Source organism: Lycorma delicatula, chromosome 1 (assembly GCF_047948215.1).
Source record: "Lycorma delicatula isolate Av1 chromosome 1, ASM4794821v1, whole genome shotgun sequence".
Classification (NCBI taxonomy): domain Eukaryota; kingdom Metazoa; phylum Arthropoda; class Insecta; order Hemiptera; family Fulgoridae; genus Lycorma; species Lycorma delicatula.
Genome location: NC_134455.1, coordinates 107,854,540 through 108,092,035, shown reverse-complemented (window position 1 = coordinate 108,092,035; position 237,496 = coordinate 107,854,540). Strand labels below are relative to the sequence as shown.

The 237,496-nt window shown below is 31.6% G+C and overlaps 1 protein-coding gene across 4 annotated transcripts; it reads right to left on the bottom strand.

Moving 5' to 3' along the window:
- Window positions 1-2,275: 2,275 nt before the first annotated feature.
- On the bottom strand, window positions 2,276-148,000 carry LOC142320868 (proton-coupled zinc antiporter SLC30A2-like). 4 transcript variants are annotated; one of them, XM_075358849.1, is made up of 10 exons: window positions 147,589-147,727; window positions 98,246-98,676; window positions 78,943-79,010; window positions 66,822-67,027; window positions 41,074-41,190; window positions 32,256-32,556; window positions 23,819-23,990; window positions 14,863-14,971; window positions 7,525-7,659; window positions 2,276-2,925 (listed from the first exon to the last, which is right to left on the bottom strand). In XM_075358849.1, exons 1-10 carry the CDS (start codon window positions 147,596-147,598, stop codon window positions 2,780-2,782), a joined length of 1,695 nt encoding a protein of 564 aa, XP_075214964.1. In that variant the 5' UTR covers window positions 147,599-147,727; the 3' UTR covers window positions 2,276-2,779. The 4 variants fall into 4 exon arrangements, with proteins under 4 accessions (XP_075214964.1, XP_075214980.1, XP_075214972.1 ...); XM_075358865.1 differs by lacking the exon at window positions 147,589-147,727 and adding an exon at window positions 129,040-129,182; XM_075358857.1 differs by lacking the exon at window positions 147,589-147,727 and adding an exon at window positions 125,182-125,618.
- Between the last annotated feature and the right edge of the window lie 89,496 nt (window positions 148,001-237,496).

Here is a 237,496-nt window from a genome sequence, read left to right as displayed (position 1 = left end):
TTATTTAAATTGTAATTTTTATACATAAAAGTAAGAATTATAAAACATATGTATAGTAATAGACATAGATGTCATACAACATAGACATAGAATAACAGACAGCTCTAGTACCACATCAAGAGAAGTATTAATTAATAATTATGTAGGAGTTAACATCTTTTGAAAGAAGCCCTTCTCATAAAATTTATAATTTATCCACTGAAACAAACCAAAATTGAAAGAATTTTTAATTCCTAAAGAATATTATTCAGGAAGATTTATTTTGTGAAGAGTTTTTTAAATTAAATATTAAAATACCTTTTTAATTGCATGGGTAATGGGATATTACTTTATGTATATTTTAATCTAGCTTTGTTATGTCTGTAAGTTACTTACTTATTTCAATGACTTTTCTAATTTTACTGTCACCAATTCAGCAAAATTTATTTTAATGTTATGTAACTTAAAGAAAAATAAATAACCCCACCATCATATCCTCACTCTATACGCTTCATTTTCCAATATTGAAAGCGCTTGGTAGTTCTCAGCAATGCAGATGCAATTTCTGTCTGCAACATCCCTCTGGAGTGAATTTTGGTTTAATGTTTATGAGAAACTGGGTTGTATTGTAATACCTTGTTTATAAATGTGGATTTATCTAAACATTTTTTTAAAAATAATATGAATCAAAAAGATGAAATGAAAACATGTGATTAAAAATACAAAAAACCAGATAAGTGTACCTAGAAAAGTGAAAATAGAACTAAAGAATTCTTGTCAGGTATGCGTACAAAAATTATGTTTGTCAAATGTTGAAATAGTCTAAACTTTACTACTGACTAGATCATTTGTTATATATATATATGGTACAGTATAGTTATTTTTTATAAGCCTGTTACGTGACAAATAATTGAAAAGGTCAAACAATTTTATCAAGAGCTGATCAGAGATTGTTCATTTTTGGATGTATAACTTCAGCATTTTTGCATACACAATTAATTATTTTGAGGAACAAATAAGCCAAGTGGGCTGCTGAATATATACAAGACATTTACTCTCTAAATACAATTACCTTTTGTTCAAATGTATAATGGCTTTTTGTTGTATTTACAAAACCTGAGGTAGCAGCAAGAAGTAAAGAATTATGTGCAAGATGTTTTAAATTGAATAACGTATAATGATGACTATTTTATTATGTGCAATGTTTTGAGATCATGTAATTAAACCTTTCTCCTCTATAATTATCATTTATGAAGCTCAATCAAATAAGTAGATGACTTTTGATTAATTCAATCAATTAATTAAAATTAATGAATTAATTTAATTAATGGAATTGATTTCTGGAACTATTTAATTTTTAGGAGTCACCCTTTGACATCAGGACTGTTAACAACATTTTATGACATGACATACCTTCCTCCATATGCTACTTCCTTGATCAAGCATTATCAAAAATTTAAATAACAAAGCCTTTTTGTACAGTTTTTTAACCTCTTAACTACAGTTTTAAGGACTTCCAAGCTCAACTCAATAAAAAAGACAGATTCTTTGCTACTACTTTTGCTGTGACAAAGTACAGAATATACAAAAAAAAAAGCAAATGAGTACCAGGACTGTAATGAAAATTTTGGTCAAACATTATCAAGGAAAACTGTGCAGAAGATGGCCTTCTTAAATTCTTTTAATTTAATCCTTAGTTGCTCTTTTGAATGAACCACTGATCACACTAGTAGAAAGTGAAGACTCAATTGAAATTAGTAAAGATGAGGCTGTCATGGAGGAATTAAGACTAATAAAACAGTTAAAATTAGTTTGTGAGAGACTGCTAATAATTTAAACAAGTCTGTGAAATCTTTCAAGTGAAAATAATCAGTAAAACATTGCAGAAGTAATGTAACTTATACTCCTGTGACATAAAATAAAAAATGATATATAAAACAAAAGTCTAGAAGCATCTACTTCAAAGGATTAACTGTCAGCTTTATGTTCTACTGCATTAACATTAACTGCCGATTAAAAATATACACTATATGTAATTTCTTTGGTTTATTGCTTATTTTACTTAAAGAAAAGATGGACAGAATGAAATGGGTAATTATTCAGTTCAGAATGAACTGAATGAGTTGTTTAATTAAACAATTTTTCTATGGAATAATTGTAGAATTAACCTTTAAATATAAAGATGTAAGATCTAAAAAAAGAGACACTTCTGTGAATGGAGATAAATTTTGAAAGTAAACGATCCATAGGTTAATAATAATCAATTAATAATTTTATGAGCAATAAAATATTTACTTTATTGACTGAATGGAAACCACAAATAAATACATCTTTTAAATATAAAAGCACACTATTTACATAAGTATAAAAACCTTTTGGTAAAGAGCATTATTTAGAAAATTTACATTTTAGTATAATAACATTTTTATTACAGAATTAATCCTATTTTATTAACAATGTTTTCCTATATAGCTACAATACAATAAGTAGAGGAAAAATAACTCTATACAACATATGGCAGTAAATACTTTTGTATTTGTTAACGTAGGAAATATAGTAACTATAAAAACTGAATTATGTTCAATTATATAATCTAACTTAATATCTTCTGCTTTGATGTAATAAATAATTATAACAAAATTCTCTTCTCTGAAAAAGCTGCCAGACATTTCACTGCATTGTGTTAGCTAACTTATATAATACGAATGTGATCTCATTATAAAATGAAATACATTTTATTTCAGTACATAAATATACAAACCAAACTGCTCCTAGACAGTCCATTAAACAAAACCAAACATTAATTTTCTGGATCCCGACACTGCTTACAATCTGCCATATTGGCTTGAAAGTATTCAATCTGAAGAGTCATCTCAAAGAAGTTATACTTAGCATGAATTTTCTTTGAAGCAATTTTCAATATTTCATCTGTGCTGACATTCGAACCTGTAAAAATCATGCCCAATTAAAAATACAATCACAGAACAACTTATGTATTATGAAAAAAAGGTTATAACAGATTTAACTAATAAATAAAATCAGACTGTGGATGATCACAATTATTTACATTAAAACCTCAACTAAAAAAATTTGTAAAAAAACACTGTTATCATTTTTCATGTTTCTGTGTTTATTATCTCTATTAGAAAATACAGGCATTGAATATAATGCAGTGTTTGATGACAGAAAGATTATCTTTCTTTCTAAGTCTTATTTATCTTAGTGTTTCTTACTGCAAAACACCAGGTACAAGAAGCACTTAATCAGATGTCACTTTTAGAGCTGAACATATTCTGCATTTTAAAAGGTTTGGCTGATAAGCAATAGTATGTTTGGTTCAGGGAAGGAAGTTGAGGGGAAAATCCTGTTAACATTTTTTTTTCTTGTTAAAAAACAATATAGAACAAGAGGAAGTTTATATGGAATCAAAGTAGCAATGGAAATGTCACTTGAGATAGATTCTCAATATCTTTAAGAATCCATAACACAATTTCAAACCCATAAACCAGCTATTCTTATATTAATTCGTAATTAACTATTCATTTAAATAAATTAAAAGATTACAATAAAAGATTTTTAAAAAAATTAAAAGTATAGTTGTTTTTATAACTTGTCCAATAAAATTTAAATAACTTTAAAAAAAAAATAGTAATAACTTAATAAGAAAAATTAATAAAAAAATAATAATAACTTAATACAAATAGTGAGACACTAAAAGCAGCTATTTTAAACCCTTTTTTTTGTTTAAAACTTATAATATGAGGATCATTCAAATATAAATTGGAATTTTGCCATTTGAACTGAGGAAGAACAGTGAATGTGGTGTGGTGCTGTGGGTAGTTAGTTGGATATGTGTGGAAAGGAGCAACTGGCTAGCCATGCCTTAAGATCATGTTCCCAAATCATAAGCAGAATGTCTGAACACAAGGTACCACTACCCGTTGTGCAATGAATTATATGATTTCTTGGCATTGAAGGAGTCAAATCCTCTGAAATTTTGACTTGACTCCGGGGACAGTTAAGAGATATTACCCTGTCAAAAACTCAAGTGTTTGATTGAGCCAAAAGATTAACTGGTTGTGATGGAGTGGAAAAAGAAAGTAACAAGTGTAGACTGCAAACCAGAGTTAATATTGACAACATTTAAGCTGTTCATGATCTTGTGGAAGATGACTGCTGCATAACCATAGCTGAAACTACATCAGAGATGGACATAAGAGTTGGGAGTATGAATACAATGTTGTCACTCACTCTTTCTTTCTTTTTCTGTCTAGCCTTCTGAACCATAGTAAAGTATTACTTCAGAGCATGATATGTATGAATGTAAATGAAATGTAGTTTTGTACAGTTCCAGGTTGACCATTCCTGAAATGTGTGTATAATTGAAACCCAGCCACCATAGAACACTGGTATTCATGATCAAGTATTCAGATCTGTATAAAAGTAACTGTGCCTTTACCAGGATTTGAACCTTAAAACTCTTGACTTTGAAATCAACTGATTTGAGATGATGAGTTCACCACTAGACTAACCTGGTGGGTTTATCAGATACGCTTGGATACAGCAAAGTGTCTGTGATGTAAGTTCTAAATCTTCTCACTGAGACACAGAGAAATATTTAGAAAGATATCAGTCAGTGGCTTTTATATTGCTTTGAAGGAGGAAAGGCATTTTTGGACCGTACTGTAATCTGCGACATAACTTATGTCTATCACTACACCCTGGAAAACAAAAAGAAGTACTGGGTGGTGGAAAAGTCGGGAGGGAGCACTGATAAAGACCAAGAAATGATTGTCAGCCGGGAAAATTTTGGGAACTGTATTTGCTGAGCTGCTGATTGAGTTCCTGCATGAACGAAGAAAGGTTAAGTGCAGCACACTACTGCCAATTGCTACATGATATCAGGGCTGCTTATCACAACAAACGACGCCAGCAACCAAATTGTAATGTCTTCGTTCTCCACGACAAAACATGGCCTCATACACAGCTCAGACTCATCACAAAACTTGCTAAAATTCATTAGACACCTCTGGAACACCCACTATACAATCCAGACTGTGATTTCCACATGTTTGGTTTGGTACAGAAGCTTTAGGAGAAGAAAGATTTGATGACGATGCCGCAGTCAAACATTATGGGCACAATTGGTTGTTGGGGGAGCCATCTTGTTTTCTTTTGATGACGGGATCAGGAAGCTACCTATCTGCTGAAGGAAACTATGCAGAAAAATAAGGTAATTTATTTGTAATTTATCTAATATCAATAAAGCTATTTAAACAAATCCCAGTTTATATCTGAATGGCCCTCATATTTATTTGCTAACCTTACAATAGAGTGATTAAAATGAGCATAAGTGTTCATTTTTACTTATTCTGTCAGGGATTAATTAGTTTGCAGCATGGTAGTGATAGTTTTGGGGGAGGGGAAAGGTATATTATAAAAAATTATCAAGAAAGAATTTTTTAAATTTAGTTATATCTGTGGCTGTACAATAACAATTGACTGAGATACAATGTTTAGAAATACCACTCTTCATTCTTCTTTATTATATTTAAAAAAATTTAGAGTAAAGATTTATAAAAAAAGCCACCTAAAAAACAACTTTTAAAATAAAGTTGATAGCATTTAGATTAAATTTATTGGTACTTGAATCCAAGAAAACAAAGAATAATATTGTACATAAATGTGTAAAATTATTTTACTTTTTTAATTCATAGAAACATATTTAAAGTGTATACAGAACATACATAGTTTTCACAAAAGGATGTTGTTTATTTATAAAAATACAGTCAAAAATATTTATATCTGAAAAAAATTCTATATTGTTATTGTATTATAATTTTGCATGAAAAAATTATATTCATGTAATTTTGATTGAAATCCTTCAAAGTGTCTTCAGTAATTAACCTAACTAAAATTAATTTAATATTATAGGCAAACATTATTACATGAATTAAATGTTTATATTGCCAAAGATAAATATTAATTACAAGTAATTAATAAACAGTAGAAAATGTAAAATAAAGGCTATTTAATTGTCTGTTTCTCTCTGGTGTAAGAGAGACAAAATAAGCAATGATAAGATTCCCATTTAGTAAGATAAAAGGCATATTTTAAAAAATAATTTCTTTTAAACAAACTTCAGCTAGAAAAAGCTAAGGTAGTATTAAAGTAAATACTATGAACCTATAATGACATCATTTGGTTTTACTTTTTTACATTTAAAAATTAACATTTTTTAGGCACAAAAAATCTGAAAGTTAATGGAAAATGTCAGACTGTAATTTCTATTCTATTATAATTCTAACACAATCATAGAGAAATCAGATAAAAAACAAATTAAAGAAAATTTTTATCAGTCTTTATAACTTATAAACTTAGACTTTTCGGTCAAAATTAATGTAGAACTCTTGAAATCATTATTAAGATCAACTGTGACTGCTCAAGGAAAAGGTTGCACAGATGCCAAATCTACTATATCTTCAGTTGAAATGCGCAGAATTGATGTTGATGGTCTTCTTAATCATGGATCATTATCAACTAATTCATATCCATTTTTTAAATTAAATAAACCACTGAGTAAGGTTTACACTTATCACCATATGGGTGCATTAAAGGTTTATGTTTACATAAACATTTTTCTAACTTTCAACGGAAAATTTAAAGTTAGTGTAAATTACTCACTGTAAAAATTACTTGCTTAAATGGTCACAGAATAAAAATTGTACAACCAACAAAGAAGCTTGCAATGGAATATGATATGTTAGGTTTCATTTGACCAGTCTACTTGATAGAGATGGTAGTAAACACATCAATTAAATTTCTTGGACACTAGGGATTTTTTTAATGAACCTTGTAAGTTTGGATCAGTTTTTAACATCGAACTGTGAGAATAGATATTAATTTTTCTATAATTGCATTGTCAGTGTGCATTGCATGAGTACAAAAAATTCTCTCTTAATAATCATTCCTAACATACTAGTAAATTTCAAGAAAACTGTATATCTAAATTCTATAAATTATAATATTTAAACAAAATAAACTCTACCCACCAATCAGTGGTGGTCAAAATTAATAATTACATGGCAATGATGTAGGCGTTCATTTGGCCAGTCAATGATGCATTCATCTAATAACTGGTTCAAAAGAGTTCAGTGTTGTAGAAATTCACCATCTGAAGTGAGGTGAAGTATTAAGGTAATTTGTGAAGTGCAAGGTAAAAATGAAGTGATGGTGAGGATAGCTCATCAGTTTCAAAGACAATAAAACATCAGTTAAAGTTCAGAAAAAGTTCCTCATCTACCAATCTCTCAAGATCATGGATCTATCAACATAGAATATAACAAATGTTTCTTGTTCAACAAGAAAATTGGCATATGCACACATACACACTGAGTCAATGAACTCTCACATTTTCTAAGTAGTCTGTACCTCCATATGATTCTACAGCAACAAGGATATTGGTGACAAATTTCTGAACACTTACATAAATAAATGAAAGTATATTTACAAGGAAAAGTATCAAAAAGCAGATATTTAACTTACTTATAACAATATGTGCAGCTAATGCTGTTTTATCTAAACTTAGTGCCCAAATTCTTAGATTATGTACTCTAACAACATGTTCAATGCTAAGTAAAGTATCTAACACTTCACCATATTCTACTCCTCTTGGCATACCTAATAAAAAATATAACAAAAATTAAAATATAAATGTTGTCTTAAACTATCACTCTTTCACACACACATACACACAAACAATTAACAATAACAATAAAAATAATAATAATAATGCTAAGAAATAGAAACTAATAAAAAAAGGTACAGCAATAATATAGTGTGATTTTTCTCATATATTCCTAAAGATAGTGAACAGTACGTAGGTCAAGAATGCATTTTCCGATTCAGAAGTTCAGAACAGTGTGAAGCTGATGTGATCTTGTTCAACCAATGCCCTGAATCATTCTCTTTTATCTAATCAGCCCCTTCAGTGGAGAATGTATCTTCGATCCTGTAGATCTAAACTATCCTGATGGTAGATTTTACTTTCTCACTATCTTGCCCTTTTGTTATCCTTGCACAGAACAATAATTACAAGGCAATGATACAAAACTCTTAAATGTGTTTGGCCAGTCAATGATGCATTCATCCAACAATAAGTTCTGTAGATGCAGATCTGACCCTGCTAAGTTCTCCATCCTGATGATGCCAGGACCTTAACAGCCAGAGAGCATTCTTGATATCTGGAATGGGGTCCCTGCAGACCATCTTAGTAATAAGCTGAGCGGCAGTAATGTCTATCAGGTAAAGCCCAATCCCCTTTGAGGGAATCATAGCCTCTCAAGACTGAGAAGCTTCCTTTAAGCCTCATATCTTGATTTCTTTGTATGCGTGAACATTAGAGGAGATTTTTACTTTTTGATCTAAGTGAAAATTATGAGTATGAAATGGGTGAAAATTAAGATAAAAATACTTAATTAAGTTTTCCAGATTGTGGTGCTAGGCTGTTCTTTTTTCACACCTTGGCTGATAAAACAAAATCAATGACCTCAGTAAACATTTTCTTGATGTGCCAAGTACATATTTTACAAATTAATATGTTTAAAAAATACTCTAAGATTCATTATAAATAAAGCATTAAAATTAACCCATTCCGGCTGCATACACTTCTGGAATTCTATACTGGAGAAACTGGACACATTTTCAAACACAAATTCACTGTAAAGTAGTAATATTTTGCCAATCTGTATTGATATACTAAAATCATTTACATATTAATAATTAAACAAAATGTGGCTTATATGGTAATTAATAATTTATTATGAACATTATGATGGTATTTACGTTTTTTATTATTTGAATTCTTAGAGGAAAGTCTTAATTGGTTAAAAATGTTTAAAATAGATAAGACTTTCACAAAAAAAAAACACTTATGATATCTAAAATGATAATAGTGTTACTATTAATTATGTTACTATAGCTAGTATAGATTTACTATAGACAAAATACTGGAACTCACTTCTTTTACCTTCAGGTAGGTAGTAGATTTCAGTTTCTTTCCTTATTTTGTTTACTCAGTCTTGTTTGAGACTAAAGTAAGATGTGTTTTGTTGTTTTTTAGGGATTGCAGTACATCAAAAGGAATATCACATGTGGCATTCACATCGGTGGCATCCTGACTTGTGACAAGAAGAAGGCTAAGAGATGCCTTTTGCCAAGGTTTTCAAGATGACCTCCGATAAAGCCCATAAGGGCTAGGTATGGAGGGGGTGTTGAGGCAATCGCAACTGTCACATGGTGGGTATCTTCCCATATGAGGTCAGGTGATCTAGGTAAAATTGCAATGTTTGAAAAATGAACACATTTATTTAATTCAACTCAGAGATACAAATGTTCTTTAGGTAAGCAGCATACTTGCATGTATTATAAGAATATACAATATAAAAATAGAGTTGATAGTAGTATAGTAGTACATACTCAAAACAATATAAAATAATATATAATAATTTTAACTTTAACAAATTTTAGTTTAACGGTTTTAAATATAATTAAATATATACTAAAACTTTATTTTTGAGAAGGGAGAATTGCTCATGCCAATATTCACTTACTCAATTGAAACTAACTCACTTAATATTCTATCAACATAGCATAAAAATAAGATATTAAATCCTTTTTATTTAATTTTGAATTTATTTAATTTAATAGAAACTATATCACATTTAATTAATATTCCGACAGATAAAACCCTTACTCTGGAGATATTTATTTTGATGACATCATTTCTCAATATGTTAGCAACAAATATTTTATCATGATACCACAAGTGACATTATCCCTCTAGCTCCAACAAGGGTAAAAGTTACCCATACCATCTCTATAAAGGCTTATACCTGGGCTTAACGGTTCATGCAGATCCTTCAAATGTTCAATACCATCTAGTATTTCAATGAACAGCTAGTAAAATTTGTTTATTGCTTGCATCAAGTAGTGAATTTTTATAATTTAAAAAAAATAGTAAGTATAATTTACTCTTATCAGGGTTGCTGTGAGTATAGTGAAGGTAAAAATTACCCTTTGTCAGGGTTGCCTAGAGTTTAATGAAGGTAAATTTTACCCTTGTTGTGGATAACATCACTTGTTTTTTTTTTTGGTATGTAATTTATTTTTATTCTACTATTATATTTAGAGTTATTACGTGAAATTCTCAGAAATGTGTAATTTTGTGTAAAACAGATCTGATATGTAGAATTAGACTGTAAATATTTACAAAAGTTTACTTATGATTCTGTTAACTTATGTGGATTGGTGTGTTTTCATTATCATTATTTGATGATAGAATATATTTATTTATTTTACAAAATTAATAAATTCATACTAATTATGAATTCAAATTGTAATTTCAAACAAAATTTCATACAAATTTTGTATGTTTGTGAAACGTATTTTGTCATTTTTGTAATTTATTTCAGATATTTAAGAATGGAAAAACCTAATGCATCAAAAGAAATCTTTCGATCAGACAATCCCAACTTCGAACATAAAATCTGCAAATGTTTTCAGAGATTTGAGGAAGAATCTACAGGAAGCATCAACAGTGAATCTAATTTTTAAAAAGATAATTTAATCATTCCAGAACATGATTGCAATTCTTCTTTAGATGATAGCAAAACTGCCAATATAGAAGATTCTACATTATTACTGAATGTTTTACCTGAAACTGTTCCACAACATGCCAAAATTTCAACAGAGCCAGCAGAAGAGGAGGCATCATTAACTTATTTGGGTAAAGATGGCTACAGCTGGAGCTCAACGGAGTCTAATCTTAGAAAAAGGACAGGCTCACTCAACATTATAACTCAATCACCAGGCCTAAAATCATATGCTAAAACAATTGGTCCAAAACCTGAAATGTTAGATGTGTGGGAACTATTATTTGACAAAGTAATGGTTGATGAGATTGTTCTGTAGACAAATATCAAATTTTATTTTGTACGTCTGAGACAAAAAAAAAAAAATTGGCCAGAATATTCCGACACTAATGAAATTGAAATTAAAGCATTGTTCGGGTTGCTTCTTTTTACTTCAATCTTTAAAAGTGACTGAGAACAGCTATATTTATTGTTTGCCATTAATACTGGGCACCTGTATTTAGAGCTACAATGTCGTTTGTTCGAATGGAGGCACTGATCATATTGTCTCCATTTTGATGACCCTGCTACAAGAGAGGAAAGAAGAAAATTAGATCCAGTAGCGGGAGTTTCTTTAGTTTTCCAATACTAATAGAGAACAGTCAAAATGCTTTTTGTTTGGGGAATTACACAACAGTAAATGAGATGCTAATTCCCTTTTGAGGTAGATACCAATTTAAAATGTATTTATCAAACAAACGCAGGAAATATGGGATAAAGCTTTTATGCCTGACAGATGCATGAAAAAACTATCTTTTAATATAATATATTATATATACACTGAGAAAGATAATGATGGACAAACGCTGAGTGATGTCGAAAAAAGAAAATTGTGTGAAACTGTCCCAAGCAGTAGTGAGACTAAATATAATATAAATATTTGGCGTGTAGTCGAAAATTATGTAAGATGTGTGACAGAACAATAATTTGTTTTTATATTATTATAAACTTATAAACATATATATTACATTAATGTGTACAGATGTAAATAAATTTAATAAACATAATTTTCAAAGTTAATTTCTTTTTTTAATAGCTTATTTCTTTAAAAGTATAAAATGATATTTGTTGTGTGTGATCACCCCCTCCCCATACCATCGCTAACAATAATAATTGTAAAAAATAACAAAAAAGTGAAATTTAAATAAACATAATATAATACAAAAAAAAAAAAATGAGTTTATATATGAAAGTATTGATGAGGGTAGGGTAGTTTTTACTCATGTCCAGGTAATGGTGAGTTTTCTCATGTTGGGACTAATGGGTTACCTCATATATTAAGTTTCACTCTCTTTAAAAAAGGATCATGCATGGGTTTGTTTGTTTGCTATTTGTACTCACATTTCTGATTTAGCTGCTATTGGTGCATAGCAGACCAATTGTGGTGCACTGGGCGGTTGGTTGCACAGTGACTCTCTCAGACTCATCTCTCAGTCAACTCTCTCCTGCTAGAAGCAGTTGGTTGTCAATTAATTTACAGATTATTTAACTTAATTTCTAAGTGTAGAATATTTTTATTTATATTTTATATTATTACTTTTTCTTACTTATTATTAATATTTATTAACTTTATTTATTTAATTTCATTAATAAAAAAAAGGGATTATTATTTAATTTTTAGCAGTAAAAAAAAAAAAAAAAGATTATTTAGTAGGAGAGAGTCATTGACACCCATTTGGCCGGCGCGTCAAATGGTCTGCTCTGCACCAATAGCAGCAATTGGATTGGCAATTAACACACCCTCACACGATCACACGCAAGACTAAAAAAAGAATTCAGCATCCCCAAGCCAATTCCCTGTTATCAATAAGACTAGCATTAAACATTATATTTCTATGAAAAAACTATTAAATTCTACATCTACTCACTCCTTACGCATATTTTGAATGTAAAAACACCAAAATGTTCAGAAAAATATTCTCTATGCACTAATATTTCTTTTCTTAAAATATGTTGTCCCCCCCTGGCCAGACGGTCAGGTTAGCAAAGTGAGCCCAGACCAGCTAGTATATATTAAACAATTACGTTTTTCTGAAGAGAGTTATAAACATACAATATATTTATTATTTTTAATTAACATTCAACATTTTAAAATTACGCACTGCTCTCCTGTCCTGTAATGATGGTAAGAATTGGAATATGCAATTGTAATCTCATTCTACAATTAAGCATTATGTAAGATAAATAATACTTATTCTAAATCATGAATAGTTATAGTAAAAAATGTTTAAACTCAAATAGAAATGCAGCAGAATTCAAAACTCAATTAACAAATAATAGATGTTAGATGACTAAAGTAACACCAGTCTGTTGTTTTTTAGATGCCAGGCAATAATGTAATGTTTTAAAAGTATGATTAAAAATGTAAACTTTAATGGCTATTTCAAAAACTGTTTAATGAGTGCAATGAAGACCTGAATTACTGTAAGAAAATGCAACATGTACAAATGAATCTAAGAGAAATAAATTCACATCCATACACTTCTCCTCTGGTTGCTATTGGAATAATTCCAAGAAGTCATTACTAGCAAAATAAGAAATGAGGTAAATATTGATAAGAAACAAAACAAAACTCAGAAACAAATTCAGAAAAAATGAATATCAATGAAAAAGAAGCGAACAACCATAAAGAAGATGGCCAAAATTTCCAAATCAATAGTAAATAAATGAATGAAACAGAAGATTTGTGATACTATAAAATCAATCAAAATTAATACAATTTTTTTTTTTGGTTGAAGGAGGGGAAACCTTTTGTAGGCACCATGTGGTCTCATACCCCACAGTAGTGTGGGACTCCATAGTGTGGTCTCTCCCGCTCTATAGCATAGGGTGCTGCGCCCACGTTAAGGTATTATCACAGCATCCTATGTGTCTTGTCTCCCTCTGTGCTTCCATTGCTGGCCCCACACCTCAAACTTGTTGGGAACCTGTTTATACCTTTATACTTCGACCTCTTGGGGCTCGGAATCTGCCCAAAGGGAGACTCAGAGAAGTTATTCACCCCTGGACATCTGCCAACTTAGTTCAGATGATCTTATCCAGCATCATGCACACTATGTGCCACAACTGTTCATTCTGAAGCATAATCCCAATGATGTTCTCTGGGGTAGGCACATCTAATTTTCTCCTGCATGCTGCGATGTCCTCCTTCCCACAGTAGTCTCAATCCATGGAGGGTCTCTTCGTCTGTGTGCACAAGTAAGCCTTGAAACATTCATGACTGGTAAGGAACTTAGTTAACTCATACCATACTTAATCTTACTCATACTTGTTAGGTTCTCTGTGTTTTCGGCACAACCATCTCTGGAAGTCTGGGATTAGTCTGTACGTCCATCTACCTTTCGTCGACTGAGCCCATCTCTCCTGCCACCTGTGGACAAGTGATGCCTCAGGATCCACTTTACCCACTCTCCTGTACATTATCTCCCTTTTCCAAATGAGGAGATCCAGGCGCACAAGTAGTTCTGCCACTAAGCTGGTGACATCGCCTGAGATGGTCTTGTACCCATGGAAGACAGGCCTGTGCACCCTGCTAATAACTACACAGGCTCTCCCCCTCTATAGCACCATAGACCATACTGGGGGTCCATACAGTACTTTCAAGAGCACCACTCAAGATAAGATGCTCCACTTCAATGTGGACCATTTTCTGACCAATCGTGGCAGCCGCTTTTACTGCTTTGACTAGCACTTCTTCTACATGCCTCTAGAACATGGTGTTCTTGTCTATCCACACCCCAAGGTATTTCACTGAAGGGGTAGTAGGGTGGACTACTGTGGTACCGACCTTAAATGATCAGCTTAAATCAGGGTCAGCTTACACTTACCAATACCATTATTTAATTATAGTTAAATACTATAATGTACTAAGTATTTAATTTTTAAATTAATATTTCATCTAAATATATTACTTTAACAAAAAATACTGTTATTTAATTGTAATAAAATACTATAGTATATTACTTTTAAAAATTAGAACATTTTTTTTACAATATTAATATTTAATTGCAGCACCATAATGTGAGTTATTTTGGTATACTTAATATTACAGATTGAATGGCACTTACAAAATGTTGATATCTATGAACTAAAATAGTATGATTAAAAGATGGTCAAATTACTATTTAAATCAGTATGTTGTTGGGTACTGAATTAACACATTTATTTTTTTTTTAAATAAAAATATTATTACCTTCCATTAAGACAAGCATTGTATCTTTGAGTATAGAGAATGTTGTAATCATTACTAACACAGAGAATAAGAAAGTGCAGATGGGATCCACAATATACCACGATGGGCCCTGAAAAAATTCCAATTATAAAAAAAAACTGTTAAGTGAATAAATTCACAAAGATTATTCATAAACAAAAAAGCTAAAACAGGTCTCTCTATAAACTTATACAGAATCATCGTACATACAATGTTTATAATTTTTCCAAAATGTTTTATCATTTTTTTAATTTTAAAAGAAGTCATTTTTAATATAACGTAATAACCCAGAATCTGCAAGAAATGAAATTCACATTGATAAACTAAGAAGTTGTTTCATGATAAACTCTTCTTAGTAATTGTAGACATTCCTTTTTTTATATTAAGTAAGAATATTTGTAAATTAACTTTTTCCAGCTTTTGTTGATAAATTTGAATAAATATTTTGGGCGTAACATTGTAGAATAGAGAATAAAATTACCGATTTCATTTTGAAAAGAGCATTTCCAAAGAACAAATAAATGTATAAAATGCAGAAAATAATCCTTTATTTGTCTACAATTAATATTAACCCTCTGATGATCACTTAATATATTATCAATTACAAATATTACTAAATTATGACTCAACAATATTCTATGAGGTGTATGATAAAAAAACTGTCAATGATATTTTAATGTAACTCAGGTTTTTAGTATAGTATTTTAAAACAAATCAATAGACCAGCCTAAATTAACTCATTGCAAACCAGTTGTTTATCAGCTGATTGTAAAAATCAGATGATTAACAGAATATTTGAATTTCAAAATCAAATAATCTGAGGTTCAAATCCTAGTAAACATTAGTTGCTTTTATATATATTTGAATATTAGACAGTGAATAATGGAGTAGTAGGCTGGGTGGTTGGGGTTCAATTTACCACACAAATCTGCATAAGACTCTACCTCATTTGCATGTCATATTTAACATGCTAATCTCATTGGGCTGGGGGGAGGTTGCTAATTGTTTACTGGTTGAACAGACTGCAACATACACTTTAGGAAAATAATAAATAATACTGTTAAGGAAGATGTATAAAAGATAGTCATCAGCTAATTAAATGAAGTAATTTGGCTCTCATTTTACTTCCTTGTACAAAGTAAAGAAAGTATGGTAATTGAAAAAAGTTTTGTTTTTAGATTTCAACAGAAATATCCATTTTGACTAGTTTGGCATGATGTCTGTATGTACATATGTATCTTGCATAACTCAAAAACAATTAGCCATAGAATGTTGAAATTTTATATTTAGGACTGTTGTAACATCTAGTTGTTACAACTAGATTGCAACCCCTTTTGATTGCAATTGACTGGGCCAAAATGTGTGTACAGTCAGAACTCTAAATAAAGCAGGGTTTCAATTTTGAAATATTTGAATTTTGGACTTTTTCTTAACTGCAGTAATAAGCCCTCGTTAAGAGCTTTTCAACGATATATCATAAATGGTACTTATTTTCATTGGTTCCAGAGTTACAACCAAATAAATTTTAATTAATGTAATATTTGGATCTTACAAAGGGGAAAGGCACATTGGTTCAAATCCAACATCATATGCATATTTTTTTTTTTAAATTTAAATTTACTGATTTATTAATAATTATTAACCTCTGATTGTAAAAAAATCTTTAACAATAAATAATTCAATAAAAACAATACAAAAAAAAATATGAAAAAAAATCAAAAGTTATTAGTGAAATAAAATTTTATGTACTTTTAATTTTAATTCAACAATTTTTACAATCAGAGGTTAATATTATTAATAAATCAATATATTTAAATTTAAAAAAAAAAATTAAATGTGTATATGAAGTTTGATTCAAACCAAAGTGTGCATGGTTACGGATCCAACATATTCTTACTTGCATCACATATCTACTCTAGCGACATGAAACGAAATTAATATATAAACTAATATAAAATGCTAAGGAAATTTTTAAGGCCATTTTATTTGAGTATATTGAATATTGTGTGTTAATATTTTGCGATGAAGACATGTAAACAATGTACTATTCACACACGCAATACGATTCAAATGTGTCCTGAAGCCTGTGTCTTTTCCTTTTAGATACAGTAATATGGATCTTAGGTGCCTTATACTGATTTAATAAAAATCATTTCTTGTTTACAAAAAATACTTTCAACAATGACAATGATTCAGTGTCTTTAAAACCATATCTATACCATATACTGATGGTGGAACAAACATTGATCATTACACTGTAATTTAGCTTTTTCAGTTTTGTTTTTATTTTCAATGAAAAAAAAATATATATATATATATATATATATATAATGATGATGAAATATGATATGCGTTAATAGGTAACACTTACTTGGATATCCATTTCTCCTGTATAAATACATAATATTTTTAATTTATGCATTTCTTTCAGTCTATGTGATAATAAATATCACTATAACATTTAATAACCTTTTCCTGTATCGTTTTTGTTTTCGTTTTGTTGATGGTTACATCATAATAATTTAAAAACAAAGTATTAGATAGACAGAGTAATAAAGGGAATTTTACTATTAATATTTCACATAAGATTATTGAGTTAATAATTGTATAAATATTTGATGTTAATAAAAACTAATGTTTTGGCAATTGCATACTGTCCACTTTACTAAAGAATTGGGAGATCGTATCTCACTTTCAAATTAAATAAGTTTAAATGAAGTGCAGCAAAAAATATGTATATGTAATTTATAGGCATACAAGGAAGTCATGTCCACATAAGACTTTTTTAATTCATCAGTGATGCATTATAATGTAATCTTCATTACAATGGACAAAGCAGTTGTTTTTTTTTTTTTAATTTGCTGTTACTTCTACTTTTTTGATAGTTTTAAAAATTAAACGTAATTTTTTTTTTCTGTTTATTTTATAAATTTTTTTTACATAAAATATTTTTACTACATTAGTAATGGAGATACTTCTTAATTTTTTAATAAGTTGGCCAGCAGGAGCTGCTGGCATGCCTTCCATGTACTCTTAGCATGCCTTCCATGCTATAGACTGGTGTACTATTTGTAGACCATTGTAGATACCTTGCTGAGGATATTTGATTGTCCTCATATATATAATTATTAATAGTGTAAATAATAAAAGCTTCTTGAACTACTTTTATCATTATTTTAAATTTATTTAACAAGTAGAATTTATCTCTGTCAAAAGTTTTCAAATTGGATTATTTACAAGAAAGAAATATATGTTAAAATTATTTTCTATTCCTTTTTTTTTTAAGATTGCATATTTATATTTAATTGTAGTTAATGTGAATGTATATTCATATTTTAAACTTTTCTTTCAAATACATGTTCCATTAGAATATTTAACTACATATATCTATTATTGGATTGTTATCTTTTTTCATGAATAAACATAACGAATAGATTCTTACAAATTAACACTGGAATAGTAACAGTACAACCTACAAGTTTATATAAAAATATTTCTTTAATTAATAAAAAAGAAAGAAAAAAACACTTAATCACACTGAAATTTTAATTTTAAATTAATTAATTAAATAATTAATTTTAATTTATCTAAGAAATTTGGTGATTTTTTTTTAGTAATCAACTGAAATTTTCCTACATCTAGTACAGGACAAATTTACTCTTTTAAATTAAGCCATTTATTCCCTTTCATAATACCACTGACTTTATATCTTTCTGCATCATTTTATCTGTTCCTCCTGTTTAAACAAAAGTATCGTTATTATTAACCTAGTCTGGAATGATATATTAATCTGAATTCCTCCTAAAATTTTTCTTATATAAGAAAATCTATTATGCTTTTCCTAATAATCAGATATTTCTATCCAAGTCTCAGAGTTCATTTAACTGAATTTATAATTTCTAAGGATTGGTAATTTATAGTAACTGAAAAAGTTTTCCAATAAAATTTTGTAAGCAATTTATAAAAAAGATATAAATAAACAACAGACAAATAATTCAGGTTTATCTAAATAAAAATACTTAAAAACCTGTCAATTTAGTAATATTGTTCTGTGAAAGGAAATACTTAATTTTTTAAAATAATTTGACGAGAAGATCTTTTAGATTGTTAAGTAATTCATAAAAAATACTGAAAAATAATAGGGGTTTTTCAAAGGCCATCATCTAAATTCTTTCAATTAATTTTTAAATTGGCAAGAAATGTTGCCAGTAAAATTCTGAAAGCAATCTTTATTAAAGATGGTGTGTTACTAGTTAACATGATTTGTTATCTGGAAGTTGTATATTGATATGGTGTAATAGCAGGGCTGAATTGTACAGTGTCCATAAAGTTTTTCCATGATTACAAAAAAAAAAACTATTACAGTTACAGCTGTCTGGTTTGTGACAAAAGAAAAAAAATTATCAAGTTTTTTTAAAAATTGGTTTGTTGCAGGTAGAGGGCACTGTGATCAATTTTTTAATAAAATGGCATAAATCCAGGGGAAAGCGCAATGTGTGTTGTGGTATCATTAGTCAAAATCAAAAATTACTGTGCAGTGAAATTTTAGAAGGGAATATGGACGACCAGCACCCGATAGCTAGAGTATTGTTGCATAGTATGCAATGTTTAAGCAGAGTTGAAGTGTAGATAACCTTCCGCGAACGGGTGGCCATCTGTAGTGAAGAGAAGGTTGAGGATGTGCAGCAAGCATTTCTATATAGGCCTTCAAAATCTACTCACCATGCATCTCGTGAACTAGAGATTCCCCGGTCAACAGTGCATGAAATTTTACACAAGAAACTATGGTTGCAATCATGTAAAGTTCATAATATTGCATCATCTTCAGCCAGATGACGCCCAGATTTTGCAATGGATTGATAATGACAATCACTACTTGCAGTGTGTGTGTTTTTCAGACGAGGCTACTTTCCACACCTCAGGGAAAATAAACAGGCTTAATGTGAAAATATGAAGCTCAGGAAAGTCATACTTTACCAGAGAAAAGATTAGAGATTCCTCTAAAGTGAATGTGTGATGCACAACAGAACCATTGGTCCCTTCTTTTTCATTGAGCAATCAATAACAGCTAACATTTACCTGGATATGCTGCAACACTTTGCTATACCTCAACTAAATGACTTGCAACCTAGGGTGATTTTCTAGCAGGATGGTGCACCACCACATTGGGGATTACTAGTTCAAGATTTTCTGAATGAATCATTTTATGGCAGATGGATTGGGTGCGATGGTCTCACTCCCTGGTCACCATGATTACACACATAACTCCCTTAGACATTTTTCTCCGGGGTTAAGTTAAGGAGGACAGGGTCTATGCAACACCTGAACCTGATCTCGACACAATGAGATTGAGAATAACTGAAGCTGTTGCTAGTATTACCAAAGAAATCTTGATTCATGCCAACACGTTGAAGTTTATTGACATGGTAAAAAAAACTTTATAATCTTTTCTTTCTTTAATCACAAACTGCACAGATGTAACTGTAATATAGTTTTTTTTGTAATCAGGGAAGACTTTATGGACACCTGTATAAAACATTTTGTGTTTAAGAGTTATTTCATTAATTCAGGTCTGGTTAACTACAAAATGTATTCCATTATATTTCATAGTAAAAAAAAATAGTGGATGTAAATTAAAAAAAGTAATTTCAAACTGCAATACTTTCAAAAAAAAAAAATTAGGATATTAAAAATAACCTAATAATAAAAGTTTTTATATTACAAATATTATAAACCGCAAGGACAAACTAGCAAAAGAAGAGTGGATTAAAGAAAAGTCTTCAGAAGTGGAAAGAGACATGATCATTGGTAAAATGGACAGAGCATACAGGGAAGTTAAGGAAAATTTTATGGTACATAAATAAAAATCTAATAATGTGTTAAATAAGGATGGTACACCGATTTATAATATGAAAGAAAAGGTTGATAGATGAGTGGAATATATTGAAGAGTTATACGGAGGAAATGAATTAGCAACTGGGGTTATAGAGGGAGAAGAGGAAGTCGAAGAGGATGAAAGGGGAGAAACAATACTGAGATCTGAATTTAAGAGAGCATTAAAAGATTTGAATGGCAGAAAGGCTCCTGGGATAGATGGGATACTTGCAGAATTACTAAACATTCCAGGTGGGGAAGCGATAGACAGATTGTACAAACGATGTGTAATATTTATGAAAAAGGGGAAGTTCTGTCAGATTTAAAAAAGAGTGTTATTGTCATGATACCAAAGAAAGCAGGAGCAGATAAATGAGAAGCATACAGAATAATTAGCTTAACTACTCACACATAAAAAATCATAACTAGAATTCTGTACAGAAGAATTGAGAGGAGAGTGGAAGAAGTGTTAAAAGACCAATTTGGTTTCAGGGAAAGTATAGGGACAAGGGAAGCAATTTTAGGCCTAAGATTAATAATAGAAGGAAGATTAAAGAAAAACAAACCAACATACTTGGCATTTATAAACCTAGAAAGGGCATTCGATAATGTAGACTGGAATAATATGTTCAGCATTTTAAAAAAATTAGGGTTCAAATACAGAAATAGAAAAACTATTGCTAACATTTACAGTAACCAAACTGTAACAGTAATAATTAAAGAACATAAGAAAGAAGCTGTAATAAAAAATGGAGTCCAACAAGGCTGTTCCCTATCCCTGTTACTTTTTAATCTTTACACAGAACTAGCAGTTAATGATGTTAAAGAACAATTGAGATCCAAAGTAACAGTAACGGTAAAAAAATAAAGATGCTGTGACTTGCTGATGATATAGTAATTCTAGCTGACTAAAAAAGATTTAGAAGAAACAATTAATGGCATGGATGAAGTCCTATGCAAGAACTACCGCATGGAAATAAACAAGAACAAAAGAAAATTAATGAAGTATAATAGAAATAATGTAAATGGACCACTGAATATAAAAATAGGAAAAAAAAGATTATGGAGGTAGAAGAATTCTGTTATTTGGAAAGACGAATTACCAAATAACACCAAAATGCCAAATAACACAGTTGAAATGAGCTTTCAGTCAGAAATACAATTTGGTTACATCAAAAATTAATTTAAACGTCAGGAAAACATTTTTGTTGAAAGTATATATGTTTGGAGCGTAGCTTTACATGGAAGTAAAACTAGGAAGATCGTAGTACCTGAGAAGAAAAATTTTTGGAATAAGGTGCTATAGGAGAATGTTAAAAATCAGATGGGTGGGTAAAGTGACAAATAAAGAGGTGTTGTGACAAATTGATAAAGAAAGAAGTATTTGGAAAAATATACTTAAAAAAAGAGACAGACTTGTTGGCCACATAGTAAGACATCCTGGAATAGTTGCTTTGATATTGTAGGGACAGGTAGAAGGGAAAAATTGTGCAGGCAGGCAATGTTTGGAATATGTAAAACAAATTGTTAGGGATGTAGAATGTAGGAGGGTATACAGAAATGAAACTACTGGCACTAGATAACGAATCTTGGAGAACTGCATCAAACTAGTCAAATGACCGAAAAAAAGGATAAAATTACAAAAAAAATAGTAAATGGAAGGAATACTTGGTAACTGCTATTTTCATAATTCTCAAACTAACTATTTGTTTATCTTGTTATTTCAAAATAACTCGGAAATGGGTTGATCAAATTCTATGACTCTTCACAAACTATAATTAACTTTCTCCACATCATATAAAAAAGTTACTCTAATGATCAAAAGGTTTTCTACATACTAATGTTTTTGTGTCACCCACAATAAATTTACAATTTTATTGCAAATAATCATTAGTAAAAAAACCCTGCCACACTTTCTTACAGTACATTTTCATCTATTGCTTATGAGAGAATTAAGATACACAATCATAAAATATTATATAAATCCATTGAACAGTCGAGAAATAAGAGAATAATTGTTATTTTCAATTAAAATAGGAATTTAGCTAATATCTAGATTATTTCATTAACTAGCAAAAATTTATGTGTACACTTCACTGAACAAAAAAGATGCAGAATCTTTTATTTTTAGAAAGTTTTATGGAGACTTTAAAATTTTAAGATGTTTATTAATCTGTAACAGAAACCACATTTTGCACAAGTAATAGGGCAGTTTTATTAGAGATATAATAGTATAAGAATATTTATAAAAAAGTGAGCAGATGTAAGTTAATTTAACAATTTTTTTTGATAATAAATTTTTACTTTATTTTATTATTAAAAATTATCCTATGTGGTGAAGACAGAGTGTATGTTTTATAATAGAAAATGTCACTGTTTTGTAATAGAAAGGGGTAAATTTTGGCTTGTTTTACACTGTCTATCCCATTCTTACTTATGGCTGTAACACATGTAAAATACATGAGATACAAGCTGCTCAGTCAAGCGTTATTTTCATAGAGAAAAAATATATTGAGTACGCAGCCAGTATTTATAATTTAAGCTGAGTTAAGCTATCATTTGTAGGGCTGAATATTACCAAGATTATATGGGTTTAACATATTGATGTTCAACAGTATATTCAACTTGGTGAAGAAGGCAACAAGAAAACCACTTACTCTTCTTTCCCTAGTAGATCTGGAATAGGATGCTAATGATTTTTTGAATGAAAATGGCATTACCAGAAGTGATTTTTGTCTCAAGTCAACCAGTCAAACAAGCTTTGTCTACTATATTTTAATGATTAGTCCTCTCATTATTTATATTATGTAAGTGAAATAAAATAACAAATATAATGCGTTTAATATAATAATTAATACTTGTTTTCTTTACTGATAAAGAAATCAACATTTCAAAAAAGGTGATAAATTTACAATGTTAATAAGTACTGATGACAATAAATAAATTTCATTCGTCTTAAAATAATCTTTAAGATGCTAACTAATAAGATGGACTGTTGCATACAAAAAAATCAGTTAAGCATTAGTGTTATGTAAACAAATTAAAATTGAAAGAGCTGTATTACCTTAAAGAATATAAGCAATGCAGCAATGAAGACACCAGTGCTCTGGATAAAATCCCCAACAACATGAATAAAAGCTGCTCTCACATTTATGTTTTCTCTTCCTACTGTTTCTACTCCTTCTTCACCATGAGCTTGATGGTGATGTCCATGCTGATGAAGTGTACATCCCATTCTGTAAAATATCAGTCACAAAGTTAAAAAAATATGTACGTCCAGTGAGTATTCCAATAAAATAAAATCAGATTATGGTGTTTCAAGGATACAAATATAAATGGAATTTCTGAGTAGAAAGTGAATATATATTATTATGAATAGCTAACTAAAAATCCAACCAATCACTCAGCTTTGCTCACCATATTGCAAGGTTGCATTTGAAAATTACATTTTAGTTTCAAATAATATACAAAAATTAATAAAAACAATTAGTAATTTTGTAATAAAAATTGTAGAAAAATTTCACAGATTTGTAGGTAAAAATATGGATTATAACTAAAATATTGCCACTTTAAAATTTTTAAGTAATGCAGACAAAACTAAAATATATTTTTGAAATTTTGTAAACAATTTTGATTTATACACACACTTGGGTTATTTGATAAAAGTTTTGGGCAGAAGAAAATTAAACATATTAGGTGGATATGAAACAGGGAAACAGCCAATGGATGTCACTTGTATAGGTTTTAAACTGTTTAGACGTGTTTAAAGGGTTAATTTTGTTTTTTACAATTTTCAAAGATGATTAATGAAAACTATTAGCTGTACAAACACTACACTTTAAGAAAAATCACAAAGTAGGTAAACATTTTGTTAAACAATAAATAAGTAAAAACTGATTCAAGCTCTTTAGTTAATCTAATTGTTTATTTTACATACTCTAAGAGAAGAAATAACTTTTTTCAATCTGTCCAGTGGCAAATTTTCTTTTTTTTTGATTGGTGAATAATCAGAGAGGTTGCATTTACTGAGCCCAAAATAAAGAATATGGTACCATAAACTCTAAAAAGCAATATGACAGCTATTACAAGAAAAAGAAGAAGACACATCCACAAAATGAAAATTGTTATTTTTACAATAAAATTAACATAATTTATTATATAATTGGAAATTTTTATTAGAAAATTTTTCTTTATCGAAACATAGTAACTTACCAGAGGTGAGTTGCTGTTGTAATTACAATGTGGTTCCAACTGTTATTACTAGTAAAAAAAGCAAAGACAAAAAATACACCGCCTTTAATCTTAAGAACAAAAAAGGAAAAAAATAAACCAACATTCTTTCACCAAACACAATGCCTTATACTCCAACCAAATTACACTTAGAGAAAAAAAATTGCTACCTGGACTTTTATAAGTGAAAATGGTAAAGGGACTTATAATAAATGTAAAAAAAATGTGTTAACAGAGGTGGTGGAGGGGTGTTTTGGGGGGTTGAAAAAAACCTTCCAAAACAAAAGTTGTACGTCATGCAAAAACCTACAACTTTTGTAGAGGTTATTTTTAACCTCAAAATTTCGAAGAAAAGTGCGAAAAATCTTTTTTTTATTTTCAATTTCCACAAAAATAATTTAATTTTGATGAAACTTGGTGAAAGTATACTTTTTGTATCTTAAATAACCACAAATCTTTTTGACATCGAAAATCACAATATTACCATCTTTGTGCTCTTTCTAGTGCTGAAAATGTCTGTGTTGTGGGTTTTTCTCTTGTGAGTGTTTTTGTTTTTGATTTTCTTGTTTAAATTTATCTTATCTGTGGTAAGTTCGATTTCCTTCAGATCTTCTCTCATTTCTCTGATCTATCTGCATCTAGTCTTGGTGTTTTTTTGAGTTGAGATTGTACTGTACTAGCTGTTTCACAAGTCTTGAATCTTGCATTCTCATATGTCCAAAGAATCCTACCTAGTCTCCTCTTATGCATGATATCAGTGGTTCTAACTCTTTGTACATGACTTTATTGGGCATAATCCACCACTGCCCGTCTTTCTGGTACTTTTTATTGATGGAGGTTCTTCAAATTTTTGATTTTCAGGAGTCTGTCTGTCTTTGATTGTTCGTTCACGTGGAAGAATGTTTCTACTGCATAAGTGGCTTCTGGTTTTAAAACTATGTTTTGCCTTATTTTTGCGTTGATAGGCAATTTTTATTGTAAGTGTACCAGGTTAATTTTTGGTCTTTAACTAGTTTATTTCTTCTTATTTGGATTGAGGTTTTTTTGTTTAGGTTGTTTGTTATTATTTCTCTGAGGTATTAAAATTGAATAACAATTTTGATTTTATGAGAGTAAGCCAATTATTATCTGCAATTTAGTTATATTTTTGTTTATGTTGGTAGTACTGTTGTGTTGTGTAGATGACGCATGCATGGTTTAATTGTTATGTCTGTGCAGGTTTGATGCTGCTAGGTTAGTTCCATTATCACTGCCCTGCCATTAACCATGGCTGCTCCGCTTTCTGTTTGCACCAAAGAAGAGATCAGTGTTCAGTGATCCGTTTTGGATCACCTTTTGTTTTTTGTGGTTGGAAGATGTATTAGGGGCTGAAATTCATCGAAGACTTTCGGTACAGTGTGTTACCAAAACGGAGTGCCTATGAATGGATTGAAAAGTTCAAAAATGGTCGCACAAGTGTTACACACAACGAAGGAGTCAGACGACCGTTTACCGCCACAAATCAAGAAAACTTGAGCGTGCACGTGACATGGTTTTCTTAGACAGACGAGTAACTATTTATGAGGTAGCACATCGTTTGCCTATGAAATCATCCACAACAGACTTGGGTTTCATAAAGTCTGTGCAAGATGGGTCCCAAAACAACTCACACAGTTGCATAAACAAATGCGCTTGGACATCTGCCAAAAACATTGCTATAGTAACGAATGGGATATTCTAAGACAGAATCATCATTGGTGATGAAACATGGATCCATCATTACGAGCCGGAGAGTAAACGGCAGAGTATGGAATGGAAACATCCAAATTCACCCTACAAAAAAAAGGTTCCAGACCCAACCATCCGCAGGAAAACTGATGCTTATGGTTTTTTGGAACTCACAAGGCCCAGTAGTGGAACATTATGAGGAAAGGGGTACGACAATAAACAGTGCGTGTTACAGTGAGATGCTTACTGCCAAGCTGAACCTGCAATTCAAAGCAAACGCTGAGGACTGCTGTCGAAAGGTGTTGTGTTGTTGCACAACAATGTTCATCCACATAATGCTGTTCACACTGCTGAAACGCTCCAGAAACTCAACTTTGAAGTACTGGCTCATCCTCCATACAGTCCTGATCTTGCCTCTTCTGACTACCACTTGTTTGGTCCACTCAAAGAGGCATTAAGGAGCCATCGATTTACCTCAGACGAAACAGTGAAAGAAGTAGTGCATTCCTGGCTTGCAGCTCAACTTAAAACCTTCTTTTATGAGGGCATCAGGAAGCTTGTGCAACGATGGACCAAGTGCGTTGAAATGCAAGGGGACTATGTTGAAAAATGATGTATATGTAGGTTTCCTATTTGTATTGCAATAAATTTTATAACTATATTCCGGATAATAATTGACTTACCCTCGTACTCTGTTAACTTCTTGAAATTGTGTTGGTTTTTGGGCATAATTTCTCTCTTTTCGAATGATATTTTGAGGCCAATCTTATGGATTCTTTATGGATACAGTCATAAGCTTTCTTGATAGCTAGAAATATTATCATGTCTGTGTGTCTTTTCCTGTTGTAATCCATTATTAGCTTGAGACTCATGATCTGGTATGGACAGCTTCTCCAGGGTCTGAAACCTCCCTAGTATTCTCCTAGTTCTTTCTCAAGTTGTGAGCCGATCCTGTTAAGGATGATTCTAGAAAGAATTTTGAATGTTGTGGCTAGAAGTGAGATTTCCTTGTAATTGTTAGGATCTGTTTTGTCCCCTTTTTTGTGTAGTGGATGGATGTGGGTTGTTGTCCCGTGTTCTGATAGTTCTTTGATCCAGATGTTCACAAACTGTTGATGAAGGGCAATTTTTGCTGGTCTTCCTGCATGTTTCCATCTCTATAAAAGTGTGATCTTCTCCTGCTGCTTTGTAATTCTTCATCTCACATAGGGTTTGGTAGACTTCTTTTATTTTGGGTGGGTTGATGTATTCTGGTAGTATTATTATTAGGGTGTTGGTCTTGAAGTTAAGGAGTTCTGTCAGTTCTTCGCAATTTAGGAGTTTGTTGAAATATTTTGCTTGGATTTCTACACTGTCTTTATTGTTATGGGCCAGTTTACTATTTGCATTATTTATTAGCCATTCATTATTAATTAGGGGGTTTGTATTTTTGGAGCTAACTTTTGCAGATTTGTAATACTCTCTCGACTATGTTTATTGAATTCTTCCTCTATTGATTTCAGTGTTTCTTTATGGTGTTGTCTTTTTTATTCTCTTTAGGATTTGGCTGGTTTCTTTTCTTTATTTTATTAGATTTTGGAAGGAAGTTTCTGATTTTTGGGATTGGTGAAATAGCCATGCTCAATGTCTGTTTTTCACTGTTTTGTCATATTTGCTGTTCCATCTTTTTTTTATGAGATCTTATTGGGCCTAATTCTACTGTGATTTGTTTAAGGTTGTTGACTAAATCTTTGAGATTATTCGTGAATGTTATTTTCTTATTTATTTTTTTATGGTTTAAATTAATATAATTTAAAAAAATATATATATATATTCTTTGACATACATTTACTTCATGATTACTAAATCCTGAATTGCTATTAGGGTTTGCAAAGGGTGAGGTAGTTAGTGCTGGATGTTTGTAATAGGATGTTGTGCTTGTGTGTGTTTGTACCTATCGATGCTCATACAACTGTATACACAATAATTTAGAAGCACATACACCAAATAACAGGCAGTACAGAACAAAATAATCAATCTTTGCAAATCATCTTGTAGAACCACAATACTTATACAAAGATATTAACCACAATGTGTGAATATTATGCACACTACATGAAAACTGAAAATTTATTGCATTTAAACAATATTATATTTACAAACACACTAAAATGGACATAGTGATGCATAATTGGGTTATCGCAAAATCTGTTTGAGGTGAGTGGCATGCAAACTCACAGAAAAGAACAAACAACAATGAAAGGAATGCAGTGAACAGCTTCTGAAACATTGGTCTGACAAGGGAGATGACTTCCCTTTCAATATTATGATGGCAGAGGAAGATTGGGTGCATCATTACTCAAAACTTCCCAGCACTCAAATTTGTCTTAAAACCTCTTCATTTCATATTTTATCAATCAAACTATTTAATTTTAATTTCTGATTTTTAACACCACATTCAAAACTGTTGTATTATGTTTTTTTTCTTTATTACCGATTATTGTTGAATAATTTGCCGCCTTGGTTTAATACCTTGGTAGGGTTTAAATTATTCTAAGTATTATTTTATTTGCTTAATTTACAATGATCTGGTTCATTGAAATAAATAAAAGATTTTGTTTTGATTATATCCCAAATTATTTTTATTATAATATTCAAACTTATACTTCATATATGTAATGTTGTTATAAATTAATTATACATGACTGTTAAAAACATGTTGAGTCTCTGATGGCTGATACTAGACTGACTATTCTAGTGGGAGCCAGTGTAAAGTAAAGCTTCGCTTTTAGCGTGAAGGGAGCTGAGTGCAGCTGCTTGAAACTGTGTGCAGCCGTCTAAGGACTTTTAAAATTAAAAAAAAAATTTAACAAAAAATTTACAAAAAAAATTCTTTTTTACAAAAAATGTAAAGTTCCTCATTAATAACATTTAAAATTCCTCCTTCTAATAAAATTTAAGGAACATGAAATCTTTAACTCTCTTCAGGTGGAAAGCTACTTTTTTTTACGTATTTTAATACTGATTTTAAGTTACAAAATCATGCCTTACTGAGAAGGGAAATTCTGCAATGATCCAAGACCAGAAAGATTACAATTCATCAATCGATTGATTTAGATCAATCTAGCAAAAGCCCAGCATATTGCTTTTCTATCAAACTGTACTAACAAACTGAATAACACAACTAACACATGTCGAGTTTACTTTTGAGCCACTAGTGTATTGAATGTAAGTAAAATTAGATTAACTCTAATAACTAAAGTCTGGAATCAGTCATTTAATCTCATTGATAATGGGCTAATGAAAATGCTAGTGGATTTTGTAGAAAACTTACTGAAATATTTATTGGATCATAAGTAACCTTTTTGTATTTTCTCCTCTTATTTTGATTTAATAATGTACATCCTGACCCCATTAGGGGAACACACTTGCCTTGTGATGATTCTGGTCACCACACCACCCCCTATGTTCCTAGCCCTTACGGGCTTTACCGGAGGGTGTCTTTAGACCCTCTAAATTTGATAACACAACACGGTCATGAGTGTAGTCTTTGTCAAGATGTCACTGATGCAAATGCTTTGGCAGACATTCTATCAGTGTATTTATGCAACTTACTATCGCCTTTGTATGGCCTCTTCCAACCATGACCATTTACTATAACTTACAACCCAATTTAAATTAAATTTAACAGATTTATGGAAGCGTAATTAAAAATTAAATTAACTGATTTATAGAAGCGTGATCCCTGCGCTTTCCTCTAACACTGAAGGTTTCATACAAAAACTCTTCCTACATCTTACTTCAATTAAACTATGCACTCAGATCATTACTTAATGAGTCTTTAAACACCAAAGATACTACCCTCATACCAAAAAAACATGTGTTGATTGCAACAACAACAACAACAACAATTTTATCCTATAATTCAATTTACTCAGTCCTTTTGATTTACTTAATCAAGAAACAAATTCACAAATTTAATAAGTCTCTAATGAAAACATACCCTTATCTCTCTCTGTTCAGGTCTGCTTTCAGGAGCGAGGTCAATGCCTATGCCTCTCACACTACAGCTCCATCACACATTCACCTCATCCTAACAATGAATATCACAGCTAACTGGGGCTCGATGTCAAAACACCTATCTTGGAGAAGTAAGCACCCAGGCGGGCCCCTAGCCACCTGGGTTGCTATTCTATATATACATCTATAACAGCATCAGACCCCTCAGCCTTCATTTGCAGGGCTAAGAATCTAAGAAAACCAGCAGTTATGTTCTATTGGTTTTCCAATTAACTTGCACATCAAAACCAGAATTGATCCTCGCAAGCTCTCTACCTACTTTGGTACATTCAGGATTGTACCTTGGGAAGATATATTACACATGGCGCACATCATCAATGACCTTACACTCTGGATGCAAGCATGAATTAATCAAACCAAATCTGGACAACCTATCTCGAAAAGCACCATGTCCAGAAAGAAACTGTGAAATATGCTGATTGGGGGAAATCCACCTAACTACCTGCATGCTTTTCACATCAGGAAAAATATCATGCGTGTAATGGCCATCAGATGATTCAATCCACCTGGCTGTAAATGGGAACCTTGGTTGTCTATTTCTTTTATGCAGCCCAGAGGGTTGGCCTACCTTCTTAGCCTCATAATACAATTGGCACTCAGTCACAAGGATATCAATGGGCTTAATACCAGAAATAACAAGGATTGCCTCTTGAGAGACAGTACTACAGGCACCAATCACAGATAACAACAGGAGATGCTGGGCTTTCAATAAAATATTCCTATAACATCTATACTTCATTTTCCTGAGCCCACACAGGTGCAGCATTCAGCATTACAGCTTTGCAAACACCCTTATATAAAACATGCATGGTTCTGAAATAAGCCCCCAATCGGTGCTCCCCAAATACCGAAGAAGCAGAACAAGCCTTTTTGGTAGCATACTGCAAGTGTTCTTTGAATTGAACATTCTCATCAAGGATAACAACTAGATACTTTTACAATGGGACAAACATAATTTGATGACCTGTCAGCAACATTATTGTTGTTTTCTCTGGGCTAAACACAATTTCATGTTGCAAACTTCACAGCTGGAGTATCTTTAAAGCCTAGGCTGCCCTGAATTCAATCTCATTCCTTGAATGACACCGTCTCGAGCAACAGCAATTAATAATGTATACTAAAAATATAACTGTAAAGTAAACATTATGCAGAAAAAATACATCTTCAATAATCTTAGTATATTAGTATATAGTATAACTAAGGCATATTTCTCATTTGGCTTCACAAAAGGATGGCAGTGATTCTACTTGAATTGTGACTTGATCACTTGAATAAATCTTTTTAGCTTAAAATGAAATGAATTACTTGCCTTATGGGCAGGCAAACTTTGGTTTTCACCTATACACACTGTTTTACCTGTTCTTCAGTTAAATTAAACTTTTTGATTACTTCTTTAACATGTCAATAAAAAATTTATACCACTAATTTGATATCAAGATGAATTATTATGGTATATTGAAATGAATTAGTATTTCCACTATTTGAAAAAAGTAAAACAGACTTACATGAGATTTACTAGAACACCAAATGCAGATGTTATCAGCATGACTTTAGCATCAATTTCATACTCTTTTTCAACGATTCTTTCTATTGCAATATATACTAAAACACCAGTTACAACCCAGATTGTAAGAACAGAAACTAAGGCACCTATAACTTCTGCTCTATGCCATCCAAATAAAAATACTCTTGTTGGCTTCCTTGCAGATACCCATATTGCAAACAATGAGATCATAAAACTAGCAAAATCAGTTAAAAGATGGGCTGCATCAGTTGCTATAGCAAGACTGTTTGAAATGAACCCTCCTGAAATAAAAAAAACAAACCAAATTCAGAAAATATTATAAAGTTTAAAAAAAAAATAAAATAAAATAATAAAAATAAAACAATTTTTAAAATCTGCTCACAATTATTTTACAAGAAAAACTTTGAGTACAATCTGATTATGGTGAGGTGACAATGTTGCCTAACAACCAACCTTAAAGTTGCTGACAATCTTTAAGAAATACAACATTAAGATACATTATGAAAATATGGCATTATATTAAATAAATACAAAAAAAAATACAAACACACAAATGTAAAAAAAAATCTCATCAAATTGAAAAAGATAAAATCTAAATCGACTCTCAATCATCCATGAAAATCAGTAATTATGGTTATTTGAAAAATACAAATAATTTCCTAATGCTTCTAAAAATATAATTGTTAATGCTTCTAAAATTCTTTTCAGGAACTTCCAACAGTTCCATAATAGCATTCCATATAAAAAGTATATACTTTAGTAAACGGTCTCGTTGATGACTGTCTCAGTCATCATAATATTTCAGTTTGTGGTAATTCACGACCGCGCTGGAAGATCGAGTGCAAGTGGCTTGTCAACGACGGAGGGCTGGATGGACATTCAAAATTTAAAGATTTCTGTGCCCAAGATGAAGTTTATGCCTCTCAAGGGTGCAGACAGATTATCGTAAAGTTGTAACCCCCATATTAAATATAAAGGCTGTGTAATCAGCCGAGTGAGAGTTCATAAGTACCTAGGTGTTTTGTTTGATGAGAAGTTGCTGTTTAGCAATCACATTAGGCAAGTAGCGGCGAATGCTGTCTCAGTGATGCACAAACTTAGGAGGATTGCTCGGAAGGACTATGGGTTGTCTGGCTATGGGTTCTCTCTTACGCCACGTAAGAGAGAAAAAAAAATGGGTGCCACACCCATTTGAGCGCATAGGTTGGATATGAATAGAGCACTTGTTCAAAATGTAAGGAGTGCCCAGCACAGAATTTTAATTGTATGCACTGGTGTTTTTGAAACAACCTCCTACGAGGCTACCACCATATTGGGAAAGGCTCTCCCAATTGATTTAGCGATGAAAGTTTGGGCAGCCATGTGGAGAATGCAAAGAGGCAGGGAGGACGAGGTATTTGGGATGCAGTTTCGGGCCAGGCCAGTACCAGAATGGAACAGTAATCACAATGCACTGGATCCAAATTTCATTCAGTTGCCCATCTCCCGCCTGCAAAAGAGGCTGCAGAGTCTCGCGATGGAAGCATGGCAGTTGGAATAGGACACCATGACTAAGGGAAGATTGTACAAGTTTATATTGGATCTGGGGGGATGGTATGCCACGAGTTTTTTTTTAAGGGCAACTGGTGTCCAGGTGCTCACAAACTATGTTAATTTGAACTAATATCTGTTTTGGTTCCGCCTGGCAGCTGATGAGCTGTGTGTCTCCAGGGAGGTCCAGTCAAATGAACACCTAATGTTTGACTGCCCAGCTCTTGTGGGGGGGGGGCAGAGACTGGGCCGCCCTGGAACTTAGAGGTCAAGGGGAAAATTGGCCACTCACAAGCGGCGAGTCAATGTGGTGAGAGCCGCATTGTCGGATTATGTGGGAGTTTCTTGATGCGGTTGCTATGTTCAACCAACATCAGTAGTTTACTTATGGGAAAGACTCCCAACGCACTGCTGTGGGAAGCTAACCTTGAGATATATGGCTGACCACCAGCCAATTAGGGCTCCAAGCGCTTTAATATGGTGGACAGATACTTGCTGGCATTCAGCGACCTAGGCATAGCAGCGAATTGCTGTCTAAACAAAATAAATTTTAATTTATGGATGTCATATATATTTTTAGTAGTTGACCAAGTGCATCTACCCATTTTAGTAAATATATGACAAGTGAGTGGTTAGGACACGTAAGCCGGTGGTGTATGGCACTGCCCTTAGTCCACTCATGCCGTTAGGTAAGTTCTAGGAGCTATTTAGGACAATGGTCACTAAGCTGTTTTGAGGCTCAGTAGCTGTTTATGGCACAGACATTCGGTCTTATGCTTTAGGGTGACTGAATGGGGTGGTGGTGGGACAAATGCCAAGCAAACCAAATCGTTTAGTAAATGCTAGGTTGAAGAATGTTAAGTGATATTGATGTTTTAGCATCAATATGAGAAAACAGAACAGAAGGAAATTACAATTGAATAGTAATAGACTGTCTTTGTTACATAATAGAAACATTTTATAAACAATTTCAGTACAGAATTTTTATCATAAAAATTTTGACATAGCACTTTAAATAATAATTTTAGATGTCTTTCACTATGATTAGATATAAAATCCTATTTTAACGGGTAGAATGTTACTGAGTAAAAGAGATGCTTGATTCAATAGGTCTAAGAGCATTCACACACAAATATAATAAATTTTTGTAATACTTTTTTTTATACTAAGTTTTGAAAATCTTCCAGTCCATCCAAGCAGCTTTTTTTTTTTCTTCAGCCATTTGACTGGTTTGATGCAGCTCTCTAAGATTCCCTATCTAGTGCTAGTCGATTCATTTCAGTATACCCTCTACATCCTACATCCCTAACAATTTGTTTTACATACTCCAAACGTGGCCTGCCTACACAATTTTTCCCTTGTAACTGTCCTAACAATATTAAAGCGACTATTCCAGGATGCCTTAGTATGTGGCCTATAAGTCTGTCTCTTCTCTTAACTATATTTTTCCAAATGCTTCTTTCTTCATCTATTTGCCGCAATACCTCTTCATTTGTCACTTTATCCACCCATCTGATTTTTAACATTCTCCTATAGCACCGCATTTCAAAAGCTTCTAATCTTTTCTTCTCAGATACTCCGATTGTCCAAGTTTCACTTCCATATAAAGCGACACTCCAAACATACACTTTCAAAAATCTTTTCCTGACATTTAAATTAATTTTTGATGTAAACAAATTATATTTCTTACTGAAGGCTCATTTAGCTTGTGCTATTCGGTATTTTATATCCCTCCTGCTTCGTCCATCTTTAATAATTCTACTTCCCAAATAACAAAATTCTTCTACCTCCATAATCTTTTCTCCTCCTATTTTCACATTCAGTGGTCCATCTCTTTATTTCTACTAAATTTCATTACTTTTGTTTTGTTCTTGTTTATTTTCATGCGATAGTTCTTGCGTAGGACTTCATCTATGCCGTTCATTGTTTCTTCTAAATCCTTTTTACTCTCGGCTAGAATTACTATATCATCAGCAAATCGTAGCATCTTTATCTTTTCACCTTGTACTGTTACTCCGAATCTAAATTGTTCTTTAATATCATTAACTGCTAGTTCCATGTAAAGATTAAAAAGTAACGGAGATAGGGAACATCCTTGTCGGACTCCCTTTCTTATTACGGCTTCTTTCTTATGTTCTTCAATTGTTACTGTTGCTGTTTGGTTCCTGTACATGTTAGCAATTGTTCTTCTATCTCTGTATTTAAACCCTAATTTTTTTTAAATGCTGAACATTTTATTCCAGTCTACGTTATCGAATGTCTTTTCTAGGTCTATAAACGCCAAGTATGTTGGTTTGTTTTTCTTTAATCTTCCTTCTACTATTAATCTGAGGCCTAAAATTGCTTCCCTTGTCCCTATACTTTTCCTGAAACCAAATTCGTCTTCTCCTAACACTTCCTCCACTCTCCTCTCAATTCTTCTGTATAGAATTCTAGTTAAGATTTTTGATGCATGACTAGTTAAACTAATTGTTCTGTATTCTTCACATTTATCTGCCCCTGCTTTCTTTGGTATCATTACTATAACACTTTTTTTGAAATCTGACAGAAATTCTTCTTTTTCATAAATATTACACACCAGTTTGTATAATCTATCAATCGCTTCACTGCGATCTATCAACTGCAATGCGCAGTAATTCTACAGGTATTCCGTCTATTCCAGGAGCCTTTCTGCCATTTAAATCTTTTAATGCTCTGTTAAATTCAGATCTCGGTATTGTTTCTCCCATTTCATCCTCCTCAACTTCCTCTTCTTCCTCTATAACACCATTTTCTAATTCATTTCCTCCGTATAACTCTTCAATATATTCCACCCATCTATCGACTTTACCTTTCGTATTATATTGGTGTACCATCTTTGTTTAACACATTATTAGATTTTAATTTATGTACCCCAAAATTTTCCTTAACTTTCCTGTATGCTCCGTCTATTTTACCAATGTTCATTTCCCTTTCCACTTCTGAACACTTTCCTTTAATCCACTCTTCTTTCGCCAGTTTGCACTTCCTGTTTATCCAAGCAGCATTTTGATGAAAATACTGAACAGATAAGAAATGTAACATCCATTCCTTGAAAGTATTATAGGTTTTTTCTTATTTTCCTTGTAAATTATTCAAATTATGTGTGCCTGTTGCATTAACGGTTCTTACAATTTTTACTCTGTTTGCAAATTTTATACTCAGGAACACTTTTCTTTGTTTTAGCTGCTATAACTTTAGCAGCAGGTTGCAATAAATAACTGAGACCTGACTCATTTGCACCATGTAATTTATCAATAATTTGTTTTTTCCAGTAATAAAATTTTTGTCTAAATTTAGTCACCTTTTAACTTTGAAACGAATTTAAAATTGGTCATTATGAACTGGTATTAAATTCAAATTTATGAGTAACTAGACAAAAAACATCTGTGTCAAAATAATGACTGATTCATACTTAGATCTTGTGATGATTGTAGATTACAGTGGAACTTTACTTTTTCAATGTTAGAACATGTTTTGGATGCATTGTTAATCCACACAGGGATAATCATGATTATCCCTGTTAATTTAATCAAATAAATATAACCATTTATATGGGAAACAAAAATTATATACACATCAGAGGTATCCTTACTTATGCATATCCAGAAGGTAAAAAAATGTATAACCACAATAAATTTAAAACAAGTAATAACCTTAGAAAATAATTATTTACTATCTGCAATAAAACTATCTTATTTTTCTAAATAGTAACAATTATTATTTGATAATAATGCCGTTTGATGATAGGCAGTGTCCATTATTTTGTATCGCATGATAGAGCCGGTGAAGATCTTCACAGTGAAATGTTACACTTAGAAACAAAATTACTTTCCTTTTCGAAAGAAATATTATACATTACTTATTTGCCTTACCATGCAATCTCTATTTCCAGGTCCTAGCATAAATAGGTTTGAACAAAAAAAAAACTTACATACTCATAAATAACATACTTTACAGATACATTGATGACATCATCTAGTAAGGCAATACTAAGTAATGTGAACATGCAAGATGAAATTTAAATTTAACTTAACAGCTGAATAGGAACACAATAAAAATAGATTTCCTTGGCCACAAAATCATTAAAAAAATAAATAAATAAATGAAAACAAACAATGACAAGTATGCTGAGACAATGATAAGAACGCATATAAACTATAAGCTTTTTTAAAAATATAATTCACAATTATTCAACACATCCATGCCACTAGCAGATCACATAGAGTAACAGTATAAAATACCTACCACAGAGAAATGGATATACAACACACTAATTAACTCACTCCTATATCAAATAAATAAAAGTAAAAATAAAGCTAGCTAATTGTAAAAACAGGACAAGTAGCTCACACAGTTAAAAAGATAGATTATGATTTAGCCTTTTGAAGAATAAAAAATCACACTAACTAGACTTATAGACGATATTAAATTTACATAAATCTTGAAAATAACAACAAAATTAAGCACATACTTTTATCACATAAATCTACATTTGCATCTATGACACGTCAAATCTCTACACCAATATATATATAAAAGGGATAATCAAGATATTAAATGAAACAATGAAAAACATATGGTACAACTGAAACCATAAACATAACACAAATTGTAACAAGCAAAATAATTTCAGATAAAAGAATAAGTAAATTGAAACTAGGCCTACTGATTGATGGGTTCACTCATTTCTAGCCGTGACAGAAATATTTTTACATGTTGAAAACACCTGTATACTACTGTAGTGAGAAACATTTTTAAAAAAATAATGACTACGGAAAAATAATGGTATGGAGATGAATGGAAATTATATATTTTTTTTCATACTATCTTTTGGTGACTCAGTATTGAGTTTAGGATAAGTCAAAAGTTAAACTTAGGTTTAATCGTCTAAATCTTCTAAAAATTATCTTACTTATGACTAGGATGGAAAAGGAATTTTTCAACAAAGTAAAAAATGTTCAATTAAACTGCTTTAGGATCATTATAAAAATATTTCTATCATCAGAGGTACCGATGTATAGACATTTTTTCATAAATATTAAATATTTTTCATAAATATTCCAATAATATTGTTTTATGGACTTCCAAATACCTATTTGTTAAATCTATTAAAATCTATAAAAAAGATAATTACTATCTATAAAAGAGTAATTTTCTATTAAAATCTGTTTGTCTGTCTGCAACTGATTATTACTTAATAAATAAATAATGAAGGAACCATCATTAATTGTCAATGTTTAAAAGTTCACATATATATTTCATATTCCCTTATTCCTACCATATAGAGTATATGTTGTATGTAAGTATAAATAAATGGTGTAGAATTTCTTTGGTAGCCTAAAAACTCTTCCTAAATCTTCTTTAGATGATGATCTTCTAAAGAAAATTGTAGTATTGTAATATCAGAGTACCAATTATGTGACTGATAATAACAATGCTCTCAACAGTTCATAGTCTAACCTTAGAGCAGAAAAATTTCAGTTTATTTTTTGCAATAAATTAAATCAGGAAGAGGGAAAAATAGCATAGTATTATATTAGTAGTTATATCATTCTCCAAACAGAAACTGGATAGGTTTGCTGAAAACATTTTACAATGTTTTGACAGCCTCATTTATAAATATAACAGAATAATACTTTCAGCAGATTTCAGTGTAAATGATGGCGCAATATATATATATCTTATATATAAAGCCAAGAGTTTGTTTGTTTTGTCTCCCGTCATGCAAAAACCAAACTGACAGACTGATTACTTTCAAATTTACAGGATAAATTTGTGTTATTCCAAGAAATGTTTTGTGCTATAGAACCAAGGCTCTAGCTCTCTTGGAGGTGAAGTTGTCAAGCAAAGATATTCATTAATTAAAGATATTCATATTTATACTATTCTGTCTTTTAAAATTTAGTATTTTTTCAGGTTTTTATATTGAATACTCTGTTATTTATCAGTACTATTCTCACAACCATGAGGGTAATGAAAATAACAAACACTGTTGTCAATTCCAAATCTTCCATCTGCTATTCGACCTATTCCACATTCAAATAGTTTTTCAGTTCCTACTCCACCCCAAAATTATGAGCTTGAAGTAGAAAATGAAAGTGAGAAAGAAGAAGAACCCAACAAGTTTTCCACATCCCATGACTGATTTTGACAAAAAAATGATAAACCGCCCAGACTGAGTCAAGTAAAATTGAGTGATCTCATTCGAGACCTTGATTTGTTGAAGGAGAAGGGAGAACTTCTAGGGTCAAGACTACAGCAATGGAATCTTCTCAGACATGATGTCAGGGTCTCACAATACAGACATCATCATAGGGATCTGCTTTCTTTTTTTGAGAAGAAAAATAATCTTGTTGTTTGTTGTGACAATAATGGATTAATGTAATGTTTGAATTTGAATCATGATCCAACTGATTGGATGCTATTCATAGACTCCTCCAAGCTTAGTTTGAAAGCTGTATTACTTCACAATGGCAACTGTCTGTCTTGTATTCCTGTTGGTCATATAAATTCATATAAAAATAACCAATTTTTACCTGAATTTAAACCTCAGAACCATCGACTTTGAAAATCAGCTGTTAAAGTGATTTGTGAAAAGTTTACCACTAGACCAGCCCTGTTGGCTATAATATATAAAATGAAAGGAAAATTAATATTTTGCATTATTTTACTTTTTATTTACAGATATCAACTCTGAAATATTAAAAAAAACTTACATTGTCTTCATAAAACATTGTATAGTGGGAGTAAAAATCTGAAACTTAAATCTCAACTGTATTTTTGCAAAAAAAAAAAAACCAATATATAACAACCTTTTTTTGTTTTCATCATTACAGCTAGAAAAGTATACTCTTAAAATAAAAATGGCAACAATACAAGGCTCAGGAATGTGAACAATTTAAGTAAAATAATATTCTATGCCAGTACTGGAGATAATCCTGAGAAACAATTAAAAACGTACAAGTGTAAACAGACATCATTCCAATTGAACCATAGGCACAAGGGTCACAAACCTAGTACACCTTACAAAGATTATCAATAGAGGACCAAACAGGCTACTACTGCAGTATGGAAAATCAAATAAAAAAACTGTCGCAGTCAACACACTAATGCCCAGAACTAAATTCCTTACATCAGGGTTGTTTCCTCCAAAGATCCATTAGTAAAACAAATAAAAAGTTTCAGAAAATTAAACACTTTTTACTGATTGAATTTTTTTTAATAAAATTTTAACTTTTGTTACTCACCTACCATTTCCAATAACATAAATAACACACACAGTACACTGGCAAATATTAACTTTCTTCTCGCTTTTGTATCAATACTGTGATTGTAATCCCCTCTATGACAATGATCATCAGTATCTGAAATGAATACATACATTTAGTAAATAATAGACAAAATCAATTAAGGTAACAGCATAACAATACAAAATTATAATAAAATGAAAATAAATTTAACTATTTAGTAAAATTCTTTACTAATTCAACTTTCATAATTATTTATGTCAAAAAAGATAGTATAGATGTCATTAAGGTTTCAACAATTTTGCACTGTAAAAGTTAGTGTGCTGGCAGATTTGAAAAATATGCACACCTTATTTTTGTTGCCCTTTTATTTAATTCTTTCTTTCATTCAATCTTATTTAGAAATTAAATGTTGCTTCCTGCATGTTTCACTAACTAAATCATTTCTGTTTAAAACTACTCTGTTTAAAAGTAGTTCAACACATTCCTGTAATAATGGAATGTCCAACACATTCATAGTAATAATAATTATGAAGTGAAATCATACCAATGTAGTGTACCGGAAACAAGTTGAACCTTTAAATATAAAAATAATTCCGTATATAACTTTAATTTGAATATTATTTGTTAACTATGCATTTATTTTGAATTCATTTAAAATTAATCTTACTAGATCTAATTAATCAAATACTGAATAGGGTTAATTTGTAACTTATAAACTTGAATATACTGTTTTTAATAAACTATCAAATCAGCTCAAAGTTCTTTTGAACAATGTATTCTAAAATAATATAAAAAAAATTAATTTTATAAAATCAGTATTGTTATGTTAATAATAATAATAATATTAAAAAACTAAAATGTTATCTACCTTCATTTACTGTGCGTTTAATAATGCACTTAATTTCTTTTTAATTTAATGTTTAATAGGTTGTTAATTGATTCTATACAGATTTTAATTATTTATTACTTTCACATAAGTGTTATCACTATTATTACTATTTTATTAATCTTTATTATTTTATTTTTTTAGTCTATCTTCTTATCTGAGCAAATATCTTACCGTCTTATGGCAAAATAAGTATACACAATCAATCTTACAAAGTTTTATAATGCATAATTTTGTATTGATCTCAATAAAATACTTTGTACAAGAATTTTCCCTAAACATGCCTATCTAAGTTTGATCAAATGAAATCTACAACAGTAAGTGTAGATTTTATTTATTCAAATTAAGTTAGAATGGTTTTTTAATAATATGTTACAATGTTTTCATTAATAATATGTGTAAATGACTTGTAATTTCTTTCCAAGAACAGACCTTGTGGTCTTCCCTATGAACAAAGGAGAAAATTAAGGGTAGGTAATTAAGCTAATTCTTGTATCAGGAAACTGTACAGCAGGTATAAATCGACATATATGTTATATTTCAGTAGTTTAGGCTGAATCATTTGGCTCCCACCTGCAAGTACAATTATTGTTTTACGTATATAATATCGTACTTTAAGTTGTACGGCACCATTGTATGCCGATTATAAGCAATTAAAGATCTTTTGAGTCTTTGTTATTGATGTTTAATAATGATAACATCGTTTGTAACGCTTTACACCATATTCAGTTCAGTGAAAGAAAGTATTCCAGTCTGTGTTATCGTGTTTATACGGTACTTGCCGTTTTATAGTTCATTTTTATAACAGTTTTATTCGGTGTTATTTTCATTAATTTTAATTTAATTTTCATTAATTTTTATAACAGTTTTATTCGGTGTTATTTTCATTAATTTTAATTTACCCTATGTATTTGTGTCAATCACGTTTTAATAATGAGTGATTCTGTCGTGAAACATAAAACGGGTAAACCCTTAAGTAGCTCCGAAAAAAAATAATCAGCAACATATATATAACCTTAAAACAAGATAACCCTGAAACAGCAATAAGAATCATTGCTCGGAAAGCAAGTAGCGTAACAGGCGTTAGCAAAAGAACAATTTTTAATACAATAAAGAAACATAAGATTGATGGTAAGCATGTCGGACCTAAAAAGACTCGAAAGCGTATGAAAACTTGGACGATTTTAGTGAAACCGGTATCAGAAAAAAGTTCATTCCTTTTATTTCAATAAAGAGCTTCCTAAATTGAAAAAAATATTTAATGCCATGAATACTGATTATAAATTGTCAAATTTTTCTTAAAGTACATTTATACATCGTGCTTTAAAATCAATGAATTTTCGTTTCATGTCCAGAAAAAATAATTCTTTATTAATTGAACGTGAACATATTATTTCTTGGTGTAGGGGATATTTAAGAGAAATTAAGCTGTTTTGTGAAGAGGATAAGACAATTTATTATCTACATGAAAATTAGGTTAATGAGGGAAATAGTATGGGTGAATAAAGAAATAAAGAGTACAAAGGATGCTTTATGAAACTATTGTCAAATGGGATGAAAACCCAGGCTGGAAAAGTTAAACGATTAATAGTTACGCACGTAGGAAGTGAAAATGGGTTTTTGAATCGTGGTTTATAAGCATTTGAAACTAGATCTTCCCAAGAGTATCACGATGAAATGAATGGTGACAGTTATATGCAGTGGTTTAAAAAATTGTCGAAATGGTTGCTAAATGATCCGTCTTAGTAATGATAATGCGCCGTACCATTAACTGAAAACTGAAAAGATTCCAAACACTTCCACCCGAAAATCGTAAATTACCGATTGTTTTAAATGGAAGATTAACAAACATAATGTGAAGAAATTGCGTATACCGAAGACAGGTTAAAAGTATAACTTATAAGTTTAGTAAATCATTTAAATAAATATTTATCAGTTATAAAATAGTAAAATTTAAAAATTGTGTCGTGTTGCATCTTCCTCCATATCACTGCAACTTTAACCAGAGAGAGAGTTGAGATGGGCACACGTAAAAGGCAACATTGGTAGTAATAACACAGCATTTGATGTAAAAAATCTACTGATAGAAGGTAAGTAGATGCAAAGAAATTCAATGAAAAATTGTATTCAATATGCCAACAAAAAAAAAAGGATGGGAAGCGCAATTTGTGTGCAAATATTACTAAAGATATTGTGATAAATTTGGGAAATGACCATAGTTCAACAGACAGTAGCTTATCGGGTACTGAAAAAATTCACTGCGGAAACATAGTTAGCCAAAATTTTTAATTTAAGATATATATCACTTTATCACAATTTTCTAATTTTTGTAACAAAGTAATTTTTTTACTTCATTTTCGTTAGTGTTTTTCTCGGATGGATTGCGCTAAATTAAACAATGAGATTTAATTTAATTACATATTTTACTAAAATAAATTTACGATAAAAAATAATGGTAGAATCATACTGTTATGTTATGGTTTGCTGCACGTATTCGTGAAACAAATTGTAGGACAGACAAATGCAAAATTACAGATAGTTTGCTTATAAAACAGAAGAAAGGCATACACATACAATTTTCAACTTTGAACTGATAATTTATGACTATTATTTTACAAGCTTTTACAATTTTACACAGAAACAGCCACTATTATAAACATAAAAGTTATCTGAAAATAGAATACATATAGACATGGTGAAATGTAGTGGGAAATATAGTGGGTGAATACGGGCTGGGCAAAAGGAATGAAAGAAGGGACCGACTTATAGAGTTTTGCACGAAGTATAATTTAGTAATTGCCAACACCCAATTTAAAAATTATAATAGAAGAATATACACTTGGAAAAAGCCAGGCGATACTGCAAGGTATCAGATAGATTATATCATGGTTAAGCAAAGATTTAGAAATCAACTCGTTGACTGCAAAACTTACCCTGGAGCAGACATTGATAGCGACCATAATTTGGTGATAATGAAATGTAGATTGGGGTTTAAAAACCTGAAGAAAAGGTGTCAGATGAATCGGTGGAATTTAGAGAAGCTTGAGGAAGAGGAGGTAAAGAAGATTTTTGAGGAGGACATCGCAAGAGGTCTGAGTAAAAACGATAAGGTAGAAAATGTAGAAGAAGAATGGGAGAATGTTAAAAAGGAAATTGTTAAATCAGCAGAAGCGAACTTAGGCGGAATAAAGAGAACTGGTAGAAAACCTTGGGTTTCAGGTGATATATTGCAGCTGATGGATGAACGTAGAAAATATAAGAATGCTAGTAATGAAGAAAGTAAAAGGAACTATCGGCAATTAAGAAATGCTATAAACAGGAAGTGCAAACTGGCGAAAGAAGAGTGGATTAAAGAAAAGTGTTCAGAAGTGGAAAGAGAAATGAACATTGGTAAAATAGACGGAGTATACAGGAAAGTTAAGGAAAATTTTGGGGTACATAAATTAAAATCTAATAATGTGTTAAACAAAGATGGTACACCAATATATAATTCAAAAGGAAAAGTCGATAGATGGGTGGAATATATTGAAGAGTTATATGGAGGAAATGAATTAGAAAATGGTGTTATAGAGGAAGAAGAGGAGGATGAAATGGGAGAAACAATACTGAGATCTGAATTTAAGAGAGCATTAAAAGATTTAAATGGCATAAGAAAGAAGCCGTAATAAGAAAGGGAGTCCGACAAGGATGTTCCCTATCTCCGTTACTTTTTAATCTTTACATGGAACTAGCAGTTAATGATGTTAAAGAACAATTTAGATTCGGAGTAACAGTACAAGGTAAAAAGATAAAGATGCTACGATTTGCTGATAATATAGTAATTCTAGCCGAGAGTAAAAAGGATTTAGAAGAAACAATGAACGGCATAGATGAAGTCCTACTCAAGAACTATCGGATGAAAATAAACAAGAACAAAACAAAAGTAATGAAATTTAGTAGAAATAACAAAGATGGACCACTGAATGTGAAAATAGGAGGAGAAAAGATTATTGGAGGTAGAAGAATTTTGTTATTTGGGAAGTAGAATTACTAAAGATGGACGAAGCAGGAGCGATATAAAATGCTGAATAGCACAAGCTAAATGAGCCTTCAGTAAGAAATATAATTTGTTTACATCAAAAATTAATTTAAATGTCAGGAAAAGATGTTTGAAAGTGTATGTTTGGAGTGTCGCTTTATATGGAAGTGAAACTTGGGCAATCGGAGTATCTGAGAAGAAAAGATTAGAAGCTTTTGAAATGCGGTGCTATAGGAGAATATTAAAAATCAGATGGGTGGATAAAGTGACAAATGAAGAGGTATTGCGGCAAATAGATGAAGAAAGAAGCATTTGGAAAAATATAGTTAAGAGAAGAGACAGACTTATAGGCCACATACTAAGGCATCCTGGAATATGTCCCTCCAATTTAATATTGGAGGGACAGGTAGAAGGAAAAAATTGTATAGGCAGGCAACGTTTGGAATATGTAAAACAAATTGTTAGGGATGTAGGATGTAGGGGGTATACAGAAATGAAACGACTAGCACTAGAAAGGGAATCTTGGAGAGCTGCATCAAACCAGTCAAATGACTGAAGAAAAAAAAAAAAAAAAATAGACATGGTGCAAAATAACTGACTCAGGTGAGATATGATGTAATGACTAAATTCTACCCGGAAATGCTAATGTTAATTTCACGATTCTTTATTTTTGTTACAGCTGGTATTTTTTTATGATCAATGTTTAATAATCTCTGTATGAAAAAATATTCAGAAACCACATAACCTGGATGAGAATTTCAAGCTTATTTGATATAACCTAAAGCAGCAAAAACGATACATGCTACTATTGTTCGTAAATTACTTTGGGAGTGTAAAAAATATTTATGTAATTCTGATTTTAAATCCGTCTAATAATTCTACGAACAAACTATTTAAATATTTTATTATCTAATGAATTCAATGTAATTCATCTCTTATTTATTTTTACATTCCCAGCTACAGCAGCAAAGCGATCAGCCAAAATTCTGGGTATCGATAATTTTGCAAATTTCAAGACTTTAGTCCAAAAAATACAAAAGTTATGGAAATTTCTGTTAAGATATGTTGGCCTGTACTTGATTAATATTCCTATATATCATAAATTCTATGAAAATGGCTGAAAACATTTCTTTATATGAGACATTGATGACATTCTGTTTTAGATAGAATTATAAAAAAGGGGAGGGGTAGGTTTTTGCCATTTAAAAATTTTAATAGAAAGTTGAGCTTTAGTACCATTATAATGCTTATTAAATTACTTAAAATTTAAGTCAATCAAATTTAGGGGTGGCGAGATACTCTATATTATTTAAAAACAATTTTTGCATCATACCCCAAAAACCTGGGGTTTTTAGGGTATATATATATATATATATATATATATATATATATATATTTAAATATATATATTAAATAAATATATATATATATTTATTTATTTATTTTATGTAATACCAGGTTACAGAGAAACAGTACAGTGACATGATGTCAACAGTACTCTGCAGAGATGCCAAGGCATCTGTTTGCAATATGGCATTAAGTGTAAATGCACTGGTAAATGTGTAGTCTTGAACAGACTCAGGCTGAACACTCCTGAGACTTGTGGTTAATTGAAACCCTACCACTAAAGAACACCAGTATCCACAATCTAGTATGCAAATCTGTATAAAAGCAACTGCCTTTACAAAAACTTCAACCTTACAAAATTTGACTTTGAAAATCAGCTGATTTTGTTACCTGGGTAGGTAGTTTTATGTATATATATATATATATATATATATATTTATCCCATCTTTGGGCTGATCTTCAATCACAACACAGGGGGGTGGCTTGGCACCCATTTTTTTCTTTTTTTTTAGATAGTAAACAACAATATACTTGTATTTATTTAGCCTCGTTGAAAAACACCACCAAAACTGGGACAACTTATTTAAATACATACATTTTTAAGCCATAAAAACCAAAGAGACTGAATTGGACCTGTACTTATAAAATACAGCTGTTTTAAACATTAATTTTCAAGATTGAATACCCCATTGTATTTTATTTAATACATTCAATATTCTATTAATATAGATGACATGGGAACTTTTATAAAAAAAGAGAATCCCATGGGCCTAACTAAAGTCAGAGCTTCTGACACTTTATGTGTTTTTCAAGTTGTGGCTGGTATTTAAAATGTTATATGAAGTAACTGTAGAGGATGGGGGTCAAAATAAGACCAAATTTTTTTACTAAAAGTTCTGAATTTTTTTTTTGAAGTTGTACTTTAAATATGGCATAATTAAGTCATTAATATTTAAACATCCTATGGCATATTTGAGATAAAAATCGGACAAAGGCAAAGTCAAGAAAGTTATATGCAAATCTTTGCTGGCTTTTTTGTACGTAAGAATTACTAATCCTTTACACAGTCCACTTGTAGGTTTATAGGAGTGTTTACATTAATGCTGAGAATTGTTATCAAAACATGTAATTAAGAGATTTAAACTGAAACTGTTAATGTAAAATAAAAGTTCCAAAAGAATTCACATCAGGGATGTTAGAATGCTCTGCCCTTGTTGTATATGTATTTGTAATCAGTTACTACGTTTAGTTTTTCCTTTATACTTTATAATAGTCTCATAGCAGAAAATATTTCTGATGATTATATATGGAATATTATGACAATCAATGAATCATATTTTGATGAAACAAACTATGATAAATATCAAATATGAATGTTAAGTAATGAAACTATTAGTAGTAATATTGAGGTTATGGCACTGGATCATATTTTCATTACTTCATTTGATCTGTGTCATCTAGATGAAGATAACGACTTTATTTTTATAGAAAATTTAAAGGGAAAAATTATAAACTGACCTACCATAAAAGAAAAAGCAAATACAATAAACTTGCAACCAAAACGTGGATAAAACAAACAAAAATTTCGGAATTTGATGTTTTGGTTTATTTAATATCAAATGAAAGAGAATTAGTTATAAATTATGGAGCTATACCAAATTTTCAAATCAATAGACAAGGCAGATGTTTACAAGATAGTGCTTTTAAAAGTGAGAAAAATTTTATGAAGTTAAAGAAATAAGCAGAATATGTCCAATTAAAAGGAATATTTCTCTATTAGTAATAATGATGGAGTTAAAAATAAATTATAAAAGGTCCTTCTAGATTTAAAAGAAGTTTTTAACAAATATTCAATGGTGCTAACCAGTTTAGAAACCAATTTTTCAAAATTTACATAATTAAAACCAAAGTGGTGTGTTCTTCGTAGTAGTTCAGGAATTTATATCACATGTATTTATATCACAATTATGGTAAGTGATTTAACCAATGATCTTCAAAAGGAAAAATAATTTTTTATTAATAATACTTGTAAAATAGAATATAATGTATCTGCTAATAGATGTAACTTTGTAAGTGTTTGATATTCATCACAAATCATTCACAAAATGAAATTAAAAAAAGAGAGCAAAGTTAAAAACCATCATTTTGTGTTTAAAGCATAATCAACAATTTTTAATAAGTTGAAACTGCAGCTCTTAAAGAATGAGACAGTAATAATGGGTGACTTTCCTAAAAACTATTCAATTATTCATGGTGAAGTGCTGTGATTTTACTGGAAAAATAAGCAACTAACTAACTCTTCATCCATGGTGTAGATAAAACATCAGACTGGAAAAATAGTTTCAAAGAACTTTCATGTTAAATTATTCAGTGTGAAATATAATATCAATAATTTTAACTTTTTCAAAAAAGAAATCATTTCATGTGTAAAAAAACAAAAGTTTTCACAACACTGCAAAATTATACTATTTTTCTAATAGATGGCCAGGCAATATATTGTGAAGAATAGAGTAGTAAGTAAAAATTCTAATAATAAGAACAGAAAAGATAATGGAACTGTCCTGGCTCCAACAAATAAAATTAAAATACCCTTTTGTGCATTTATAAGAACTCAACCAAGAAAACAACTGGGAATGAAGTCTTTAGCAATCTTTTTAAGGAAGTACAGAAATAAATTTTATATTAATATTTTAATATTGTTACTTTGTTATATATTTCTATTTATCCATAATCATGTAATTTGTTCTTCTATATAATCTTGTAAGTATTTATAAGTATTCATGCGTTTCTACTAACAAAATTCATTTTTCTTTTCTAATATATTTTTAAAGTTCTTCATAAAAATCATGCCCTTAAAAAATTATGGTTTACGTTAAATTGATTACTGGAATTACCAAAAAAAGTAAATAATTTAGGATCAAATAACAGTTGGAAGGACATATTTTATGTATCATTTATGTCAAAGATCACAAGCCATGGTTCATAGAGAGTTCCTTACTAAGAAAATCAATTACATAGAATTTTAAATAAGAAACACAAAAAAGTTAAAGCAAAGTATTTAATATTATTTATACAAAAAAGTAAATCCAAATGGAACTGAGAAAGAAATTTCTATTACTTTCTTTTACAGAAAAAATATTATTACACAATGAAACATTGAATGTTGAACACAATACTGTGGATGTACAACATAAAAATTTATTCAGTGACAATGAAAACCATAAATCATACCTGATGACATCTGGAAACCCACCTGCTTGCTTTTCAAGTATAAAACTTTAAATAACATAATTATTATTTTTAACAACCAATAATGCTGTTATTGCAACAAAAAACCTTTAACAAAACTGTAAATAGTTATATACTATAAATATAGTCAGTCTATTATAAATAATCCTAAATTTTACAGAAAACTGCTTTTGTTAGTTACACATTCTCCAATTCAATGAGAATATTATACTAAGCTGAAAAGACACATGTGTATGTTAGAACAGTTATTACCATTATTACAATATTCATAGTCACAGACTTGTAAAAAGATTAATCATTCTAGTAATAAATCTCAAAGTCTGTTTATTAACTGTTACTCAAAGTAAAAAAAGTTACTGTTTAACAAAAGTAAATCTAAGCCCAAAACCAAACTCAAAGCAAATTTGCACAAAACCAATAACAGACTTCAATATTTTGGGCTTTATAACAATTTTCTCAGAAACTACTGGTATACAATTTTCTGGGACCCATTATTATTTTTTTAATTTTCTGTTCAAAAATAAATGAAATCATGTAAATTGGTGCATAATTTGTGTCCCAAAAATTTCATTACTTTCTCTTTTTAATGCTTGAGTAAATATCAGGCCAAAATATTTCTGCTAGGTAACTCGAAAACAAAGTATACTTTTTTCTTTATCTTCACCAGCAGAACAAACATGTCCTGAAATTATTTCTGTGAAAATGTTTAAAGAATATTATTTTTATTTAAGATATTAAATAACATCCCCTCCAAATTGGGATGATTAAAATGAATGGTGCTGGCTCTTTGGGCTCCTAATGAAAACATGTTTTTAGGTTTGAATGTATGGCGGCTATCTATTCATTTTTATAAGGTAATTTTAATAAAAATGTTTTATAATATTGTTTACTTATACACGAGTACATGTATAATTATTCTTACATACACATTTCACTGAATTAACACAGTAAAAGGTATTTACAGCATTAAAAATAATATTATACAATAGAATTTCCCTTCCACACTAATATAATCAGTCATAATATATCAATTTCTCGTAATATATTAAAAAAGAAGCATCAGTTACGAGACTGTAGCTGATTCTATGGGACTTCTATGATTGCCTTTACTGCAAAAAATCTGTTCAAAATTAGATCCACTTTCTATATGAATGTTTTAAAGCATCTGGTTTCTTATCCAAAATTTTAGTTTATTTGTATGTAGCTCTGGCTATGAGAAGTCGGAGCAACTAATTTAGTATGATCCATTAGATATTGAATTAAAGGATAATTACTTTAATTCTTTCTTAACATATTAAGTTGAAAAATTAAATGCAATAATAATCAGATATCATTTGTTATTAATCAACTAAGAGCAGAGCACAAAACACTTCTTTAGCTACGACAATTTTTAAGTGGACAAGAGAGAATTTTATGGCTAGAAAAACTGAATAAAGAATTTTTTTAACAAACTATTCATGTAAAAATGTAACTCCTTCTTGAAAAGATTTTCCTTTTCAATAATAAGTGTTGAATAAATCAATTTTTTGAAGACACTGTTAAAAATATTTACTGACAAAGTTAGGAAGCTTTAATCCACCAATTTATGTGTTGGAAAGCAATATGATTATGCATACTGTTGCCACTTACATTCTGTGCTTCATATCAGTGAGCGTGCCGCTAGCTGTTCAGATGCCAGAGGGAGTTACAGTATGCCTACGCATTTGCATGAGCACCCCTCCCACCAAGCCTGCTGTGCAACATTGCCACTACAACAGTGCTGTGGTTCCACCACTTGCAGACACCTAAAAAAGGCAATCCAGCACAGCGGGAAAGCTCATTTAGTATTCAATTGGGACTGTTGTGCTGCTACTCGCTCTGGCGTTTTTGTGCTCTTCAGTGCCTTTAAAGAATCTTTGTACTCCTTTAATACAATTTAGTGATAAGTGAAATAGTGATAGAATTAAATACATCATGTCTGAGATGGAACGCCCTAATTTGAAACACTTATACTGAACATAATAAACAACAAGGCAATTTTGTTAGGTGGTACATGGTAGCTTAGCTGCAGAAATTGAAATTATGCAATGTAACAGCAAGTTCATTTTTATTTCAGGCGCTGAAAATAATTTTTGAAATTCAAAAAAATTGAAAAATGACAACGAATGCTGAAAAAGACAAACTGTGTGGTGGTATGCAGAGTTGGGGTCCATTATTGCAACATTTCTGTGCAGAGTATCACAGAGACCCTCCCAATGCAAAGAGAAGCAAGGCGTGGAAAGCAGCGTTTCTAGAGACAGGATCTGTTGCTAAGAGGCATGGTGGTGACCCATCACGAACATCAGAGGAGAATGTTCAGCGCATTTCAGATACATTTGCAAGAAGTCGTAAGAAATCCATTCGTATGGTGTCATGTGAACTTGGTCTCTCAAAATTAACTATTCATGATGTGCTATACAGGAGCCTAAAGCTTTATGCATACCAGTTGCAATTGTTACATGAGGTGAAGCCTCATGATAAACCCTAATGAGCAACATTTGCTGAAGACATTCTTCAGCGCATTGAGACAAACAACAAGTTTTTGGCCAAGGTTATGTTTTCAGTGAGTCAACATTTCACCTCAGTGGTAAGGTCAACAGCGAATATAAGGTACAACATGCGAATTTGGGGTAGTGAACGTCCTCTAGAGGCCATAAAGTATCAATGAGACAGCCTCAAGGTCAACGTTTGGTTTGGCTTAATGAAGGATGACATAATTAGACTTTTTTTTCTTTGTAGAGGCAACTATCACTGATCACACATATTTTGATATGTAAGCTAATTTTGTGTTCCCTTAGATAAGATATCGACATCCAAACCTGCTCTTCCAGCAAGATGGAGCACCTCCACACTGGCATTTTTTAGTCACGAACACAATGACTGATGAATTCCCGCAAACACGGATTGGGAGAGGTGGTACAATTCTCTGACCAGTAAGGTCGCCTGACATTACTCCCTAGATTTCTTCTTGTGAAGGGTATGTTAAGGAGAAGGTGTACTCTATCAAACTGGCAACTCTGGAACAGCTTCATGAGAGGATTAGAGCTGCTACTGAGACAGTTAGGCCACAGATGCTACAAACTACCTAGGGAGAAATCGAGTATCGATTAGACATCCTCTGTCCCACTCATGGGGCACACGTAGAAATGGTGTGATTGCACAAACAAGACTTCATAACTATGTGTATCCATTGTTGTTTCAATCTTCTTAATGCATCAAATTAAATACATGCAGTATTATAGACAGTTCTAATTGGGAGGGTTTTGCCTTGGACACACTATACATTAAGTTCAGTTGTTTTTTTTGTTTTTTTTAAGAAAAACTTAACGTTTAGAGAACTGCCAGTTATTGCATCCCTTATTCCTTGAACTTTTATCCTAACAAGTCTAGCTGTTAAAATTTAATTTAACATAGCTATTGAAGTTTTGTATAGTGCTAATTTTAAGTTTTTTTTATAAATAAAAATTTGTAATTAAGGTGCGAGTGTGTGTTAGTGGGCAAGAGGCTATCCCTCCTCTTCAATGTTTTTGGAAGAACACTGAGCCACATGCTAGCGTCCTGCCAAGTATAATGAACTTTTGCTGTAATGTGTTCTTTAATTAAATTTTTATTTAGTTTCAAAAACTATGGGGATCTGTTGCCCATCTCCCCCTTACCAAAGTCTTCCGGGAAACGAGAGGCGGTGGCAGTTTACTCGTTGGGCTTACGGAGCCAGCTACTTCCGAGGGCGGTCCTCTGCCGGTCCGGAAACGGCATCCACCACCAGGATGTTGGCATGGGAACTCCTCACAACCTATAGTCACGTCACGGGAGAAAATCCGGCCGATTATACTAGACTACCAGAGGGAGTGGCCCTTACTGACAAGGGCACTTTCCGCCGTTATTAGAGGCCGCCGCGAGCATGTACTCTTTGTTCTTTGGTTTGAAGGTTGCACACAAGCAGCGAGGGCGATTTGCACGAGGTACAGTTTTCTGTACTTTAAGGGAATTGCTTTCCACATATACCAAAATTTTGAGCTCCCTAAAGATAGGGAGTTCAAGGATGTAGTCACAGGAATTCCCTTTGGGATCACTTGTGACGAGGTGAGAGAGGAGCTCTCCTCACTCGGCCATGAAGTGACATCGGTCAGAAAACTGACCAAAAGGGACGGTAGGAGAAACCCCTACGTACCTTGTCACTCTTAAACGAACTCCAGCCACCAGGGGCATGTACAACCTGGACAAGCTTTTCTTCTGAAAAGTTAAGGTGACTCCATTTGCAACATGAGGGTGCCTCCCAATGCCACAGATGTCAGATGTTCAGCCACTGGTCGAACTACTGCCTTAGAGCGCAAAATGTGGAGGGGAGCATGACACGGCGTCATGTGTCAAAACCTGGGAGGTGCCTACCTTGTGCGCAAATTGCAAGGGACCTCGCCCGGCTAACTACAGGGGTACTCTTATTATAAGACGCAGCTGGCCCGACAAAAGGGCAACCTGAAGTTCGCTGTTACTGATGGGCGTGAGTTGTCAGTGGGCTGAAGGTCATACTTCGACCGCAAGAGTAATGACCGTGGTAATGACGACGTGGAAGTGAAACAGCACCCCCCATACCGCAAAATCCCTAGACAGCACCGGCAACCAAAAACGTCAATCTCCGAAGCCGAAGGCAAAACCTGTCTCACAGGAAAAGAAGGGAGTTGAGGCGGCAGGAAAATCCAGCAAGGTGAGAATCTCTGCCCGCTGGAAACCTCCGAGACTACACGTCCACCTACGGCAACGACAAGTCCCAATCCGGGCCCGCGGCAGAAAGCTAGATTTGTGCCTTCGCAGGATTAGACGTGATAAAAGACGCACCTAAAACCGGAAAAATCACTGACCCTGCGGAACTATATTTAAAATAGAACGGATAGGTAGTGCTTACAGGTAGGTAAGAAGCCTAGCCGGAGGAGAGGGCCGGAGCTTTTTCCTTCGACCTCCTCGAACACTAGTTCTGACAATGATAGTTCAGAAGTAGATATAGAGGTGACCACCCGGGAGGGTATGAACCCACTCATTGAAGACTTTTTGCAAACTGGGGCAGGCCTGATAGCTCTGCCCCGTTGGCCCATGATGTTTTGGCGGAACTAGATAATTTGTCTTCCTATCTAGCAAACCCCAAGGGTACTGGTGCAGCTACCAAGAGGAGATTATTGCCTCGTCACAAATTCTTCCGAGCGGCTTTCAAAGCTCTCGTCGAGGGTTTTGAATATCTTTCCTCAAAACCTAAGGAAGTAACTGCAGTTATTTCCGGCCCCGGCCCCAATGCAGCCGGTGAATTATTAACATTTTGGTGAATCCGGGTTCGGATGGCTCGTCTCCCTATTCGGTACGTTACGGCTCAAAAATACCTGGATGTTATCCTTGATGAGAATTTTCGGTTCATGGAACATCTACAGCATGTAGCAAAAAAGGCTGCTGATACTTTTTATGGAATCTGTACAGTCATTCACCCCGATTAGGGGTTGAATTACCGTACCATGCGTTTCCTTTACAAAGGTGTCAGCAAAGCTATTATGCTGTGTCTATTATTCTGCGTCTGTCTGGGCTCACCGCATGGCTTTTAGGGAATGCGTGGGCATTTTGTTGCGGGCCCAGAGATTTCTCTTGCTGGCTGTTACAGAACAGTCTCGCGGGAGGCAGTCTGTGTTATAGTCGGAGTCAAACCAATAGACATCTTGGCTAATGACCGTAAGGAACGCTACATTTCCAAGGTAAATAACCTATTGACGTCAGAATGAAAGCAGGAAATTGAAGACCGGGGCCTTGCGTCTTGACAGGTCAGGTGGAACGAATCCCCCACAGATCGCTACACGCAAGGTATATTTCCTATAGTGTCTGATTTAGGTGTGATTGGATGGATCTCCCCCAATCGGAATATCACACAGTTTCTTTCCGGGCATGGTGCCTTTCGGGCGAGTTTGGCTAGGTTTCGTTTGGTGGATTCGAGTCAATGCCCGGATTGTGGGACTGATGGTACAGTAAACCATGTATTCTACGTCTGTCCCCGATACGAGGTCGAACGATCACGAGATGTTAGGGAACCTGAAAGAATACATTCCTTTCTGGATCTCCGTATTAACTGGATGATCCGCTAGGAGTGGTCTATAGTGGCTGGTTTTCTTGTCACCTTGCGGTGTGTAGGTCTGCAGAGGGAGTTTAATCGAGGTACTCAATCATGGTAGAATCCCGGGTGGCTAGAGTTCCGGCTTAGGCATTAGATTGTTTGGAGGTAGGCGCATTGGCATCGTGCTACTGTTATATTGGTATTGTTTGTGATTCGATTTGTGGCTCCCGTGGAGTGGATGGCCGCGCCGCCAGGGTATGGTAACCCGTGCGACCGGGGGCGTGGATTCCTTCCGCGGTGGCGGTCCTGATCGTGACTTGATAATGACACGCAAGACACCATGATGGGACCGGTTGTGGGTGCGGGGTTTGTCCCCGGCTCCTGCGCGGACCGGAATGAGGTTACGTTCCCCTTGTTAGGTGACCTAAATTGGTCGACTTATTTGGGTGTAGGTCTGAATTTCTATGTTGCGTAAGACATAGTTTTGATCGGTATGAGTGTAATACTGATTTAACTTTAAACTCGTTTTCTGAGGCATTCACAGTCACGAACGGTGCTGTCAAATTTGGACTAGGCGCAGGGTACGCGGTTCCGCGGTTTCGGTCAGTTAGTTTGAGATTATCATGTTAGGCTGCATGTGAAGATGTCCGTTTGAGGCCTACATGAAGGCGAAATTTTATTTGTATTTTACTGATGCAAATGTCTGCCGAGGCATTTACAACGGTGGCATCCCGACCGAGGCCTGGCTGATGACTGAGATGTAATCAGATAGAGGGTCTAAAGACGACCTCCGGTAAAGCCCCTCAGGGCTTATAATGGAGGGGGTGTGGCGACCGGTAACGTCAGAAGGTCGAGGATGTCTTCCCTCTACGGGGTTGGATAGGTAGTGCCATGTGGACGTCAAGCCGGCGGTGGAACCATTATTCTAGTCCATAGATATATCATGAAACACACGAATCGATGTCCAAATCGACGTAATGGAAAGACCTTCGTACAAGTCCAGCATCTTGGCACGGTATACATACTGTTTCGGTGTATAATACGTCGAACTCAGCGGTATTCAGCGCTGATTTGGATGCTGTGTTGGAAAACTGGGATGGGCCCATGGTACTCATAGATGATCTCAATTCCAAGCACAAGTCCTGGCAAGCTGCTACATGAGGGGGCGAGTACACGTTGGCTAATTGTTGTAGGCCCCAAAATTGCCCAACTTCGTGCAAGCAAGTTGTCGGTTGAGACCAGACATACTCGACATCGCGATCCTGAGGACGGTGTCAGTGCCGCACGCGATGGAAACAAATAACTGAGAATCTCACCTCAGACCACGCTCTGGTTCTGCAAGAGTTACGCCTAGTAGGGGTCGGACGAGACCCTCCACCAATATCCCAAAGGTCAGTGAACTGAAGAAAATTCTATGAGGCTCTCCAGCGTGATTACAGGCCGGCGGATTCACACTCCTGACTAAACCGGAAATAATCGACGACACGGTAGGTCGCGTTACGTCGTCAATAAACAAGGCTTTGTCACACAGCACTACGGAAAATGCCACAACGCTTGCTTCGTAATAATCTCCCATCTTATATCTCCGATGCAATATTGGAGAAGCGCCGGCTGAGAAGATACCCATCAGCCTGGTTCCCGACGACACGTGGACATTTTGTAATCAAACTGCTAGGGTAAAATTGTTGCTACTGACAGAACATTGTGAAGAATCATGGAACGGTTACCTCCCTCGATATTGGATTTTGGGTGTTCAGCCTAAATAAAGGCTACGCGATGGAAGGAAGAAGCCCCACTACTCAGTGTAAAGACAGAGAAGCCTTTCATACTACCATGAATCGAACCGGGCGGAGGTTTTCGTGGGAGCACTGGAGGACCAGTTAACCCGAACCCCTCCAGGACCAGACGTCGATCATGCATGCCATTGGGGTTAAGGCTTACTTCGCGGATTATTTCGCTCAGGTGGAGTATGCCCCCGCAAAATAGATCGTGTCACTGAGAAAGAGTGACCGCGGCTATTCAGGCCACAAACCCTGACAAGACTCCGAGGATTGTTTTAGTGGCATTACTCCCGCCACCATCCCATTCGGTTGCCTAAAGCATAAGACCGAATGCTTGTGCCACGAAGGGCTACTGTACCTCGAACAGTTTATGCGACCATTCTCCTAACTAGCTCCTAGAGCTAATCTAATAGCGTGAACGGTATAAACATGGTACAATACACAACTTGCTTTGTGTCCAGCCGTTCACTAGTCATATAATAAATTAAATTGGGTATGCGCACCCCGTCTATACTATGTGATTGTCAAATATAAAACTTATTTCGTCAAAGACAGCAATTTGCTGCCACACCTAGGTCGCTAAATGCCAGCAAGTATCTGTCCACCATTTACAGTGTTTGGAGCTATTGGCCGATGGCCAGCCATTTCTCAAAGGCAGCCTCCTACAGCAGTGCGGCAAGATTTTTCCATTAAATTACTGATGACGGTTAAACAACGCAACTGCATCAAGAAACTCCCACAGGGTCCGAAAATGCGCCTCACACCACATTGACTCGCCGCTTGTGAGTGGCCAGTTTCCCCTTGCCTTCTAGGCAAAGTTCTAGGTGGCCCGAGTTCTGTCCCCCCCCCCTCAAGAGCGGGTCAGTCGAACTCGAATGTTCATTCCACTAGACCTCACTGCAGACACACAGCTCATCAGTTGCCAGGAGAAACTTATACAGATATTAAATTAACATGGTTGGTGAGCACTTGGGCCCCCGGTGGCGTTAGAAATGAGTTAGAGGTATATACCATCCCCCCAAGTCCTGTATAAATTTATACCAGGACCATCCCCTTAGTCGTGTGGTGTGCTGTTCTTGCTGCCATGCTTTCATCGCGAGGCTCTGAGGCTTCCTCCGCAGGCGGGAGAGGGCAACTGTTTGAAATTTAGATCCGGTGCTTCGTTGCACCGGATCATGGTACCACTTTCATGGAACCGAACTTTCACCACTAAATAGATTGGGGAGCCTTTACAAATACGGTAGTAGCCTTATAGGAGGTTGTTTTAAAAACACCAGTGCGCACTATCAAGGCTCTGCGCTGGACACTCCTTCAATTTAGAATAAGTCCTCTATCCTATCCCACTTATGCACCCAAATTGACGCCGCGTAACTGGTCATACTCTCCAAAAAACCTCGGCACCCATGTAAAATTGACGGCTCGACAGCCCATAGTCCTTTCGAGCAGTTCACCTATGCTTGTGCATCACAGAGAGACGGCGTCCGCCACTACTTGTGTAATATGGTTGCTAAACAGAGAGTTTTCATCAAACAAATCACCTAGAAACTTATGAATTCTAACTTCGCTGATTACACAGCCTTTATATTTGATGTGGGCGTTTCGACTGTACCATAATTTGCCATCGCCCTTCAGAAGCATGTACTTCGTCTTGAGCACAAAATTCTTTAAATTTTGATTGTCCATCCAGCCCTCTGCAGCTGACAAGGCTGTCTGCATTCTTTCTTCCAGTTGTGGTCGTGAATTGCTATGAACTAAAAGGAGTCAGTCATTGGAGAAAGACGTGGTCGTGAATTGCTATGAACTAAAAGGAGTCAGTCATTGGAGAAAGACTGGGCCGTGACCCCTTCTGGGAATGTCAATCCCAGAAATCCGTCAAAAACCAGGTTCCACAGCAGGGGACCGAGAATGGAACCCTGCGGGCCTCTACTGGTTACGGATTTTCAACAACTAGGCGTGCGTTTTTGAACAGAGCCGTTAGAAAATAGTTTCGCACTACGGCCTGCAGGGGTTCGGGAAAATTGCGGCGTTCACACTCATAGAGACAGAACTCCAACACAAGGAAGGAAATGCTGCCTCTATTCAGTAAAAATTGCCAAAACATATTTACAGTCGGAGCTTTCCACCTCGGTAAAAGCATTTAAGATGCAATCCTCGGTGTCAACCCCCTTCAACGAAGCCATATTGGCCTCGAATTAATAAATCGTTCATATCGATGCTTGCCAGAAGCCGTTCCACAACCAGCATTTCCAGCAACTTATCGAGAACCGGCAAGAGGCTGATGGGTCCATAACTGCCGACCTCACTCGGATCCTTTCCAGGTTTTAAGAGCATCCTCACCAAAGTTACCTTCTAACAAGTCGGAAAGCAGCCCCAGCTAAGGCACCCCGAGAACAGTCTGCTAAGCTGCTCCCTTAAGACAGAAAAAAGACGGTGAAAAATATCCGGGTCAAGTTGGTCAATTCCCGGTGCCTTTCTCAGGGCCATTCGAGAAACCACTCGGTCAATATCAACAGGATATACAGCCTGCACGTCAGGGAATGGTGTCACAACCGCCCTAACGCCAACTTCTGCTTCACCCTCCGGAGCATCTGGAAACAGAGTATCCAGGAACGTCTGCTAAGTCGCCACGGGTGTTGTTAAAGTGTGGTCTCGATCACCAAACTCGCATCGAACACTGGACAGAACGTGCCAATCGCTTTGCCCGTAACACGATTTCGCAAGGCTCCGCCAAAGATTTGTGCGCAAGACTCCGAGGATAAACGGGATTAAAGCCCGAGCATACCAGAATATACATCTGGCTGTCATAGCGAACATGGCCACCTTGTTCACGTCAATTTTGTACGCAGAGTACTTTCCAGCTTGCTGGAAAACGGCGGAGGTGGTATGCTTACCCAAACCGGGGAAAACCTTATTTTTACCTAGAATTACATACCGATTTTCCTACTACCTGTTATCAAAGCTGTTCAAAAAGAGTTTTTTTCGAACGACAACGATACTTGGGGGCGGAATCCAGCCTCAATAATTTAGTTTTAGAGAAGGACACTCGACGACCCTATAACTGGTACGGCTGGTGGACGGCCTTGCCAGAAGTTTAAATAGGAAAGCTGTGATCGAGGCAGTTTTCAAATATGTGGCCAAAGACTTAGATATGGCCAAAGTTTGGCATGACGGCCTACTATACTATACAAGCTAGCCAGCACAACGGTCCCCGGACGTCATGTTCAGTTGCTTTTGTCGTATCTATTGGGAATATAGTTCGCAGTACGTGTGGAGGATCCGTATCATCCACCAGGGCGATAGCCGGCGAAGATCCCCAGGGGGCGGTGCTGGATGTACGTGTGTATTGTACCGTGTGTATGTACGGCATACACGAACGATACGCCGTGTTCTGGCAACACGGCATTTTATTACTAATCCTGAATCGTGGATTACGCGATGGAGAGACGCCAGCGGCAGCTGGATTTAGTGGAGCCGTGGCTGTATTGTTCAATACAAGCGGCGTGCTCAGGTCAGAGAACTGGAAATCTAGGAGGAGAGAATTCCCTTTGGGATGAAAGTAAAGTATCTGGGAGTGGTTCTGGATAAACGCTAACTTAGGAAAACATGCGAAGCATGTAACACAAAGGGCAAAAGCCGCCAGGGTCTCCTTATACCCAGTACTTAACCGCACTAGCCCCATTACACTGGCGAATAAAACTCTTATATATCGGCTTTACGTCTTGCCAATACTGACCTACACCTACCCGGCATAGGGGGTATTACTGTGCTCCTCCTTCCAGAAAAAGCTACAGGTCGTCCAAAACATCGCGTTACTGACGATTTTTGGATTTGTAGTTCGTCAGAAACTCTACACTTCGCTACAATTCTGTCATAAAGACCGTGTCGGAAGCGAGTGCAGCACAAGCGCGCAGACTGTTTGGGAGGATGGCCGTGTTCGAGCACCGGCATTTCAGAGACATCTGCCGAGAGGATCCTACCCCGCAGGATGCAAGGAAAAGACCTGAGGCCGTGGTAGACGAACCACCGTGAATGGCGGGACGTGAAGTCGTAATGATAAACCAGGGAAACTTTTCTACAGACGCTCCGCAGCCGCCTTTTTATCACTCTACGATTTTACGGGATGATATATTTGTATCTCCCCTCTAGTATTAGGACACTGCAGACTGGTTATATCAATACAACCGAGAACACCTTTTTCGTCCCATTGGTCCCCCCAAAGCATTCCTAGGGACAAGTGATATGAAATAGAATTTTTTTTCGCCCATCTTTCTTATACACGTCTCGTCGTAATTTTGGAATAAGGCGATCGCCACCCTCCTCGCGACCGCGAATATTGATATATCAATTGTATGACCATAACATCCTCTATTCTAATGCAAGAAGATGAAGACCACCGACGGAAAGCGACGAATATTGAAGAAGAAGCCCAGCAGCAGTCGCCCGACGAAAGGATGAAGAGACCTGCACTTTCCCCTGAGCTATCCCTTTCAAGACAACGGAAAAATTTACGGTGTACAGTTTGTAAATTATTTACAGCCGGTTTTACGGAAAGGCGGGCTAAAGAAGAAAGACCCACTACTATGGATAGAGCGCGGTATGGCCTGAATCCGGCCGAGATGTTATTATGAAGACAGTCCGAGTGAAGAAAGCTTCCCAACTTTGTTTCAACAACCAACCACACTGGTCAACAAAATTTAATTTTTTGTTTGTTAAATCAGAGTGAATGGCTGATTCTTATAGTAGTTTTTATGCTGATTTCATATATGTTAATATATATTTTATATTAGGCTCTGGTTTTTTGTATACATACGGTACATAGATTTTTTGTTTAAAAAAATGTATGGTGAATGTAATATGACAATTCATTACATGCACTTTGTACAAACCTAAAATCTAATTCTTTTGGATTTTCTGCTTTAATATGCTACAGGTAGATCCCTCTTTAGGTTACAACAATAGTCAGCTAACATTTTTGGATTCCATTTTTCCTGGTATCGTGTATCTATTGTAGATCTCCTGGTGAAAGCATTCATGTTCATCACTGATAGTGCCGAGATTGTTATGAAAAAATGCAAATGTAAGAAATGGATTTTTAGTGACATTTTACACAAAAGTTCTGAGTAGTTTTGGAGGAGTTTACTCACGAGTTCTCTGTAATTACTAGCCTTATGGTTTCCAAGGAAGTTGTTTACTACATTTTGAAATGACTTTCATGCCATTCCAAGTCATTCAAACATCCTTCAAATGCCAGATCATTCATTAGTTTTCTTATTTGTGGTCCAAAAAATATATACCCTCCTTTATTTTAGCATAGCTTATATTACGGAATTTGTTTTTTAGAAACTGAAGCCTTGCACCATTGCTTTAATCAAAATTTTTGAACAAACCTAGCTTAATGTGTAGTGGCGGCAGATAAACTTTTTCTGGTTTTACTTATGCCTGACTAATAACACTCTTCTTTCCTACAGTCAGTACCTCTCTCTTTGGCCACTGTGCTCTTTTATGTAATGGTTTTTCCTATCCCTGCTGTCCCACTCGCACAAAAACCAACAGAACTTAGTGTATCCCAGTTGCAGTTCAAGTAAAAGCGCTAAGACATATTTTTATGTGAACAGCGTACATTAATGGTACTGATGGGTATTTATTTCCTATGTGACGTAGAACAGCTCTCTAAGTAAGCTTTGATGAGTCAATAAAAAGTCACCATTTGTCAGGATGTTGCATAAATCCCAAAGCTTCCAGTAAACAGTCCACATAATTACAGTATACTAAGTTTTCATATTGAGAGAAGAGATGTTCAAATTCTGACTGCCTGTCATGGAAAGCACTTATTTTAGTGTTTGTTTGTAAAAGATGCCATCCCTTCGGTCTTGATTCTTTGTTAAATTTAGATCATAAACCAGTTCATTTAATTATGTCTAATTATTTAAATGGGGTTTAGTGTATCCATTTTCTAAAAAGTGTGGATCTCTTTCTTCATCGCCTGATAAGTTAGCACAAGATTTGACATTTTCATCTTCATCTAAGTCCCATGTTTCTGGTGGTACTGGAATTGGAAGCTCTTGGCTATGCACTGGCACCATGGTCCAGGGAATATTAGGGTATTTAACACTACGTCTATTTTTAGCTGTTATCCTAAATGCCTTTATTACACAAAAATAACAGGCTGTGTTATGATCCTTCGGTTCTCTCCAAACTGGAATTGGAAATGGCATGTGACAAGATCCATTTGGCCAACCAGTCAACAATGTTAACACAAGAAGCACAGCAAATATGAGGAGCCCCAGATTTGTCCTGTTCACCTAATTTACATCCAAAATACAGTTCACATTACTTTCTTATCAATGGAGTTATATTTCTTTTCTAAGACTTCAACGTTACCTCACCACAGATGTAGCAGAAATTGTTTGGATGATTAATGCAACTGCGAGGTATTGTTAATACATTACAATAACTAATATTGTTTAAAAATAAACACTTTATAAACATATACTCACTTTACTGAAAAACATATACTTGCAAATATGAAAGCTACAAATGTGAATGTTGCACACACAAGAGTACGCACTTGAATGAGAATTAAAAATATTTCTCTAGTCTGCATGACAGTTTATAAGTAAATATAATAACGATAGAAATAACTAATGAGTGGAAGATATGTTTATAGTAAGATGAAAATAGGAAGAATGAGTCGCATTCTTGTTCATTTAATTAGTGTGCAAGTAATAAACATGATGACTAATGTCTAACAAATTAATGTGACAACAATTAAGGGACTGTAATAAATAAACAAAGGCTATTTAGTTGATAAATAATATAATTAAATACATTCACAAAATGCTATGCTTATGGAGGTCATGCATGATACTTCCTGAAAATAAGAATGGTCGTTACAAAAAAAACTAAGCGACAAGAATTCCGATTCCATATTTTAAATCAGCATGAAAAATACTATAAGAAAAAATCAGAATGCAATACACAATTCTGTTCGTAAATAAAACATATTAATATATTACCGCCAAATAAAAAGCCTGAACTGTCAAATTGATAAAAGAATGACACAGCAGCAAGGAGCTTCTGTCCAGGCTGTACAATTAGTAGGGAGATACACAAATCTCCTGCTACTCTTGTGTTTTGAAAGCTCATTCCATCACTGACCCCTAGCTGGAGGTGGTGGAGTAGGAGTTCCCTGGCCAGTTCAATGTGGGATATCCTGGTGGATGCCTCACACCTCACAACATATTCACCAAAGCAGCAGGCCTGGCCGGTTCATTGAGGGAGCTGACACTTTCTTCCTGCCTCAGCTTGCCGGGCTGAGCACCCTGGCCAGCAAACCCACCAGCAGGAGCCAGCCCAAGTGAGATTGCTCAGGGAGAACCGCCTCAGCCATGCTGGTAGAAGATGACCGACACTGTGGGGGCTCTGGGGACCATCACTCTCATGCTGTAGTGAGAACTAAATTGCCACCACTGAAGGGAAGCTCGATCTGATTCTAACTCCCTGACTACAGCTGAGCCGACATCACTGGAGACTGGCTTGTGGAACCAAAAACCCTTTTCAGGGCTACCATAAGATTCTAAGGTGCCACTTACCATCTGGCGACAGTACGTTAAAGCAAGTTAACTAGAGTAACTTTGAGTATTATTGTTAACTGAGGGTTAATGCTAAAAATAGTGTGAATAATCCTCAAAGTGCTGTGAGAGGAAAACTGAGTAACTGCAGTGGTTAGTTATAGCTGGTATAAAGGTAAAATGTTAAAAAAATGTATCTAACCTATAATGTAAATGAAGAGGTTAATTTTGGTGCTCGATTTTTATTTATATCTTTGTTTCGATATTAAATCTGCTTGAGATTTTGCTTCAGATGACTATTTACTAACATTTGGTGGTGCCAATGATGTCTAAGCCAAGAAAATCTTTTGTTAAAATATATATCAAGCTCTCCTACTTTTCTAAAATACCATTTTTTTCAGAAATTCTACCTTATCCCTTATGTAATATAGGTACATAAACAGCCACTTTTTAAAATGCACAAATTGTGCATCAGTTAATCTTTTTATTTTTGATATCTTTTTCCCTACTATTGGTTCAGTGGGTGCAGATCTCACCCTGCCAGGTTCTTCATGATGAGAATACCAGGACATCCTTGATATCTTCTTGCAGCAGTTGCCTCTGGACCAACACAAGATTGTAAGTTTTCTGTACAGTGGCTGAACAACAAACCTAATAGATGAAGTGCCTATCAGATGAAGCTGGATCTTCTATTCCAAAAAAAATATCAAAGGATAACTTTTTTACCCATTTTATTCATAATTACTGAATAATTACAAAATTTTGATACAAAAAAGTTAAATTTTAATACCTATAGTAATAGTCTGTGGTACATCCTCATTGCTGGCAGAAGAAAGTTGTTTAGCACAACAACCGCTTGGTTTGCCATGAACACAGAAGATTACTCGTTGCGAGTTTCGTGTAACATTGGATCCAATACTGCTCGCAGTTCCATCTTCTGGAGCCAATGAGTCCATCTGATCTGGCAGGGAGCCATACAAGGATGGATCACTGAAACTTAAATAAAATGGTAAACAATACTTTATTCAAAAACAATATATAACCAACAAATAAACAGAAGCTAATGCAATATTAAAATATAAATAATAATAAAAAATAAATTTTAATTATCCCTGAAAATGTTTTAATTAAATAAATAAAAACTAGTATGAATAGAAAGAAGCAGGTGTTAGTAGGTTATCGTTAATTACAAACTTGAAAATTAACCGTTGCAGTTGTGTTTCTTGCTTGATCTCTAGCGCTAATCGAAAAAGTCAGTGAAGGTTAACTTATAAATCAGGGTTTTCCAGTAAACACAAAACCTTTCTGTTAAGTGTTTAAACCTCTAATCTAATAAATCCTCTGATCTAATAAAGTGGTAAATTTACTCATTATAATTTCTTACAGTCTAATTGAGTGGTACATAATCTGTTAGGATATATAACTTAATAGTAATTTATTTACAATAATTTTAAGTACCATAACTACAATGCCATTAATAATTATAACAAACAGCACACAGTTTCTTTATTACTGCCTGCAATGTTGTTCAACTTGGGTATTCAAAGAACCTGTTCACTTAAAGTAACTTTGGCCAATGGCATTTTATTTTTCGTTACAATTTACATGATATTATCAAATACATTTTAGGTGTTATAATACATAAGAGATCAGGTTTCCTATCTTACCCAGGCCCATGATTTGTTTTACATTGATAATTCATATTATTTAACATTATTTTTTATTAATCAATGGGAGAACATCATAAAAATCAAGAATTGAACTTGTTTGTTTTTCAATAAATATTATTTAGATAAAAACAATATTGTTTTTCTAAATTTCACATTTCCAAGAATACCTTATATTTACTTAAGTGTTTATTTTTTTATTAGTTAATTCAGGAAAATTTTACAGAATAGCAAATAAAAAGGGAGTAACTGCAATAAACAGTAATAAAACAATAAATACTTGTAAACTGACTTGTTATTCACAAAAAAAAACTATAAGATATGGTTATTGTTGCCAATAAAATAAATAAAAAAGAATCCAGATAAAACAATACTAAACTAATTTTTCTTTACCAAAGAAAAGGAACGCAACATACAACAAATAATGGTGGCTGTTTCATACTTCTTTAATATGAAATGTTAAATAACTAAAGAGAAGATTATTAAAGAAATGGAAAACACCCCCTCTAGTCCTAAATTGCTTATCACCTGCCTGTTTCTACCCATGGCTATTAATAATGAAAACCGAAACTATAATTTTAAATAACATATTAAATTGAATTTATTATTAATTGGTTCAGTTTGTAATTGAAAAGCTGACAGCTTTGAATGTTTCTCTAATCATTAAATTATGATTATATTGTGTCAAGTCTGCTCACTTCCAATTACATATAGGCAGCATTTTATGCAGTTCTCATATATTCATTATATTGATAATAATATTATGAACTATATTAACGGAAATATACAAGTATTACAGAAGAGGTAATATTTTAACCAATATCTTTACAAATAGTAACATAGAGAATATTGTAATACTATTACACCCACAAAATAATATATCAGTATTGTTATGTTGATTATTATATCACTTTATCCCACAATATATATATATATATATAATATTCACATGATAAATATGTAACAAAACTACTTGTTTTTGTCATTACAAACAAAAATTATAAATTACATAAGAATAATATCACTGATTATGTTCATTTAATTTTATACTAAAAGGTAAATTAATTTTTCCAGTTACCTTATATCAATAAATCATGGTTGTACCAAAACAGATTGTCCTCTGTGTATTAAAAAAATTTTAATAAATTAAAATGACACCCGCTGAACATTTATCCTTATTGAAAAATTAAAGCCTGCATTTTATTCAATACAAAAGTGTGTGTTAAAATATTACAGCATATAGTAACTGCTACTTTAAAAGCACTTCTACATATGTGTGGTTTTGTTTGTGTAGCAGATATCTTACTCTTCACTAACTGTTCTGTATTAATGGAAGAGATGCATTATTGGTAAAGTCAAAACAGACATTACAAACAGTAATCTTCAGTTAAGGCAATACTGTCAGCTAGAGTTATGCTAAGTTTTGTACACTAAAATTAATTTAATTAACTTGTGTGTTTATATTTATGAATATGCAATCTTCACTTATAATAATAATATCATTTCTACCAAATCACTATATACCATAGAACTTTCTTGTAACTCAATATAATTCAAGAAAGGGTCTTACTATTACAGCTGCTACCAGTTCCATTTTCAATAAACTGTACCATTTACCAAACAATTTAAAAAATCTTTCCACCAATTTATTTAAAATAAAATTAAATGATATTTTACAGAAACAATATTACTCTGTTGATGAATTTTAAAAAAAAATTAATTAAAACAAAATCCCAAATTTTCTGCACCACCAATCAACATACACATGTTGAATGACTTTCTGTGCAATTTATTTTGTTATTTTATGTTTTTAGTATTTTCATGTTCACCTTACTATTATTTTATGTGTTTATATTTCAAACAATTAATATGTTGTTATAATTAATTGTGAATTTTGTGATGGTGTTCAATGTTTTATCGTGTTTCCCCTGATCCATGCAGGCAAAAGCTGGGGGCCATTCCTATTTTTATCCAAGGAAGAGCATGCCTACCTATTCCTGATATGATCTACATATATTATTATTAATGTACTGATCCGAAAAAAGAATTTTTATAAGAACTTTTTTTATTATTAGTGTCAAATCTTATCAACATCTACCGTCTTGCCAGGGTCTTTACCATGTAACTTAGACAGTAACATTAACTGAAACAACAGTGCATGAAGTCTGCGCTGAACAATTTTAAAATTGATTATAATATTGTTAAATTTAAGGTGAAACTTATTAAAAGTTTAGGCTGAGTCTGAGTTGGCTTTTTCTCTATATCAAGCTTCATCATAAATTACTACTGGGAGTGCTAAGTATTAATGTGCCACTGAACATGATAGTGGTTAAGAGTTAGGTTTTAAAAGATGTTTGTGATATGCTCAAAGACTGTCTTTAATTTAAATTGTATCTGTTCATTTATAATTTTTTTGTGTTTGTATATTTCTATTAGCTCAAGTGAAAAATAGACATATTTGAGCATATTAATAAATAGATAAATCCAAAAAACAACATTCTAAATAGACAGACAATTTAAATCACAGACACTCTTCAAAAACTTCATTAACAGGAATCCATTAAAACAAAATGCAAACTCAGCAACACATCCAACAACATGATAACACTCAGTACTTCTAGTGGTACTCCCTGAAGAAGCTTGATTTAGAACAAAAGCTAGACGCAGCATCAGGTAAAGGTTTCTCTTTCACCAAAACAAGGTGTATTATAAATGAATTAGAAACTGTTACATTTTAATATTTTTTTAAACTAGTTATGTTGGATACCAATGTTGAAGTATGTGGATCTTTTTACCTACATTAATGTTTAGTTTTTATAACTGGCCAAAAGAATTTGAAACAAAAACACTAAAAACTTTTGGAATCCATTCCATGCATTATTTACATTTTCCTTATTAAATAATTTTGTTTTAAAAATATTTATATAAACTTATTAGATTTCACAGGTATTTTTATAGTCAATAAATTTAACTTGTTTCATGAATATTGATTTTTGTACTTTAATTTGTGATTGTTTATATTGGTGGTGGTGTTCCCTTTTTGAACCCTTTGCACATTTCTTTGAGCCTTGGTAAACTTATTTTGGTAACTCAGGGTATAATAACAGACATGGTATTATTTACCTTACATTAAAACACGACAGTATTTCTTGTAAAGTTTTATTGTTGAATTATAAATTACACGCATTTATAAAATATATAAATTAGAGAAAAAAATTATAGCTTTCTTTTAATTCTATCACAGAATTTTTGATAAGATTCATCATGAATCAATATCTCTGACTTATTGATGTCTAGATAGTATATATTTAGTCAAACAATTTTTTTAACAATTATTTATATATATTTCTATTTATTTCTTTTATATTAGTTTAGTGGAAATATATTACTAACTTGTAATATAGTAATGTCTAATTATAATATTGCTGATAATATCAAGCCTTCAATAATAATATAAGGTACTACATTAATAATAATATAATAACTACATTTCCGTAGTTCCATAAAGTATACTAACTTTTGCATAAACTCTCTGCATCTTTCACTGGAATATCTTTAAATACAATCTAACTGTACAACATTATATTTGTACTAATTTAGTTTTCTTGATATTAATGAACCTACACCTTATGTAAAATAAAACTTCTGGAATGCTAACTTATTTTAATCATAGTAATTCATTAAATAATCTAAAATTTCACAATAAATATTGTATGTCTAAACTTGCAAAATGAGCAGATATTTTAGACAATAATATTCTGTTTTAAACAATACCTGTTTCACAAATTTTATGCTTATGGGTCTGAAATGTTAATGTAAATTTTATAACATCAGATTCCTTACACGAAACTATCAATCTTTAATGACAAATCAAACCAATGATTCAGTCAGTCATTCAACCGCATAAAAATATGTTTCATCCTATTGGAAAGTAATAAATTTATTTACATTAAAAATGAGAAAATGTTCAATTCTGTACTAGAGTTCTAAATATAAACAGATATTAAATTCAGGATTAACTACAGGTTTAAAATACTACATATTTGTATAAAAGTAAATGTTTATAGATAATATATTTCTCAGTGTTTTGGGCATTCAGCTATGACCAACATACAAACAAGATGAACAATTAATAATATGAAGTACAAATGTGTGCAATAATAAATATATTTATACACTTGTTGCATGTTCCGTCATATCAAAGTTGAAAGAAATTTAGGAAGCTATCTTGTTAACAAAAGAGTAACAGAACAATTCATGTTAATTTAATAAATGAAATGCAGTGATGCTGAGCTAGAAATTTAACATTTAAAACAGTAAAATATTCTACAGTCCTGCTGGTAATATGGGTCTGTTTTTTTTGCCATATAACAACATTGTACCAGATACAACACACAGATTTTGAGTTTATAAACAGGGATTGCTGCCCTATAATAGCATTTCTTATTTATTAGGATTAATCTGTTTGGTATTATTATTATTATTCTAATAAAATATTAATATTATTATTTTTATTAACATAAATTAGTATTAATAATATGGGATTAATATATAATTAATAGAAATTATTACTAGAATCATTGTAATAAGGAACTATCGGATGAAAATAAACAAGAACAAAACAAAAGTAATGAAATTTAGTAGAAATAACAAAGATGGACCACTGAATGTGAAAATAGGAGGAGAAAAGATTATTGGAGGTAGAAGAATTTTGTTATTTGGGAAGTAGAATTACTAAAGATGGACGAAGCAGGAGCGATATAAAATGCCGAATAGCACAAGCTAAATGAGCCTTCAGTAAGAAATATAATTTGTTTACATCAAAAATTAATTTAAATGTCAGGAAAAGATGTTTGAAAGTGTATGTTTGGAGTGTCGCTTTATATGGAAGTGAAACTTGGGCAATCGGAGTATCTGAGAAGAAAAGATTAGAAGCTTTTGAAATACGGTGCTATAGGAGAATGTTAAAAATCAGATGGGTGGATAAAGTGACAAATGAAGAGGTATTGCGGCAAATAGATGAAGAAAGAAGCATTTGGAAAAATATAGTTAAGAGAAGAGACAGACTTATAGGCCACATACTAAGGCATCCTGGAATATGTCCCTCCAATTTAATATTGGAGGGACAGGTAGAAGGAAAAAATTGTATAGGCAGGCAACGTTTGGAATATGTAAAACAAATTGTTAGGGATGTAGGATGTAGGGGGTATACAGAAATGAAACGACTAGCACTAGATACGGAATCTTGGAGAGCTGCATCAAACCAGTCAAATGATTGAAGACAAAAAAAATTTACAATTATGATTTTACATGTTTAAGATATTTTTTAAAATGAAGATGAATTAAGCTTAAAATTTACAGACACTTGTAGTATATTGAACCCCAAGAAAAACTAATGTACAAGCTAGCTTTTAACTGAACAGATCATTATTGGTTATCTAATACAATATACTAGCAGCTGAGTAATCCATTAACCAATTAGTTTTCATCAAATTTGGCTTAACTGAACTTATTTAATCTTTCTCCAATATCATTTTTAAAGTTTTCACTATTTTTAATCATGTCTAAATATGATTTAAATAGTAGCAGGCTATTAAACAACTCATATTTAAATTTTACTTCTGTTTGGATGCATCTTATTAAAATATTTTCCATATAAACACTAAATACACAAATTAAAAATTAAATTTTAGTGATAAAATTGCCATTATATAACCATTTTTAACAGCAGATGCTATTCAATATTTAATACAGTAAACCTATAAATTATGAAGAATATTTTATATGGGTGCCAAAATTCTAAATTTTGAAAACAAGTTACTTTTTATCACTATTAAATAAATAAAACACACAACTACTTTATCCCATACATTAAATAAATAAATAAATATATATATGTCGGAGAGGCGAGGAGATTTGTCAGGGATTCAACGTTTTGTGTTTCACTCACTTTTATTATTACAAGTGGAGAATATATAAGACTATAATAAAGCTCAACCAATAAAAATGAGTAGACAACTCGTACAATGAAACAATTACAAATGATAACTATCACCCATCAATAACTCAGCAGTACACGAATCATAATATAAGATTAATTTAATTTAGAACTCAAACAATACTAAAACAACCTGCGATAGACCGAGGCTCAGGGAAACAACGAATTCGCGACCACCAGGACGTCCGTTCGATCTGGGTTCCAAAGCAAGACTACCTTTTCTCAATATTCTCAAATAATATACCTACTGCATATTTCCTTTTCCTTATTAATTTTATGATACCCCTATCGTCCTGGGATCCCGACTACGTTGACAACCATGTGCCTACCTAGGCCTAAGCCTACCGCAATAAAACAATTTAAACCTTATTTTACAAAACATTACAAGTAATAGTACATTTCTTAAAACTACTAAAAATACAGATATTCTAAAGAATATTCTCATCGTTTTGTCGGAAGATACTCCACTGTACTTTATTCTCCGACATATATATATATATATATATATAGTGGTTAAACTCATCACCACAAAATCAGCTGATTTTCAAAGTCTGATTTTTTAAGGTTTGAGTCCTTGTATATGTATATCTTTTATATAGATTTGAATACTAGACAGTGGATACCGAGTTCTTTGATAGATGGGTTTCAATTAACCAGACATCTCAGGAGAGGTCGATCTGAATTTGTTCCAGGCTACTTGCTTATTGGTATAATTACATTTACATTACATCTACATCAGGCCTGGAAAGCCGGTAGGAGTAACTGCTTTGCTTATACACACAAACCCAGACACGGCAGGAGCTGGAATAACTGGTTGGAGGAAACATGTGTGTATATATATATGTATGTTTACATTCATATAAAACATTTACATCGTTTATGTTAAAATTAACATCTTGGAAAATTAAAATACATGAAGTATAACTTTCAAGAGTACCAGAAATTCCTGAGTAGCTTCAAGAGTATCTAGATTCGTTCCTGAGATTGATTACTTTACTCTATGGGCATAACAAATATCAACTATGCAATGAGACAAATAAGGATAAAACTATACCGCTGATTGGGAAAAATTGCACTAAAAGTAAAATATATTATTCCATTTCTATTTTAAATATCTACTTTTAAAAGTTAAAACAAGGCAATAAGGAATAAATAAATAAAAACTGAAAAAGAAATTGAAGTTAAGTATTTTATTTACATATTTCACTTTTATTTGTGCTTAAAATTTAGACGCTACCCTTATGAAAAAAGGTACTTCTGAAGTACAGATAAAAAAACCTGCGTTCTAACAAAAATAATTAAAGGAATGAAGAGCAATGACGCAAAAGACTACTACCGAACGCAAGCTAGGGGTCTGGAATGCGGGGATATGTTAATTTTCTTCTTTTTTTGGCTGCGTTTTGATAAAAATAAAAAAAGGAATACAGAAAAATGCGCTAGAGGCTAACTCCGAATGAAAATTATTACTCACTGGAGTATGGAAATATATATATTACTGATTATCTCCGTGGCGAAGTGTCCCGGTCAGGCATAGAATTTTTCATACGCTACAAAATTCCATTTCCATATCATATCCCACGCACAAGATTTAAGCTTACGTGGCGATATCATAAGTCCAAAAAAAGACTTTCTGAATTTTCAGGCAAAATAATTATCAGATATTAAAATCAGATAATGCTGTAATAATTCAACACCAAGCAATGATGACTACCAAAAAAAAAAAAAAAAAAACAACAAATTGTCAGTCAATATACATATTTATTCGTTTGAAAATTCTTCACAAATTTACGAGAAAAAATTTACAACATGAAAACTAGAGAACCCTATCAACAAATTAAAAATTAAACATAAAATCAGTCCATTTGGATATGATTATGACTTGAAGGTAGATAAAAAAAAAATTAATACGGTTCGAATTGAGAATATCTTCTTTCTACTGAAATCCGTTAAAAACTAAGTTTCAGAATAAAAAAAAGAAATAATAGTTCCCCATTTCGGTATTTTTTTTAATAATTAATTTCAACTTCACTAAAATATTAATACATCTAAAAGCAGTAATGCATTAAATAGAGAAAAAACTATTTGTACTTATCACTGAATAACACATCTGACTATTATCAACATCTTGTTTCACTTTCTTCTAAACGAAAAATTAAAACCAATTTTTTTATATAATATAAATATCCTACAAAGTAAGGTTTCAAAGTCGCTAAATAAGTAAACCAATTTTAATGGAGAATAAAATAAAAGGTACATCATATTAGCATTAAATAAATAAATAATGCTTTAAAAATAAAGAAAGTTCATTGAAATCGGTCAAGGAATACGAGACTAGTTGTAAATCAAACGAACGAAAAAGTAAAACATTAGATACATAAACAAATTAAAGAACTCATTTGTAATTTTACATAAATAAAAGTAATATACGCAATACACAAAAATTTACAAGGTCGATCGTGGCACAATTAAATGTTAACGCAAGGGCCGAACCCTGAGCTCAAAGTAAAAAAAGAATACATCTTTAAAACACAAGTTGTAAACGGATAGATGAAATATCAGTTGAACAATTGTTAAGTTTTCAAGTAAACATTTAGACATACACAATAATTACAAAATTTACACACAATTTGTGTTTATATATATTTTAAATAAATTATGTTAACAAGATGTACGCATTTAAGACTTTTCTTTGGATTAATTGATGAAACGTAATTTATAAATCACACTGGTTCTATAACGAAAAATTTTGGTACTGAAAAAAATACATTACACTGTAGATTATATAACATAACTTAAACAAATGGTTTATATAAATCTGATTCAGATTGCAAATCGCATCAAATTTATAAGAATAAAAATTAAATAATACAGAATTTAAACATTTTTCTTATTTAATGGTAGTCTACATTATGATGAAAACATCTGTTAACTAAAATTTCAATAAATTTTATTTACACCAAGTAATTTACTAGGCCCAGGGTAAAACAATATAAAGTTCACCTTATAATCTAATGGTTCCACGATACCACAGTTATCTTGGAAAATTAATGTACATGACTGATGGATTCCAGGAGTAGCAGAAATGATATGTAGATTCGTTCTTGATTGAGGATGAATAGTATTGTGTACGTTTCGGGTTTTATTTTACGGTAATTTCGGTTATCTGATCCTACTGATGATATTTAATGTGGATTTACAGATCATGTTATTTTGGTTACTCCACTGGTGGAGGAATTTCGGAGATTACATAATAAGGCAGTACATATGCACAGAAACAATTTTCAATATTAGCAAAACATACATTTGGAAAGTTTTGCTGAATCTTTAGCATTATATTGCAAGCATATATTTAAATTGACCTTTTTAAAATAATCCTTCAGGTTTTTGGCCAAAAGAATCTTTTTTATTATAAAAGCTAATAACCGTGTTGGTTAATATCGCCCGAAAAAATAACGGGAACTAATGTCGTACTTCAATGATATGAAAACAATAACATAATTTTTCTGAAAAAGTTAAAAATATTCACAAAACTTCACAAACAAAATTTTCCAGGTAACGGCATACAAAAGCAGAAAACATTAACACGAAGAGTTGACGGCAACCCAAATGGAAACGAGCATACCAAATGTGACAAAGCGAATGGGTGCCTCGATCTAGTGTGGCACAAACGCAGATGACAAAGGATGACTTCATGATTACGTAGTACTTGTACTTTAATATAGTACATAGTGATTTCCATGCCAATACGGAATATTTAATTTACAGAAGCTTATTTTCATCGACCGACCACTTGCTCTTCAAATTCATAACGATAAAATTTTCAGTTTTTTGGATATTGCAAATTCAATTTTTTTTTAATATTAAGTAATGGCGTCGAAATAAGAAACTAAAAAAAAAATTGAATAGTTTTACTTTACAGGGAAAATAAGGGAACATCTATTCCAATTAATTTTATTAAAATAAAATAAAACAGGATAAAAAATAAAATTAAAAAGAGCTACTAGAATGAAATTATTTATTTCAATTTTGTTAGTTTTGTTTTATGTTTTTGTGCCCCTTAAAATGATGATAAAATTAAATTATTTTTTATATTAACAATAATCACATAACAAATGTAACCAGAGTAACCCACCATATGATAAACCTTATTAATCAGCTGGTTTAATAATAAGAGGGCTGTTAATAGAAATATTTTAATAAAATTATTCAAGTATCATTCCTGATTGCTTTTCTCACTTCTTATTAATAAAAACATTTCATGGTTTTGTACAAACCAACTAACATTTAATTTTTTATAAAAAATTATACATTTAAATTATATTCTTTTCCATCACAGTATACACAAGAGATGTATTTTAATAATAGCAAAATTACTCGTTTGGTTTCCTATGATAAAGTAATTCATTTGCTTTTGTTAAAGGATATGTTTGACAAAAAATAAAAACAATCCAATCTTTATTACCACAGCTAGTTGCACCAACAGAGAAGATTGGTTCACAGTGTTCCTGTGAATTGTATTGTATCTTCATAAAACAATACATTCAAATTATTTCTCTTAAACTTGAGACTAAATATGAAAATGGAAAAAAGTTGCAAAACCATATTTAGTAATTAAAATCTATCAAGCGGATGGATTTCAAAATGGATCTAATATTATATTTATCTCTGTCAAATGGTATAAGTCTTTTATAAACTGTGGGAGAAAATATCATTTATACTTACTCACATAGACTGTAAAGTTGATTCAATCTTTATAGCGGCAATAAATTTAAAAATAAAAATAGATGTCATATTAAACATGATGGATTTAGACATCACAGTATGTAATTACACACTACAACAATAATTAATTATTAAAAAATACATCTAAATAATATTCTTTACGAAAAAATTTGTCCATTTGAAAGAATTTCACTGTTAATCATAAGACACAGTACATACCTAACACTAGTTTTAATTATGTTTGCTGTAAATATCACAGTATTACAACGTATTACTAGCATTTACAACACACATTAAATAACATCATGTCACCCAAAAAATCTATTTTTAACTGTAACTTAAAAATCTCTTTTGCAATGATTAACGAAACATTTCAAAATTACTTCATAATTTGAAACTATGATTTACAAACTGGTTTAATTTTATTAAAAGAGGGTAACTATTTTTTTCCAATTATCAAACTATTACTTTTATAATTACTGTATTATAACTATATTTAACATTCCAATTTATCCACGACTTACTGTCTACAATTACGAATTCGAAAAATGTAACTGGTTTGTTTTGAACTTGTTGACGCTTTCTTCTTTTCCTAAAAAGAAGAAAAAATTAAGTAATAGTTTTAAACTATTCCTTTAATAAAAATGATAATTCTGTTCTTTAAAGTATGTAAGCGGGTTTATAAATTACAAATGTTTTTCTAATGACATGTAAAAATACATTAATCAGAAAAACTTCAAGACCACATTTATAAAAAAAAAAAAAACATTTTTCGATAACAACACATCATATCCATTTTTAATAGCACTTAAGTACATGCAAACGTATAATTCATGAATTTCATATGTGCACGCAGATCATAAAAAATCAGTCACATAAAAAAAGCAGTGCTGATGTTGTGCTCAAAGGACTGCATGATGTGAAGTGAATTGTATTTAACACTTTACTCAACACAGAAGTTGGTATAAAGTACATTCAAACTGAATCTACATATAATAAAAGAGTGAGTGGTTTGCAGCAGATAAAAGTAATCAGAAATTGCTTGTTATTTGAGTTTGAGTAGAGAGCAAGCTCCCATCTACAGCACAAAAATGAAAATTGAGAGGATGTACATTAACCAGTGCAGTATAAACACTTTTCACTGTGAATATAGAGTGAATTTTATACATTTTTTTTTTAATTTGCTTAAACATATTCAAAAACGTTTTTACAAAAACAAATTTATTAATGTTTTTCTGAGAACACTATTGAAAAGTTTATTGAAGTGTGATAACAAAAATTTGTTTTCATAATAATTTTGTTAAATGTCAGTTAATAATCCAGGGAGAACCTAATAGAAGGCCTTCTTTTTGTTCAAAAAAATTTATTTTTTAAAGTGAAGTCATATTAATGTCATTACTATTTAAAACTGCAACTTTCTCTAAATTATCTTTAAATACGTTTACGTATATTCCTAATGCAGGAATAACTGAGTATAAGTTGATACCAAAAGCTACTTAGTAAGTACATAAATTTTACTAACCTCCCATTCTCATCGGATATTGTGCACCTAGAATGTGCACAAATAAACTGAACCTTTTAATTAACACGAATATTAACTACAAAATTAATTATTAATTACATTCTAATAGAAAACAATAACTACAATAAAATAAATTTTCTCAATCTTATGCTACAAAAAATCTTCAGAATTAAAACAACAAATATAAAATATACATACGTATCATGCAGTATATAAATTCTCACTACCAAAAAAAAATTGCTCTTACAATGCAGTCATACACAGAATAATACCTCCAACATGAATTCAATATTGTACAGCACATAGATGTGAATAATGGTATAATGTAAGTGTAATAATAATATATTATGTGAATGACAGAATGGAAATACGAGTAATAGACTTGCTAATTACAAGAACAAAAACAAATTAAAAAAAAATAACAGAAATAGAAATAGTTTTATCACAATTGAATACTAACTTACTTTCTCATGCCATTAAAAAAAATATCATTCAACAAGATCATTTATTTTAGAGAAAAAAAAACCAAAATATTATGGATATCAGTCAGGAAATCTCTAAAATGAAATATAACAAGTGGAACAAATTCTATAAGGTGAAACTGGAAGGAGATTTATTAACAGCTTTAAGGAACACATTTACTAAAAATAATATCATGAATACAAAAAAAAAATATATATGATATTTAATAAATAACCATAATTTCACCAGATTTTACCTTCATATAGTTTTACAGTAAAAATCATCTCGCGAGTGCAATTCAAATTATACAATATAAACGATTTACTTAATGACTAAAGGGCTTTCAAATCAAACAATTTTTATAATAGTGTCATTTGCAACCACAGATGGAACATCGACAAAAATAGAACAAACACAAAGATTATTAGCAATCATTGAGTAGTGTCTGCAAGTCTGCCACCATCTACTTCATATTTTTAATGCATTGTTGATCATATGTTTAGATGCATTTTGTGTATTAAGTACAAATTTGTGTAATTTATGTTCTAACTGCACTTGAATTGTGTTCTAAATTATTATATAATTAATTGCAACTGATGAAGGAAACTTGTTTGATACAAAGAAATTGCAAGACTGTTAAAGATATTTATAAAAAAGAATTGTTATTTTATTTATGTAATTTGAATCTTTTCAAACTAAAAAATTAACTAATAGTGTTACACACTAAAAGTTAAAATTCAGAGTTTCCTTTATAGAAATCATATACTTATTTTGTTGATAAGTTTTAAAAAGCTTAAAAAAATTAAAAATTCTGAATATTCTTACCTTTAATTAATGTCTTTACATATTTAGCAATATTTCTATGTATTGTTAACTATTAATGTAGACTTTAACAACTATTCTTTGTTCGAAAATTAACTGTATATTTTGTAATGCAGCTTTTAAGAGGTTTCCCTTATCTATCCAGAAAAATAATGGGGGTAGGTTTTCTTTTATCCATACAGTAGCAAACTCATGTCTTCCTGACAATTATTATAAATATTGTATCATGTACTACTGTCCAAAATAGGATATTCATAAATTGGTTTAATTCATTTACTACAGATTAAAGATTTTCCATAATTTTTAAATATTAATTCAGAGTTAAAGGGAAAAAATCTTTCTTTTCGACATATTCATTTAAGACGTTTAAAAAATACGAGTTCACATAATTTTCATCGACAAAAAAAGTTTGCATGCGGTTAAAAAAAAAGTCAGTGCTGCTTAACATTCCATTTTGGATTAATATAACACATCATGCCTTTTTAATATACTTAGTTATTACTATGTAGAAAATGAAAATAATCAAAAGTATAACTTGTAAGTACGAGGTATAATAATAATAATAATAATTAAAACTGTTAATGACAATAAAAAAATTGTAGATACAAAAATGCTAATGTTACCCAATTAGGTGTACAATACTAAATGTATGAATATGATAAAACAGAAATTATCCTCTTTAGCTCACCAACTCAGTTGCTGTAACAAAACAGGGCAACATACTTGTAAATTATGTGAATTATATGTATTACAACAGAATATTACTTGAATAGAAAAAAGAATCTGTATTTCTGCATTTTCATTTATTGTCAAAAAATAATATGCGCTTAAATAAATTTGAGCTTCTGTCTTATAGAGTTTTATTTTTCTGTACTTATTTTATTTAACTAAAATCTTCAGACATTTATTTTACGGTTAATCTGTTACTGGTATTTAAAATATTAATATGGAGTAGAATTCAAATTATTATAAGTGTTCTGATGTCATACAATAAATCTTCTGTTTTCCACAGTCAGATCCACTTTTTTCTAGTAGTCCAGTCAATGGGGGAAAAAGGACGATTTTTGAAGAAAGTTAGTAGAATTTAAGGAAGTACATGGAGTTTTAGATTAAGAGTACATATAATTTGTTTATATACAACTGGACAATATGTTAGCTAACTGGACAAAATGACGGCCGTTCAAAATTGGTAAAAATCGGTTTTTAATTTTGTAGGCGAAGGTAAATAGCCTACGTGAAAAAGTTCTGAATAAAAATTGTAGGTAATTGCAATACGTATAATTTAAGTCCTTAACATTGAATTTCGTTATTAGTTACTGAAAAAAAGCCGAAAACCCTTTAAAAATGGCGTTTATTGCAAAGCCAATCTTTATTGCAAAAATAACTTTTTTACTGTTATTATTGTTTGAAAAGTTAGCTCTTGGAATTCCGAATTTAATGAGTGATTACACAAAATTGGTTTATTCGTTGGCGAGATATTATAATTTGTTTATTAAAAAACGGCTCTTCTGGCAACTGTAATTCTTTTGGCTTTTAAGAACTTTTTCTTGTCTATTACAAGTGCAATCTATTCTTCAAGACTTGTATTTTCAAATGGTGAAAGGTTTTCGACCAAAATTTAATGTAAAACTAGTTCAAACTTCTTTGAAAAAATGAACGTGCTCGCGTGGTAGTCGTGCGCGAATAAAGCTAAATTCGTTTCTTCAAATCGGCGGAGTAAGAACAATTTGCTCTATCACCGCGAATTTTGGACGGATCGAGACCATTTTTTTTGAAAAGATTTTAAAAAAAATTATCTTAAATTTAATGTACTTTTTTGAAGCAAAATTTATGAACGTATATAATAGTTTATTTCTGTATATAAATTAACCAAAAATTCCAAAATTCGAGATAAATATGTTTAAGTGAAGATCAAAACAAAGATTACATGATCATACTTCTCAATCTGAGTAAGTAGTTGGGCAGTTACAACAGTCATGCCATATTTATTTATAAGGCATGTATTTATTATGTAAAATTATATGGTGACTCTCACATATTTAAAAAATCAGGTTGCTTTAGAATCAATTCTCCTGATTGTACTAAATAAATCTACTTCTTCTCATTTAATGACTACATTTTGTATAACAGGATCTATAGCTGATCATAGCCAAGGTCACTGGTTAATTACACATGATACTTGAAAATATTCATCAGTCATTATTGTGATCTACTTAAGTCACTCACGAAAATTTCTCAACAGGGCCGGGTTTTCTTTTGATCTTATCAGAAGACTAAAAAAATCGAAGTAACTTCTCCATATCACATTTAAGAAGCACATAAATCTGAAAAATCTGACATATAGATACCTGGAAAACTTTTACGTTCTTTATTCATATTAAAGTAACATTTTTCCAAAACAATATGTTAAGAGCCAAAACAATAATGTTTAGAAATCTGAGAATCGCATATCTGTCATAAAAAGCATTATCAGATATCTGTCATATCCTCTGAAAATTACTGTGTAGATCTGCAACTTTTTGATTAAGAGTAACTAACCGGTATCATTTTTTTCTGGAGACATTAACTGCAAAATTTTATAAGAAAATTATTACCAACTTTATATAGCCGCCTTATTAAAAACCAGTAAGTAAAAACACTGGTGACAGCAAGATGGCACTAAGCATCACATTATTCAGGTACGTGTGAATTTTTCTTTGCCCAAACATCTGTCAGCCTAAAATTTATTATTGCTTTAGAAATAAATAATGATAAAATAATCATTACATAATACGTAATGATATATACCATATCATTATCTATACCGCTTCCTTATCTATACCATATATCGTTCATGTCTGGAATAAAAATTCTAATTTTTATTTAATGATCATCTACCAAACAGCAGTGAGCACAGAATGTGAAAGACTATTAATCCATAATATGCTACTCTCATCAATGCAACCAGAATCAATGCTCAAGTTGGGCATTTTCAACACTTTTTGTGAGATATATATTGTAGAAGTCAACAGAATAATATTATTTGAATGTAATCCAAATTATGCCCAGCCGAAGTCCACGAATAAAGTTGTAATTAATGCCAAAATGTTTTTAGTCTATATAAACATTTTTCCCTCCCCAATAACAAGTAGTAAGTGCTTGTGGTTAACGATGATTTTTCATTTATTCCACGCCTAGAAGGATGTAAAAGAGTAGCTAGGGAAATTGAAAAAAACAATCTAACCCGTTGAATATACATATAATTCAATGTATATAAAACTGATATTTTGTATTGTAATAACCGCTACTGCCACTGCCACTGACATCACAAAAATAGGTGCTTATAATAGCTGGTATATCTATAGCCCCTGTTTATAATTTTCATGTGCTAAATTTACTTTTAAAAACTCTTCTCCCGAAAGTTTATTGAATAATAAGTCAAATAATTATTAGTATCATATACACTCCTAAATTAGCTCCAAACAATACCTTTTACAAGTTACTGGATTTCTTTAGAATCAAAGTACATGTAATGTGTCTGAGGATATACACAGCCTATTTATAAAAGTAAGGTAAACTAGCACAGGAGAAGTTAAAGCAGCTTAATTTCAAAATTTATACAGTTACAATAGTCTCGCCGTATCATTCTTTCACATTTAATTTTTGGGTCATTAATAAAACATTTATTTCATAATTTGATAAACAATTTTATAAAAACTTACCGTATTAATCGCTATGTTAAACTGAAAAATAGATTTTCACGAGTAACTTTAATGTAATTTTCAAAGTGAAATGTGATGATTGTGGACTTTAAACAAAATGCATCAAATTCTACAAAAAAATCATTGCTCAGTTTAAAAGATAACACATATCAAAGCAACTAATTGACAAAATCTATGTCAACAAAATCAGTGATGTAAAACACTAACTTTGTTTAAAATTATTGTTTTGATGTGATCTTGGCTTCAAATTTAAGACATAATAGCTATTCTATCTGTCAGCAACCTTAGCTATATTACACCTGTATCTCTCCCTATAAACACCTAAGTTAGAAAATATCAAATGAAATCCATAATTATTAAATGGATCATTAATGTGTAACATAACTTGTTATCCTACCCACACATCCCAAAAGAGAGAAAAACATGCAAAAAAAGAAAAGAGTACTTGCACTTTCCATTTCCTTCATGATATCGTAGTAAAAATCCCTTCACATTATTAATATAAAGAATAATTTGCATTTACATTACATATCTATGAAATATAAAATTATAATTAAAATGATAAATTGCATTTAAAAAAGGTTTGAAATCATTTATATCATTTAAGCAGCAACAAGAAAAAAGACTACTAAATATAAAATTACAACAACATAAGAAACAGCAAAATATTACAGTTGTGGTTTTGTGGTTACATCATACACTTCTGAACAAATAAGTAAAAAGACTATGAGTTTATAATGATGTAATAAAATAAATAAAAAAATAATGTTCTATTACCGTGTTGCTAGCTATTCATTTTAAATTCTTTCTCAATTAGTTTAATTTAAAACTAAATTAAAATATCAATAAAAAAGATTCATTCATCAGCATGAAAAATACAGTTTAAAAAAAAATTAAAATTGTAATGCAGTTTCTAAATGATGTATATCTTGACATTTGGAAATTCATTAGTACATGTGCATATAATACATTTGGTCGATGTTCAGTTTGTTTGTTTGATTAGTAATAATAATAATTTTTTTAATATTTAATAATTATAAAAATTATTAATGTGGTTTTTAAATAAGACCTTACATTTTTCATATCAGGTACTTTTTGTGGCTTGTTTCTTTAATTCTGGGACAATTAATATGATACAATTTATTAAAGTAATTTAAGTGGTGGTTTGGGACTTCAGATATGAGTAAAGCAGAGATTGGTTGGGGGGACCCACCCTCTTTGTCAGTGACAAATCTGTAGTTAAATTTTCAAGATGCAAAAGCTGAAGTCAGATGGTTTCTAATGCAGCATATTGAAGAGTTTATCCATGAGCAAACGAATATTGTTAAAAATGACAACTCCCAAAAGCCAAAATTTAACTCATCAAATAGATTTAAGATCTACTATGTACATATGAATTTTAACTATGTACATATTTATTTTAGTAACCTTACTAATTATGTACAACAATTGAAATTTTACAGTTTTTTTTGTCTATTTTGTAATAACAGAAGTAGAAGCTTTTTTCTAATAATTGTATCTATTACACAAGTTTGCTTAGTAAATGGGGCAAATGAGTAATAGTTTTAAACCTCTCACAGTTTAAAAAAAATTGTTACAATTCTAAATTGCTTTTCTATAATTCTAAATTCAGGTGATGTGCCAACCAATGAACAAAAGCTACTTGAAATGGATGGTACATCATGTTTTCCAACTAAAAACATTTAACTTTCCTAACAAGACACTTGCCCATCCAAACTCATACATTAATAATAACATATTTTTACTCTAAATGTGAAGCAGATCACAGCATGTGGAAAAACTACATAAACCTTTTTTTAATAAATCTATTCGACTAGCTTTAATGAAAAAATTAACTGCTTTACAATAAAATCCTATCAAAATATATTCTACAGATAAAAGCTATGTACTATAAGGACTTTAATGAAAGAAATATAAAAAGTAGCCATATATTTTTTAATTAAGATAGGTCACTCAAAAGCTACAGTTTAAGAATTAAAATAACTATTTCTCTATACAAGTGTTTATGCATCTTACTGGAGCTGAATAACGGATTAGAAACGAAGTGACATACCATCACTGAATTCATGGCAAAAAAGAGATGTGGTACAATACCCAAAGTATGCTGTAGGATATGTACATTCTTGAAAAGAGCAAGCATTCAGGTGGATGTAGATTAAAGAAAGAGGAACAAGCATTGAAAACACAACACACAGTGGGAGACCATCTACTACGACAACTGTTACAAATAATCAGTGGACAAATTGTTTCATGCAGACAAGTCATAATCTGTGAGCTTGTTTCACAATTGGTCTGAGGTCACATGCTAGACAGAAGATAATGCAAATTATCAGAAAGGTAACTAACAGCTGAATAGAAATATGGAAGTCTGCTCTGATTTGCTGGAAGCATGTGAAACAAATAAAACACGCACTTTCTCTCTTTCTCTCTATCAGTCTGAGTGAAGTTTCAAGATACTCTTTTCTAATCTAGTAACAGAAGTTAAAATGGATGCACATCTTTATGATTTGGAAGCTAAGAATTATTTCATGGAATGGCATCATACTTCTCTAAGGCCTAAGAAGTTTAAGAGACAGAGATTATCACAGAACGTTGGTAATTTTTTTTTTTGTATAAGGGCATAATTCTCATTGATTTTCTAGTACATGTCTGTACTGTAAAAAGTAAGAAATGCATTAAAACTTTAGGAGGCAGTTAGCAGAGAGAGAACAAATAAGAAATTCACACTCACCATAACAATGTGCGACCACATACAACTTTGACTGTACATCATAATCAGCAAATTGAGCAGGTACTGTCCTGTTCATCCCTCTTTACAGTGGATGGCTGATTCCTCATCCACTGTACAGCCCAGATCTGGCACTCTTTAGAGATAGTGATCTGATGACACAGTGGAGATGGCTGCGAATTAGTGAGTACAACAGTGCACTTCTAAATTTTTTCAAATAGGATTCAAGAGTTGGGTTCAATGGGATATACATGTACTGCTTATGATGAAAACTCTTAACATGTACAATTTGAACGACCTATGTCAGTAATTAAAGAAAGTTTTAGTCACTTTTGTATTACTTTCAATATAGTGCCCACATTATCAAAGCATAAACAAAATGAGCAATAACTAAATGTACATTACATTTGGTACTACGTAAAAAGTGCAAAATTTTATACAAAATGTGCTTTTCAGTTATAAGGTTATTTATAAATCTTATCAAAATATTTTTTAAAAATAATCATTGAATTTTTTCTTAATAATTACCAGATATACTGAAATAAAGAATTATGCAATAAAGTTAAACTTAAGTTTCTTTTTCAATAATCTGTTGAATATTACCTTTCTTTCAAGTTTATTAAGTTTATTTTTTATAATTACTATTAATAATACACTATTATTAAATAATTTCAATGAACTATTTAAAATTATGTATTTTAGGAGAAAATAGAGCTTTATCTAACAGGCAATTCAGCCATTAGGTTTACTGTTAAGCCACAAAAAAAGTTGAAAGATTGAAATGATAGCATAATTAGCAGCCACAGACAAAAGTAGGCAGCCTTTTGCCAGAAGAAGGCAGCCCTTTACTCAAGGATACACTGATAACCTTGGCTTGGAACTAGTGATAACTTAAACAGGAAAGGAGTGGATGATAAGAAACGATAATTCATGCCACAAAACAATTCTATTAGATATATTCTAAATAACAGATATTTATCTTGTCTACCAACAGAAAATTGGAACAGTTTCAATTAAGATTGGAGTAGTGCATTACTAGTCAATGATATTGTTGGATGTCTTAAGAATATACTGCAAACAAAAATTAATTTTGTTCCTTAAATTAAAAATTCATCCAATAACAAGGTCAGCTTTCTAAAGGAGCAATTTTGCTCACCCACAAAATTGTGTGTTTGCAAATGTCTAACTAATCAATAAATTGTTCATCCTAACTCCCACCAGGTAACAATATGGTTACCTGTTTACAGTTAATTATAGTTTTAGTTTTACCAGTGGAATTATAATTTTTTTAATAATATAATTTTCTTGGAAAAAAGTAACATTAGTTTTACTTTTAAGTCCAATCCTTACTTATAGTTCAATCTTCTAAGTCCAGAAAAAAAGATAAATGAATATTTATTTTAAATAATACTTTTTGAAGTGCATTTTAATTTTAAACAAAAGTAATCACTCTCTTAATGAAATATAGACTTAAATCACAATCTTTGAATTTTATTTTCTTCCAAGCACTGATGTTGCATCATTTAATGTTCTGGTAAAATACTGTTACCAATATATTAGTATTGATAACAGTTTTTACTGATAGAATACTAAAACTTTAAAAATTACTACAAAAAATGCTGGACACTAGATCAAGCAGCAAAAGGAGAAGAATTCAGCCTACATTACCGACTGCTGTATCCTGTATCATACTTACATTCTATCAACGTTATCATTTATTCTCTAGTTATTATAGCTATTATTTTTGTTAGCAAAATCACGTTCTGCATAATGTAGCTGTTATATTTTTTTTTTTTTTTAAAGAAGTGTAATTATCTAATAAGTAATAAGCCAGAAATTGATAAAAAAAGGATTAATGAAATTTACTTAGTCAAAATGGAGAACATATAAATAACACTATTAATTTAATTGGAAAAGACACTTAAAACAGAGTAATTCAATAGAGTTAATAAAAAGGAATTTGAGAAAAAATAGCTACTGCAAATGAAAAAAGAACAATGAGTATAAATCAAGGAAAGTCAACATATTTGAATACATCATGCAAAGAAAGATGAAAAGAAAAAACAAACATTCTGCGCACAATTAACTCTCATGTAAACTCCAAAAGTTAAAAAAGCTGGCAAGTATTGTATGAATTTCCCAGCTAGGCCAGTTGATGAAAAAAACTGCTTTTCATTTTTGGACTGGAATATAATATGTGACAAAGGTAGTTTAATTTTAATAGCCCTTTAAATGGTGAAGAAAAATACATTTTTTAGAAGTATGGAATAAATTTTTAAACTTTTTTTTCTTATATTATTCATATATATGTTATGGTTAACAAATATGCTTAAGTAAAGTTTTCTCTAAATCTAACAACCTTCAATAAGACTAAAATAAGAAGATAGGAAAATTTTCTGCATTTTGGATCCGGGGTGTGTCATTTTAAAGAACTGTAGACATTTCTTGATAGCTCCAAATATAAATATAAACTTTCAAAAAATTTTTGAAAAATATTAAAACAGAGGGGAGATAAGAGCAAAAAACATTTATTTCAATTTTAAGAGGTGGAGTAAATTTAAAAAAAAAAATTCTGGATTTATATACGCATTGTAGGCAACAAATATGCTTTAATAAAGTTTTTGCTATAATGCCTCCGAAGAAAATCAAATTGGTTTTTTGTAATATTCCCCACCCCTTAATTAATTTTGAAAAAAAATTAATAAGATCAATGTCCCATATAGACAATATTTGAATCAAATCTGAAAAACTGATTTGGTCAATACTGAGATATAAGGCCAAAAGCAGTGCAATATAAATATAACATACGTACTCGCATACATACACATATATATATAAATATATATTTTGATCTAAATGAATTAATTAGACTCTAAAATGTAAAGATTTGCAAAAAACCTGATATCCCATTTTTCACATGATCATCATCCTTTTCCCTATAGGTAAAAAAAAAAAAAACATCAAAATTAAGAGAATACAGACTAAATTAAAAATCAAAATTAATGTTCTCAATAGAATGAACTCATTTTGATTAATTAGATGTAAGTGTTGATTACATCAGCGTCTGGAACAATTGCAAACTTATATGAAAATTTAAAGCCCTAATTTCAATCGTAAAATACATGCATAAAACCTCAAAAGAGAACTTGTGGAAGAAACTTTTCCATTAAACTAGAAAATGCATTTTATTATTATTTTTATTTATTTTTTTTTTTTTTCAGTAAATCTATAATGACAACCAAAAATATAAAGCACATTAGACATTAAATTGCAAAAAAGATATCTTTAATAAATTTTATAGTATTCCAAAAAAAATATTACTCAGAAAATTTTATAAATGTTGTGTAAACCATTTTTGCAGAATAAAATTTCAAAAATTTCAAAAAATGGTGTTGAGTAAGTCCATCATTAGAGAAATAGCTTTTACAATCAGCTTAGACATGTTAGTTATTATTAAGATATTTTTATTTTACAGAAAATTCTTCTTAAAAAAAATTGGGTTCAAGTACAGAGACAAAGAACAATTGGTAACATTTACAGGAACCAAACAGCAACAGTAATAATTGAAGAACATAAGAAAGAAGCCGTAATAAAAAAGGGAGTCCGACAAGGATGTTGCCTATCTCAGTTACTTTTTAATCTTTACATGGAACTAGCAGTTAATGATGTTAAAGAACAATTTAGATTCGGATAAAGATGCTACGATTTGCTGATGATATAGTAATTCTAGCTGAGAGTAAAAAGGATTTAGAAGAAACAATGAATGGCATAGATGAAGTCCTACGCAAGAACTATCGCATGAAAATAAACAAGAACAAAACAAAAGTAATGTAATGTAGTAGAAATAATGGAGATGGACCACTGAATATAAAAATAGGAAAAGATTACAGAGGTAGAAGAATTTTGTTATTTGGGAAGTACAATTACTTAAGATGGATGAAGCAGGAGCGATATAAAATGCCGAATAGCATGGGCAAAACAAGCTTTCAGTCAGAAATATAATTTGTTTACATCAAAAATTAATTTAAACTTTTAAAACATTTTTGAAAGTATATGTTTGGGGCGTAGCTTTACATGGAAGTGAAACTTGGATGATCGAAGTACCTGAGAAGAAAAGATTAGGAGCTTTTGAAATGTGGTGCTATAGGAGAATGTTAAAAATCAGATGGATGGATAAAGTGACAAATGAAAAGGTGTTGCGGTAAACTGATGAAGAAAGAAGGCATTTGGAAAAATATAGTTAAAAGAAAAGACAGACTTACAGGCCACATATTAAGGCATCCTGGAATAGTCGCTTTAATATTGGAGGGACAGGTAGAAGGGAAAAATTGTGCAGGCAGGCAACATTTGGAATATGTAAAACAAACTGTTAGGGATGTAGGATGTAGGGGGTATATACTGAAATGAAATGACTGGCACTAGATAGGGAATCTTGGAGAGCTGCATCAAACCAGTCAAATGACTGAAGATAAGAAAAAAACCAAATCCTGTGAAAGAGTACCCATCAGCGAAATTTAGTAAAAAAACTTTGTACTTCTTAAAATTTAATGTTTTTCCTACACTTCAGGTGCTTCAGTTTGCTGCAAGAAGAAGGATGTGAAAAGCTATTTATCCTTACTGGATAAAACAAATTAAAGAATAAAATTTAAAAAAAAAACAAATTTTTGTTTGTTAGTCACTTTGACTCTAAACATACAGCTGCCAATTTTAATGAATGAGTTTCTATAGATAGGTGGTATTTTACAATACTGGGTGCATATTCACCATATGCTGTCAGTACAACAGTTAATGACACTTAAAATTTATAAAAATGAAAGTTAACTGCAACTGAAATTAAATAGTTATTCCACTAATCGACCTAAACTATGACCTAAAGTGGCGAGTTAAAAACCTAAACTTAGTGGGTTATCCCACTAGTAGACCTAAAACTGTAGTCAATCAATTGACTTCTGAACTACGAAGATCTGTGCTCCTTTGAATATTGTAATTTCTTGCAATACATCTGTTTTAAGTTCAAATTAATATTTGCATTAAAGGAAAATATTTAAGGATTTAGTGTTTATAATATTATACTGTATTTCATTAAAGTTGCAAATTTTTATGTTTAATGTAATAATTAAATAAATAAGAAAATTATTGTTTAATTTTGAAGAAAATATTCAACAGACAGGGCTGAAAATTGTTATGGTTGCTTGACTACTTTAAAAAATCTGATTTAATACAATTATCTGTACATATTGGAAGTTCAAAATGATTCTTTTAATTTTATTATTTTTGAATGGCAACCATCCAAGCTTGTTCCATACGTTTAATTACCATATGCGAATTAAACCATATTGACCATAGTTTATGGTCAATATGGTTTAATTCGCTAAAGTAATTCAAGGGTTCATGAATATATAAATGAACTGTTAAAATAATTAATTAAATATTTTTATCTAAATGTATATTTTAACATATTCCTCCCGTGCCATTTTTTTTTTACTTTTGTTGCATTAACAAAAGTAATTTGGTCAATAAATAAAATGCTGCACTTTATATTGTATGGAATTTTTATCAAAACCAAAAGTAAGCCTTAAGGTGAAGTGAAACATTAGCTAGGTTTCTTATTTTTCCTTCAAATATTTCTGTTTTTGAAGGATATGTTTTATGGTCTTTAAATACAATTTTTTTTTACTTACAGCACAAAGACTTGTATTCATATCTGCTGAAACTTTTCCTTCTTTAAAAAGTGTTCAAATATTTAACATTCTCTGAAAATTATACTTACAATGACATCACTGATGGGGAATGAGATAAAGTTCTGAAGTATTGTCCTAAGGCAGTATCTTACAACAGTAATTTCAGATGGAGATTTGATTCTAATCTGAGATATGACAAAAACAACAAGTAAATAAAATTCAGATACACCATTCTTATGTAGTTAACAATGCATGTGTATTGAACTTTTTTCTTGTATCAATTAATACTTTTTCAATTGCTATAAATTAAAAAAAGGTACGTTATTAAAGTACTCCAAATATTCTATGTCCATATACCCACAAAGGAAGTACAGGAACTTGTCAGTGATAAAGATTAGCAATTCCACTGTTCCTGAGAAGCTACGCCAGCAGTAATTTAGATTTGCTGATAACCATACAGGTTCAAAATTAGGAGCCAAATTAAGAAATACTTCATAGAAGCGGCTGGTCTCCATGGCTTCAGAGCAGCAACTGTGTGCTATGAATGGTTGCAAACAGCATCTGTTCCCTCATTAGGGTTGGCTGATGTACAGGCTGAACCCAACAGAATATTACCATTTAATGATACCCTCTTTCTTTTTCATGATTTTGTTAAGTTTTAATCTTACTCTATTAAATGTTTCAGAAATAAAAACTGTTCTCATTCAGATCTGCAGGGTAAGTAATATGAGTTGTGGTTGCGACTGCTAGGGAGAAGTCAATATGAAATGAAAATAAGAATATGACGCTAATAGGAATAATGTTGTTTTTTTACTAAGATTACATGGAATGTAAAGGACACTTCTGGATATAGGCAAGTTAGAAAATTAAAAAAAAAGATATAAAAACGGATACAAATGAATTAAGAGAAGTGTATTTAAAAAAATCTACAAAATTAGGAGAGATAACGTTACAATGCACTATTCAGGAAATAAAAAATGTAAGATATGGTGCAGAAATCAGTTTAAATAGATAGTAGAAAATTTTAAATAAAGTAAAGAAAATAACAAAGGCTCTCACATGTAGAAGATTTGGGAAGAAAAGAATGGTATAAACTAATGCATAAAAAAAGTAAAAACAAATATTAGTGAATAGAGGATATTTGGAGAAGAAAAATATGTAGGTAATAAGGAAATTACCAACAGAAATGGCATAGTGTTATACAAAGAGAGATTCTTAAAAGTTGGAAAGAATATAAGGAAGAACTATATGGTCCAACAGAGTGATCAGATGGAAGATCAAGATGTAATAGAGAATGAAGTAGGAGCAGCAATCATAAATTATATAGGCAAAAAAAAAGTGTCTGAAAAATAGCTAAAGCTCTGGGACTAGATGAGCTGAAATAAGATTGATTAAGTGTAAAAAAAGTGTAAAAATTAAGTGATAAAGAAGGATTATAAGCGGTGGTGAAGTTGGGTGAATAATGAACATTAATACCATTAATTTGGTAATATTCTTAAAAAACATTAAATGGTAATATTCTTAAAAACAGCCATGATTTCAATTCCCAAAGTGCTAAAAATGCATGTAAGGGTCAAGATCAAGAACAGTTAATAAAACTAATATTAAGAAATAAAACTTAGTACTTTAGTGAATTGTGGACAGAAGATTAAGTAAAAATAATGGAGGAAATGATCAGACATGGTCAATATGGATTCAGGAGGGAAAAGGGCATTTGGGATGTGACTGGATGGACTAATAAGAATTATAGGTGAGAGGTGTGTGTATATAAAGAGATAAAGGAAAACTGTAAATTTTTTTATATATGGTAAAAGCTTTCAACTCTGTAATACATAATAAACTAATGCAATTACCAAAAAGCAGAAACTAGATTTGAGAGGGAAATTAATTGAAGAAGTGCACTGAATCAGAAAAATGTTATGAAAATAGGTGCACAAACTGAATGATTTGATGTAGGAAGAGGAATAAAATAAGAATGCTGCTTACCTACAATCTTGATTACTGTAGTATGATAAAAATGCTATAGTACAGGTTAAAGGTATTATCACAGGAAGAAGGAACATAAATTACAGAAGGTTTTCAGATGATGTGATTTTAGGAAATGTAGCACATGACATTCATTCAATAAGATTAAAAAATTAAAAGAGATTATGATAAAATATGTAATGAAAATTAATGCTATAAAAACAAATACTAATGAGAGGAGACAAGCCAATGAAGTCTACAACAAAAGAAACAGCTGAAAATAGTACAGGTTTGCAATTCTACTGTTCCTGACGCCAGCAGTAATTTAGATTTGCTGATAACCATACAGGTTGAAAATTAGGAGCCAAATTAAGAAATACTTCATAGAAGCGGCTGGTCTCCATGGCTTCAGAGCAGCAACTGTGTGCTATGAATGGTTGCAACCAGCATTTGTTCCCTCATTAGGGTTGGCTGATGTACAGGCTGAACCCAACAGAATATTACCATTTAATGATTCCCTCTCTTCAAAGCTCCTTCGCAACCAATGAAATCTACTGTCTTTTAAATCTATTATGCTATCCTCTTGCATCCAGGATAAATGTACAATATGGTTTTTTACGGTTTTACTACATGTAGAATTACGATTTTCTTGGGTCACATTTCCTGATTTTTGTTCCTGTTCCCTATCACTTTTAATAATTGATGAATCAATATGTAATGAAAATTAATGCTATGAAAACAAATACTAATGAGAAGAGACAAGCCAATGAAGTCTACAACAAAAGAAACAGCTGAAAATAGTACAGATACTTATATCAGACCATGTTATCAGATGACTGTAAAAGTGAAAACAAAATTAAAATATACAAATGGGTTAAGGAGGAAAGAAACAGTTATTATGTAGTCAGAGAAACTAGAGAAATCATCTTATGAATGTTACTTTAGGACTTCATTTCTATATGGGTATGAGAAATAAAACGCTAAGTAAAAACTATAAAAGAAAGCCTGAAGGCATTTGAAATGTGGGTATGGAGAAAATTAAATATATAAAATGAAAAATTAATAGGAAAGCTAATTAAATTAGCTATAGGAATAAATTAAATTATTAAACAGGAAAGCTAATTGGCTTGAACATACCAAATTAGAAAAGAAGTGTAGATAAAAACTATGCTAGAGAAGGTACAATAATAACGGACCAAAAAAGAGTAACAATTACAAACAATCTAGAGGGAAATAAGAGGTATCAGGAACTCAAAAATTTAGCTGGGAAATGAGAAGAGTTGGTTTGCAACTAACCTGCCTAAGGGAAATAACCATACGATACATAACTTGTAAATAATTTCTAATCATTTATCTAATTACTTCAGCTAACTGAATGAAAAGTAGCTTAGTTTTATATGAATCTGAATACATATTTTTATATAAGAATACCTGGAAAGAATACAAAAATAGAAATAAGTGTAACATTAATACATGACAAGTGGCCATAGTTGTGATTACTCCCACTGGTGTACTCAGAAAGCCTGAGCATGAGTTCTTTTCCTGATAACTAGCTGTTATGGAATTTGCTCCATTATGTTATGAAATTATTCTTCAATTAATAAATTATAGTTTTTTGAGTAAACTAGTTACAAAAAAATGAAGTGTAATGCAGGCGAGTTAATTGATGAAGTATGTTTTTAATTGCTTGTATGTTTAATTGGTGAAGTGTTTTATGTTACCAAGAAGAGCTTTCAGATTACAAATAACAATTAAATACTGCATTCACGTGGAATGATTCACTTTGTAATGAAAATCTGCCAATCATTTAACATGGGTAATGTTAAGCTGATTGTCACACCCAAAAATCTGTTTATTTCATACATATTTTATTGTAAATGACACTAAGATGAAATCATACTATGCTTCTTTATTTTTCCAAAATTAACTTTGAAGAAGTTTAAATTTAAATCCTTCAATTTATATTTCAGGAAAAAGACATTGTTGCATATGCATATTAAAAGGAGAGGTATTTTATATTTTTTTTTAATTAAAAAAATTTTTTTTTGGTTAAGACCAAAAACCATATTCAAAATACTATAAGATGGAAAATACCTAAACACTTTTCATATAAAATTTTGAAAAAGATCAATTTATGGAACTACAGATAACAATGACTGTGCTTGTATATTCACATTATCCTAAATAAAGTGAAGAAATCCTTCACTTCTTTGTCAAAAATTATGTTTTCTTAATAATTTCACCATTGTTATTACAATATGTTTATTTTAAATGGCCAACATTTTCACATGCAAACACTACACTATAAACAATACAATACTACTATAAAATATAATTTTGGATCAATACAGTTTTTGGTGTTATCTCATGCTAATCAGTGATTTAAGTCCATTTTTTACAAATTCTAAATGTTTAAACGTTTTTAAAGGAGAGAAAGCAAATCTTAAGGTTAAACTTAATATGTGAACACCTGTACCGCTCAAATTTTAGTAAAAAAATTGCTTTTAAGAGCGTTTTCTTCCTCAAAAAATATTCCCTTTAAAAGAAAATATCTGAATGACTGAAGAAAAAGAAAGAATACATCAAAAAGTTGAAATAACAAAATTTAAAGGATAGTAATTTGAACTTCAACATGTATGGATAAATGTTTTAAAAAATCACTTTAAAAATAAAAATGATCAAGCAACTATTATTGGACTGCTTAACATGCATTGACCTATAACGTTTTTCTTACTTAAGTGCAATGTAATCATCAAGAAAAAATTTAATTATATGTGTTAAAAAAACTGAATAAATTTGTGATTTAAAAAAATGTTCAGAAACAAGAGAAACTTAAAAAAAGCTCTTCTGCAAATTCAATTTTGGTTGTTTTACCATTTTTAAAGTAATACTGATAATGTTAATATACATTATATATAGACCAACCTTAGTTGTACTTGGCTGACTTGAATCAATCTGAGATGAATCGCTCTCTTCAAAGCTCCTTCGCAACCAATGAAATCTACTGTCTTTTAAATCTATTATGCTATCCTCTTGCATCCAGGATAAATGTACAATATGGTTTTTTACGGTTTTACTACATGTAGAATTACGATTTTCTTGGGTCACATTTCCTGATTTTTGTTCCTGTTCCCTATCACTTTCAATATTTGATGACTCAGCAGTACTTTCTATAGTTTCATTTCTTAAACCAGTATTCAAATCAGCAATAAAATTTTCATCCTCATTATCCTGATCTACATCAACTGGAGATGAAACATTTACCGGCTCTAATTTTTCTGTAGTATTTACACTATCAGACTCTAATACTGTTACTTTTGAGTCATCTGTGTTTGGATTGGTCATTGTACATGAGCCTATGAAAGGGAGACAATAAAAATAAAATGTTAAAAAATTACGCCCAAATTTTTAACTAACTACACTATACAATGAAAACCTAATGAACTTACTTTTGATATTTTTAGTCGGGACATTTGATGTACTTCATTCTTTTCAGAACTCATTAATTTCTTCACATAAAATACTTACTACACCCTAAAAATCTTGTTTTATATACTCTAATCTTGGTTTTCCCTACATTTTTTTTTAACTTTTGAAAATTTTTTTTACAACAAAATTAACTAACAATGAATTTATTTAATTTATAGCCAACCAACCTAGTTTTTTTCTCTTTCATGATTCTATCAAAAAATTATCCTTTTCCAAATCATCTTAAAGCATCATCTACCAACTCTTTTTTTTTCAGGTCTCCTATAAATCAAATCTGAAAGGTCATGGAGTTGTTTCTGCAGTTATTATTCTGTACCATCAAACTGTTTAATGCAATAAAGTTCTGGCTTATAACATTTGCTTTCTGAGGTCTTCCTTACATCATCCATTATTAATAATTTTGTTATATAGCTGGATCAGTGAGGTCATTACACTTGTCCCTCTCTATCAAGGCTGCTACAACTAATTTGTTTGTCTTTGCCTCTGATTTAATAGTTTAATAACTTAAGAGTATATTTTAAAATATGTACTACAAAGATCATAAGACATTTATATTTTATTACCAGTTACTCATTTTAGGACACATGTTAGGTTTTATTAATAAAATTTGAAACCAAAACTTTTTTAATGAAAAAAGTTCTTTTGAAAAATTCTGGGTCAATTAAATTCACAACATAAAAATACATTATACTAATTGCTTCTCTCTCATAGTCTTAAATATTGGTGTAAACACTTAATATTTTCTTGTCTAACAATTCTGAAAAGTTATCAATTACTTTCCATGCAATAATTTATTTTTTAACTAAATAATTGTAAAATTATTTATATGAATTGAATAAGAAAAAAACTATTATAATGATGAAGGCAAAGAAATATTTTAAGTAAACATTTTTTTAAAAAGTAACTAATAATAAACTGCTGTAGTGAAAGATAGTACTGTGAAAAATATGTACAACATGCCTATACAATTAGCAGTTTTTTTTTTAGTACAGCAGTATAGAAAGCTATAATAGTTATTTTACGTAATTAGGACTGAATATGCATTTATTAATATTCAGGCAAATAAAATCCATATAGGACAAATACTAAAATTTTTAGTCCTTAAATTGAAATTAATGTTATCTCAAATTAAATGGAAAATAAAATTGTGTTAATTTACCATACAGGTCTGTAAATAAAATAATGAGACTGGTTCATAAAAACTTTTTATTTACAATTCAATTGTAAATAATTGGTAATTGTAAATAAATACATGGACTCCACACCTTCGAAATGGTTCCCTTGGGATGCCATGCAACGTTGCTTCATAGCAATGTTGGAACTCAGAAACCAGAATATCCTTCAGATGGTCACTTACATTTTTTAAAATTTTTTCTACTATTCCAAAATGGTGTCCTTTGAGTTTTTTAAAGTCGGGTACAGGAAACACTTGCAGGGACTCAAGTCAGGAGAATAAGGTGGTTGAGGAACTATGCCAAAAACTCATTAATTGAGAGTGCTGTGTGAAAAATACTTTGTCATGATGCAGCATCCAGTTATCTTTGATGACTGGTCTCACACAGGCAACTCTTTTCCGCAGTACTTCAAGAATTTCTTAGTAAACATATTGATTTAGTCTGTCCTACAGGCAAAAACTCCTTATGGACAATGCCATTACTATCAAAGAAACAAATTATATCCGTCCGATATCCAAGATTCATCACCAGTAATAACAGTTTTTTTAGAAAATCAGGATCATTTTCAATTCACCCGAGAAGATCGCGGCATACTTCCGCCCTGTTGTTTTTCTGTTCAACAGTGAGGTTTTTTGTACCAATTTTGCACAAACTTTTTTCATGTCCAATTCATTTTTCAAAATTTGATGGACTGTCATATAGTTAAAATTCAATTGTTCTGCAATCATTCTGACAGTTAATCGCCGGTCGCACTGTACGAAGTCTCTGATTTGCTCAACATTGTTGTCACATTTTGAGATTAACGGCCTTCCAGAGAATGGATTGTCCGTAACTGATTTCTGGCCATCTAAAAATTCTTTAAACCACCTAAAAACTTGGGCTCGTGACAGAGCATAATCTCCATACGCCCTTTTCAATTTCGATAAAGTTTCAGTAGCACTCTCACCGAGTTTAACACGAAACTTGATTGCACAATGTTGCTCATAATTATTATCACTAATTTTTGTAATGCACAACAAAAACTCGTTTCACGAAAAGTTTGTTTACATCTCACATTGCACCAATAGACTAAAAATATTAATACCTAATATAAATATATTACTAATATATGCTTACTAATAACTTTACAGTGTTACCACTTTGGCTGCCAAAAAAACTACTCTTATTACTTTATTTACAGACCTCGTATAATTAGTTCTGTACTTTTTTTCTTTTTCCTGTTTAGCCTCAGGAAATTACCACTCAGGTATTACTTCAGAGGTTGAATGAGGATGATATGTGTGAGTGTAAATGAACTGTAGTCTTGTGCAGTCTCAGTTCGATCATTCCTGAGATGTGTGGTTAATTGAAACCCAACCACCAAAGAACACCGCTATAAACGATCTAGTATTCAAATCCGTATAAAAGTCTGTCCGTAGAAAAGTAACTGTCTTTACTAGGACTTTAACACTGGAACTTACGACTTCGAAATTAGCTGATTTGGGAAGTGTACTGTGTACTGGATAACAGTAATAACACTAATATATAGTAACTATGAAATGTGGTACTAATAGGTCATTTTCAAGCATATTTACTTAAAAACTGTAAAAAAAAATGGTATGGTTTTATACTTTCAGTACAGGTAGGTTAACCCACCAGGCCTAGTGGTGAACTATGGATTGGTGATATAGATTTGAATAGACTGTAGATACTGGTGTTTTTTGGTAGTTGGATTTCAATTAACCACACATCTCAGGAATGGTCGAACTGAGACTGTACAAGAATACAATTCATTTACACTTATACATATCATCCTCATTCATCCTCTGAAGTAATATCTGAATGGTAATTCCCAGAGGCTAAACAGGAAAAAGAAAAGTACAGGTAGGCTACTTTTAACATTTACAAAAATTATATGGCTGACTGAAAAAAAGCAATTACTTGGGAAACGGCCATTAACAGGAAAATCAAAGTCTAAAAACATTTGAATAAATTGAAGCACATGAGGGAACTGTTAAAAAGTGGTTAAGCATTTTTTAAGTTGTTTGAGGATTTATATGGATAGAAATTCAAGTTTTGGAAAAAATGACTTTTGTCGAGTTTTCATAATATTTTTGGTAGATGGATTTTGTAATGAAACATTGAACATATAACTGATGACATTCAGAAAAAAAGCTGAATGAGAAATAAAATAACACATAATAAACTTAACTATTTGGTACAACTGTGAAATGTGTTTTACCGGTAAAAATTCACCAGACAATCATAACGCTAGCTAATACATGTTGGAACAGGAAACACTATATCTTATGGTTCAGCTTAACTAAAGTAAACAATCTTTCTCTTTTCTTAATATCTTTCTTTTTCTGTTTAGCCTCTGGAACCACAGTAAAGATGAATAGGATGAATGAGGATGATATGTATGAATTTAAATGAAGTATAGTCTTGTTCAGTCTCCGGTCGATCATAACTAGCTGGTCATTAATATCCTTTCTGTTGGAATTGCTTGCCAGGGTTTTGCTGTTTACTACTGAAGTACACGTGTCTTTAAATCTAACAATTTGTAATTTCTTTTAATTCCCAATTTAGTCAAAAGAATAGCACCAATGAAATTAATTTATATTTTTTGAATTAGATCCTTTACTTTGACTACAATTCTTGACCTCTTTCTTCAACACATTCTTCAAGGGTTAAATAAAAGCACTACATTAAAAGGATATAATCTGTTAAAACCTTGTGAATCCTCTATGAATCATGAGACCCTCCTCTTCTATGAATCATGAGACCTTGCCGTTGGTGAGGGGGCTTGAGTGCTCAGGGATACAGAGTAGCTGGACCGAAGGTGCAACCATATCGGAGAGGTATCTGTTGAGAGCCAGACTAAGGAATGATTCCTGAAAGAGGGCAGCAGCTCTTTCAGTAGTTGTTAGGGGCGTGAGTCAAGACGACTTAAACGGCCATATCAACATCACTCAGTCCTCTGAGTACTGCGCAGCTGAAAGCAATGGAAAACTACAGCTGCTTTTTTTCCAAGAAAATGTGGCTCTCTGCATTTTCACATAGCAATAATGGAGGCGCCTTCCTTGGTAAAATATTCCGGAGGTAAAATAGTCCCCCGTTCGGATCTCCGGGTGGGGACTACTAAGGAAGGGGTCACCAGAAAATTAAAAAATAACATTCTACGAGTCGGAGCGTGGAATGTTAGAAGCTTAAAAAAGGTTGGTAGGCTAGAAAATTTAAAAAGGGAAATGGGTAGGACAAATGTGGATATAGTAGGAATTAGTGAGGTTCGGTGGGAAGAGGAAGGCGACTTTTGGTCAGGTGATTTTAGAGTAATTAACTCAGCGTCAAATAATGGGCAGGCAGGAGTAGGTTTCGTGATGAACAAGAAGATAGGGAGGAGAGTGGAGTATTTCAAAACGCATAGCGATAGAATCATTGTAATAAGGATAAAATCAAAACCTAAAACGACAACGATTGTTAACGTCTATATGCCTACAAGCGCCCATGATGATGATGAGGTAGAGTGTGTATACGAAGAGATTGATGAAGCAATTAAAAACGTAAAAGGAGATGAAAATTTAATAATAGTTGGAGATTGGAATGCAAGCATTGGAGAAGGCAAGGAAGGAAATATAGTGGGTGAATACGGGCTGGGCAAAAGGAATGAAAGAGGGGACCGACTTATAGAGTTTTGCACGAAGTATAATTTAGTAATTGCCAACACCCAATTTAAAAATCATAATAGAAGAATATACACTTGGAAAAAGCCAGGTGATACTGCAAGGTATCAAATAGATTATATCATGGTTAAGCAAAGATTTAGAAATCAACTCGTTGACTGCAAAACTTACCCTGAAGCAGACATTGATAGCGACCATAATTTGGTGATAATGAAATGTAGATTGGGGTTTAAAAACCTGAAGAAAAGGTGTCAGATGAATCGGTGGAATTTAGAGAAGCTTGAGGAAGAGGAGGTAAAGAAGATTTTTGAGGAGGGCATCGCAAGAGGTCTGAGTAAAAAAGATAAGGTAGAAAATGTAGAAGAAGAATGGGAGAATGTTAAAAAGGAAATTCTTAAATCAGCAGAAGCAAACTTAGGCGGAATAAAGAGAACTGGTAGAAAACCTTGGGTTTCAGACGATATATTGCAGCTGATGGATGAAAGTAGAAAATGTAAGAATGATAGTGATGAAGAAAGTAAAAGGAACTATCGGCAATTAAGAAATGCTATAAACAGGAAGTGCAAACTGGTGAAAGAAGAGTGGATTAAAGAAAAGTGTTCAGAAGTGGAAAGAGAAATGAACATTGGTAAAATAGACGGAGCATACAGGAAAGTTAAGGAAAATTTTGGGATACATAAATTAAAATGTAATAATGTGTTAAACAAAGATGGTACACCAATATATAATACGAAAGGTAAAGTCAATAGATGGGTGGAATATATTGAAGAGTTATACGGAGGAAATGAATTAGAAAATGGTGTTATAGAGGAAGAAGAGGAAGTTGAGGAGGATGAAATGGGAGAAACAATACTGAGATCTGAATTTAAGAGAGCATTAAAAGATTTAAATGGCAGAAAGGCTCCTGGAATAGACGGAATACCTGTAGAATTACTGCGCAGTGCAGGTGAGGAAGCGATTGATAGATTATACAAACTGGTGTGTAATATTTATGAAAATGGGGAATTTCCATCAGACTTCAAAAAAAGTGTTATAGTTATGATACCAAAGAAAGCAGGGGCAGATAAATGTGAAGAATACAGAACAATTAGTTTAACTAGTCATGCATCAAAAATCTTAACTAGAATTTTATACAGAAGAATTGAGAGGAGAGTGGAAGAAGTGTTAGGAGAAGACCAATTTGGTTTCAGGAAAAGTATAGGGACAAGGGAAGCAATTTTAGGCCTCAGATTAATAGTAGAAGGAAGATTAAAGAAAAACAAACCAACATACTTGGCGTTTATAGACCTAGAAAAGGCTTTCGATAACGTAGATTGGAATAAAATGTTCAGCATTTTAAAAAAATTAGATTTCAAATACAGAGATAGAAGAACAATTGTTAACATGTACAGGAACCAAACAGCAACAATAACAATTGAAGAACATAAGAAAGAAGCCCTAATAAGAAAGGGAGTCCGACAAGGATGTTCCCTATCTCCGTTACTTTTTAATTTTTACATGGAACTAGCAGTTAATGATGTTAAAGAACAATTTAGATTCGGAGTAACAGTACAAGGTGAAAAGATAAAGATGCTACGATTTGCTGATGATATAGTAATTCTAGCCGAGAGTAAAAAGGATTTAGAAGAAAAATGAACGGCATAGATGAAGTCCTACGCAAAAACTATCGCATGAAAATAAACAAGAACAAAACAAAAGTAATGAAATGTAGTAGAAATAACAAAGATGGACCACTGAATGTGAAAATAGGAGGAGAAAAGATTATGGAGGTAGAAGAATTTTGTTATTTGGGAAGTAAAATTACTAAAGATGGACGAAGCAGGAGCGATATAAAATACCGAATAGCACAAGCTAAACGAGCCTTCAGTAAGAAATATAATTTGTTTACATCAAAAATGAATTTAAATGTCAGGAAAAGATTTTTGAAAGTGTATGTTTGGAGTGTCGCTTTATATGGAAGTGAAACTTGGACAATCGGAGTATCTGAGAAGAAAAGATTAGAAGCTTTTGAAATGTGGTGCTATAGGAGAATGTTAAAAATCAGATGAGTGGATAAAGTGACGAATGAAGAGGTATTGCGGCAAATAGATGAAGAAAGTAGCATTTGGAAAAATATAGTTAAAAGAAGAGACAGACTTATAGGCCACATACTAAGGCATCCTGGAATAGTCGCTTTAATATTGGAAGGACAGGTAGAAGGGAAAAATTGTGTAGGCAGGCCACGTTTGGAGTATGTAAAACAAATTGTTGGGGATGTAGGATGTAGAGGGTATACTGAAATGAAACGATTAGCACTAGATAGGGAATCTTGGAGAGCTGCATCAAACCAGTCAAATGACTGAAGACAAAAAAAAAAAAGAAAAAAAACCTTGTAAAACTCGAATTGTGCTGTTCCCGCAGGAGAGATTCTAGCCCATCAAAAACCAATTCATCACTAAAGAAGCAAACCTAGAGAAATGTGATAGCACTTCACCGTTAATGTGGGTGAAAAAAAAATAAATACAATTAAGATAACATTCAAGAAAGCATTCACAAAATATCTGATGTGGACATCATGTGACTTCCGTGTATGCCTATTAAATTACACATACACATATTTTTTAAAAAGAAAAGTAAGTAAAATTTTATTTTATTAATAACTTCTGATATTTAAAAAAACATTTTTAAAATTGTTATTATTGAATTATTTATTGTAAAAATGATTTTACCATCAAAAACAAACGCAAAAAAACTGCACTACTTTTATTAGTTAATAATTATTAATTAATAATAATAATTATTAGTTAATTATTATTAAGTTGATTTATTAGTTAATACTTAATAAATCAATCAATTTAAATTAGAAAAGTTAATGAAAAGGGGATGAAGTCTGATTCCAACCGATGTGCCTTCCCCTTGTAAGATCAAATATTTCATTAATTAAAATTTTATTTGGCTATAACTCTGGAACCAATGCAAATAAATACCACTTATGGTATATCGTTGAAAAGCTCTCAATGAGGGCTTATTATTGCAGTTAAGAAAAAGTCCAAAATATAAATTTTTTGATTTTGGGCTTTTTTGGAGACTTTTGGTTCAGACGATTGCAATCAAAAGAGGAGGTACACAACTAGATGTTACAACAGCCCTAGATCCAAAATTTCAACATCCTACGGCTAATCGTTTTTGAGTTATGTGAGATAAATACTTACCGATGTCATACCGAAACTAGTCAAAATGGATTCAGGGATCGTCAAAATGGATATTTCCATTGAAATCAGAAAACCGAAAATTTTCGCTATCACAATACTACCTTTACTTCGTACAAGGAAGTAAAAAGGAATACAAAAACCTTACAGTACGAAAATGATAAACTGTTCAGTTGACATGATAAATTTTTACAGAATTGAGTTCTTACACTATCTAGAGACATAATGCATAATTTCTCATTTTTTAATAATCATTTTACTATAATTCAATTTTCACAAAAAAAATCCCTTTCATCTGCTAATTGCACATTAAAGTTAGCAAATGAAGATGGATTCCAAAAATTTAATTGTCATATACAAATTTTAACTATCCAGGAATTTCCCACATTTTATCTGTAATTGTGTGAAATTTTTTTTACTCTTACTTATTTGTTTTTTCTTGTTTTGATAGTAAACTATACCTCAAAAATGTAATTCTGATTGTATATAGATTTTACCTATCTTGCAATATTCAATTTCTATCTATAATTTAGTCTTATATTTAATTACTAGCATATTTTAATCTTAAAAATTTGATAAAAATATATACACATAAGGAAGGCTCTCAGCAGAGAAAAAATATGATTTTTTATTCTTTTTCCTATGATGAAATTCTCTAGATCTGAAAACAATCCTTTGTTTGGTATAATCTTCCAAATACCATATTTTCACATATGAAGCATAGGAGAGAAAAAAACATAGAAAATTTTCTGTCTGACATACCAGAGTTTAGCGAGTGACATACCGGTTGAGTGAATTGTTAAGGATGCTGCTCTGACAAGCAAATTTAACGTGATTTTCAAAGTAGAAAATTTAAACATTATTACAAACATATGTTACTAAAATTAATAATAAAATAAAAACTTAATTTCATTTTCATTGTGTGACCATGTTTTAGTAAGAAATGTTTATTTATTTTAAATTTGGAAACTATTTGAAAATTTATTTATTTAATCTACATTTAGGAATTTCTTTCATTTACAGTGAATTATTTGTATTGCAATAAATAAACAAAACTATACAAGAAATTCAGTGACTGATAACTCCAAAAATGTTTACAACAAATTTATGTTTAAAAATTACACAATGATGAATTAATTATATATATATATATATATATATATATATATATATATATGTGTGTGTGTGTGTGTGTGTGTGTGTGTGTGTGTGTGTGTGCATGTGTGTGTGTGTGTGCACATGCATGTGTGTAATTTATACATTTGAAATAGCACAAATGAATGAATAAGAATTCATTATCTCCAAATAAGAATCCATTTTTATAACCAAAGAGTAAAGTTAATGTAATTTTATTTCTATATGTTCTGATGTGTCTGTATAGATTCAGTTATCAATATAAAAATCACAATATAAAGTTACGTTTGAGAAAATAATAAAAAGAGTTTAGTGATTATTAAAATATTGTGTCCTAGTTGAAACACTAAAAGACTATCTGTTTAGTATATTTCATAGATTAACGTTCTAGACACAATAACTGAGATGTAACTTAAAACTTTTGTTGGCTACATTGGCTGTAACTCCCTGGGGAAAAGAAGTGCATCTGACAAATTAATGTTTTTGCCAATTAAAGGGAAGGAAGCAATCGAAGTGCTAAAATTATTATTTTTGTCAGGCATGTAAACAAATAGAAAAATTTTAATGCCGAGATCCAAAATGTCCACAATATTTTATATTTCCACTAGAATTATCATAACTGATCTGAGTGTTATTTTCTTTCCTTCCTAACACTGTCATTTAACATTCGTAGTTGATGCATTTCAGAGTATCTCCATTCTCAAAACTATTTTTAGCACTGAATCTTTCTGAGTTGGGATTGTTGAATCCCAACATTGCTATTTATTTGACGATCCCAACTCAGGAATGACAATGCTAGGAAGGAAAGAAAATAACACTCAAATCAGTTGAGTTCCAACTGTCTGAGGGAAATGCAGACTTACAAGAATCTTTTGGAAATGCATGTGGCTACAATACATTTAGTGTATTGTTGTGACTTAACAGGTGGCCTTGCATGTGAAAAGTGATATGGTCTTCTTTCTCTTTCCAACCAAAAATCTATGATAACATTTACAAATATGGCTTATGATTATCTATGAAAGCAGAATCTCATAAACCTTTTGGGCATGTAGCAGGAGCAAGCAGTAGAAATTCTTTTTCATAGCTACATAGTAAGTTTAGTACTGTTAGCAAAATCTGACTGTGCTTCATCAACATGCCTGACCTAAAAAACCCTTTTCACATTAAAGCAGGTAAATCTAGTGAAACAATTGCATTATACCTTAGTTTGTGATAAATATTTATGCCTTACATGAAAATTAAATATAAAATTCTTTTAGGCCATTCTTCTTTGGTGCCAGGGCAAGTAGCCCCTAAGTATAGTTTTACTCTAAAAAGTGACAAATAAAAACCTGATGACTTTTGTTCAACTCCCAAAATCTAAGTGCGAATATATAAAAATTTGGTACACCAACCCTTACCATTGGTATATCCTAACCCCCACAGAGGAAGACACCTGCCTTATGATGATCCCGATCAACACACCACGCCCTTCTTTCCTAGCCCTGATGGGCTTACTGGAGGCGTTTTTTAGATAATCTAAACATGATTACACAACACTGTCATTAGTTTGGTCTCTGTCAGAATGCCAGTGACACAAACGCTTCGGCAGACATTTCCATCAGTGTATTTACACAACCTTAAACCTTATTGTCTTCATATGGCCTCTTCCAACCACGACCACCTACCATAACTTAAAACCTTCAACTACCAAATAACCGATTTGCGGAAGCATTATCTCTGCACTTTGTTCTAACACCAAAGATTTCACACAAAAACTCTTCCTGTATGTAACTTCAATAGAACTATGTACTCAATCATTACTTTATTGACTGAAAATACTACCCTCATACTAACAAAACAAGTGCTGATCGCAACAATGACAATTTTGCCCTACAATTCAATTTACTCAATGTTATCTTGATTTACTTAAAAATAAATAAACAGATTCAAAAATTTATGAAGCCTCTAATGAAAATATACCCTGTTTCTCTCTACTCTGGTCCGCTTTCAGGAGCAAGGTCAATGCCTACACCCTTCCATGCGCAGTTCTCTACACATCTATTCTCAACAAACAGCAAACATCTCAGCTAAGCTAAGCTCGATGCCAAAACACCTATCTTGGCGAAGTAAGCACTCAGGCGGGCCCCTAGCCACATGTTTTTTATTCTATCTATACATGTATAACAGCATCAGAATTCCTCAGCCATCCTCTGCAGGGCTAAGAATCTAAGTAAGCCAGGAACTATGTTCCATTCTTTTTCGGTTTTCCGATTAACTTGCAGATCAAAACCAGAATTGATCTTCGCAAGCTCTCTAGCTACTTTGGTGTGTTCAGCTTCGTACATGGGTCAGGCATACAAAAATACATGGCGCACATGATCAATGGCCCTACAGTCCATACACAAGCCTGAATTTATCAAACCACCTCTGGCCAACGTATCACGAAAAGCACCATGGTTAGAAAGAAGCTGTGTTATATGCCAATTGGGTGTACTTATTTTCCAAGTCCTAACGTTCATGTAACGGGAAACTTCCCATCCTCACAATTCCGCTATTCAGTTCTCACTAAACATCTCCTTCTGTTTCTCCATAGATCCCGAACCCCTTTTTCTTTTGTCTCCCCCCAAAAATTGTTTTTTTCTCCTAACTCCTCCCTAAGGTATCATGTGGGGTATATCTAATTACTCGTTTTTAACTCTTAAGCAGAATTTACTGTTGTTTCTTTGAAAAATTTCTTCATATAGCCAAGGGGTGGACGAAAAGCCATTCCAGACTAAACATAATCTGGGACGGTCACCAGTTAGGAAGGAGGATCCCACCTGCCGCTCTGAGCATCATTGACAATGTAGACGAAGTGGCTGGCTCATCCACAGCTGCTTCCACCAAACTGATGACTCTCTCTGCCAGTAAGCGGCTCTGGGTGGTTTCCTCGGACGAGGAGGAGCGTTCAGGCGGTGACCTGGAGACGCTCAATAGTCTCAAAAACGGCGTCCTTTTATCACTGATTTTAATTTCGGAAATAATAAAAAATCGCAAGGAGCAAGATCTGACGAGTAGAGAGGCTGAGGGAGGTCAGTCATCTGACTTTTGGCACAAAACTGACGAACTGACAAAGCTGAGTGTGCGGGCGATTGGGGTGGTGAAGGAACGTTGTGTATAGAGTTGTTTCGTTTCAAGTCTTTTGCCGATTTTTTCACGTAACTGTTCTAAAACGCCTTGGTAGGATGCACGGATCACTGTTTCACCTTAAAGTAAGAATTCAAAATTCCATTAAAATCGAAAAAATAGCATCACTTAGACATTGGAGACTGACATGCTTTCTTGGGGGTGGAGATCCTTCGTCAATCCATTGTGATGATTGAACTTTTGTCTCAATGTCGTAGCCGTTAACCCGGCTTTCATCTCTTGTTATGATCCTTTGCATGAATGTTTCATAGTCATTGGCTTGTTCGAAAAATTGCCGACAAACGTCCACTCGATGTCCTTTCTGCTGTTCGGTCTCAAACGAGAACACTTTGCTGCAATTCGATGCATGTTCAATTTTTCAGTCAAAACGTCATGGCATGATCCAATTGAGATGCTAACTTCTTCCACAAGTTCTCCGACAGTCAATCGGCGATTTGCACACACCAGATCGTTGATTTTCTGAACCAGGGTGTTATCAGTTGAAGTCGAAGGTCTTCCTGATCTAGAGTCATCTTCAAATGACTGAGACCACTTTTAAATCATAAAAATCATTAAAAATTTATTTTTGTAACTGCACATTACAAAAATAGCTACTAATACTTAAACACGTTGTATTCAAATAATAATAATAACACGAAAACTAAATGAGATATCTACAATCCCTGAACATGTAATTACAGAAGAGGTTATGCGGAACACAATGTTGGCAACCGTACGTCATCAAATATCTCCGCTGGCGCGTAAATTAAAATGCTCGGTTATTTTTTTAACACACCTCATATGCATGCATGCTATTTAGACATTTCATTCTTCAAAAGATGTGAACTGAACTATTACACTGCGATGTTACAGATGTCCTTGCAATCAGCAATAATTTGTTTCTGAACATATATAAAATTCTATCTATTTTATTATTTATTTAATGATTAGCTTTCATAAATAACTACAATTACTGCTTTAAACGTTAACCGAATCCACAAAGAAAGATTTCTTAAGGAATTTCCTGGAGTATCGAAAGACGGGGCCTAGAACACTCAAAAAATGTATTACAGCATAAATGTATTACATGTCTCTATCCATTATCATATTTTATTAAAATTAATAATATTTAGGCATCGTGAGATTAATGGGATCACGTGGATGAAAATTATTTTAATTATCTAACATGTTTTTAAAATAATTTCTTTTTATCTAAAACTATTACAGAGGAAAGATAAGAAAAGTAACTCGTGTAACTTTTTGCAGTAGACTAGGGCTCGCTATGGTAAATTATCTTACTACCGTTATTTTTTATGTTCCGAAAGTATGTAATTATATAAAATCGAAGTTTTGTTCATAATTTTGAAGAAAACATTTTTGTCGTTTAACTTGGGCGTTTCACATAAAACAGAGTTAAAAGCCCGTAACAGTTTAAAAGCGTTTTTTCAATTTTTATACGTTACCACATTTCTATTTTTCTGTTTGTTCGGAATTAATCATAAACGTCAAAACTGATTTTAGAATCCCTTAGTGGGAGGATCAAACAACATGTTGTATCTTCTTTTTCTTTTTCCTGTTTAGTCTCCGGGAATTACCGTTCAAGTATTACTTCAGAGGATGAATGAGAATGATAAGTATGAGTGTAAATGAACTGTAGTCTCAGTTTGACCATTCCTGAGATGTGTGGTTAATTGAAACCCCACCATCAAAGAACACCGGTATCCACGATCTATTCAAATCCGTAAAAAGTAATTGTTCTTTAATAGGATTTGAACGCTGGAGCTCTCGACTTCCAAATCAGCTGATTTGGGAAGATGCTTTCACCACTAGACCGAACCGGTGGGTAACCTGTTGTACCTATATAAGCTTAATTATACGGTCGACCACCTTAATTCCCGAATATATTTATATTCGTCTCTAGAATTGTGAAAAATATTTTCATTATGTGGAACGTGCTTTTCAAACACGGAAAACATAAAAAGCTCCACAAGCTAGAACTTGATGAAAAACACTTGTAGGAATAAACCGACCTGGCCATGTAATCGATGCAAACGTCAACAGACATAGTTACTTTATTTTACGTTATTTCCTCTGAATATTAAGAGTAAATTAAATTTTTCTGTTTAAAAGTTATGTTCTTTTTAAACGCATGTATCATAATGAAAACTATCATATTTAATATGATATACTCGTATGAATATTTAATATGAAACTGTAATACAGGATTCTACTTTTACTGCAATATACCTTGACTAGGCCATTAATTGCCAGCCTACTCTACACGCATTATCATTCGATATGTGTCATACCAACATTATATATAGCGCCCCAAAAAATAAATTTGGCTGGCATCTTCCTTCCAGCCTAATGGGTTCCAACCACAACATTATTCTGCCGCAGGGTAACCAGGCATAATTGAACCGATGATAATCAAATTAATAATTAAATACGTAAAAAAAACAAACATCTTTAAACAGACTTAAGGTTATAAAAAGTAGCCATTTAATTAATTAGTTTACCAAAAATGATAAAAAATAATTTAATAAGCTAATTATAATTTCATAATAAATAAAAGCTTAATTAAAATTAAATAATTGGTAATTCTGTGAACAAAAAATCTCATTTTGTATCGAAACAAATAAAACAAATTGAGCTAAACAACGAAACTGAACCGATTCTGAACATTAAAATAATAGTACAGTCAATTTGTATTTTTATTTGAAAATCCTTACCTACCGATTGATGTTTTTTCCATATATTAGGGGTGATGAGGGAAGCTTAACTCCAGATTTTTAACATCCCCCCTCCCATAGATTTTTGAAAAAACTCAAAAGGTTTTTGAAATGCGTTTTTCTCTGAACCTATCCATTTTAGAGAAAAGTTTAGTAAATATTTTTACTAAATTTTAGTAAAATTTTTTTTACAATTGTAGAGGAGAATGTCCTCTACAATTAATGTCTTTGAAGTTATGCCGTATAATTTGAAATTGAAATACTAGCTAGCGCTGAAGTTGTAAAAAACGAGTTTTTTCGGTTTTTTCACCGGAAAAAATTGTTTTTCGTCTGTATTGCATTTGGAAAAGTTGTTAATCTCAAAAAACAACTTTTATTTATACAATTTCCTTGTACGACTTACCGTTTTGGAGCTGTAACTTGTGAAAAAGTGTGAAAATGTTGTGAATTGGGCACGTGTTCGAAACCGGTCTAGTCGCTGAACAATGCCGATCTCCCCGGCTACAGTAAAAATAGGACGGCTGCATTGCCATTGTACCGCTATAACTCTGGAATACTAAGTCGTACAAGAAAATTGTTTGCATAACAGTTGTCTGTTTTTTTGAGATTAACAACTTTTCCAAATGCAATACAGACGAAAAACAATTTTTTCCGGTAAAAAAACCGAAAAAACACGTTTTTTACAACTTCAGCGCCACCTAGTATTTCAATTTCAAATTATACGGCATAACTTCAAAGACATTAATTGTAGAGGAGAATGTCCTCTACGTTTTTTGTTTGAAACACTTTTCTCTAAAATGCATAGATTCAGAAAAAAACGCATTTCAAAAACTTTTTGAGTTTTTCAAAAATCTATGGGAGGGGGGATGTTAAAAATCTGGAGTTAAGCTTCCCTCATCGCCCCTAACGCATGGACAAAAGATCAATCGGTAGGTAAGGATTTCCAAATACAGCCTATTTTGATGACAAATTGCCTGTACTATAAAGTACAAAACGTAATTTTCAAATGTAATTGATTAAGGGAGGTTTAGCTACTTCAAAAATAATCTTACTGTACATCCTATTTCCAGAATCGCTGATACCGTTAACTGAAACTATCAAGGATATATTTTCATTATATTCGATTGTTTCTTTTTCCTGTATTTGTATAGAAAATTTAGTAGATGGAAATAGGGTACAAAATTCTTTCAGATGACTCATTAAGTTTTCCCTTCAAATTACACCAACAAGAAAGCTATTCTGACCCCATTTTAAAACGGCACATTTTATGAAAAATCGTTACCTATTTGTTGTTTAGCTTCTCGTTTAGCCTCCGGAATCACCGTAAGGTATTACTTCGGAGGATGATTGAGGATGCTATGTATGAACGTAAATGAAAAGTAGTTTTGTACAGTCTTAGGTCGATCATTCCTGAGATGTGTGTGGTTAATTGAAATCCAACTACTAAGGAACACCGGTTTTCACAATCTAGTATTCAAATCCGTATAAAAGTAACTGCCTTTACTAGGATTTGAACCTTAGAACTCTCGACTACGAAATCAGGTGATTTGCGATGACGCGTTAACCACTACACAAGCCCGGTGGGTTTTGTTGTTTAGCTTTTTTTTTTTTTTTTTGTTTTCTCTCCTTCCCTGGGGGTCAGATCGACTGATTGGTATTTCACAACCCAGGGGAGTGTCCGTTATACTCTAACGGGCCTCCCCGCTTAATATCCGGCATGGCAGGTCGGCCCGCCGGTCGGCTCTTTTGAGATTTTTTACTGAAATTGATGACCTCACGTCATACCTTGATCTATCGCAACGTGTGTCATAGCATTTCTTTTATTTTTATTTTTACCTACGCTCCCTTGGAGTCCCCAGCGGATCACTGAAATCGGGACACCTCAGCATGCCGACTCTCACGCTGGGGCTGTCCACCCTTCCCTATTCTACACTAATAGCCCTGTAGTCTTTCATCTTCATCCTTAGTCTTTAAGATTCTTTTGATATAGCCTGTTACTTCATTCCATTTATCAATGCTTTGTAACATGTACGTGGTTATCCCTCCAGTGCTTTTTTCAACGAAACCAGAATCCGTTCTGTATTGGCCCCATCTATTACAATCTATGAACGTGTGTTCCGCATCATCATCGCGTCCGCAGTACATACAGGCCGGCTCCTGCCTTCTGCCTATCCTGTATAGGTAATTGTTAAAATTGCCATGGCCTGTATAATACTGCGTCATGTGATAATCCATATCTCCTTGTCTCCTGCTGAGCCATGCTTGTAGATCTGGTATCAGCTCTTTAGTTCTGCTTGCCGGTCCATCCTGACTCCATCTGTCTTTCCAACTATTCAAAAGTCTGCTTCTGGCATCTTGCTCTGATAGTCCGTTATTTCTGTCTACTCTATATTTGGCCATCAGGTCAATTGGAGGTGTACCGGAGAGTACGCATAACGCCTCGTACGACACCGTTCTGTACGCCGAGACCACGCCTATTAGCATCCTTCTATGTGTACTACCCATTTTTTTGTAATTCCTCTTATATTCTATCGAAGGCCACCAAACCGGCACAGCGTACAGGAGTGCCGACGTCACAGCTGTGGCTATCACTTTTCTCTTACAGGCCCTTGGTGCTCGCTGTGAGGACATGACCACATTTAAGCTTTTGATCATGTCCTCAGCCTTTTTGCATACATTATTTATGTGCTCCGTAAAACGTCCATTTTTCTGAAATGTGATGCCTAAATATTTAAGGGATTGTACCTCCCTAATCGCGTGTCCGTTTATATTTATATTAAGCGGTTCCAATACTCTCCTGCCGGTTAAAGTGATAAACTTACTCTTCTGGACTGATAAGTCCAGATCTCTAGAGTGTAGCCATTCCTCTATTCTTTGCAAAGCAGTATTAGCTATTTCCTGCCCCTCCTGAGTAGTTTTATCCTGCACTAACACTGCTAGATCGTCTGTGCATGCTATTACTTCAGCGCCTCTTGGGTAGTTTAACTGCAAGATGCCGTCGAACGTAAGAACCCATAATAATGGCCCAAGGACAGATCCCTGTGGGACCCCACCATACAATTCGAACTCAATAGGCCCCTCCTGGGCATTAATCCAACAGACTCGCTCCGAGAGATACTCTCCAATCTGTCTCCTCAAATATCGACTAATACCTTTATCCAGTAGTGCTCTGTGTATGTGCTTTGTTGTTTAGCCTAATAACACACAACCTAACAGTAAAACATTGGAAAAGCATTAGGTTGTAAATGAATTATAAACACGCAAACATACTGAACACCAAAATGTCGAATTAAAACAACAACCACATCTTCATGACATAGTTTCATTAAAAAAATGTATTAATACAATACGAGTATATAACAAATTGTATTTCATAACTCATTCTCTTCTCAGAATAATTACAAAGACAACAGTAAATAGAAACATTTATCAACTACAAAATGGCGGTGATTTGTCGTGATTTTATCTGAAATCGATACAAAAACAAATGATTCGATTACTGTGTAAAATAAAAATAAGATTAGCTCAATTTGCTTAATATCAATAAAATCGATAATTGATAGATTTTCGGACTAATCTTTATTTGTATAAATTCTTTTCAATAACTACTGATTCAAGTCTCAAACTTTTATTTACTGGCACTTATTATCACTCCGATGGCTGATAATTTCAATATTATGATAAGTGATGCACAACGTGAGCCAGATACAATCCTGAACATTTGAATTCAACCGAAACAAAAATTAGAAAAAAATAGTAACATATTAGTTCTATTTCAAAACAAATTAACAAAATTTCTATTAATGCTCGTTTTAATTTGAAAAGTTTCAAAAATGATTAATTAATTTAAAAATACACAAACGTGTATTGACGTTTTAAAAATACACAAATACCAGTTGAAATCGTCATTTTTCGAATTAATTTTTAAAATTGCATTGAAAGTTTAAACAAATAATTATTTGAAATCAGGCAGAAACCTTTCAAAATAATTTTTTTTATTTTATATTTTTCAGAAATGCTGAAACAAAGCATCTTACTAGCCCATGATTGGCGCAACGAAACTATTTATACTGTCTAATTAAAAAGGGTTTAACGACGGTGAACGTATCGAGCTTCACTTACCTTTCCTACGTACAAAAATATTCACCGAAGCGCAAATTATTATTTTTTTCAAAAGATAATAAAAATGAAAGCGAGCAACATTTAAAAACAATTTCCTAATAAAATTTTTTTATTGCAATTTTTTGACCGAGAGCTTCCCATATAAATTAAAAATTACTACACCCGGAAAAATCTCGGTATTTTATTTGGATAGTGTTTTGGGGATTAGAAAGTTCATTATTGCCTAACATCCCTTTTCATATAAAGATTATTGGGCAGCCATCGAATAGGAAAAAGGAGTATTCATATCGGTCCGTAGACAGCCTCTTTACCAAATAATACGAAGGTGAACAAATCGTAGGTCCCCGGCAGCCGGCATAGAATAAAACATAAATTAGAGATAAATAAATTATTAGGTTCACAAAAATTCTTCATTCGCAATCATTTGTACCAGTGTCATTAGAAAATTATAATAAATTAATATAATCGTATATGGAGCCATTAGTATAAAAAAAAATCTCTTAATTTCCTATTTCATAATAATAGTATATTTAACTTATTTACTTTTTTTAAATAAAAGTAACATAAATTTAAAATGTAAAGGAATAATATTGAATTTAATTTGTGGAAAGCTAGGTAATATGTTGCATACTGAGAGATGTTACTCTGCTAAACGGTACACGATTCGCTGGTAAAGCACTAATGAACATTTATCCCATACATTAAAAATGCTGACATCGAAGTTGCTAGTATTGGCTATTTAACTTATATAGTGGAAAAATTATGACACACGAACATAAAAAAAAAAATTAAAAAATTGATTCCCAAAATCACCTCCCAAGAATTTTTTTTCTACGTTTATTATGTTAAATGGAAGAAACTAAAAAAAAAATTCTCCTGAAAAATGTACAACTTATAAAAAATTACCTAAGATTTCTTTCTTAGGGGTTTACCAATGAATTGCCCCGTATACACTAGTCTCTGGGCATTTCATTAAAATCGGATTATTCAGTTAAAATTTATTGAGCTTTAAACACGCTAACACGCATTCATACGTATCCCACTTTTTTTGGGGTCCCTGGGTCATAAAACATCGAAATGCAAAAAAACACGTACCCCATTTTTTGACCGATTACCATTGCAGCATAGCTCTAGTTTTTTTTTTTTTTTTTGTAGTAAAGGAAAAAACTCATTTTACCAGAATTAAACGATTTGCTTTAATTTAGATCTACCGCTACTGTATTAGAATCTGCAGCCTAATATATAGTTCTATATTAATAACAATCCAAAGCAACTATAATTATTAAAAATTCAACAAATTATATTTGTTTTAATCAATTTTTAAGCCATAAACGCAAATCACGTACTGTTAGAAAAAAATAAAAGAAGGATTTCGCTGTGATATGTAAAAACAGGGTCTTATAAACATTTTGAATAATTTAATTTAATTTTTTAAGTTATCTTAAAATCTGCTTAAATTGTAGTTATTGGAAAAATAAATTTGAAACTGAATTTCACTTATTTTCTCTCCGATAAAATTTCAATTCACATCTTACGGTTAAAAAGTTATTTCGATTTATCGAAGTTCAGATTCCATTAAAAGATACTCAATTTTTATTCTAATCATAGTTACTGGTGAATAACAATTAGAATGTAGTAAAATTTCCCGTTTATCCTCATGATGCTATTCGAAGATTAATATAATTATAAAATATAAAATTCTGTTTAGTCGTTTAAAATAATTGAGAACGTTTCCTATAACCTATTAATTATTGGCTCTGACAAAGAAAGACTCCTCATAGCGAGAAACGTTTTACCCACTTACGACAGTAATTTTCAAACCCACATGACGTTGACAAAATGTAATTTTCTGTAAACGATATTCAAATCGGGCGATCCGGACACGTTGACGAGATAGTAAAAGCCGACACTGAAAAATTCATCGGGCATTATGTAAATCCTCAGCTTACGTTTAATTTTCCTCCGACTATATGTGTTAATGAGTATTATATAATTTTCTAGCTTATTCTCATTTCTTTTCCTGTGCACTGTAGAATCGGAAAAGTATTCTAGGTCATCGTGGATCGTGTTAACAAAAGAGTTTGATAGTCTATCTAATATAACTATCAGATTACAAAAGTCTTGAAAAAAATCACTAAAAACAATTTTTTTTTAAATAAAAAAAAATACAGTAATAAAATTTTTAATTGTAGTAGGTACCGGTTAAAAATAATTTTTGAGATAAATTATGCTCACTTTCCGACCAGTCCATAAGTGATCAAAATTAAAATGACACTATTTTAGGGTTGGATGCGACTGCATTTTGGCAGTTTTACCTTGACAATAGGCAGCTTTATATTCGGCTCAGTGGAGAAGGGAATTGAAAACTATTTGCATTTTTCACTTAGTATTAAGCACAGTACGGGAAGCTTGTAATTCCTAGAATCGTTATACCATTTACCGAAGTAACATGAGGCTCATCTTACGAGGTTTAAAACCACGATGATAATGGCACCTAATAATCAAACGACAATTAACTGTAAATATTCATCATAATTTGGCAGAACGAATGATTACAAACAATCGTTTTTGTAAGGGTAACGTAATATATTTGAGTCAATCCATTTGAAGTGACCCAAGGGTGGTGTTGCTTAACCAATTGAAAAAAAACTGAAACTTACCCGCTTGTTTCCTACATGTCTCAAGACCTTAAAACTATTTTTTTCTAAATTTTTTATTTTCACACTGTATTTGTGATGGCCATTTTTGTTACGGTGCGCACACCTAATTTTGTTATTGTTAGGGTTTACGGAAAAAAATCATAACTAAAAAACTTGGAAGGATGAAACAAAGCAATTTATTCATATTTTCTCAAGGTAAATGATTGGTCCTGTGATTTATTTACTTATCTCTCTTCTTTCTATGAGAAAATTACCAACAAAGTTGAACATGAAAAACTGTGAAATTTCACTGTTTGTAATTGTTTACTAGAGGCAGGAATGGCATATAGAGTATGAATTATTTCCATATATACCATTATATTTATATTTCCATTATCACCATATATAATATTAATGGTGATATAATACCCCAAAATTTTTATGAGTTTTTGAAAGCTTATTTTTTTTTTAAATTCAAATTTTGGGTTCAAATAACTCTGATGGGCTGGAGATAAAAATCTCAAATTTTTACAACTTGCATTGTTTTTGTAGAAGTTTATGGCAAATAAAATTTTTTTTGTGAACTATACTAATAAAAAAGTTATAACCTCTCAAAAATCATGAAAACCCTGTTAAAAGCAATACCATTTTGACTCTGTAAATAAGTGCTCCAAGAGGGTTTCTTGTCTTCTTGGCACTTTAATATTTTTATACTTATTACTATAGTTGAGACAGACTTGTTTGAACCATTCAAATGCAGTGTTCATGTTATGCTTGAATCATTTCCAGTTGTCAGGAAAATTCATGTTGCAACACGCTCATTTACGCTTGTTGCAATCATTTAGCTTTGCAATTACAGACTGGTTGTCAGTCTGACATTAGTCAGTGACCTGTTCACATCTTTACAGTGTCTCAAATTTCATCCTGAGTTTGGAACTTTTTATTAAATAAATAAGTTTTATTTAATAATATTATATATGCAGATTTTAAAATCGGTTAAATTTTTACATTAGTTTCAAGTAATTTAACATAAAACAATGAAAGAACAATGTTCCATAGGAATTTATATGAATGAAGTATGTCATAAAACAGTGTATGGTACAGTGTAAAAAGAACTCATTAAAATTTGTGAATTTAGTGATGAAAACCATTAACTTATTCTTATACGTGTTAATTCAGATGTCTCTAGTGCTTGTAAATATCATGGAAGGTTTTTGTCAAGATTCAGTCACCTGTATGGACAGTTCTGTTGTGACCCTTTCAAAACTCATACGAAAACGGTTAAGAAAAAGAATATATCTTGCTTAAAGAATATAATTTTCCAAATTTAAATTTAGTTCCTGGAAAATTTCTTTATGCTAACAGTTTCAAAAGTATTTTTTCTCAGCAAAACAAAGAACTATATAAATGCAAAGACAAAGTGCAATACATTGCCCCACATCACAATATTGAACAATTTGATGCTGCTTGTAGGATTTTGGGTGCATCACCTCCATCAAAATCGAAAAAAATTAAGCACAGATCAAAGGCTATCAGCATTAAAATTTATAATAAATAAGGTATCTGAAAAATTAAAAAAGAATCTTGAATTGCGTTTTGACTCAAAAGTTGCTAAAAATGAAAATCCAGCTCAATTTTCTTCACGTGAATATGATGATCTTATTTAAAAACTAAGAGAAAAATGTGTCTTGCTTCTGAAGAAGATAAGGTTAAAATTATCAGTTTCCCCAATGTTGGACCAGATCTAAAATAATATCAGAGTTCAATGTGTCTTAAGCATTTGGTTAGACTTACTAGAGAGCTAGTTAATGAGCAAGTCACTCTACCAGAGTTAGGTAAAACATAAAACAGGAATTAGTAACGACACAATTAAAAAAGTTGTATTATTTTATGAAGATAACAATAATAGCAGGCTGTGTCCTCGTAAAAAGGATTGTGTTAGCAGGCATGTTGATGGTGTCAAAGTGCATAAGCAAAAGCGTCTTGTTCTGATAGACATAAATGAATTGTATGTCTCGTTTAAAAGTGAAAACCCTGAGGAAAAAATAAACCAATATAAAAATAAATTCTTGAAAAAATATGTAGGCTACTCATTGAAATCTCAGTTTGGGTATGTTTTACAAGCATTTCTGAATCAAAATTGTATTAGGTTACTAGTATTGGTTAAATTATCATTAAATTATACAACCTATCATTAATAATTTAAAAAAAAAAACTATTTTAAAAATATTGAAATTGTCAACTTCAACAACATAGGGGCTATAAAAAATATAAAGTGTACAGAAGACAAGAAACCCCCTTGGAGCACTTATTTAGAGAACCAAAATGTATCGCCTTTAACAGGTTTTTCATGATTTTTGAGAGGTTATAACTTTTTATTAATACAATAAACAAAAAACTTTTTTATTTGCCATAAACATCTACAAAAACACTGCAAGTTCTGCAAATTTGAGATTTTTATCACCAGCTCCATCAGAGTTATTTGAAGCTAAATTTGAATTTAAAAAAAAAAATAGTTTTCAAAAATTCATCATTTAGGGGTAAGTATATCACCATTAATATTATTATTTATGGTAAAACTACTAACATATCCCTACATATAAAAAAAAAGGTCAAACTGTGTATCCCATCCCTGCCTCCTGAAAAAAAATTACCAAAAGTGAAATTTCACCGTTTTTCATATTCAACTTTATTGTTAATTTTCTTACAGAAAGAAGAGAGAGAGAGGTAAATAAACCACTGTACCAATTTTTTACCTTGAGAAAATGATTAAATTGTTTGTTGTTTCATTCTTCCAGGACCAGTAGTGTTTTAGTTATAATTTTTACCATAAATCCTTACCATCACAAAAACAGGTGTGCGCACCAAAACAAAAAAGGCCGCCATAGGTAAACTGGTTAAATAAAAAATTAAAAAAAAGATTTTTAAAATCCTGAAACATGTAGGAAACAAGGTTGTAAGTTTCAAATTTTTTTTGAATTGGTCAAGCAACCAGCTTGTGTTTTTTTGGGACACTTCAAATGGATTGACCCATTTACGGATAACTATTTATACGGAATAATCGCTGGAAAAGAAAAACATTTTACCGTACTGTAAAGAAACGCTTAATTATTATTTTTGTTAATGAAACGGCCTTCTTTAAAAAAAAAATTCAACAAACAACTGTTTTGTTTACAGTTGCAAAATGTTTTATTGTGAAATACATACAGTATAACAGGAAAAGAGTTATCATTTTTGATAACTATTTGATACGTTCTATTTCAAAACGTTTAAGGACATTACTGAAAATCCACGACGTATGTACAAGATTTAACTATGCAACAAATTATTTTTAAAACTTTTGAAAACTTTCCTTCCAAAAAATTAAGAAAAACCTGAAAAAAGTTTATTTTATTTTGTAAATGATTAATTTAAACAAGTCTAAAGTTTGAGCGTGATAAAGGAGAATATTGCAGAGTACGAAAAATTCCAAGCTTGACAGAGATTCGAACCGGGGATCATTTGGATGAAAAACTAAGATGCTAACATTCCGCCATGAAAGTCGACAAATATTCTTTATAAGCCTGTAATTCGGTCCAAGGTGGCCTAAACACTTTACTAATTCTATAGCGCATGAGAAACGAAATTAGAGTAATTTCAATCATGTAGTATATGGAAAATCTTTAGGGCTAATGCGATGACACAGCATCTTACGATATTGCGTCACACTAGTGGTATATATTTTTCAACGCCGACACTTGCAACCTCGTCGCTTTGCCCGCATCATATGATTTGAACCGAACTTTGACAGAAAAACATTTATTAGATTTAATCCACGTCACGTAGATGGAAATTAATTACATACAAAACACGTTTTTCGCTGTCTTTCGAGTCGCTCCGTAAAATTCACACTGGAGAAGAAACGCCTCTGCTAATTCAACCGTATAAACAGTAATCCTTATTTTATAATTCTGTCATCCTTTATACAATACCAGAAATATAATCGTACACAGGGAATTTCATCGCATTCTGATGAATTACTTGGCAGTAATCTCGATTAAATCGAATAATCGTCAGTTTTTTGCAATATCGAAATTTTGACAACGGTTAGATTTTCGTTAAAACGTTAACAGAAAAAGGGAAATTATATTTTCCAACAGAATAGCGCACTAACATAAAAAATAAAGCGTGTCAGGGTGGCAATAAGGTAATAAATGCCTTTTCCAACCTTTCCTTCCTTCCTCGGGCAAATATCATTCGATTTATTTATCGATAATTTCTTGGTAACTTAACGGAAGCAGATTCCTAAGGAGTGATTACAAACTTAATTGGTTATTTAGCAATGAATACTTTGAAAAAAAAACAAAAAAAACACAAACTATAGAAAATGCAGGAAACAAAGTATCACTATAACATTTATATTACTCTCAATATTTAAATTTATACATTTAACAAAATAAAAAAAAAAAAAACAAACTCAAATATGGCAAGAAGCTTACAACACAAATTAAACGGCTACTGATATTTAAAGAACTGTTATAACAAAAAGCAATAACAAAAAAACTGTTAATACAACGATAAATAAGTTGCTTACATCATTAAAGGTGTTTTCTCATTCATACTTGCAACGAATTTGTACACAAATTAACAAGAAATAACTGAATTTAATTAATACTGAAATCACACGCTATAAAATAATTAGTACAGCACCCGCACAAATATTTCTTCAGTCTTACTTAACATTGTTTCTTTTAATTACCAATAATATATCTGATAGTATTATGTATTGAACAACACTGAAACGTTAAAATTTTTCTGAGTGTTTAAAGATAAGAGCACATGATAAAACGTCTAAAATCTAAGAGGCTCGAACAGTAACTTAATACAATGTAATGTAACATGATAACAGTTCATTTATTCTCAGAGATGTTTAAAATATAATAATTTTTCTCATGAAACTATAACTTTTGTAATCGTTTTTGTTTTTATTTTTATCGTCTCATTTATTTAGTGGTGCTGGTGTGTATGTGTTTAAATGTTTCATGCGTGCATTGTATTAAGTGTACTACATTTTTGTACCCAATAATACAATATTGTTTTAAACAACAGCAACAACCTTGAAGAGATAAAAAATCTGCAACTATGCTATAATTTTAAAATTAATACTCTCAAAGTTCAACTATTAAAATAAACCGCTGAATGTGGAAAATTAAACAAAAAAAAAATCTTAAGTGAAGAAAAAATCTTAAGTGCTACCCCGGTCTGACGCGACCGGCGATTGACCGTACAGAAGCAAACCTGTGTAGTATTCAGTTATTTTTAAAACTCTATTGAAAATCAAACACAACCTGTCATTTCTGATCGTGTAATGATGCGCACAGGTCAGGCCGTCGGTTCTACGCTAACCCATTGAGCTCCGATTTACGTCAATTATGTACAATATACTCGTAATTAGGAGTAATACTCTTTAGGATATTTATAAGATTTACTTCATAATTTCTAATCTTTTTTCATGATATAATTCTTTATATATACTGAATTGCAACTGTGAACATCCACGCCTGCAGGATGAATGTTTTTTTTAATGATTTTAAAGTCTATTTAATTTTACATAATGTAATATTTGCTGAATCTTAAGATTACAGTGTCGTACAGGAGAAGACCCATTAGTTTTTTACTCCTAGGTTTTATATAATATTAAATATATATATAATACTCAAAGGATTCTAGATAAATATAATTTTAAAAGGTAGCTCAAAGATCAAAGATTTAATCGAATTAAAGGGAAGAGGGAAAATTAGGATTTCAGCAGATCCAGGTACAGCAACTATGCAAATGAAACAAGATAAAATAACAAAAAGTCCAATATAACTTTTTTTGCTCTGAATTTATTGAAAAAATGAAAACGAGGATAACAGATTTATACAATCAGAAATCTTACGATATACATACAGCGTGTATTTAAACAGTCAACTTCCTGAGAAATAAAAATATGATGTAGACACCACATGACTTCCTTGTACCTATTAAATTATATATACAAATTTAAAAAAAATGATAACATAAAATTTTACTTCATTGTGATGTTCTTCAAATTTACAACTTGTGATGTTTTTTTTTATTGTTATTATTGAATATTATTTATTGTAAAAATGTTTTTACCATCAGAGGCTAATAATTATTAATAAATCAATAAATTTAAATTTAAAAAGTTAAAAAAAAGGAGATGAAGTCTGATTCCAACCGATGTGCCTTCTTCTTGTAAGATCCAAATATTTCATTAATTAAAATTTTATTTGGCTATAACTCTGGAACCGATGAAAATAAGTGCCACTTATGATATATCGTTAAAAAGCTCTCAATGAGGGCTTATTACTGCACTTAAGAAAAAGTGGATACTTTCGGTCCAGTCGACTGCAATCATTAAGGGGAGGTACACAACTAGATGTTACAACAGTCCTAGATCCAAAATTTTAACATCCTACGGCTAATCGTTTTTGAGTTATGTAAGATACATACGAACAGACGTCACGCCGAAACTAGTCAAAATGGATTCAGGGATGGTCAAAACGGATATTTCTGTTGAAATATGAAAACCGAAAATTTTCGCTATTACAATACTTCCTTTACTTCGTACAAGGAAGTAAAAATCAAAGTTGGTAATAATTTATCATGTAGACTGGCAGTAAAAACCCCAGAAACTTCATTTTTATATTTACATTTTACGCGTAAGAGATTTTGTTTAATAATTACAAACTTAATGTATTTACACAGTCTTGCAGACATTAAAAGTACAATAAAACCGACATAAAAAACGTGCTTAAAAGTAAAAACTAGTATTTTTTGAACCAGGCGCTAATTTTCAAATGAATAAACCTAGAGTACACTAATTCTTAATTTGACGCCGATTTCAAAAGATCGAAATTTAAAAAAAATAATATTTTCCACATGTTTTTATTTAAAACTACCCGGTCAGGACTCCGCCTGGACCTCCACTGTGTTCATTATTCTTATGTTTGTGAAAATAATAGATAAATAGAAATTAAAGTTTGTTCAATTTATAAAAACCATCAGTGTATTGTAATTTGAGCAATAATCATCAGAGCAATAATTTGGTCATCACGGACTTGATACTTTGAGTGACCTAAAGAGTGCGGTTTCAAAATAGTTAGATTTCATATTAAATACAGTTATAGCTGGTTATCCGTCCTTTAACATATTTTACGCGGTACTTAGCGTAACTCGAAAACACCACTAGGAGGTGACCGCGAAACTTCATTTCTCTTTTTTTTTATTTATTTAAACATTTTTTTACGTTTTTTAGACAGATAGCCGGAGGCAGATGCAGCCATTCGCCACACCGTACACTGTCGCACATTTGAAGGTAATTTTCTGATAACCAAACTAAACATCAAACAAACAAGGGACTTTTATCAACGGTTTGATCATAGCAAAGTTGTTACCGCAAGCCATTAAAACAGCTACAATCTTGAAACTGTGAATTATTTCGTAACGGCAAGAGTCCTATGTTCTTTCCAGGTATAAAAACTACGTTCGCGCAAAATTTCAGTTTAATCGGTCGAATAAGTTTTGCCCGAAAGAGTAACTGGCTCACACAAACCTATATCCAGGTAAAAATAAAATAAGAGTGCACAGAAAAGTCTTTAATAGACTGTTAGCTACCGAGTGAGAGATGCTACGTATACCGTATCTGGAATACAAGAAAATCAGTTTTCTTATTTGATTTCAAAATCCTGGATTCACTTAAAAACTGTTTAGAAACAATTACTTTTAAAAAAAACGTAGTTTCGGAAAAATTAGTACAAAAAAATAAAATAAATAAATAACGGGTGATAATAATTAATCTTTCTACTTCGAGTCGCTTCAACGACTTTAGCATAGCTATTTGTTTTTATATTCTTCCTTAAATAGTTAACACATGTTTTTTCTACTAGCGTTTAAAAATATTCTAATTAAAATACTTTGAACATCAGTCTCTACATACGAGAGATATTATCTCGTATATTATCAATACACTTTTCAAACAATCCAATACTAAGAGATTTTGACGACAAAAAAATAAAAATATCTTGGAATCGTGTATGTAGACAATTAATTTTCCATTTAAAAAAAAGTTTATTAAAGTTAACCGGGAAAAGTTGCAATGGAACAACAAAGAAACTTCTAAATGTTCTTAAAGCCACGTAAAAAAAAGATTGGAACCGAGAACCTCCTTCTTTTATTAAAAAATCTGATGAAGACACCACCACATGACTTCTTTGTACGCCAATTAAATTATATGTACACATCTTTTGCTGACCTTCCTTTAAAGTTATTTCTTTTGAAAGCGAGATACGATCCCCCAATTTTATTAATAAAGTTACAGAATTGCTAAAATATAAGTTTTTATTAACATCAAATATTTACAAAATTATCAACTCAACAATCTTACCTGAAATATTAGGATAGAGTAAAAGTCCCTTTATTACTCTTTAAAGAAATGTAAGTTTTATATCTATCTAATACTACGTTTTTGAAATTATTATGATGTAACCATAAACAAAAACGAAACAGGAGAAGAATTTTTTTGCGACATTTATTATCAAGTAGACTGAAACAAATGCATAAATAAAAAAAAAATTATGTATTTATACAGGTGAAATGGAGAACCAAGTGTTACATATTCATGCATATCCTATTTCATCATTATTTATATATATATATATATATATATATATTTTTTTTTTTTCCATTAAATTCAATGAAAATAAAAACAAAACTGAAAAAGGTAACTAAATTTTTAGTTTACATTTTTAACACTTTTTACTAGGATACAATGGGTATGATGTTGTACGGGTTTTCTCTTTGTCTGTGTTGTCTTTGTTTTGTTCTGAATTTATAACACTTGTTACTAGAGTTTGTGAATTTTCAGTAGGTCTCACATCTCGTCTATACTTTGGTTTCAAAAGAATGAGATTCAAACTTGTAGGTAAAATTGCAGAATAATGAGCAATGTTTGTTCCACCATCAGTATATAGTATGGATATAGGCTTTAAAGACACTGAATCATTGTCATCGTTGAAAGTATTTTTTTTGAAAACAAGAAATGACTTTTTATTATATTACAGGTTAACTCAGATCCACATTTCAGTAGCTAACAAGGGGAAGGCACGGGATTCGGGTCACCAATTTGAACTATATTGCGTGTGTAACACTGAAGACACTGTTTAAGTGTTTTCAACACAAAATACTAACACACAATATACAATTATAAGCAAGAAAAATGGCTCTAAAAATTTCCTTAGCATTTTATGTTAGTTTATATATTAATTTTGTTTCATGTTGCTCAAGTAAGATATGTGGTGTACGTGAGAACGTGTCGGATCCGTAACCGTGCACACATTGGTTTGAATCAGACTTCAAAAATAAAAAAATAATTTATTTTTTTAATTTAAATATATTGATTAAAACCGATATGCTTTCCCCTTTAAGATATTTCATTAATTAAATTTTTTTATTTGGCTATAACTCTGGAACCAACGAAAATAGTAACACTTATGATAATCGTTGAAAAGCTCTCAATGAGGGCTTTACTGCAGTTAAGAAAAACTCCAAAATCCAAATTTCTTTTGGATTTTGGGCTTTTTGGACACTTTTGGTTCAGTCGATTGCAATCAAAAGGGGAGGTGCACAACTAGATGTTACAACAGTCCTAAATACAAAATTTCAACATTCTACAGCTAATCGTTTTTGAGTTATGCGAGATACACACGTACATACGTCACGCCGAAACTAGTCAAAATGGATTTACGGATGGTCAAAATGAATATTTCCGTTGAAATCTGAAATTTTTCGCGATTGCAATAGTTCCTTTACTTCGTACAAGGAAGTAAAAATGTTAAAATTTTCAACAAAACCTCTCCTGTAATTATAAAGAATATAAAGGTGAAATGAAGCATATAACGAAAGTTCACTTTTTTAAATATCAAATACTCCGACAAGAAAATATTATTTTTTTAACACAAAATATATTTATCTTATAATACTAATGCGTCTGATAAAACATTTAAGTATTTAAAAATATTACTTAATAAAATACGTAATACTTTAATCAAAGAAATTACTTCTAAAATGTTCGTCCTTCCCTAAATATTAAATAAACAATCATTTGCACACCACACTAAACCAATAAAAAAAAAAAAAAACACCGTAATGATAATTTATCAGAAATGTTACGTGAAGGAAAGTAAAAAAAATAAAAAATGAATGAGTTTTGAGTTAACATTATCTTAGAAAAGATAAGCTTAGTGATAGAGAGGTTATTCTATGAACAGAAAATAATAGCACTATATAATTGAGATTATACGATTAAAAACGCTTCGGAAAAACTTTTTCTCTTGTTTTTTTACATTACGTACTACAACTTAAGAACAGTTAACATATTCTTAATCGTAATAATTAATGTAATTACGCCACTTTTATATGTAATTAGTAGAAAACGTAATTTAAATTGTCCAAAATTGATTCAAATTGTTTTTGCAAATCAGTTTCAATGTACAACCAACTGACAATATTCACATCAGTATATAAAAAATAATTCTTTAAATTTTTTTCTTCTTGGAAATTATTATTTTTTCAGTAACTAAAGACTTAAGCCCAATTACAGCTTCTTTCCTCACTAATATATATTAAGAAATATTTGGTAGCAAATGAAAAACACCAAGCGACCAAGCAGGGCAACCGTTCTTGATGAAGGAGCTTTAGGGATATTTTTGAGATTCTGAATTACAGAACAGATCCTGAAGCAAATCCTGTAGTAACTATGTAGTGGTGTTATGGTTAGCTTGGGCTTTGCATGTTGGTCTATTTAACAGTTGATGAAAAGATATGTTATTAAATAAATAAGTTAGACGATGATAGCAATAATAATGAGAAACTGGAATGCTGTAAACAGAAAAGGATAGCATTTGAAAACACTTGGCCAGTTACATTTAAGAGTAAGAAGGAATTCATAATTCTTTGAAAATACAAATTTAATAATTCCTTCCGGTATATAATACCTAAGTTGTATTAGGAGACAATTTTTTTTACGTGGCTCTTTATAAGACTTTGAGACTGATGACATGTACATTTCAGTATGGATAAAAAATGTTTCATATCAAACACCTTGTCAAAAAAAGATCAGCAAACCTAAACACGGTACACTATATCAGACAGACACAAAAAATGGTTATGGATTTTATAATGAAATTATAGTTTCAAAAAAACCATTCAGAATAGACATGAAGACTGACCACAAATAATTTATTTGAAATGTTAAAATAAAATTTAAGAAATAAAAAGAAATGCTGAGAGTACATCATATTTTACAAATATGATGTAAAATTACAAAATTAAAAGAAAATCATTGGAGTAGGGCCAGTAATAAAATTCTTGGTCGGATCAAGCTAGAAAATGGCATAATGGATGTCTGGGTGTGTCTAAAATGGTGTCATTCATTACCTATGTAAGCAAGAATCTTAAAGTGGATGACTACAATAGGAGAAATGTTAATTTTGGTAGCGGTTGGGGTGGCAGAAGTGGTGGCTGTTGGTTTCTGCTAACAAAAGCAAAAGTAGTACAGTAAGTTTGATAACCAAAAATGCAAAATATTATGCAAGGGAAATATTTTGTCAACAATGCATATGATTTTATTATATATCCATAATTTCAAGGCTTGCTACATAAATATAATAATCAATCAATAGACTTTAATAGAGTCAAAATGGTCAATGCATCTTCAAAAAGCAAATATATTAATATAATAAATTAAGACAAGTTCTATTTAATACCTCAAGGTCAAGATATATATTCACAAGTCAATATGCTACATTTTTATACTATTAAAAATAGATACACTAAGTTTATTTCATAAATTTTTTAAATTATGTTTAAATAATTATATCATAATCAATATTTTTTTATTTAGAAACCATTTTAAACATTTACAGATTTTATGTCCTATTTACACATAATATGCTGACAAAATAATTTTTCCTGGTGTAACAAAATTTTATAATGGAAAATTAAGAAAAAAATTAATGATAAATGTTCATAAAATGTGCACTATTATTCACTTACGGCTGACCTTTGTTCATAATGGGATAAATAACTTTACTGATAAAAATACAACAAACTATTTCAATACGCCAAGAGAGATTAAAATAACTTTTTTTTTGTACAATAAGCACTTTCTATTTATAAAAACAAATCAAATAACTAGTAATTCTAAAAAATAATCTTAGAATGATTATATTTATACAAAAATTATGTTCTAGCTATATGCAGCCAATAAAAAGTAATTTTAATCCTTAGTTATTAATATAACAAAAGAATGCTAAACAAAAATGGTTAACTTAATATGGATTCATAAATCATTAGAAACTACAAATTGTTTACTATTTAGATAACAAATTCATAAACTTATTTTTAAATAACTGTATTAATATTAAATAAAAAATTAAATAAGAAAAAAAACTCTGTCGCAGTCATAATCTAAATTTAAAATAACTGTATTAATATTTAATAAAAAATTAAATAAATAAGAAGAAAACTCTGTCGCAGTAAGTGTATCAAAAGGGAGGATTTCTGGTTTCAGTTAACTGTGAAATCATAACCAAATGATGTGAATCGATTCTCTTGAAAATTGATAGGGTTCTATTTCTACTAGGTTTTTACATCACCCCACCAAGTTTCGTCAAAATCAGTTAAGATTTTTGTCTGGTAGAATGGACGAAGAAATCTTATACATACATATATAAATATTCCAGAATCGAGTTCAGGTGACTCTGAAACATACAAATAGTTTGTCCACCCCCACCATCACGCTCTTAAGAAAATCTAATGTGGCGCAGTAATGAATTTTACAAATTCTTTGAAAATTTGCTAAAAAATTAATTTATTGTATTACTGTTTAAGTATTTAAGTTTCTCAATTAGGATATCAAAACTTAACTAATAAGATATTTCAAGAGGCACATAATTAAACATTTAGTATATATCAATATTACTACAAATAGTATAAATAAAAGTATTTTGTATGCTTCACCAGTGCTACACAGGCTTTGTATAGAACAGTTGATATGCATCAAACACTTTTACTTCTTAAAATAATCTATTCTTAAGAAAGTAAAAGGAAATGTAAAAAACCGCACTCAGTAAAATGAAAAAAAAAAGGCTGAAAATATACTAAAAAACTCTGTTTTTGGCTTTAACTCCGGCTCCTGTGAAATGATTCACTTGAATCAACAGGACTCTATTCCCAAACATTTTACATCATCCCACCAAGTTTTGTCAAAATTGGTTAAGATTTGTGTCCTACTGAATGGAGAAAAAAATCTTATACGTACATTTCTATATAAATATGAGTGGGCACAGTAGCTTTTTCCAGGTTCTTCTGAAATCTGCTAAAAAAAGCTTAATTAATAAATGTTTCCTTGTCTCCTTTTTCTCCTCTTATTCGTTTGTGATTGGATCTTTTGGTCCATGTCAATTTATTGGTCAGGAAAGACCTGATAACAGAGCTTGTTTGCAATGGCCTCCAAAATGCTATCCAATCTGATCCCATATGATTTTTTTCCTTCAGGGTTTTACTAAGGATCTGTGTATGTGCCTCTGCTACCTACTGATCTACCAGATTTGAGGCACAGGATTGAAGCAACTGTCACTTCCATTACACCAGATATACTGATTAAAGTATGGGGTGAACTCTCCTACTGAACACTTGTAGGGGAAAACTGTAAATTACTCTTTCATTTTCTTTGTCATTCATTATTGTAAGTCAGTTAAAAGATATTAAATACCTTTAAAACCATGATATTCTTTTTCTATCAGAACAGTTATTTTAAAGGTATAATTTATGGTAAACAAACTACTTTTATATGGCGTTCTGTACATGTACTGAGTAACAAAATTCTAATGATCCTTTCAATGTCTGAAAATATTTTTAAAAATTTTATACATTTGATAAGATCATTTTAATTTTTATCATTTGTACACAATGTTTTTACTGAAATAATTCAGAAAAAGGAAGAATATAAATTAATAATAGTACCAGTACAGCCTTAAAGCATTACCTTGATTGCTTTGGAGTGTCATGGCAGCAGATTGCCCACCCTGACTTGGCTTCCCCAAAGGCCACCCCATTGGGGTCTCCTCTGGATCATAGAAACAACCCGACTTCCGTTTCTGGATAGCCAAGATACCCCTCCACAGGGGAGCTGCCCTTCTCGGTCCTAACCTACTAGATTCCAGGCATGCATTTCGCATGCCCTTCTTCGTAACACGCCCTCTCATACTATCAGGATCTTCCGTGCCATCATTGGAAGTACCCCGATTTCCCCGCTCTTGCATGTGGGCGAACCAAGATGTCTTAGACACGGAGGATGCCCGCCTGGCCCTAGATGTTGCCACATTTCATCCCCACTTCCTTTATTTTTTGAAGTCTCATCCCATATATATATATATATATATATATATATTTTATTCTAATGTCTCCTGCTCTCCTTGGATACCTTCTTCCCTGTGCTGTGTTCAGCACTTGATTGATCTCCTTCAAGCTGTTAAGGGATGCTAGTAGTGCTAACATTACTTATACAACAAAATATAGAAAATCGAATATAAAAGAATACAATCAAATCACTAACCTAGTTACATTATTTACTAACACATGATTTTCAGCATAGCCCAGAATGGTTATGATCACAAGCTTAGCGGCATAATCAATGGTGCTCATGAGCACAACAAAATTAGCTAATTTTATAACAATACACAAGTTATTACAAAATATATTACACAATAAATTTGATACGTAACATATCTCAATTTGGTCATGACCACCAGCTCAGTGCAACGGGACATTTGCACCTATTGGCACAACCAGTCAGTTACTAATATTATGTAATATACACAATACAACTAACATTTATATACAATATTTACAAGTTACAAATCAATGATGACTACCAGTTCAACACGACCCCCACACTAGTGACCATTGTCATCACCAATTTAATTCACAATAAGGCATAAATCACACTATTCCAAGAAGTTACTTACAGGTACATAACAATTTAGCTGATACAAATTACACAAATTCATATGACTGATGCAAAAAATTATTACTTAGATTACAGTTCATCCCGTATGAGTATTTTACATAATATTACAACTCTGCCCATATCACAGATAATCCCAGACAAATACATCAAATATAAAACAAAGATAAAAACAACATAATAACAGGAACAATATTAATTCAGAATGTACTAACTGCAAATACCTAAGGTAATAACTTAGTTATTACTATTACCTAATGTACTATTACCTAAGCTTATTACGCTTAAGGCCGGATGCAGCTCCAACCCTGGTAGTTGGGTATCCCTATTCCATAACTCCTTTGTCTTTTCCAACATATTACTCTATGACCCAGAGTGTTTCTTACCTTCAGTCTACAGTATCTGTGAGGCCAGTAACGCAACTTCAGCCCACTGCCTCCGACCCTGGAGCATGTATTCCATCAAGGTGACTGGGGTCAACCACCTAAGTCCCTTCAGCCATTTGACTCCCTCCCAACTTTTACACTTAACGGAATACATGCTCCATTGTATCCTCTTCCTCGCAATAGATGCAGGTCGGAGTGTCCCTCCTGCCATATCTGTAGAGGTACGTCCCAAACCCTCCATGCCCCAAGAGGAATTGGGTCAGGAAGTAGTCCACTTCCTCAAATGCCCTACAGGGCCATGGTTCAAGGCACAGTATGAGCCTCTTCATCCAGGCACAGTTTGTTGATGCCTCCCAATTAGACTTCCATTCAGCTGTGCGTTGTCATCTGGCCTCCATCTTTGCTGTTCCATCAAACACTCTTTCATCTCCAGCGCCCGGAGATGAATTGGCGGCACTCCAGCTATCACCTACGTTGCTACTCCCGATATAGTCCTATATGCCGAGATAATCCTTATATTAGCTTGGCGCTGGAGTGAGGAAAGCCTCCCGACATTTCTCCTAACCTCCAACATCTCATAACATACCGGGACCGCGTAGCGCAATATCGAAGTTGCCACGAAAAGCAACACCCTGAGCTTGCTGGCCCATGGGCCTCCTTTGGTCGACAGGATATTTCCCAAATCTATCACAACTCATTCCACTCTCTCTGTCACCTTGTGGATGCGGACAGTGAATCGGCGAGATCGATCTAGTCGTATTCCTATGTACCGAGGGTTTCTACTCTACTGTCCCATATGGCCGTCGACCCAGATCTTCATTCGTCGCAGCTGCCTGCGTCCAGCAAGAGTCACCATCGATGTCTTGTTTGGAGCCAGCTGCAACCCTCGATCACGTAGCCACACGCTTACTCTTACTACCACCTCGTTGGCAGTCTCCTCTACCAGATCCTCTGTACGTTCAGTCACCAACAGGGCAAGGCCATCGGCCGCCACGTTCCACAATAACGGCCCTAGTACTGAGACTTGCGGTACACCCCCGTGTATGTCATCAAAGTTTATGGGTCCCACCTCAGTGTCCGCGTAGATACTCCAATCCCGGAAGTATCCTATCGCGTGGATACTCCTATCTCCGTCCTATCACCGATAGGACGGAGTCACTAAGGCCCTTAATCCGTAATTATTCCATGATGACATGCCAGGGTGCACTATTGAACGCATTTTGGATATCCAGTACGACCACCACTGGTATTCTTCTGGGTCTCCAAGTATCTGCAGCGATTTCCTTTGATCAGTCAACAACGTGCTTGACTGCGTCGAGTGCTGATTTCACTCTTGAAAATCCGTACTGATTGGGAGACAATCCCCGACAGTTTCTGTTGTATTCTTTCTACAATCATGCTCTCATATAGTTTGCCCTTGGTGCTGAGCAAACATATGGGCCAATATTTAGTCTCACCCCCGGCTTGGGAAGGAGCACCAGTCGTGTTTTTTTCCAACAGCGGGGGAAGTCTCTCCTCTCCAGAGCAGTGTTCAGAGTGTCTAACATCGCCCATGGATGTCGAGCAACCAGGCACTTTATCAATACCGCAGGCACTCCGTCTGGTCCTACACTCTTCTTCGCGTTGATCCTGGAGGTCGCCCACCGTAGCTCGTCCAGCGAAAAGCGCTGCCCGTGCCCACCTTCCGGCTCCACACAATCCCCACCAAAGGCTGAAAAAAAGCGACTGGACCGCCCGTAGGGTCTGGCCATGAGACAACCTGGAGAGGCGTCGCCCAAACGTTTTCATCGCGATCTGATAGGCCTCCCGCCAGAGGTCGGCGTCCAATTCCCCCGTCAGTCTTCGCCATGCCTCTATTTTGGCCAGTATCGCGTCCCTCAAATGACGTCTGGATTCCTTATAAACCTCCAATAGTTGTTGCAGCTGCTCAGGCAGCGTATTACGATGTACCCTGGCCTGCGTAAGTGCCCTCTTCTTCTTCTGGGCCTCTTTCCTGAGGGACGCAATTTCAGCTGATCTATTTTCGCAAAGCTGACGCAATAAACCTATTTTCTGTGTTGTCTTGCTTCTTCGCACTTTCCCTTCAGCACAAACATGAGGTCTTCTGGGTTAAGGGGTTGGGTGTCACCTACCTCCTTGATCACTTCGTCTGCTACCCTCTGCAGTTGTGTTTCCATGTGCTTCCATCGCTGATGAGGTGCATGGTGGTGTGGTCGGGCATCTGTGATCACAAAGACAATGGCTTGCTCTAATAATAGTACTTAATAATAACTGACAGCACGACGACTATTTTTAAGCTCACAAAGTAAAAATAAATTAAAAAAAGTATATCAAAATCTGTCAATGGGGAGAAGGATAAAAAGTAACACACATGTGTTTTAAAATGTATAAGTGAGTCTGTAAAAAATAAAGAAGTGGCTGCAGATTTAAAGAACCAACGCTCATCTTGCAGAACTACAGAACAGTATACAACTTGGAATATTTGTAAAACTGAAAGGATAAAATCAGAGAATTATGAAATAGATTTCATCATTTATATCAGTAAATTTTCATTTATGTTTGTTCATTATTTAACTTTAAAGTTTTAATACTGCCTGAAAAAAGTACCATCAAATCAATACTTTCAAAAGACAATACAGAATAAAATTAGAAAAGATACAATCTGTCATAATGACAACCCAAACAAAATTTTATAATAAAATATTTTTGGTTGTCTGTCACCATTTCAACAGCTGCTTCTTCATCAGTAGTCATTGAAATTCATTCCAACGAGAACTGAAAATGTTTTGAAGTAAATTGTTAAAAACATTTTGTAAAATTTGATTCAGTTTATTGTACATTAAGTTAATATTTCTAAAAACTAACATTACCAACCATCATAGACTAAGAAGACATGCAACTCTTTGTGTCATTTCCAAATGAAGTAGATTCAGTAACAAAATCTCAAAACAAAGAATAATAATTATCAAAATATATATACCTCCATATAAGTAATTATGTGGTAAAGTGTTTTTAGGAGAGCCTCTCTAATTTTATAAAATTTTTCTTTATTGAGAATAAACTGATATTATTTAAATTTAAATCAATTCATGAATAAAGGGATAGCGGTTAAACTAAAACTTAAAGTAGTAACAAACCTTTCAGTATTTTGTGATTTTTATAAAAGTTTTAATATCATTATTGAAGAATCATTTAAACACAGTAACATTGAAAATAAACAATTTGGGTTTAGAAAATCAAAATTACTGAAGGCAGTAACAATAGAATCTTGTGGGAAAGCTGTTAAACTGAGAAAAAGGGTTAAATCATTTAATGAAAACGAGAAATTCAGAAGCGATGTAAATTCTAATCTTAAAAAGAACAATAATTATACAAAGGGTATGTGATTTATTTAGTAGGTGACACTGTGGTGTTACTGTTTAGAATCATCAATATTTTTTGCATAAAATGCATGACTAACTAGATTCATGTTCTTTGTTTTCTAATCCATCAATACTTCTCAAAATATTTTATTATTTGTTAAAAAAAGTGATTAACAAATTAAGTGATTAACAAAACTTAGATTAATCTAAACTTAACTTTTCGCATATTATTGGTACAGCATAATCTTATTCAAGGTCAGACACAAACACACATCAATGCACATCTACAACTAATTTAAAACAGCTTAAACAAAAAAGCTTTCTAGTGATATAAAATTTTTACTCTATATTTTCTAGTTGTTTTATTAAAGAGATTTAACACTCTTTATTTCTTATAATTTTTTTTTATCGATTTAAATTGTTATTACATACAGTATTATAAAAAAATTAATTCAGACATGAAACTGTAAACTAATATGTCCTACTTATGAGTCACATCAGAAGACAGTAAAAATCACTTAACAGATAAAAGTTATTTTAAAAATATTACTCTGATCAAGTTTTTAAAAGTTTTTAGTTGTAGAAATTTTATCTTGCAATTTTTTTTGTGAAAAAAATAACTCATCATTTCAGGATTTTTGCATAAACCATTCACTAACTATTATAAACATAAGATTAAAACAACCTTTTGTTTGAAAACTTCTGAGGCACATGCGTAAATGATCAGGCATTAGGATTAGGATAACAAGGTCATCAACCTAGTATCAAAGAAAAATAGTGTATTAGGTTATTAACCGAACATAATTTGTTCAACAAATTACATTCTGTTAATAAAAAACATGTTTTTTTTTTTTTAAGTAAATACAAATTTCCAAGTTTAATCACTTTAACATAACTATTCTGTAAAATTTAGTCGATTAATTACGATAAAATATATAATGTTATCTCTATCCTCATATAATTTTGAGGCATTCCAATAATTATTTTTTAGATAATGGACATAAAAAAAAATGTTATCTTCATCTCCAGTAATTATACTGAAATTATTTTTTGACAGTAGCAAAAGCTTCATAACAGCAATATAGTATTCATTCATTTTTTTGAAAATCTTTTAATTATTTATTAGAACAGAAACACTTACCTACAAAATCTTTGCTTTAAACAAAACATGTTGATAGTCAGAAAACAAAATGATATGAAATTTTCATCAAAATGTTTGATAACTAAGCAAGACAACAGCAAAACACAAAAAGATTGAATCAAGTTCTTAAATTGATATGCACTCATGTTATGTATATAAAAAAACAAACAGTTTTGATAGGAAAAAAGAAACAAATTAAGAGAAATTTCTATAGAAATTAACATAATTCATAACTTACCAATGTTTAATAAAGATGAAAAGTTATCTCAAACACACTTTTAAAGATGAACATAAAAATTAACTATTTCAATTTTGATATTTTTTAAAAAACTAAATAAAACATATTTAAGTTCAAATTTCATCCCTGTTATTAAACTGAAACCAATAAATATCTATAACAAATTTATGTAAATAGAGAATTTCAAAACAGAAATTTGTCTCCAAATCTATTTTCAAAATAAGTGATTATTCTTTTTTTTATAAAAAAAAAAATTATTTACGATCAAGTATGACTTTATGGTCTGTACTACTTATGGATTAAACTTTCATTCCATAATTTGCCTATTATATAAAATTTCTTTTTCATTTCTATACAAGACATTTTTATTAATTCTAAAAGAAATTCTATAGACAATTCCATCTTCAAATCAATGAAAAAGTGAAATAAAAACACATCCCATTAGTATTTTTCATGATTTATTTAATATTCATATTGAACACTATTCATGCATACAACCAAGTTTTTTCAAAACAGAAATCTGCCTCTGAATTTATTTCCAAAACTAGTGATTTTTTTTAATAAAAAATATTATTTAGGAGCAAGTATGACTATCTACATGTAACTCTATGGACAATTCCATCTTCAACTCTATGAAGATAAATGAAACCAAAACACATTTTGTCAAGTTTAAACTTTCACTCTATCATTTTCCTTTTACATAGTTTCATTTTTATTTTAATATAAGTTTTATTAACTCCATGTATATCTTCAACTCTATGCAAAAAATGAAATCAAAACACATTCTGTCACGCTTAATCTTTCATTCGATCATTTTCCTACTACACAAAGTTTCTTTTATATTTCAATATAAGACTATGCTTAGCTCAACATATTTATGTTGAGCTAATGTTTTTTTCAAACCATTTATATACAAGATCTTAACAAAAGAGATGTGATGAACAAAATGTATCACAACTTTTTTTTAAACATGACTTCCTTGTACGCCTATTAAATTATATTTATACATTTTTTTAAAATGAAATGTACATAAAATTTTATTTCATTAAAAACTTCTGATATTTTTTCATTTTTTTATTTTTATTGAATTATTATTTATCGCAAAATGTTTTTTTACAATGAGAGGTTAATAATTGATTAATAAATCAATCGATATATATTTAAAATAAAAAAAAGGAGATAAAGTCAGATTCAAATCTATATGCCTTACCCCAAGATCCAAATATTTCATTAATTAAAATTTTATTTGGCTAAAACTCTGGAACTAATGAAAATAAGTACCACTTATGATATATCGTTGAAAAGCTCTCAATGAGGGCTTATTACTGCAGTTAAGAAAAGATCCAAAATCCAAATTTAAAATACAAAATTTTAACACTCTACGGCTAATTGTTTTTGAGTTAAGTGAGATATATACGTATTGTGGAAACTAGTCAAAATGGATGCAGGAATGGTCAAAATGGATATTTCTGTTGAAATCTGGAAACCAAAATTTTTCGCAATCATAATACTTCCTTTACTTTGTATAAGGAAGTAAAAATGGAATCAACCAAGTAATACACATCGTTACTAGATTCATTTTCAATAAAAAAACTCATGAGACTTTCACCGTACTTGACTAGTCTGCTGAAAGAGATTTCAGGGTAAGTTATACTCTTATTTGGAAATAATTGGGCTGCTTGGACATGTAAAGTTTTTGTATTACAGTGTCTTTAGACTTTTTGTATATATTTTATATTTTAATTTAGAAATGCAACTTATAAATGTGGGAAAAAATTACATTAAAATAATTCTAACATATGGCATCTATTCCGAGCTGATACTGGTTTTGTCACCTCTACTAACTACAGATTGCATGAAAGTTTGTGAATTCCTGCTTAGACCAATATTTGTCCTTTTTTAACTTCAGGTCATTGCAGCTCCATTTAAAATGCACAGGCTACAAAGCAACCTAAATTACCTGAGTAAAATACATCTTTTTCATGAGTGCATTTCTGAAGATTTTATAATAATAATATTACATTTTTATTCAGGATTCTTAAACACATCATTCTTATTTAATTAATAAAATGAATTTGATAGTACGAGAGGTGTCAAAAATCCCTTCTATAAAGATTGTAGAGTTAGCGCCACCATCTTTGTCAAATTGTCATACTTGTGAGAGAGTGCTAGCGACACCCCTCAATAATTTAAAATAAAAATTATATTATTAAAAAGTTTGTGGGAAATGCTAATATACAGACAGTTTAAATTTATGTTATCAATAATTCTTAAATATTGTCACCCCATATTCTTTTTATGGGTCAATCCATTTGAAGTGTCCCAAAAAAACATAAGCTAGTTGCTTGACCAATTCCAAAACCAGTTGTTACCTGTGTGTTTCAGGACCTTAAAACAATTTTTTTTAAAGTTTCTATTTAGGCAGTTTACCTATGGCGGCCATTTTTGTTATGGTGCACAGACCTACTTTTGTGATTTAAGGGTTTACAGAAAAAATCATAACAAAAAACTATTGGTTTTTTAGTTATATTTTTTAGTTTACTATCATATTTTCTCAAGGTAAAAGATTGCTCCAGTGGTTTATTTACTTATCTCTCTTCTTTCTATGAGAAGATTACCAATAAAGTTGAACATGAAAAACGGTGAAATTTCACTTTTGGTAATTTTTTACAAGAGGCAGGGATGACATACATAGTTGGATTTATTGTTTTTTTTTTATGTAGGTATATCTTAGAAATTTTACCATAAATAATATTAATGTGATATAGTTACCCCAAACTGTTTATAATTTTTGAAAACTAATTTATTTTTTAAAATTCAAATTTTGGCTTAAAATAACTCTGATGGGGCTGGTGATAAATATCTGAAATTTGCACAACTTGCAGTATTTTTGTAAATGTCTATGGCAAATAAAAAAGTTATAACCTCTCAAAAATTATGAAAACCCTGTTGAAAGCGATACCATTTTGACTCACTAAAATAAGTACTCCAAGGTAGTTTCTTGTCTTCTTTGCACTTAACATTTTTTATATATTTTTCATATTTACCACCTATGTTGTTGAAGTTGATGTTTTCAATATTTTTAAAGTAGTTTTTTAAATTCTGATAGGTCGTAATTTAATGATAACTTAACCAATACTAGTAACCTAATAAAATTTTGATTCAAAACTTGTAAAACTTACCCCTGAGATTTCAATAAGTAGCCTACATCTTTCTTCAAGAATTCATTTTTATTTTTATATTTGTTTATTTTTGTAAACACTATCAAAGAAAAAATAAATTGTAGCAACATTTAATTATTCTTCAAGGAAATAGCCTGTTTTTATAACAATTAAAGTTTATTATTTAGTATGGTTAACCAACAGCTGTAATATCTCTTCTGATAATTCTCTTGAAATTGTGTGAGAACAACCCGTCACTGTAGTTAGTGCAAGTGATGTCAACTTTCTCAGGACTTTTCAAGTTGGCACCCACACTTTATCTTATTGAGACTTTTGAAATCATGTTCATTTCATGTCTAGCTGGGTGGAAAAAATGAACTTGCACATCGTCATTTTCAAGGCTAATATCTACCACTTCTCCTATCCACCACTGATTGTCATACACACAAGCAATAGAGTCTTTTTCCTTAAGTGAAAATGGTACAATACTTTGCACAGGATGATCTTTATAGTCCTTGGAGTCTGAAGTAAAGTAACATCTTACATTTTTAATATGATTATATTGAACAAGACTAGAAAGTTGTATTTATACAAATACATAAAATTTGCTGTAAACAATTTTTAAATAAATAAACAGAATTACATCATTATGAGATATCCATTCAAGTGCATAAATAATCTCAGTATGTAATTACACATGCCTATTACAAACACGTTGCTTGCTTTTATTTATCAACCTTAAAAAGATGTTCTAGATTATCAGATCAACAAGTTAAAATAAAATTAATTTTTAAAAATAAAAACTAATAAAATTCTATAAAAATTAACTGATCTCACACTATGACAAAAAATTTGACAATTTTTCTTTAGGTTAAAATGTTTAAGTAATTAGCAAATACTATAGATTAAAGTCAAATGGGCAGATTGAAAAAATGTATTTTCAGTCCAACACAAGATTACTTAACCTTTTATATACTATTGTACAGTCATACAAGTCTTGTTTTCTTGGGTTAACTACAGTAAAGTTTAGAAAATTGTTTCACTGTTTAAAAGCTTACTCCTTTCAAAGAGTCATTATAATACTCATTTATCACTACCCTTTGGCATCTTTTGTGATTGTAATGTATCAGTAAATTAGCAAGGGTACCGATCTTCATCTGAATAGGGTGGTTGTGTATTAGTGTCACCCATACACAGAATCTGTAAACAATGTTTTTAGAAAAACAATGTAAAGAAGTAGATATTAATACAACTTTTATGAATGTTTATTAAAAAAAGGAGGCATCATTTAGTAAGAAGTATAAAAAATGTTTCTTTCTTGGAAATACAGATAGGAAGTTGTAATATTTCACTTAATATTTAAAAAAAAAATTCTTAGTGAATAGATGGTACAAAAACCTTTTTGGGTATATAGGGAGTAGATTAAAAAAAAAGTATTTTACAAATGTTAGTGTAAATTTTGTGCACTCTGATTTTCCAGTTTTTATTCTTTTATTTAAATGACTCAATAGTTTAATTAAAATTTTTAATAATTTGTAAACAGTAAGTATATCGCTCATAATAATTTTATATTAAAGGTTTAATATATTTCTTCAATCATAATTAACATTAACTTTAAGGAAAGGTTGCTGTTCTAAGGCAAAAGTTTTTTATGAAAGCAAAAATTTAACCAATAAGAATGATACAAAATAATATAAAAGTGTTCAATAATGTGATTTTTAAAAATTTTTTTATCAATAATTGATGCAAACATTTTTTTTTAACAAATGATATTAATAAACCACTGGTAAAGAATATGTACACAACAGTCTTACTGGTTACATAGAACATTATTAATTTTATGCTAATTTCATTGCATCTCAGAATTTTATAATTGAAATTGGCCAGCAAGGATGGATGAAGAGTCCAATAGTGAACTATAAGCTTTAAGATTTCTAGGGATCCAATGAATTTATAGCAGAACACTTTTAAAAATTACAATTTCATTTTTTTTAAAAATATTTCAACTGTTATTAATTGGTGGGCATCACTACACAATACATGGCACCTTTCGCTTGTGTTTAAAAACAAAATATTATATCGCATGAGCTAGAATTTTATATTTTTCCATGCATTTAAAATGCTCAAGAAAACAGCATAATTTGCAATCACAAAACAGATTGTAGCAATGCTGACAGATCACCTGTACACAAGTCTTATGCATTAACATTCTTTAAATTCCAGCGTAAACTCACTTTAAAATGAATAACAAATCAACTCGGCCAACAACTCCTAATTTTCTAAATACTTCAAAGTATGCTTTTATAATATTTTTTCAGAAGTTACATTCTGTACCAGTATAGTTCCACTAAACCGATACAAAATAGAAGCATTTTATTTTAATTAAACTTTGTATAATATTTATTTTCTTCAAAAATATTAGATTAACAAATAGATTAGAAATGAATTTTCATTCAACAAACGAATTGCAAACAGCCTTGAGCTTTTGCTATGCTAAGAAACATCTTACAGTGACCACTCTTTATCTTTTCTACTTATTAATTGCTTTTTTATTCTAAAAAAGATAAAAGTTTGATCACTTTTTTTTTAAAGCAGATATTCAAATGTATTATGATCACCAGTAACCCACATTCAACAAAAGCACTTCAGAAAATATTACAAAGCTTTCAAGAAAGAGTATGTATGAGAATTTTCATAAAGGAACATAAATCAAATTTTGTAATATGGAACATGGATTGGGTTGTAAAAGGGACCTCAAAATAATAATAAAACAAAAATATGTAAAGCATTCATCAATTACAAAAATAAATGAATTAAAAGCAATTACATTAAAAATAATGTAATTAAAAAAAAAAAAAAACAAATATACTCATATAAATATAAATGGAAGCCCCCTCAACAACTATAAAACTGTTCCAGATAGAATACTATAACTTTCAGGATGAAGTTTGTCAACTACTTTATCTTTTGATTAGAAATACAATTTCAAGCCCTTCTAAGGGGGTGGCCCATGGTACTGTTTTCAAATTAAATTCTTACTTAATCTTACGGATGATAAAATTTGACTTCATCTTAATTATTAAGTCACTTTTCGGCATGAAATTCTTAGTGCAATAACCCAGAATGTTTCATAAGGAATACTTATTAATAGAAATGAAATGATTACTAACCACCAAGACAAACAGTATGATAAACAATTACAATTAATTTAATGATGAATTGAATAACTGAAACAATTCAATTAATTTTATGGAAATTTGTAACTTTTGCAATTTTAAAATAGAACTCCTATCATTAATTTTTTATTGCACTTATTTATAATTTATGGATATCATTACAAATAAGTTAAATATTTTGGAATTCTAACAAATGTAAATAAATAAATGTAATTTACTTCAAAATATCTTGATGAAAAATTGATAATTTTCCTGCTTAGTTTCTCACCACCAACAAACTGTAAACACAATACAAAAAAATTGGCTAAACCCATTCATAAAGTTCATTTCAAACAAGAAATATGACAATAAGCAACTATGTTCCACAAATTTATTTATAAAGAATTAAATTGTAAACCGCTCATTTTTAAAAATCATACATCGCAAATGATAATTCATCTTACCTTTTATCATGTTTATTTGGTCCTTTAAGTGAAGGAAATGATTTAGCACAATGGCAATGATCTACAACTGTTCTTCCACGTTTTAAAATAGGTACATTTTTACTTCTGAATGTTAATTTCGCCGATTCACTAACGTAACATTCGCGCGGTTCATAAAATGGGTTTTCTAAATCATTTTTATTCATAAGAGGTGTTTGATCACCATCAATAATACTATCACAAAAAGAAACGCTGTAAATAATCGTACCCGACGCAGAACGAGAAGGCTGTTCCTCGCAAGTTTTTTCATTTTCCATTATTGCTTATAAATTCTACAATAATAAAATATAAAAATGAAGGCAAGAACAGACTACAGAGCAATAACAGGATTGAACATCATTTCATCAATTCAAAACATACGACAAGCACGCAACGACACACACGTTATTAGTGCCACATGATAACCAAGGTCATCATGATAACGAACACTTTCAAAAAGTGAGTTGATTGTACGAATGTATTATTTGTACAATATCATAAATTATCTGATTAAGATATAAAATCAATTTTACAATATTCCACAGGTGCAAAAAGAACCTTAAATCATGCAACAACCAGCAACGTCAGCTGAAACAGAATTCTTATGTTAGTGTTTTTTTAACAGTATCGTGTCTTTTTACAGCATTATTGAAACAAATATTTCATCAAAACGCTATTGTAGCTTTTAATAACAAGACTTTTGTATCATATATTCATTTGGAACCAAATGATATGCTATGAAGATGATATGTATAATACATTTTTGGACTTGCCTTTGCGTATTAAAATAATTACAATTTTGAGGTTATTCTAACAGGTTCAGTGGCAAATTTTTTAATTAAAGCGGGAAATTTTAAAAATGTCCTCAACCAACACAATTGCCTTTAAAAAATAACTGAGCATATTAAAGTGATATAAATGTAATAAAAATATCTCTTAATTCCATTTTTTATCTTACATACTCAAATAAAAATAAAAAAAATAATAAATCACAATTATGACAATTAAACCAATTTCATTAATGCAGTATTACACTGAGAACGAACAATAGTAGAGCAAGAAGTATATTATTAATAATAAGTTGTATACTTAGTTTTAATTCTTTTTGAAATGTTTATTAATGATAAACCTCACTAGTTTAGTATGTACTCTTGTTTTTCTGTTTAGCCTCCGGAACCACCCTAAGGTATCACTTCAGAGGATGAATGAGGATGATATGTGTGAATGTAAACAGTGTGTGTAGTATGTATTAAACAGGATCTAGAAACCCAAAGTCATCTTTACTAAAAGGAATTATCAATTGTCAGTTGACTGGTTTGGTACTGTTCTCCATTATTTTCTGATCTGTGCTAATATTTTAATCTCAACTTACCTACTACATACTACATTTTTAGTTATCATCTTCATGTATTAAAACGTTTGTTTTTTCGGTAGTTTTTATACGTCCCTCCACCACCAAATTAATTAAACTTTAATGTTTTAATACATGGTTCACCACCTGTTAACAAGATTATGCCACGCATTCCTCACTTAGTAAATAATGAAATTAAACAAATTGTTATAACCTTCATTTTAATGCTTTTTCCAGACTGAATTTCTCTTCTAACAATAAATCATTCATTCTTCTATCCTATCTTTGGTCACTGCCAAGAACAATGATAGCAATGAATTAAGATTTATTGTTGTTAAGATACCACATTATTTTTCTTTTTATATAATTATTCCACTAATAAATTTTTCCTAGATTCCTGTACTGGTCTTTATTTACAAGGTGAAAAGCAATGGGAGCAGACTATATTTTATCTGTGTTAGAGCTTGCCTATTTTTATCTTTTCTAACTGCTAACCAGAGTCTTGTACAGATTACAAATAATTCTTAAAATCCTTATTTTCCTTAAATTCTTATTAAATTTAAATTTTCATAAACTTTTTTTCTATTTTACATCAAATGCTTTTCCAGATTTATAAATACTATTAAGCAAGCTTTATTCTTCTTAGGTTGATCTTGTAAAATTAATCTGTGGGTCAGAATGACCCGCTCCTGTAATCACACTCTTGCTAAAACTTAACTGTTCTTCATCTAATACACTTTCTACTTAATTTCTAAACTACTCAATAAAGGAGAACTATTTTTCATATTACTAGCTGCATGTGGTAGATTGCCATATCAACAGTTGCTGCTGTTACTATCTAATTAAAGAATGATCTGAAATAAATTGATACTTATTGTCTGAAATTGAGTTGTAGTAGATTTCAGGAGAATTACTTTTGATTTGTATTGTAAATAGAAATGTGAAAGTGACAAAAATTCATTTAATCATATGTACATAATTATGAGTATGTATATAATTTGAATGGAGGGGAATAATTTAAAAATGCCCTCATCATCTAACTAATTTTTTGTGGTTGCAAGTGGTAAATAATCTATGAATCATTAATGTTTTTATTCTTGAGTGCAGCAAAAGTATTCTACTTGTTTACTGTAATTTTCAAGTGAAGTGCTAAGCAAATTAATTAAATATGAGTGCTTTTTTTAAGTAGAATAGTAAACAGGCAATATTTAATGCAGTAGCAGTAGTTAATATTTACAAGTTATAAAAAACACATTTTTATTAAAATTTTTTTTTTAATCAGTAATGTAAAATCATTAGTTAATTTCTTTTAATCTTTAAACATACAGCATTTAAAGCCATATAGAGCAAAATCATTTCCTTTTTTGTACTCAATTTCTGTTAAGTATTAGGTTTCATAAAAATTTTATTATCTTTAGAAGCAGTTTAGTTTACAAGGTCCTGGGAAATGTGTTTGATGAGTGACTTCATGTTTGAGTTTCATAGTTCAAATCTATAACACTTTTGGCCACATCCGAAACGTGTGTCTTTCAGACTAAAATTCAGCAACAACTTCAGTGTGAACCACAATGATGCAATAATGTTAATAATTCAAATTAAAACATCTTAAGTTCAGTTAATTTCAACTTTGTTCATTAAAATTAATAGTTTTGCATCACTCTCATTACTAGTTAATAGTCACGGACATTAAAATTGTTGAAAAATGTGCAAATTAGTTAGAGAAGCTGTTATTATTAATTTTCTATCTTAGTTTAGATTCATTTCAATACTTATTTTATCCATTGTATTATAATCAGTTCACTCTAAATATGGGTAAAACTGTTGAATTATGCTTCTCGGACAGATATACCATTGCTAATCATATGGACAGAAATCCCATTATGATAATGATTGCTTTTTGTTGACCTAATGGGAAATTTATGCCTGCTTCATTAGACAACAAACTCTCTTGAGAAGATTCAAATTGATTTTATGGAATACAAAGTCAAACTATATTGGTTTGCAGTGAGATGTCTTAATATTTTGATTAGTTTGTTATCATTAAATATTTATTACGCTTATATATTTCTTTTTGAAGCATAATGTCACCCTTATCTTTTTTTTAGGGGCGCATTGAAAAAAATTCTTAATGAGTTTTCAAGATTCAAAAATGGGCTTTTGGACCATTGTTTGTTGTTCATAAATATGAGCTATGTTGACTGATATTTAGTAAATTAAAAATGTTAACTTGACTATTGAGTTTATATTTACAATATATTTATGAATGTGCAATCTTTCCTAAAAAGAGTTATCCCTTATTCTTAAAAAAATAACTATATTCACCTCTATCAAACCAGATGGCAGAACCATAGCTCAACGCATTAATTAGGCTTACAAAAGAAGGTGATTATGCTTTTGTCGCCTTACTAATACAGGATCATCATTAAAGAATGGTGGTTTCTCAATAGCTCAGATCAAGGCATTAGAGACATTTTGAGAAATTTTGTTGACAGTACTGAATGCCTCCACCTGAAATGTTTGTATAGTAGTCATTTTAACAACTCCATCAGTCTCAGCTATTACTGAGATATTTCCTTGTTAACTGTCTACTCTATTAAAGAAATAGCACTGTTTTTTTTTATGACATATTGAAGTAAAGTGTATAATTTTAGTTCAATGTGAATTTTGACCAACATATGAAAAGGAGCCGCTTTATGAAAATATATGATGCTAGCTCAATTAGTTCAAAGAAACAGGATTTTTCTCAAATAGAAATTGGCTGGGAAGCCATGAGAATTAGAAGATAGTGTTAACTGAATGCGAGTATCTGACTGAGGTCCTAATAAATCCATAGTCTTTTAAGCCTTTAAACTACAATTTTAAAAACAACCATTCATAAAGTTTTACAAAAAAATTCAAAAAAAAGTTTTACAAAAAAAGTTTTGCATACGAAATTCATTCAAGAGAGTATTAATGTGGAGTACTATTCTGTTCTGTTGAATGGAAAAGTGAAATATGTTCCAGATGACAAATAAGCCAAGATTGAGTTTCATTTCTTTAAGACAATGCTCATTCTCATAACACTACATAACAACTGTAATTCCCTGTTGACACAAATCAAATATTTTGCTGCATCCAACATACAGTTTGAGTATGTCTAATTACCCCTTATTTAAACCACTGAAGAAATTTTTTGATAGAAAAAATTAAATAATGGTGAGTCATAAATTGTGCAGGAAGTTGGTTTGAGAGGCAAATGATTTCTTTGAGATTGGAATTAAGTAACTTATACAATAACTGAAATAGGGTGTTGCCACTGACTGGGGACTACTTTGTAGCAATAGATTTTGATTATATTATAAATAAAATTTATGAAAACAAATTTTTGGATATATTTGCATACCCTCATGTTAAAAAATATTTCATTTGAAACTAATATGAGCTGTCCTAAAGAGATGTGTCGACCCATATATTGTCACAATGTAACACAGTATACACCAAATTAAAATGGTACTTTGAATTTAATATCTTGAATATTACAAAAATAAAGAAATGTTACTTCGGATTATTTATTTCTTGAGATTATTTTAATTGTGGGTGATGCATAATAATTTCATTAATACACAGTTGCAGTACTCATTAATAACATTTATTGTTTTTGCATTGCTAATGTTTTTGCATTTCTTATAGCCTTAAATTTGGATTGTTTTGTTTAGGGCAAAGTGTCTGCGATTGCTTGGGAAAAATCTCTTACATACCACTTAAGTTTTTGTGTTGTCCTAAGAATAATGAACTGATAAAATTATGGTTAGACTATTCATAACAAATGGATAAATGCATATAATCCTGATTTTAGACTGATTCTGATGAAGCATGAAACATGAACCTCTTTTCAGCAAAGAGGTTGTTGTGTAAAATTTTTTACATATAAATTAAAGTAATATGATGGTGGCTACAAGACAGTCTTCTATAATTCACTGGAAGAGAGGAAGAGCACTGTCTTGAAATTATCAAACATCTAAATTGACGGATCTCCTTTCATTAAATGAAATTATCAAATATTATATTAAAGTAAATAATCTAGTAATAGCTAAAACTTTTGATGTAATAATGAGTAAGATGTTCATATTATTGTTATCGTGGTTATTAAAGAAATCTATGAAGTGGAAGCTGAAAGATTGTTAATAGCAATAATTTTGAAATAAAATGTTTATAATGGATTTAGTTGAATCAAAAGTCATATTATTCACTTATTAAAAGTAATTCATTATTATAAAAATTTGTAAGTAAATCAAGGCAATAGATTAAATAGCAGTAGTAATGTGATTACCATATTACACATTAAACACTTTTTGTTCTTTATAAAATAATAATGAAAACATGATCTTATCTCTTCTTGCCTAAATCAGAGCATCCCTAATGCAAATGTTACAGATGGAGCAGGGACTACAGCACCGGAGTGAATTGGGTACAGTGGAAGCAGAAGTGATAGCAAGCAATTTGAGGAAAATAATCTAACTGTGGCATCATGCCCATGTTTGTTCAGAGGTATATATATGAAACTGAATATTAAAATATTACTGGTCAAATTAAAAATTTTCAGGTTTTATTTTTAGGTATTTAGCAATTTTAATTCCAGTATATATTTACTGCTGCTTAATAGATAGAGGTTGTCATTTAGGGTAGCCATCACAAGAAACAACTTTTAGAACATAAGTTGCTAAAATAAAACTACAATAAAAAATTTATTCAGTATAAAGAGCTCCTGCACCTGTGCATAGACTACTAGACTTTTTTCCATATGAATGAAAATTCTTGCATCAAACTAGCAAGAACTGATTCAGACTTAAGTTTGTTTTAACTAAATCAAACATGTGATAAGTCACAAATAAGTTAAGAAATTATCTAAAAAAGAATTCATGAAATATTTTTAAGATTCTTTGTTCCTGTTTAAGCTATGATAATAATATAAACTTCCATTAAAAAACAGATGCATAATGGAAGTCTGTTTGGATTTATTAACAAGAGTGAGTTTGCGCCTAAAATATTCTAGATTTCAATCATACTAGTGGAACTATTTTAATTAAGTATGTGAAACAATAATATAAAAAAAAATATTTTTTGAAGGGGGACAATGTTTTCTATACTGTTTGTTAATAAAGTGATTTTTTTTTTACTAATGTTGCACTTGAGATGATTCTAAATAAATCGATTCACACTGTTCCAATATTATGGACTGATTTAGAAAAAGGAAGAGTCAAATCTATTTTATATCAAAGTAGACTTTTATGTTTTTTAATGAGGTTACTCAGTATAGTGTCTATTATTTCATACTACTTAACCATGGCTGATAGGCATTTTGCAGAGTGCGTCGGAAGTTGCTGAACACTTAAGGATCTGACCCAAATAAAGCAAAACTGCTTCAGAATAAATTATACAAAATGGCAATTAACATAGTTTTTACTTTTTCAAGTAATTCATTCCAACAAAAGAAATTTCACACACTTAGTAAATATTTCAGAAAAATAGATTTTGATATTGATTTCAAATCTAATAATTCACTAGGTAAATTCATTTAAGATAACAAATGTAAAACTGATAAACTTAAAAAATCAGGAGTTTATAAATTTGAATCTGGCTCTTGTGATAAAGTTTATAGGACAGACAAGTAGGTCTTTTGAAAACCATATAATGAACCACAAATCTTGCTTTCCAATAAAAGAGGGTTTCTAATTATGCCTGTCATTTAATTGATGTAAATCATGTTTTTAAATGTAATTTCAAAGTACTACATGTTGAGAACAAAGGTTTAAAACTAAACCTTTTTATAGTCGTTATAAATTAATAAACTTAAAAATTCTAATTTACTTTTAAGCAATCAATTAGACTTGAATGGTTCACTATTATTAAATTTTTTTATGTTAAGATAAACTTTTGAATCTAAATGTAAGTAACACCATTTTCTGATATAGACCAATAATATTAATTGATAAATTTATAATTGATAAATGTGTACACTCCCTATTGTTGCAGTTTGTGTACTTTATCTCTACTTATTTAATGCATTGTTTGTATCTAAGTTTTAAGCTTTAGTATTCTGTAAATAACATTTGAAGAAGAAGGTACTGTATCAAAACATTTGACATGTTTAAATAAATCTTATGAGAATAAAAAACATATATTATTTTCATTTTCCAATTTTTGGCTAGGATGGATATAATAAAAAAAACATTCACTATAAAAAAATTAAATTAAATTTGAGAAAAACTATTTTAGAAACATTTTTAAAAATCTTGAAAATGATATCTAATACTAATTAATTATGCAGACACTAATAATAACACTAATTAATTTAACTAATTTTATAATAATAAATTATGTTAATGGATAATAAAATGTTAACACGATTTCCAAATATTTTGCATAAGAATGTTGCTTTCTGTTGAATGTACACAATTTATTGCAATTCATAAACCAGGAATGTGGTTTTTTGGCTGTGAAGAATTCTCATTTTGTATATGAGACAAATCCACTACATATGGATGACATCATAATACCTTTTTGCACCATATTTTTTTTAAGACTACGTAAATGGTGATTAAAAATATAAAAGTTTAAAATATGCATGATGTTCACAACATACATTTGTCTAGAGGTATAACGACTTCTTAGACATACTGTTGTAGGTAGGAGAGCAGCCCCATGACTATTGGATGTCAGTGGAGTTGCAATTTTGAATTTGGGACTGTCTAAGAACTCTGGCTCCTTATATTGGCTCTAGAAAAAATTAAACTGCAGTTGGCTCCCTATTACATTAAGGCAGATCTATTCCACCGAAAATCTGATCTTATGGTTTCAAACTGATCTTTTGCTTTAATTTTAAAACAAATGTAAATAAAGGTAATCTTAGATCATTTTATTGCACAGTTATTTTGCTTGTAAGTATTTTAAAAATGTTTCATACATTCTAACAATTTATCTGGTATTTATTCACTAGGCCTCACCTATAGATAAATGATTGAATCAATATCCTTCCAATAAAGAAAAAATAAAAAAAATTATGAATTAATTTATTCCTTATAAAATAAAATTAAACATGTACTGCAGTTTTACATACAAATTATTGTTGCAATATTACACAATGATGTCCCAGCACTCATATCCCAACTAGTACTGAATAAGTGTATAGAATAATCAGAAGAATAAGAATCAGCAAAGGTACAATTTGACCTATTTATTAGTTTGGTGAGAAGTATAAACAATCAATTCCAACTTCTTAAAATTGAAATAAATGTTTTTTCTCTCTCTTTGACTTTAATATCTTTAAAAAAAATGTTTGTATTTTGTACATCATATATATATTATATATTTTTTTTTTTTACATGTGTATAAAAAATGTCTATTTTTTGTTTGTTTAAGGGCAATCAAAATTTAACTAGTTTTGGCCCCTATATACATTGGACCCAAAATAAGAAGCAATTTTTTCATTACTATCATAAAAGTTATACTTTATTTTTTCAATATTTTTAAACAATTCTTTTTTTAAATTTATTTTTTTTAAGGATCAATTCTTTATAAAATTTTTTTACTAAATTGTCTCCCCAGATTAAGGAAGCCCAAAAATCAATTTTTTTTATTGAAAATTTGGAAACTCTGATGCTTAAATCCTATTTTTTAATCATTAAAAAAATCTCATTGATACTGGGGGCTCCAGAATTAAAAAAAACTCTCAACATTTTTTTGTTACTTTTTAAAAATATTTACTATATATATTGAAAATAAAAATAAGACTTTTAATGATTGAATTGCAAAGACTTGGGATGAAAAAGATGTGCAAGATATGACTTGATTAAGGTAGCCAGGAATGTCATGCAATACTTTGCCAGCTTTTTTCTATGTTGAGTAGAGATAAATAAACTTGATGTCAAGTTTAATAACCATTATCAAAAAAATACGCCGACCTCTTCAAACTGCAAATGCCTGATGTAATCCTTTTCTTGTACATTAATCTTTAACTTTGATCCTGGGCAAGACATTAAATTTTATATCATTAAAACTGACAACATATTGGACAATCTTGGAAAACTTTTGAAAGTAGCACCTTGAAAATTAATAGGTTATTAAATAAAATATTAGTGTTCATAATAATATTTAATTAACCCCTCATAGAATTTTCTGGTAAAATTAAACAAAGGTAATCCAGTTTATCAAGTAACTAAACAGTCAGCATTTAATGCCTAACATCAGAGGAGTTGATGGCAGTAAAAATTAGGAAAAAATAATTTCATGATATGTTTATAAAGATTTGAGTATTTAATTAGGCTCTTCTTCCTTAATTTGGAGTATTTTTAAATATTAAGCATTATTTTCATTAGATATTTTAATTGTTAGATCACAAGCTTTAGTATAACTATTGTAACAAGACTGGTACAGCGGACCTGAGTAACGGATTCCTGCCAATTAAGGAGAAAGTTTAATGATAGTAGGAATCCAGAAAGGGGCTAAAAGAAATCCTTTTAGCAAAGGTAACAGGTCCGTTTAACAATCGTCTTTTGTAATACTGCCCACTGACACACAATAAACACATGTCGTTCCATGAGAAGAGTTATGGGACACCAAGGTTTGGAATGTAACCCACCAACTTGGTCTAGTGGTAAATGTGTCTTCCAAAATCAGCTGATTTGGTGGTTGAGAGTTCCAGCATTTAAAGACTTTACTTTCCTAGTAAAGTCAGTTATTTTTACATGGATTTGAATACTAGATCGTGGATACGAGTGTTCTTTGGTGGTTGGGTTTCAATTAACCACACATCTCAAGAGTGGTTGAACTGAGACTGTACAAGACTATACTTCATTTACACATACATATCATCCTCATTCATCCTCTTAAGTATTACCTGAAAGGTAATTACTAGAGGCTAAACAGGAAAAAGAAAGTAAGTAAGGTTTGGAATGCATGGGAGTGAAAGGACTCAGTCTATCGTTCTCACAAGTCTGGCAGGTAAAGAGGATAGGAGTATAAATACTCCAGGGAAAACCAGTTAAATATCAGTCTTGCGAGGAGAGTCTGCGAGATGAGAGTCTGCAGATGTGAGTCTGCAAGATGAGAGTCTGCAGATGTGAGTCTGAGAGATGAAGTCTGCGATGTGAGTTCTGCAAATCAGTCTGTGAGACTTCAGTCAGCGAGAGAATTCTGCGAGGAGATCATTGAAGGAGCAAATTTCAAAGTGAACTAAATTCAGCGCAGCTAAGGTAACATCACAAGTAATGGTTTAGTGAGTTACTCTAAGACTGTAAGTGAAAGAGATAATGTACTAAATTTCATTCATAAACTGTTAGGGTAGTTTTATTTGTGAATAGCAAAGGTATTTGCAGTTAAAGAACTTTATAGTACTCTTATCATATATTGTACTATTGTTGTTAATATAAGACTAGTGGCTAAAACTGTTAAGACTAGCGGTCACATAATGTCTTTAGTCAATGGAACTGAATTCTAGTTTTCATTATTTATCTACATGTGAATAAATCCTGACGATTACTTTAAATTCTGTTTGCATGCAATCTCTGTTTATTATTATTGACAAATATGATTATTTATCATTACTGACATTTAATATTATTATTGCTTACTGTTGCCATTATTGTCATTATTCTAATTGTTGTGAGATTTTTTTATTGCCTGTTATTATTATTATTATTGTGGTTGTGATTACTACACTTTTTTTTTACTGGTTGTTCTATGATTATTGTTACTATTATTATTACTGATTTGTCTTGTTTTACTTACGTTTAAACCAATAAATTGTAATTATATAAACATTTTCAATTGCTAATCTCTAAATATTCTGATCGAGCTGTTAACACGTGACTTTACATTAATAACTCGTATTGTATAGTAAATGTTACAACAAATATTACTCACTCACTACTACGAGTGAGTAAAATTTGTTTTGGAAAACAATATGTAAAACACAACACAAATCTCACAAATGAAGATAAAAAACATTAACATGTTCCATAATTCAGCAGTAGTATCATTTAACAAACCAAAACCATATATAAATATTTATCATTAGATACAATGTCCTTAAAAAAAAAAATAAAAATAAAAAAACTTAAATGCAACAGAGGATAGGATGCATCCTAGAAATAGTAAATATACCAGTATTCTAAATTATCACTGAACAAGATTATTTTATGAAGAAATAAAATTCAGTATTATGCACAATCTACTGCTTTTGTGTGATCTTTTACTTCCAGTACAATAGAAAAAGTTTTTCACAATATATAGAAAATACATCTACACATACATTCATACATAGAAACACATACTCCCTCAGAACCAAGTAATAATTCTGGAAGCATAATTCCAGATAAAGATAATTAAATTTTTTTTTTTGCATTGTTGAATGAACAGAGCTCACATTTATTAATCTAACAATTCCGGTTGCATTGCATTGAAAAAAAGTAAGTCACTAGAAAATTAATAAATATTTTATTCAAATCATAATAAAGTTACACATCATTAAATTAAATCTGGAATGAAAGGGTTGCTACTCCACAAATAAAAAAGAAACAAGAACTGTTGCTGCAGAATTTGTCTAAAAGGTTCACGGGAAACCGTGTAAAAACTTTGATCAGAACTGCATTTCAAAGTAAAAGTATTACAAATAAAGAATGGTGGTTACAAGAAATTAAAAATCTAATAAAAATATACTAGTTCAACTAATTATTCAAAGTTAAACTAACTTAATTTGCGAGCAATCGTTAAAAAAGTTGACAATTTCCTCAATAAATTTAAATTAATTATTAATATTGATATTACTACAAGAAAAGAAAAATAGTTAAAGAAAAATCTAACTCTACCTCTGAAAAAAAACCCGGATAAATACGCTTACTGGTCAATAATAATGAACACATAAAATCTATCGGTTCAGAACAGCACAGAACCTGATGCCTTGTGATCGAACTGATGACGTACTTACAAAAAGAATAAAAACATAGATAGTTCCACAAAGAACCAACACTTTCCAACATTTTTAAATATTATAAACGAAGAATGCTTACAGTCACACACAAATGCGTTCACAAAATATTAAAATTATTATATAATAATGCTAAGTTTTTCAGGCCTTTGCGGCTGGGCGGAAAGACTCTTACGGCTTTAGTAGTCTTAAAAAACCCTCTCTCTCTTAAAATTGGAACGTTCGTAATTCGGACGTAAAGTATAAAATAAAACAAATGGGTGACCATCAGCCATTTAGAAATATCAGATTGTTTACGATTTGATATTGATAAATTCCTTTATTTATCACTAGCAGACCCGGCAATGCTTCGCTAGATTTGAGTGTATATAGATTAAATGAACACAATTGAAAGTTTGATAAAACATTAACAAAATTAACATTACGGAACTTCACCTTTCCCTTTTACTTTTTCTCCCTTTTCCACTTTCCTTTTTCCCTTTTATTTTTTACTCTTTTCCCCGTTTTCCTTTTCTCCATTTTAATTTTTACCGTATTTCCTTTTCCCCACTTTCCCCTGACTCTTTCCATAGTTTCTCCTTTTCTACCCCCTTTCCATCCCTTGTTTCCTTTCCCTCTTTTTCTTTCCCCTTTTCTTTTTCTCCTTTCCCTTTTCTATTTCCTTTTCCCGTTTTTATATTTTACCCGTTTTCCCCTTTTTATTTTTTCCATTTCCCCCTTTTTCTCTTTTCACCTTCTTCCCTTATACATTTTTCGATTTTTCCTTTTCCTATTTTTTCCTCTTTCTCCTTTTCGATTTTTGCCTTTCTTCCTTTTCCCCCGCGCGTAAATCGGTCCAGTAATTTTTTAGTCTATAGCGAACACACATATCGGAAACATTGAAATGGAATCGTAAAATATTTAGTATAGTGTGTTGCTTTTACGTTCAACAGATGGCGCTGTTTTTCAGAAAATGTACGTTTTTACCCGTCACAGGTGTGACAGCTTAGGTATATAAAAACATGCGCGTATTCGAATGCAACGTTGTGTAAAAATTTCAAAGCATTGGTGAAGAACTTTCGGAGATTTAAGATTTTGAACAAACGATATTTACATTTTTATTTATATAGATTATTCATATCCTTTAATAAATAAAATTTTTATTTTAATAATTTCCATCATTTGTGGATGGAAATGCTGATTTTATCTGTTTACAAAACAATCGGATGAACTAGGTGACTTACCTACGGTCTACCGGTTTATTTATTTTTTTTTTTGGCTTCATGATTTTGCCACTTAAGCTTGAAACTTGTGCGTTGGAAATTTAATAAAATTTTTTAGCGTATGAAAAATGTCAAACCTGACCGGGATTCGAATTTGGCACCTCTCAATGAAAAGCTGAGACGCTACCACTCCGCCACGGAGATCGGCGGAGTTCTTATATATCATCTGAAGATTTATCCTAGGTTAAACTTCCAAATAAATTTTCCTATAAAAAATTAAAATAAATATTAAAATTTTATGTAGTTTGAAATCTTTCTGAGCGAGCTGGAACTCAAAAAAATGTTTACAGAAGGGAACAGAATACAGTTGGAAATTTCAAAAAATAAAGATTTTTAATTATTTCAAATGTTATTTTCTTAAAGATTTTTCATCAATGTAGGAATAAAACTTCTTAATAAATTTTAAAAATTTCTTGAAAATTATCCCAAATTTTATAGGCTTTAAATTTTTCTATTAACTTAATTTTGATTTTCGTATAAATAAAATATTCTGAATAAGTAAATAATAAACTTTTTTTCTTCGAGAATTGGGCGGTCCCTAGAACATGTTAATACAGTGCAGATTTCGTTAAAGGTTATATGTAGCAATTCATCCTGCTAAGCTAATTTGCTTAGATCTTTTATGAAATTTAAATATATTTAAAATAAGATGTTTTCAACAATAAATTCAGTTTTACATTATACAGGCATGTCTCCTTAGTACTTTTTTTACAAATATTATATAATTACAAATTACTCGTACTTATGTTGAATAGATATACAGATCGTAGAGGATAGTGTACCTGGCTTATATTTTATAAAACGTACAAGAGATACGTAACAATGAAAATAAAAATCTGGTGTGGACACCACACGACTTCCTTGTACGCCTATTGGATTACATATACAAATTTTTTACTGCACTTCATTTAAACTTATTTCATTTGAAAGTGAGATATGATCCTCTAATTTTTTAATGAAGTGGACAGCTAAAAAATTACTGAAATATTAGTTTTTATTAACATCAAATATTTTTACAATTATTAATTCAACAAACTTACATGAAATATTAGGATAGAGTAAAAGTATCTTTATTACTCGTATTACTATATCAGTATTATTCGAATCTTCGTGAGTTGATTAACAAGAGTTTAAGGTTTCTGGTGTGTCGTATAAATAAAATTTAATAATAATTAAACTACTTCGCTTTAGTAAACTCCTGTATACTGGCTACTAATGTTAATTTCGACCTAACGGTGTAAAATATTTATTTTTTATTATTGGATTATGTGGTGGATAATCAAAAAATGAAAAACAAATCATACAGGAAAAATAAAGATAACATGAAGAAATATATCTCAAAAAAACGACAAGAAGATGAATAGGAAGGGGAAGAAAATGTTATAAACAAAAAAAGAATAAAAACAGTAAAACAAGATGATAAATATAAAGAGAAAGAAAAGGTTAAGACCAAGGAAAGAATAAAAAGATTAAGAGAGGATGATGAATATAAAGAGAAAAAATTTGTAAACTAGAGAACGTGTACAGAAATTAAGATTAGAAGAATTGTATTAAACCAAAGAGCGATTAAATGATTGCCAATAAAAAAAAATAATAAACGAAATGATGATAAACTCTGACTTACGAAGAATATTGTCTGACAATATCAGAGGATTAATGAACTAAAAGATAAGAATTTTTTGCAATTTATTAAAGATCGGGCATGTTTGTCTCAGTGTATACGTTGTTCTTAAAATTTTGTTTGTCTATAACTCTGAAACCGATGGAAATAAGTACCACTTATGATATATCGTTGAAAAGCTATCAATGAGAGCTTATTACTGCAGTTAAGAAAAGGTCCAAAATCCATATGTTTTGGATTATGAGCTTTTTTTGGACACTTTTGGTTCAGTCGATTACAATCAAAATGGGAGGTGCACAATTAGATGTTATAACAGTCCTACATACAAAATTTCAGCATTCTACAGCTAATCGTTTTTAAGCTATGCGAAATACATACATACGTGTACGTGTACAGACGTCACGCCGAAACTAGTCAAAATGGGTTCAGGGATGGTAAAAATGGATATTTCCGTTGAAATCTGAAAACCGAAATTTTTTGCTATCACAATACTTCCTTTACTTCGTATAAGGAAGTAAAAATGAAAAAAGTTATAGAATAAAAATAACTGATTTCTCTTACAGTACTACCACAATAGCGTACTCAATACAACAATAAAACAATTTTATTACAACTGTGCATTTATAACTGTAAATTGATTTATAAAATTAATATTATTATGAATAATTAATATATAATTGTTTTAATTATTTCAGTTTAGTAATATTTTATTAGCCGTAGAAATTAATCCGGTTGAAAATTGTCATCAATTATCTGTGATAACTCAGTTGCTTGTTGACCGTTTTTGAAAAATAAGACGTAATTTCGTTTAAAATGAAAAGGGTTAACATTTGGGAATAAAGTATATTGTGATAAAAATAATGATTACCTAGATATAAAAGATTGAAAAATTGACTTAGCCACCAATTTGAAATCGTGAACATATTTTATTCTATTTTCCTAATATGTACGTTGCAATCTGTTCAACTAGTGAACATATTTAGATTGTAAATTTTTATTTACTGGAAAAAGTTAATTTGAACGTGTGTACAAAATATTATTATGATTTCTTAATCCGTTCATAAGATAAACAATTAAAAAAAACGAACACAAAATGCCTGGCTTATGGAAAATTAATGATTGTTTTTTCTTTAAATTGAAAACTATTTTTAAACGTAGAATCCAAAATGAAAGTCACGTACACTTTTTTATTATATTCCAATACACATATCCTCACTCATCCTCTGAAGTAGTACCTTACGGTGTTTCCGGAGGCTAAACAGAAGAAGAAAGAAAGGGGTGTGCACTTAGAGACCTAGCGCGCAAGTTGTGTTAAACTTATTTTATAACTTAATGTAAATAATCGATATGTAAAATTGACAACTTGTTGCTATTATCAAGATTTAAAAATATATATTAGGATGTAATAGATATAATATAAAGTGCCCTAAGGTCTATCTAAATTTATTATCTGTAAATAAGAGTAATTAGGAATTTATAAGCCGTTATGAGGAACTAACAGCTAAAAATCTAGATAAAATGAAATATTCTAGTATTACTTCAAAAGAGAATAAAAAATAGCAAGTAACTAATTATTAAATAAAAAGCTAAAAACACAGATGAAATAAATAATATAAATACATTATTTATGATTATAAAGTATAATTATTATAAAATTAAATTATTACTTTCAAAAACTTAAGAAAAAAATATTCCTTATTTGCAAAAAAAAAGAATCCCCTTAAACTGCGTAATTTGTCACATTACCTGACCAAACATCAAAAAGAGATGGAAAATTCATTTCTCTAGGATTACTTGCAAATTTTGTTAAAATATTACGAATGTATTAAAAGATGGAAATCAAAGTATTAAAATTTACTAAATAAATTTCACCATTTTTAATTTTATTTATAGATCCCCAGATCAATCACATTGATTGTTATTATTTACAGTATGTTATTATTTACATTGATGTCTTAAGTAACACCTTAAAACGATTTGTTTTTGTCAAGGTTATAATTGTCAGCTGATCAGACAATATTATTGAGCAATATTTATTTTACCTCCAAAAATCTCGAATTAGAGTAGCAGTAATGCTGTTAACAATAAAAATTAACGATTTCTAATTTCAGGCACACTGTTTAGAAAAACGTTTGGTTATTATTTAGAAAGATGACGCGCATTCAAAAGTCAACAACGATCTTGGCATATGTTGTTATGGACATCGCGTTAATTATCAATAAACAAGAAACAAGTCGCTCTACCGTAGGTTTACCATCTTTTTGTTGTAAAAATAACGATGAAAGTTTTACTTTTTCTTAACGTATGAGAAGGAAATAAAAGTCAATAGTGATACAAACATTAGTATTCAAATAACTATATTTTTTTTACTCTATTCTGATGGAAATGATTCACATAATAAAGACATTAGCATATAGTATGACGCCTTTCTCCTGAGTTACCTTTCCTTGTAAGTTACATAGTACCCTTCTTACAAATTTCGTAATTCAGTTCTTTGCAAGTGTAATGACAATATTTTTGGACTAAATATTGACTATTGTATACAATTATTGACTCAATCTAAAAATCGACCAATTTAATATTTAAGGTTAATTAGACGAGGTTAGTGAGCAAAATGAACATTAAGTTATGTTTGCTGATATCGTAAGAAACTAGTTTAATTTCATTTTTATAATTTAATAACTATTTTTATAATTTTACAAACTATTAATAACTGAAATCAGTCGGCACAAATTTCAATAAAGTATGTTTAAGAATGATTATTTAGTGATACAAATTTAAAACATTACCTCGCCGGTACGGGAATAGTAATTTTTTGATTTTCATTTCAAAATCTTTACAAGTAAAAAACTACAGTAAAGCAATACCTTTTGTTGTATATTTATACTTAACGTGATAAAAGCAACAATATACGCCAAAATTATTGACTTTTGATTGAGCGTCATCTTTTTAAATTTGCTGATCTCCGTGGCGGAGTCGTAGCGTCTCAGCATTTCATCCGGAAGTCGCAGGTTCCAATCCCGGTCAGGCATGGCAGTTTTCATACACGAAAAAGTTCCATTTCCATATTCAACGTACAAGCTTCTGTGGCGACATTATAAAAAAAAAACTAATATGGACACCACATTACTTCCTTGTACGCCTGTTAAATTACATGCATTTTTTTAAAATGAAAAGTACATAAAATTTTATTTCATTAATAACTTCTGATATTTTTTCATATTTTTAATTCCTTGTACAAAGTAAAGGAAGTACTGTGTGATCGCGAAAAATTTCGGTTATCAGATTTCAACGGAAATATTCATTTTGACTAGTTTCGGCGTGACGTCTGTACGTACGTAAGTATGTATCTCGCGTAACTCAAAAACGATTAGCCGTAGAATGTTGAAATTTTGGATTTAGGCTGTTGTAACATTTAATTGTGCATCTCCCCTTTTCATTACTATCGACTGAACCATAAGTGTCCAAAAAATTCCAAAATCCAAAGAAATTAGAATTTTTGACTATTTCTTAACTGCAGTAATAAGTTCCCATTCAGAGCTTTTCAACGATGTGTCATAAGTGGTACTTATTTTCACTGGTTCCAGAGTTATAGTCCAGTAAAAGTTTAATTAATGAAATATTTGGATCTTACAAGACATATCGGTTCGAATCAGACTTCACCTCCTTTTTTTTTAACTTTTTTTTTTAATTTTAATACATTGATTTATTAATAATTAACCTCTGATTATAAAAAAAAATTACGATAAATAACAATTCAATAATAACAATAAAACAAAGATGAAAAATATCAGAAGTTATAAATGAAATAAAATTTTACGTACTTTTCATTTAAAAAAAAAATGTGTGTATGTAATTTAATAGGCGTACAAGGAAGTCATGTGATGTAACATCAGATTAAACAATTTTTTTAATTTAATTATTATTTATCATAAAAACGTAATATTTATCATAATATTTAACGTAGTATTTATACTAATAACGGCTTACTACTGCAGTTAAGAAAAAGTCTAAAATCCGAATTTCTTGGATTTTGGGTTTTTTTGGTTTCTTTTGGTCCAGTCGTTTGCAGTCATTCTACGGCTAGTCGTTTTTGAGTACACGAGATTTTGAGTTACCCGGAGGTCCTGGGTTCGAATCCCGGTCAGGCATGGCATTTTTCACACACGCTACAAAACACTCACCTCATCTTCTGCGGAAAGAATTGCTTGACTGCGGACCCGAAGGTTAAACAAACAAAAAAGAAAAAGAAAAAAAACGTTACGCAAGATATATATACACACATACGTACATACAGACGTCACGCCGAAACTAGTCAAAATGGATTCAGGGATGAATATTTCCGCTAAAAAATCTGAAAACCGTAATTTTTTGCGATCACAATTCTTCCTTTACTTCGTACAAGGAAATAAAAAGAATAATTACCAAAAGTTTTTTGTCCAGCAGGATATGACAGAATTCGTTGAGATTTAAGAGAGTAATGAAATTACGTAATCAAATATTTAAAAATTTTTTGATTAATACGTCGCGGATAGTAGTGGTTTGATTTACTCAGACACGTAACTTCAAACATGAATATATCGAACTTACGATAGTCAAACCTATTAACACACATTTGATGCGGATATTCAACTATCAGAAACAAATCACTATTAGAATATTATTTGTAATAATAACGCAATATCTCTTCATAAACGATTAGGATTAAAAAATCAGTAACACTTTCTTAAAGGATAGTTCACTTCGTATCCAATACGAATCTTATGACCACGTTCTACATAAAGAACACATCTAGTAGTTAAAAACTACTAGATGTGTTCTTATGTAAAAAAAAACTACCAACAATAAATAACTTAATCACATTACAAAAATTACTTATCACTGATGAAAGTTATGCGTAGCTGAAAAAGTTTTGATTTGCATGTCAAAATCTTTTACATATAACATTTTTCTATTACGTGGGGGTGTATGTTGCTTCACGATAGATAAGGTACATCAACTTGTTGCATGACACTATTTAAAAGGAAGATTTCTTACGGCGTTAGTCATGTAAAGTACCTAAGATAATGAGAGGCACTTGCAAGAGATATTCTCTCTGAGATTAATGTAATCTTCATTACACGTGCAGTTCCTGTAGGGAAAAAAGTAAAGTAAAACTGAATTTCAGCGATTACTCTTTCTTTTAGGAATAACACATTATTTTTTATCGATAAAATATACGAAGAAAGAACAAAATGCAGAGATTTTTGTAAGTTTAAAAAAATAAAAATTCGTGTATTTTTTTCTTTAGTAATATTCCCTTCTTGATATATTAGCAAAAATGATAATGCCATGATAGGAGTATTGATTTTTATTAGTTTTTGAAAGTACCGGTTAAAAAGAAGGAAAGATATTGAGGGATTATAGTATGTATTGAAGAGAACTGGATATAATAATCATTAACTAGTACGTATATTTTACAAAAAAAAAATTGATATGGGCACTACATGACTTCCTTGTACTCCTATTAAATTAAATACTCGTATACACATTTTTTTAAAATGAAAAATGTATAAAATTTTATTTCATTAATAACTTCTGATATTTTTTAATATTTTTCTTATTATTAATTATTGAGTTATTATTAATTATTAATTATTGAGTTATTGAGTTATTATTAATCGTAATCTTTTTTATAATCAGAGGTTAATGATTATTAATAAATCAATAAAATTATTTAAATTTAAAAAAAAAGTTAAAAAACAAGGAGAGGAAGTCCGATTCTAACCGATGTGCCTTCCCCTTGTAAGATCCAAATAATTGTATTTCATTAATTAAAATATTATTGGGCTGTACTCTGGAGCCAATAAAAATAAATACCACTTATGATACATTGTTGAAAAGCTCTCAATGAGGGCTTTTTACTGCAGTTAAGAAAAAGGGAATAACCCAAATTCTTTGGATTTTGGGCTTTTTGGGCTATTTTTGGACAAGTCGATTGCAATCAAAAGGGGAGGAGCACAACTAAAAGTTACAACAGTCCTAAATACAAAATTTCAACATTCTATTGCTAATAGTTTTTGAGTTATGCGAGATACATATGTACGTACGTACAGACGTCACGCCAAAACTAGAGAAAATGGATTCAGGGATGTTCAAAATGGATATTTCCGTTGATATCTGGAAACCGAAATATTTTGTAATTACAATACTTCCTTTACTTCATATAAGGAAGTAAAAAAAGCCCTTTAATGGCTCTTACATAACAATCACTTCTATTTTTATAGTTTTGAGACTTGTTATTCAATTGTAATCCTGCAGTTAATGATTTCAGGGTAGTTATATACACGACAAATACCTAATTCAAACTCTCTTCGAGCACAATTAATTTAACATTCATTCCGTTCAATGAGAATATTATATCCTTAAACATTTAAAAAAAAATACTTATAATAAAAAATAGATTTAAATTTTTGCATACTCTCTTAGTTCAACAAATCATTCAATTTTTGTGTTTCTCAAATTCAAACAATTTCGTAACACGGTTAAAAGTAATAAATCGTAAAAATTAATTTATTTTTACATCTAAGGAAGCAAAACCGATTTAACCTCTTGAAGAATTTTCTCAGAAAGAATTCTTTTTTCGTTGTTGCTACACGATTATAGTCGTGTTGTACAATTTATATATTACAATTTCGTCTGTCATTAGAGGTAGAATATTTTAATCTGTACTAAAACACTGTATGTTCATAATTTCCGGGTAGAAAAAGGTTTGTGAAGGAAAGAAAAATTCTCATTAAAACGCTTGGGAGCCCCAGTTGATTGTTAGGAAAGTGTTCAGGCGCTTTACGTATCGGTGTAAACAAACATTTCTGAGATGTGTGGTTAATTGAAACCTTACTATCAAAGAACACCGGTATCCGCGATCTACTATTCAAAACCGTATAAAAGTAACTGCCTTTACTAGGATTTGAACGTTGGAACTTTCGACTTCGAAATAAGCTGATTTGCGAAGACGCGTTCACCACTAGACCAACCCGGTGAGTTACGCTATTAATACTTAATCTTACTTTGTTTTACCTTCGATAAAATAATAAATTATCTTTATTATTTTCCCTTCCTTTAGGTAAATTAATTTTTTTATCGTTTTCCCTTCGAAATATAAATAAAATAATAAAAATTCAAAAATAAAGCAATAAGGATACGGTGGAAGTATCTTCTTGATCGTCAACAATATCCGACATCCGTCGGAACAGTGCTTACGCTATAGCTAATACACAAAGACTATTTTTGGCATTGTTTAAACAATACTCAATTAATTACGGTCGGTAATTTCATTTTACATTATATTTTACGGGCTGTCAGGCCGTCATTTTTACATGTGTACCGAGGTGTCTTCGAAAGTATGACCTCTTTCGCTGCGTCCGTTTGGGCGCATAGGTTGGAAAGAAATCGAGCATTTAATCAAAATTTAAGGAGCGCCCAGCGCAGAGCCTTAATTGTATGCATTGGTGTTTTTAAAACAACCTCCTAAGAGGCTACCACCGTATTGGGAAAGGCTCTCCCAATCGATTTAATGGTGAAAGTTCGGGCGGTCATGTGGAAATTGCGAAGAGGCAGGGAGGCCGAGGTATTTGGGATGCGGTTTTGAGCCGGGTCTGTACCGGAGCGGAACGGTGATCTCAATGCACCGGTTCTAACTTTCGAACAGTTGCCCATCTCTCGCCTGCGGAGGAGGCTTTACAGCCTCGAGATGGAAACATGGCAGAAAGAATGGCACGCCACGACTAAGGGTAGATCCTTGTATAGGTTTATACAGGATTTGGGGGATGGTATGCCTCTTCTTCGTTTTTAAGGGCAACGGGAGCCCGAGTGCTCTCCAACCATGTAGATTTAAACCAATATTTGTTTCTGTTCCGCCTGAGAGCTGATGAACTGTTTGTTTGCAGGGAGGTCCAGTCGAACGAACATATGATGCTCGGCTCATGGGGAGGGGGGGCAGAACTCAGGCCACCCTGGAACTTAGAGGTCAAGGGAAAAATTGGCCACTCACAAGCGGCGAGTCAATGTGGCGAGAGCCGCATTGTCGGACCGTATGGGAATTCCTTGATGCGGTTGCTTTGTTCAACTGACATCAATAGTTTACCTAAGGGAAAAGACTACTACCGCGCTGCTGTAGGAAGCTAACCGAGAAATATGGTTGGCTACCAGCCATATTAAGGCTCCAAGCGCTTTAATGGTGAACAGGTACTTGCTTGCATTCAGCGGCCTAGGCGTGGCAGCGAATTGCTGTCTGACAACATAAATTTAATTATTAATAGTCATATATGTTTTAGAAGTTGGCGAGGTGTGCCTACCTATTTTAGTGGTATATGACAAGAGGGTGGTGGGACACACAAGCGAGTGGTGCATAATATCACGCTTATTCCGCTCACGATTTTAGGTTAGCTTTAGGAGGTAGTTAGGACACTGGTCGCTAAACTGTTTCGAGGCTCAGTAGCCGTTTGTGGCACAGACATTCGGTCTTATGCTTTAGGGCGACCGAAACGGGTGGTGGCGGGAGAAATTCCAAGCAAATCAAATTACATTTTATCGATTCAACGTTATTGTGCATCTAAGTTTGTTAAATTTTGTTCAGAATGAGTGAAGTCCGCTGTTCACAGAAGTTCGGTGGTGGGAGAAGTCTTCTTTTGCACTACTAGCTACGCTACTGACATATCTTATACAACAGAATAACAACTTAGGGATACTCTTTTAGATTGATAATATTATTTCAACGTTTATACTCGTATTTTTAGGTTTGATACCACTTGAGATATTATTTATATTTTACTCACCCTCATATCTTGACATTTTTCATTAAAAAAATAAAACAAAAGAAAAAATAAATAAATAAATAAAGGGAATATTTGAACATTTTGAATTATTTTCTATAGTTGTAATTTCTCAAAAAATAAACGAAATTTAAGGTGTTTATAATGGATGAAATATAAAATCTATTACTTAAATAAAACTTAATACAATAAAAGATTTTTTTTTTGCTTAACCTTCGGGACCAAATTTAAGGTATTGTTTCATTCAGAGGATGAGCTGGATGATTTGTAGCGTGTGAAAATACCATTTCTGATCATGATTCGAACCCTAGACCTCCGGATGAAAGGCCGAGACGCTACCACTCGCGCCACGGAGGCCGGCAAGTTACTACAAAATATTATCAAACCGGAAATTAATATTTCTTTTTTTACTGAAAAAAGCAATCGATATTAGAACCGACTTTCTTTTGTTTTTCACTATCGATTAAACAACCCATACCTACGTTCCGTTACCTTAGAAACTCGAATGTGTAGGTTATAGTAAAAATCCTAATTTTATAACGCGGGCAAAGTAAATTTTATGTTTTATAATGTTAGCAACTGAAGGTGCTCCAACTCCTCCTTTTACTCAATCAGTAAGCGATGAACCAATAAAAGATATGCAAGTGGCTAAGAAAAAAAAACGTTATCTGTCACCTTTTATGACACAGTTTCCAGAACTTTTTCGCAGTGACAGCAGTATTCATCCCAGCTATACAAATCTTAAAGTTCCTTAGTGAGTATTTAATCTATTTAATAGATTTTTATTCTATTATATACAGTATATAATTTTTAATGAACATTGAGTTAACCTCTGCAGAGGTTAAAGAGCTATAATTTCAAAACTAACCTTAAAAATTAATAAAATAATATTCTAAAATATTTATTCTGCCTCCTAATGAACATTTTTAATACCGGAAACCAAACATGTTATAATCCCTTGATTAAAAAAAAGTAATCAAAGGTTTATTTTATTTTCAAACAATAAAGGAATTATAGGTATTCCATTAAAATATTTGTTGTTAGATAGTATGTACGTTTAAGAGGCTAGGATTTAAAAAAAAATAACTCAACTGGGGAAAACTTTAATTTTATACAACTATTATTATTTATGTCAACTTTTATTAAAAGAGTAAATAAATTACAGAAAACAATACGATTTTTGGGGGTGAAATTAGTTTTATTACAAATGACTTTGGGGCAAATAATAAATTATCTTATTGATTGTAGTCTTGTACAGTCTCAGGTCGACCATTTCTGAGATGTGTGGTTAATTGAAACCCAATCACCAAAGAACACAGGTATCCGCAATCTATTACTCAAATCCATATAAAAGTTACTAGGATCTGAACGTTGGAACTCTCGACTTCGAGTTAAAACAGTTGGAGCATTTGCTCTCGCAAATCAGCTGATTTGTGAAGATGCGTTCACCACTAACCAACCCGGTGGTTTACACTATTAATATTTAATCTTACTTTGTTTTACCTTCGATAAAATAATAAACTCAACGTCTATCCAACGTCATGGTTTAAAGACATATTTAGACTTTCTTTAGGAAAAATTAAAAGATTTATTAATGTAAACATGTAGATAGTGTTAGACAAACATGTATCGAGTATACTTGATACGTGTTAATCTATAACATATGGTATTTTTTCTTTCGCTTTCTTCCGTATCAATATTCAACTCTCTCTCTCTCTTTTTACGTTTAGCTTTCGGAACCACCGTAAGGTATTACTTCAGAGGGTGATATATATGAATGTAAATGAAATGTAGTCTTTTACAGTCTTAGGTTGACCATTTTTGAGATGTATGGTTAATTGAAAGCCAACCACCAAAGAACACCGGTATCCACAATCTAGTATTCAAATCGTATACAAGTAACTGCCTTAAGTAGGATTTGAACCTTAGAACTCTCGACTTCGAAATCAGCTGATTTATGATGAGTTTATCACTAGACCAACCCGGTACAATATTCAACTATTCATAATGAATTGCTAGGAATTCAATTTATCTTAAATTTCCTACCCACATTAGTTGTATATTTATTGATAAATTAAAAAATATAAAGATTTATTTTAGTTATTTTTTCAATATTTTTAGGATCTTTACTATTTAAATGATACGTATTTTTCTATTTTTTTATGAAATAAAAATCATATTATCGTATTTACAAAAAATCATTACGATATATAAAACTCAACTTTTAATTAGTATACATTCTTCTGCTTAATTTAAAAATCGTCAGCTGTAAAGTTGGAATATTAAGATAAGATAAAATAAAGAACGATACTTAGTCTTACTAGAATAATAAACAGGTGAAGTATTACTAAATACAAAAATAATAACATTATTACTGCTAATTCTATCATGCTATAATTATTTTCGTAGGAAGAAGAAATTCCCTTTAATATAAAAAAGATCAATTTATTATAAACAACACAATGCAATTAAAAAAAATACCTTTTGACACGCTGGAAGGCGGAGGTATATTTCAACGGTGCTAAGTAAGGGATAAAAGAGATTTCCATCTTAAAGTTAACAAAAACTTCAAATTTACTCAATACGACAATTTACTCAATGTGAAAAAAGTTTCATATGTTTAGCATACGACAAGCCCCATCTTCTTACAATTCGATCAACATCTGGTCATCCCTTGCCGTAAGGGTTGGTCATATCAAAAATTGTTTCAGACAAAGGTTTTAGGTAATGTTTAGAGAACTAATGATCACTTTAAAACGATTCGACTCTGTGCCTATTAAGAGAGGTATGATGATTTTTTTTTGTCTTAAAAAACCCCATTTTTCCACCCCTGAGCCAATGGTTGGTGATATCAAAAAAAATACTTAGATACGTTTTAGGCTCTTATCCAAAGAATAGTAGGAACTTTAAACAAATTCGATGTTTTACTTAATAAGAAAGTATTTTGTTTTTTCGAAAAAACCTCATTTCTACCCCCATAGTGTGATTTTTGCCGTTAACAAACTCGACCGAGATTTTCGGATGAGATATTTTTAAGGTACAATTTTAAAGTGATTGGCGCAAAATTACGGCAGTTATCTTGTTCACAAGAAACTGAAATATATATATATAAATGTGTATAAACTTTTGAGCTGACTGTAATTTTGTGGTCTGTGGGATGTGAGATGCGAGAGCCACCGGGTTGGTCTAGTGGTGAACGCGTCTTCCCAAATCAGCTGATTTGGAAGTCGAGAGTTACAGCGTTCAAGTCCTAGTAAAGCCAGCTATTTTTAGATGGATTTGAATGCTAGATCGTGGATACCGGTGTTCTTTGGTGGTTGGGTTTCAATTAACCACACATCTCAGGTATGGTCGAACTGAGAATGTACAAGACTACACTTCATTCACACTCATACACATCATCCTCATTCATCCTCTGAAGTATTATCTAAACGGTAGTTATCGGAGGCTAAACAGGAAAAAGAAAGTGGGATGTGAAATGCGAAGATATGTCAAAATTTTCCGGAAGTCAAATCATGGTACGCGTTACAATAAGTGGACTTCTTATGAAATCTAACTAAAATAAAAGCAAAAAAAAAAATCCAAATGATGTTTTGTAAAGGTACATTTTCTTAAAACGATTCTTATTTGTAATGTAATTAACCTAGGAACTACGTACATAAAAAAATGAACAAATTAAATTTAGTTTTACTTTTTACTTACAGTTTACCAATTACATTTACTTTTTAATCATTCAAAGATAATATCTTCAAATATTCAAGTTCATCCATCTTAACTTAAAATAACCTAACTAAGGCAGAAAATAATGTGAAGAATCGACATCAGTACTGAAACTAAAAAGGTGAAATATTACTACACCACCATACGTAACATTACAATCATTTTAAGTTGAAATCCTAAGCAGTTAATAATTGAACTCCCGAACTAGTTCCCATCTATAATGCCACGCATCTCTGCAACAGGCTGCCGGATTATCCGTTCAAAAATGTATAAATAAATCACGTGACAGCTCGATTGATCCTAGCTAGCGACTGCTTCACTCGGCGAGGACAGGGCATCGAGCAATAAAATTAAAAATACACTCTTGGTCTTCTGTATAACAAGGAACAGCGCACATTTAATCTCTGACCCACAGCTTATAATCAAGATAGATTATCCTACACATTGGTTTCATAATCCATTTGAATAATGAGAGTTTATTTATCTCTGTAAGATAACTATTTCTCCCTGATTCAAATTCAGTAATTTATAATCGGAGTGATATGATGAAGACCCCGCTTTCAAATTCAGATCTCATCTGCACTTATCTCTTATTTTTCCCAACAATCTCTCCTTCTTGTCTTTCCAATACGTTATCTAATACTAAACATCGTAATATGATATAATCGTAAACCGTAATAATATGATATAATCGTAATAGGTAATATCGTAATACGTTATCTAGTACTAAATTTACATCGACATCAAACTTTTAAGCTACCACAGAAGTTAATATATGATTTGTCAAAAAATATTGTAAAATATGTAAACATAAATCTTCTTATAATATTTTTTTTTTTTAATGTTAACTTTTTGAATGTAACTCAAATTAAAGACAACCTCTGATTAAAAAAAAACTTACTACTCCTTAATTTGGAATTTTCTTTAACAAATTGAAATTTAAAAAAGAAAATGAAAAAATATAATTTTTAACTTTTGGATTAGCCCACCGGGCTAAAGTAGTTAACCGGTCTCCTGGTTAACTTAAAGTCGCAAATCAGTTATTGAACAGCTGATTTTCGACATCGAAGATTCTGAAGTTCAAATCCTAGTAAATGTTTGTCGCTTTTGGACGGATTTGAATACTAGACAGTGGATATCGGTGCATCTTTTGGTAGGGGTTTAATTAACCACATATCTCAGAAATGGTTGGCCTGAGTTTCTACAAGACTACACTTCCTTTAATTGTCATACATATCACGATCTCATTGGTCCGTAGGGGGAAGGGGTTACTTGTCCACTAACTGAACAAATTGGAACGTGTGCAATAGAAAAAACTTATGGTTTTTTCAAGTCAATTTTGTCAAAAAAAAAAAAAATTTCATTTGAAATAGGTAGGTTTTGCTCGCGTGGAAAAAAATTATTCCCAAAGAACCTGAAGGCAAACTATACCTGAATTTTGATATAAAAGCACTCGCTAGTTGCTAGCTATCGAATATAAACTAAGGCTGTTTGAATATAGAAAAATATATTGATTTTTAATTAATTAATGTAAGTTTTCCTACTAATTTTTCTTAATTTTCGCGTGAAAAAAATTGAATATTAGGGTTTGAAATTGAATATTTCAGTTCAGCATTACGTTGCTAACCGATGTTAAGCAATGATAATGAAAAAATGAAAAAAAGTCTTCTAACCGTCTATATTTTTCTAAAAAAAAGTGATTTAAAAAAATCGCCATTTTTGTTATTTAGAAAACCTTTACCAACATATGGAGGACCAGTAACACAAGAACTTCTTCCACGATTAAAAAAAACATCGAAATCGATCTATTTCGTTCAGAGTTCACTAAAAATTCCTAACAGTTTGGGTTAAGGACTAGCCCAGCTCTTTTAAAATTTAAAAATTCTTTAATTAAGAGTTAAAAAATTATTTTTACTTCCCGTCCAGGTAGCAATATATAGTAAAGCTATATTAGCTCTAGAAGGAAAGTATTGTAATCGCTCCAATTTGGGCATATAAAAATTTTTGAACATGATTTTGGAGGTGGAAAAACAAAAAGAAATAAGAAATATAGTTTTTTTGGATTTAATTTTTTTTTGATTTACTAATATTTAATTATATAATAATAATTTTACAATAAAATTCATAAATTACTATCAGCCTAAAAAATAAATTTTACGTCATGTATCATTATTTATCAACAATATAGGAATAAATAAAAATTACAGGAAAGTATTACAACTTGTCAGCTTTTTTGCGAAGGTTTGTAACAGTTTTTTGGTGCTGTCATAATAAATCAAAGTAGTCAAACAAATGATACTTTTCTTTAATCTTTCTTTAATTTTGTTAATAACTAATTTGTGTAATCAAAGAATTTTTCTAGGTTAACAGAAAAGTAATTCATTTCGTAAACAAAGGTCACCCATCAGTTCTTTAAAGTTATTATGAAGCGAGGTCATAAGCTTCAAATATGTCAGAAAAATTATAGTGGCTCTAACTTAGTTCCGAGTTGAGCACAGAACATGTTTGTAGCTAGCTTAAATTAATATATTTAAAAATAAGTTAATAAATAAAATTCAGTAATTATTATTAAAAAAAAGAAGATAATCAAATAAGAATTATTAATCTGTAATATTATTATTTTATTGTAAATCATTTAGTTTTATTTATTTCTCCGTTTGAAATCTCAGTGTAATTACTTTCTGCTACATAATTAGTTACTAACAATAAAAGAGAATTATGAATAATTACATTTATTGATTACCTTTATTACGCAACTAATTTTGTTTTATTACATTGATTGTTTCTGCTAATAACAAGTAGTTAGTCTTATAATTGATAAATGTGTAACGAAAAAATTAGATTCGATACCAATTACTTATTAATCAAATTTAATTAAAATTTTAATTGATATATTATAATTTCTTACATCAAATTAAATTTAAATATAATTTTTTAAATTTATTTCTATAGATTTTTCTTGCAAATAATCATTTAAGTAGTTTTACACATTGTACATAATGAAGTCTATTTAAATTGAATAAATCAGTCTTGAATAAATCGTAAAGTCATCGTAGTTGCATGTAAGTTTGAGAAATTAAAACATTTAAAACACGCGAAGAAAAATAAAAGATTTTCATACAACTGTCATGATATTTAGAGATTTATTAATAGATTGGAAGGGGGTTTAAACATAAAGATTAAGTTTGTTCCGCAAGTTATGATTTTCATTTCTAATCTTTTTAATAAGCCACTTATCAATAATTAAATTAAATTAACTGCTAATCAACTGAGAAAAAACCTTAAAAATTAGTTAAAAATTCTTAATTACATAATAGTCAGCGACTTACATCATTGAAAATCTAAGAAAATCTCGAATGAAGTGCACCATAAAAAAAATACTGTTGATCTTAAAAACACTGATAAAATTAAGATGTAACTATTAGAATCTCTACTTGTAAAACGTAACTGATGTCTACTCGTAGTTATCTAAAATACTTCGTGGTATTCTTTCTATTTTAAAATATTTATTATTTATGATGGGATGTTCTACGATGTAAAGAATGGAATTAAAAAGATGAAAAATAAAGGTATGGCAGGTTCCTTATTCACCTCACACGTTGATCTCTTCAAGAAGAATGCAGAACGCTTATTTTGTAATATTGTATCTTTAATATTTTAGGTTTTATTGTCTAAAATATCCAGCCACGCATTTGCCATGCTTTATCAGCCATTTCAGCAAAAAGGTAAAATTCAGTAGTAACAAATAGGTATAAGATCAATAGTACCTTAAAATCCGTTTGAGCGCAGGCTTATGCATAGATTAAAGCGGTCGTCTTACGAGACTAGGAACCCAACAAAAGTTACAGAAAGATTCATTTTAAAGTGCAGGGCAAAAACGTGCCTAAAGAACAAATTTATTGGATATTCTTTCAAATTTTATTCTATCTTAAATACACCAGAATGGACAAATTTTTTAATTTAAGGTGCTCCTTTCTAATCCTCTTAAACCATTATGATAAAAGCTTGCCTTTTGTCAGAACTGGACTGTCTATAATCACCCGTTTCATGTATGAAACGGGTGATTATAATTGCTCTACAATAAGGTTTTAGATTATTTTCAATAAAAGACAAACGCATTACAAAAGGAAAGGAATAAAAATGGCAAGTTATCAGAAGAGAGACGAGGTGTTATTAAAGTTGGGTATCCATCGCCCATCTTGTCTCACGAAGCAAGATCAAGACGGCAGACAGGTCGAATTGCCTCGAATCGCACACAGCTATTTATTGATCACTCATTCGACAAAGTTAACAATGGACAGTGCACGTGCAGCTGAATAAATGGAAGTATCGATTTTGGCTTAAGGAATTATACCGGAATCAATTTCAGTGTGATAATAGTCTACGAAAAGACTTGGAAATGGGCGTTTAAAGTACAATAAAATATTTAGCCGAGAGACAACTTTGATACGTTGAACTCACCGATTGAAACCAACGCAAACAAACAGACAAAAATTGTTAGAAGTCATTTTGGTACAGGAAAGATTAACTGTAACATTAAGATTCATGGCCCTGGAGACAACTACACAAGCTTGTAATTCTTTTTCCATTATCCCAGGCGTCGTAGCTATTTAAAAATTCTCGTTTTCTACTTTCTGTGGCGTGTGAAACAAGATGAACACACTACAAACGTTCATATTGACAAAACTTTTCGAATTGAACTTGCTCCGCCAACGGGCTAAAGCCCGTGGGGTGATTCGTTCCACTGCATGTTTGATTGGGTACAGTTCGTTTTTCCTCTCTCTTTTTCTGTTTAGCTTCCGGAACCACCGTGAGGTATTACCTGAGAGGATGAATGAAAATAATATGTATGAATGTAAATGAAGTGTAGTCTTGTAAAGTCTCAGGTCGACCGTTCCTGAGATGTATGGTTAATTGAAACCCAACCGCCAGGAACACCGTTCTGCCTCGAGAGGTAACCGGGCCAACTCGCCGCGCCTGTCATCCACGGGCAATGGGTACTCATGTTAATGGTAATGAATGTTTATATTATATTGCTGCTATTTATTAAAGATGTTTATAGGATTCGATACATGTTTATACTTTATACCAGTCTGCCGAACCCCATGGCGGAATGGTAGCGACTCGGTCTTTCATCCGTGGTTCCCGAGTTCTAATACCGGTCAGGCATGGCATTTTTCATACGCTACAAAATCCCATCCCTATATTCTGATTTATAAGTTTCTCTCAAAGTTTCTGTGGTAAATTAATTCATAAAAAAAATCGAGGCGACCGGAACCTTATTTAGAATATACAATTCAGAAATGTTTTCAAAGTTGTTTTTCTCAATTTTTTTTATTTTTTGTCATTTATGATAATGTTTTTTTTTGTTACGAGTAAATCATAAAAAAAATATTCCTGAGTCGATGATCAGTACTTCAGTTAAAAAAAAATTCTTAATGAAAGTTAAACTAAATTTGTGGGGTTTAATATATACTCTTTGTTAAATTTTTGGTGAAATTTATTCCGAACAGACAAATGTATAGACTTCTGGTTATAACTGGGTGAAGTGTTCCGGTAATTTTTTAAGTAAAAAATAAAAGAAATTTTAATTACATTAAAATAAACCTATCCTGTAAGATTAATTGAAATCAGTTAGACTGTTAATGCATAATCCCTGGACTCAAGATAAAAGGCTAATATTTGCGACAGAATGTTGTGTAAGGGTAGCATAATAGTGTTGCAAGAAGCGTCTAATTTTCGTGTTTTTGAAAGAGTATAGATTAGAATTAACTGCTACATCATAGGTAAGTTACAAATAGTATTGGTTAGGAATTACATATGTTTTTTTTTATAAAAAAAATTTCATAAAAAAATGTTAAAAATATGTTCTAAAATCTTATTGAAGTGTTGAAAGAAGAGCTCCGTACAATCAATAAACGAATATTAAGATTGCATGAATTCCTTACTAAGAAGAATTATAATTGAAAATAAACAATTGTAAAATAAACGTTTTGAAATATCACAAAGTAAAGAAGGCTAATTATAAAGATAAGAAAATACATTGGGAAAATGTTTTTTTCATATTTAATTTACAAACATGTACCCAAGGAAGGCTACATAAAATTTTATACTCTCCGCTCTATTATTTTGTTAAGTAATATTTTTAGCATTAAATTTCACTCTTTTAAAACATTATTTATACTGAAAATTACCTTTTTTTCCTACAAATTCTAGTTTAAATCGCATTTTTCTTTTTTTCTTCTTTTACTTGCTGCTACAGACTGGAAATATTTATCTAATGAATATATCACTTTCATTTTAAGATAGCAAAAATAATCATCTAATTAATAATAATATGCTCTCAGTAAAAACTAAAAGAACGACATTTTCAAACTTACCTTTTAAAATACTGTGATGATGAATTTTCTTTCAGACTGGAATCGCAGCTGTCTAATTCATGAAATCGTTGTGTTAGGTTAAATGGTTAATAAAGAAACGACTACTCAGTAAGTGTTTTACCGCGCGAATGTAAAGCTTTAGGTACGTAATTGTCTTAATAAGCTGTCGTTAAGATAACTTATTGTTTTTTCCCCTTTTATTATATTGATATCATTCATATTAGAACTTAATTAGTGAATACTATTAAAAAGCTTTGCTTAATAATTATTATTCCTTCTTAGACTTTAATAATAGTTTATTAATAATCATTAAAAAAATATCTTATTGTTAATAATCTAATTAATATAAGAGACTTTAACTAATTGATTCGTAGTCGGCTGCATTGATGACGATGCCTTCTCAAAAAACCTACCCTTACGTCATTAAAAAAAATAGTTTGTAACAAATGTACTTTAATCTCAAAAACAAATTCTGTATTTTTCTATATCTACATTCTGAAAAACTGAAAGATAAATCAGATATTAAACAAAAATCTGTCCAGTGAATGGTCGAGGTAGATATATAATTAAAAAAATATTGTAATCGTCGAACGAATTTTTTCCTTTCCAACTTAAATAAAATTTTTTTAATATGTTCATTGCGGGTCACGCAACTCACTCGTGATTATAAGTTTTTCGAGGCAAGTGTAAGAGGGTACAGATTGATTAAATAGCTTTATATATATATATATTGTCACGGTTCGACCAGGATATTGAGAGAAACGAACTATAAATTTCTTATAAATACAATTTATTACCCTAAAGACATATAAACAAAAAACAAAACAATAATAAAAAAATTACATGTTTTTATTAATTTGTATGTAGTTGATCTTTATGGCCGAGTAATAACGTATCTGTCTTCATCAAGATGTTCTGGGTTTGAATTCCGATCAGGCATGCTATTTTTTTCACACGTTATAAAATAATAATTTCATTAATCAACCATCGATAGCTGTTATTGGGTGCAAGCCAAGATAAACGGAATAAATATTCGACGTAACTATTTATTTTTCTAAGGGAACAGATTATAGATGCAGTACTTAATTGCAAAAAAAAAAGATATATTTTATTATTATATGAAAGTAATTATTTATAATTAATTTATTATTATTTATTCCTTAATTTACAATTAACTAAATATTTTAATATTTAAAGTGATACTTGTTTATTTTATTAGTGTTTGCATTGGAAGGGAAATCACTGTGAAAATTCTTTCTATGATAGTAATTTTAGTTAATACTTTCTCTCCGAAATCTTCTATAAAATGAATTATACAAAAAAAATATTTCATCAGGAGCAAAGGTTTGAAGTAAAAAAAATTCAGTTATTTAAATGTCAGCGCCAAATTAAAATCAAACAACCACCAAAAGCTTACTAAAATTTTATTCGGCAATGATTACAACAAAGTTGTTATACTTTCCTGGCATTGGTTATCAAAAAATTCAAAAAATCGATATTTCTAAACTTTGATCTGCTCCCCCAACACCAATATTGCCCCCAAAGTATAATATTTTCTCTATTTGCCTACTACTATGCTTAGGAAGACATAAAAAATTCAGTTAAAATACATATAATAAATAAAAAGATATGTTCTTTTTAGATTTTTGGGGAAAAATCTTTTTAAAAGGTAAGATAAGCATGTACACATGTACGTATGTACTGAGCTTAATTAAAGTAGGACTATGGTTGCAAAATCTTGAGAAAACTTACCCGATAAATCTATCTACCCCATCGCCTGGACCCTATTGACCCCAAACATTTACCAAAAAATTGCTTCATTTACACGATGCTCGTGGAAAATTTCATCAAAATCGGTTTATCCAGTCAAAAATTATTAAGCTTCAAACACACCAGCACACGTACATACACGTAAGTACGAACAATATTCCCCCACTTTTTTGTTTTTTTTGGGCTTCTTGGGTCATAAAAAAAAGAAAAAACCCATTTGTTGACTGATAACCACACTTTTCTTCTTACAGCATAGCTCTAGAGCTATGATGAGAGGAAAGTAAAAAAGATAATGCAATCGTTTTTAAATACAACTTTGAAGGTAATAAGATCATCCTTCTCTTTTGAAAGTTGTTTAGTTGGTTTGAATTTTATTCTCAAAAATTATTTTTAACATGGAAACTCTGAGAGTAAGTCATATAAAATGATAAATCATAAATTGATTTATGAAAAAGCATGTAGAAGTTCAGTTGAAATTCCATATGGTTTTGACCATGATAAGATTTTTAATATTAATGATTTCTAATTTTTTGTATTAATCTTAAAAAAAATGAATAAAAAACATCATATGTCAATTCTTATTCGATTACGTCACTAGGACATGGATTATGTGGTAGGTGCTCTTTTCCAGTAAGGATCGGTGAACGATTTACTATTCAGTTTGATACATTCATACACCATATAATACCAGGAAGAAACATAAATAAATATTCGACGCAACTATTTATTTTTCTAAAGGAACAGATTATACAGTAGTTAATTTTTAAAAAAAATATGTTTTATTATTTTATGAAATTAATTATTTCTAATTAATTTATTATTATTTATTCCTTAATTTACAAGTAATTAAATATAGTAATATTTAATGCGATACTTGTTAATTTATTATTATTTATTCCTTAATTATCAATTAACTAAATATTTTAATATTTAAAGTGATACTTGTTTATTTTATTAGTGTTTGCATGTCCCTCTTTTTTGTTTACATTTTTGGAAATCTTGTAATAATGAAATAAATATTGCAACGACTGAAAAGTCATAACATTCGACGTATGGATTTTCTATATAATGCATAAGTAGGATTTTAAAATTAGGTTTTGTAGGTTGGAAATGAAGTATTTGGTGTATTCATTAAAAGTTTATATTTGTGTTTAATTTGAAAAACATGCTCTTCTTTTCCTACCGTAAACTTTTTATTTTAGTTGTTACTTTATTAAGGCTAGTGAGTACCTGAATGCAAATTTACTCTGATTAGTGTCAAGGAAATATTATTTTTGTGTGTTATTATTGGGAGGTTGTTGCACTTTTGGGACAGTTTAACCGGATAATATTTACAGTATCTGCTTTTTTTATGGTTAGACTGAGTCGATGTAAATAATTCTTACCTTTATTTCATCCAATTTGATGACCTAATTTTGGTCTAAATTGTGATATTATTTTTGGAAGTAGAAATCATTTCATTCACTTTATTTTTTTACAGGAAGCTGAATGAACCTATAATTAAAATATAAATAATGTGTATTTAAACAAAACTATTTAAAGAAAATTAACACGCTATTATATTTTGGAGTTAAAAAAAATACTTATTAAAGCAGGATAAACGTTACTATAATTCAGAATAGATTTATTGCAATACAACAATGTTTAACATTCAAATATTTCCTTCACACGTAATATATATAAGAGATATTAATTCTTTGAAACTTCTTGATGAATGTTACGTACCTTTTACGAGAAAAGAAGCAGAAAATAATATGCATGTAGTTGTAAACAGTTATGAATGTTATTCATGCATAAATGATTATTTTTTTTTTAAAAGAGAAAGTTGTTTGTGGAACCAGCACGCTTACCGCACAATATTCTTGAGAATATATCCAAATTCTCTATTTACCTCTCCTGTATAAATAGCTTTATAGCAGAGCTATAGCTCTAGAAGGGAAAGTATTATAATCGGCCAATTTGGGCATATGCGGTTTTCACCGGTTTTAGTTTTCTGGTCCTAGATTTTCGGTCTTAGGTATCACACCTAAGGAACCCAAAAAACTGGATGGAAATTTAAGTTGTGAAATTATATTAGTTTAGTTAATTCCGACTGTTGCTGCTAGTACCGTCACACCCGCGCGAATAAAATTTAGTATGCGCGAGCGCTTTAGTTGGAATCATTGTATTAAATAAACGAAAAAATATTTTATTTAAATAAAATGATAAATATTCTAAATTAAGTTGTAAGTCGGTGAATCAGAAACAACTCACAATTATAGGACTTTCCCGGGCCGCGTGACTATGGTGAATTCAGATCTACGGTGCTTCCCTACCTCTGCCTGAACGTTGACGAACTAGGAAGGAAGCAGAGGAACAGTTTATTTATGCTTGTTCATTATTTCATTCTCCTCGTATCTCAGAGCTCTTAAGTAAATCAGAGGTAATTGAAGAATCAAATTTTCATTGATCTTGGAGTGCAAATCTACAGTCACATGGACGAAAACAAATTTTCTTGACGGAAAAGAAATGTTAGTAGAATATTACCTTACACCCTAACATTTCACAAAATCGTATCCCTCTGTGAGTACCGAGAAGGTCATACGTTTGTTATATGATAAGAAGTCTAAATATTACGTAGCAGAGACCATTGCTTATAACACAATTTTATTAAATTAACATGAAAAGGTATTTCTTATATTAAAAACTAGATGAAACCTCTCAATCATAAAAAAATATTCAAAATGCGTTGCGCTTTCGCTAAGAGGAATTTTGATTATACAAATACTACTTACAATAAATGAGCTGAAAGTATGCCCCTAGCCAACTGCTGTGTTTAGCGTACTACTCACTGTATTGTACTTGCCTGCTGTGTTTGCCTTTTATATGCAAATGTGTCATGTGTTTAGTAATTGGATGATGTCACCCAGTTAGATAGTACAACAAATTCCGTTCACCCGTCTCGTCTAAGCTGGCCAACAGTTCGGTTGATAAAGACAGGGGCAAACCTTCAGCTCACGTAGTGTAATTAAAGTAAAACACAAAATAATTGATGAAAAAATGAATTTTATATAATTCTTTTAAACGTTATTATTTTTTATATTAACAAATTCAATTTATTTGAATGAAAACTATATGAAGAGATGTAGAAACTATACATAATTTTCGTATCTTTTCGTTGGAAATATATTTAAAATTTTCAATAATTTCGTTAATGAGTTATGTAAAAGGTTTTTGTCTTAGTATGATTGAGAAGTTAATTTTAAATGACGTTTAGAAATCTATTTTGAATTTTCTGAAACTAGGTTTCAATATTACGGCCATTTAAAAAGTTACCATTTCGGCTCTCGATAAAGAAAGGAAATTTTTTGCTGTGTAGAACTATATCACGAAATGGAAAAAGAGTTGTGTAGGAAAGAAGAATTTCCATTAAAACAGGAAAGTTAGGGAAGAGTATAGTTGGTACACGTCAGTATAAGATTTAAAACTTTAAAGACCGGGTTGGTCTAACTAGTTAATGCAAATCAGCCGATTTCGAATTCGAGAATTCTAAGGTTCAAATCCTAGTAAAGACAGTTACTTTTATATGGGTTTGAATCTAGTTCGTAGAAACCTGTGTTCTTTGGTGGTTGGGTTTCAATTAACCACACATTTCAGAAATGGTCGACCTGAGACTGTAACTAGACTACACTTCATTTACATCACATCCTTGTAGATTGTATCTGTTATGTGGAATTGGGTCGCAAGTTTCACCTACGGATTAACATGAGAACTAATATAGGAAATAATGAAATGCGTTATCTTAAGTTTTAAGGATTCTTAATGCCGTCCGTTTATATTCAAATATTTGAATTACTGTAGTGTGCTTCACGTTATTCATATAAATTACCGTAAAGCAGATGATTATTTTAATACTTTAATTGATGTACGAGGGTAAGTCAATTATTATCCTTAATTTAGTTATATTTTTGTTTATGTCGGTAGTACTGTCGTGTTGCGTAGATGACACATGCGTGGTTTAATTGTTGTTATGTCTATAGGTTTGATGCTGCTAGGTTAGTTCCATTATCGCTGTCCTGCCGTTAACCATGGCTGCTCCGCTTTCTGTTTGCCCAAAGAAGAGCAACGTTCAGTGATCCGGTTTTTGTGGTCGGAAGATGTATCAGGGGCCGAAATTCATCGAAGACTTTCGGTACAGTACGGGAACAGTGTGTTGCCGCAACGGAGTGTCTACGAATGGATTGAAAAATTAAAAAACGGTCGCTCAAGTGTTACGCACGACGAAGAAGCTGGACGACCGTATACGGCTACAAATGAGGAAAATATTGAGCGTGCATGTGACATGGTTTTCTTAGACAGACGAGTAACTATTAATGAAGTAGCACATCGCCTACAAATTAATCACGGTTCTGCTTACGAAATCATCCACAACAGACTTGGGTTTCATAAAGTCTGTGCAAAATGGGTCCCAAAACAATGCACACACAGTTGCATAAACAAACGCGCTTAGACATCTGCCAAAAACATTTGGATCGCTATGGTAACGAACGGGGACATCTTCTTAGACAGAATCGTCACTGGTGACGAAACGTGGATTCATCACTATGAGCCGGAGAGTAAACGGCAGAGTATGGAATAGAAACATCCAAATTCGACCTACAAAAAAAAGTTTCAAGACCCAACCGTCCGCAGGAAAACTGATTCTTACAGTTTTTAGGGACTCACAAGGCCCAATACTAGAAAATTATGAGGAAAGGGGCACGACAATAAACAGTGCGCATTACAGTGAGATGCTTACTGCCAAGCTGAAGCCTGCAGTTCGAAGCAAACATCGAGGACTGCTGTCGAAAGGTGTTGTGTTGTTGCACGACAATACCCGTCCACATACTGCTGAAACTCTCCAGAAACTCAACTTTGAAGTACTGGCTCAGCTCCCGTATAGTTCTGATCTTGCCCCTTCTGACTACCACTCGTTTGGTCCACTCAAAGAGGCATTAAGGGGCCGTCGATTTACCTCGGACGAAACAGTGAAAGAAGCGGTGCATTACTGGCTCGCAGCTCAACCAAAACCTTCTTTTATGAGGGTATCAGGAAGCTTGTGCAACGATGGACCAAGTGTGTTGAAATGTAAGGTGACTATGTTGAAAAATAATGTACATGTAAGTGTCTTATTTGTATTACAATAAAATTTATAACTACATTGCGGATAATAATTGACTTACCTCGTTTAAATAAAGTGATATATCTTTGTTTATTACAACAAATATATCGTGTTCGGGCGATGATAACGCGGAAGAGTTTTTCGCCCAGAAAAAACCGAAAAAAAAACACCTCTAGATCTCAAGATTCTATATTAGTTGATCCTATATTATTTGTTTGATTTTTAATCGGAGCGTTCATAGATTAAAGTTAATATGCATGGATTTATAAATGATCTGGCTTAAAGTGTGTGTGTGATAAAAATCAATGTCTAGCTTAAATGGGGTAAAAAATGACTTAAAATGGTTATAAAATGGCTTAAACTGATTTTATCTTACAAACTCATATAAAAAAAAAATTAAATAATTTAAAAAAAATATTATTTATTTAATTATAAAAACCGGTTTAATCCTTAAAGTAGGTTAAGGTTGAATTTAATTTTAAATTCTAGTCATTTCCTTAATTTTACAAGGACTTCAACTGAAATTTTGATTGCTTTATATTCTTTCAATAACTGTCCGTCTACTATATTTTGGGTTAATGAATTTGTCTTTAGTTTTTAATGAAATCTTAGGTTTAGCAGCTACACAATTCCATTAAATTACGTTTTCATTAAAAGAAATTTCAAAAAAATCATTATCCTATTCGAACTACTTTAATAAGTAACATGAGATTTACAGTTTCAAGATTACATATTTTATGTTCAAACGAAAAAAACTTTTTTGCTCAAAAAAGAAAATTTTTGTAAAAGTCAATTATGTTAGAAAATATGTTACAGAAGTTAATTCTATGAAATTAATTTTTTATATTTATTTATGTATCTATCGTTATGAAAAAAAAGAAGAAATTATGCTGGAAGGGAAATCACTGTGAAAATTCTTTCTATAAAAGTAATTTTAGTTAATACTTTCTCTCCGAAATCTTCTATAAAATGAATTACACAAAAAAATTATTTCATCAGGAGCAAAGGTTTGAAGTAAAAAAAATTCAGTTATTTAAATGTCAGCGCCAAATTAAAATCAAACAACCACCAAAAGCTTACTAAAATTTTATTCGGCAATGACTACAACAAAGTTGTTATACTTAACTGGCATTGGTTTTCAAAATATTCAAAAAAATTGATATTTCTAACTTTGATCTGCTCCCCCAACACCAATATTGCCCCCAAAGTATAATGTTTTCTCTATTTGCACTACTACTGTGCTTAGGAAGACAAAAAAAAATTCAGTTAAAATACATATAATAAATAAAAAGATATGTTCTTTTTAGATTTTTGGGGAAAAATCTTTTTAAAAGGTAAGATAAGCATGTACACATGTACGTATGTACTGAGCTTAATTAAAGTAGGACTATGGTTGCAAAATCTTGAGAAAACTTACCCGATAAATCTATCTACCCCATCGCCTGGACCCTATTGACCCCAAACATTTACCAAAAAATTGCTTCATTTACACGATGCTCGTGGAAAATTTCATCAAAATCGGTTTATCCAGTCAAAAATTATTAAGCTTCAAACACACCAGCACATGTACATACACGTAAGTACGAACAATATTCCCCCACTTTTTTGTTTTTTTTGGGCTTCTTGGGTCATAAAAAAAAGAAAAACCCATTTGTTGACTGATAACCACACTTTTCTTCTTACAGCATAGCTCTAGAGCTATGATGAGAGGAAAGTAAAAAAGATAATGCAATCGTTTTTAAATACAACTTTGAAGGTAATAAGATCATCCTTCTCTTTTGAAAGTTGTTTAGTTGGTTTAAATTTTATTCTCAAAAATTATTTTTAACATGGAAACTCTGAGAGTAAGTCATATAAAATGATAAATCATAAATTGATTTATGAAAAAGCATGTAGAAGTTAGTTGAAATTCCATATGGTTTTGACCATGATAAGATTTTTAATATTAATGATTTCTAATTTTTTGTATTAATCTTAAAAAAACTGAATAAAAAACATCATATGTCAATTCTTATTCGATTACGTCACTAGGAAATGATCCAATGAGAATCGGTGAACGATTTACAATTCAGTTTGATACATTCACATACCATATAATACCAGGGAGAAGTATTTTCTCCTGGATCTTGGATTCGTTCGCTGCTATCTATTTAATTTATGGAGCAAAAATATAACTTATTGCATCATATATTTAAGCTGGTTCATTTATTGCTTATCGCAATGTCCAACTATTATCTGATTTTTCTAATGAAAAATCTGATGTGGAAACCACATGACTTCCTTGTACATCTATTAAATTACATATACATATTTTCTTAAAATGAAAAGTACAGAAAATTTTATTTCATTAATAACTTATTGAATTCTAATTTAACATAAATATTTTTTTTTTACAATTAGAGGTTAATAATTATTAATAAATCAATATATTTAAGTTAAAAAAAAAGTTAAAAAAGGAGATGAAGTCTGATTCGAACCGATGTGCCTTCCCCTGTAAGATCCAAATATTTCATTAATGAAAGTTTTATTTGGCTACAATTCTGGAACAAATGAAAATAAGAACCACTTATGACATATCGTTGAAAAGCTCTGAATGGGGACTTATTGCTGCAGTTAAGAAATAGTCCAAAATCCAATTTTTTTTTGATTTTGGGCTTTTTTGTTCCAATCAATTGCAATCAAAAGAGGTGCACAGCTAGATGTTACAACAGTCCTAAATCCAGAATTTCTACATCCTACGGCTAATCATTTTTGTATTATGAGAGATACATACGTATACACACATACGTAGGTACAGACGTCACGCCGAAACTAGATGGATTCATGAATGATCAAAATGGATAGTTCCGTTGAAATCTGAAAACCGACATGTTTTGCGATTATAATACTTCCTTTATTTCGTACAAGGAAGTAAAAAATTGTTCGATCTACGGAGAGATTGTTAGTTAGAATTAGTATCCCTGCCGGTAATTTTGATGAGTTTTTTTCTGAGTACTTATTTCTTACTGCTCTTTTTTCGCAAATGTAGATCATTTCCCACCATCCATCACTTTTACTTGTCTTTTATCACTTTTTTCCATTTTCAATTCTGTGTTTTACCGTTCTAAGTTCATGTTAAGTATGCTGAGTTCTGTAAATGATGAGAGTTGGCTATCTGTTAAACAATCCTTGAATTATATTTTTTTAGGTAAATGAATAATAAACCTAGCGGCTGGTGTGCCAATCGGGTAAAATCGAGCCTCTTAATCATTCTAATATACAAAAAAACATCTACGTAGAAGTTTATTCTTAATAATTCTACGTTTCTACGTTCGAGGTGGGTCAATTCCGTCCGTCGCTACCTGACTTCCTTTTTGAAATCGGTCAATTGCATTCCCCGTTACTGCTAACAATAAGAACGGTTAAAACACCCTCCCCCATCCTACTTCTTATTGTATGTATACCTTTTTCGGGATTTTTGAACTTGTATTTTGGCTTATTTTTCTTAAGTCCCGACGACGTAGCCAACTGTTCCACAGACGACCTAATTGTATTACAACCAAACATAAGAATATTCACAGATTACGCATTCGAAAATGTCATTGTTCCTGATGCTACGTTTCCTCCTAGAATATTGGGGGATTTCAGCGTTTCAACAAATCGTACGACGAACAACTGCGGATTTTTTAACGTTCGATTAAATACGTCAGACACATTCTACAATTCTCATGACAATGTATACAATCAAGTTGATATTTTGAAAAATTTCCAGGCTGACAAGTACATCAAATTAAGAACAGAGTAAATTTAAGGAAATACAAACGGATAGAGGAAAAAGAAATGTACCTTCGGATACAAATGAATATATTCATCAGAAAAAGCTGTTCTCGAATAAACTATGTGGAGGCTGTCTGCATAAAATTTTTATCAATAAGTAACAGAAAATTAACAAAATTATTTTAAGTAATTAGGAAAACAGCGAAACAAAATTAAATACATTGAAAAAAATAAATAAAAGTTGCACAGAAAATTGACAAAACTATTCTAATATAATAGTAAATAAAATAAAAATAATATAAAATAAAATATATATATAATACTAGCGGACCCGACAGACGTTGTCCTGGCGCGGCATTATTCTGTAATAAATGCACACACATAAATATAAGTAACTTAATTAAGTTAAAATTAGCAGGAATGTGTTCTAAATTTCATTAAAATGACTATTAGTATGATATTATCAGTTTGTGATTGTTGTATTATTGTAATGGGTTTATTGATTAATTATGTGCAGTGTGGTTAATATTTATTTTCACTAAATTTTGAGATGTCCGATGAAAATTGAATTAAAATATCGAAACGTCGTAAAATGAATAATTAGTGTATTTAATGAATTTTCGTCCACATTACTACTAATTTTCACTTAACATCATTCTAAAAAAGTACCTCCTACATATTTTTTTATTTATTTAATAATTTTGGTGTTTCATAACCATGTAACAGCTTAATTAATCAATTAATAAAAAAATTAAAGCACTGTAAAAAAGCAATGTAGTTAAAATTTTAGTCGAAATTTTTATCATTTTTCTCATTCTTTATTTTAACATATATTTTACCAAATTTAAAATAATTGTAAATTAAAAATAATTGTAAATTAAAAATAATTTTAGAAAACTCTTTATAAAATTAATCAGCTAAAATATTATAAATTCAATTTTTTAAACATACTTTAAACTATATTATAAGTAACTCATATTTTAATTTTATAAATGTTATAATTTATTTTACAAACTTAAATTTTTATTTTCAAAGAGCTGTTCAATACTTCATAAGTTGTATAGAATCAAATGAGAACTGATAATTTAAATTTGTATTTGTATTTTAATTTTGTATGTAAAAGATAATACTAATAAATTGGCTGGTATGTTTTTACTTCCTTGTACGAAGTACAAGGAAGTACTTCACTTTTCGAAGGAAGTACTACGAAGTAAAGGAAGTATTGTGATCAAAAAAAGTTCGGTTTTCAGATTTCAACGGAAATATCCATTTTGACCATCCCTGAATCCATTTTGAGTAGTTTCGGTGTGACATCTGTACGTACGTATGTATGTATCTCGCAAAATTCAAAATTCAGCCGTAAGATGTTGAAATTTTGGATTTAGGAGTGTTGTTACATCTAGTTGTGCACCTCCCCTTTTTATTGCAATCGACTAAACCAAAAGTGTCCAAAAAAGCCCAAAATCCAAAATAAATTTGGATTTTGGACTTTTTCTTAACTGCAGTAATAAATCTTCGTTGAAATCTTTTCAACGATATATCATAAGTGGTACTTATTTTCATTGGTTCAAGAGTTATAGCCGAATAAAACTTTAATTAATGAAATATTTGGATTTTAGGGGAAGGTACATCGGTTCGAATCAGACTTCATCTCCTTCTATTTTTTAACTTTTTTTTTAATAATATATATTAATTAACCTCTCATTGTAAAAAAAAGTTTTACGATGAATAATAATTCAATAATAACAAAAAAGAAAGAAAAAAATGAAAAAATAGAAGTTTTTAATGAAATAAAATTTTATGTACTTTTCATTAAAAAAAAAAAGTGTAACTGTAATTTAATAGGCGTACAAGGAAGTCGTGTGTTGTCCACATCAGATTTTTTTCTTTCCACTCTGATATTAAAACCACTAATGATTACAGAAACCGCACACTAATATCCATAATTATTATTATGATCAACTTTTCGGAATAGCAAGGTTCAATTTTCTACGAGGGACGGAGTTGACTGGATACAATTTGCTATGAGGGACGCAATTTTCCAGGTTCCTTTTCAGACGGGCGCAAACTGATCCAAGTCAGTAATATGGCTTATTTCTTTTCGTTCCTAGTAAAAAATGAAAGTAGTATTTTACCTTTTTCTAAATGTCAATAATTATACTTGCATACACACGCACGCGCGCGTGCAAAATTAATTTTATTTATATAATCCATAATAACATATCTCAGTCGTAGTTTGAGATAATGCCAAATCTGAATGGGATTCAAATCCAGATTTGAACTACTCCGCCATGGTGGTTGGCAAAACAGATTATTAATGAAACCAAATGTAATCGAACGTTTACATAAATGTAGTTTTATTTCGAAGCATAGTTGCTTCATAGAAGCTGACATGAGAAATTACAGAACCGTTGGCTTGTCACAGCTGCTTCTCTATAAATCCCTGACCATCACTTGTATACAATTCAGCAATTGACCTGACTCATCGTAAAAGGGTCATTTAGTGCGTAGCAATTGGTATAGAATAGGGAAGACAGCTTGCTACTCGGTTTGAACGTGATTAATTTAAATGAAAGCATTAAATCTTGAGTTGATGTTAGCGTACGTGCATATACGCACACAAGAAGACTCCACTGTTACAATAAACGCTATCTCATTACAGGATATGGAATGCTGAGTAGAGCATTATAAATTTAAAAAAGATAAAGGGAGAAGAAATAAAAATAAATGAAAGGGTATAGGAAAAAATCTTTAAATTAATATAATGACTCAGCTGATTTTTTTTTTAAGCGGCTTTTTTATATGCATGTAATTATAAAATCAATTTGGAGCTTACGTGCTCTAATGTCATGCACAGTTGAATATCCTTTAGCATATCGATTTTAATAATTCAGCAGTATCACTTTTAACAAATAAAATATAATTATTTTATTTATAACCAAGTTATAATTAACTTGGTTCAAGTTAAAAGATGAGAGAACAATTTAAAGAAATAAACTTTCACTAAATCAAATAGATTTCCTTTTTTTATTTATCTTTGTAAACCTCTCAAGAAAACGGAAAAATCCATATTGATGAAAGATTTTTAAAAATTTGGAAACCGAATAAACTAATTATTTTCATGAAAGTTAACAATGGATATTAACATGTTTAACTTGCGTTTATGGTGCGCTTTATGAATTTTTAAAGCTTCTTTTTAAACATTGTTTGGTGTAAATTTTAACCCGAGCTTGTGAAATGGAAAAGATTTGATATAAAATTCACCAGTATGTGTTTTTTTTAATAACATTTTGTTTTGATACATAATTTCATTGTTAGAAAAACGAGAATGTTGGTAAATTTTTGTTAAATCTAAATTTTGCAGTCTAAGACAAGTTACAGTTTTGTATTCTATACTTACTACTATTGTTAAATGATATTGAATAAAAATAATCAAAATTTCTGCTAAGCTGTCTGGCTTAAGGTTTTTTTCAGTTTTTCGTAAATAATATATCCGATTAGCGTTAAATTCAATACAAATATTTTTGAAAACGATTAGGTTATCATAGTATTCATATTATTATTACATGTTTTTCTTTAACTTACAACGTTTCAACGGTGTCCTTAAATCTTGCAATCTTAATTGAACTCATTTTTCGACTCCATACGATGGTGAAATTTTACACAGCGTCGTAAGTCGGGTGACAACACAATAATTCGTTGTTAATTTCATACATATCTATATTTTATATATATATAAATACGTCAATACATAATACAAGGGGAACATCTTGAGGAAGGGAACTGAATCGATAAGAGGTTATCGATGCGATTAATTTTGATTGTCGATTCAGTATGAGTAGATTAGGTGACTGTTGAATCCGATTTTAATATAACTAGTGTAAATTTATCTTCTAAATTTATGTAGGCAAATCATTTGATTTAATTATAAATTACTGGTATCATTTATAATAATGGAAACTAATTATCCAGGTTATAATATAGTATAAAACTGCATACAAATAGTTCTTTGTTTAAGAAATTAAAATAAGTAAAATTAAAACCTTACTTTTCAATCTAAATACTTATACAATTAAAAAAATTAGTGGTAAAATAAACATTACGAAGAGATTTTTCTTTTAAAGAATTTTTTTGACATAATCGAATAGAAAAAACCCAAAATTTGTTTCCTAACGTGTACGTTGCAATTTGTTCAATTAATGAACAATAAGCAGCCCCCCCTGGCCCAATGAGATGAGGATGATATGTATGACATGTAAACGAGGTAAAGTCTTGTATAGATTCAGGCCAGCCATTCCTGAGTCGTGTGGTTAATTGAACCTCAACCATCAAATTGCACCGGTATTCAGTGTTTGGTATTAAAATTCGTATAAAAGCAATTAACTTTTACCAGGATTTAAATTTCAGAATCTCAAGTTCGAAAAAACTGATTTGCGACGATGAGTTAACCGCTAATCCCGCCCGTGGGTTAAAGATTTTATAACTTAAGAAAATTTAATTTGTTTAAATATTATTTCAAACAATTCACAGTTCTGTGGATGAAATACATAAAAAAAATTAAAAATTTGCTTTTCCACAAAAAAAAAACATTCATACTAATTTTGTTTGTTCGTTTTGTGTATGTGTGCTCCACATGTTTATTTTTATTTGTATATAAATGGAAAAAAAATTTAATAAAAGTAATTTTTTTGGAAGTAATTTAAAAAAATTATTTACTTGAAAACAAAATGAACGTGAATTATTAATTTTTTATATGAACACCGGGCTGGTCTAGTGGTTAACTCATCGTCGCAAGTCAGTTATTTAACAGCTGATTTTCAAAATCGAAGGTTATGAGGTTGAAATCCTAGTGAAAGTTGGTTGCATTTATACGGATTTTAATACTAGAATACTGCGCTGTACTTTGGGGGTTGGGGTACAATTATTCACACGTCTCTATGGATCTTTTGCGCTAAAACGTAAAAAAATACACATTTAATAAATTCCTTTTTTTAAATTTCGACTACACGAAGTAGAATTATAAAATGTTATCAAGAAATCCTAACCCTCAATTTTGTTTAATTTCAAATATAAATACGAATTAAAAAAGTATACACATATGCATAGGAAATGATTGCTTGTATACACTACTCTTCGATCAGAGGTGGTGTTGGCTAATGATTCTGATGATATCTCGTACATGCTAAGGAAATTAAGAGAGGAATACCTTAAATGGGGCATGAAAATTAATGTAAGGAAAACGAGATAACGTTATGGTAGGTCAGAGAGGAGAGAATTTAGTTGCGGAAGCTGAGGGGTGCAAAATTGTGACAAGATTAAGTAACTGAGAACATTTTTTTCTGAAGCTGGGGGTGTGAGGTAGATATCAGAGGTAGGATTGGTCAGGGAAAAGCGGCGATTCGGATACTGGATAGCTTACTCTGTTTAGTTCTGTTGAATATTGGGGTAGTTGAACCTATTATGACTTATGGCTCAGAGTGCTGGCAAGTAAGCAAAAGGAACAGGTAGCGTTTGGAGGCTATGGAAATGGATTTTTTTTAATAGAGCGTGCCAACTGCAAAACTGGGCCGAGTAAGGAATGAAGTAATTAGAGGTAGGATAAAAAGGACAACTTCCATAATTAAAGGAATTGAAGAAAAATAATTAGTTTGGTATGGACATGTTCCACGGATGAGTGAGAAGAGATGGCCAAAAAGTGTGTTAGATTGATGTTCTGGAGCAAGAAGGCAGGAAGGTATACCCAGAAAGACGTGGTGAGAAGGGATGCAGAGGGCGATGGAAGATTGAGGAATAGTGAATCAATAGGAATATAGAGATCGAGATCGTATAGAGCTCGAGATATGAGATGCAGAGCAATCTGTAGGAATCCCGCTTAAAATAAAAATTAAAATAATGTGAAGCATTATTTTCAATCTATTTTACGTTTTTGTTTATAGTAATTATTTCAAAATAATAAGACTAATTTATTTTTAAAAAGAATGGATAGAAGTAAAAACAAGAGATAAATATTAAAAATTAAAAAACCATTTTGACTGCCAAAAAAAAATAAAACATTGCTAATTAATATGGGATAATTCATAATATAGGATAGGATAATATAGGATAGCTTGGGGGTGGTAATTTTGTTTATAGTATATCTTTTTTTTAAATTTATTTAAAATTAAACACACACACACACACACACACACACACACACACACACATATTTATACAGACTGAGACTCCCGGTAACGTAAGGATTCTGACAGGGTCATACATCTAAATTTATTCAGCCGTTGAGGTGCTACGGTGGAACAAACATACGACGGATATTTCTAAAGTAAAGACCGCTGGGAAATATCTCTCCTTAAGGTTGGCAAATCTGTGTCGTTCATGGCCACGCTAGTAATATATACACTGTATTGTTGTCTGCAAGTTGTCGCGTTATAGTATCTTTGATTACGTGTGAGTTATTACGTAGTAAAATTAATACGAAAGTCGATGTTGTCGCCGACTTTTGAAATACGTGGATTCATACGTTTTTTAACCATCAAAACGTTAAGCCGGCTGAAATTCATAGGCAGTTGGTTGCTGTGTACGGTGATAATGTAATGAATGAATGAACGTCCGAAATAGCGTGCGTGAATGTTTTAGAAATAACGGAATTAATGTGCATGATAAAGAACGTTCGAGGATGCCGTCGATAGTCACCGAGGACTTCTTGAAACGCGTCGATGATGAATTCAGAAAAGATCGTTGCTCAACGATTTCCGACCTGGCCTTTCTTTTTCCTGATGTTTCAAGAGCTTTTCATGACCATGTTATCGGTCGCATTGTTCATGACCATTTAGGCTTCACAAAGGTTTGTGCACGTTGGGTGCCGCACATCTTAACGTAACGTCACAAAAAAATCCGAATGGGATCTGCTTTGGAATTTTTGATGCGCTACACAAAAAATGCTGATGAGTTCCTTAATTCAATTGTTACTAGCGATGAAGCATGGATATCGTATTCCACGCCAAAGAGAAAATGACAGTCAAGTGAATGGCGTCATCCTCAATAACTAACCAGACTAACAAAGGTCAAACCACAGCCATTTGGACTCAAACTGATGGCCACAGTCTTTTGAGATCAGTTTGGCATACTACTGATTGATTTCATGTCTCGTGGAACGACTATAAATGCAGAAGCCTACTGCAAAACTTTACGTAAGTTACGGCGCGCCATTCAAAATCGGCGACGTGGGCGGCTGACCGATAATGCACGTCCACATGTTGCGGGTCCGACACGTGATTTACTAATAACATTTTGATGGGAATTTTATGATCCCCCACCACCATATAGTCTAGACTTAGCTTCTTCTGATTACCATTTGTTTGGGAAATTGAAAGAATCTTTGAGTGGTAAGCAATTTGCGGGTGACGATGAACTTAAAAATGCTGTTATTCAGTGGCTAAATGGTTGGCGACAGAAGAATACGACGAGGGTATATTGAAGCTGGTGTTTTGCTACGATAAATGTCTTAATTCATGTGGCGATTATATAGAGAAGTAGTATAAGGTATGTAGCTTAAAGAGAAATAAAAAATATTTATAAAATTTTTAGAATAAACCTTTTTTACAATGAAACGGTCTTTACTTTAGAGACAACCTCAGATACATACAAACATTCCTTTTCGTGCAGTTGTTTAGAAAAAAACGAGGCACTTTCAAATAAAAGCCGCTTCCAAGTGCAAAGGCGAGTGATTGGGATCTTAATACAAAACAAAAAGAAGTGAAAAGAAACTATGAAATCAACGTCATTGAACATCTAAAAAAATGAAGATATCATCGAATTATCCATTCTTGCGGGATAAGACTTAAAATATAGAAAGAAGTACATAAAAATGTTTAACTACTAAAAGACTTAGAAAAGTTTTCATTTTTAGTTGGTTTTTTGATTGTATTATTTACCTGTTACAATTTTTATAAAATTCAAGTTTTTTACTTAAATTAAATAGAAGAGACAAACTATTTTGTAAATTATTACAATGTTATTATTATAACTATATAATACGTTATATTACACCTGTTACCATAAATATGCTAATACATAAGCAATATTTTCTTACAATATATTCATTATCACAAATTACATTTTTGGGCAATGAAAATTGTATTTTTTTTGCTATATGACTTAATAACAAATATGAAATATGCTGCTGGTATTAATATGACCCCTGGATTTTTTATTTTTCATAATTTCAGGGTCTCCGATTCCAAAATTATTACAATATTAATTAAACAATTATTTATGAATTCATTTGTAAATGAATTTACATATATATTATATATTTATGGATATGCCGTCCTATATCAGGAACGGGTTCACTTAAAAGTCATAGAAGTTGGCATGATAACCTTTCAAAAGGGGAATGTTCTACTAAAATAAAAAAAAATTGATTTGGAGTGGAGAGGTATTTGTGGAAAGCCTATATCTGGAAGCGATTAACTTTATAAAAACAATCATGCGTATTTTTTAGTTAATAAAAATATATACAGAGTAATTAACTTAAGATGACAACCGTTAGGATCTCAGAAATTATAAATTTTACGAAAAACGTTAAATGGAGAACCTTCCCCAGATTTTTCCCTATGTTAAAAATAAGCGTACAGTATTAGAATTTTTGCGCTTATTTCAATATGGTGGCTAAATTCATTATTTGAAATGAAAATATCTTGTTTTTATTGAATGTGTGGGAAATAGTATTTTAAGACATTTTTATTCTTTGGTATTTTTCCCTAAACGCAGCCGTTACGGAGCTACGGACTGGCAATTGTAAACTTATAAAAACATTTAATACAATTTTAACGCTAAATAATTATCACTAAGTAATACTAAATTTACCATTAAATCATTAACTAAATCATTATCACTAAATGCAAAATAATTTTGCACTCAGCTCATTTAACACTCATTGATGGTAATGTGTCGCTCTTATTAATTAATTGTTTTTAAGATTTTAATAAATACTTTATCTTTTAATACTCTTTATTTGTGTTAATTTCTTTTTTGAAGTGTTTATTTATCAGTAGTTTGTGTAATTTTTATTTTAGTAATGTAGTTTGATATCAAAAATTTTCTAGAAATTTATTTTTTAAGAATTCAAAATTTGTGAGAAATACTAAAGTAGTAGCGATATACTGGAAGACATCCACCACAATGTAAACCATTTGTAAGATTAGTTGGAACTCTACGAAGTAACGGGTCATTTCAGAAAAAAAGACATTGTCAGAACAGAGTTAGTGAAAATATTGAGACCGATATTCTGACCTTCTTTCAGAAATATCGTACAACTTCCATATGGAAAGCAGAGCAATTGCTACCCGTATCTTATGGCCCAAGAGCAAGTGTGTTGCGGAAGCAGATTTACGCAGTATAATGTGTTATTCTTCATAATATGATGCCTGGTGATGAAGGAAAAAGATTTGACCTCAGCAACTGGATTGTAGAAAGGTAATAAATTATCCTTATTTTTTTGTCTAATATTAAACGAACTTCATATTAAGGTAATTACGGCAATTTCATTTTAAGTTAATAAATTATCCTAATTTTTTGTCTAATTTGAAACTCAATTTCTCCAATAATGGAATGCACAATAAAAAAAAACCACTAATGATGAAAAGAGAATCCATTAATTGCCAGAAAAGGGCACAATCAAGGGAAATTGTTCATAAACTGCTGTTGCGCCATCAACAATGAAATTCTACAAGGAAAATCTTGTGGGAGCTGGATACTGTCAATTGCTGGAAGAAGTTCTACTGCAATTTACTGACGACTTGGCTTTAGATTTGCGAATGCAAATGTATTACCAATAAGATGATGTTTCAGGACATATCTATGGCAAAATAAAGAAATTCTTAAATGCTCATTTCCAAAACAGATGGATTGCTAACAAAAGAGCTATTGCTTGGCCAGCGAAAAGTCCAGATCTTTTCCGTTAAATTACTTTCTGCGGAGATTCGTGAAAGACCGGTGGTACACATCTCTATATGCTTCACTGGAAGAAATAGCAGACAAGGTAGTTGAAATTTTGCACAATAACCAACACAACACATTGTCGAAAGTTGTTAATGACATTTCAGGAGAGCGACTGCCTACATTTTTACTATGGTGGCCATTTTGAAAATCTGTTATAATTGATACTGCAATTATGTTGTAATTCTTCCTTCCTAAAAAAACAAAATAAAACCATACACTGTTCAAAGTAAAAGTCTTTTAATATTAATTTTTCCACTGAAATGGATGAGTGAAAATTTCCATTTTATTTAATTTTTGAATTTGAAAATATTATGGGCAATCAGGTTCTGGAACATTAGGTTTCCATTTAAAATGATACAGATGGCTACCATGTTTAATTTTACAATTGTAACCCCTTAGCTCCGTAACAGCTTTTTTCTTTTTCTTGTTTAGCCTCCGGTAATTACCTTTCAGTTACTACTTCAGAGAATGAATGAGGATGATCTGTGTAAGTGTAAATGAAGTGTAGTCTTGTACAAGTCTCAGTTCGACCATTCCTGAGATGTGAGGTTAATTGAAACTCAACCATCAAAGAACACCGGTATCCACGATCTAGTATTCAAATCCGTGAAAAATAATGATTTTACTAGGACTTGAACGCTGGAATTCTCGATTTCCAAATAAGCTGATGTGGGAAAACGCGATCACCACTAGACCAACCCGGTGGATTGGCTCCGTAGCAGGTGTTTAGTGAAGCATACTGAAGAATAAAAATTTCTTACAATAATATTTTCTACTCAAAAATGCAATAAAATTATGAAGTTTCCATTTGAAATAATTAAGTTGGCTGCAAAAATGGAAAAAGGCGATTTCAGAAATGATAATACTGTATTTTTAATCTAGGGGAAATCTAGGGAAGGTTCCCCGTTTAAAGTTTGTGAGATCCCAATGGTTGTCATCTTGAGTTGATCATTCTCTATATTACTGGGATAAATATCATCGAAAAACCTTTGTCTTTTTATAAACTAATAAAAAATATGTTTGATTACATATAAAAAATTATTTTTTAAAAAAAGCTTTTATTTACCTAATATTAATATTAACGTTAATAAAAAAGGAAACAAATTAGAATAACCCTCTAAAAAGTAAAAAAATAGAAATTAAATCAAATTGAGAATTTTAAACAAAAAATAAAATATATTAACAAATATAAAAATGCACTGAAAAGTAAAAAATAAATATCTAATAAATAACCAATAAATAAATGTAATGATTATTAAATTTTAAAATTAGAAGTAATGAAAATATTTAGTTAATAAAAGTGTGGCGCAGTTTTTAAAATTTATTTAAAACAACACAACATTTATTTTTACTACAATTAATCTTCATTTTCATTTTCAATAACGACGCGAGGAGGCGGAAAGGTCTGCTGGAACCTCTCCAGTTGAGACTGACCAGCTACAAGTAACAATCTGGGAAAGTGTACCCACTCGCTTTCTTTGTACGTGTTCTCACATAGTTGATGTTCATCTTCAAATTCTGCTTGTAATCTAAGCCAAATTGAACGCACTCTTTCCGCTAAAAGTTTCATTTTAATTAATTTTGAATTTTTATTTAACGAATTCATAATTACGATTACAATTATAATAATGTTAATAATTAATAATTTTTCAGATTACCGTCAAAATGTAATAACTTTGTGCAAGAAAGAAATTCTAAATTTAATTTTTATTTTTAATCTTATTAACCCTTAAAGGTGATCAGGTTGCAAATTTGAACCATCAAAGAATTAAAACTTATATATTTTAAAATACAGCAAATGTCTATAAATACTTATTCGAAAACATTATAAAAACTGTGTCACGCTTTTATTTAACTAAATATTTTCATTACTTTTAATTTTAAAATTTAATAATCATTACATTTATTTATTGGTTATTTATTAGATATTTATTTTTTACTTTTCAGTGAATTTTTATATTTGTTAATATATTATATTTTTTTATTTCAAATTCTCAATTTGATTTAATTCTTATTTTTTACTTGTTAGAGGGTTCTTCTAATTTGTTTCCTCTTTATATTAATGTTAATATTAATATTAGTTAAATAAAAGCTTTTTTAAAAAATAATTTTTTATATGTAATCAAATATATTTTTGTATTTTTTTTGTATTTTTTACTTTTTAGTCTTAATGAACAATAAACCTTTTACATCCAAAAAAAATATTCTTAATATTTATAACTGAATATTATTGTTTGTTCAAGTTTGTTTGTTTATTAAGACTAAAAAGTAAAAATATTTATTTTAACACATCGAAGTTACATATGTGTACCAAATTTCAATCATTTTCATTCAATAGTTCAAGAGAAATGAAAATTTTCAACTAAATGCATGAATTTAGCGTAGGGTTAGCGCGTGGGGGCGTGAGGGTGGTCATATCAAATTCCGACACCGTAGTGCTGTATTGTCATCGAAGTTACAACATACGTGTACCAAATTTCATTGATTTTCATACGATAGATCAAAAGATATGGCAGTTGCAAGATTTGATTGTAACTAAAGCAAGTTAAATAAAAGCTTACAAAAAAAAAATGTTAGGTGTTTTATTCACTAGAATTTTTTTATTTTTAATAATACATTATCAGGTCGTGTTTGAAACAGTTTTCAACACTTATCAGAGGGGGTTAATACATCCCTCACCTTAAAAATTATGATTTTTATTTATGTAATACAATAAATTGTGTTTCAAATAATTAATTAATTAGCAAATCTTTTTTGTTAATTTTGTATTAATTTCTTTTAATGTAGCGGTAAAATAGACGATTGCTTATTATCAGGGTAGAAATACAATTAATAAAAATATTTCGTTTTCAATCTAGGTTAAAAAATAAAGATAAATTTTTAAATACTTTTAAATTTGCCACCAAAATATTGTCTTTTCACTTGTTTATGTTTTATGTTAACATAAAAGAGTACCTTTAGCAAGACTGAACTTGTTGTTTTATCCTAATTTTTATAATTTTTCACTGTTTTAACTTATTGTGGTTTAAATTATTATTAAAATATTTTTTTCGTTATGATGTAAGGAACGTAAACTGTACGCATTTTTTATTGACTTGTCCGCTGTATTTGGCAGAATGAATCGACATAAGCTTTTTTATAAACTTTTTGAACTAAGAATGTCATCTAAAATGGTTATACTCCTTAAGGAAATAACACAGGTTAAATGGTTAGTGGAACACAGGCGACGATATGGAGTTCTAACGGGTTAATGAAACAATCTGAAATAATAACCGGTGTAAACAAGGTTGTCCGTTGAGTCCTTTCCTTTTTTCTTTTTTTGATAATGATCTGGAAATGGTTTTGGAAAGGGGTTTATGTAGCAGGCATTTTAATAAAGTTGTGGGGTTGTGCTAATGATATTGTCATGCTGGCTGAAGATCCGATTTCGTTGCAGAAGGTGATAAATGGATGCTATGGTACTGCCAGAAGTGGAATTTACATTTGAATCTCGGTAAACCAAAAATTATGATTTTTTGGAAAGGGGGGAACTAACAAAACATAAAAACTGATTGTATTTGAAAGAACGAATAGAAGTTGTAAGCAGTTATAAATATTTGGGTGTAACATTCTCATCAAAATTATCTCTGGGAATACATTTAACTTGTGTTAAAATTACAAGTGGCGAAATCGACCTTGAGTACGTTTAGTAATCTGTTATGCAACGGTATTGCATTTGAGATAAAAAGTTTGTCTTTTGTCAAATATTTTAAGTTTATTTGTAAATATTATTTCAATAAAGGATATTATTATTTATTTTTTCTTTAGTTAAGAAAGTAATAAGAATAATAATAATTTTCAATTTAATCATTTTGGGAAATGTTAAAATTTTGTGAATATGCTAGGAAAATTCAGTATCACAGTTGCTTGTGGTTTTAGTGTATTCGTACACTTCTTGGTGTTTCTAATCAAGAAATAATCCTATTTCTTTTAATACTTTTAACGCAACAGTACAGTGTTGTTCCAGAGATCATATACTTATTTTCATAATTTAAAATAAGAAAAAGCTATACATAATGAGTTGCTAACTACCTTCAAAGTGATAATCACGTTATTTTTATAAATTTGTGTAGTTAAAAAACAATACATTTTCAATGTATAAATAATCAAAAAAATTTGTAAGTTTTTAGAGAAAGTACAAAATCATAGTAACATTTTCAATGTTAAGCTTTTAAATTTAAGCTACCTAAACAAAAACAAAAAAAAAAAAAAAAAATCGGAAAAATATTTAAAGTAAACTTATCAGAAATAAAACCTAATCAATTCAAAAACCCCAATAAACCACCAGAAACAAAATATTCTAATCGATCAGAATCTAATAACCTGTAACTAAAGTTCCAAATTCCAAAAAACTGACTCAAAAAGCCCTCAGAGGAATAATGCATCAGAAACAACATACAACTAAAAAAATAGAAAAAAATAAAAATATAAACCGCTTAAAATATTAAAAAAAAAAGATAAAAAAATAACAAATAAAAACAAAGGAATAATCCTAAAATCAAAAGCCAAAATAAAAAAATAATCATCCTCAAATAATTAAAATATAGCAATGGTAGACGGTATGAAAAATTAGCTAATTTAAAATCTTCTCTGCCGAATAAATTTATTTTAGATTTAAAATCCTGAAAACATTAAAAGAAATCAATTATTGGTGAGCGGCGTGTACCAAGTTACGGATGGTTTTTTTTTATCAGGCTTATGTTATAATTTTAACGATTTAGTTTGAAATCTCTTTTTATGCCAAAAAAATATGTTTTGATAATAGCTATTAATAGCTAAGCTACTAATAGCTATTAATCGAAAAGTTAAAAGAAAATTCTACATTAAATAAATTGTACAATCCATCTTCTTAAACATTCTTTGTGACTTCGATCACTGAAATCATAAAAGTCTTGTCTTATGATAAGTTTGCGTTTTATATAGTAGCCATCACGTAACGGCGAGCTTCCATGATTAGCCGATTAGCCCGCATGTCACTGCTATACTAAAGATTGGTGTATTATTCTCTGAAACATTGGCACACCATGATTAGTCATCTCCTAGAAGCATAAATATGATGCAACTGTTGTTTACGTAGCAATGTATTTTTGGGTCTTTACAGTATTAAGAAAGTAACCCACCGGGTTGGTCTAGTGGTGAACATGTCTTCCCAAATCAGCTGATTTGGAAGTCATGTGACTTGAACGCTGGAGAGTTCCAGCGTTCAAGTCTTTGTAAAGCCAGATATTTTTACACGGATTTGAATATATATCGTGGATACCGGTGTTCTCTGGTGGTTGGGTTTCAATTAACCACACATCTCAGGAATGGTCGAACTGAGAATGTACAAGACCACACTTCATTTACACTCGTACATATCATCCTCATTCATCCTCTGAAGAATTATCTTAACGGTAGTTATCGTAGGCTAAACAGGGGGGAAAGAAAAGTATTAAGAAAGTGCTTCCCAAATCAGCTGATCTGGAAGTCGAGAATTCCAGCGTTCAAGCCCTAGTAAAGGCAGTTACTTTTATAGGGATTTGAATACTAGATCGTGGATACCGGTATTCTTTGGTGGTTGGGTTTCGATTACCACACATCTCAGGAATGGTTGAACTGAGACTGTAAAAGACTACACTTCATTTAAACTCATACATATCATCTCATTCATCCTATGAAGTAGTACCTTAACGGTTATTCTTTGAGGCTAAACAGGAAAAAGAAAAAAGTATTAAAAAAGTGATATCATGTTTCAAAACAAAACAATTATTTTTATTTTATTTCATTTTTGTTTTTATTTTGCTTTTCCATGTATTTAAAGCTCAGTTCTGTGGTTTTTCCTCTCGGTCCGGTTCTTTTGGCGTGGGTCGTGTACTTTGTTACATAGTCAATTAATCCACGGCAGGATATTTTTAAAAAAAATGTGATCGTGGTTTACGGTTTAAAATTTTTAAAGTAGTTCGTTCACATGCGAATAGTTATGACTGAATTTAAGTCTGTCGTGAAAGGTAAAAAACTTTGAAGATAGGCGCGCGAAATTGTAAACAATATGTATAACTTCACGAAGAAAGAATCTTTAGTTGTAGAAAAATTTAAAAAATGACAAGCATTTAATTGTTATATAGAAGTGCGAAGAGAAAACAGCAGGATGATTCTATAGACATATATCTACTGGCGAAAAAAGAAAACCTGATAGCCACTTTTTGTAATCATTCAAAAGTTAGAGTCGATGTAGTTGACCAACTTTGTGCTAATTACTCTGCTGCCATAAATGCAAGGAAGTGGTCTGGTGTTTTATTCGTTTTCCTTTTAAATTTGTCAGGAGTAAATGCGATGCGAATATTCTCGACGAATAATGATTACAAAAAAATTAAGAGACGAATTTATCGAATAGTTTACTTGGGAACTAATTAGATCTCAAATACTAAGACGCATACAAATTCCTTAGGTGCCATTGGAAATCAGGAGAAAAGGTGCACAATTACTCAGGTAGATGTACGTACCAAAATGTAATTAATCAGAAAACAGACCAAGCGTTTCAAGGAAAATGTGCCAGATCTATGGCCGTTCTAAAATTAAAACGACAAGAAGATCCTGCTGTAAGTGCCAGAATTGGGTATGCCCTGCTCACTGTTCTGATGTTTGCGAAATATGTATTTAGTAGTCAAGTTTCATTTATTACGTTTTATTGTTGTTATCTATTAATAATATTATTTATGTATTTATACTATTCTTCTGACAAATGTTATTATAAAAAAAACATTGTAAATACAGTCTAATTTTTTACATTTTCATCAATATTTGGTAATATTAAAAATATTATCATGTATAATTTTTTCCCTATATTAATAATACAAATGTCACTTATAGAAACAAAAAAAAGTTTTTAAAATTAGAAGTGGATGACTATTGTCATCCACGTGACCTCTCATGCAACTTAGTTACACGCGACCACGCGAGGGTTAAGTAGCTTATTAAAGAAGAGGTGAGACACATAGAGAGGACGTGTACTACGACATAATAGTTTGTTGTACACGATAATAGAGGGCTCAGTTGAAGGAAACAATGCAAGAGAACAAAGACTAGGTTATAATGAACAGACCGTTGGATCTAGGATATTGAAGCAAAGAAATTAGCATAAAATATAACTACCTGGGGAGGAAGACTCCTGCAAACCATTCCTAGGATTAATTACTTCAAGAAGAAGAAGAATTATCTTTGCAGTACGTAGAAAACTATTCCCTTAACAACAAAAAAATCTCAGTATATTTCTAACAAATGTACACGGAAGAGAACATCGATTAATTAACGTTGTTATTTTAATTAAATTACATTGTACCATTTACAACAGCAGTAACTCAAGGTTGCTACCACCAAAACCCACTTAAGTATACATAGTAGGCCTTATAAAAGTTGAATATTTATTTATGATGTAGATTGTATGCTAATACAGCATCGTAGGAAACCAGTGTTTTTTCTTTATCGAAACAGCACTTCTGGCAACATATATTCAAATGAATGCAAGCCGTGATAATACAAGTAGTACATTTATTGTTTACTTTTTTAACCGATTTACAAAAAGGAGGTTCTCAATTCGATTGTTTTTTTTATTAAAATAAGTTAGAAAAGAGTGGTGTTCTCTTCCCCAAAAAGAACTACTTTGATAATCCTTTCTTATTTTTATTTTTATAGACGATGCCGTATAAATGTTAAGCTTTTCGATTGAAATATGGATTGGACATTTTTTAATTTAAGAAAAACGGCACGCCTTTAGTTATAGTTTTTTATTTTGTGTTTGTTTTTAGTATTTTAATTTGAATTTTAATTTTTTTTATAAATTTTTACTTTACGTTTTTATTTTTGTTTTATTTTGTTTTCTTAGTATCTTATTAGATCTTATATTTTTTTTATATTTTGGATTTCCGACAAAAAAAAATTGTTAAATAGTTTATTCTTATATTCCTGTCTATTTTTTTCGGCAATAATGTAGAAAATCTTTTAAAGCAAAAATTAATGCTATTTTCGTAGACTCTATGACAAAATTTTTCTTTTTTTGTCACGACATTACTTAGTGTTTTATTTCTTTAGCGTAATAATATATTTCTTGTTAAAAAGCTTTGTACGAAAAAAAAAACTTTTGCACACTAGACATCCTTAGATGACAATTAATAAACGTTACTGTCGTAAAGTCATACCTCTCAGTTTATTTTTTTACTTTTTTGAAAAGACAAGTTTCCTTTTTTGTGTTTTTATGAACGGCTTTTTAAAAAGGAAGAGATTTTTGTAGGCAGTCTATGCTATAAATAGAAATAGAACACTACGAATTCAAAAATAATATTTAACGGTTCTTTTTTAAATTTCGACTCTATGAAGCCGATTTTTGGTGACCCGCTGATAATTTCCCGCCATAGCTCACTGTCCTCTGCCATTGGAATCAATGTGCCTAAAATTTCTCCAGTCGCTTCTTCAATTTGGTCCGGCTATCTTTTCGGCGGTCATCCGCGTGACCTGCTGCCCTCGATTTTCTCTGTATTCTGTAGCTTTTCAAGATTTTTTCCAGGCCTACAGACTATATGGCCGCTCCGTTAAAGCACTGCTGGCAAGGAACGGAGGGCGGAACGGTGGTGTAGCGACCAGACACGCTACATGGCGGGATCTTCTCCCCTCGGGAGAAGACTATATGGCCGAATAGCAGAGGATGCATATTGCGGACAACCTCATCTGTATGCCAAGCTTATTTATAATAGAGTTGTCGTCCTCTTTTCCGTCATGTGACGCGGAGTAAGGGCTAGAAAATTACTAAAAGCTATTTTAATTAGACGCCAAAAGTTAAGTAATACTGGGCATGATTAAATAAATTGATGGATAACCGTTCGTAGTCACATCCTCCTTCTAGTCATTACAATAAAAAAAATAAAAAAACAGTTGGAGTTTCCAGATATAAAACAAACCAAATCTCTTTTCATATGGATTATCAGAAGGTCAGAATATGAGTAACAAGGATAATCAGAACTTTATAAAGTAGCAAAATTATGATTTAAAATTTTTACATCATAATGCAGCTACTCGAATAAGAGTTATCATTAATATTTAAAAAAAACATGATGTAATATAAAAAAAATATCACTGGATCATTGCTTTGACTTTAAAATCAAGTGCTCAGCAGATTTAATCTTGTATTGACGTCATTAATAGATTTAGCGATTAATTTAGTATTGGAAAATTGTTGATTTTTTTTTTTAAATATTGTTTGTATCGTTTAATTAGCTATTGTATGTTATTAGTTTGAAGGCGAAATATAATTAAAAAATTTGTATTGTTTAGTAATAAATAAAAAAATATTTTTACATTTGTAGATATCTTGTTTATTCATCATTAACTGAAATTCAACAAAGTTAATAAATAAAAATCATTTGAATTATTTATAAAAATGAAAGAATTGTAAGATTTTAGAATTACTTATGTGATTTGTTTCACTGAAATCAAATAAAGATATAAACGATAAAATTGAAGACCTGGAAGTAACAATAAGAAACTGACAACCAAAATTCTGTTGACATATGTTCCGAATAAACCAATCAAGACTAAGCAAACAGATTTTCAATAAACTATGGGGTGGCTATTTTCAGTAAAGGCCAAGATATTAAACAGATGAAAGAAGAAGAGCTCAAAAAATTTAACATTACAAAAAATGACTGTCTAAATCGAAAAAATACAGAAAGAAAATGTTTGAATTACAGGTTCCTGTAGGTGAAAAGAAAAAACTCAACAAAGGAGAATGGACTGAAAAAAAAGGAGCTAAACAGTCCGAAAGAATGAATACCTTCTGCAAAAAAGAAAGAAACTACATGAAATTTTCGTGGCTTTGAAGACCTCTCCGTGGAGAAAAAAACTTTAAAAATATGAAGTTAGAAGTAAGATTGCAAATGTTAAAATTTTCTTGAAATATATTTCATTTTTTGTTTTGAGTTACTATATTCATTTTTCCAGATTAGTGAAAAGTTAAATATTGAATACGCATTTAAAAACCCATTATCATTAAAAACAACTTGATTTTTTCGATATTTTCCGAATTAATTGTAATTTTACTATTTGAAAGGAGACTATAACGTAATATTAATTTTTAAAAGCCTGCATATGTAAGACTTTTATTATGTGAAATAATCTTAATTGCAATTAATCAGAAAAAGAAAAGTCTATATTTAATGCTAAAACAGGAATCATTTCAAATTTTCCTGTTTCAGAAACTTTTTTCAGGTGATACTACTAGATGTATTTGAAAGTTATTTAGCTGAAAATTTTTGATTCATTTCTAGTTTATGAATCTTAGAACTCTTGGTATTTAAAAATGAATACTCGTATTTAAGCATAAAATCTCAAATGGATTTTTGTACTTTGATGAAAACAGTCTGTTGGAAGATTTATTAGAGATGTTCAACTCGAAATTGTTAATTAGTAATCAGTAATAGTTTTATCCTAAGTAAAGATGACTTCGATTTTCAGAAAAATTATGGGTGAGAATGAGGCCCACTGCTTGGAAAGGGCCTTGAAACACTCTTTCTGCCGCGTCGCCATATTTGTACAGATCAGCTGATTACAACGCAGTTTTTTGATTGCAAATATCATTATTGGTTGCTTAGCTACGCGGTTGTTTGTGAAGTGTGTTTTTTCGTTTGACTTGAACGAGAAAAGAATTGCTGTGAAATTTTGTGTTAAACTCGAAAAATCTGCGAGTGAAACTTTTGATATGCTTAAGACAATTTACGGCGATGTTGCTATGAAGCGTGCAACATGTTTTAAGTGGCATGGATGTTTTAAAGATGGTCGTCAGTCGATTGAAATCTCGGGTGAAAACCACAAAAATTGGGGTAAAAACCCCTTTTTTATGTTTGTCGAACAATAATTTTGTTAAATGGCTAATAAACACATTTATAATTTGTAGAGAATTTAATTCTGAACAAAATGGTGTAAGATAAATTTAATAAGATAAAGAACATTTTGAAAAAATCGAATTTTACTTAGAAAACGTACACTGGACCAAAGTGCATTACACGTACCAGTTATTTTAAAAAATGAGCCCGCCATTTTCAACACATTCCTTGGCGCGCTTCTATACTGGTTTTGTTGCTCTTTGTAGTTCTTAAGGGCTACCCTTACAGCCGCCTCCATAATGTGGACAATTAATTGCTCAGGAGAATGTATTTTTGTTTTATATACAATATTTTTCTCCATTTCCAGACGCAAAAATCTAAAGGTTTTAAATCAGGCGATCTTGGCCTCCACGACCGATCCATTTCTCAGAGAAATGATGATTTAAGGGAGTGGAAACGTGGCATAGGAGAATGGGGAGTTGCTATCGTCCTGGAATTGTAGTTTGCGTTTCAGCGCTAGGGGAACATCTTCAAGCAGCTGCGGCAGTTCTTCTTGAAGAACGTTCAAGTAGATATCAGCATTTAAGCGACCAGGTAATATGAGCGGTCCAAAAAGTTGATTTTGATGAAGGCCGCACCATACATTGACTCTAAGTCGGTGTTGAAAATTGCCTTCACTGTTTCATGACGATTTACTTCTGCCCATGTTTGCTCATTGTGTAAGTTGTTGACTCATCTCGAGTGAAATTTGCCTGTCTGTAAAAAAAACACACTTGTAGAGTTGTCGATTTGTATTCCACCAGTTGCACAACTCCAAGCGAAGCGGACCGTCTCCTGAGTGTAGATGTTGAACTGGCTGTTTATGATACGGATAAAACTTGTTTTGTCACTTGTTGTGTCCTTCAAACCATCGAATGTAAAACTCCAATCCGTTTAGAAAGATGTTGTGTACTGACACACTTGGACTGCGCTGAACTGCATCGATAATAATTTCAATAAATGCGTCGTGTTGGACAGATCGTTCGTACCTGGTACGAATGAACCTGTTAGTGTACCCCACATTTCTCAAAAAATACTGCAGACACGATTCTGAAACCTATTTTATTCAATTTTTCAGATCAAAAACCATAAAAAATCATTGACTCTGGTCCTTAATTAACGTCCTTAAAATTTCAGTACGACCTCATTTCACCGGGATAACTGAAATTCTAGGGAAATCTTTCACTAGCCGCAACTCGCAAACGAAGCATTTTAGGACATATGTTTATTTGAAATTTTCCATTATTATCACGAGTAGAATAGGTTATGAAAGTCCCGAGAGAACTTCGTGATAAAAATATATATATATATATATATATTTTTTTTTTTTTTGATTGATGAATTAATTCACCACAGTAGCTTACAAGGAATCTTGTGCATGGAAATATGGAAATTTTTAGCGTATGAAAAACGCCAAGCCTGACAGGGATTCGAACCTAGGACCTCCGGATCAAAGGCCGAGATGCTACCACTCCGCCACGAAGTGTAAAATTCATTCTAAAAACTTTTGGGTAAAATACTTCGAATGCAATCTTATGAATTTCATAAAAAATTCAAACATGTTGCACCATTAAATAGTAATTAAATAGTTATAAATCAATGTATATTTTTGTTGGTCCGTTTAACATCAGTTAAAAAATAATAATCGACCGGTAAAAACAAAAAATACTAAAATAATTAAAATATTTAAATGCCAGTTTCCTTTTGAAAAAAAATAATGAAACATTTGTGCTAATTAATAAAAACATTCATACTATTCTTTTGGGAATGAACTTGTACTTCAAATATACACGTTATTAGTTGATTTATTAGTATTGATTTAACACTAACTCAAAATTAACTACTTTTTAACAAACACATGTATTAAAATTGATTATTATTGTATAAAAGAGATAACGATTTAATTGTTTTGATAAACATTTAAAGTTTTAACTGTTAAAAATATTATAATGAGTAATATATAATAATCGGTAAGTACGTTGAGGTCAAATTTAATGCTTTTGCTTACCAATTAAAAAATGAGTGTTGCTGCCTGCAAACTGTAATAAGGTTAAAATATTAGGTAATTAAAATAAAAATAATTTTTAATACGTTTTATTTACCTCAGTCATATGAAACCATATTTTTTATTTTAATTGCTATTTTAACCCTATGATACTGTTTGGAAGGAACAAAAATCGTTATAATTATATTTTTGTGTTACAGTTGTTACAATGTTACAATTTTTGTGATTACTTAATACTTTTAATAAGCTTTTTTAAACTGGTATATTTTTACTGTATATTTTAAATGCAACGATAATCTAGTTATCAATAAATATTATAAAACTACAATCTTTACTTTGATTAATTTGCGCGTAAACTAATTACTGTATCCTTAGTAATATTTTTAAAGAATTTTCTTCTGTTACATACTTTTTTCTTCTTCTTGGTTGAATAAATATTATGTGAAAAAAAATGCGAGGAGGTTTTTTCTACGACTGAATTGAATGTATGAATTACGCTGTTGGAACCTGTGCCATAAAGAGGGTAATCATGAAAGATGTTCATTATGATGCAGGTATTTGTTAAACTCGTGGCGCGAGTGGTAGCCTCTCGGGCTTTCATCCGGAGGTCCCAGGTTCGAATCTCGATCAGGTATGGATTTCTACACGCTACAAAATTGCCATTTCATCTCATCATCTGAACCGATATCTAGCAGTAGTACCGGAGGTTAAAAAAAGGTATTCAACTACCTTTTTAAGATATTTTTCAACTACTGACCAATCAGAATGGGTGTTGTTTAATGTATCATCTGTTTTGTTTTTTTAATCCAATTTAGTAATTAGCAAGCAGAGGTTAATTCGAAAGTACACCAGTGTGTAACTAAGTTTCTATATTACGCTGTTTATCCTTTTGTTATTATTTCGGATTCTGTGGAAGAAATGTCTAAACACTGATCGATATTAAAGAAAGGCATAATTTATGACTAATTACCTATGGCCACAGAAATTACTATTTAATGAAGTTTTTGAAAAATTAAAAAAAATATTCCGTAGACAATGTATTCTACCGTTGATTTAAATCAATAATACCAATATTTTCTCAGCCATAGAAAAAATGCGGCATGCAACTTTGTATAATGGCCATTAATGCACCCTTGCGAAGTTTACGACAAAAGTCAATGTTTCTCACAATCTTACTTCGCATTCGTGCATTATTGGCTGTCATTAAAAGCTCGTTGCATAGTATACTATCATTATACACATTATATTATTATATACAAATAATATTATATTATCATGTAAAATTATTGTATACAGTAATTCATTATTTAAATTTAGTCCTTTCAATTTAGAAAATAATGAAAATTTGATTAAATTTTTTTATTAATGCGGTGAATTTGATTAATCTCATCCAATTTTGGAGAATAACATATATACTCCTAATTTGTATATTTAATGTTAATTAGATGAGTTCAGCGAGCGTAAGTTATGTTTGACTTAAATTTAAATTTCCTTTTTTACAAGGGTTTCTCATAATCTATTTGCCTTAGAGATTGGTACTGGGTGATTTTTTTTCTTTAATTTCTTTATCCTTTCAACCCACCAGAGCTTATCTGTGTTTGTCGACATATGCCATTGAAGGTCCGAGTAAGAAAATATTTTGTTCTATCACCGATCTGTTTTGTATGTGTCTATATTTAACGGAGAATATTGACACTTGCCAGATATCGGTCTTCAACGGTAACATATTGCAAGGACCTGAGTAACTGATTCCTACCGATTAAGAAAGTAGTCGAAAATATAATAATGTAAGGAATCCAGAATGGGGCTAAAAGGGATATTTTTAGTAAGGGTAACAGGTCCAATATACAATCATCTTTTGTGATACTGCTCACTTGACACACAATAAAAAACGTTGATCCGTGAGAAAAGTTACCGAACCACGGTAGGAATTTCATGGGAATGTGTGAGCGGACGATCATTCTCACGCTTTGAGTTGGGTCCGGTCAAGCAAGATAGGAGTATAAATACAACGGAGAAGACCCGTTGAAATCAGTTTTGCGAATCAGTCTGTGGGAGTATTTTGCGGTGAGATCAGTGAAGGAGCGAATTTCTAGTTTAGGTTCAACGCAATTACGGTGACATCATTCCAGAACATCTCATTTTTAAAAACAACTCATATTTTTTAAAACAAGAAATGGTTCGGTTGGTTACTTTAACACTATAAGTGAAAGAGATAATGTAATAAATTTCATTCAGAAACTGTTAGGGTAATTTTATTTGTAAACAGCAAAGGTATTTGCAGTGAAATAATTTTATAGTTGTCTTATTTATTGTTGTACTATTGTTGTTAATATAAGACTGGTGGTTAAAAGTGTTAAGACTAGCAGTCAATGGGACTAGTGTCAATGGGACTGAATTCTGGTTTTCGTTATTTATTTACCTATGAATAAATTCTGACGATTACTTTAAATTCTGTTTTGTATGTAATCTCTGTTTATTATTATTATTATTATTATTATTGACATGTACTACCATTGTTGTTGTGATTGTGATTACTACGATCATTATTTGTTTATCTATTATTGTCATTATTCTAATTATTATTGTGAGTTGTTTATTATTGTCGCTAAATTGTAATTATATTAAATAAATATTATATTATATATTATATTAATATAATATATAATATTATATTAAATTGCAATTATATAAACATTTTCAACTCTCAATCTCTCAATATACTGATAGAGCCGCGAAAATGCGACAATATATACATAGTCAAGCATTCAAGGTGTAAAGTTTACAACTTGAAACAAATGAATGAAGTTTAAAAATTATAATTTTGTATTAGATTCTAAAGATGGCGAGAGTAAAAAAAGATAAATTACTTTAGCAAATACTAATAATTAATTTATAATTTAATGATTTTTAAATGAAACGTAATATAAATAATGTTATAATTAAATTAATCAATTGTTACAAATTCAATTTTTTGTTGACAGTGATGTTATATGCCGTTTAAGAGTAGGACGAACCAGAAGAGAATATGAAAAACGTTTTCAAAAAGAAGTGAAGTCTTTAGCTCTTCAACAGGCTTGTGCATTGGATGGTGTTAGAATTGCAAGGATCTTTACCAACGGGATTAGGGTATCTCCATATAAAGATCCCTTAAAGAGTTCTGAACGAAGACGCCTTAATGAAATTCTAAAAGAACGTACAGTGATTAGTATTTATTAAAATTTTTATCTGTTTTAGTAAATCGCAAAATGTAGCAGGGTTCTGTACAGTATTCTTGGGATACAAGAAAAGAGTGATATTTAAAAAAAAAATACATATATATATATATATATATATATATATATATATATATATATATATGTTTGAATTTCAAATATATATATTTTTGAAATTATTTAAATAGAGCCTTATAATTCTGTTTTTATTAATTTTAATAATGAAGAAAAAAATTGTTGGAATTTTATTAAACTTTACAAGAACGTTATTTAATAGGTGAAATTAAAAATTTGTTTTTATGTTAGCAGACCAAGATTAATAACAAACCAATATTAACACAACAAAAGCCAAGCTGTAATCTAAATGAAAAAAGATCTTTAAAAATTAAGATTTTATAGGCATACCTTCCCCCTCCCCACCTCCCCAAAATGGTTAAATCTGGATATAAGAAAGAAAGAATTTTTCATACGATAGAAAAAAAATTATTTTTTTAGCGAAAGTATTTAAAAAATTAGTATTGCAACTACCAGTATTTTCATGATTTTTGATTTCTTATGAATCAGGTTTACTTTGATTGAATTACTTTGGTATGATAATAAAACGTCTCGTAATGAAATTTTATAACAATAATAATAATTAGACATCTAAAACATATAATTTTATAAACATATAATAAACAGCAACAATAATAATAATAGTAATAGCGAAAGTATTTAAAAAATTAGTGTAGCAACTACGAGTTGCAATACAGATGAACAGACAATACAGTTGCAATGGACACATGAACATAATAATACCTTCCTTTACCGTACCTACCTAACTATAACAAAAATGGAATCGGACATGAAACCGTATAATGTTCCGCTGCACCAAGCGATGGTTGAGAAGTTCCCTGAGCTACGAAGTAAGTCTGTCCAAAACATCTTGGATCAGCGCAGTCCCTTTTTAAGTCTAATAGGGTTCCTGCGGATGTGGTGGCGTTAATCCTAGCTGATGTTTCTAGGGAGTTAGGGTTGTTGTCCAGCCCAATTTCAGATGAAAGTGCTGTAGAAGAAGCGATAAGAGCCGACAATCCCCACTCCGATCAATTTGCAGAGAACGAGATGCTGTATGATGGTATGGATTTGTCGGCCAGACACCGTATACCAAGGCTGAGGGTTAATCGCGGCACGAGAAACATAGTGGGCCTTATTAATGAGATTCTTAAAGAAAAATTAAGATTAGTACCCTCCATAACTGAGCTCCATGAATTAGTGTACATCGGTGCGATCACGGCAGTCAAAGCGAATGGCCAGCGAATCGTCGCTCCTGCAATGCGTAAGAGTCCTCAGCGTTCACCTTGGCAGGAGAGACTGTGTAGGAAAGTCGATAAGCTGAGGAAAGAAATTGGTCGTTTGTCCAGTTTCTTAACATCTGATAACCCCAGTGGAAGGATCCGATCGGCGGCGGAGTCGATAATCCGAACGTATGAGAACCCGGAAAACACCATCGGCCATGAAATCCTGGATTTGTTAAAGCAACGATTGATGGTACTGTCATGTCGGCTACGGCGGTATCGGCAGAGTAACATGCGCCGGGAACAGGCTCACTTGTTCCGTACCAATCAAAAGGAGCTGTGTAAGCGGTTGCAGGTTTCACCTCAGCAACAATCTCAGGCGAACGCGTCCACTAATATTGAGGAGGTCTTTGGTTATTGGGGCCCGATTTGGTCGTGTTCCTCACAGCATAACAGTGGGGAAACGTGGATCCGTGAGGAACGAAAACGAGTTGATAGAGTCCAGACAATAGTAGATCATTTAATCACTCTAGAAGATGTACAGAAGGCGGTTAGAAAACCCATAATTGGAAGGCGCCTGAGATTGATGGAGTGCATAACTTTTGGTACAAGCGCTTTTCTTCTGTTCACAAGCGTCTTGCAGAATTTTACTCTGCCATCTTGCGAGATGGAAGTCTAATGCCAACCTTTTTCACCCAGGGGGTGACCTATCTGATCCCGAAATCTTCAACTGCGACGGCAGACCCGTCCAAGTACAGATCTATTACTTGTCTCCCTACAATATATAAACTTTTTACTTCTGTCCTCACTGCCAAAATCAATAAGCATCTTGAGAGAAATCAGATCTTAGCTGAGGAGCAGAAAGGGTATCGTCAGGGTAGTAGGGGCTGCAAAGAGCAGCTAGTGATTGATAGCGTTATCTCTGTAACGGCAAAGAAGAGTCGGGGCAGCCTATATACTGGTTATAGACTACAGGAAGGCCTTTGACTCGGTTCCGCACTCCTGGATGATAGAGGTCTTACGTCTGTACAAAGTCGATCCCGTTGTCGTTGAGTGCGTAAGTGTCGTTATGTGTAAGTGGTGCACAAATCTTTTGTTGACTATTCCAGATAAGAACCCCGTTAAGGTCGGAGTAACACAGATCAACCGAGGCATTTTTCAGGGCGATTCCTTGAGCGCTCTACGGTTTTGCTTAGCGTTGAACCCTATGTCTTCCATCTTACAGAAGTCCAAGAAGGGTTTTTGCTCTTGGGCAGTACAGTTTTAGCCACCTCAAGTATATGGATGATATTAAGCTTATTTCTGACACTGAAAAAGGGGTCGGGCAACTTGTCAAATTAGTCGAGAGGTTCAGTATCGACATATGCATGAGTTTAGGTCTTGACATGTGTAGGGTCAATGCCATGAAGAGAGGAAAATGGTCGCAGATTGAGGTGTGTGAAGTGCCGATAGATGCTCCTGCACTCATGAATGCAATGCAGCGTAGTGAAACATATAAGTACCTTGCTTTCCTGCAGGATATTGGAATTAGCCATAGTCGAGCGAAAGAGGCCCTTACATCTGGCTTTAAGAGTAGAGTAAGAGCCGTCATAAGTTCCCAGTTGAGTGGCTCTAATAAGGTATAGGCCATTAACATATTTGCCGTTCCGTTGATTTCCTATAGCTTTGGCGTGATGAATTGGACGCGGACTGACCTTGAAGGAATGATGCGTGTATCGTTCACGCAACACCGCTCCCATCACCCGCGCAGCTCCGTCGAGCGGTTTCACCTGTCCAGGAATAGAGGAGGAAGAGGCGTTGTGGATTTGCGGGAGGTTCATGCAAAACAGCTGCTGAATCTCCGGAAATACTTCCTAGAGAAGAGCCAGTTCAGCTTGCTCCACAGGTGGTAAAAAATGACAGTAGTCTAATCCCACTACGCCTCAGTGATGAGGAATTCCAGCCCCTTAAGGATACCTTCTCCGAGATCAGTGTGATGGATAGGTGGGGTTCGAGGGTGTTGCATGGGAGGTACTAAGCGGCGCTTATGGATGAAGCAGTTGAACGAGATGCGTCTATGGCCTGGCTGGAGTATGCCGAGTTGTTTGCTGAGACGGAGGGCTTTGTAATTGCTATACAGGATAGGGTCGTCAGCACACTCAGCTACAGTAAGCATGTCGTTAAGGATCTGCTGTAACCATTCACCTGTGCCGTCTTTGTGGATTGACCAACGAGTCCATGTCGTTAGCGGGTGTCAGTTTTAAGCTCCAAGGGAATATACAGTCCGACATAACAACGTGGCGAAAATACATCATCAGAGGCTCGCTTTGGACCTAGGTCTCCTTGCCGTTTCAGTCCCGTATTTTAAGTATGCTCCTCAGTCTGTATTAGAGGATGATCGGTATAAACTGTACTACCATCGTACTGTTCTGACAGACAGGACAGTAGAGCATAATAGGCCTGACATCTTTCTGACCAAGAAGCAGGAGACGATCACCTTCCTGATTGATGTCACAATCCCATTTTCTACCAACATAGTGAGGAAGTACACGGAAAAAGTAGTGAAGTATAGGGATCTTGGAGATCAAGTCAGGGAGATTTGGGACCAGGAAAGCGTAATGGTAGTCCCGGTGGTTTTAGGCGCGATGGGAGAGATTCCACGTTCTCTGCATGATTCATTAAGATCCGTTGGAGTACCAGCAAATCTGTTCCGACCAATGCAGAAGGCTGTGTTGCTGGATACATGTCGCTTGGTCCGTCGGTACATCACAAGCTCGAGCGATAAGATAGCGCCTGTTATTGAAGGGGACGATCAGGTGGAGCTGCTGGCGGGGGACAATGGGCGTTAACATCTGGCAGTTCATAAATTTTTATGTCTGGTATTTTGTGTTTCATTCATATATCTCACCCATAGTATTCAATAGTTCATGTTCCCATATACAATGCTTGTCAGAACAATAGGTATAGCTCCTGCGCCTTGCCTTTGGGCCGGCTAGAATGCTTTTTGCCGACCAGGGTTTGCACAAGAGAATAACAATAATAATAATAATAATAATAATAATAATAATAATATAAATAATAATAATAATAATAATGATAATGATAATGATAATGATAATGATAATGATAATGATAATGATAATGATGATAATAATAATGATGATAATGATAATAATAATAATAATAAAAATAATAATAATAATGATAATGATAATGATTTATTTATTTGGTTTTTGTCCAACAGAACAGCTTTACAATGCCTTCTAGTTGCGCAGTATTACATACAAATATATACAATAGTTACAATATCTTTAAAAAAGTTATAAGTAACAATTCACATATAAATTGAAAATACAATTTTTAAATACATAAATATTGGAATACAATAATAATAATAAAATATAAATTTACAACAATGGAAATAATAATTAAAGTTTAAGTAAAAGTAATAATTAACAATTTACAAAAGTTTACAAAATAGATTAATTTCGTTCAAGAAACGAACTTGCGGCAAGAAAATCAGACCATCGCCTTTACCATCTTATAAAGCAATAGCAAATTTACATATATATGTTGATAAATGCAAGTTATGAGTCTGTGCATAATTATAAAATAATATTAATAGAATGGCCCAAAACAATTTTTATTAACAATAACTGATATCTATGACATTATCCAGTAATAATAACTACAATTACAAAGAATAACCATCTAGTATTTATACAATTCAGAATTTATAATATACATAATCAGAACATAATTTTATAATAATATATTTGAAACAGTAAGAATTACAAAGTAATACAAAAGAATAAAGCCAGAGCAGTAAATAATTTCTATAAGCAGAAACTAATTCTGAATAAGACTATTTTATTAGTATAAAGTTAAAATATTATTTCGGAAGGTGAATTAAAAGGAAAAGGTTAATAGTTAGACACTGAAATAAGAATGAAAATGGATACACACACATACATATACACACATATACATACATACATACATATACATGTATATATATATATATATATATATACATATACATGTATATGTATATATATATATATATATAATGCATATACACCATCTAGCATAACCTAGTCAGTGTTACCAACTATTGCTCGATGTATGTCATCAATAGATGGACGAGAAAAAAGATCTAATAGATCAGCGAAACTATTTGCCAGAACAAAGCATCTAATACTGGAGAACACTCAGAAACTCTTCTAATGAAGTAGGGCCTAAAGCTCCTGATGTTCCGAAATGGCACCCGCAGTTGTAATTCACGACATTCCGGCATGGTACCATGGAGGAGATCTGCAGCAAACTTCAAATCGAAAGCAGTTCGCCGATCTACCAGTTTATCTAGCTTCAAATCTCCGCATTGAGTAGCGTAGGAAGTGGTATCAAATTGACCAGGAAACCTGCATCTCAACGCCCAAAGCAGTTTCTTCTGGTCGCTTTCAGTCATATCGTTAGTGAAACCACGATCCCTGTTCCAAACAACCGTACAATACTCAGCAAGAGGACGAACAAGTGTTTTATACAGCAATAGCCATGTGCTTATTAATATAAAACGACGACAAAGCCATCTCACAACACCCAAATTTCTTCTTGTCAATGAGGTGATGGCCTCAATATGACGTATAAAGCTTACGAAAGCTTCGTATCAAAAAGAACCCCTAGGTCCTTTATCTCCTCAACTCGCTCAATTCGAGAGTTATCTAAGAAATAGACATGACGAGACCAATTCGTCTTTCTTGTGAAAGTCATCACCTTCGTCTTTTCAAGGTTCAAAGGAAGACTGTTCTCAACAGACCACAACCAAGCCTCGTTCAACGCTTTCTGCAGTAGCAGATGATCTGCATCCGAAGAAATCCTCCTATCGATCTTTATGTCATCAGCAAACATTAGAACAGGACAACTAATACGCTCTATAATGTCGTGATGAAAATAAAAAAAAAGGAGTGGACCAAGGTTCGATCCTTGAGGAACACCAGAACCAATTTGAAATTCACCAGACGTGGAGTCACCAAAACGCACTCTGAAGCAACGGTCCGTAAGGTAAGAAGCGGTCCACTTAACCAGCGAAGCGGGAAAACCGATTTTTTCCATTTTATTCAATAGAAGATTATGTGGAACCGTATCGAAAGCTTTCTGGAAATCCAGGTGTACTACATCTATCTGTCCCTGGCCTTCTACTGCTGGATCTACGGCATTCAGAAGGGTACAAAGGTTCGAGGTAGGTGACCTACCCAATAAATATCCATGCTGCTCCACAGCAACATTAGGTTCGATGTATGGTCGGAAGACCTCACACAGCAAAATCTCAAATACCTTCGGCAACACTCCTAACACAGAAATGGGACGAAAGTTCTTGATATTGGAATCATTCTCCTTTTTAGGTATGGGGGTAACCCTAGCTTTTTTCCATGTTCTGGGAAAATACCCAATCCTCAAACTTAAATTGAATAAATCGGCCAGTATGGGAGACAAAATAACAGATAATCCTTTTATAATAAAAGGTGGTATGTTATCGATCCCAGCTACTGATTTTCCATTAAGACGATTAATGGCTCTGGAGACGACATCAGCCGAAAAAACAGGAATGGGTGGCTCCATCATATCAACATTTGAGACGACATATTGCCCAGCAACAGCAGGTTGACAAACAGACTGGAAGTATTCACCAATCTTTCGACTGATAATTTGAGGATCGGTACATTAACGATCATCGACCATCACAGCCGCAACAGAATTTTCCGGTGTCCTATTGTTACGAACGTACTTCCAGAATCTTTTAGGTTGATACCTTAAATAACTTTCAATCAAAATGCCGTGTCTTTGCCTGTCGCGTTTTAACAACCGTTTCGATTTGGCTCTCAACCTTTTAAATTCGTCGTAATAGATGGAAAGACCATATTTTTGTGAGATGCATGGGCCTTTCGTTTCTCACGCAGTGTTGAGATTAAATCTCTAGAGAACCAAGTTGGGTAACCCTTCAATTTCGGTCGCCTTTGTGGAATATTGTCTTTAATACACTCCATTAAAGTCTCATTCAGTCCATCAACAGCATCGTCAATATTTTCGAAATTATCTATGTTAAAATTTTCCGAACGGAACTGGTGGTAGAGACCCAAGTAGTCCCCTGCAGGAAAATAGAAAAAGGACTTAACCTCTTGTCTAGAATATGGTATATTATCAATAGACAACGAGAACGGAGGGTGAAATCTATCTTTATTTAGTATCTCTAGACAATGTTCATCGAGGATACGACGCTGGAGATTCGTGATGACTAAGTCTAAAGTGTTACCATCACATTGTCGAATTTGCTTCAAATACATCAAATCTAAAAATTCAAATAGAACAGCAGCCTTTAACTTCCCATAGAATGTGGCGTTGGAGGTGCACCTATCCAGCCAACTAACACCCGCCAAATTGAAATCGCCAATCATTAAAAATTTGTTAGATAACGCTTCAACCTTACTCTGAAGTTCCTCCAAGTAGGACCTAAACAAGATAGCAGGAAATTGGGGAGGAAAGTAGTGAGTTCCTATTAACGGAGAAGGGCTACCTTTTTGACGTATTTCGACCCAAAAACATTCGTTGGTTAATTCAAGGTCATATCTACGTACCACCTGGAAGGTACGTTTTACTGCCAGTAACACTCCGCCGCCGCGCTCAACAACGCCAGGAAAATATTTCCTGTCTGCCCTGAAGACAAAGTATTCCTGTGGAAACAGATGTCCAGATGTGTATCTCCAAGCCAGGTCTCAGAAAAAGCAACGACGTCATAGTATTTATCTGCTACCGCCTCAAAACAATCCTCCATCTTGGTTCTAAGGCCACGAACATTCTGGTAGTATACCTTAAGCCCCATTTTTAATAGATGTTGCACCATCCCCGGATGCTTTGTTGGTATCCAATAAGAGGTCTTTCGGAGAACCATAGAACGGAGAAATAAGCACTCCATCGGGCCAAGAGTCTGCGGAGTTCACAGTGCCAAAGTCAATTTTATTGACCAGCACATAGAAGGAGTTGTAAGAAGGATGCTTCGTCTTTAGCTGCCTAACTTCAACCGATCTAAGACCAAGTCCTTCAACAATACCACGCACTACAGCCGGCGTCACCGAGGTATGGAAGCGGGAAACGAACAATGCCTTCTTCTTTGCCGCAACAAGATCGGGTTTAGCTCCATTTTTGCCAAAGATAACCTTTTTGGATGTCTTCCTAGGCGCTGAAGTTTTCGGTTTTATTCCATCGGGCTTGTCTCTATGAACCCTTGATCTTTTCCTGACAACCTTGCTCCAAGTCTCCTCATCGTCAACTTTGGAAGAGGCAACCACCTGTGAGAGAGGAACACTCTCAGCCTCAACCAACTGTGTGACCTCAGGAACATTAACAATCTTCTGCGTAGGTTTCTTTGTAACCACTGCAGGAACCCTGGGCACAACCGGCTCAGGTCCCTTTCCTCTACCGCCGTGTCGTCGGCTACCTTGACGGCAATCACCATGACCGACGTCACTAGTAGAAAGTGACAAAGACATAGCTTTAGTCAGGCGCTGTACCTCATTTTTAAGGGCAACATTCTCCTTACGAACAGCGATCATTTCCTGTCTCAGGGCAGAAACCTCACCAATCAGCGAATTTGCAAAACTAGACAACCTTAATTGAAGGAGTTCATCAATGCTACGCAAACTTATAATCACCCCTATTAATCCTATCAGCAACCTTGTCTTCTCCATCAAATAATTCATCATCAGAATTATCTTAGTTAATTACCTGTGAACCTCTAACAGGAGTATTTTCATTCACAGTAATTATTTTTGAGGAGCAATACCGACATTTGTAGGCCTTACTATCTTGATAAAATTTAACATCTTCATTAGTCAGGGTCATAGACGTCAATAAACACTTAATATGGTGCCTCTCATTACAATTTCTGCACTTCAGATTACTTTGTCTGCCAAACAATGGTTGATGACAAAGGCGGCAAATATCCTTACTGGATGGCATACTGAAGGGGTAACTAGTCGTGGTTTTTGAATTAATTAATTATTATTAATAATAAAATAAGAATTATAATGATAAAACAATAATAATAAAAATAGTAATTATTATATATATATATATATAATAAAATATATCAATTAAAATAATATTAATTAATAATAACAGTACAGTTTATCCTTAGATGATATGAAGGAAGAAAATAATTAATATTATTAATAATAATAATAATAATATGTAATAGTATAAACAAGTCAGTTGATCGATTCACAAACGAGTCACACTATCTTGCTGTCAAATCTGGCGGACGCACTTAGGTTTACCTATAAAAATGTTTGTCAACGTGGTAATTTCCCGCCTAAACTAGCGGAAGTTGTAAGCCTAGATAAACGTACAATTCCATAACCACTGCATTTCACAATAAATGACTAAAAATTAACAAAAAAATGTCCATAACATTAAACAGGTCAACTATGTAATTTGATATAATAATTTATGACCACAATCATAAACAACGTCCTCCAGTAAAACAGTTTATAATTTACCTGGAACGGATTTTAATGTTGCCACGTGGTCTTCATCACAAACTTTAGTTTGTTAAAAAACGGTGTTTTACAAAAGAATTTGCTAAAATAAATACTCACAGATATAAGTAAACATTTCTTGTAACACATTTACACAAATTTATTACCAACGTAGATAGAAAAACCACTTATACACAACTTAACAGTCGGAGTTTAAAAATGGCGTGACTTCTAGCCGCCATAATAATAATGATAATGATAATGATAATGATAATGATAATGATAATGATAATGATAATAATAATAATCCGGATCGGACCTCCAAGGTTAGTAACTCTGGAGTGGGGGTGTACCCCGGCGGCTAGCCTTGCTACAGAAGGGATATATGTTCATGAACATTCTTGAACAAACTAACGTGGCAGAGGGTGCACGTAAACACCCTCGTTTAGAAACCTCCGATTCGCCACAAGCGAAGAGGAAAAAAGTAAAGAATTTGTTAGTATAGAATCAGTAAAGAATTAAAAAGAAGTTTATTTGGCTATAGCGCACCCAAGCCAAGATTTTTAATTATTACAAAGGAGAATGGAAACTTTCAAAAAGTTAGTCCATTCTTAATCGTAAGAGAAATTACTGATTGTCCTGGTGGTCCTGTCAAGGAAATTCGTAAAACTTTTAATGGATTGCATGTCGAAACCATCAACGACATGCAAAGCCAGAAAGTTTTGGGGTTGAAGAAGATCGGTGAGTTTGCGGTTTCTGTCCAACCGCATAGCACACTGAACTCATCCAGAGGAGTTGTTGTTTGTCGCGATCTTCTTAATTGTACAGAAGAAGAAATTGTACAAGAAATGTCAAGTCAGGGAGTGACTCAATGTCGCAGACTTACTTTGAGAAGAAATGGTGAGATTCTTACTTTTAATAGGCCATTTAAAGCATGTATTATCTACATTTAATAGGCTGAATCTTCCTGAAAAGGTACGAGCTGGCATCCATCGGCTTGATGTACGAGCTTTCATCCCGCAGCCGATGAGATGTTTTAAGTGTCAACGATTCGGACACACAGCAGCAAGATGTGAAGCGCAGGAAATATGTACATGTGGAGAGAAAACACATGAGGGTGACCCATGTAAAGACCCTCCAACCTGCGTTAACTGTAAAGGGCATCACAATTGTCGTTCAAGAAACTGCCCTACGTATAAATTAGAAACAGGGATTCAGGAAGTTAAAACGCTTCAGAAGGTCAGTTATCCTGAAGCGAATAAAATAGTCAATCAACGTACACCACGACCATCGACTTCTTACGCAGAAGCAGCGGCTGCCCCTTCCACATCCAAAATTAATGTGGAGCAGTTGCTTAACACGATGGCACCAAGTCTTGCGACAATGATTGAAAGAATCATGATTCAAAGATTGAGTCGACTCATCAGAGAAAGTAAAGATGAGAAGGCTCATCCCCGGACTGACGCCGTTGACATCAGAGACGCACCAGCACAGTTTAAATCACCAGCTAAACCTGCGATTATTAAGCCACCAACTGAAGTAAGAATTAAAAATCTTGACTTATCCAGCAAAGAGAAACGGATCACTCCGTCGCCTAGTCACAAGTTTAAAGAAATTGTGACAAAAAAATCTGAATCTGCGGAAATGGAGGTGCAAGTTACTATAGAAAAAGCATCAGACGCAGATGAAATAAAACCTGTACCAATAGAGCCTCCAAAAGCGCAAAGATCAGCTTTGGTGAGTGCATCTATTTCAGCTGGACCCAGTACTGCAGTAGAGATAGAGTCCGGCTCATCCGCCGCGGAGACATCATCGCTTATAAGTTTAGATTCTTTAGCAAAGATGCTAACGGCACCAGCGAAACTTTCATCAACAGACGTCAGCCGTAGAACGTCACTGGTATCCGAAATAGAGGAAGACGATGCCATGTCTGAGGCCTCTAAAAACCTCAATGTCGATGCCCCTAAAAACCTCAAAGAAAAAATAAATAATAATGATAATGATAATAATAATAAAAGAATAGTCTTACCAGTTTGTTTTAGTATAATCCACGTCAATTGGAAAGTTACGTACATCCCCCATGTATGCTACTAAATTCACTTTCAACGTACGAGTGCCTGGATTTTATGTTAAACAAATAGAATAATAATGTAGATAAAGTTTGACTAAAACCAGACAGCAAGTTATGGGTACTGAGATTATAGCACATACTTCACTGTTGTTATTTTCGCCACTGCTATTTTTTACTCAATTTCATGGTAGGTTTCTTTTAATAATTCTGATTACTTAACAGGCTATTAAATACCCGGAACCATTATTCGATATATAATCAAATTCTTTATATCTCTTCAAGTGATGAATGAACCAAAATTAATTTCATGGATAAATTAATAAGATAATTACAAATGTATATAGTATATAAGATAGTTGATTTATGATTAAAACAGAAATTTTGAAAAATTTGTTAATAAATAGTTAAAATGAACTGTGTATTTTCTTTTATTCTTGTTAAAACTGTGTTACTATATCTTAGACTGTTAAAGCTTACAAAGTTTGTCTCGCATCATTTTTGGGGTAAAATTTTAACAAAAACTTTACCCCCTAAGTTTTCTCCTTCCCAAAAATATGAAAAAATCTTTTTTCGATTATATTTGTCTTCCTAAGCATGGTAGTAGTGCCAGATGCTAAAAAAATATTAAAAAAATACTTAGATGGCAATATTGGAATAAGGGAGCCGATCACAGTTTAGAAATACAGATTTTTTGAAATTTTATAAATTTGTAGTTTATTTAAATTTTTAATAATATTACAATAAAATTTCATCATAATTCACCCACACCCTCAAAAAAGAATTCTTATATAACTTTTTATTGATTGTACATTTTTCAATAGAATGTTTTAAAAATTTCTTCCATTTAAACAAAGAAAAAAAAAATTCTTCGTAGGGGATAAGTAAAGGTGAAAAGTTACGGCGATAGGGCGAAAAGTAAAATAACAGATTTTTTAATTCTAATTTTTTTTCATGTATCCATTATTTTTCCACTACGTCAGGAAGTGGAATTTTTCCACCACAGCAACTTTGTTGTCAGCTTTTTTTGTTCATATTTCTCAGGGTTGTAAGATTAAAAAGTATTAAAAAATAAATACTACTTTAGGGTACATTCAAGTTATAAGAAATCAGAATTGTAAAAAGAGAGGTGTTATTAGCCTAGAGTTCATAGAATAAAATGTAAAGTTAAACTGCAAAATTAGTACAATTAGACTGAAAATTTGGGAATCTCCGTATACTTACATTTTCTGTCAATTTTTTACTTTTCTGTATTACTAGCCGATCGGGGTACAGGTTGGCCTAGCCAATCTAGGGACACACGGTACTTATTCCCGTCTGGCCAGGGGTCCCCGCCTCCTGGACGTCAGCAGTATTCAGACTTTATAGAAAAAGAAACTAAATTACAAAAGAATATTCGTAACTATGATAACGTGCACACAATTTTGACGACTAAAAATTCAATTTTTTTTTAAGTTATGAATGTCATAAGTTAACCCCCACATCCAACGAGGCTAGGGCCTCAGTTTGTGGCTCACAAACTTCCATGATATAATACAATGTATTCTGAAAATTTGAAAGCAATCGATCGGTTGGCCCTTCGACATTTCTCGAGAGAAATATATGTAAAAATCTTCTCAGTTATACCAAGAAACATGAGTAAAAAATTTGGTTGCGATTGATCGAATGGTTTCATTGTTTACCCTGAACAAACAAAACCCTTCTTCTTTATATAATAGTATAGATTTATTTTAATAGTTTAATTATTTGAATTTAACATTGTTTAATTTTTATTTTTTATTCACTGGTTCGTGAAGAATTATGATGTTATTCTTCCATTAAAATATGTTTGTGGGATCCCGTATTGCTGTTTTAATTTTTTGTTTGACGTATATCAAAAATATTTTTATCTTCTTTCAGTTTTTACTGAAAACTTCGTAATTATTTTCCAAAGTGCAACGGATCTATCCTTAATAGCTTTCGGATTACCTGACAACTAAATGTTGTCGTTTTAAATGTTTATGAAATCGGATAAATGAAACTACTTGTTATCGGAAAAGAATGATACGTTGTGAATTTCTTCTATATTTACAATGCTACTTGACATCTTCAGATGAAATGCATTAATCTTCTATGGTGCATTGCTTGTCTGCCTTACGGACATCCTCAATTGATGCGGCAAAGAAACTTATGTCTCTTCAGTTACTTCCCAAGTTGAACATTTTGCGATACCTTGTCCAAAGCTTTCTATGAAAAGGATAATTAAAAACAGATGATACGAAAATAAAACCTATGTATGTATGTCCAAACCGATAATACAAAACTACAGATAATTAAAAATATTACTATTATACCGCAGATTTAAAAAGAAAACTTTGAAGTAATGTTCGAAATTATAAAATATTTCAGAAAACAATAACAAACATTCTGATACATGATTATCATAAGCACCCATACATATTTCATTGACTGTTAATAATCATACTGGTAAATGCAAAAATCTGATTTATAGCAAAATTTATGTATTTTCTGGGTGGTGACAATGAACTTATTTACTGAAAAATGATCTTGACTAAGACCTTAGAAATTTATTAAATAAGTAGCTCCCCGTCGCAGCTTCGCTCGTGCTATATATTTTCTTTCTTTTCCGTAGGGGTCAATCTCTTTGTTTTTTAGTCAAGTAACTGAAGGCAGGTATAGCCAGCCAGTCATTCACACGGTAACGATGGCAGTGGCTGTATTAGTTGAGTGACAGCGCCGTACACCTTCGCACCCGTTTATAAAAATTCAGAATTAAAAAACACCGAAAAATGGTTTTTTAAATATTTATCTGAAGAGTAATTGCAGCCCAAATCTACTGAATATATCGTTTACTATAGTGGGGATTGGTAAAATTTATATTCTTCAAATTTTTTTTTTACTTTTCTTCTATCCCCTTTCAAGATCGAATTTCAAAAATTCGTTAGAAAGAACATAATTATTGGTTAGAAAATAAACCAATTTCTAACCAATACTGGTTTATTGACATGAAGATTACACCCACCAAAAATCAGGTTGATTTTTAATAAAAATATAACGCTTTAAAATCAAAAATCCGTTTTAACCTTTAAAACTCGGAATTTCAAAAAATCTACAAATTGGGTTTATAGATATTCATAATCATTCAGTTGAAAACCAGCTCACATAATGGCAGACGCTCACAGTTCACAATTCATTAATTTGCGCTTCAACCGGAAACTCTCCACTACTACATATACATATATTTTTTTCGAAATTATTCGAGATGAAATATATCCGAAAACCTTTATTCTACGAAACACGGTTAGAAATTTGGTTGCGTTTCATATTTTCCCTTTATTAGTAGTATACATTTTTACTTTCCTGGCATCAATGTTTTAGAACTATAATGAAGAAAGAAAATAGTCAAGAAATGGGGTATGGGTTTTTTGCATTACTCAACGTTTCATGACCCAGGGACCTCAGAAAACAAAAGAAAGTGGGGATAATATTCGAACATATGTACCTGTGTTTGGCGTGTTTGAAGTAGTGGCGGCTCGCGTATAGGCACTTTGGAATTGTAGCACTCCCTATTTCCACTTTATATTATCAAGAACATTTAATATAATGAGTCTTTTTTTTTTCTTTCTTTCTTTATACTTTTATAATATACAATTCCGTAAGCTTACTGCCAGTAGCCATCCCCCAGTTTATTTAAACGATACAAAAATCTTTGTATGAAACTGTGTGTGCTTCACAGTTACAGCGGCGTGTTTGGCTGTTGTGCGCATGCGCACATAGGAAGCTGCACGTGAGGCTGCGAGAGAGAGAGCACTGTCGATCTCGCAGTGCCGACCCTGGCATGCTGGTGGAAGGAATTTTTTTTTATTTCGCGTGAGTGTGGAACATTCCCTGTTCTCTTTTCTAGTTTAGTCGGTGGAAGGAATATGCAAGTGGTTTAGTTGTTTTTTCAGTAATGATCAGAAGATAGCGCAAAGCAGGAGCTGTTAGATTGCCAAATCTGTCCAAAAACACGCTAGAAGGGCAAAAGAGAAGGTAATTAGTAAAAACTAATCATGTATTTGTTACTGTTAATATTAAAAAATATTATCTGTGTTGATATTTTATTATTTGGTTACAAAACAGAATACGGTTTAGCACCATATTTTTAAATTTGATAAAGTGTAGAATTAGATATTATTAACCATGACCTTGAAAAGTGGAGCAAACTAATTTTAGCTACAAGCCGCCACTGGTTTGAAGCTTAAAATCTTTTAACTGGATAAACCGATTTTGATGAAATTTGGCACAGATACTCGTGCATATGGAGCAATATGGGGCAATGTTGGCAAACGTTTGGGGTCAGTATCTCCAATGGAGGAGTAGATACGTCTTTAGTCAATTCTCTCAAAATTTTGATTAAGCTCAGTATATGCTTATATTTAGAGTCAATTCTCTCAAAATTTTGATTAAGCTCAGTATATGCTTATATAACAATTTTCCCCTTAAATTTCTTCCTCCAAATCGAAAAAAATTATCTTTTTATTTTTTAACAGTACTTTTTTATGTAATTAATACTTTGGGGGCAATATTGTGGTTGGGGGAGCCGATCAAATTTTTAAAATATAGATATAGATATATAAAATATGCCATTTTTTTTCATGCATAATTAATTTTACACTAAAGAATAAATAACTATAAGTCACTATGTCAGTAACGAATAAAATTTCTTGTCAGCTTTTGTAAAGTAGAAGCCGAATTTACTACATAGAATAGCTACATGGAGCAACGATTTAAGTTATTAAGGTGCTAAGTATCTTAGCACTTAAATAAATAAATGAACATTTAAAAAACCTTTGTTTAGATATTTAATTCAAAATAAATAAATAAATTAAATTTTAGATTTAAAAAAAAATAAAGTTGTACTTTATTTAACAGGAAAATTAAAATACTTTTATTAACAGAAAAATTGTACTCTTAATACTAGGAAAAATTTTGTGAAATAAACGATTTCAAGTATACAAAAAAATCATGGCATTTATAATAAAATTAAGTTAATGTTACAAATAATATATCAGTAATTAATTACATATTTACAAAGAAAAAAAAATCTAATATCTTTATTTTTAGTTTAATACAAATCAGAAATAAGATCACTCGCTGTACGTAGCAGAAACTTGATATCCAACACCTGTACAACGGCAAGCATACTCTGAATGCAAAGGTTCATGTAAATAAAATAATTTTTTTTTTTTTTTTTTTTTTTTTTTTTTTTTTGTGGAGGGAGGTGGAAATGCATTTACGCACGGAGTTCGTGATGAATAAAATAAAATAAGGATGTATTATTCTTCTGATAATTTTTAATGAAACTGGATTTTACGTGTACATAAAAAGTATTCTAAAAATACACTTATTTTTTTATTTAGAATTTCGACTTCAAAGTCAACTGATACGAGTTTTAGCACAAAACTAAACCGGGCTTATTATAGACAGTAATAAACATATACAATAACAATGAAATCATATCACTTGATTGCACAATAGCAACGAAATTCCAGTGACAAACATATTTTTATCAATTTAATTTTGATAGATAATAAAATAATATATAGGTTTATTTATCTTTAGTGATCGTAGTGATCGAAAAATTATAAAATGTTGGATTCAAGTCATTAGATAAATGCTATTTATCTAATTGATATTTATATTTTATATTTTATATTTCCTGTTATATACAACGAACGATATAAATTGCCCAGATAATCTGAGTGTCAGTTTTGTTTGCTATATCAAACAATATATATATATATATATATAGTGGATATTTTCGAGATTAAATAAACTCCAATTATATAATTTACGTTAAATAAAATAATATTAAATAAATTTCTGTTTAAGAATAATGGACTTCCCTTGGGTACACATGTAAGGCTAGAGTGGTGAGGTATGCGAGCACCTCGAAGGAGGCTAGATCAATCATCACCATCAACCGGTAAAAAACCGGATGCTCCTGGGGGTGCTGTTTTGGGAGGTGCAATGGGGTGGGTCTATCTATGCAAGCAATAGTCCGATTTTAAAAATTCAAATGGGGTATTTGTGAGTAGGTTGAAGGCTGACTTTTGCATGAATCAGGTACACTCTAACAGTGATCTGAATCAGTGATCTAAATTCATCAGTGATCGGAAATGTATTTATATTTAAAGTTAGTCTGTGTTTGTTATCGCATCACGCGAGAACCAACCGACCGATTGCTTTCATATTTGTAGGATACATTCGTGTTATTCCAGGGAAGGTTTTAAGCCATCGACCGAGGCCCTAGTTCCCTTGAAGGTTATTAAAAACCTTCAAGGGAAACCTTCAAAACGCTATTAAAAATATTCGGTTTTTCGCCCCCAAGGAGGGTGAAGTTGTGATTTAAACATATTCATTAAGAACCAACTAGATTAATTTTTTTACTTTATTATAGTATTTCTGCTACCATGGCAAAGAAGTGAGTTACGAATTTTTTGTCGTCAAAGGTGGGTGTACTTTAGTTACTATTATTATTCTATCTTTTGTAATTTAGTTTCTTTTTCAGGTTTCTATAAATCCTGAATATTATATTATTTATCAGTATTAATCTCACAACCGTAAGGATAACGTACAAAATTTGTAACTGGAAAATTTGGTAACGGTGAGTGAAGCGAGCTCTGCGGTCATGAGGTAGGCCTCTTGGCTCCGAGAAGCTCCTGAGTTGGCTCCGGCATTCGCCTCGACTGACCTGAATTCCGAGGGTCTAGGTCTGACTTGACCAGCCGGCTAGTTGTAAATGAAGAAAATCTTTTTTAATGAAATGAAGAAAATCTTTTTTAATGAAATTAATCGATAAATTAAAATGAAGAGTATTGATTTCCGTGGACGAATAGGTAGCATCTCGGCATATCGTGTGGAGGTGCGGAGACACATACGCTAGAAATTTTCACTGGATTAATGACCATAACTGTTGATTCCCGCTCTTTTTTAAAGAAAAAAGTACTAATTAAGAAAAATTAGTTATTTTTAAAATTTAAAAAAATCCTGTTAAAATTTAAAATTCTCATTTTGAATAAAAGTAGTATTTTGTATGTTAGAAAATTGTTGAAAAAAATAAACTAAAT

Excerpts from the sequence above, each read along its gene's own strand:
- LOC142320868 (XM_075358849.1), bottom strand. Across the intron at positions 41,191-66,821 it reads ACCACAGACTATTACTATAG|ATACTGATGATCATTGTCAT; the intron begins GTATTAAAATTT and ends TATTCATTTCAG. Across the intron at positions 32,557-41,073 it reads TATGTTATTGGAAATGGTAG|GAGGGTTCATTTCAAACAGT; the intron begins GTGAGTAACAAA and ends TTTTTATTTCAG.